The sequence below is a fragment of the Madurella fahalii genome (assembly GCF_045866475.1).
Source record: "Madurella fahalii IFM 68171 DNA, scaffold_6, whole genome shotgun sequence".
Lineage (NCBI taxonomy): Eukaryota > Fungi > Ascomycota > Sordariomycetes > Sordariales > Madurella > Madurella fahalii.
The window spans coordinates 4259126-4474998 of NW_027263976.1; the positions used below are offsets into that span (position 1 = coordinate 4259126).

General features: G+C 51.2%; 50 protein-coding genes and 3 non-coding genes across 53 annotated transcripts; 24 read left to right on the top strand and 29 right to left on the bottom strand.

Moving 5' to 3' along the window:
* Positions 1-4945: 4945 nt before the first annotated feature.
* MFIFM68171_11285 (uncharacterized protein) lies at positions 4946-7903 on the top strand (the record flags this gene model as incomplete). Its single annotated transcript, XM_071066704.1, has 1 exon — positions 4946-7903. The coding sequence occupies one exon, from the start codon at positions 4946-4948 to the stop codon at positions 7901-7903; it is 2958 nt and encodes a 985-aa protein (XP_070922805.1).
* Positions 7904-11427: 3524 nt separating this feature from the next.
* On the bottom strand, positions 11428-12212 carry MFIFM68171_11286 (uncharacterized protein; the record flags this gene model as incomplete). Its single annotated transcript, XM_071066705.1, has 2 exons — positions 11428-11972; positions 12035-12212. 2 exons carry the CDS (start codon positions 12210-12212, stop codon positions 11428-11430), a joined length of 723 nt encoding a protein of 240 aa, XP_070922806.1.
* A 1355-nt stretch (positions 12213-13567) lies between these two features.
* MFIFM68171_11287 (uncharacterized protein) lies at positions 13568-13957 on the top strand (the record flags this gene model as incomplete). Its single annotated transcript, XM_071066706.1, has 1 exon — positions 13568-13957. One exon carries the CDS (start codon positions 13568-13570, stop codon positions 13955-13957), a length of 390 nt encoding a protein of 129 aa, XP_070922807.1.
* A 543-nt stretch (positions 13958-14500) lies between these two features.
* On the top strand, positions 14501-14910 carry MFIFM68171_11288 (uncharacterized protein; the record flags this gene model as incomplete). Its single annotated transcript, XM_071066707.1, has 2 exons — positions 14501-14790; positions 14856-14910. The coding sequence occupies 2 exons, from the start codon at positions 14501-14503 to the stop codon at positions 14908-14910; spliced, it is 345 nt and encodes a 114-aa protein (XP_070922808.1).
* A 1661-nt stretch (positions 14911-16571) lies between these two features.
* MFIFM68171_t167 lies at positions 16572-16650 on the top strand. The gene is given in 2 exon segments: positions 16572-16607; positions 16615-16650. It is a non-coding gene; the product is annotated as a tRNA-Thr (tRNA).
* Positions 16651-16719: 69 nt separating this feature from the next.
* Positions 16720-16791, top strand: MFIFM68171_t168. Its single transcript has one exon. It is a non-coding gene; the product is annotated as a tRNA-Thr (tRNA).
* A 443-nt stretch (positions 16792-17234) lies between these two features.
* Positions 17235-17471, bottom strand: MFIFM68171_11289 (uncharacterized protein; the record flags this gene model as incomplete). The annotated part of the gene is made up of 1 exon (XM_071066708.1): positions 17235-17471. One exon carries the CDS (start codon positions 17469-17471, stop codon positions 17235-17237), a length of 237 nt encoding a protein of 78 aa, XP_070922809.1.
* Positions 17472-19413: 1942 nt separating this feature from the next.
* Positions 19414-20960, bottom strand: MFIFM68171_11290 (uncharacterized protein; the record flags this gene model as incomplete). The annotated part of the gene is made up of 2 exons (XM_071066709.1): positions 19414-20549; positions 20624-20960. 2 exons carry the CDS (start codon positions 20958-20960, stop codon positions 19414-19416), a joined length of 1473 nt encoding a protein of 490 aa, XP_070922810.1.
* A 779-nt stretch (positions 20961-21739) lies between these two features.
* Positions 21740-23503, top strand: MFIFM68171_11291 (uncharacterized protein; the record flags this gene model as incomplete). The annotated part of the gene is made up of 3 exons (XM_071066710.1): positions 21740-21919; positions 21983-22806; positions 22900-23503. 3 exons carry the CDS (start codon positions 21740-21742, stop codon positions 23501-23503), a joined length of 1608 nt encoding a protein of 535 aa, XP_070922811.1.
* A 112-nt stretch (positions 23504-23615) lies between these two features.
* MFIFM68171_11292 (uncharacterized protein) lies at positions 23616-24653 on the bottom strand (the record flags this gene model as incomplete). Its single annotated transcript, XM_071066711.1, has 2 exons — positions 23616-23899; positions 23966-24653. The coding sequence occupies 2 exons, from the start codon at positions 24651-24653 to the stop codon at positions 23616-23618; spliced, it is 972 nt and encodes a 323-aa protein (XP_070922812.1).
* Positions 24654-30788: 6135 nt separating this feature from the next.
* MFIFM68171_11293 (uncharacterized protein) lies at positions 30789-31745 on the top strand (the record flags this gene model as incomplete). The annotated part of the gene is made up of 2 exons (XM_071066712.1): positions 30789-30966; positions 31027-31745. The coding sequence occupies 2 exons, from the start codon at positions 30789-30791 to the stop codon at positions 31743-31745; spliced, it is 897 nt and encodes a 298-aa protein (XP_070922813.1).
* Positions 31746-33950: 2205 nt separating this feature from the next.
* Positions 33951-36460, top strand: MFIFM68171_11294 (uncharacterized protein; the record flags this gene model as incomplete). Its single annotated transcript, XM_071066713.1, has 5 exons — positions 33951-34154; positions 34252-34953; positions 35018-35340; positions 35401-35745; positions 35818-36460. The coding sequence occupies 5 exons, from the start codon at positions 33951-33953 to the stop codon at positions 36458-36460; spliced, it is 2217 nt and encodes a 738-aa protein (XP_070922814.1).
* A 1962-nt stretch (positions 36461-38422) lies between these two features.
* On the bottom strand, positions 38423-39225 carry CTR3_2 (Copper Transporter integral membrane protein that functions in high affinity copper transport; the record flags this gene model as incomplete). The annotated part of the gene is made up of 4 exons (XM_071066714.1): positions 38423-38471; positions 38523-38615; positions 38678-39024; positions 39091-39225. 4 exons carry the CDS (start codon positions 39223-39225, stop codon positions 38423-38425), a joined length of 624 nt encoding a protein of 207 aa, XP_070922815.1.
* A 955-nt stretch (positions 39226-40180) lies between these two features.
* Positions 40181-42034, bottom strand: DIT2_2 (cytochrome P450-dit2; the record flags this gene model as incomplete). The annotated part of the gene is made up of 3 exons (XM_071066715.1): positions 40181-40757; positions 40823-40890; positions 40946-42034. 3 exons carry the CDS (start codon positions 42032-42034, stop codon positions 40181-40183), a joined length of 1734 nt encoding a protein of 577 aa, XP_070922816.1.
* A 1658-nt stretch (positions 42035-43692) lies between these two features.
* Positions 43693-45462, bottom strand: DIT2_3 (cytochrome P450-dit2; the record flags this gene model as incomplete). The annotated part of the gene is made up of 5 exons (XM_071066716.1): positions 43693-43752; positions 43837-44325; positions 44390-44764; positions 44825-45060; positions 45117-45462. The coding sequence occupies 5 exons, from the start codon at positions 45460-45462 to the stop codon at positions 43693-43695; spliced, it is 1506 nt and encodes a 501-aa protein (XP_070922817.1).
* A 949-nt stretch (positions 45463-46411) lies between these two features.
* On the top strand, positions 46412-48287 carry DTR1_2 (Dityrosine transporter 1; the record flags this gene model as incomplete). Its single annotated transcript, XM_071066717.1, has 6 exons — positions 46412-46780; positions 46845-47039; positions 47097-47229; positions 47292-47855; positions 47919-48143; positions 48205-48287. 6 exons carry the CDS (start codon positions 46412-46414, stop codon positions 48285-48287), a joined length of 1569 nt encoding a protein of 522 aa, XP_070922818.1.
* A 739-nt stretch (positions 48288-49026) lies between these two features.
* Positions 49027-50460, bottom strand: MFIFM68171_11299 (uncharacterized protein; the record flags this gene model as incomplete). Its single annotated transcript, XM_071066718.1, has 1 exon — positions 49027-50460. One exon carries the CDS (start codon positions 50458-50460, stop codon positions 49027-49029), a length of 1434 nt encoding a protein of 477 aa, XP_070922819.1.
* Positions 50461-52302: 1842 nt separating this feature from the next.
* On the bottom strand, positions 52303-54501 carry PHO89_2 (Na+/Pi symporter; the record flags this gene model as incomplete). The annotated part of the gene is made up of 6 exons (XM_071066719.1): positions 52303-52502; positions 52569-52723; positions 52775-52864; positions 52929-53746; positions 53984-54360; positions 54429-54501. 6 exons carry the CDS (start codon positions 54499-54501, stop codon positions 52303-52305), a joined length of 1713 nt encoding a protein of 570 aa, XP_070922820.1.
* On the bottom strand, positions 53795-53887 carry MFIFM68171_t169. Its single transcript has 2 exons — positions 53851-53887; positions 53795-53830 (listed from the first exon to the last, which is right to left on the bottom strand). It is a non-coding gene; the product is annotated as a tRNA-Phe (tRNA).
* A 1544-nt stretch (positions 54502-56045) lies between the features above and the next one.
* Positions 56046-57026, bottom strand: MFIFM68171_11301 (Rhodanese domain-containing protein; the record flags this gene model as incomplete). The annotated part of the gene is made up of 1 exon (XM_071066720.1): positions 56046-57026. One exon carries the CDS (start codon positions 57024-57026, stop codon positions 56046-56048), a length of 981 nt encoding a protein of 326 aa, XP_070922821.1.
* A 1936-nt stretch (positions 57027-58962) lies between these two features.
* MFIFM68171_11302 (Rhodopsin domain-containing protein) lies at positions 58963-60271 on the top strand (the record flags this gene model as incomplete). Its single annotated transcript, XM_071066721.1, has 4 exons — positions 58963-59148; positions 59219-59706; positions 59781-59879; positions 59956-60271. The coding sequence occupies 4 exons, from the start codon at positions 58963-58965 to the stop codon at positions 60269-60271; spliced, it is 1089 nt and encodes a 362-aa protein (XP_070922822.1).
* A 728-nt stretch (positions 60272-60999) lies between these two features.
* On the top strand, positions 61000-62758 carry MFIFM68171_11303 (Peptide hydrolase; the record flags this gene model as incomplete). The annotated part of the gene is made up of 5 exons (XM_071066722.1): positions 61000-61154; positions 61222-61882; positions 61939-61990; positions 62049-62527; positions 62582-62758. The coding sequence occupies 5 exons, from the start codon at positions 61000-61002 to the stop codon at positions 62756-62758; spliced, it is 1524 nt and encodes a 507-aa protein (XP_070922823.1).
* A 697-nt stretch (positions 62759-63455) lies between these two features.
* On the top strand, positions 63456-65211 carry MFIFM68171_11304 (Metallo-dependent phosphatase; the record flags this gene model as incomplete). Its single annotated transcript, XM_071066723.1, has 2 exons — positions 63456-64561; positions 64629-65211. The coding sequence occupies 2 exons, from the start codon at positions 63456-63458 to the stop codon at positions 65209-65211; spliced, it is 1689 nt and encodes a 562-aa protein (XP_070922824.1).
* Positions 65212-65973: 762 nt separating this feature from the next.
* On the bottom strand, positions 65974-68235 carry MFIFM68171_11305 (Catalase-peroxidase; the record flags this gene model as incomplete). The annotated part of the gene is made up of 1 exon (XM_071066724.1): positions 65974-68235. The coding sequence occupies one exon, from the start codon at positions 68233-68235 to the stop codon at positions 65974-65976; it is 2262 nt and encodes a 753-aa protein (XP_070922825.1).
* A 1252-nt stretch (positions 68236-69487) lies between these two features.
* MFIFM68171_11306 (Myb-related protein B) lies at positions 69488-71055 on the bottom strand (the record flags this gene model as incomplete). The annotated part of the gene is made up of 4 exons (XM_071066725.1): positions 69488-69825; positions 69891-70569; positions 70631-70920; positions 70989-71055. 4 exons carry the CDS (start codon positions 71053-71055, stop codon positions 69488-69490), a joined length of 1374 nt encoding a protein of 457 aa, XP_070922826.1.
* A 4447-nt stretch (positions 71056-75502) lies between these two features.
* MFIFM68171_11307 (Cellulose-growth-specific protein) lies at positions 75503-76201 on the bottom strand (the record flags this gene model as incomplete). The annotated part of the gene is made up of 1 exon (XM_071066726.1): positions 75503-76201. The coding sequence occupies one exon, from the start codon at positions 76199-76201 to the stop codon at positions 75503-75505; it is 699 nt and encodes a 232-aa protein (XP_070922827.1).
* A 1884-nt stretch (positions 76202-78085) lies between these two features.
* MFIFM68171_11308 (Leptomycin B resistance protein pmd1) lies at positions 78086-82653 on the bottom strand (the record flags this gene model as incomplete). Its single annotated transcript, XM_071066727.1, has 11 exons — positions 78086-78802; positions 78865-79052; positions 79100-79215; positions 79270-79799; positions 79919-80094; positions 80167-80926; positions 80987-81133; positions 81192-81471; positions 81527-82183; positions 82262-82449; positions 82510-82653. 11 exons carry the CDS (start codon positions 82651-82653, stop codon positions 78086-78088), a joined length of 3903 nt encoding a protein of 1300 aa, XP_070922828.1.
* Positions 82654-83255: 602 nt separating this feature from the next.
* MFIFM68171_11309 (Zn(2)-C6 fungal-type domain-containing protein) lies at positions 83256-85930 on the top strand (the record flags this gene model as incomplete). The annotated part of the gene is made up of 8 exons (XM_071066728.1): positions 83256-83330; positions 83400-83423; positions 83561-83676; positions 83740-84182; positions 84256-84545; positions 84609-85046; positions 85117-85367; positions 85435-85930. The coding sequence occupies 8 exons, from the start codon at positions 83256-83258 to the stop codon at positions 85928-85930; spliced, it is 2133 nt and encodes a 710-aa protein (XP_070922829.1).
* Positions 85931-86075: 145 nt separating this feature from the next.
* Positions 86076-87347, bottom strand: MFIFM68171_11310 (uncharacterized protein; the record flags this gene model as incomplete). The annotated part of the gene is made up of 4 exons (XM_071066729.1): positions 86076-86264; positions 86332-86711; positions 86765-87175; positions 87260-87347. 4 exons carry the CDS (start codon positions 87345-87347, stop codon positions 86076-86078), a joined length of 1068 nt encoding a protein of 355 aa, XP_070922830.1.
* Positions 87348-88784: 1437 nt separating this feature from the next.
* On the top strand, positions 88785-89237 carry MFIFM68171_11311 (uncharacterized protein; the record flags this gene model as incomplete). Its single annotated transcript, XM_071066730.1, has 1 exon — positions 88785-89237. The coding sequence occupies one exon, from the start codon at positions 88785-88787 to the stop codon at positions 89235-89237; it is 453 nt and encodes a 150-aa protein (XP_070922831.1).
* A 2648-nt stretch (positions 89238-91885) lies between these two features.
* On the bottom strand, positions 91886-93022 carry MFIFM68171_11312 (uncharacterized protein; the record flags this gene model as incomplete). The annotated part of the gene is made up of 3 exons (XM_071066731.1): positions 91886-92074; positions 92124-92429; positions 92483-93022. 3 exons carry the CDS (start codon positions 93020-93022, stop codon positions 91886-91888), a joined length of 1035 nt encoding a protein of 344 aa, XP_070922832.1.
* Positions 93023-101959: 8937 nt separating this feature from the next.
* On the top strand, positions 101960-102781 carry MFIFM68171_11313 (uncharacterized protein; the record flags this gene model as incomplete). Its single annotated transcript, XM_071066732.1, has 3 exons — positions 101960-102008; positions 102086-102371; positions 102463-102781. The coding sequence occupies 3 exons, from the start codon at positions 101960-101962 to the stop codon at positions 102779-102781; spliced, it is 654 nt and encodes a 217-aa protein (XP_070922833.1).
* An 803-nt stretch (positions 102782-103584) lies between these two features.
* Positions 103585-104954, bottom strand: MFIFM68171_11314 (uncharacterized protein; the record flags this gene model as incomplete). Its single annotated transcript, XM_071066733.1, has 2 exons — positions 103585-104343; positions 104397-104954. The coding sequence occupies 2 exons, from the start codon at positions 104952-104954 to the stop codon at positions 103585-103587; spliced, it is 1317 nt and encodes a 438-aa protein (XP_070922834.1).
* A 1418-nt stretch (positions 104955-106372) lies between these two features.
* On the top strand, positions 106373-108389 carry MFIFM68171_11315 (uncharacterized protein; the record flags this gene model as incomplete). The annotated part of the gene is made up of 3 exons (XM_071066734.1): positions 106373-107629; positions 107689-108178; positions 108232-108389. 3 exons carry the CDS (start codon positions 106373-106375, stop codon positions 108387-108389), a joined length of 1905 nt encoding a protein of 634 aa, XP_070922835.1.
* A 1616-nt stretch (positions 108390-110005) lies between these two features.
* Positions 110006-111550, top strand: MFIFM68171_11316 (uncharacterized protein; the record flags this gene model as incomplete). The annotated part of the gene is made up of 1 exon (XM_071066735.1): positions 110006-111550. The coding sequence occupies one exon, from the start codon at positions 110006-110008 to the stop codon at positions 111548-111550; it is 1545 nt and encodes a 514-aa protein (XP_070922836.1).
* A 2746-nt stretch (positions 111551-114296) lies between these two features.
* MFIFM68171_11317 (uncharacterized protein) lies at positions 114297-114794 on the top strand (the record flags this gene model as incomplete). Its single annotated transcript, XM_071066736.1, has 1 exon — positions 114297-114794. One exon carries the CDS (start codon positions 114297-114299, stop codon positions 114792-114794), a length of 498 nt encoding a protein of 165 aa, XP_070922837.1.
* Positions 114795-114803: 9 nt separating this feature from the next.
* Positions 114804-115412, top strand: MFIFM68171_11318 (uncharacterized protein; the record flags this gene model as incomplete). Its single annotated transcript, XM_071066737.1, has 1 exon — positions 114804-115412. One exon carries the CDS (start codon positions 114804-114806, stop codon positions 115410-115412), a length of 609 nt encoding a protein of 202 aa, XP_070922838.1.
* A 455-nt stretch (positions 115413-115867) lies between these two features.
* MFIFM68171_11319 (uncharacterized protein) lies at positions 115868-117807 on the bottom strand (the record flags this gene model as incomplete). Its single annotated transcript, XM_071066738.1, has 6 exons — positions 115868-116195; positions 116328-116443; positions 116580-116813; positions 116875-117172; positions 117222-117441; positions 117492-117807. 6 exons carry the CDS (start codon positions 117805-117807, stop codon positions 115868-115870), a joined length of 1512 nt encoding a protein of 503 aa, XP_070922839.1.
* Positions 117808-119046: 1239 nt separating this feature from the next.
* Positions 119047-119945, bottom strand: MFIFM68171_11320 (uncharacterized protein; the record flags this gene model as incomplete). The annotated part of the gene is made up of 2 exons (XM_071066739.1): positions 119047-119553; positions 119622-119945. The coding sequence occupies 2 exons, from the start codon at positions 119943-119945 to the stop codon at positions 119047-119049; spliced, it is 831 nt and encodes a 276-aa protein (XP_070922840.1).
* An 82-nt stretch (positions 119946-120027) lies between these two features.
* On the bottom strand, positions 120028-121180 carry MFIFM68171_11321 (uncharacterized protein; the record flags this gene model as incomplete). The annotated part of the gene is made up of 4 exons (XM_071066740.1): positions 120028-120313; positions 120372-120743; positions 120805-120984; positions 121128-121180. The coding sequence occupies 4 exons, from the start codon at positions 121178-121180 to the stop codon at positions 120028-120030; spliced, it is 891 nt and encodes a 296-aa protein (XP_070922841.1).
* Positions 121181-130661: 9481 nt separating this feature from the next.
* Positions 130662-131306, bottom strand: MFIFM68171_11322 (uncharacterized protein; the record flags this gene model as incomplete). The annotated part of the gene is made up of 1 exon (XM_071066741.1): positions 130662-131306. The coding sequence occupies one exon, from the start codon at positions 131304-131306 to the stop codon at positions 130662-130664; it is 645 nt and encodes a 214-aa protein (XP_070922842.1).
* A 2618-nt stretch (positions 131307-133924) lies between these two features.
* MFIFM68171_11323 (uncharacterized protein) lies at positions 133925-135112 on the bottom strand (the record flags this gene model as incomplete). Its single annotated transcript, XM_071066742.1, has 2 exons — positions 133925-134970; positions 135025-135112. 2 exons carry the CDS (start codon positions 135110-135112, stop codon positions 133925-133927), a joined length of 1134 nt encoding a protein of 377 aa, XP_070922843.1.
* A 3635-nt stretch (positions 135113-138747) lies between these two features.
* MFIFM68171_11324 (uncharacterized protein) lies at positions 138748-140285 on the top strand (the record flags this gene model as incomplete). Its single annotated transcript, XM_071066743.1, has 2 exons — positions 138748-140086; positions 140152-140285. The coding sequence occupies 2 exons, from the start codon at positions 138748-138750 to the stop codon at positions 140283-140285; spliced, it is 1473 nt and encodes a 490-aa protein (XP_070922844.1).
* Positions 140286-140527: 242 nt separating this feature from the next.
* MFIFM68171_11325 (uncharacterized protein) lies at positions 140528-140890 on the bottom strand (the record flags this gene model as incomplete). Its single annotated transcript, XM_071066744.1, has 2 exons — positions 140528-140699; positions 140751-140890. 2 exons carry the CDS (start codon positions 140888-140890, stop codon positions 140528-140530), a joined length of 312 nt encoding a protein of 103 aa, XP_070922845.1.
* A 181-nt stretch (positions 140891-141071) lies between these two features.
* On the bottom strand, positions 141072-143096 carry MFIFM68171_11326 (uncharacterized protein; the record flags this gene model as incomplete). The annotated part of the gene is made up of 7 exons (XM_071066745.1): positions 141072-141422; positions 141510-141959; positions 142034-142144; positions 142210-142346; positions 142419-142527; positions 142587-142852; positions 142919-143096. 7 exons carry the CDS (start codon positions 143094-143096, stop codon positions 141072-141074), a joined length of 1602 nt encoding a protein of 533 aa, XP_070922846.1.
* A 56-nt stretch (positions 143097-143152) lies between these two features.
* MFIFM68171_11327 (uncharacterized protein) lies at positions 143153-143698 on the bottom strand (the record flags this gene model as incomplete). The annotated part of the gene is made up of 2 exons (XM_071066746.1): positions 143153-143621; positions 143673-143698. 2 exons carry the CDS (start codon positions 143696-143698, stop codon positions 143153-143155), a joined length of 495 nt encoding a protein of 164 aa, XP_070922847.1.
* A 1120-nt stretch (positions 143699-144818) lies between these two features.
* MFIFM68171_11328 (uncharacterized protein) lies at positions 144819-145664 on the bottom strand (the record flags this gene model as incomplete). The annotated part of the gene is made up of 1 exon (XM_071066747.1): positions 144819-145664. The coding sequence occupies one exon, from the start codon at positions 145662-145664 to the stop codon at positions 144819-144821; it is 846 nt and encodes a 281-aa protein (XP_070922848.1).
* Positions 145665-146435: 771 nt separating this feature from the next.
* SET3_2 (SET domain-containing protein 3) lies at positions 146436-147404 on the bottom strand (the record flags this gene model as incomplete). The annotated part of the gene is made up of 2 exons (XM_071066748.1): positions 146436-147187; positions 147350-147404. The coding sequence occupies 2 exons, from the start codon at positions 147402-147404 to the stop codon at positions 146436-146438; spliced, it is 807 nt and encodes a 268-aa protein (XP_070922849.1).
* Positions 147405-149795: 2391 nt separating this feature from the next.
* Positions 149796-150405, top strand: MFIFM68171_11330 (uncharacterized protein; the record flags this gene model as incomplete). Its single annotated transcript, XM_071066749.1, has 2 exons — positions 149796-149839; positions 149904-150405. 2 exons carry the CDS (start codon positions 149796-149798, stop codon positions 150403-150405), a joined length of 546 nt encoding a protein of 181 aa, XP_070922850.1.
* Positions 150406-166827: 16422 nt separating this feature from the next.
* Positions 166828-168681, bottom strand: MFIFM68171_11331 (uncharacterized protein; the record flags this gene model as incomplete). The annotated part of the gene is made up of 1 exon (XM_071066750.1): positions 166828-168681. The coding sequence occupies one exon, from the start codon at positions 168679-168681 to the stop codon at positions 166828-166830; it is 1854 nt and encodes a 617-aa protein (XP_070922851.1).
* Positions 168682-171841: 3160 nt separating this feature from the next.
* On the top strand, positions 171842-172354 carry MFIFM68171_11332 (uncharacterized protein; the record flags this gene model as incomplete). Its single annotated transcript, XM_071066751.1, has 1 exon — positions 171842-172354. One exon carries the CDS (start codon positions 171842-171844, stop codon positions 172352-172354), a length of 513 nt encoding a protein of 170 aa, XP_070922852.1.
* A 126-nt stretch (positions 172355-172480) lies between these two features.
* Positions 172481-173229, top strand: MFIFM68171_11333 (uncharacterized protein; the record flags this gene model as incomplete). Its single annotated transcript, XM_071066752.1, has 2 exons — positions 172481-172796; positions 172862-173229. The coding sequence occupies 2 exons, from the start codon at positions 172481-172483 to the stop codon at positions 173227-173229; spliced, it is 684 nt and encodes a 227-aa protein (XP_070922853.1).
* A 99-nt stretch (positions 173230-173328) lies between these two features.
* Positions 173329-174730, top strand: MFIFM68171_11334 (uncharacterized protein; the record flags this gene model as incomplete). The annotated part of the gene is made up of 2 exons (XM_071066753.1): positions 173329-174648; positions 174710-174730. 2 exons carry the CDS (start codon positions 173329-173331, stop codon positions 174728-174730), a joined length of 1341 nt encoding a protein of 446 aa, XP_070922854.1.
* Between the last annotated feature and the right edge of the window lie 41143 nt (positions 174731-215873).

The following is a 215873-nucleotide window of genomic DNA, read 5'->3' on the forward strand; positions in this document are numbered from 1 at the left end:
AGTGGTTTACGCATACGTATATGATGTATTTTCTGAGGTTATCTTGTGTCCTATCCCCCTATAGGCATAAGTCAGCCATCGTTTTCCATATCGCTTCTTGCGCCTTAGCTTGCCGCTACCTTTCTTCTCGTGCACAATAAACCGGTCTACTCAGCCTTGAGCATTCTGAAAGCGATACATTTTCTCTAAATCTGTCCACGGTTGGTTTTCGGGCTGTATTGGGCGTAGATTTCTCTTCTTCCGTTACGTGGCTGATAAGGGTACCTTACTTTGGTACCGATTTCGTCTCGGTTCAATTGCGGCCGCATCACCGCTTCCAATTCGGCCTCGGCCGCATACACAGGCAGGTCTGTGCCTTTGACAGGGCCACGTAACATTTGTTTTGCCCGGCTTCGTGTGCAGGGAAGCTGAGATTCGGGGGACACCAGGTTCCAATTAGACGAGCTCAAATCGGAGCTCAGGTGGGCTTTTGATATGGAAGCTGATACCCGTCTCGCTGGCGGCTGGGTTGAACCAGTTACTGGGTTTAGACCTAAATTCTGGATTCCGGGGGATGATCGGGTGATACGTAGTTTACATAGTCCATTCATGTTCTAAGTTGCTATAGACTGCAAGAGCTTATCCTACATAGCATTGCGCCATGTGATGTTAGGCACCGAACTTTCCCAGCAAACAGCACTCTGTACACAGACCGGGCGTCATTTGGGGAGCGGGTTGATGCTCCAGAATACAACCCCGGAAGCCTTGTCTCGACAACGGGAGATACCCGAGAATGCCTCAACACAGGGGTAATTAGGTCGTAGCCATGCGTCGTACGCGCCGCCGTGACACAGCCGAGGCAGAACTATGATTACACCACGCAACGGTGCCAGATGTTCATTTCTTATTTCTAGCACAGGGGGGCAGTATTGGCTATGCGGGAGAGAGAAAAGAGAAGGTGGCTGGCTCGATGATAATATTGCTAACCATTAAAACTCGAGCCTAGTGCTAGTAAATGTTAACTTGGATAATTCTCCTATGTTGTCCGGCTATGCATAAAAATGACTCTCCGGGTCGTCGTTATGCCCAGCTGAGCGTTATCGTACCAAATACTGTTAGTGGTGGATAGTAAGGTCAGATAATGACTAGGGCTCTCCCTCCCTCATACTAAGTAACTGGGTTATGGAGCTCAGTCGGTTTTTCGAGGAATGGACGGGTTTCATCATACATCGCCACGGCTTCAAATCTATGTCCCTTGTTTACAATTAACTGTTAGAGGACCCTCGAAATGCCAAGTGTTGGATAGTGAAGCAGAACCACGTATAGAGCTGGAGTAATTTCTATGATCAAGCGATCATAACAAGAAGTACATCTCGGTTCTGGCCAGAAGCCTTCCCAAGGTAAGGAGGGCAAGGTACTGAGCCAGTGGGCATCAAATTCCTTTAGGCAGGCTCTAGATTGATCGCCGATCCCCAACCTTGCACAGTGAGTGCATTATTTTATTTTAGGCTTAATCGTCTACCAGCAAGAAATTGGATGTATCTAACTCTACCATGTAGCAGGGCAGTTTGTGATAGGATCAAACCAACTCGAGCTGTTCATTGAGTTCCAATGCGAAATTGAATCGCAATCCGCTGCCCGGGATCTTGCCAACTAATCGGCCATGGAAGACATTATGGAACAGATATTCAGCGCCGGTCAACAAACAAAGGACGCGGTGATGGTACTACAGTACTTCGTAGACTCCGTACAGCTGGCCAGACGCAGTGGTACCAACCGTTGGATATATCCGGTTCCCCCTGCTTAAGTTGTTTTGATCGCGTATACATCATCTAATCAAAGACACTGCCTTTGGGCGGTCGCTGTGAGCTTTGTGTTACAGTAATTACTGAAGTAACCGAGGGACAGCCGATGCGGCAGTTGCCCGATGCGGCAGGAGCTGGGAGAGGGACTCCCGGTATAAACGTACGTGTACGGTGTCTATCAAATCAACTGCGGCCTTGAATGTCATTGGCAGGGATAACAACTACCCTACTGGTGGCTGACCGGACACGAATATGCTTCAAACAAGGCTGTCTCATTGGACCAAGAATCGGACAGCTGCTCAGTTTCAATCACGACGACTAATTTCTGAATTTGCCTATGAGGCCGCCAGTCTTCGTGGGACGCGGACCCCAACCGAGCAGCGCCCTTGCTTCAACCTCCAGTCATCAAATCAGCGAGGAACCGGCAAGCGCCGTGATGGTTATATGGCTGCCTCCAACCCCCTGTGGCCAGCTACGATCTGGACATGGGTCATCTCTAACATGTGTGCTGGCAAACGGATATCGTTTGAGGCCATCTCGCATATGACGCGACAACCGAGATCGATCTCCAGACCCTGCACCGCATCTTCACTCGGAATATTGTGTCCTGTCTTGTGGATATCCTGGAATGAGGCGGAGACAAAAATCCCTCAATCTGGCTTTCTTTCATAGGTTTCTCAGGAGCGTTGGTCCCTGAGCCGCAACCCAAAGCTGACGTGATTTCGCCACCTGGGCGCCCTGGATATCGACGATCGTCCACGTAGTCCATCCAACTTTCCCATCGATGCGGCTATGCCGCGAGCCAAGCCGCGCAGTCCTCTGTTTGCAGTTGGATCGAAGCTCTCTGCAAGTTGTTCTGGATACGAAGGTAAGCAAGCGAACGAGAGCCGCAGCGGCGGGGCACAGACGGCCTGATCCAAGCACGAGGAATTGGGGGTGATTTGTCCGGGAAGCAACGACGTATTATACGCCTTTGTGCCCAGACCATGTTTTCACCGCTCAGAGTGGAGCGGGCTGTTGTAGCTGACACCAAGACGCGGCTTAGCCCACTTACACACTGGGCGGGGGTGCGAGAGAACCCCGGCGTTCGAAAACCGAGCGGCCGGAAATGCACGCTTATCCTTATTGCAGGCGATTGCAGCTGCGGTGGATATAAACAGTTCAAGCAAAACAGCAGGGGAGCAGGTGGAGATACGCCGGTCTGGGGTACGTTGCTGCACAAAGTGGTCACGAGCTAGTAGCGGACTACCTCGGCGACCACGATTCGAGACGCTTCCAGCAGGGACGGGGTTGGGAAGTGGCCGGCCCCGGCCAAGCGCGGTTGAGGTCGGCTCCTAATCTTCCTGGTCACCGGAGGAGAGACGGGAACACCCAGCTGGGTTCCGGGTGTGTGGACTGATTGCTGCTCAACGGCATTGCTTCGGGCCGCAAGGGCTGTAGCACAAAGGCAAAAATACACGGCATCCTGAGCTCGAATTCGATGATCAGTCACACGGGCGAGCAGCGTTGGCGCCTATCCAGCACCGGATCCGAGTGATTGCTTTTTTTGACATTGCCCGGCCAGAGGGGCCATCCACCGCCCCGTGTCCCGAGTGGCAGCTCACCGGGCCTCCACCGTGTCTCAGCGCAAGCCTAGCCCGCCCGCCAGTTCAGTGTTCTGAGGGGACAGGAGGAGAGGCGTGCATTGACAGCAGGGCCTAGGAACGCCTCGTGTCAAAGAGTCTGGACCTAGTGACGGTCACACCCTGGTTGAAGCGACAGGAGGGTGTGCGTGATGATGCCCAGCGACCATTGGGTCCGCCGAGAGGGCCACTGCGGTTTGGGCCCCCAATCGACGAGCAACTCACGGGAGGGTTTCTGCATCACTCCAATCACGTTCCCATGTGGCTTGGGGAGAAGCTTTCCCCAACAAATCCCTCTGCTCCTGCTGCGGGCCGCACATTGAGGAGACAGGAATGGAAATGGGAAAAGATGTTTGGAAAGTGCGAATCGAGCGGCACCACGTCGGGTAGCGTCGTGGTGTCGTGGCCCAACGATGCCCAACGATGGGGGGCTCTAGCGCGTGGGGCTCGTCTGATTGGCGGCCCCACGCGTCGCGGCTGCCGCTGCACTCTCACGCACGGAGCCGCTGACGTTGATTTCGGGTCGTGATTGACACGGAAGGAGCCATTGCGTCCGCCGTCGTCGTCCGGCCTCCCGGCGTTCCCAATCCACGCTCTATCCACACCCACCTCCATCTTCTCCCTGTCCCGCTGCCGCCCATTTTCACGAGCCCCTCTGAACTGAGACCGATGAAGCTGATTGTTAGCCTTGGCTGCTACCCCTGTCAATCGCCACGGTTCCCGGAGCACGAGAACGCTCGATTTGCTGTTTGCTGGGTTCTGTCGGCCATCAGACGACCCTGTCACTGGTGATTTGGCAATGGGTGGCAAGCCGCAGCGCAGAGCAGGGCAATGCCCCTCGCGTTGCAGGCTTGCAGCAGCCAGCGAATCAATGGCGCCTCTCGGCGGGCGTTGCAGTGTCTGCCCGACTCGCTTCCCACAGCGCGCCAGTGCCCATCACCTCATGGCCCGTCTGGGCCCGCAAACAAACCCTCTTGTGCCCGAGCCGATTCGACGTCGTCACCGTGTCCATGCCCAATGCCAGCCATCGAATTTTCCCTCGCTCGCTCCGTCTCCTTACCGGATTCAGCGCTTCGCGAGGCTGACTAGCCACATTCAGGGTGAGTCATGCTCTTCAAGGCATCAAGCCCAGTCGGCGGCGTCGCACATGAACGGGCAAAACGAGGTGGGCAAATCCGGCTGATGTACGACTTGGCGGGGCAGCCGCCATCTGCCATCAAAACCAACCTGTCCTGCACGCCCTAAGCCTGCTTTGTCTCGCCCTGCTCCCTGAACTGCATCACACGCTCAACGGCCTGTCCTCGCGCGCACAACAAAGACAATTCTCGTCCACAAGATTGAGAATTACACCCGCAATGCCCGCCCGTGACAGAACCATCTCCAGCCCAAACCACTTCCACGACCCAATAACAACCTGAGCGTCTCTCAACGACGGAATACCCGAGTCCAAACCAACTCGTTGGAACTTATTTCGCCATCAGCAAACTTGAGCACATCAGAGAGCCCCAGCAGACATTGAGCAACCTCAGGAGAGACACCATGGAGCGAGAACGACAGTACCTCCGCCCAAGGGTAGGGGGAACGGTAACGCCCGGCTCGGACGGCCGTCCCACCCGCCCGGCCGAGTGGCCCGAGTGGGAGCCGGCGCGGGATCATGAGAACCAGCGGGAGCAGCCGCTCAGATCGATACTACGCAAGACGTTACGGCCTTCAACGCGGCCGCGGCGGAACTCGGACACCTCTGTCACATCATCGAACATGCCCGCCGTGGGGAGCGACTCGTCGGACCTCGGGTCGGCGGCACCCCTACCCTCGATCTCGACGTCAGTAGGGACATTACCCAGAAAGGTCCTCAAGGCAAGGTTCCCGGGAGCCCTGCCGCCGCCAGAGCGTCTAGGCGTCGTCAACCTGAGATCGTCCCGGTCCTCCTCCGCCAGCATCCCATCCAGCTACCACATCCCTGCAGTGCGCACAGTGCTCGCTCCGCAATACTTGGCCGACAACAGGCTCCTAGACCACCCTGACCACCGCGATACTTATGATCGTCATGACCGGCACGACCGGCGTGACTACCACGACCTGGATCCCGAGACCGAGTCCGTCTCGGAATCCTCCGACCTCTCTTCCACCACCCAAGCTACAAGCGTCATCTCTGCCACATCGGACTCCGGTGCGAGCGACGTGACGCCAACCGAGACAATCACCAAATCGACCCCATCCGTCCGCTTCACCCCAAGCGTCATCGGCTCCAGCTCCAACTCCAGCGTCGCCAGCTCCACTCCTCCCAGCCGTCGAGTCAAGCCGCGATTGGGCACGCGGGCCAGGCCGCCTTCAGAAGCAGACCGGACCCTCGCCAAGAGCGGCGGACGGTCGGCTTCAGTCAAGCTTCTCCCTCCCAGCGCCAACCCGGCCGAGTCAAGGCATCATCAGCGTGAGCTCGAGAAGACTCGGCAGGATCTGGAGCGCAGTCTGATGGACAAGATCGGACAGCTCGAAGCCGAGGCGCAGGGGCTGCGTGAGAGCCAGGCCAAGTTGAACAGGGAGCTCGAGGAGAATTCCTCACGCCTCAAGTCCGTTGACCAGCAGAAAGCAACCGCCGAGAAAGAACGCGACATCGAGCGCAGCAACAGGGAGGAGATCCTCAGCATGCTTGACAAGCAAAAGGCCATCTTCGATGAGTTCCGCAGCAACTTCGAACTTCAGAAGGGTATGCTGGACGAGGTCGAGAAGGAGCGGGATGCCGAGCGCGCTAGCAAAAAGGAGCTTCAGGGGAAGCTCGATGCCACCAAACAGGTCCTAGATGAGTTCAGATCCACCTCGGAACTGCAGAGGGCCATGATTGAAGAGGCCGAGAAGGAGCGTGACGAAGTCAAGGCGTCCAAGCATGAGGTGGAGGATCAGTTTGCCCAGCTCCGAAAGGAATTCGAGAAGCTTCAGCAGGACCACAAGGAGCAGGAGGATCTCCTCGCACACCAGATCGCGGCGCTCGAGATTGGCAGGGATGCTCTCAAGGAGCAGCGCGACAGCAAGGACAAGGATATCGCCGAATTGATTGCGGACCGCGATCGGCTGAAGGCCGAATTGGCGGCCTTGACGGCTCGGGTGTCATCCTTTGACGACGAAAGAAAGGCAGCTGAGGCAGCCTTTGATGACGAAAGGAAAGCAGCCGGGAAGGAGCAGCGCAAGATCAAGGATACAGCAGAGAAGGAGAAGGCGGCGATCCGGAAGGAGGCTGAGGCGGGCCAACAGGCCCTCAAAACTCGAGTCGATGAACTAGAGCAGGCAAAGGAGGAATTGGAGAAGGCCAAAGCGGCTGTCGAGCTGGACAAGGTTGACGCCCAGGAAAAGCTCGCAACCGCCGAAGGCGAGATCACCAGACTCACTTCCGAGATTGAGGATCTAACATTCGCCGGATCTGATCTCTCTGCAAAAATTACCAATCTAGAGCAGGAGCTCTCGGTGGCCAAGACAGAGACAGCCGAGCTCAGGACCCAGATCGAGGGTCTCGAATCCGATAAGGCCGGGCTGCAGAAACAGATTGAAGACCTCAATGCTGAGAAAGCCGACATGCAAGCACAGATATACACGCTAAACACCGACCTTGCCGGCGCCAAAGCCGCGAACATTTCGCTCGCAACCCAGAAACTTGACTTGGCTGGCGATATGGCAGGAGTCCAAGGCTCTCTCGACGCAGCTAGATCCGAGATCGAGAAGCTCGTCCACGAAAAAGCCACCGTCCAGGTCCAGGCAGACAAGGTTCCTGGCCTGGAGAGCACCAACGCTGAGCTCGGCTCCAAGATTGCGCAATTGGAGGGCAAGATCTCGGAACTCGAAGGCAGACTTGCCGAGCTTCAGAAGGAGGCGGACAAGATTCCCGGTCTCTCTGGTGAGAAGGAAGCAGCTGAACACAAGATATCGGAGCTTGAGGCGAAGGCTGCCGACCTGGAGGGCAAGGCTGCCAGCCTCGAAACCAGGCTCGCTGAGGCGCAGGCCGAGTTGGGCAAGCTACCGCCCCTCGAGGCAGCCAAGTCGGAACTCCAGGGCAGGGTGTTGGATTTGCAGGCCAAGATCGCTTCCCTTCAAGCAGATCTCGAGACAGATCCCGATTCCGCTGCTGCTACACTGAGGGCTGAGCTCCAAGCGAAGAGTCAGGAGATTAGACGGCGCGTCGATGAGATCACAGAGCTGACAGAGCGCAACACGGCGCTCTCGACACAGCTGGGTGCAACGAGGCAGCAGCTTGACACGGTACAACGGTCACTCGATCACGTCACGCAGTCGTACAACTCGTCCACCGGCCAGGTCATCGAACTCCAGCAGCGTGTCGAACAGATGGCGTCAGCGTCCAGAAGAGCTAGCCGGTCCCGCACATCGTCCCCGCAAAAGAAGGAGCGTGACGGCGGCAGCAAAAAAGACAAGCAGCTGGTGGTGGTGCGAAACCCGGCCGACAGAGGAGGGGCCCTGTCAGTCATGCTCCACCTCGCTGCTGCCATCTGAATTTGACAAGCCCTCACGATCACTAACGGGGCTTGCGACCTACAGGCAACTCGTGAGGAAATGCGACCTGAGGCAGGGGAAGCGATCTAGAAGCACCAGTCCGAGCCCCCGTACTTCGACATCCTCCATTGCCTCGCAGTCTGAATCGGATAGCTGACACATCATCTTCGACATGTCGGTGTACCGGCGCGTGGCACGACGTGAATCACCAACACTTGGCTAGGAGAAGTGATTCAACTCCCCCCCACCCCCCACACACAAACCCAAAGCATACGGGCTGGGGATGGCGCTGGGTGGAAGATGGCAAGCCTTGTGCTTTTGCCCCCTTTCCTCCTAGAGGGTAATCTAAAACGGTGGATCTCTTGCTTCGGGTGGCTCAGCCCTTCGCTTTTCTCGAATTTGCTTTTGTTGATTTGATCTACCTGTCTACTTCAACATCTGTTTCTTTTGTCTCGAGCCCTCCCTTCCTGTACCCGAAGCATCCCCCTAATTACCCTCACCTGCACCCATCCTTCCTAAATTGCTTCGTTTTTCTCTTTGAGTCTGGTTGGTTTAAACAAAAAGTTTTTGGGTCGTCAGGCGTTTTTGCAAAAGTATGGATTCGCATAGCAAGCACTGGAGGATACCCCGCGTCATCATGTAACACAACACATCATGTAATGACTCGTTTTCTTTTCTGCATGCTTTAGACTCTTTTCCGGGCACACAGCTCACCGTGTCGTGATTTGATGGCTTTATGATAACGAAGTCATGACATAGGAGCATAGATGAAGTGCGAGGGGGAAATGCACATGCAACATTACGGGGTATTCGGGGAAGGGTATGGATAGGGAAGATTGTTCTGACGTAGTGGGTGGTAATCATGTTAGGCTCACTGGCATGTAGTAGTCGAGGAAGCAATAATAGAGTGTTGGATAGTATGATACTTGTTCATTCTCATTCCCCCCGGTACAGATTTGGTCCTGCTGAGGTCTCTGGTCGTCTTCCTGAGGCTTCTGCCGCATCGTGAACCCTGTTCAACCGTTAGGGTTGGGACCCTTGGAAGGATTCCTCCTGCGCGGGCAAAACGTGCGTTTGCCTCCCTGGCTTGGTTTCTTAGTGGTCGGGGCAATTGGCGAATGGGCAACAAGCACGCCCGAGACCGCCCCATCTCTTCCAATCAGACAGCTGGACTCGTACATTGGCCAGCAAAAGGTAAAGACGGTGTAGACAAATCCTCGATCGTCGACCGCCATGCATGGAGTAGAGCCACGCTTCGCATGAAGGGCGTTCCTTTCCATGCAGGAATCACGCGGATGCGTTGGATCTAGACTCCATGGCGTGCAAACCATGGGAAAGATTTGTCCTCGGTTCCAATTCTCCCATGCAAAGCCAGAACTTGGCATACCGTCGAGGGAGAGCACGGACTGTTGCCACGTCCCCTTGATCGCGGCCCCCCCAGGGGCTGGTCTGGAAAGCGGTGAGCCAGGGCTGTGGAAACCACCCTCTTAACGTTACATTTACCCCGGCCCCCCGGCTTGCTTGGGACCTCGAGCTTCATGGGGGATGAGTGTGGTGTTACTGCAGTGTACCTTAGCTTCTCCGGTTGCGACAACCCCCCCCCGGGGCTACCCCCTCCGGGAATGGCGGCATGTCTAGTTACATTGTGTCGTTGGCCTCGGGGCTGGTTCCAAGTACGTGTACGTGTAGCCTCGTATGCGTTAGAGGTGGGGGATGCAGGTGTGTTTGTTGGGGGAAGAGGGATTCAACGGGATTTTAGCTGCGAGGTTGGAAGACGTGGTTAGTCGGGATATGCCTTGCATCCTGCGGCAGACTGCGGCCTGGCGAGGTCGGCGGCGAAGGCGACGGCGGCAGCGGCTTTCGGCTGACGCGTGGCTGACGTGTTGTGGATTGGGACGGGGATTGCTGTGGTAGAACCAGACCTGTACGCCTCGCAGTGCCTCGCGGAGAATGAGGATGCTTGCCGCTTGGCGACCTGGCGTTGTGAGTGCCACGGAAGGTGCCGCTATGCGGTGGACGTTGACCGGGTTCAAGTTAGGACTCGGTAAGTAATATCTCACGGCGTGCGTGTCGCGGTGTCCGTTGGCTTGTCTGCATTGATTATTCAGTACGATGATTGGTTCTGACTCAGGGTGCTAATTACAAGCTATCGTTTGTTTACACATTTAGGGACGCATCTCCGTGCTTGCCCTGATGATTGGCAGAGTAGTCCCACTCATATCGTATGATTGATATTTATGAAGCTCTTCATTGAATCGACACATACGTGTTGAACGAAGAGCTCGCTAGAGGATGACTCGCAGCACAGTCTGGAATGGATGATGTCTGGTTCTATTGATAATGATCCAAGTGAATGATTGGACATCACGGTCATCTATGGGGAAACCGATACTGGACATGATTGGTTTATGTGGTGCAGGACTACGACATAGTGTCGAATTACGATTCGACGAGGGCCAAGCCAGACTCTGTTACATCCGGTGCCATCTAGAAAAGTACCCAAAGGCTGGATGCCCACTTCACTCTATGGACTATGGTTAAGTGTGAAATAGGCTCCCGTAGAAGTCCCATCCAGAGTTAGACCCCGGATGATGGCCAGCAGCAAGCTAGGTCAAAAGGGGGCCAACGAGCTTCTTAGGGGCGACTAGTCTGAGAAAGGCAAGTTAGTTGGTGTAACGTTGTGTCACATTGCATTGAAGGCGCTAGTAGTAAATGCCCTCATGACCAAAGGTAAGAGCAACCATTGCTCAGAGCCTTGAACGACTCCTTGAGACTCCCGTATGTAGGAGTAAACCGGCCGAATCAACTTTTATCAGTGACGGCACTCCCTGCTCATAATAAGTGAGGCAGAATTGTGGCGGTCTGCAGGGCCTGGCACTAATGTAGCAGGCTTATTGTTCTGCAGGTCATCCATGTCCGCGTGTTTTACTCGTTTGGTGATCATGTGCTGTCCAGATTACCGGGTGAGCCTCCGACATCGGCGAGTTCATGGCCTTCTGGGTGATGAACCCATCTTCCCAGCTTCTTGCTCCAGATGGCGGTCTACCGCATGGCAGGTGCGCCGCCAACGGTAGATGTTGTACCGTAATGTCACGCCTTGCAGGACGGGTGGAACTGCGGTGGGCTCGGCAAAGGCGCAGTGATGAGTAAGATGGGAGCTGAGTAAATGTTGATATGTTGTGGCGTGTATTATGGCGGACATTGGGAATCACGGAGATGGAGTAGCAGTTTTTGACTGTCTTGCTTGGATTTTCCTGGCTATGTTGTGTGAAGGGGTTCAAGTCGATGACTCAACAAATGGTCAGCTTACATGCAGACACCTCGGACTCGCTGCAATCAGAACCAGCGACTAATGAAAAGCGTTGCATTATTCTAAGATCTCCCAGCTAAGTTTTAATGCAGATCTAGATAAAAGTGCGACCTCGCAAAACGCCTTGTGACCGGTTGCCGGGGTATCGTTTCGCCGCTGAGCCGTTAACCTGTCCCAAATGGATCCAACCCCCTTCCTCCTCCCCATGGCCGAATCACTTATGCTCCCAAAACAGATCTACGTCGTTACCATCTAGCCACTTCTCCATTTCCCCGTACATGCGGTCCCAGAGCTGCCCGCTGGGAGTCGGGAGCTGCAAGTCGATGTCGTAACCCAGTCTCGCCTGTGCGGCGCCCAGGTAGCGGTAACCCTGAGGGTACCTGGCCAACTCGTCCTTGGTGAACCTCGGCGCCTGGTGTCCGTCCACAGGTACGACCTTGTCCTTCTCGTAGAACAGCTTGACGTACTTTGCCTTCCAGGTACCGCTAGCCGTGTCCTTTTGGCAGAAGAAGATGAAGCGGCAATCGCAGTCAACATCAAACTCGGTTGCCTCGGAGGTGCCATTCGTGGCTGCGCCGTTGGCCGCCGAGAAGCTGAAGCGCTGGGTAATGGTAGCCTTCATTTTTCCAATGGCGCGGCCTTGCTTGGGGTTCAATTCGACCAAAGTACCGCACTCGCGATGCATGATGAAGACGCCCTTTTCTTTCCCGGCCTTGGAGATGGCAATAAAGTCGTCGACGTGGCGGGGGCCACTCCAAGCTGGCGGGCGTATGTTAGCCGGTGTCCATCAACAGCTGGGGGTGAGATGGAGGAGGTTGTACTTGTCCACACTGTCGCATCCTCGGTGAATAGGGAGCGGTAGTTCTTCCACTCAGAGGCATCGCGGTAGACGGGCCATCCCTTGCAGAGTTCCGAGACGGCAAGCCTGTCGAGTAACTCCTCGGCGCTGCCATTGACGTGCGAATAGCATTTGGAATGGGGATCAAGAGGTGAGGTCATAATGGAAGCCGAGTTTGCCGGTGCACGCTAATAGCTTGGTTGTAGTTGGGGAGGAATGGACTTGTGGTTCGCAAAGCGGGACAGCAACGACATCCCCTTATATATACTTCAATTTTTTTTTTAAGAAAAAGAAGGGAAAAAAAAAAAAAAAAAAAAAAAAAAGGAAAGAAAAGACAGAAAATTACACTAGAGCAGATCCTATCTGATTATCATCCTGAAGAGTTCCCTGGGTGCTCCCTGCTTCGAGGGGGCCACCTTGGCAGGGGGATGGCCTAGGAAGCAAGCTAAGAATAACCCCGATACCAGACTGGGTTCGAACATGTCACCGCCGGTCTTGGATCCGGACCAACAAAAGAGAAGAAAAATAATAAAATTCCTTAGGGCTCGGACGGCGGTCGGCAGGGTACATGAAGGGCAGGGGCAGCAAACATGGCGGGCATTATGTTTCACAGCCCGGGGAGGCCGTGTGGACCCGGAGATAGCCCGAATTCCGGACCCGCCGCGCCCGACAAGGCCTTGGTCTGACCGCAAACCGGTGAAATGGCTTCCGAGGTAGGCATGACAGATCCGCGTGGTGCTCGGCCTTCCTTGAAAGTCAACCGGACTGCGGTGAGCGAGCCGCTGCGCGATTGGACCCGTCCCACAGAGAGCGCTACACGACGTGAGGGCTATGCAGGTACTGCACGAACCCCTGTTCGACTGTGCGAACCTGGTGAGCAGTGGTTCTGTCATCACACCATCGCCTCCCTGCATCATCCCGAGCTTGATTTGCCTGTTGGCTGACTCGACTTAGCAGATAAGAAAGTCTACTATGGGCACGCGCCTCCGATCACCGGTCCTTCGTCTTGTGTAAGAAGTTGCCGGTGAGCCGTTCAGCCTGATGTATCTATCGTTCGCCGCTGTATCCCGTGGAGTTCAAGCTGGGCGAGTAGTCCAGTGCTGGAAATTGTTCTTCGGGAGCGAACGTTCAGCGCCCAGTGGCCGCCATGTGGCTGCTGCCATGCTGCTCTTCCTGGCTGGAGAAGTGCAGTGCTGTCTGAAGTACCCGGGTCCAGCACGAAGATGTGAGAGAGCTCTGAAGTTGGATGTGGGTCAGGATTTTATTGCAGAGACCCGGTGCCCCGCACTTGTGGCTCGTGCCGTTGGCTCCCTTGTCCCTTGTTTGCTTGCCCCGCAATACCAGCCGCAGCCATCCGACAGTACCGTATCACGCTTATGGTCGGCCTGAATTCCGCAACCCCGCGCAACTCTCCGTCCCATCCTGTCCCATCTTTCTCGCAGCCAGCGATACGCGATCCGTGACGACGAGACGCTACCTCGCCTGCCGACCAACGGCTCCAAACGTTTTGCCCATCATGGCGGATTCCGTTAAGCACATTTCGTCGCATACCGAGTTCGACTCGCTCCTCTCCTCGACGCGTTATGTCGTCGCCGACTTCTATGCCGACTGGTGCGGACCGTGCAAGATGATAGCGCCCCATTTCCTGAAGCTTGCATCTACTTTCTCGATCCCGGGCTTCCTCGCCTTCGCAAAGGTGGACGTCGACCACGTGCAGTCGGTCGCTCGGAAGTATGGCGTCGCCGCCATGCCCACATTCCTCTTCTTCAAGGACGGGAAACAGGTTGCCGTGAACGGCGCCGCCATGATCCAGGGTGCGAACCTACAAAGCCTAACATCGGCCGTGGAGAAGATGGGTAGACTGGCCAAGGAGAAGGCCGAGGCCGCCACCGCTGACAACGCGTAGAGCGGATGGGAGGGGGGCAAAATGCATACCGAGTGCATATTGGGACGGGGCTGGAGCGCCAACAGGGCAAAAGAAATGCGCAGCATTCTTTTGCCGTTGTCTCTGCAAGGTGGCAGACTGGCAATACAACTACGCTCTGCCGACTTCTTCGTAGTTGCCCACCGTAGCCATGTCGTGTGCTTTCAATGCCCGGCCAGCAACTCTTCAAACCGGAAATGACCCGGCCAACCTTCTGGGCGGGTTCGCATGCTGTCGGCATCGCCGACGGCATCGACAAAGCTCCCGAACCGGGAACCTGTTGGGCCTGGATCGCCAGTGATGTCATAGCATCCCATGGCATCGCCCCCCCGGCCTGCGTTTGCTTTTTTGGGGCACTTTGACTCTTCTGACGGCTTGATTTTCCCCAAACCGCTCTTCACCGATAGAAATATGAATTTGATCACTTTGCCACGTACCGAGTAGTGTATCCACATTCTTGCTTTTAGCTCAACGAAACGCCACTCATCCCACATCGCCGCTCCTCCGAGTATCCGACCCGGAGAAATGTCTGAGAAGCAACAGGAACGGACGAGCGAGTCCGCGACCGGAAACCGCACCCCGGTCCGAGATCAACGGACGGTGGAGCGGCAGGATGACACCGGCCTCGACAGGCAGCTTGCGCAACAGCCACCTGTGCAAGATCGCCATCTCGTCCGACAACAGGAGACGGCCGCGGCGCCGACACAGAACCAGGATGATCATGGCGGCGCCCCTGCCGTAAGACTGGACATGGACCTTGATGTAGACGTCCAGTTAAAGGCAAAAATAGAGGGTGATATCACTCTGTCCATTTTGTGAGTCCTCGGCTGGGGGATTTGAGTTGTGACGAAAGGACCTCAGAGCTAATTAACATGTCTAGGGATAGCGACCAGTACAACCGGCAGCGTGGTCTACGCAACTCACCTGAACGGTAGGAGATCACCAAATGCTGCGCAGTGCTGAGTTCGACCGTCGTTTCTGCGTCGCATTGGGCTGAATGGTTGGACCATCTGTTGCCGTCAATCAACAGAACCAGATTTTTATCGCCGACATTGATGTTTTGCTTTGCATTTATATGTGCTTTGATGGAATGTCTGATAGGGATTTACTTCGATCGTATTCGCGGTATTCAACCTGCTGCTATGGCAGACACGTGTGTGGTGGTGGTGTCTCGGTCACCTGGTCACGCGCCGGACCCTACTGATCGGGACAAGCAGCATCACACCTCTGAACCACGAGCAGTGCGCATGACATGTCCCGGAAGCCAGGCACAAAAAGACTGGAGAGTCATCGATAAATGGCCCGCACCAAGTCCTCCGCGCCCCATCTATGGCCCTACACACAGTTTCCGTCTAGGAATGCAAAACTCTCATTACACGCACGTTATATTGTTCCCGAGCCGGCCCTCTATCAGAAATTCTACGAACGGGGCAACGCCGGCGTTGAGATGCCCTCCAGCCAATCCCGCAGATCCACAACCGGGTCTCGACCTCGAGCCGGGGGTGCCTCGGACGACCGCGACTCGGGGCAGTCGCCGGAAATATTGCGTCAACTTGGCCGCGCGGTCTTGTCATATTCTCTGAAGCGGCTGAGCCAACAGAAAAACGCTCAGAGTCGCCAACGAGACTCAAGTTCCCGTCGGAGATCGAGTCGCAGCCAGAACAGAGACACATCGGGCGCCAGGGGTGAACGTGGAAGCAGTCGTGACCTACCTCGAGGCGACAGCGATATGCATAACCTTTTGAGTCAGGTAGCGGTTGGCCTTTTCGCGTTTGGCGTTCGCCATCTCATCCACCGCAGGCGTGAAGCCAAGCGGCAGGCTCAGGCAACCGCTCAGGCGAGCTCAGGAGCCGCGACTGCCGGGCATGCTCAAAGGTCTGGCACCACCGACCCCGAGTTATCGGCTGCCTTGAATGCAGTTGCACGGGAGTTACAAGGAGCGTCCGACTCTATCCGTCGTTTAGCCTCTAGCGCCCCGTCGCATCGGAATTGCGCGGTTCGGGAGGCACTGGCCGCTGACGCCGACAGACTGCACCGCTCGCTGGCAAACATGCAGACAAGCATCAACAACATGCGTAATCTACATCCGGGGCTGGACCAGTCGAGGGACTTAAACAGGCCGGAGCGGAGGAGGCGGCAAGAGAAGGACGGACGCCGGCGACGAAATGAAGAGGAGAACGCGGCTGGAAGTACCCGGAGAGGCCGCGACCAACCTTGGCAACCGCCCCAACGTCGCCCGAGCAGACGGAACGAAGAGAAGAGAAATGACCGGCGACCATGATTCTGTATAGTTGTGACGGCTTTAGCGGTGCCAGTCTCACCCCTGACTAGCTCCGGCTAAGGCTTCACCTTCATGACTCCACTCCTCAAAGCCCATATCAATACGATCTATCAGGTGACCTTAGCAGATGGGGGAGCTAACGGAGACGTCTCAAAGCTGCAGCTGCACTATTCCTATGACTGCTCTCCTGCCTCCATAAAATGTTTGTCCGGACCCGCTTAGGGGAACAGCCCTAGACCTCGGACCTCGGCAGTACCCACTACGATCACACCACGGCTCCCCATCAACATCGATACCTCGGCAGATTTCAACAAAGCCCGCATGGCTCAGTGGTAGAGCGTGTCACTAGTATTCTGCTATGACAAGGTCGCTAGTTCGATTCTGGCTGTGGGCAACACAGGGCGAGGGGATCACCACGCAGGGCAGTCCCCGCTCCTCCTCTTTCATCTCCTTCATTAATTACGCCCGCATGGCTCAGTGGTAGAGCGTGTCACTAGTAATGACAAGGTCGCTAGTTCGATTCTGGCTGTGGGCAAACAGAGGGACATGTGATGGTCAGAGTGGGCATATTTTTTCCTGCCTTTTTGTCTTGATTCGTTTTGACTTGGGGCGTGTCAAAGTAGAGGGGGATTTAGAGAATGGATGGCCTCGAGATTGGGACGGCAAGTTGAGAGATAGTCCATGGATCAAAGTGTACTAAGATAAGCAACTTACTCGCACACTGAGATTGGACTAGCACTACATGCAGCCTATCTAAGTAATATACAAACGGTTCATTACCAGGTAGGTTGTAATAATGTATCAGAGCCTGTATCCTTCTGAACTGTTGGCTCGCTCCCGAGCGGGTGACCTGTTTGCTTGCTTGAACTTCGTGAGCATTGTGCTCAGTATCTGACACCTTCAATGGGCGTCGGGAGGGCCACTCAATAGTCCACATACATCCTCACTCGCGACGCTAGTCCTCAGAGTAGTCCTCCGTCATTCACCAGCAGCAGAAACGGTAGCGCTCCCGCCAGATAGCCCAGAAAACCCCGACACCCCCGACCCCCCCGACCCCCGCGACCCCTTGCTGTGACGCCTTGCCCCGTTCTGACGGCCCCGCCGGCGGATGCGAATCGACTTGCCGTAGCGGTACAAAAAGTAGCCGACGCCGGCGAGGAACACGGCGAGGACGACGCCGACTATGACGCCTATCGTGATGTTCTGCTCTTGCATGGTGTACCGCTTGAGAAGGGGGATTATCCGGGGATGGAGGCTTGGCAATGCCGAGCCAGGGGGGTTATCATGATCATGGAGGAGGAGGAGGGTGTCATCTTGCGGTGACGGTTGGGTCCGTCGTGAGGTGTGGTGATCTCGGTCTCCTAGCTGACCTTGGCGGCGGCGGGGGTGGGTGGTGGTGGTGATGATGATGACGACGGGGGACGCAGGTGAAGATTGCTCGACCGTTGGGTCGGCACGGGGTTTGGGGGCGGAGGGTCGCTTCGCGCCCGAGGAGGAAGGAGGGCGTGGTATGTACATCAGGCGCTTGTTTTAGGCCGCTAGGCGCTGTTCAGGGGGGTTCTTGTGGCAACCGTCATGGGACAGCAATTGGGCAGTGTGCCTGGGCGGGGGGGAGCAACGGGCTTGATCATCGGAACACATGGAGTCTTGATGGGAAAAGGGGACGAGGACTAGGAATCTTGTCAAAGGAGGCTCACCGAACTTCTGAGAGGGTGTGCGAGATTCTTAATCTTCAGGGGGGGTCGTAGCGAAGATGCCTGCCACCAGAGAAACGGATGGTCGCAGGGCGAAAACGACGGGAGAGACTGTCGATGGCAGGCCGGGCACGACATTTCGCGTGTGCCGATGGAAATTCTCTGATTGACCAATTTGGGCGTGCATGCTTCGCTGACAGGACTTGCAGGAGGCAGGGCTGCAGACAACCACCAGCAGCGTGGGGTGTTGGGTTCCCGGCGGCTTCAGGGGCCCTATCGAAGGGTTCGAGGGCGACAGTGCGTCGCATGCCCCAGTTCAAATCTGGGCAGCTGCAGCGATATCAACCGCCCACCGTATCACTGGCCGTGTCAAACCAATGGCTGCACGGCAACCAGCGGGGCCGGTCCGGACAAGAGACCACTTGACGAATCCTCTCCCCAATCACGGCTTGGGATGTACAGCGAGCCGGCGACTGTTCGACTCCTAATCCACGGATAGTCGCTTGTGCAATACGGCATCCGAAGCTGCGACCCGAAGGTTCCCTGCCCGGTCGTAAGCAAATGGACTGACGGGGCTTGGTGCTATGCAGAATGTTGCAGCGGTCCTGTAGGACGTTTACGAATCCTGCCGAGCGCGGCCAAGGACAGAAGAGGCTTTATTGAAGCGCCAGCAGCAGCGTGGAAATCAATTGGCTGGGTGTCTGTCCCGACACCTTGCAGGCGGGGAACCCGAGCGAAAGAGTAACTGTCCGATGAAATGCGGGGAAGTCACTTACTTCAATGCTCCGGTGCCTGATAGCCGAGTCCCCGGTGAATGACAACGCATCAGCGTCCTAACCCTGTTGTTAGTAGCCCTACAATAAAGTGAGGCTTCAAACCGACTACCCCTAGCCACTCCGACCCTAGCTTTACTCCCCACACAACTGACACCCGGCCCGAGTCGGGACAGCCCAGCAGATTGAGCCTATCAGAGGGTCGCGGAGGAGACTTTGGTTCGCTGTCCATGTGTTAGAGGGCACCCTTTGAATGAGATACATCATGTCTGCTGGTAATGAACTGGCTGGTCTCGGTGACATCTAGCTGCCACGCGTCCTTGGTGAGCCTTGTTCACGGAGGAAAGGGTAACAACGATGGCCGAATCACGGCTCGTCGGCCTGGAAACCTAAGAGGCTAAGGGCAGACTTGACCATTTCTGTGTATCTGGGAGGCTCCCCGGACTAAGTAATGCCCGCAAAGCAATCCGGTATTAAATTTACTCAGGAGTGCTTGTCGAAGAGGTAGTAGAGGGTGATATCTATGCTCGTTGATTCTTTAGCACGCAGTACTTATCCAGATGCTTTACGGGCCACCTTCTGCCACTCCCAGTCCGGTGTATCTTCAAAGCAATGGCTAAGGACTACATGCAGTGCTCCCGGACAAGGGTCCTCGGCCTGGCCCTGAGCACTCGGTCCAACATCCGCACCTCATACAATCAAACACTTATCTCGCATGCTCTTGATCTCGTGTAACCAATTCGTCTTCCGCTTCTCGGCCGGCGTCTGGTCCCTCGCCTCCCAAAGATCCTGAAGCATCTGGATCGCGGTCCGTACATAACCCCATGGACAGATCCATGGATTCCTCGCCCAAACGGCCTGCATACGATCGATGCACCACTCGCGCTGTTGCGGATCATCCGTTTGGGCGCCGGCCACGAAGGTCGGCCACACGGTTCCCTTCAAGAGTACATGGTCGATCGGCACCGACGCTAGATGACCGAGAACCTCGCGTACCAGGACATCGGGTGATGACGGATCGATTGGGATTTCAGGGACGGCGAGCAAGATATAGAGGCAAGCAGCGGCTCGATGGGCGGACGCCAGGCTGATGCGGGCATCCAAGTCGTCCTGTGCCGAGAGACCGCGGATGCTGTACACCCACTCGATGACGTCCAGTGATCGGGCTTGATGCAGCAACGACAGGGCCAATTCGACTCTTGTAATATCGGCAACGTCGCTACTGCATAGATGGCTTGCAGACATGGTGATTTGTAGGATCTTTGGCGGGCAACAATGGTAGCTGTAAGGCTCGGCTCGCTTGAGGATAGATAATAGGTCTGTCAGGTCATGCTGGGCCCACGTTCCCGGGACCACTCCGCTGATTACAGAGCCCAAAACACGGTATGTCAGGCAGTCGGCGACGATGGCGTCGACCAGAGACATGAGCGAAGGGCCCAGAGCCAGATTCTGGCTGTGCAGAGTTGACATTAGCGCGCTCGCAGCTTCGATGTGGGTTGGCCATTCTCCCTTTCCAGAGTCGATAAGGTCGAGATTGATGAAGAAGACGGTTGCGGCTAACACCATGGCGTGGTTTGCCGGACCCACGCTGTCAACCGCCGACCGGAGCAACCTTATGGCCTTGTCCTTAGCCACAAGAGCGTCTACCAACTCGGCCATACCTGGCCGGTCTTGGTAGCCGTGCAGCGCGGCAAGGTGCATGGCGCCCGTGGCGACGATAATGGCCTCGAGAAAGTCAAAGCTGCCGGCTAGTGGGATTACCGTCCGGAAGGGGTTCCTATCATGCTGGTCGACGGAGACCAAGTCTCGGCAAACGGCCGTTGCGACTAAGAATGCATGGGTTATTTGAGCGAGGCTGGCCTGATTAAGGTAGGGTGAGCAGAGCTGGGTCTATACACACAGTGGTGAACGTAACATCTCGCCCGGCGGTTAAGGCCATTCAACAGCGGGTCGAGGAGGGATGCATTGACCGAAATGGGCGTCCCGTCTCGAGGGATGCTGAATCCAGGGGGGGCATTTCCTGGCGGTCCCACAACGGCCAACTGGCTGGCAAGTTTACCCCGGACAGCAGGGGCATTGGCCCATCTCAGGACAGTGCCGTAGCCAAGGCACTCCTCGCCGGAGCTCGAGCATTTATGACAAAAGGGGCGGGACCGGTCGCAGCGAAGGCGGCGGCGGCGGCAGTTGTAGCAAGCCTTGGACTGTCCTCCTGTCGGGACCGGGTCGTGCCCTGGCATAGAGTCCTCGGGTTGTCACCTGTCAGGTTGCACTGCTCACTGCATGCTAGGCTGGGCTCTGGGCTTTGCGCTTTGCGTTTGAATCGACGAATGGCAGCGTCAGAACAAGTTGTTCATGGGGCCCGCTGGCATCCGGCATCGAGGTCGAGGAAAGCGACGGTTTTCTTCGCCACTTGGCGCCTGGACCCCGTTGGTGACTCGATGGGCTTTATCCACCCCGTCGGTTCAAGCGTTAAACCGAAAACGGAACCAAAGCAGCACCAGGTGCATTAGCCCCGGTCAACGGCCGAAGAAGCAGTTGTGCGACCGAAACGTTTCGAAACGAATCCGTCACGGTCAGGTACGGTACCTCGGACGGGGATCCGCCGACACTTGTCAGCCACAGCAGCTAGGACATTTTCTGACGCAGCAGGGGCGAAAATGACGACCCTGACAAATACAATATTCCTGTATTCAATTACGGATTACTACACATATGACGCCCATGACGACCATTGACATGTAAAAGGCAAAGTGGGTCCGCCTCGAGCAGGCTAACCCCCAATCGGCACCAAACGGCCAACTCGTGCAGCTGCCATATCCGGGTTCTCGAACGCCTGACTAATCGTTTCTGTGTCGTCAAGTCGATAGCTCCGAGTCCCTTTCACCGCCGCACTCCCAAACAAAACTCCTGACTTCGATCTCGAGTATAGAACCAGCATGGCTCCCATCCGTCCCGGCTCTGCTCCGCTTGCGGAATGCATCATGACAAACACAACCCTGCACGTCCTGTTTCCGCCATGGTACGCTTCGACGTAGAGAGCGCCCCGGCGCAGAACGACAGCGACAGGTCCGACACGCAGCCCAAGATGGACGTTATCGACCTTGAACAACTCGGACGCCAAAGGCCCGATGTGTTTCCAAACGCTGTCTACGAGGTCATGTTCTGCAGCTCTCTGCTGATATCAATGCTGATGGCAGTACGTCGGCCACTGACCCTGCAGCCTGGAGGTTATGACCACAGCCTGCTAACACCGATGCAGGAGTACTTCATCTCGGGCTTCAACATCATCCTGCCCGACGTGTCGAAGGCGCTTGATATCCCCAAGGGCTCCCAGACCTGGCCGTCCAGCGTCTTCTCCCTTGTCACCGGCGCCTTCCTCCTGCCGCTGGGCCGCGTGGCCGACATGCATGGCGCCTACATTGTCTTCAATGCCGGCCTCGTCTGGTTTTCCGTCTGGTGTCTCATCTCGGGCTTCAGCACCAACTACCAGATGCTCATCGTCACGCGCGCCCTTGGTGGCCTGGGCGCCGCCGCGTTTCTACCTACCAGCATCATGCTGCTCGGCAAGACATACCGGCCCGGCCCGCGCAAGAACCTCGTCTTTGGCTTGTACAGCGCCTTCGCACCCATCGGCTTCTTCCTCGGCATCATCACCGGCGGCGCCACCACCCAGTATCTGTCCTGGCGCTGGTACTTTTGGCTGGGCTGCATCGTAACCTTCATTGTGTGTACCGTCTCGTTCATCACTATCCCCCGCGATTGGTCAAAGACGCGTGCCGAGAACGCCCTAGTGAGGATGGACTATTGGGGTCTCGTGACCATTGTACCCGCCCTGATCCTTACCACGTTCGCTATCACCGATGGTGCTCACGCACCTCAAGGCTGGAGGACGCCCTACATTATCGTCACCTTTGTCGTGGGAATGCTGCTCCTGGCGGCTGCTGTCTATGTCGAGGGCTGGGTCGCTGAGCAGCCGCTGCTTCCATTCGACCTTTTCCAGCCGAAATACATGGGACGCTTGACAATCGCCTTGTTCTTTGCCTATGGCATTTTTGGTATCTTCTTGTTTTACGCCAGCTTTCAGTAAGTCGGATCATTTTGGCTACGGGCACTGTGGCGCAATTTTTATTTTAAAAAAATTTTTTTTTTTTTCTCTTTTTACTGACATTCCCCTAGCATCAGCGATTACATGGGCGCCTCGGCCCTTCAGACGGCCGTCTGGTTCGCACCCATGGCCGCTGGAGGAGTCATCCTCGCCACCGTCGGCGGCTTCACATTGCATCTGCTCCCCGGCAGGATTCTGCTCATTATATCCGGCCTTGGCTTTCTCGCTTGCTGCCTCTTGTTCGCCTTGTGTCCTAAGGATGCAAATTATTGGGCCTTCATCTTCCCGGCCATGGTTGGGTCGACTATAGGGGTGGACATTACGTTCATCGTCAGCAACATTTTCATCACGACGAATATTGCCCGCCATAGACAGGGCCTTTCTGGCGCTCTCATCAACAGTCTGTTGTTCCTCGGCATCAGCTTCTTCCTCGGCCTCGCTGATCTCGCAGTGTCTGAGGAAGGAAACCGGGGCGGTAGCGAGGGGCACAGAGTTGCCTTTTGGTTTGGTACGGCGGCTGCAGCCGTCATAACGCTGATGTTTGCCACCATAAAGATTGGCAAGGCTGAAAGCGAGTTGACCATGGAGGAGCGGATGCAGCAGGGTGAAATTGGGGGGCATGGAGCCAAGAGTGCGGTTCCCCAGACCGAGACTGAGACCGCATCCAGTGCTTAGACCTATCCTGATACACTCCTAATGCTGTAATATATTTAGACGGGTAATTGATAGACGGCTACTAGAGTCTGGGATATATGGAGCCGCCAAACCAGGGGACTACTACTTCACCCTACAGCTCATCCCTCAAACGTCCTTCCTCCATCTCCTTCTTAGCCTTGAGTCGTTCTTCTCTCTGTTGCCTGCGTTCATTCCTCTTCACCGCCCTGTGCAGCCTCTCCCACATGAGACGGGTCTGCTTCCCCTGTTCGGTCTCTGTCACCGACATGGCCTGTATCTTGAAGGTGATGTCCCGCTTGCCGAGGTCGCGATTAGGCTTGGTGTGATCTATCACCCAGGCCAGGACCGAGTGATCGACAGCTTGGGGCATGTATTTTGCTAGGTTGCCGAGATCGCCTGCCTCGTGTGTTAGAATCCGAACGTCTGTAGGTGTCCTTCGTTTTCCGCTTGGGTTGCTCTTACGTTCGCACTTGCTGCCCTTTGATACCCAGAGAGGCAGGATTTCGTAGATGGCGCCAGCCGGGAACACTACAATCTTGTCCTTGTCTGGGATATCCGGCACATCTTCCACCTGGACCGGTTTTTCTTGCATCCGTGTCTGCACCTGCTCCTGCTGTCCCTCCTGCTGCTGCCCAGGCTCAGCTGCCGCTGCCGCTGGGGAGGCCGTCACCTTTGGCTTTACTGTTGTGTAGACCTTATCCCCTTCCTTCTTGGGCTTCTCAAACACAGCAAACATCCACTTATTATCATTCGTCTCCCGGTTATCCGCCTGTTGCTCCTCAATCCAGTGCTTCACCGGGCCTGGCACATCCACCCATTCCATCATGACGACCTCCCTGTCCTGCCCCTTGTGGTCCACCCCATCCCAGCTACCCATATATTCCCTCTTTCTCAAAAAAATCTCGATTGCGTCCTGCCATGGCGAGAGACCCGTGGGCGGGTTCTCGGAAAGATCCTTGAGCTTGTAGAGCTTTCCATGGAAGGTGCCCTCGGCTCTGCAGTTGACGTCGAACCCACCCGGGTCGGTGCCATCGTCGGGAAATGGCCGCGACCATTTGAAGGTGGGGACGACGCCGTACTCGAAAACATCCCAGTTGATCCCCGCGAGAACGGGGCTGGTGAGTGTCAAGAGGACAGCAAGGCTCCGCATCCTGTTTGCTGAATGAGGTACTAATAGTATAGAGTAGGAGAGTAGGGAGATGAGATGTTTAGTGTCAAGCCTCGCGGACGTGGGCAGTGTTCATACTTGAGAAGCCCACCAAAACTCTTGATAACGGACAGATGTCGAGGTCAATCGTGATGACAAGATGCCAAGTATTTAATTGTTCCGGCATGTTTGGCATCTGGCGGCCAAATCCGGCTATTCAAATCAGCAACTCTCAGGTTGCCATCTCCCGCCCCCAGGATCTCGATGCGGCCGCGGATACAGGCTAATTGCCGGGCGACACCCTGCCCAACCTTGTTTACCTTTAATATGCAATTTATTAGTACGGTGGAAAACACGTGTCCATTACTACGAGGCTCTATTACACTCGACGTCTTTCTACATCGATGATGCCGAGTTCATGTGGAAGCCAAGTAATATGCTGCCTTCTAAGATAAAGTGCTAGCCCTTCTCGAAGTTTCTGCGCGGAATGATCAGCATTAGAATGACCGACGGCTAACGGCAATCCAAGTCAAGATGCGATTCATGAGAGAATCAGAAAGCTTATGGGTTCGACGTGTGCAAAGGACACTGGAAGACGGTCAGTTGCTGTAGAGTAATTAGTAGTACGTAGGATTACAGGTATCGAGCAAGCATAATTTGCCAAAACTCCGGATAACATTAATGGAGTAGGAAATGCGTAACTTAGCACTAGGAACTCATTCCATTAGACATAGATATACTTACCTTACTTCGCTCGCTACTAGACAATCACCATATCGTAAATTTGCCCCCCCCCCCCCCCCCCCCCCCCAAAAAAAAAAAAAAAAAACACGCTCGCACTACCAACGTGGAGCCAAATCCGATCACAACCACCTTATGTCCAAGAGCCACCCAATGACCGCTTCTACGTTAAATAAGACATTGGTCTTTTACTGTTCGGTTGTGACGATAGGATTCCGGAATTGTATGGCACCAAAGAAGACTATGAGAACGTAGGGTATTAAGTTGAAGATGAACCATTCTTTTCCTTATTATATATTATTCAGTTCACCGCATACACGCCAGACGAGAGCATATACTACTTAGTGGCACTCAAGGCTAGACCAAGGTTCGATCCTCCACCTTTCCCTCGTCGTACAAACTTCCATACATCATGACCTTGGCGTAACTTGAGCTTACCATTTGGTATGTTCGCTCTCCGGCACTGTCCAGGCCACTCCGTTGCGGGATTACAGGGGGTGAAAAACCGCAAATGAGACACATTTCGTCTTTGGATTTATTAGCCGCTGCTCCGGTCCTTATCCGACCACACTGGGTGAAAACAGAGGCCCCGTTTCCTGTCCATGGTCCCGTAGGCCTGTATGAACTCACTTCTCGCTTCGCTATTAGCCCACATGTAGTCATCAGTGGTCTTAGGCGGACAAGGTGCGCCCGCCACAGGAGGTCTTCCAGCAGACTAGGCACCAGGTCCCCACCAGGAAGAGCTGTTTCTCGGAAATCTATCTTCGATAGATACCCATCCTCTCTGGAGGCGCTTTTCACATGGTTGTAAAAAGAGTCGCGGAGGGTCGGACCTTCCGCCATCAACTTGTGCGTTGCATTGCGGTGACGGAGGGCGTAGACAACGCCATCGAGCGTTAGAGAGAGCTTCAAAAGACTTCCCCATATGAGGTTGGGAACAGCCATAGGCTGGTGGAGCCCGTCTGCACGGTGTACGTGACATAGAAGCGGTACTCTTACTCATACGTCAAAATTCAAATGATGCGAAATTCAAAAGGACGGAGAGGGAAAAGAACGCAAGCTACAGGCCAACTCCAATCCTTCCCTAACGGTAGCCGTGTCTCTTAAACTATTCTCAATGCAACTTTCCCTTGCTTTTGAAACGATTCCAGCGGCTTTCAAAGATCCTACTTCAGGTAGTCAACGGACAGGAACTACCTTGGCAACAGTAGACCTTGATTCCAGTAACGCAGCAAGCACCGTCGCCACAACTGGACCTGCCGCAATCAACGTATCCTCCTGGGCATCCGCCCGCGCAAAATGGAGCAGTGCCATCCCAGTAGCAGTTTATCGTTTGCATATCCTCGTTCCTAAGCTCTGTATTTGCGTCACTGTTGCCATCTAAAAGAAGATTAGCCGTGGGGCAAGTATGGGAGCATCGAGCATAGATGAAGAACCGGTATGCTCTTGTGTTGTGCTATGGATGGCTCGGGGTATCTTACCGACTGCCGCAGATGCTGCTATGGATAGCAGAGCTAAGCGGGTAAGCATGTTGTAACGCATCGTGGGTTATTGCTCGAGTTGGGACAGCTTTGTTTTCAGAATTTTGGGCAGGATCAGAATGACAGAGAACACTGGGGTCCTTAGATCGAGAAGGGTATACTTATACTACTCTAGGAGGAAGGAGATTCTCTCCCGGCGAGAGTAGCACAGTTTACCTCCGGGTCATCGCCCATTGAGTTGGCGGTGACGTTTGGGTTCGTGGATAACCTTACACAGAATGAGACTTCGATCAGACGATGCATATGAAACTCGGATGGTACGGAATCCTGTGCCCCCAGAGGTACTACACATATTATCTCGATTCTGGAGCTCCAATCTGCACAATCCAATCAATATATAGAATTTTTCTGGCTTGTCGGACCCCGGGTGCGGAATAACGTAACGCTACGAAGGATTTCTAGCAACCGAGTCAGCCGAGTACGCCATTACACTTAAAGCTCCTGTGTGGAATCTAAGGCTCTCTGAAATACACAAGTTTGTGTCTTGTTCTCAGGACCTCACAACCAACCGAAACAGCCAACAGCGCATGCCCAATGTCCGTCCAGGCAATCACTCATCCTATCAACCCAGTGTCGAGAAGGAGCGTTACAAAAACGACTCACAAAGGGCTATCAATAACGTGAGCGGGTTCTATACGGGGAAGCATCTAGGCGGATAGTGTATGAAGGGAAGGACAGGAATCTGCCGGACACGGGAATATTAATTGGGGCAAAGGCGTTTGGTAACCGGAGGTGAGAACGGCTAGAGCCTCGTACTCGCCTGAATGACACCCGGACATTTGTCTAAGAGTCTGGTTACTAGTAGTACAATACCCGGGTCCTATGTCACGTTCCCTAACTATAGAGGCGTGGAGCAGCACCACGGGATGCGGGCGTTTCATACTAGCATTGCATTAACGCCAGCCCGAGATGCATCATATACTGATCCTGCTAGATGTTTGTCTTGCCATGTGCAGTTCTGAGTAGAGATGCGCATTGATACGGACGATAGGTGCGTCTATGATTGTCCGCTTCATGTTATGATAAGAAGACAGGTTAAACTTGAACTCGCCCCGGCAGGCCCGGAAGCAAGACGTCCATACCAAGCACCCCGGAAATCCGGTAGACCCAATAAGAAACCATTTTCCGGTCGGCCGTAGTGGAGTACATACGGGAGTTTGTGAGTGGGTTTAAATTGTAGGCGTGCCAATTTGCTCGGTTCTCAGTTGAGTGCTAGTTGAACGAGTTCCAGTCCAATACATGGGCCCATCGGAGGTGGGCGGATCGCTATATCCAATTCGGAAGCCGGGGTTGTTGCTATAGCCGTGAATCCTTGGCTCTCCATACCTATGAAGTGACGATGGGGCGGGTTCTCATGGCGGCTGATTATGAACGTGGATCTGTGAAAATCTGTACACGAAATGGACCAACTTCTGTGCACCGAGCCCCCGTGTCTTTAAGGAAACCAGAATGGGTTATCTGCTTGTGGATGAATCTCTTCGGCGACCATTCGGCGGCCCAGACGCTGGGGACTCATTCGGATCTACAAGAGCGAGGCGTTGCGAACAAACTGCATAAGAAATGGTCGGCATACGGCACAATGCAATTGTGTGACAGCCATATTGGCGAAGGGACTGGAGTCCAATAAGGGCCCGATCCGGGGTGCAATCATTGCTTGCAGAGAAACTGGCCCAGAGAGTCGAGTGCTGCTACAACGGAGCCCAGTCAGGACCCTGCCATGCAACGGCTGTCTGAAGCAGATTGAGTTCTTCTACAAGGGGGTATCCTGGAGGGCTTCGTTGGGTGAGAAAATCCGAGATAATTCTAACAACTGTATTTGCATAACGCAACGCTGCAGAGTCGGGCAATATCGGCCATGATGTGTTGACGTTCGCCCTTTTTATCTCTCCTTGCGCCTTCAGCATCCTCCTATCCTTATATAGCGTCTACAGAAAAGCAAGCCCCTATCGGGGCCGAAATCCCTGGAAACCTGACGTTGCTACCGCTGCCATCGCCACCAAACAAACCCGTCCTCTCATCGGTACCCCGCTCGTGGATAGCAGGGGTACTCTTTTTGACCTGGCAATTTACTGAAGAATGACTTGCCAACCTTCATCCCCAACTCGGCCTTTGGCATCTTTGGTGCTCGTCTGGCTGTATAGAGACTTCATAGGAGGCGACCGCATTCTCCGAGACCCACTGATCGCTGCCGGCTCGCTCGGCTTAAACGACGGCTTGCTCGAACGCGCGGGCGGCCGCAACCGGGCTACGATCACTGAGGGCAAGCTGTGGGTTGGTATGATTGCGCTAGCCATCCTGACGGCCGGGTTCGTCCAAGACCTCAAGGGCCAGGTCGGCGACAAGCTGCGGGCCCGCAATAGCATCCCGATTATTTCGGGTTACGGATTCTGCTGTGTCGTCCTTGCGTGCTTCATCCTGTTCTGGGCATTTGCGTGTGCATTTCTTTTCCATCTCGAGCTGTGGGTGTCAGTCGTTTCGGTCGTTTCGGTCGTTTCGGTCGTTTTGCGTCGGCATGGGGCTTAATAGCCTGCTGAGGATGAATCGAGAGTCGGATTACCCGACGTGGAGAACTTCTTGTTTTCTTTGCCGGCATTATCAAGATTTTTAGATCAAATTGACGGGTTGTCGGGACCCGAGAGAGTATCGCAGTTTCTCTGAGGTAGGTATTTACGCTGCCATGCCCGCAATGAATCCATATCCACTTGTAGATAAAAACAGGGAGCCAACAGCTTAACTCGATATATTCACCAGACATGTTCACCCCAACTGTACCCGGCTACCTAGATACGTTGAAGTGTGAACGATTACCTGTTCCATTATGTTGAACATTGAAGTTGGTTGGGAGCTCAGTATAAGTGGAGATATGAGATTGATTAAGAAAGAGCAGCGACCCCTTATATTTTCCCTTATCCTTGCTTGGGAAGAAACGGGATACTACGGGGAGAGCATTAAGAACGCCAGTGACGCGCGGGATCTTGACTCTCTTAGGCAAGTAGAGTTATCGACATGGGCTACTTCACCACTACCCATCCGTCCTTTTACCTTAGAATACTGTTGAAGTGAGGGCAGAGACAGGGGGTTTTTGTAATTAGGTATTTGCCTTTTTCTTTTTATTTAAGGCTCCTGTGAATTGGGTGTCCTCCGAATTTTACTTGTCTCGTAGGCAGCATTCGCCAACAAGACTTTATACACTTTACAAATATGTAGCCATTGCCTTCCCAGTGCGTCCGGCAGCATACCTTAATTATCTGGCATTTCCCCCTTTGACATGGAATCATGGGGATGAGTGGGGAGGCGGCCTCCGTTTTGTCCCACCAGGGTGGTGTTGTGGTGCTGTCCCCTGAGCGGGGTGCCGGGGAGTTCCTGTGGAGGCGCCGATGTTATGCGGCACGGCGCAATTCCTTGTTCGTCTAATTGGCGCAGCGTCATGCGACGATTGACCAACCGTGAACACGAAACGTGGGTCACCTCATCGGCCCTTGTCTCCTTTTGCGCGACCGACTGCGACGGTGCAGCGGGCGGTACTCCTTTATCTAATAACCACTCGGCACGTATAGCTAGGCACGTGTTATTTTGCGGCCAAATCAAAAGTGGTAGGCCCATGATGAGTGTACGAGTGGCCGCTGGGAAGCGTTTCACGCGCCGGGGGCAAAAACGAGCCGGGAGCCGTGATTGGTCGACTGGGGTAATTGTACACCAAAAGGAAGCGACGGATTGGCATGCCCCTTTGGATGCCCATCCCCTATAAGAGGAAGGTTGAGGGAAGGCCGGTTTGTAGTTGATCGAACGCAGCAACTCTGCCAGTGCGACGCCCAAAGCAGCTACAACGGAGACACGGTCGAGCCAAACCCGCACGATGCGCATTGAACCCCTTCTCGCCCTGCTGCCGGCTCTCGGCGTCCAGGGAATTCGCATCATCCAGTCTAACGACGATGGCTGGGCAGAGCAGTATGTTCGGACGTTCCACGATGCGCTTATTGCATCGGGCCACGATGCTGTCCTGTCCGCGCCTGCTGAGAACAAGTCGGGCACAAGTGAGGGCAACCCAGACAGACAGAGTGGCACATGCTAATTGATGAACGTCACCGACCCAGGCTCGCTGGACACTGAGCCCGGCCCCAGGACGAGCGCCTGCCAGTACAACAGCTGCGCCGCCAACAGCGGGCCTATCGGACGCAACGCTACCTCGCCGCGGCTCAACTGGGTGAACTCGTACCCGGTGACGGCGATGCGCTACGGCATCGATACCATTGGCCCTCAGCTCTGGAACGGCCAAGCTCCCGAGCTGGCCGTCTCAGGTCCCAACGTTGGCAGCAACTTATATCTGACGGTGCACTTCTCCGGCACCGTCGGGTCGGCCGTCTATGCAGCAAAGGAGGAGAAGATCCCTGCCATCGCTTTCTCTGGGGCCTCGACCGGCACCCTGGCCTGGGACACATCGCCTGCGCCTCAGCGTAGTCTTGTGTACGCTGAGCTTGCTGCCACGCTTACAAACGCCGTGATCGCAAGTGGAAAGCCATTTCTCCCAGAAGATGTCTTTCTCAACGTCAACTTTCCCAAAGTCGAGGGCAAATGCACACAGGCCAGCCAGTTCCAGTGGGTCTTGAGTCGCATCAACCTTGGGGTATTATCTGAGGGCGACATTGAGCATTGCGGCGGCGACCGCTTGCCCACGGAGCTTTCTGTTGTGAATACGGATGGGTGTTATGTGTCGATCAGCGTGGGAGACGCCAACGATAAGACGACCGCACCTGCTGAGAAGCAGGCCGTGGTGAGGGACAAGCTGCAGAGCATGCTGACATGCTTGCCGTAGTTGCATAGATCCGAGGTGCAGATTCACTCGATAATACTGAAGTATTCATTAAAAGACGTGCTGCCTGTGCCGAAATCACCCATAAATTAGCCCAGCCCATAGCGCTGATAGTATCGAGCGCAGAACACTAGGTCTTTCCCCAAGGTCTACTTAGCAACGTTGAAACACGGTAAGTTGTTGACGGGTATCGGGATGAAATCAAGAAGATCGGTTGCGATACTTGTGAATGATGGTGATCGTAGTGGCTTGTTCTTCTTTCCCAACAGTTTCTCAGATTTTATGTTAATTCAGCAACAACTCACTCCAATGTAGTCGGAAAAAATGACTTCGGATCGCCAACCATGAGGCTATTCGTTGACTTTGTCGGGTATGAACAACCTATTGACCTTGCTAAAAGATTACTAACTTTTCCCCATCGACTTAGAGTATGAGGGGGCTGTTTAGCCTGCGTATATGGGAACCAAATGACGTTCATATTGGGTGGGAAGCTCTCTTATGCAAGTAGTAAATCATTTGGGCCGATCCAGTGGTAGGCCTTGGTTGCCAGGTCCTGGTCCGGTTTTGTTTAGGGAGGTAAAGTCGGTCGGACTTATCGTACTTGGCGCCGCGAAACCCCCTTGCACTTGACATATCTCTGACCACTTGTCCAGAAATGTATAACGTGACCACAGGTTAACCTACTAAATGCCAGCAACCGTTAAATAAACCCAACCGAGTGTAAACACCGATTCTGTAACGGCGTAGGCACCAACCAGCTGGTACTAAGAGCCACTTGTTGTTATAGACAAAGAAAGGCATGCAAATTGCTCAGACACTCAATAAGGCGAAGTGTTTCAGTATCGATTCCGGACTTGGCAAGTCGTTTGCTCGTGAGTCCTAACAAGCTAGCCGGAGAAGGGAGAGCCGGGGGGTAGGGGCCGGGGGATAGGAGCCGTAGGATTTCCCCGGGCATGGATACGCGTCTCCTGTTGAGCTTCCTCCGCTCTTCGTCACATTGGTCGAACTAAAAGGGTCAACAGTCCCGCCAAGCTCTAACTTGCAGGATTAGAATGTAATGCGATTGGTATCTCTCTGCACTGGCCCGACTGTCGCTGGCCGCATTGCATCCGGGCCTTGAACCTCCCTGGCCGCTGTTGGATAAAATTCAACAGCTATGGAAGGTCCAAGTGACAGACATGTGGCGGCTACGCTGTTGTGCCATGGCCGGCGCCTGTTCCTCGGATCCACAATAACGGCGAAAGTTCAGTCAACTATCTGCTCAGCCTAGGCGATGGTCGCAGCGAATGACCGTTGTGTCACACTCTTCCGCCACCTGGGTCCATTCATTGTCCTCGGTGTTATCTAGCAGGTGTCGCCTCCAGGTCTCGTAGAAACGGTACTGGGACCGAAGTGGCCAAAGACTTGAATTCGCCGGATTACTACAAGATGGTTGCCTATTTCCAATACCGGGATCTGGGTGACCGTGTTGGCACAAGGATATACTTGCCTGCCTTGCATAGCCGCAGTATCTGAGATGCCGGGAGGTGGTCATCGGAACATGACAGCGCACAACTCGTGGCTCGGTTCTAGTAGCTGAGGCCGGCATCCGCTTACAAAGCCACGGCTATTTCACCATGGTTGGGCAGGAACCGACGGGCCTGTCTTGTCGGACAATTAACAAGCTGCGAATTCTGCCTCCGGCGGGCTGGTCTAGGTGACTTGGCTGCATGAGAAGACATCCGGACGGGAAATTGAGCCAATCCTGGGTTTGCTGGGAACAGGGGGTTCGTTCTGAAGGACCGTGATCGGATGTTGTTTTCTTCTCGATGAAAAGGAAAGACTTGCTGGCCAAAGTGGCCCGTTTTACCGTGGATGGCAAAATTCAGGCAGGCAGACCCCAAACACTGCAAGCTATTGGACGGGGACGATATCAAGAAAAAGGAGTGTGAAGGCGAATGGTTGCGGGATTTCTCATTAGCGCCCAGGTTTGCGCCGGAATCATTCCCTTGTCTTCTGATTCGCTGTTGTCGGTGCGTCGGCGGTCAGGGCAAACGCAATGCCAGGCCTGTGACCCCACGCTTAACACCAGGTAAATTACCTAAAGGTACCTTACGTGTTAACTGTGACATGCTTTTCAACCCGACGTCATCTTTCAGAGGAGCACCCTCGATTTTAGGGCACCTTAGTTCGGACTAGACAGTTCTATCTCGGGTTAAACATTCAACGATGCAGAGCCAGGATGGTGCCAGCAGTACTGTACCCAAAGGGCCTCGCCGCATTCTACCCGTTGCTCGCGCGCAAAGTCCCTGTCCTCCAGGTGCTCCAGGTGCTCTAGGCGCTCCAGGAGGCTCCAGCACATGGACGTTGCCGCCCCGAAAGAAGGCATATAGCACAGCTGCGTGCGAAACTTGCAGAAAGCGAAAGGCGAAGGTGAGAGATTATGTAGCAACACTGCTAGTTCCTCTGACCCGAGAACAGTCACAATAATATTTCTGGGCGCTCAACGACACGCTAACTCTTTTTGCAGTGCAATGCGGCACGTCCAGCTTGCGGTTACTGCGTCTCGACGGGCGTCAATTGCGTGTACAGCACGGGCTCGGAAAGGGAGACGCACGCTCAGGCGCTCAAGAGAAAGCTGACGGAGCTAAGCGAACGAGAAGCAACATATCAACAGATATTCGACCACTTGCGTTCCCGGCCCGAAGCAGAATCACACGAGATTGTGAAGCGCATCCGATCGGGTGGAGACCCGGAATCCATTCTTCGCCACATCGAGGAGGCTGATCTCCTATTGCAGCTGGCCGTGGTGCCCGAGGCGAAATATCGATATGTGTTTCCGCTGATGCAAGAGATGCCGGCTTTCCTGGTACGGCCGGACAACCCGTACCTCAATGCCCGCGTCTACGAGTGGACAACGAGCAGCGCCTCAACCGCTCAAGGGCTCCTGCTGTCGGACGATTCCCGTTCTCTGGAACCGCAGAGCCCTTACTTCAAACCGTATCACACTGCCGAGGTCGTCGAACCTCTGCTTAGCTCGGCCAAGCCATCCGACTGGACCAAGGTCAGCTCCGATGATAACTTGATGCGGAAACTGTTCGGCTTGTATTTCTCATGTGAATACCATTGGTTCCCCGCGTTCCAAAAGGACTACTTTCTTCAGGACATGGCCGCTGGGCATCGCTGCTGCTGCTCGTCGCTGCTCGTAAACGCTGTGCTTGCGGTTGCTAGTGTGAGTCTCCTCACTGCAGCCCCCGCTGTCGTTGACAAAATCTTTGCTAAAGCCGCCTGCCCAGATGGCCTGTGATAGAATCCCGAATCGCTACGAGTTTTGGAATCCGTGCAATCTCAGCTACCAGTTCGTTGCTGAAGCTGAGAGGCTGTGGGATATAGAGACAGCGAGCCGGCGGGTACGAATCACAACACTGCAAGCTGCTATACTCCTTAACGCTGCGCATAACATGCACGCCAGTGACACCATCGGCTACTCTTATCTATGTCGAGCGGTGAACATGGCAAAGAAAATCGGCCTGTTCTCGCCAGATAGTGGCGCAAAGCAGGATAGCAGAAGAACCCGGGCCAAGGAATTTACAGCATGGGCACTTTTTAACTCTCAGTGGTAAGCCAACTTCGAAAACCTTACCTTTGCCTCTCAGGCACTTTTGCTGAGGCCTGTCAGCATCCATTCCTATGTGACGTTTGAGCCGCCTTTGCTCCGAGCGCCTCCAGACATCCCATTGCCCGACCCGTCCGCTGATCCCGAGTGGTATGGACAGATATGGCTGAGATATCCTCTAGACACCAAACTCTACACGACAAACTTTCCCTATTTGTTCCATGCCGGACTAGGGATTCGTAGAATCATGAATGATATCTGTGTCCAGAGGTTTGGCCAATCTGGCTCGGCATCGGCAACGCTGGCCAAAGCCAATGAATTCTACCATCGGCTGAAGAACTGGTACGACAACCTGCCGGAGCCGCTCAAACCCGAGAGAGTGACTCTTCCAGCTCAACTGATGCTCCAGTAAGTGGCTAGGACGTTTTCCCCATTCAAGCCGTTTTATCCAGCAAAGGCAAGATACTAACGGTCCGCCAGTATCAACTTCCAAAACATCGTCCTCAACCTGTATGAGCCCATCTGCGCCACCGATCAGACCCGTATTACACAAGGCGATGGAACCTCATCCTGGGAGATCTGGAACACGGCGTCCCTACACTTCGAAACGCTGGTCCGACTGTACTACCTCCGCCACGGCTTTGACTACGGCGACACCTTCCTAGGCCAACCCCTGAACCAGCTCGCTTTCATCTCTCTCAAGAAAATCCTCGCGGCGGCCGACACAAATGCGCCCTCGAACCCATGCGATCTCGACTCCACCCGCTCCACCCTGATCCTCGCCGCCAAAGGGATACACGATCAAGGGAAAAGCCACTACCTCTGCCGGGTGACCTTCCAGATGCTCAAGAACAAGATGAGGCCGGCTGAGAGGGATATGCTGGGCACGGTGATTGGGGAGGTTGAAGACGACGCCAACAAGAAGTTCCAGGAGCAGCAGATACTACGAGGAGTGAGGAGCAGGCTCGTGCCGAGCGCCGTGAGTATTGCCGATGATCCCGAGCTGCACCGATTGGGGACGCTGGTGAGCCAGCATATGCAGTTGGAGGAAGGGGACGAGGAAGGGAGTTGGAGGGGTTCGTCACCGAGAAGCGGCAGCAGTCCCGGCGCGAGTGAGACGTGATGAAGATGCTGTTAACGAGCCGGAGTTTGATGACGTGCGGCCGGCTGGTTCAGTATGCAAAGCCCCAGAATTTGGCCGTGATTCACGAGTTCAGTCAGAAGTTCAGAAGCGATGATGCAATACAAACAGCGCTCCGAATCGGCAGTTGTAGGCTCTCGTTAATTAGCGGAAACCGGCTCAAACTGTCTCGAAGCTCTAGACTAACGCCGATTGATTCCCTTCTCGGGTCAGAAAACTGTCTCTAATTACCTCATCGCCGCTTTGCTTAATTCGGCATATTGGGATAGGCACTGCCGGTTCGACAGGTGCGCGCGCAGGGTGTGTCAAGTCCAAGTAACATCCAGAATATACATGTTGGTTAAAACATCTGCCGGTTCTATTCCCACGCCTGCTCGTACTCGGCCACCGACGCCGTCGCGGAAGGGGGATACGGGCCGGTTTGAGTCTGCGTCCGTGTGTGCCGTGCCACCAAATCCTCACCGGCTGTCAGCGAGGTGTTACTTACTGGTAGCGATCGGGGCTCGGCACAAATACCCAAGGTATACAGTATTTTCGCGCCTTCAATACCGACAGTGGCTGCAAGGGTCTGCCTCTTCGTGCAGCTCCAATCGCAATGTTGGATCTTAGCGAGTTGATAAGCAACTTCAATCAAACCCGCAGAACCCGTTGCAACGCGGGCTGGTATATGTCAGTCTCGCAACGGCCCCTTATCGGCGGCGCCATGACTGACACACCGACCTCGAAGTCAATCATGTTACCTCGTGGCGGTGATGCAGGTCATCTAGCGTATTGCAGGGTACGGCCGGATTGTAACCGTTCCTCGCCACGGGCGGGCCGCAGAGCCTGGCTTGGGAGTATGCCTAGACACCGCGCCAACGGCAAGCTGATTCACCGGTAACCTGTCTACTGCACGGTGATCCGCCGGCCAGGGTTGGCCTGAGGTTCCACTGCCGCCACGCGGGAAGGTGACAGGAAGGAAGCTAATATTGTTGCGTTAATCGCTTGGCGTACATACATCATGGGTGTGTTTCCGTGTAACCTTGTCATTAGGTCATTGGGTGCTGACTGCGGTCGCCTCTGTGCCGCTGTCTGGTAAGAGAGGGGGGGTGGGGGGTGGTGGTGGGAGGGGGGTCGAATGTAACGGTACTAACGGGATATTCGTGGGATGTCGTCCTGTAGGGCAATTAATCGTGACAGCCATGGTTCGAGAAGCTCTGCAGGGGCTGATTCAGGTTGGTAAGCTGGATTCGGGTCTTCCAGGTTGCTGGTGAGCAGACCGCCTTCTCTCCCGTGCATCATCTCTAGTTACCGTGCCGTCTTGCTCGCAGCTCGATACCGGGTTTGGCGTAAATTGAGTGACCCCTTTTCAGCCTCATTGGCCTGCTACCGTTACATCGGTTCGAACGTCAGCGGACGGTTGAGGCTGGAAAGCGGGCCGTATATTGAGCAGTGTATTGCGGCGATGCCGCGGATTCGTTGCCGGACCTGCAAGAAATTACCCGATATCAACCGCCGCGATCCCTCACGACATCGACTCACTCAGACATGCCTGCACAATTCGAGTCGTAAGCTCGAGAGCTCGGTCATCATTTGATAACGGAAAAGGAAAATGAGGCATCCTGTTTCTCCCGGTTGGTGCGGAAGCCGGCAATGCCGGAAGTCGCATTGGAAAGAGCCCAACGTCGGAGAGCATCATGCGAGTAACACCCGGCATTTCTTGAACACAACTGATAGGCCGGACGCAGGCCAGCGTGTGCACAGTGGCGATGCAAGGTAGTTTATGGTAATAGATTCGTAAGGTATGATGGCTCCCAAAACCACATTAGAAACAACCGTTAGGATGTCGGTATCGAAGTAGTACGGCCGAAAGCGTCCTTCCACATTTCCATACAGGCCTCAGCCGCCCATGTCGTTCAATCATGTCTAAACCCGAATGCCGTCGCTCGCACCGAGACCATCACCTTATCCGCAGCACACGGTAGCTTCCTTGGTAGCACTAGTCTGCGCTCCACTATAGTCCCGAGTCAGCGTGCGGCCAGTATTGAACGAGGATAGCACTCACGCCCCAATTGTCTCCCAGTGGAAGATGAAGCTGCCAATGTAAGCGCCGATGAAGATGCAAATGATGATGTAACCGTTGTAGTACATGGCAAGCCTGCACAAGTTAGTAAGCTCACGCTCACGCTCACGCTCTCGGGCGGGGGGCGGGGGACGAACAGCATGACGAAGTAGGCCACGGCGAATTGCAACATGTGCAGCAATGCCCGGATTGCCTGTTCAAAAATCGTTGGCCGATAGCCGTTGGCGGCTGCCGGCACACAGGCAGGAGCGGGGCTGCCTTCGTCCGACACTTTCTTGACCGAGCCTGTGCTTGCGACGGCCTGGGATTGGAGGTACTTCTTGACAAGGAAACGGTCGTACTCCTTGACGGCGCGGCGCAGCATCTCAAGCGAGATGACAAGTAGGACAACGCCAATGCAGGAGCCGGCGAACACCGAGGTCGACGTGATCTTCCATGACGAGGCGAGGAAGCATGAGTCGATTGTGTACCAGTTCCAGAGCATCTAGAGTTGTGTCCGAGTATTAGACCCGTTCGGAAACCATGGCCCCAAGGCCTGGGGTGGACTTACAGAGATTTTGCAGCCACTTCCACCGCCCATGCCGCCGCCGTGGCCCCCACTCATGGCGGTAGACGCGGCCGCAGCGGCCGTCGTTGTTACGCTGGCCATCGACATGGCTCCTTCGCCTCCGTGGTTGTGGCTCATTGTTGATAGGAGCGACGAATAAGGGTGCGTTTTGTGTGGGGAAGTGACGGCGGTGGTTGGCCGTCGTGTTTACCGTTGGCACAGACCAATGTCGGGGTGACTGAACCAGTAGTGAGCGCTCGAAGGGTTCAAGGGAGTCAAAAGGCGGCCGTCCAAGCTGGCGGGCCGGGCAGCTCGTATTAAAAAAGATTTCTGAGCACCGAAGAGCGGATCACCGAGCGGCACGGGCCTGGGCACATCCCGACTGGACATTCTGCTGCCTCGCCTTGGCGCATGCCGTGCAATGGAAATACAGGACATGTGGCGGGGGGGAGAGAACTTGGCAATCAACTTCGGAGCTCGTGTCGTTCGTCTTACTCTTGTGTAGTTGAAGGCGCGAGCCAATTGCGTGCATTTGAGCAAATTGTGGCGGCGCTAGAAGAAGGTCCAACCAGTCTGCACACCTGCAGCGAGGTCTCGGCGACCTTTTCCAGTCGACCCCACCAGAGACTGTACGGTACTGTACGGGACTAGCATAGGCGTCTACCCAACCTACGGTACGGACAAAAGCTGCAAGGTCAGGTTAGGCCGGTCTGCAGCTTGAATCTGCCTGTATGGTTCCATGTGTGCGATTTTCATTGATAATGGTACCGTACCTAACGACAACGTACGTTGTAAGGTAAGCACCGGATGAAAAGACAACGGAACAGAAAAACCCAAAGTGGAAAAATTAGAACAAAGGAACCCAACAACGAAATGACCGTGGATCGGTTCCCGCCTGCATGCACTGGGTTTTATCACACCCCGACTCTAACGCCCAAGACTCCGCCCGGAAGGATTTCCGTCTTACCAACAACTCTTTAATCAAACAAAAGGAATACAATCTCGGTGTGTAAGTGGGCAGGTGTTGTGCGCACCAGACAAGAAAATTATGAGGTATCTTCAAAAGCAAACGACTTCCCGGCCGCAAAATTACCTACGCCTCCCTGGGCCAAAACAGCGACAAGAGCCAACGCAGACGTCCCAACCACGTACTGTGCGCGCCTTGGTTGGTTGGCGCCACGGAAGCAGAGTAGCTGGCCCCGGTGTTTGTCCGTCGAACCATAGCTGCGACCACGGCATCTGCTTTCTCCGACAACGTGGTTCGCCTTTGGAGTTTCTCCTGCGTAGGCGCCGGGGCACTGGTCTCCGACTCGGCGACGGCCATGGTTGCGGCAACATTCTTCTCGGTTTCGGCCTCGGGCTCGGAAGAAGCCACGGCCACCGAAGGCTCGGATTGACGCCGCAATGAGAAGAAGGCACTCCCCGACGCCGTCTTGGCGAGCCCACCCGTCATAGAGCCCACGTCGAGCGCTTTGCGGGCGAGCTTGGCCTTGGTGACGAGGATCGTGTCGCTGCCGGCCAGCTGCACGACGCTGTTGTGCCAGGGGGTTGGGATGTGTAACAGGTCCAGCGAGGTCATCAGCTCGCCGTCAGGCGTAAGCGCCTCGACCGCGCGGACCTTGGCGGGGTCGAATAGCTGGATGCCAAATTTGGGACCAGCATTGTTGTGCCTGATGCTGACTGTTAGCTTTCTGACTCGGGGGATCAAGAGCCGTGCGGGAGACGGTTAACGTACGCATGGATAGACAGACGGACGTGGTTGGGGAAAAGCATCTCGACGAGGTTGGAGTATGCCTGATTCCGCTATGATGTGCATGTTAGTTGGGCGGAACCTGTGGAGCAGATGGTACCGACATACCAAGATCATCTCGAAAGCCACTTTGGCCGACAGCTTCTTTTGCTGTGACTTGCTCATCTTCTGGGTATGGGGATGGTGCTCCAGGTCCTCCAACATGAACCGGGAAAAGCCGCGATATAGAGCGGTTATAGCGGGGTCCTTGGAGTCGATCTTTGCTCTGACCGCCGACTTGCGCGGCCCGCATCCGGCCATCAGGATGCGGCGACATAACTCGGCCTCCTCAGTCACTCGAGTGTCAACATGGTGGTCGATGTTTGCAACGTCGAGACGGCTGGCGAGGGCCACGAAGCCCTCGTCAGAGTCGATGGACCCGAGCTGGAACAGATCCACCAGTGACTTGAAGCCGACGCGGTGCGGGTTGCCCCGGCTAAGGCCAATGGCACGGTTCATCTCCTTGAGCTTCTCCCCATATTCGTCGACATCGGCATCGTCGATACCGATGCAGTCGCTGAAGACGTGGCCATCACTGATGATCCAGAGCTTTGCTCCAGGCTCGTATATCTTCTCGATGGCTTCCACGAAGCTGTGCAGGCGCTCCAGGGCCAGCTCCTCCCCCCTGTCCGGGTCCCGCCCCGTGACCTTGTCGCGGTTCGATGACTTGCATGGGAACGCGGGGAGACAGAGCTCGATAGTCGCGTTTTGGCTCGTGAAATGCCGGACGCGCTCTGTGAAGTATGTCCGGCCGCTTGCGGCCCACTTGTCGTCCTTGCCCTGATATCGAAGATAGTTGTCGAAGAGATCTACAATCTGGCCGGTGATTGAGTCCAACTGGGGAGTCTGCCTGGGCCGAGAATGTGCGCAGAGGTCTGCTTGGTTGAGGATCAGCTGGACAAAGAAGTCTTCAAAGGCCGTCCCGCCGGGTTGCTGTGACTCGTTGCGGACAATGACGGCGGTGGTGTTGTGCCGATGGATCTTGACGTCCGAGTCGTGTAGCCTCTGAATGCACTCTCCCGACTGGATTGACGCCCAGTTCTCTCGAACCCATTGTTGATGCGGGCCGGTGCAGTGTATGAGCTGTCCATTGCTATCACAGAGGAAAGAGCCCTGGAAGCGGTGGTAGAAAGCTTCGCCTTCGTTCGAGAACTCCATTGTGATCTTGCGAGACGGTAGATGTTATGGATTAAGATTAAGGCAAGGTATCGGTATATGAAGTAGGGAGGAAATTGCTTTGTGGAAAGGCGCGGGTCTGAAGATGTGAAGATGTGGGTTAAGTCGGAGACCACGGCGGCCTTTCTATACTCCGGGTTCCTTAACTACACTTCGATGGGCAACATCTAGGCGTGCTCACAGCCACACACTACGCACCCGAACGAAGAACAGGAAGACACTAGCCGGCCCGGCAGGTGAGGATATCGCGCCACGAATGGTTGTGACAACAGCATGGGGATGCAAGGATCTGAGAGTTACCCGGGTTCGGAAAGCGGGGCTAGCATTCTTTGGTACAATTACGTGGTAACCTGGGTACCGGGCTTGTGAAATTGGAAGGAAGACTGGGTTCTGCCCAATTGCCCGTAAAGGGCAACCACATCTTCAGGAGTTGGATGGAATTGTCATCCGGGACAGTGTTGGTGGGAAGACGGTCTCCAGTCAAAATGCGCCGATCTGGGCTTGGGCCCATGCAGCTCTGTTATTCCTAGGCCCCGTGTCTACGTATCAGATTGTACAGTACCAGACCGTTTCATAAGTTACGCAACGCCGTATCGGTAAGCTGCGTTCCCGCTCCAGGGGTCTAGGTCCCATTCTCTTGCCTTATCGGAATTCCGCTCACGCTTGTTTCCGGGTTTGGACTGCCCCCTTGGCGCAGCTGCCGAACAACCCGTGCTCGCGCGGACGGGTTGCGACACAATCTAGACGTCAGGTAATTACTGTACCGTGGTACTTCGCGAGACACCGTCCCTCCCAGTTCCCTGGCCCCGAGTTTTTCGCCGCCGCGCTGGTGGCTTGGCGTGAGTACATGGCCCCCAACCTTGATTGACGGTTGCAGGTCAACCACGGCTTTCTTTCACATATCCAAGCCTTCGCGGGACAAGGTCGCGCTACTGCAGTCTAAGCCTTGCTAGCGCGCACGTTGTATTTTAGGAATAGGACTGAACACAAATCCCAGTGGAGGACTAGACGCGGATCTTGTTCGAATCCAGGACCCAAGTGGAGACGGGCCCGAGTAGTCGACCTCCACGTGGAGCACGCTGCCGCCGTCTCACCAATTACCAGGATTTCCCAGCCTTATCTGGGATTGATCGTCTGTGGGCACTTAAGCGCAGTACAGTACATGAACCTTCTGCCTAGCGCACAGGTTCTCAGCCTCTTTGCGGAGTTATAAGTGAACCCTGCCTATGACGATCGAAAAGTATTCTCAGTCGGCTCCTTACGGTAGGCAATGCATATCCACTCACACCAGACGGGTAGGAGGAGACTTCGCCGTTGTTGGGGGACAATGGGTCGGGATGGGATCTGCGCTGCCGATCCTGACAAGCTGGTATCACCGTTAAATCTCGTCTTTGACGGATACCAACGAGGCGGTGAGGCCGTCGTCCGACACCAAGTTTTCGGACGGGACCACGTTATTTCACCAGAATCAAGCGAAGTACGGTACAGTACCAGGATCAAGCCACCCAGTAGTGGTCTAATATTTCTTAAAATAGCCACTTGAGGTATCTATATGTAATATTACACATTATCACGACTGAAATCGTCAACGATTTCATGCCTCGAGACGCCAAGTCTCATCCCACCACACAAGTATCTTGTCAATCTTTCCTCCTAGCCGCAAATACGAGCCTCAATGCTCGGGGATACAGCGGTCCGGCCTAATACACAGATCAAGTCAGCACCAGCACGCCCTGGTTGCCGGTCGAAAGCTAGCTAGTAGGGCCATGAACGCGTGAACTTACCGGTGTCTTCCTGTCCACCCAGGTCGGGTCTAATGTCCAAGTGAAAGCCCGTACGAGAGCCACCAGGGTGACCCGCATCTGTAACAGGGCGAACTTCTCGCCCAGGCAAGCACGGCGGCCGCCGTGGAAGCTGATAAACTCAGCCTTGGCTCGCCGCTGACGGTACTGCTTCTGAATGATGACGGTTGAGTCGCCCCACCGACTCGGGTCGAAGTCATCAGCCGCCGGCCCCCACACGTCGGGGTCCCGATTGGTCGAGTAACAGTTGTATCCTATATAAGTACCCTTGGGAATGGCAATCTCACCCCCGAGCAAGGCGTTCTCGCTAGCCTGTCTATTCACCAACTGCCCGATAGGAGGGAAGAGCCGCAGACTCTCGTAGATGACCGAGGTGAGAAAAGGCATCTCCTGCAACACGTCCGGGTCAAGGGGCCCATCATTTCCGAGCGCACCGCCTTGAATTTCGTCATAAAGCCTGGTTTGCGCGTCCTGCACACACCCATCTTGTAAGTTGCTGCTTAGCTCAGATACTACACTAGTTAGGGCCACCTACTGGGTGCTTTGCCAAGAGGTATAATGTGGAGATCATGCACAGCTGTGGGTTCTCTTGGCCAGCCACGAAGGCGACAGTCAGATTATCCTGCAGCTGCTTCTCGCTCCACAGCCCGGACTCCTTGGCGGCCAGCATTCTCGGTCCCAATCCGCCGGAAGAAGACGTTGTGGGGGCCGAGAGGTGGCTGTGCCTTTGACTCTCAGTCAAGGCATGCCTAAGTTCTTGTTTGAACCTATTGACCATTTGGCGGGCTCTTATGCGGCTGGGAAACGGAAACCGGTCCAGGACGGGAAAATTCATGAAGATGGGTTTGAATATTTCCCGCTTAACGGCGCTTTGGAGGACGTTGATTGGCGCGTTGGCCGAGCTCAGTGCCTGATGTGTTGATAATTAGCATTGCTGGCGAAGCTGGGTGCCGTAGAGGAACCAACTTACATCGAGGTTGGTCTGCAACACCACTTCGGAACAGTTTGCTACCGAGTACCGCTGCAAGAGCTCTTGCACTGCAACACCGCCGTTCCCAGCCCGTAGCTGGGCGTCCCGTAAGAGAGCGCAAAGCCGATCCGCGTTGTTTGCGATCCTGGCAACGTCAAAGTTTCTCTGGAGCCCGGGCTTGACAACCTGTTGGTAACTCTTCCATACTTGGCCGTGGCTGGAAATGATGTTGTCGCCTGCTCCAGAGATCAGACCCTGTTTCTTGGTGCACTGACAAACAGGTTGCACTTACCCAGGAACTCGGCAAGCACGCTGTGAGGGATCTTTTTCTGATTCCCACTCTTCTGGTAGAGGTCCTCATCCTTGAGGATCTCGGCGAGGTATGATGGCTTGTGCACCAGGATGTTCCACTGGGCACCAAAGAAGAGCTTCACGGCTCCATGCGTCCTGAGTGGCTGCTCGATGTATTCGCGGAAAATGTCTGATTGGTCGACGTCCTTGACGAAGGGTATGAGGGCTACCCAGAACGGGACGGCAGGGATATTGGCTGGGTACGTTGGCGGCAGGAGAAAAATGTAGTAAATGAGGGAAATTATCAAGACTCCGAGGAGGAGTAGCTCTGCTGCAAACACGAACATGTCTGATGCTGTGTCGGGGGCGGTCGTTGGTGTTTGCGAAGTCGGCGGTATCGGGGTTGCCAACTTGATTATACCGTTATATTGCTCTTCAAAAAATAACAAGCAGGTACTGTACCTGGGAGATCGGCCCGAGGCCGTTGCATCTGCGCATGTGGGACCGTGCTCGACACCGGGTTAGTGATAACTGTTAATCATCCAATCCGCGGCGCTTGGCTGGCCGTGGATCGATGCTGAGCGGGTCGACATAACCGTCGATGTTGCTGCGTGACAAAAATAGATTGGGCGATGATGGTGACGGGACGCCCTGTGAGGTGCTGGCCCAACTCGCTGAGTCGATGGCTCGTGTTATGGCGGGGCTCGGCGCTGGTCGCCACGAATGCCAAGGCGCAGAGCATTGTGTGCCTAGAACCGTCACACAATACTCGGGTCTGACAGGTCTGCCGGTCTGCCACCCCAGGGTGTTTCCTGAAACTGGCCCCGCAATAAGCACTCTGTATCCAGTACCAGGACCCGGAGAATTTTTTCAATGTCGTTGGGATGGTGGGCCAGAAACGAACACCGCCTCCGGAATCTTACGGATCGGCGTTGAACCTGTCTCGGCCACTCGATACTGAATGCTCTGTACTACAAGCGGTAGGTTTATGAGGTATACTTTGCAATGCTGCTTTCCCGTCTCATCTCCATGCCTGGGCTCTTCACCTCAGAGGTTCCGGGCCTGTCTTCTTTCCGGCAACCCTTATGGTTAAATCTTCGGCGTAATTTCTAATCAGCTTGATTCAACGCTCAACACCTGTTTCCGCACCTCCATCGTCAGACTGGTATTGTGCAGCTAGCTTTGCCATCGAGCATCGCAGCCATCCACCACAGCGCCCCGTATTGCACTGATGCATTGACGGGCCACATTCACCTCTCCATCCCACGCAGCACCCTGCACCACTTACACGCCGTCATGGCCGACCTGGACCGGCCCTCGTTGGCCGCAAATGCTGGAGAGCCCACGCACATACACACGCTACAACAGCAACAGCAGTCTCCCGGAGACGACAGACAGTCCAAGCTGCTCGCCCCATCCACCGCGGTGCCACTCGGACAACCTGATCCGGAGAAGGATGCGGTAGCTCCGCCACCCGTCTACTCGGCCTTCTCGCCCTGGAAACGCCGCTTCATCCTCATCGTCATCACGATTGCCGGTTTCTTCGGCCCGCTGGCTGGCGGCATTTATCTTCCTGCCCTTCCGGTGCTCGAGAGGGAGTTCCAGGCGAGTGCAACGGCCATCAATGCCACCGTGTCAGTGTTTATGTTGACGTTTGCTTTTGGGGTGGGTCCCGATTCCGTCTTGTCCTATTGTGTGTGATGGTGTCTGACACGATTCGTATGCGAAGCCCCTCTTTTGGTCCAGCTTCGCAGACTGGAAGGGCCGTCGACCGCTCTACCTCATGTCGATTGCCATATACATCGGCGCCAACATCCTTTTGGCCGCCGTTCCGACCAACTACGGCGCTTTAGTTTTCCTGCGTATTGTTCAAGCCTTCGGGTCCTCAGCGGTGGTTGCCATGGGTGCCGGCACGGTCGCTGATGTATGGATGTCCCTTATCGGCTCTCCTCCATCACGATACGCTGACAGTAAAGCCTAGACTACCGAAGCGAAAAGACGGGCATTTGCCATGTCCATTTTCCTTACCGGTCCTCAGTGTGGACCCGTACTCGGACCCGTGCTTGGTGGTGCACTCGCAGAGGCAGATTGGAGGTGGATCTTTGGCTTCCTAGGTATGATTAGCCGCTATCCGCCTTTTCCCCTCATTGCCAGATTCCTGACAAGTGGTAAACAGCAATTTCTGGGTTTGTCCTCTGGGTTGTCATCCTCTTTGCTCTCCCTGAAACCCTCCGTGCACGGGTCGGCTCCGGCAGAGTCTACGAGGGCCGCAGCCTCTTCATCTGGCCGCCTAAACTCTCCTCGCCGCTCGCTCCCTCCAGTGAACGCGGTCCGCCGCCCCCGGTCCCGACTCTCAAGGGTTACTGGCGCATGTTCTGTTACCCACCTATTGGCATCGTCACGATCAACACCGCCTTGCTGTACTCGACGTATTTCGCAATAGCTGTGCAGCTGCCGACCGAGTTAGCCGAGCGATACAGGTGGTCGCCTGCCGCCGTCGGCGCAGGGTTTCTTGCCGTGGGGATTGCCATGATTGTCGGCTCGTTGTGTGGTGGACGTGCTTCGGATTGGCGTCGTGCCAGGGCGGCCAAGACTGCCCCAGATGGCAAAGTTAACCCCGAATTCCGGCTGGTGGATCAGATTTGGGGTGTGCTAGTTTGTGTGGCTGGGTGTGTTCTGTATGGATGGCTTGTTGAAACGTCTGCGCATCCGGCAGCGGTACTGGTCGCTACGTTTCTGAGTGAGTTTCCCCTCCCGGACGAATAGGCCAGGAGCAGTTCAGGAATTAACACTGGTCTCGCAGATGGTTTCGGCATGAACTGGGTTTTCGTGACTACTACGGCGTTTCTCACCGAGTGTGTCGCTCAGCAAGCCGCCGGCGCCTTCGCTCTCGGCAACATGCTGCGAAGCCCCGGCGCTGCTGTGGCGGCTGCTATTATCCCTTCACTAGTTGCAAGAATGGGAAGTGGGTGGTGTTTCACTGGTCTAGCATTGTTGGACCTTGTGCTGGTTGGATCCGCGGTTGTCGGTAAGTATATTGTACCGCATCTTATCTGGGGATCACTGAAACTAACAGGCTACGCCGGTAGTTCTGAGGATAAAATGTCCTGGTTGGAGGGCTGCCCGGGCAGCGAGGATGAAGGCAGAGAGACCTGCTGTTAAGCCCAGTTGAGGGTAATGAATATAGCCCGATAAAAGATTTGGTCTCGAAACGCCATGATAGAAGGACTTCGGTCGCGTGCACTCACCTTCTGGTTCCATGGAAGAAAGGGCCGTTGGAATGTCGGTTCATCCTGGACTGGAAACAAGCTAGGCACGCGGCCGTTGAGCACTCAAGCCATTGTACACTGTGCTAGAGTTCTACGGTTCCCGCACAAAATCCTGATAGCCGTTTGGCAAACTCGAGGATATGGCCTACGGGGTGCTGAACACACTTTTCCACTGAGACTGGACTGCACTTAACAGGTGTGCGCGATCACAATACCCCAACCAGGTTCGGCGTTACCAAGTCGTGGCTTTTATCGGTTCCGGAAGTATACAGCAATCACATATCTTGGCGATGGCTTAGATATGTAGATTCCGATGTGGCAGGTTTGGTCTTGCATCAGTAGCCTTATTGACCTAGGGAGAGACACCAAGGAGATGAATGTAAATATGTTCCATGATGAAGGTTCTGTGCGTTTGATATTCTAGTAAGGTGAAAATGAGAAAGCAATCCGATCAGCAAGCACGAGTGTTGCACTAGAACCATGGCAACAAGGGGGCAGGCATGCACAAGAGCTTCGTGAGGATGCAAAATCAACCGCCAAAACAGGCGAACTCGCCATGAATGGTCTAAACATCGCTACCAAACTTTTCCGAATGCCCCTTTTATCACCCATCACCACTAATTATCTAGTACTACTTTTACCCTATTCGGGCATGATTTCCGTGATGTTACTCTTCCCGAGTTTCGTCGTCTCGTCCAGCACCTGAATCAACCGGTTCCTAGCCGGTGCGTTACGTGGATCCCCCACCTGAGCTTTACCCATGTGTTCCATGGCCACGCAGACGATTGCCTCCATGAGGCGGAGAGCGAGTGGCCCTGCTACCCCTTGCTGATAGAATGCCGGCGTCTCATTTACCTCGAGGAGCCATACGTTCCCGCTCGTGTCCACCAGGAAATCCAGGGCAAACAGCTCGAAGCACTTGTCGAGCGTCGTGAACTTATCAGCCATGGTGTGGGCTGCTGCGCGGAATAGCTCGGCAGCTATACCACAGATTTGGTCGAAGACTTGGCCTTTCCAGTCTCCAGGGAGAAGATCATCAGCCGTGGCCCAGAAATCACGCATCGACCCCTTGTTGACGAACTCATCCTCATCCTGGAGCGCCGTGTTGGTCAAGGACGACTTGAGGCTGGGGTTCTCCCACGGTGGCTGGTAGTCTTCCACAGCCAGAAGCGCTAGCATCTCACGGAACACATGGACTTTGAGACGTCCCATCGACAAGGCGTAGGCTCGAACGTGCCACTTTCGGCCATCCAGCGGCGGGATCGCGACGATGTATCTCTGCGCGACGAATGCTCGCATTTCGGACGACGGGATCCGGCCATTCGCTTTGAAGACGTATTGCGGACGCTTCGCCCGAATTGTCCGAGTCTTGGCAGGGAACCCGTCGACGGCCAGAGCTTCCGTGGCGGTGACCAAGCCATCCAAGCCGTCCAGCCCTGGTGTGGATAGGGTCGGTGAGAAACTGTCACTCCCCCCCTTGTCGCTCGACCATGGTGTGACGGCTCCCTCCTCGTCCTCTTCCTCTTCCTCGTCGTCGTCAATCTCATTTTCAGCGAGCTCTAGATGACCTGCAAGCTCGTCGATGGTGCTGAAAAGCCGGATTCCAGCACCACAATCGACCAATGCAGGCTTGAGGATCCACCACTCGCGGTCCGGCGAGGCCTTGTCGTTATTTTGCTCCAACGAATAGAGCAGGGAGAGGTCGTCGGCAGCCATCAAGGCGTCGTCCACATACTCGCTGTAGTCGAGGGTCAGCCGCACCGTCAGTGGTACGTGCTTCTTGAGAATACTGTCGGTTCTCTTGGCCGTCCAGTACTCAACGACGGCAGAGAGATAGTCCTTCCTGGCCAACGCATCGCTGTTGGGGTAGGCGTTGATAAGGGCTGTCTCGGCGGCGTTTATGACGGCAAAGTTCCGGTTGAGTGCCCAGCCATCACAGTATTGAAAGACGGTGGGTACCTCCATGGGGAACTCATCAAAGTCGTCGATAAAAACAACATCCGGCACATGTTGTCGGATAAACCCCTTGATGTGTTCGTTCAACCAAGGGGCAGCTGAATTTATGAAGGCGTGCATGGTTTCCCTTTTCTCCTTAGCTCCCTTCAGCGAGCGTCGTTTCCTTCTTCCAGGGCAAGATGAGCTTGGCGAGGAATCTCGAAGCAGTAGATGGACCTCTTGGGATCCATAGGACCTGACTACAGCGGCGGGTGCAAGCAAGTGATCCCCGTCTCGGATAGTGACAGAGGAACGTGGAAGTCTACCCTAGAATGTAATGTTAACAGATGGAACGACTGAAATGCGCTTGAACTTATATTTGATCGGCACATCGGATCTCCGGGTGCTTCGCTCGCCATTCAGAAAAAGGGGCGGAAGAAAAAAAAAAAAACAATGCCAAGACACATGCCAAGGTAGGACTGCGGATCCTTCTTACATAAAAAACATCTGCTCCCTCCAGGACTCCGACTCTTTTTGCCTTTCTATTGGGTCTTTTGTGTTTTAAAACGTAATTCACGCGGATCGACTTTATGCTGAGTTCCAACCTGCACCGGAGTCCCTGTGGAAATAACGTCCAGTCCACACACGTGCAGCTCAAGGATGGAACACAGCGGTCACATCTGAAACCAAGAAGCAACTCATTCCTTGCTTAGGCATTGCTGCATATACATCAGGTCTTTCGGATCGATACTGGAGGCTAGAGTGTCTGAGCCTCCACGTTCGCAGGAATCCAACTTTGGGCTTTGCATCCGGATTTATATCTCAACACCTGCGAGGAAGTACTGAGAAAAAAAAAAAAAAATTGAATCCCAAAGCAACTCTGATGGTCATGCAAGGACTGTCAATGGCATGAAATTTGCTTGATTTAGAAGTGGTCTCTACTTGCCTTAAGGTGAGGTACTTGCCTCAGCCCTGCGAACGGAGATCCACGTTGCTTTAAATCTGTTGGTGCTATCAAAAGCAGCTTTAGGGTGGAAAGAAGTGCTGAAGCCCTCACTGTATCAATTAAGGTAAATTGAATCTGAAGTTTACGCACGTCTTAATTACGTACAGTACATTAGAGTTAACCGGTTCTTCGGAAAAATATATCAATTAGACGTCCCAGTAACCGATCAGCCAAATCGACAAAGCAATAAAGGTACCTTAGTATCCACCACCATCACGTCATGAGATATTCACAAACCAGTTACTCTGGATCAACTCCTCCTTCCCATAGCATCCAATTTCTTGTGGTCTTCAGTTCTGCCTGGAGGTTTCATACCTTTCCCCTCCTCGCTTCATACATATGACATTCTTATTGTCTGATATCTTTAAGCACGGTCCATAATAATTACCATGCCTCTGCGCACTGTACCGATTGATCCAAGGCTTTCTCGCACATGTTGTCAGTGGTGGGTTATTTAGCTTCTCCTTCCCTGTCTATAACCGGAGGCTTATTTTTCCTTTTCAACGGGACCGCAGCACACTCAGCTGCGTCTGCAGTGCAGTCACCATATTGAAACGTGATTGCCATGTGTTTGGCCAGAAAAGGAAAGTCTAAACGTTGCTCCAATGGTTCAACGAACTTCAGCTCTACTAAACCGGGGCCAGCGGGATCCATCGAATCTAGGTATCATCCCGAGGTACTAGCTCAATGATGCCAAGTTGTCCCGGCTAATGCTCACAGCTCTACGCTAGTTCCAGAACCACAGCGATACAATACGACCCATTTCCAACCGGGGGGCCCTAATACCTAAAACTAAAACATGGCTTCAGTTTAACGCCCTAGTGCACATCCATCGCCGAAGAACAAATTCTCACCAGCTTAACCGCCCCATGACTTTGAAGCAATCTTGATCATGACAAATACGACACGACTTGACCATCTGCCACTGTATGCATTGCGGAGCTAGCCTCGGGCGCTTCGCAGAACGCCGGAGTACCCTAGATGCTCAGCCAACGTGGAGCATTGAGAATGAAACCCATCAGAGAACCAGAGATCAGAGCGGCTGACGGCAGTGTAATAAACCAGCCCATGTAAATCCATGCGACCATGCGCCAGTTGATGGCCCTCCAGTCGCCATTGCACAGACCAACTCCGACAGTTGCCCCTGTAATACACTGAGTTGTCGAAACAGGCAAAGCTATAAGAGCTCAGTTAGCACCAAGAAAAGCCCGTGACCACTTCAGCGGCTAGAATAGACACTTACAGAGCCGGGTGGCCATAATAATGGTAAAGGCACTCCCCAACTCCATGGAGAATCCCCGGGATGGAGAATGCAGCGTGATCTTGTTGCCAAGATTTCGCATGATGTTGTAGCCATAAGTCCAGAGGCCGATAACGATGCCAGCACCACCGAAAACACTGGCAATATCAGTAATCTGCCCCTGGTGTTAAGAGAGCAGCGCCACCTACAGAATCCACACCGGCACTTCAGCTTCATCACCCTGTGGCAGTCTGCCGTCTCTCCAGATCTGAAAGATAGTGGCATAGGGCCCGATGGCGCTACAATCGCGTCAGCGGCTTGTCTCGCAACCAGTTCGGCTGGAAAGGGATGCTGATCGCATACTTAGAAACATCATTTGCCCCATGCGTAAAGGACGCTGTGGCCGCTGTCATGATCTGCAGGAAGCTGAAAAGATATTCCGCCCTGTTGTCGTACCGTGGTGCGCGAGCGTGCATGTCATCCACGTTACCTGCAAGCCCGCCGCTTGGACCGGTCTGATGACCCACGACATCTTGGTCTACCCCGTGGAATAGCGCCCATTTGAGATACCAAAAGAGCATCTCTCGCGAGTACCATGTGCCGCCCGGTTTCGGCCCGATCAGGGACTTTTTCTCGGCTTCTTGAAACGGAACGGTCGTGTGCTCCTTCTCCCGTTCCTCTTGTCGGCCGCTATTGCTGGTGTTGCTCTCGCGGGATTCAAGATCGGCTCTCCGTGCGTCAACCTCATCGCGAGTTGCATGCCCGCGGTAATAATCTTGGACGGGGCCGGTGTAACTGCCCGGTGGAGGCGGTGGAACACTGCGACGTAACAAAAAAGGGCCTTGGTACATGTGGTACCACTTTACTTGCCAGTCATCCTTGACAATGACGCGGTAGAGCCAAGGGACGAAGAAAGTCGCTACAAGCAGCCCAAATCCAATGCCCACCAGAACAATGACGATGGGGATCTGGGCGTCGGTGAGGTTGACTTCATAGGCACCGCCCTTCCAGATGAGGAGCATCACGATCAGAGAGGATGTGACGGCCGCATAAACGGGCACCAGCAAGAGGCCTTTGAGAACAGGATTTTGACGGAGCAGAACGGCGTACTTGGTAACGAGGAATATGGCCGAGGCGAAGACACCAGCGAGGACAGGGGCGATGATCCATGCCATGAAGACCTCCATGTGGGAAAAAAGGGCCATGTTAGCAAAAATAACAAAAGAGAATGCGGTTTGTGTGGATCGAACACACGACCTTCAGATTGAATTTCCTGAAGTTTTGACTTCAGTCTGACGCTCTCCCAACTGAGCTAAACCCGCATACTTTCATGTGTTCTTGAGGTCAAGTTCTTGGTGATAACTGGAAGGAGGGTATGTCGATGGGCAGCGACAAAACGTAAAAAAAAGTTAACTCACTTGAATAACACCGCTGTTGATTCCGCCCTCTGGGCTGACCCACTGCACTCCTTGCACACCGACCGCTGCAATCCCAAAGCCAATTACACCTCCCATGAGTGAGTGCGTAGTTGACACGGGCAAGCCGATCTTAGTCGCAAAAGTTAAATACAGCGACGACGCGATGACGGCACAAACCATACCCAGCATCAGCACGGCGGGACTGTCGACAAATTCGTTCGTATCGACGATCTTTGTGCGGATCGTATCGGCCACACGTGCGCCTACGCCAACGGCTCCCGAGAACTCCATGACTGCGGCGACAGCCATGGCCGGGAGGTACTTGATCGAGCGTGAGGCGACCGAGGTCGCCCAGGCATTTGCCACATCGTTGGCCCCTGCGTCATGCGTCAGCCGGATGCGACCGCTAAGCAGTCTCGTAGACGTCAAGACGGGGGGCGCAAACCGATGTTCCAAGCGTCGAGAAAGGCAAATAGGGTGCCGATGACGAAGAGGTAGTTGAACTGGGTGAGAGGCATTTCGATGGACCGTCTCGACACGTTCTATTGTGAGCAGCTTTCGTGTAGCCCGAGTCCGGCTCGGGGAAGGGGACAATAGAAAAATAGGAATGGAACGACTGGCAGAGTGATTGACGAAGAAGTAATAGACGGGTTGCGCACAGCACAATCAATAAGGAAAGGAAATGAAGAATGATACAGAGAATAAGGGATAATGCCAAGCGGACCATCGATCACGATATGATGGAGTTAAGAACGGAACCTCGGACACAATCCTCAAGCCTGACCGAGATCAAGACGAGTATGGGCGATTCAGGAGAGTTTCTCACGAACCCCCCGAGTTACAGCGTCTGGCTTGGCAGGGCTCCCTGGCGCTCTACTTGGGTGCTCTATCAGCATTTGACGAGTTCCGGTACTATATTTGGGACACGACAGCAACCACTTGTTAGATGCCAAGACGATGTCTTGTCTCGGTGCGATTCACATATCGCAGTCGCCTGACTCTTGGCGGAACGGATCGTCGCTTCGTGAACCTATGAGATTCGGAGACTAGGGGAAAGCTTAACCGGCGATCCTGCAGAAAAGCGGGAGTAGATTCTGTCTGATTTGCCATCTCGAAGTGGATTGGTGGAATCAATGTGACTGTAGCCTTGATGGCCATGTCATAGATCAACGGGGAATTCATATCTCCTGGAATTCCCGATGGCGGACAACGTAGCATACGAGATCCATGAGCTATTGACGTGTGGAGCATGTCTGCTACACGTGGGAACAAGCCAGTTGAGCGCCAATACTGTAACTTCACAGATAGGTTGTGTAGGCAAGAACCTCGATCCTAGTGGCTCGCACAATCTCCGGCACTCTGCTACCAAGGTTCATACCAAGACGAGACGTCAACGCCGCTCTATGAACCGCGTGAAACGAGCATGGGTGGACTTCTAGAACCGCTCTTGGAGCGCGGAAGCTGCATATTGCAACCCAGCAATGCCGGTACTTTGCTCAAAATGACAGGGTAATTGTGCGCCGGGGCCAATCGGGAGAGACCAGCAAGATCTCCTTCTGGGTCTCCGGGGAATTTGTCGGCACCTGGAAGGGGACGTGATCAGCGCTACCAAAACCGTTGCGGTTTCAGAATGACGCTTATTTTAGAGCGTCGGCCCGGTGCAAGTAACGGCAAGACCATAGGCAGTACTTGCGCGTCCAATGTCTTGGGTGGAGTAGATCCCAAGTCTGGGCGGTTGGATGGAAGGTTTCGACTTGAGCCGTCGTCATGGAGTGACGCACCTCCTCAGTGGCTGCTTGGGTGCGGTCGGGTGGCACAGGCACGGGCACGGGCCGACACTGATTAGGCCGAGAAGGAGATGGCGATCATTGGTTTCCCCTGGATCCAAAGCGGCAACTGGTCGCGTGTTGGTTTGAGGCAAAGGCGGAAAAAACAAGTGGTCCATACCGAATACTCGCTGATACATTGGATTGCTGTTGTCACACAAAAAGGGGTTTCTTGGCATAGCACTCAGCAAATGCGATTGGACAAACTCGGGTATCGTACGAATAATGGCTCAGAATCACAGCTCCATGTCGTAGTACCTGCTCCATTCCTGTGCCGACCCATCATACATGACAACATTGTCGAAGCCGAGAATTCGAGTGAGCACAAAGTACCAGCTCGAAGCATAGCCGCCGACACCGCAGTACACAATGATCTGGCCATAGCTGCGGCTGACTCCGTAGCCAACAGCGCTGCGAAGCTGGGCCAAGAGCTCGAGCGGGCTCTTGTAACTGCCATCGGGGTTCCAAATATGCTTGGCCGGCAGGGAGACGGCGGAGGGGATATGACCCGGCTTGTCGGCCCACTCCTCAAGCACGCTCCCATTGTAGACGGCCTCGTCGCGGCCGTCAACCAGGAAGATGCCCTCGTGCTGCTTGTGGAGATTGGTCGCCACGTAACTGGTGTTGACGAGGAAGCTGCGGTCCTCGGTGGCGGTATAAGTCCTGGGAACCGGTGTGGGGACCACGGTGGTGGTGGGAAGATTCTCGGTGATCCAACCGGGGAAGCCGCCGTCGAGTACGGCGACGCGACCCTCGGAAATGCCGGCATACTTGAGCGTGGTGGCCACGCGCGGTGATGCGGCTTGCGGGAAGGCGGGGACACCAACACCGTTGACGAGCACGATCTTGGTGGCCGGGTTAGGATTGCTGACGCCGACAGAGCTTAGTGTGGCAAAGACGTTGGCCGACGACGGCATCTCTAGAAGGAGGTCGCCGGGGCCCATGTCACTCCAGGCCGAAATGGGCTCGAACGGCAGGCTGATGCTGCCGGGAATATGGGACTCCGCATACTCAGCAGCCGACCGCAGGTCGATGATGACCAAGTCGAGGTGCGAACTGCACTTGTTGAGCCACCACGGAGGGACGACGCTCCCAAAAAATAGGCAAGCCACGGAAGGGTTGGTGCGCGCTTCGAGCTGCTGCGCCGCGATTGCCGTGGCGGCGGTGGGCAGTACTAGACTAGCGAGAGCTGGGAGGATGGTGAGAGAGCGAATCATGATGCGTGAGTGGTTTCCCAGTGAGCGGGACGAAGCGGACTTGGCCACCGAAGGGCGGGATTGGCCAGGGCTGCGAAGCGACCTGGACTGATAGGCAACAGGTGCGTGGCCGAAGTTAAAGATCAGAAAGGATCGTTGGAAGCAAAGTTCAAAGGCGTGAATAAAACAGCGCCTTTAAGCCTTTGCCGTTGGGCGCCAATGCTCTTGTCCGGTTGCTAGCAAAACTTCAATGTTACCTTAATAAACCGAGGAAAGATTGCATAGAACCGGAACGATGGATCAGATTTGAGGTGAGGAACAAACTTGGGAGTGTTACGATGGGGCCGAACCAAAGAAATCAACCTTTGGCAGACAAACACCATAGTGTTCGAATGGCCTGCTGCGGCATGGGCTTGGCTCGCGCCCCAGAACCCCGAGCCTGCCAATTAACCAGGGCAGTTTTGGCAACGCTACAGTGCAATCCACCACTCACTGTCGCCGCTGCTCTAAGCCCAAAGCGAATGTGCTACGCGGGGCCTGAAAGCCGCGGCAGACATGGCAGAGCACGGCGACGCAAGAGTGAACCAGGCAACAGACACCCAAAATGGTGAGCAGCTCGCTCTCCGACCACTCTAGTGTATGGAGTTCCGTCCTGCAAGGTCGTGCCGTTGCCGGGTTCTGCTTCCAGAATGGGTAATGACTATCAGCCAGTGAATGCTCCAGGTTGGCTGCCACCTGGATATTGCACGAGTGAGATTCGAGAGCGGGACGAATAATCCGCACTGATTCGCTCTCTTGCTTACTGGAAGTCGGACACGGCTCCCCGGCTGGCAAACGAACACGCTAGTGCTGCGGAGAAGACTGGGCGTCGGCTTGGCAGAATGGCGCAAGGTTCTTTTCTTTACCTTCGTACATGCCGAGTGAACCAGGCACACGGATTCGAGGGCCCCCTCCGTACCATGGGCATGTCTGATGCAAGGGAACGATCGCGGCGGGGTCTCTGCGGTGCCATCGTAGCCCGGCACTAGCAAGCCTACGGCAAACGGAGAAGAGAGAGCGCACTTACAAAGTCACCCAGGGGTTAGTATGTTAGTATGATTCGCGACAGCATCGAGGCGGGCAAGCCACGCACGGCGGGGAATTGCGCGGAATCTAGTGCGGCAGGTATTGGCCGGGGCAGGTACTAATTAGACCATCTCGCTCCCGACACCGTGACTAAACCTAGCTGGTGTTTCTTATGGATGAACACGGGCGGCTTGAAATGAAGTGGGGTTTGTCCTCAAATGCTTGTCATACTTCTCATTCGCGAACGAGTTCGAGCGATCTCAGTGTTAATGGATCTCCATGTATCTACGAATCAGATTTGAGCGCGCCCACAACCTAATGGGCGATTTGTTAGGGTGACAGCTGGGGCTGAAACGGCCCCTTTGCAGCTTGGCTTCAGAAAGACTAGCCCCCTACGAAACTAGTGTAGTCAAGGTGGACAGACGCCTCGTAAATAGTATGCCACGGAACAGGTAAGAGGCAGCCGTCCTTTGGACAGAAAGAGTCTTAGTTCTGGGTCTGTTCTCCCTGTGCACGGCTATCCTCAGGTCGAAGCTGCTAAGCTCCTCGCGCAAGGTCACCCCTGGATCCGTTGCGCATGCCCGCCGGGAAATTTGATGTGATGGCGAGTCCTGTGGCCCAGCCCAGTGCTTGCCACCCCTTCACCCCGCCAAAGATCGAAATGTGTCTGTGCGAACCACCGAACCGAAGCCCACACCTGACGTAGTGTGTTCTAAAAGGTGCTAAAGAGCGCCGTCTAGAGTGGAGGATGCAATGCCCATTTGATGCTCTGGGCCTCGGGTGATAGAAAGCCCATTCTATCCCCTGAGATCTCGACTTGCCCCATGATATGCTAGGTCTGGCCGCAGTTGGCTAGCGAGGTGCTATCACCACAAAGACGTCAACTCCGGCCATGTCGCCCTCGGTTTTTGAAGAGCCCTACCCAGGCTGGGCCCAGGAGAATAAAGGACCCTTGATCCTGACGACGATTTCGATTCTTACCGCCGTCGCCCTTCTCTTCGTGGCAGCGCGAATCTACAGCCGTAAGATCTCGCTGGGGAGGCTCGGGGTTGACGACTACATTGTTATTATATGCATCGTAGGCTCAAAACACGCACCCTCCCTATATTCGCTCAAGGAGAAGTCTGCTAACCACCTACGCTTTAAAGATCTTGAGTCTGCTCTATGTTGCCCTCGCCGGTGTTGCCATTTCGTATGGCGGCGGGAGGCATGTGGCGACGCTGCCGCCCGAAGACACCTCCAAGGCTATCTATTACACGATCATCTCATTTGTGCCGGGCGTGTCGTCGTTCACGATTCCAAAGTTTGCCGTCGTTATTTTGCTTGCCAAGATTCTCGACCCAAACCGGTGGCACAAGATGATCATGTGGATCGTGTCAACTCTTTATCTCCTGTTGGCCATCGGCATGCTTGTCATCAACTTCGCCCAGTGTACGCCCGCGGCTGCGCAATGGGGAGGGGCCCCGGGTTACTGCTGGGATCGAAGGATCACGGTTGACTACGCCATGGCGCTGGGCGTCTGCTCTGCTCTCTTTGATTTTTACCTGGCAACCTACCCCACCGTTGTGTTGTGCAAGCTGCAGCTCAACTGGAAAAAGAAGCTGGCGCTCTCGTCATCGCTGGGCTTTGGCTACTGGTGAGTGGTCTCGACTCCGGGGTGCTCACGGCCTCGGCAGTCTAAGTTCGCTAATTATTAATCGTAACAATCAGTGCTGCGGCTATCACTTGCTACAAGTGCTACACTCTAAGCGGGCTCCTTAACCTGGTGGATTTCACATATGCCGTGGATGACGTGGTATTGTGGACAAAGTAAGCGGCCCAGATCCAATGAATCCGCACAGGGCATGGAGCCCATGGTAATCTAACGTTTGCGTCTCCAACACAGCATCGAGGGCAACTGCGTGCTCATTGGCGCCTGCATTCCGACCCTGTTCCCGCTCGTTAAGAAACTGTTTGGCGCATCGGCGCTCGGCGACGGCACGCCGAAGGAGAGTGGGCCGACCAACACCGTGGTAACGATTGGATCATACCCCAAGAATAAGAAGCGCGCCAAAAACGCATCGCAGCTGGACACGATAGACGGCGATACCAAATACATCATCCTGGAAGAGCGCCCATTCCATCACAGCGCCGCCGATCTGCGGGCGGAAGAAGCGGCCACCGTGCGCCAGGAATGCTCGAGCCAGCAACCTGGGTGGTGAAGGGTGGAAAATCGGGCCGGCGTTGAGGTTGGAAGGTCGGGGATGCTACGGATTGGCTGGATTGCTGTGCTGTAAATTGAAAATTCCTTGATATCATACCGGACGACAACATTCCAAAATCTGATCATGATAGTTGGCTTTATCTGTAAGATTGACCGTGACAAAAACACTTGTCGCATTCGCTGTGTTGCCATCTTGAAATCCCCTAATTTGCCTTCGCCACAGTACAATGTAATTACAGCACAAAAGGGACCGTGCCGTTAATCAGAGCTCTGAGCGCGTCGGAGCTCAACATTGGATTGTCGCCACCTCCGTTGACCTATCTCGCCGGTCTGACCCGGATAGCCCAGAATGCTACCAGCGCACCGCAGCGACTTTCGGCCGCCTGACTCGGGAGGCAGCTTGGCTTGTGCAACAGGACACGGACCAAGGGGGGCCAAGAGCTCACTCCTCACTCTTGGCGTTTTCCACCTCCCCATCACGGCACTTAGACTACTGCCGACCTTCCTGATCTGAGCAGCAGCCCGTCTGGCTTGTTCGGTTCCATGTATCCAGTTCGCAATGCCTGTCTCGACCTGCAGCGGCCTGCCAGCTTTGTCAGGCAATGGGGGGAGGGTTATGTCGCGTGATCGCTGCCCTGTTTAAAAATGGCCGCCTCCGCTCTGCCGGACGTGATTCTGGCTGGCCAGCCGTACTCTCCTGTCTCCATCCCGCACGCCACCACCGCCATGAGATTCTCAAGGGTTATCACGGCTCTGGCATCATTCGCCTCTGTAGTTGCTGAAGCTTCCGGCAATGGTGACAAAGGTCATGGTGGCGGCCATGGCCGACCGAAGCGATGGATCGATTCCAGGAAGTTGCAGGCAGACATCACGACAAAAGAGTGGGTGAAGCCTAATCACCTTACTCAATGATCCATGACATACCGGGGTTGCTAATCGGCCGTTCAGTCTGATGGCCAATTTGAGAGCTCTCAATGACATTGCCTACGCCAACGGCGGCAACCGTGCATTTGGACTTCCCGGCTACGCTGCGTCAGTTGACTACGTCTGGAACCGCATTTCGCGCGTACCAGGCACCAAGGCTTGGAAGCAAGATTTTCCGGCCCTATTTGGCTTTGTCGAGTCCATCGATCTCAAGGTCGGGGGCGAGGATATTTACGTCTACGGCCTGACCTATTCGCCCTCCACCAGCCCCGAGGGTATCACTGCCGAGATTGTTGCCGGTCCCGAGGGCGCTGCTGGGTGTGATGACTCGTCATATGACGATTTGGACGTTGCCGGCAAGATTGTTCTGGTCCAGCGGTTCCGCTGCCCAACCGGCGGCACCCTCGCCGGCCGGTTGCTACCCGCTGCCCGTGCAGGCGCTGTTGCTGTCATTATTTACCATGACCTACCAACCAACGTAACGGCCGGATCCCTCTCGGCACCAAACGAGGAGCACGTCCCGGGCGGCTTCATTACCCTGGCAGACGGTCAGCGTATAAAAGAACGCCTCGCCGCTGGGGAGTCGCTAGAGGCCTACTTCCAGCAGACGCAGATTGTGGAGACGCGGACCACACAGAATGTCTTTGTCGAGACGCTCGATGGCGACCCGGAGAATGTCATTATGGTGCGTGGGTTTCCACCCCAACACGCAGTGTACGGCTGGACTGACGTGGCATCTAGCTTGGTGCACACTTGGACAGCGTTCAGGCCGGCCCGGGTGTTAACGACGACGGTGAGCTCGCTCTGATCCCCGTGCTGTGCATTGACGTAACTGATGTATAATTCCGTAGGCTCCGGCACTAGCTTGATTCTCGAACTCTTCTTGGCCGCGAGCAAGTACCGCACTAGGAACAAAATCCGCTTCGCTTGGTGGGGTGCGGAAGAGAACGGCCTTTTGGGATCGAGATACTACTGCGCGAACCTCCAGCCGACCGAAGCTGACCGGATCCTTGCCTACCTCAACTTTGACATGGTTGCCAAGGGCTATATCGGCGTTGGCGACGGCGACGGCAGCTCACACGGCAGCGTTGCGCCGCCCGGCTCCGACGTCATCGAACGCATCTACATTGAACATTTCGAGAGACAGGGCATCACCGTCACCCCGGCTGTCATAACCAATGGCAGTGATTACGCTTCGTTCTGGGGCGTGCTAAACAAGCCATTTGGCTTCCTGCACACGGGAACCGGAGTCGAGCAGGATCCCTGTTACCATCAGGCATGCGATACCATCGATAACCCGGACCCAAATACCATCACTATTAACGCTCGGGTATGTCGACTGCTGCCAGAAGTTTAAGTTGGCAAAACTAACGAGCAATTTTAGGCCGCCGCCCACATGCTGAGCGTTCTCTCCCTGAAGGGCACGAAACTCATTCCAAAGACTCCTATCAACGCGACCATGGCTGCCATCCGCATGCGCGATGTCCTCCCCGATATTGTTCGGATCGAGGAGCTCGAGGCCCTAGGTGAGAGGCATCTTGGATGCGGTCACGATATCTGAGTACGGATATTGGCGGCTGTAATAGACGGAACCCGCCGTGGGCTAGGTGACTAGGTCTGAGCCTCCCATTCCGTTCTATTGCCGACCACGGGAATTGTCCGAACCTGGAGGTCTGGCAGCGCTGGTACGGATGGCGTATCTGGGATGCTCCACGATGAAGGCCGCAGCTGTGGAGATTCAGACCGCTTACCGACTTGCCGGCCCAGTGGCGATCGCCGGAGGGGCAGCGATTTGCAATGTGGGCTGGGACCGCCATTGGCCTCTTCGGGAAGGCCGACAATGCTTGGCTGTGTTGACTTTGCTGGAGCCGATTGCGGAAATGGAAGGTAGCATTGCCGAATCTTACCAATGCCTGGATGCAGAGAGTTGGTGAGAAGTACAAAAAAATGGTAGTCGCTTGTAGACGTTTTCATCCCACGTGCCAGGATTTTGTGTTTTATTGGTAGGTCCACACTCGACCCTCAATGCGGGCGACCGGGCGATTAGAATCCACTTCCCATGCACGACATTAGTGTAATCCGAGCCGGTGTTTAAGTTTTGCGTCCGCGACCAGACACAAGCTAAGTTACATTGCATTTAAGTACCCGCCCAAGGTAAGGCACCCGGCAAGACTCTGGTCCCAGGCGACCCCATTCCGACGAGCCACAGAACCCGCGCGTTGTTGCGTGTTCTCCATGCGCCCATACCACTGCCCGCAATGAAGTCGTTCCTGACAGCCGCATGCCTCCTGGCAGCTGTCGCCCAGGCCGCCGTGGCTGAGGACCATCTTGTCAGCCGGCACAGGCTCTCCAAGCGCTTCATCGACGACAATGGCAACTACAACATCTCCTTCTATCATATCAACGACGTCCACGCCCACCTTGACGAATTCTCATCCTCCGGCACAGACTGTACACGGCCCGAACGCGGCTGCTTTGGGGGATATGCGCGCGTCCGCACTGTTCTCAAGGAGACACGGCCCTCGCATCCGGACTCGTTGCTCCTGAACGCGGGCGACGAATTCCAGGGCACCATGTTCTTCTCGTTTTACGGCGGTGAAAAGATCGCCGAGACGCTTAATCAGATAGGCTTCGACGCCATGACGCTAGGGAATCATGAATTTGACCGGGGCGACGACCATTTAGGCGAGTTCCTTGAGAACCTCACGTTTCCCATCATTAGCGCAAATATTGTGTCGGACCACGCCGTCTTGAACCGCACCATCAAGCCATTCCACGTCTTTCCGGAGTACCAGCTGGCCGTCATTGGCGTGACTACCGAAACCACACCCGGTATCTCTTCCCCCGGCAAGGGGACCACCTTCACCGACCCCGTGGCGGCAGTCCAAAACACGGTCGACCTGATTCGCTCAACCACCAACATTACCCGCCTCGCCGCCATTACTCATATTGGCTACGAAGAAGACCAGCGACTGGCCCGTGAGACGACCGGGTTGCATCTGATCATGGGAGGGCACAGCCACACGCCGCTGGGCGACTTTGAAGGCGCGCAGGGACCGTACCCAACGATCGTGGAGAACAAAGACGGCGACGAGGTGTTTATCGTCACGGCCTATAGATGGGGCGAGTACCTGGGTTACATCGACGTGACATACGACGGAGAGGGCAAGGTTCTTGCGTACCATGGCGCGCCGATCCACTTGACAAACACGACCGAGCAGGATCCCGAGCTGCAGGAGCAGATTGAAGAATGGCGTGGCCCGTTTGAGGAGTACGCCAACCAAGAGATTGGGCACACGAATGTACTCCTGGACCAGACGGCGTGCCAGCAGAAAGAGTGTTTACTGGGCGATTTTGTTGCTGAGTGAGTTGAAAACGCAAGCTCCTAATTAGAGCCACCACTGCCGCTAACAGATCAATCCAATCCTCAGCGCCATTCTCACATACCGCCTGAACAGCAGCAGCTCCCCCGATGCAGCACCGGCCTTTGCAATCGTCAATGCTGGTGGCATCCGCGCGAGTATCGACGAGGGCCCTATCACTCGTGGTGAGGTGCTTACTGCCTTCCCCTTCAGCAACGCCGTTGTCGAGGTGTCACTCTCGGGGGAACGATTATGGGCTACGTTGGAGGGTATCATCTCCCGTGTCAACGTGGACAACGGCAGGCCCGTGACATCATTCCTACAAGTTAGTCGCGGGGTGAAGATTGAGTATGCTGCCGCGGCCGGAAATAGCAGCAACACGCTGGTGGCGGTAACGATCGGGCAAACGCCGCTGAATCGTACGGCCGAGTACAAGATTGTTACGGTCGACTTCCTAGCCGGCGGAGGGGACAATTTCTTCAGCCCGCCGTTTGAGGACGTGGTGATACTGGATACCATGGATGAGGTACTGGTGAACTATATTGCTGCCGTGTCGCCTGTGGACATCGCGCTAGACGGAAGAATATCGACAGTAAGCAGGTGCCGGTCACAGAGGGGGGTGAAGAAGGTCAAGGCGAGGAACATTGGTTAGTAGCCACTAGCAGGTAGACGACCTCGATCGAGCCTCGACCACGCCCTTTTTACTTTTCATCAATATAGGCCTCATAGCGCCCATTTACTGCCATGACACTAGATACTAGTGTTATTGGTATTAAGCTTCCCGAGGCTGCTTTGTGGCCATTAAGAAATTAAAGTCAGGTGTTTGGATTATATGGAAAGCGATCAAACGACCGGGAGTGGTTCTTCAAGATATGTAATCTCGAGCTTGTGTATGGTTTGTGAAAGTTATCAGAGGTCCGACTCGGTATCAGCATAACCATACTAATTATCTGGATCCTAAGCCATTATCTTGCTTAGGTATCTACGGCAGGTATCGTCATTTTACTATTCTGGGCGCTAGGTGTTAATTTTCAGATCGTTGAGCACAGGTACCTCCCCGCCGATCGAAAAGGACTACGGATCAAGATAATCGAGCTTGGCTCGTAATTCGGGATGACCTTAATGAAACGTTGCTGGTATTGAACGTTGCTGTCATTTAGCATTAGATCCAAAGCGCGTGCATGGGCTTCCATAACTCATGCTGTAGTATCGTGACGCCTTCCGACTTTAGCTTTGGAGTCGGCATGAGTAACTAGAGAAGTGATTACCTTACCTAGGTATCTGTGGGGTTTTTATGGTGATGACAAGAAGATCCCATCACAAAAAGTAGACATCTGCTCATTGGAAGCAGTCACATATTCTCGATTACTATACTGTTGGCTCGAGTTTTCCCTCCGACGGCGCGACGTCATGTTTACAGCTTCGGGCCGGACAGACCCCCGTTTGCGAGATCAAACCGATCTAGATTCATGACCTTGTCCCACGCCGCCACAAAGTCGTTGACAAACTTATCCTGCCCGGTAGCGCTGGCATAGACCTCGGAGACAGCGCGCAGCTCAGCATGCGAGCCAAATACCAGGTCGACCCTCGTGCCTGTCCACTTCTTCTGACCTGTCTTGCGGTCGGTGCCCTCGAACACCTCGGAGCTGTCATCGACCGCCTTCCACGCCATGCCCATATCCAGCAGGTTGACGAAGAAGTCATTCGTCAACTTGCCCGGCCGGGAAGTGAACACGCCGTGCGAAGCGCCGTCGTAGTTGCCCGCGCCCAGCACGCGCAACCCACCAATAAGCACCGCCATCTCGGGCACCGTCAGCGTTAGCAGATGTGCGCGGTCCACAAGGAACTGCTCCGTCGACACGCGCGAAGTGCCCTTGCCGTAGTTGCGGAACCCGTCGGCGTACGGCTCGAGGTGCGAGAACGACGTGACCTCGGTCTGCTCCTGCGACGCGTCGGCGCGGCCAGGCGTGAAGGGAACGGGAACGCCGGCGGCTTGCTCGAGGGCCGCAACGCCCGCCAGAACAATGAGGTCGGCCAGGGAGACCTTCTTGCCTCCGGCCGCGGAAGCATTGAACTTGGCTTGAACGCCTTCCAGCGCCTGCAGCACCTCGGCCAGCTGCGCTGGATTGTTGACCTTCCAGTCCTTTTGCGGGGCCAGGCGGATGCGGGCGCCGTTGGCGCCGCCACGCTTGTCGCTGCCGCGGAAGGTCGAGGCTGACGCCCAGGCGGTCGAGATGAGCTTGGCTGGGGCAACGCCGGTGCCGAGGATGTCTCGTTTCAGCGCCGCAATATCCTTGTCGTCGATAATGGCGTGGTTGACCGCCGGGATGGGGTCCTCCCAGATGAGCACCTCTGACGGGATCTCCGGACCGAGCCAGCGCGAGCGGGGTCCCATGTCGCGGTGCAGCAGCTTGAACCAGGCACGCGCAAACGCGTCGGCGAACTGGTCCGGGTTTTCAAGGAAGCGGCGCGAGATCTTCTCGTAGACGGGATCGAAGCGCAGCGAGAGGTCAGTTGTGAGCATGCGGGGCGGGTGCTTCTTGTTGGGGTCGTAGGGGTCGGGAATGAAGGCGTCGGCGTTCTTGGCCACCCACTGGTTAGCTCCGGCGGGGCTCTTGGTGAGCTCCCACTCAAACTTGAAGAGGTACTCGAAGAAGTTGTGGGTCCACTTGGTCGGTTCCTTAGTCCAGATGACCTCGAGACCGCTGGTGATGGTGTGGGGACCTTTGCCGGACCCGTACTTGTTGCTCCAGCCGAGACCCTGCTGCTCAATGGGAGCCGCCTCAGGTTCCTTGCCGACATTGGTCGAGTGGGCGGCGCCGTGAGTCTTGCCGAACGTGTGGCCGCCAGCGATGAGAGCAACCGTCTCCTCGTCGTTCATGGCCATACGACCAAACGTGGTGCGGATGTCCTTAGCAGCGGCGACGGGGTCGGGGATGCCGTCGGGGCCTTCGGGGTTGACATAGATCAAGCCCATATGCGCGGCTGCTAGGGGCGACTCCAGGTCGCGAGTGTGGATGTCTTTGTGGCCTTTTTTGGACTCGTCGCCGTCGAGGATGCCTTCACCCCTGAGGCCCTCCCGGCCCTTCGAGTAGCGGACCTCGTTGCCCAGCCACGTCGACTCGCCGCCCCAGTAGACCGACTCGTCAGCCTCCCACGTGTCTGAGCGGCCACCGGCAAACCCAAACGTCTTGAAGCCCATTGATTCGAGGGCGACGTTGCCGGTCAACAGCAGCAGGTCAGCCCAAGAGATCTTGTCGCCGTACTTCTGCTTGACGGGCCACAATAGACGGCGAGCCTTGTCCAGGCTGACGTTGTCAGGCCAGCTGTTCAGCGGGGCAAACCGCTGCTGACCTTGGCCACCCCCACCGCGGCCGTCAAAGACGCGGTAGGTACCGGCGCTGTGCCACGCCATGCGGACAAAGAGACCGCCGTAGTGACCAAAGTCGGCGGGCCACCACTCCTGCGAGTCCGTCATGACCGCCCGGAGGTCCTTCTTCAGGCCCTCGTAGTCAAGCGTCTTGAAAGCGGCGGCATAGTCGAAGTCTTTGTTGTAAGGGTTGGACGCCGGATGGTGCTGGCGGAGGATGCTGAGCCGCAGCTGGTTGGGCCACCAGTCTGGGTTCCTGGTGCCGCCACCACCGACGTTGGCATTCCGCAGAGGGCACTCACCCATGATGTCGTTGTCCAAGGTTGGTTCGCGTTATCTTCAAAGAAGCTAGTTGCAAGGGTGTTTGCTCTGGCAAGACACACAAGTGGGTTGCAGAAGAGAAGGAGGAAACCCCGAGGAAGACAGAGAAGAGGGATGGTCGAAGAAGGGGTTCAGAGGGGGCCCGTCAAAGTCAGGAACTAGACCAAACGGTACCCCGCTCCCGGGCAAGTACCGTTCGTTTGCAACAACCCCGCATTGATGAGGGGCAGAATCGCGACACCCCATCTCCCCGCCCGCCATTTGTGGTTCGACAAGCCCAACATCGAACTCCGGAAATTGACGGCTCCCCCAACGGATTTTGTGGCTGACGATACATACCCGCTGTCAAAATTGGTCAGCTCTAGTGTGTAAAATACGAGCATTGTGCGGCCGGTAGGCAGATCCGCGTGGCATCTACTGCATCGAAGCTCGGTTGCGGTCGGCCGGCAGTGTGTGTCGGTGTGTATGTATCAGACTGGTCGAGCATTGCATGGATCCGTAATCTGCTAGGCCTGATTGGGCCGCGGCTTCGAAGTGCTCGGAGCTATCGGGAATTCGGCCACTGCCGCTATCCTTGAGTTTCCCTTTCCGAGATCCCTTATGCATCGGCCGCTGGCAGTTGCATCTCCGCGCTCGCTCATTCAAGGACGCCTACAGGTGAAGGTTTTAAATGCCGTACTACGGCCGTATCGTCGGTGCCCGCCGATATCAGGGCGTTTAGTACGTAAAATGCAACGGCTCTTTTACCCGTGTGGGAACGGCGGCGTCCCGTGGATGTTGATGACTCACCTTTGTATCAGGTACTCAACGTGGAACTAGATGCATAGAAGCTCCCCATCTGTGGCAGACTAACCGTATAGTATTTCTGAGAAGATTACCTTTGGTGTAAAATCTGTTTCAAACCAACCTGTCGTCAACTATAAGCTGATACAGCGTGAATTCAGAACGTGCCCCGGCTTCCGATGAGAAGCGAGTTAATGGTAGCGCGCTATAGTAATTAGAACAAATTCTACCTTCTATAGGGAATAGGAATACTATATAACCGTCTAGCATGGTCTGTGATGGTGAATTATTTCCACAAGTCAGTTCTCCTTTGTCGCTACGTGCGATGATGGATGGGCGTTTTTTTTTTTTCCTTTTTTCTCTCCCTAACGCATTGCTCTCTCCACTACCTTTTAGTTACATGGATCAACTGTATACTGTCTATGTTCACAGTTTCTAGCTTAATATGACCAAGTTAGCCGCCCTGAGCTGCCTCCTCGTTCCACCCCAGCGGCCGGTGAGGCGCTTCTGGGAGCGCTGGCTCAATCTCGATTGCCACGGTGACCCCAATCTCTCTGAGACTTGCAACAACAGATTCCATTTGCGCCCCTGTGCAGACCATGTTAAGCGTTGCCTGGTAACTTAGATCGGCCTGGATCTGGTCTACGGGACATGAACTTCTTTTGGAGTCAACCGAGACGGCCGGAAGTACCTCGGCATCTGGCAGTTGATTGTTGTTCGACGAACGCAGTCCTGCTCGGCCAAATGGTTGGTAGGCCGGCGGGCTGGAGAGGGCTATGTCACCCACGATGCCTACATCATGTTAAGCCTAGTTAGTTGTATCTTTGGAGCCCATTGCGTAATTAACGGGAACGCACCATATGCCATATACGACAAGTTACCTTGGATTCCAGCCGCCCCGGGAACGACGCTAGAGAGCACATCGACCGGTGATCCCATCTGGGACGATGAATATGTCTCGGGAAAGAAGCCAGCACCGACCATCTGGCCCTCCGTCGCACGGAGCCAACTATCGCCCGCCAGCGGTGGTGTTATCGTCCCGTAGTGTAGGGAGCTCGCCGGCGGCGAGGGTAGACCTCCTCGGTCGCCGTACTCGGGCCAAGTTCCTGACCGTGGTGCCTCGGTATCTCTCTCATGATAATTTGCTGAATGCGGATTCATACTGCCTGGGCTGTCGATGCATTGCGCTGAGGATGAGCTGCTATCTCCGTCTCCGTAGTCATCATCATCTTCCTTATTGCCGTCTCCACCTTCATTATTGCCTTCTTTGGTATCTTCCCTGTCGTGACGTCGTGGATCTCGATTTCTTTTTTGTTTTTGCTCTGCTCCCAACATTGTGGTGAATGCCCTGTTAGCTCCGGAGGGTGACAATTCTAGATAAGCGCCACTCCCTTCATCTTTGAGCTTGTTTTGCCGTAACCGGAGCGTTGAGTATCGGTTCTTGAGCGCAAGCGTAGTCCGTTTGGGAATATGTGATGCGGCAATCCTGGTCCAGTTCGTGCCGTGGGTAAGAACCGCATGCAGAAGTTGTGCATCCTGGGACTGGTTAATAATGTACAGAAAAGAGCCCGTTTTATTTTGGTCAGGACGTCAATACCTCCTCCGGAGTCCAGTCACAGTAGTTAATGGCGGGGTCGAGAACTTGGCTCCAATGGCTCGAGCATTGGTCTGGATTCCTTGACCTTACCACTTGTGCTACCCGACTCCAACTCATCCCATGCTTCCTCACCGCTTCGATCAACCTCTCATCCTCTTCCTCGGTCCATGGACCCTTGGCGGTACCGTCCGCGAGACTGTTCCACCATCTCCTCCTACAGTCTTTGTTCGAACGGCCAGGAACCGATTTTGCAAGTTCTCGCCAGAGAAGTGGCCGTGATTGTGCAAGGGCTAGATAAATAAAGTTAGCATCGCAATCAAGATGGAGACTCGGTAGGCTTGTCGGCAACTGCTAGTACCGGTATTGACAGCTGCCCGGAGAAGCTCGTCCTCCTTTGGTGTCCAATTGCGCCTGGCGCGAGCCATGTCGTTAGAGGAAAGATCAGGTAGTTAGTCTATCGTACGTCTCGAGGTTTAGAGATTGTGGAAAAGAAAGACCGGGGGGTAATTGATGCTATGTAAAAGGGGGTTAGTTCGGAGACCGAGGGAATCTCGGTTTGTAATATGCCTAGCCTTATACGAATACCTTACCTGAATGACCCCGGCTGTGCGCAGCTGCGAGTAGATAGGCTTAGATGGGCGGTCAGGTCAGCCGGCCAACAAGGCCAGTTTCTAGAAGCTCTTGTGGCCGGATCGGACCGCCATGCATTTGGTTTTCTTGATTCATTGGCGTATGTTCATGCGCATAATACTTAGAGGCGGTCTCTTACAAATTAGGGGCAACGAGAGGCTCCAGGCAATGTCCCGTCCTTTGCCCCGGAGTACTGATGACCCTGGACCCAGCTTGTGTAACGTACAGCAGTGATACTCGCGCCAAGATGCGAGGACCAGGCTTTCAGCCCTATCCATGCATTCGGTGATTAACAAATTCACACACTACTTTGCATATCAAGTACCTAGTGTGTAAACTGGCCGCGATATGTCTCTCATTATTTTTCTTCAGGTACTACCCTCGGTGTCATGGATGCGCCACACGGCTGCGTAAGGCTGCTTCCAGCGGTTCTTCTATCACACCGGGCTTATGGCCTCCCCTGCGGCTTGGCGGGCCCGGAGTTTGAACTCTTTAACACCAAAGAATAAGGTAAGATCGAGATGAATTGGTTGTTTTAGGGCGAGGGCTATCTCATAGAAGGTCTTGTAGAGTAATCTCAAATAGCTGGATTAGGACGTATTGTCGCCGATTCAGCTAGCAAGTTCGCGTTGGAAAAACTTTTCTTTTCCGTATTCATTTACTACTAGGTTTATCAGGCACACACGCATACACACACAGAAACATATAAATTACCGTGCCTCAATTCCGCAGCCGGATACGTTTGCTGACCACCATTCATTGCACCCCCTGCCAAGTTGAACGCCGCCGTTGCTTGTTCATGTGCCCAGGTGTCACCCTTACTTTCTGCTCTTCCGGCGCCCGGGTCCCGAAGGCCGCTACCCACACTCCATGCTCTGAGCTCTGCCATGGAACGCGGATAAAGGAACATCTACCGATGAGGCTTTGTAAACCGGGCTGAGATGTCAATATTCACCAGGGCACCTTTTTCGGCGGTCAACCTCCAATTCGTAATGGTTACACCCCCTCTCGCATCCCAACGCACAATGTAGGACAAAGCTCCGCATGCTAACAATTTGTGACGGAAGCCAAGACAAAATTGACATCGTACACCGTCGTGTGTGCCCGACATGGCAATGGTTTGTTTGATGATGGTGGTGATAAGAGCGGCAAGGGTATTCCCCGCGGCAGCTCCATCTCCTTTAATATTCTGGCTGGAACTTTCCAGAAGACAGAGAATAAGCAAGCCCGTAGCAGAGTCACTATAATCATTATCCAACCTCCCAATGTGACCGATTGGCTGGAGCCGTAGCAGTAACACGTCTCGTGTACCCGCCTATTTTTACCCTTCCTGGCTAACGACGCTGTCTCATATACCTTTTTGTGTCAACATAGGGTTAGGGCTAGCTCGTAGTAACGGCTGGACTGCATCACGGTCTAGCAATTTATAATCCAATGTCAAATACGACCCGGTACATTCTCAGGCTCCTGATATGCACATGTGGGGTCTCACAGAGAATTGCATTGAACACTTGGCTGATGGTGAATCGAATAGAAAATAGGACGGTCGAATCGTTGCAAGCGGGGGAATAATTAGGACCCATCAACATCATAGTGTTGGTTCATGAGCCGCTAATAATATATGTGAAATCTAATAACGTATACTACCTGGTAGTCCTCAAGAAAACAATGTTTTCTCCAACACCAATACCCTTACGCTGATAGTACATACAAAGTTACTAACCTTCCAATAATCGTTGCAAGGTAGGAACTTTAATAATGAATACAAAACTAAAATTCTTAAGCGCAATACCGTACGCGAAGATGTATTGGTGACATTCCATCTCTTCTAAATACAGGGTATTCGGATTTGATCTATTTCCTAGCCACCGCTCAGGTCACTAAAACTCCGTTCCAGCCACAGGCCATGATCTGCAAAGGCGCCCACTCGGAATAAATTTTGAAGCGAACAGACTTTGCGAACAGGCATTCCACGCTATTGCTGCTCTTTGACTCTGCGGGCGCTCTGCTCGACGACCTGAACTCTAAGAGGGCTGGAGCTGATGAGGCAACTAATAATTGGCTGCCATACAGAACCGCCAGTGGGTGGGAGAGGAGAAGGGTTCATTTAGGAGTAATTAGAAGGTGTTCGGGACTGTAGCTTATAGGGATACGTGGAGGGTAACATAGCGACATTATGGTTTCTATATATGTGTTTACTTGATCAATTAAACCTTCTGATGGTGTTTAGAACTTTTGAGGTAACTAGCCCCCCTCCCCGGGTAGACTAGGACTTCGGAACCCACTGACTACAGCACTTCCAATATTATGAACTCGCAGGAGGGGTTGGCATGAAATGTTTTGAAGAAGCATGGCACACAGAAATACCAAATTATAAAAGAGCTATATTATATCCACAGGGTTTGGAAGTAGCAAGTATTTCGTGAAACGATGGGCCAAGGGGAGGGCTGTCCAACGAACTTAAGAAATCCTTCTGTGCTAACGGAAAGCCGAAGATAGTAGCTAAACTTGGGAGAAATGCGGAGCCTCATGACGGTCCTCAGCTCCACATCCACACCAGCCTTGCGCATCCCCCGCTATATGCGGTTGATGGCATGGAATCAGGCCATCTCCCTATTGCACGAATGGTGAACATGAGCATGCGCACTCCCCGCGGGCCCAAAGGGCCCCGTTGACGGTCCCCACCCGCCCGACGCGTCGGTTTTTCTTATCTAGCCCACTCAACAAGACGGGACGCAGTGCCCATGCCGATTCATGTAACAGCGCGAGGCGCTTGCGAGGGTCGTTCTAGCCTATCCACACGCCAAGCGCACTTTTCTCCGGTGGCGCAGTATACCGTATCACAGTCCCCGTCAAAGATGCCTTCCCAAACTTGTCCAGCCAGCTCATAAGGAGAGGCGATGGGCGACAATGATGACAGCGCAGAGCCCTGTGCAATGTTGGCCCACTTCTGAAAGGGCTTTTCATGTATATTTTGCCGGATTGTAGAACGTGAGGAAGGCATCGGGCGGTTGGACACCGATCTCGAGGCATGTCCATGAAAGTGTCATGGCCAAGTGCGCCCCAATAAACAAACCAGTGCGATCACGCGCTTCCCATCTACATGAATGTCTGAACGCGTAACAAGATTGGGATACGCAGTGCGAATCCAGACCATGGCGTCAGCGACGTCAGTAATTGGGACGTCAGTTAAGGTTGTCTCGGGGGGCAATGCGGTAATCGATGTTTGACGGAGAGATAACCGCAGCGGAGAAGCATGTCGGTCCGCTTTGTCGGATGTCGTTTTGGGAGAGCATTAAAGCATGAGCGCTGATTACTAGTATCAGTGTCAGCCGGATAGCGTAAAGGCAAGGGCAAGGAGTAATCATGTTCTCAAATATCGGATGGCCTTCGGCTTCAAGGACACTCTCGGGTAGAGGACAACATATGTCCGCTAGAAAATCTGTGCAATCTATCAAATCCTTGGACCACCCTCTTTGCAGTCGTATGGCCCTCTTGCCTGTCTCATCCCCCCTAGGGACAAAAGTTGTTTCTCAACGAGATAGCTCGACGGGAAGTAGCCAAGCTTGCTTACTCTGGCGGTCAGCGAGTGATGCCATCGAGAAATCGATACCAAGTATGTACATTGCGGAAATCACCCCGCGCCCGGGGCAACAGGAACCGGGATGAATCCTGCATAAGTGAACTCGCTCTGATTTCTTTATGGATGGTCCACCTATTATCATGTGGCTAAATGCTAATCCCAGACCGCTCCCACGGTGGCATTATGTGGGTAGATGTGACACTTAAGGTGCAATTGCTGCTCTGCAATTGCGGTTCCGCTTTTGCAACAGTAGAAATACCGTAGAAGGGACTGGTGGGCCCCGCGGGGCGGGGCAGGCGGGCGGGGATTTAGGGTTGCTATCACACTTGGCCACCGCTTCTCTTGCGTAAAAGAGTCAAAACCTCCAGGCTAGGTAGGCGGCAACGATTACTTTGGCGCGGACGGTGTGATTGTTGGGCAAGGATGACTCGCAGGTCAGGTGGATGGCAACAAATGTGTCTATCGAAGGTCTTGAGTTAAGTTGGATAAGTACTAAAGCGCTATGTGATACCACCGAACATCCCATCTCAGTCCGGCCACTGATGCTGTTTGCTAATAGGAGCTACTACCATAAACTCTTGCCGCCACCGTTTGGGCCCGTCCGTTCCTTGTTTTCCGGAGCGTCCGAACCAAAACTTCATCGACCCAGGGCGACAGAATTAATTCCCATTCCAAACGGCAGGCCCTGGCATCTTGTACGGCGCAGGGTTGCCCGTCCACTTGTTGTATGCGATGCCGGGGTCATTTGCGTTGTAGATGCCGGGAATCTTGACCAAGGGTCCAGGCGTGCCACCACCGGGGCCGTTGATCTTGAGCTGTGCGCAGGTGATGTAGAACTGGGCCCTGTTCCTGTGGCCCTCATGCAGGCCAATGTGCTCGATGCGGACAAGATACTCGCCGGGCGGTGTCTTGGGCGGGATGGTGAACTCGAGGCGGTCCTTGCCGTAGGAACACCAGTTCCGGTCGTTTGCTGCATTGCCATTGCAAAGGCCGGTCTCGTACACCTTGAACCAATCGCCCGAGCCATCGTATGAGGCGACGTCGTTGGGCGCCTTGGACATGTAGATGAAGCCGGGGCCCGGGTGCTCGATGAATTCGTTGTTGAACACCTTGAAGCCGATCTTGTCGCCCGCGTTGACTTCGTAGGTCTGGATGTTGCCGCCTGGCCTGGCACCGACGTTGCAACGCAGATCATTGCTGTTGACGATGTCGGGGAAAGCTGGGTTGTACGAGTTGCTGTTGCGGCGAACGTATGTGTACTCGCCACCGATACGCTGGCCGTTAACGATGAGGATGTTGAAGATGTAGTGCGCCTCGGCGGCGGCGGCCAAGGCCGCTACAACAAAAAGTGACTTCATGTTGATCCAGCTGGAGTGACGCGAGCGAAAAGAACGGAGCTGGGTGGTTGAGTCACAGGTAATCTTGTTACAATCTCGTCGTTGATTGCACTGCTTAAATACCTCGGGGACGGCACTAGCTCAATCAGCCCTGAGCTAGGCTGCGATGGCGCGGCGAGGCGTGAGATCTCGATAACCTTGGCGTTTGATATTGCGCTTATTACCCCAGATTCCGGCATCCCGCTGAGTGCACCCTCAGGCCGCCCCGGGAGTGGCTTCACATTTACCGAATGCGGGGTGCATCCGTTCTTAAGCGGCAAGGCAATACTGAAGTTGGAACCGAGCGAATGGGTGCTCTGCCTCTGCCCGCTTAAATAGCCTTATTTGGATTTGTCGTTAGTGTCCCGGGGTTTTCATGGGATACCTGAAGGGTCCTGTTTTGGAAGGAGTAAGTGAGATTCTCGGAACAAAAGGCAAAAGAGATTATTGGAACCGCGTAGTAGGGCGGCTCAGAATTTCCCCGATTGGAGGGAGAGGACCGTTTAATATAAGTCAGGGTGCTCCCTTCGGCCGTCTCAAGTGCCGTGACGTCAAGTCAAGCCGAGAACCTACCAGCTCGCGATTAGAGACCATAGAACCATTGCTGCTTTACGCGCTGTACGCCTTGGCTACTATAGCTTGAAGAAATTATCCACCACTCACGTTGGGCTTTGGATCACGTTTTAATGAACATGTTTGCCTGCCCCCCGAGACATCTGTTGGTTGAACAGAGAGCGGTTGGCTGACACATGCGTTTTCAACGGCTAGTTATCGTGCAATGACTGTCAGAATAACCAACCCCGAAGTCTGTGATAGGGCGGGTCCATCTGCGCGGGACTGAATATGCCGAAGAAGTGCAACTATAGCAGGGAATCCAAGCAATAAACCAACGGTTCCCTTCGGCCTGGACGAACATGGAACGGCCAGTACCACATGGTCAGCAGAATTTGTACAATTCAGGTATTCAAAAGTGACACTGGGGGGCAGCGCCTGTCTGGCATGCTCGTCAATTCAGCAACTTGTGTCACGCGAAGGCGTTGGACGTTCAAACAGTGTGCAATAGAAACCCACGCCCGGCGGCCGCCGGCGACAAGAACAAAGCAACTTAAGCCCTACATCAGAGGATCATTCGGGGCACGACTAGTAGTAGCCACAGACGCGTGGCTAGTTCTTTCCGGATGTTTCAGTCCACCTCGTGTACCGTCACTCTAACTAAGCCGCGGTGCTCGATAAATAACTACAGGCTCTTGAGATCGCCCCTTTGGAGCCGTATGCTGTCGTTGAGGCGTCTAATGGGTCATATAAACAAGGTAGTATACGTGCAACTTACAAGGCTTTCCTGACCGTGTTACGGGATCATAACCGTGTTCGTGATGATTTACCCGTCAAAGTTATAGGGCGTTTATATGATCTCTGGTATGTATTACTAGGTCGGCACAAAGGGGATGCGGCAGTTGTGATGGTGACAGGAGAAGGCGGCTCGCGGCCTGACTACATGAATAGTGCTTGCATTCCCGACGTTTACCTATCATCATGCCAGACGAAATGTACGTGGCTGTCCGATAGGTGAGTTTCACCATGACGATGACGGCCCTTTGGTTGTTGAAAGTGTTCCGGGCCAACAGCTGTGTTATGGCATGGTTAGAGATGCGTGATCAGGACCCTCACCCCGTTGTTTCTTGGGCCAAAGCCAATATTAGTGCCTCATCTAAGTCCGAACGAAGTAGAGTTGATTTAAGACCTGCTACCGCCTGACGCCCGGAGTCATCTATGCCCCACCTTCTAATTATTACACTCCAAAGCGCGTACGTAATGTAGAGAAATAAACAAATGCCCATGTGACTTAACACACGTCTATCCGTCCTCCTAATCTAGAGCCTGCGCCTCGCACATTTTGCGATATATTCCACCCTGCGCAATTAACTCCTCATGTGTCCCCTTCTCCACAATTTTCCCGCCATGGAAGACACAGATTAAGTCCGCATCCTTGATTGTTGACAAGCGGTGGGCCACAGCGACAGTGATACGATCACCGGTCTTCGCCGCTTCAGCCAGCGCATTTTGCACGATCTTCTCGCTTTCTGTATCCAGGGCACTAGTGGCCTCGTCAAGCAGCAGGATGTGAGGATTGCGGATTAGTGAGCGCGCGATAGCGATGCGCTGCCGCTGGCCACCTGAGAGTTGCGTCCCATTGGGGCCGGCGGCGGTGGAGAGGCCTTCGGGCAGTGAAGAGACAAAATCCCACGCATTGGCCGCACGGAGAGCAGCTTCAATCTCAGAGTCAGGGACTTCGGGCCTCGGGACGGTCTGCGTCAGAGCGGCTGCGGTCTTGATGTTGGCGAGTGCCAGATCGTCGATTCCAAGCGCGATATTCTCGCGAATTGAACCCTGAAAAAGAGTAGGCTCTTGCTGAACAAGGGAGACAATGTGGCGGTATAGCCTGGGGTTGAGCTCGTTGAGGGCGTCGCCGTCGATGCGGATGGTGCCACTGGTTGGGTCATAGAAACGCTCTAGCATGGCGATGACGGTGGACTTGCCGCAACCGGAGGCGCCGACAACGGCTACGAACTGGCCCTTCTTAATCTAAGTACAGCTGTTGTTAATACGAGTATGGATCAAGATGGACACTTGTTACTCCGACGTACCTCTAAGTCCACCCCTCTTAAGACCACAGCGTCTGGCCTTAACGGGTATGAGAAGCGTATCTTGTCCAGCTCAATTGGGCCTCCCGATCGAGGACCACGATCACGGTTCTCGTTCGTCTCCCTCACCGTTGGCTGTAGCTCGGATAGCCAGAAGATGTAGTTAGCTGCGTTCTTACCTTTGGTGATGCCTAGGCGCCATTAGAGACCTGTCCGCCGAGAAACATGGATCACTTACTAGTCGAGAACTGGAACATTTGAGAAGTTGCTTGTCCCGAAAAGAAGACAGCCATGAACGCGACGAAGAAGTTATACATGGACGTCTCGTTGAAGGCGACGAGGCGGCAGCCGTACCTTCCAAGCAATCAGTGAGAAATTTGTCCCAATTGTCGGTAGGAAGAGCCATACCAGAACCCCAAAGCCATGAACCAATATTCGATCGACTGGGTAAGCGCAAAACATATCGTGACTCCAGCTAGAGGCCTGATTGTGCCGTTCACCGCATGGTCCAACTCGACTGTGTACCTATGAAGAACGCGCTCCTCGATCGCTAGGGACGAAACAGTGCGGATGGCGGTGATCGCTTCTGAGGCAATCGATGCGCTTGTCGAACTCCGCTTAGAGTTATCGTGATCCATCTTCATATCTAACCTGATCTTGAGCCATCCAGCGCCGAGTAACGGTGGCAGGCCACCTAAGACAACCACCAAACCTAACTTCCAACTATGCGCGATCCCGATAATGCTGCAAATAACGACGTTCAACACGGCGATAAGTATGAGACCGATGTTAAAGCCCATCAGCTCAAAGACGGATTGCGGATTCGAGTCAACGCGGCTGGCCAGGGCCCCTGTGCTGTTTTCCGATCTGTCGAAGAACTGGAGATCTTGTCGCAGCATGTCGTTGAACGTTTGTCTTCGCAGCTTGTGTGATAGAGTCTGGGTGAACCGGGTCAGCTTGGTCAATGGTACATTCCTATTATGCTAACAAAACAAAAGAGAATAACAACACGCGAGAGAGAGGAGGGAGTGGTAGAGGAATAGATAGATTCACGTACTTGAGCAACCACATTCACTGACCAGCCCATGCTGAAGTAGAAGACGAGGCAGCCGGCTGCCATGACGATGAACATGGTGGCAAAGAAATCGCCACGTTGGGTCATAGCTTCGCCAGTAAGTGTGAAAACGTCCATCATCCTGGATGTTAAGATGGCTTGACCAGGGAGCACTGCGGCTGCATTCAATCGAGACAAGAGCGGGTTAGCAAGATCTGACCACAGGGGTTGTCCGAGGTACTTGTGCTTACCACTTCCGAAACAAGCAACTACCACCGCAAAATACCACCATCTTAACTCTGGGGTGAACGATACTAATCGCAGGATGATTGCGAACAAGCCGAGCTTTTTGTGGTTGTCATAATTGTCACGCTCCCTTTGAGCCTCTAGACGAGCGCGATCAGTTGTAGGATACCGAGTTACGGTATTGGTTAGCTGCCCGGCATGGCCCTGCGCATCCATCTCGGTTTCGGTCTCGTGGGCGGAATCGGATCCTGAATCGTGCGCCGTGACGGCCAAGTTCTGGATCCTGACCAGTCCCGCGTAGGTGCCGTTCTGGGCTATGAGGTCCTCATGCGTCCCCTGCTCGACGATGCGACCTTTGGACATGACGACGATGTTGTCTGCCTTGCGAATCGTAGCCAGCTTGTGGGCGATGACAATGGTCGTGCGGCCCTCGGATGCTCTATCCAAGGCCTTTTGAACTACTCCTTCGGCATGGGGATCAAGGGCACTCGTAGCTTCGTCCAGAAGAAGAACCTTTGGACGTGACACAATGCTGCGGGCGATGGCGACACGCTGCTTTTGTCCTCCAGACAAGAGACTTCCGCGTTGTCCGATCTGAGTATCGTAGCCTTCGGGAAGCTCACAGATGAAGTCATGAGCAAACGCTGTTTTGGCTGCTTCTTGAACCTGGGCCATCTGTTCTTCTCTCGAGGCATTCTCCCAAGGCGTGCCAACTAGACCATATGCAATGTTGTCAAACACTGACCCTTGGAATAGTACGGGTTCCTAGGGAACGCATCAGCGATCTTGAAGCAGATGTACAAAACATGTAAGTGGGAAACGTACCTGCTGGACAAGCCGCACATTCTTACGTAACCAATTGAGATTGAGCTTGTCGATGGGCCGCCCGTCTAACTTGATGGTCCCGGAGGATGGATTATACCATCTCTCGATAAGGCCCACGATGGTGCTCTTGCCGGAACCACTTTGGCCCTTCGAAGGTCAGCCGGTTTCGGAATACTAAGAACACGGTTTGGGAAATAGAACGTACCACCAAGGCTGTGACCTTGCCTGCGGGCACCTTGAGCGAGAACTTGTCTAGAACGGTGATTCCAGGTCGAGTTGGGTAGGCAAATGTAACATCCTCAAGTTCTATGAAACCAGTGGTCTCGGGCGGCCGCTCTCCAGATCGGCCGAATGGGTCGATCGCCGACTTGCGGTCAATGAGTTTGAACAACTGCGCGGCAGATGTGGCGGCACGCGTGAACTCAATGGAATATGGTGCAAGCATGGTTATGTTGATGGCAGCGATAACGACGGATAAAATAACCCTAAGGAGAGGGTTACCAACTTTGAGCAATGGAGAAGCATATGCGCTGAACTTACGTGAAGATGTCGCCCGGCGTCTCAACCTCCCCACGTGCAAGCATGTGTATGCCCTGCCAAAATGCAAGTGCAAAGCCCAGGTAGATGATGGTGTACTCGGCTGAAAACATGGCGCCGAAGAGGGGTGAGATCTTGTTCCCCCAATGGTGAGCCTCGGTGAGATAGTCGTCGAACTTGGCGACTAGCCTGGCCCTTATCTCGAAAGCGTGGACGGTGCGGGCACTAGCCAGGACGCCTTCTGCGAAAGAGTTGGCCTGGGCATAAATATCGAGGATCTTGGTCTCGTAGCCCCCTTCTATAATGGCCACAACAGCCATGACGAGGATGGTGGCTGGCGCGATGCATAACGTGATGAGAGTGAGCTTCCATTGCGTGACAAAGGCGACAATGAAAGCCGTGACGAAAGCAGACAGTCCTTGGAAAGTTAGACCAAACTTTTCCGAGATGCCGCCTTGAATCAGCCGGCCATTGGAGGTCGCCTGTGTAGCAATGGAGCCGCCGGTGCCGAGGTCGAAGTACGCAACCTCCTGGCTGAGTGCAGCCCGTAAATAGGCGTGACGGATGTTGCGTACGATGCGGTGGCCGGCGTAGGTAAGGAGAGCGTTGTACACATAGGACAAGACAAACCTCCCGATACCAAGGTACACAAAATAGAGACTGCATAGCAACCAAATCAGTTCACTTTGGTTCAGCTGCCATGGAGTGCTTCCGCCAGGGTACAAGGGCAAGCCTTACGCTAGCTCTGCAGCATCATCAAGAAAGATGTTTGGGGAAGACGTCTGGGACACGAAGTCGGTAATGACAGTGACGAACTGGCCGAAGATCAAGTTTTGCAGAGCAATGCCGGCGCCTGATGCGATTGATGCAAGGATGGCGATGCCCTGCAGCGTGTACTCAAAGGCACCGGCATACTGGAAGATACGCTTCACGGCAGAGTTAGTACGGCACTATCCTTTAGAATTAGCGGCGGACGGGAACGGTACCCAATAAGCGCTCCAAGCATCTCCTTCCTCCTTCCCCTCTTCATCAGTCTGAGCCTCTAGCACGACAGTGCTGGGGGGCCCAGAGGTCTCCTTTTCTGCATCCGGCGCGTCGTTGGCGTCGTCTTTTGCAATGCCAGCTGCCATGTCGCTTCGTGTTAGAGTAAAAACCTACGATTGTTAGCTCACCGGCGACGACAAGAGGATGAGGACTTGGGGTTTATACTTGCGTCAGGCACTAGGACGGCGTATCATCTTCTGGACAGGACGACGATGCAGAGTGGAGATCAGAAGATGAGAGCTAAAATGGGCCGTTCATTGCTTTGCTCGGCGCCAAGCCCATAAACCACATTGTGAGGCTCGCTTGCTGCAGATTGACGCGTGGACTGGTCGCGGACACCATGATGACCCGGGGGCCGAAGTGGCTTCCCTCGGGGCCGGGAGCCGATGTTCCTTTTCGGGGGAGGCAGGCGACTAATCCACGCTTAGCTATGCCATATGAGTCAATCGCCCACTGCGGTAGAACCTCGGTCACCTTGGCCGTGATTCGTCGTGATTCGTCTTTGAGGATTCCAACCAGGGCCACACAGGGGTTGTGGCCCGAGCGTCCATCTCAAGTTCCGACGGAGCCCGCGCGTTCCGCGGGATCCGGGAGTTAAAATCATGCCCCACGTCATCACGATCTATGTCCAAACGAGCCTCATTTGTCGCACTAACCCAACCTGCCGCGTCCACTGCACAAGCCCGGCATGGAAGAAGTGGTCGGAGGGTCCGAGTCGCCGCCGCCAGATGCGTCTCATGCTAACAACTCCGTTCCCCGAGCTGCAAGTGTCCCACCCTCGTATTAACACGCCGAGACAAAATGAAGGCTAACAACACATGCCTATCTCAAGTGTGACGCCTGTCGTACACGGAAGGTTGGTTGGTGTTCCATCGCTCCCGCCCAGTGACTACATGGCAATAGGATTGGAGGTTTACTTTTTCTGCACCCGTGTCTTTACTTGCCTTACTTGAGTTGTACTTGTAATTTCCACTAATCGTGGATACTACCCAGATCCGCTGCAACCGGGAATCGCCGTGCGCTCACTGCCTCCATGCAAAGATTGAGTGTACTCACTCCGAGACCAGACCAAGAGAGAAGCGGACGCGCATACTGTTGACCCATCAATAGTAAGAGTCTTGCTCGAACAGTTTCCCCCGGAGTCTGTACTCGCTCATGCTTACACATCCTAGTGAGAAAAAGATCGATCACATTGATCGTCGGCTTGATGGGGTAGTTCGCCTGTTAGAGGATCTCAAAGTGCGGTTGCCGTCCCCATCGAAAACGCTATCTGAACCAGCCGCCGCCGTCAGGACCATTCCGTCGCCCGTGCCAAGCCCGGCCAGTCATGTGAACAATGCAGACACCACAAGTACTGTGGCCGAAGGCGCGTCTTCCTTGACGGCGCATTCCGTCTTCGCCAATGATCTGCTGCAGAAAGTTGTAAGCGAAGATGCTAGGCCGGAGATGCGCGAGAGGATAGAGGCGCTTCACCATGTTGTTGAGGCCATGAAGAAGCAGCCCGCTTCCCATGAGATGACCTATCCGCATGCGAAGCCCGTCAAGCCCACCCCTTTGCAAGGCTGTAGCCTGCCCCCTATCGAGAGGACCTTGGAGATTCTCAAGCTTTCGAAATGTGCGTAGCCTTCTCAAACCAAATACCCCAACCACTAGGGGCCGTCGAGCCTGACAGTGACGGCTACGTCTAGCACAAAAGAACTTTTGCGTGACGTGGGTCTTCGAGTTTTTCAACATGGGGCGACTTCCAGAAATCTGCCTAGCCGTTTACTTGGCCGACAGCTACGACGCAGCAAGCTTTATCACCGCCAATGCCGGTTTGCATATCCTCTTCTCGGCTTATGCCAACGAAATCCCCGGGAGGAAGGAGGAGTTTCTAGCCGCCTCTAGCCTCTGTGGGGTAAACCTTGAAACCGCACTCTGCAGTTTGCCGTTGCACCTGCCAGCAAACAATGACGTGATCGTCGCGCTCTTGTTGGGGGTAAGACGTTTCCTCGGCCAACGGGTTTCAGCTATCCGCCCTCCCCGCTGATATGTTTATTAGGTCTTCTATACTGTCGAGTTGTCAAAGCCGTCCCTAGCTTGGGTGCTGTCGTCAAAAGCTTCCGAGCTTTGCCAAACACTTGGCTACCACAGAATCGGATCTCACAAGAATGAAACTCCACATGAGCAACAACGAAAGCAATTCCTCTTTTGGGTGACGTATGTTCTTGACAAAAGCCTATCTCTTCGTCTCGGGCGGCCGCCCACGATTCAGGACTATGATATCACGGTGCCCTACCCATCCAGCGACGACCCGGAACGTGCACTCATTACCGACTTCTTGCGGTTGTGGGTCATAGCCTCCAAAATCCAGGGCCAGATTTACGAGCTGCTCTATTGTCCCGAAGCCATCGCCCAGCCGCTGTCTGTACGGCAATCCCGGGTGCAGCTCCTTGTACATCAGCTCGAAGAGCTTGAGACTATGACACAGGAAACAGCTGTAAGAAATCCCATCCCCGAGCGTATGGTTGCGCAACCCGGAACCCTGACTATGTGGCAACGTCGAGTAGGACAAATGGACGCAATACTCGGTGGAAAACCTTGGCGAAGACACGGCAGATTTCTTCGTCATTGCAGACCATGTCCTTCGGCTGTCAACTCTCACACTCGTACACCGAGCTGTTCCTAATCCGGTTGGATCCTCGACGACCTTCACTGCCGAGTGTATTCGTGCTGCCCGGGCGACATTGGCTCGACACCAAGACTGCATGGCAGTGGTCGAGAGGAGTGGGATTGGGTTGTTCTCGAGCTACATGAGTTGGTAAGGCATCTATTGGCCGCGGCCTGCTCCGTGTAATTATAAAGCGGCGATGCTCACAACCTGTTAGGACAATTCTCTTTGCTCCTTTTGTCCCTTTCATTGTACTCTTCTGTCATGTGATCGAGACGAAGGATAAGACCGACCTTGCCCGGCTTCAGGCGTTTGTCGCCTCCCTCCAACTCGATTGTACTGTCCCGGAGGCTGTGGACAAGCTCCGCCGCCTATTTCAAATCCTATACAGCGTTGCATCGCAGTACATCGAGTCTCAAACTGACGCCTTCATCCGAGAGGACCAGCGTCAGCCGAGCACTGGCATAGACACTTATTTAGCAGTCCTGGGCTTTCCTCCCAGCTCCCAGCCGAGCGCCGAGCAGGAGCAACAGTACCCCGAGTTCGGGTCGTCTACAGTTGGAGGGAGCATGAGCGATAGCAATAGCCAGGAGTACCAAAGGGGGGTTAACCCAATGATTTGGATGGGAAACGGGATACAGCTGCAGGATTGGTTCTACAGTAACCAGGAGATGATGACCTTGTTAGACGAGTTTGTCGACGGCTCTGGATAGTTCAGGCCAGCTTACTAACTGAGCCGCGTACGGTTGGGGGGGTTGCGGTTGGCAGGTTTATGCAGCTCCTAACAGCCACCGCCAGAACGTTGGGTTGTACCAAGAAATATTTGTATCTCGTCAGGGCCATCCGAGGCGTATGCTCTTAACTGTTAGTAGTAAGTAACCAGGCCATGATGGCACGTAGCATCGTTCCCCTACCGTATCCTACCACATAATCCACCGCGACTTGGACGTGCACTTCTCCCTCGCACTCGACAAGCACAGAAGTTTTGCCCTCGAGAACCCGCCAGTCCGTATCACAGCCAGCCATCACCATCTCCGCTCCCACATGCTTGCTCCCTGGCGAAGACACGACAACAGTCGAGAAAGACCTCGGCCGTTCCAACCGTGACCATTACCTTCTTGACCAGCCCGTCAGTACTCCCAGCGAAGACCTCCTTCCAAATTTCGGCTGCCCCTCCACCCCCGCACAGATTCGCCCAAACCTCATCTTCCCTCCCCTTCCACGCCGCTTTGAAGCCAGCCACCTGAGCACGGCTAAGGTAATCCTTGCCATCATTGCTCTCATAACTCCCGGCATCCGTAGGTAGCCGGGTAAACGGGCTCACAAGCAGCGCAGCCCGGAACTGACCACGTACCACTAGAGGGGCTGCATACGGCGACGGCCTGGCCAGGTGCGCGAGCAGTGCCGCGACCAACTGGCCGCCCGCGCTATCACCGGCGAGGATCACATCCTCGGGCTGCACCGACATGCCCTCAACAAGATAGCGCAGCGCGGCTACGCATTGCACCAACTGCGCCGGATAGGGATGTTAGGGAGCCAAGGCGTACTCGAGAATGACGATTTGCGTTGCATGACAAGCGGCGGAACACTGCATGATGAAAGGCAATGGGCAGCGCCACGCAGGGGGTTAACGTAGCCGCCGCCATGGAGGTAGAAGAGCGTCGAGCCACTCCCGTGAGGGGTATTTGGGGTGAGCATGTGAAGAGTTGGCGGGGGAATACTCAGGCTCGGGTTGTCCGAGGTGCTTGTAGCATCGAGGGTGGTTGTCTTGTGGGGGATGCTATGTCGGTCGCAATACCGCTGGATTGCCGCCCTTGTCGAGCCATGCCGAACCAGCCATCGCAGATGACGGGTAGGAAAGTTTGCGCGTTGGGCTTGCAGGAAGGTGAGGGCCAGCCTCTGGCGCCAGTGAAGTACCGCATTCTTGCAGAAGGTGTAGTAGACCAGCCAACGGCCGACTGGATAAGATCAACACTGGTGAGTATTTTTTTTCCTTGCTGCAGCAGAGTTCAAGTGCTCAGTATTGACGGGATTGCAAATACCAACGAGCGGAAAGAGCCAGGCGAAGGCCACACTATCCCAGATTGTAAGTTCCTCGGTCACGGATTGGTCTGGACGTCTCGCGGCCATCATAGCGGCGCTTGCCTGTCGATGCGAACTTCGGGATGGTAATAGGCACTGTTGTTGGCACAGAGAGCCGAGGCAGTGTGTTGGCCATCCTTGGCGCCAAGACATGCCTTTGGCAATCCCTAAATGCCGCTGACCCTGCGATCGCGGGGCCGTGGTGGTATGTCGTGACAAGTTTTCCAGAATACTACTCTTTTCAAAAGACTAAACACGATGAAAAGTGGAGAAAAATATACTTAGCTTTTCTATAGAAGAACAGGACAGTAACAGCAACAGACCGACGTTTGCGACCCTGGAAGGTGCTGTGAGGGACTCAGATTACTTGTGATGCTGGACCGGATAGCCAAGGGGTACCTGAATTACCAACTGGCGGAAAGCAATCACCGAAATCCGCTAAGGTACCTTTGGCGGCGGAAACTTCAGTACTGAGGTCGCAACAGAGTATTGCACGAGCAGCAACTTGGAGGTCGGCAATAGAACGGGAAGAGTTTCTGCAGGATCTCTTGTATAACCCCGCCGACCATCTGCACGTAACGTGGTTCCCCGCTCTACTCAGTATACCATCCCACCGTCCTTGGTGTATAGTAATTAAAATACACGCTTCAACGTCCAGGCGGTTATTTCACCGAAACCATTGAGGCCCAATACCAGCAATTTTGTGCCAGTGATTCAACCCGCTATGGCTTTAGGAACTTTGTTCCATCGATACGGGGAAGCAAGTAAGGTATGTAATGTAGGCAAGTTTTTTCGGAAGGGGCTCCTATGCCCCGCTCACTTCGAGTCCTTCGGACCTTGGCATCGTATTAGGTGGAGTTGTGAAACCCTGCAAACTTGACCATCAAAATCCGCTTGGCTCTACTGTAGACCGAAGCCTTCCTGACCGGCAAGCCGGTTCCCGTCTCCAGCCGTGGTTAATATCGGATCATGATCCAACTGACCCCGTGTTAGGACATGGAGCGATTTTATTTTAGCAATGTGCGTCGATTCTACTCTCGGCTAGATCCTGCGCAGTCAGTTCTACCGACCTACACTACTATGTTACGTCGCCATTGATGTTAATACGAGCTCCGAGTAGATGCTGACGGAAGTCGCATTGAGCTCCCGCCCGACCATCCTGGAAATACGAGGTAGCATAGCATCCCGATCTATACAGAGACCCACCGCATATAGCCTCAATCCATACCCTGCGTCTGTTTAGCAGGAGAGCCCGCCACAAATGGCTTCGTATTGGCCTCGACGACCTGCCGCTCGGGCCCATCCCGATCTGTCATGATGTAATCGTACCTGAAGCAGCTAACAGGCTAACCGACATATGTAAGTACTACTTAAGGGGAGCAAATATGCTTCTGGAGATGTTGGCTCGTCCTCTTTTACCAGTGTGTGATTATACCGTCTCATAGCACAGCAATCCTAAGCCCTTAACGCACATTCACAGATAAGATGCACTTCAATGCCGCCATCCTCGGCTTAATTGCCGCAGCTAGCAACGCCTTTGCAGCTCCAACCATGGAGTCCCGATCCGAGGCTGTGTCCGCTATGGCCGCTGTCCCGCAATGGACAATCAACTCTTTCACCCGGACCTGCAACGCAGACGACACCTCTTGCACTATCTCCTTCGGCGTCGATACGAGTACGGCTCCGGTCACTAATTGCTCGTACACCGTCACGGGCGCACCGGCCAGCCAAGCCCCGACAAGTGGCATCGCTTGCGGCCCATACACCATCAGCTCCGGCTGGAGCGGCCAATTTGGGCCCGACCAAGGGTTCACAACCTGGTCAGTAGTTGACAGGAGCTTGCGCCTGATCATCTGGCCCGCTTACACCGACCGCGAGCTTGTTAACGGCGTGGCCGTCACTCCCGACAAAAGCTATGCTCCCCAAACTCTTGCATAAGTGCTTGATGGTCAAAGCAAGATGCGGGAGGTGTTTTCATGTACATAAAACATGGTGAAAGTATGGAGGATAACTAAAATCATGAAAACGTTGAACCACTTGTGTGAGAGTAATCGGTAATGGGATGTGCGAGTGCTGTTGACATCCAAAAATGGTTGAAAGTAGAGGAGTATCTGCGCCATGAGACGAAGTTGACTGATTCATCTAATCACCTAAGGTACGTAGGTGCCTAGTGGTTAGCTGTCTCGTGCAGGCCCTCCGTGCATTTGCTCAGATGTTGGTAATTGACTGCTTGCCAAAAGCTCTGAGACTTATAATTACTACTCCTACCTGCCGTAAGATGCAGAGATTGCGTGAATAAGACTGGGACAGCACTCTAATAACTGCTAACCCTGCACGCGCACTATAAGTGTTGCAAACGCAACTGGACAACTTAGCAAACTTTCACCGGCCCATAGAATTCTCGCTCCGTGATATGTTAAGGTATTTGACCTAGCAGTTTTGGAATTGGAAGACCATTAGGCGGCCAAACCGATCAGTGGAAATCTCTTGCTAGCATATATGCTCGCTTTATCGGCAATTTCATGACGTCCAAGAAACGTGATAAGGAGCGAACGGAGGAAAGAGAGGGAAAAAAAAAAAAAAAAAAAAAAAAAAAAAGAAGCATGTACGTTGCGTGCCCTCAAGGTCCAATATCCCAGCCGACGTCGGCCCTTTGAAGGTAATGGAGAACAATGATTGCAATGGCAACCAAAACTGAGTAAGAGAGTAGTTTGTTCCTTAAATAGTGATATTCTGAGTTCTCTTCCTTTGGAAAGCTAGACGACTTAACACTATGAGCACTCCAGGCCAGGACAGCGCCGACTTGAAAGCGTATAGCTTCTTACCTGACTATACCTAGTTTCTAACACGTCGGAATGCAAATTATTAAATGTTTTGTTTACTGTCGGCGGCTAGATCTATCTCAGCGACCCCGGCACCTCCGAGTAAATGCTGAGGAACGCCCAACCACCCTTTGCTGGGAAGTATTTTGCGGTGAGGGAGGTATAAGAAAACTAGAAAATGAACGCAGCAAGATTGCCAATCAACTTCGGCCCGTAGGAGTACAGAGCCGTTAATTTCGTCACTCAACTTCTTTCCCACTCTCTAATATTTTACAAGCTGTTACTGTTTATCTTTGAAAGCATCCAAAGAGCAAGTGTGTTACTCAGAGATTTCTACATCCCGGGCATCGCAAGCGGATCATTCGATAATCTGTACTATAAGTGTTTTTGGGAGTTAGGTATGCTTACCCATGCTCGATAAGACAACTATCGCACATATCTATTTATTAATTTTTCTGACCTTTGACTGTCACATCACCGAGGACATCTTGCAGCTCAATAGAAGTGCGTGGTACGCATCAAGACGCGGCACACAAGCATTCAAAAGCCTTTTAGTCTGCCTTGGAAAGCGACCGTTGGGCATATCTAGAAATATATTATTATTTACATAACGATATGGTTAGTAGCCTTTTCAATAAGACCGGCGCAGCCGATGGCGACTATTTAGATATCCACATGGCGTTTGAGGAACTTGAAAATCGTAGCAACAGACAAGTAAGCCTCATCGAGTAATTGGATAGTCATTATCATAGAGAATACATCTTGCCCTTATTATCGCTATACACATATCTATCCAGGTATTATTCTTCCTTTATCACCTCCCGCGCTAGGTAAAATGCCCGATCCTGCCTGATGACCACTAGAAGGTAACACGTGTCTGTCTGAAGCCCTGACTAAGAACTTAGAGTCTAAACATTCCAATTGCATTATAGAACTCGTATATGAGGACTGCTTAACTACTATCGCGGATGAGGATTAGGCGGGTAGTTGCCGACTGATTCAATCATTGTTAATCTGTCCGCAACTGCTTTCTGGTAAGAAATAATACAAGCTCTCGCACCGCATCTATAAGTACCTTTTCCAATTCATCGGGCTATATTTTATTGACAAGTTTCTTCTGCTTCAAGCGTGAATTGTTCAGCTATTTATTTGTATATCAAGCGGGTACACTCTTCGCTAACGGTGCGAAGTTAATTAGCATCCATATCACGGTAGCTACAAGCGCGATAGGAGCCTGTATGACTGTGCCAACATCTGGCTCACCCAACGATGCCTTGGTTTCGATCCAAATTCTTCCTAGACCGTCGGGGGCCCTGGGCGGTTGGGTCGGGAGGCATGGTTTGTCTAGGGATAGTTACATGAGAAGGGATAATAAGAACCCTGGAGCATGTCGGCTCCGCTTTTTTTTTTTTTTTTTTTTTTTTTTTTTTTTAGGAGCAAAACATTTAATAAAGGCTGCGGCGACGATAATCAGAGGGTAACGACATTTCATGAATGCACTGGGTCGTTCGAATGCACGTTACACTGGTAACCGGTGCACTAGATTAACGATTTGACGCGGTGTTGTATCAGCCGGACGGCTACGTGCTTTTAAGGATCATATTGGTACTGTAATTACACAGGTAACGTTAGATGGAATGGAACTCGCTAATGTGCCCGTGTTAAGCACCAGGTATACTATCTGGTACAACTTTGTAAGCCGCTAGCAAAGTGGATTATGTTTCTGGTGTTCATTTTAAAATTGAATCTGTGGTGCTCAAGTCTTCACTTCGTTGAGCTTCCCATCGAACCGCCATCAACAACCGTCCGCTCCTCCTGCGGTACCCACAGCGCTGAATCACCTAGCCTGTCTGCGGTTAGGCCAGCTCGGCCTGGGTTTTTCATACCAGCCTCCAGCTGCCGCTGGTAGGAGACGTTTCGCAACCGGTCAGCTTCGGCAGGTGTTAGATGGAGCTGCAATGCGTTAGTTACACCGTACACCTGAATGGCCTGTAACACGTACATAAACCTCGACCCCAATAGCATGTATAGCTAAGGCAAGCCAGAAAGCGGCACCAAAGTTCATGCTGAACGCTGCAATCGCGTTACTCCCATAACCCTGCAGAGTTGCGGATACAGCAACAGTCTTATCAGGGTCCTCATTGGAAAAGTATGACGCGCACTCCGGGTATTGCTGTAGAGTTGCGTTGGCAGAACCGAAGAAAAAGTATTGAACCTTTGAGCAGGGCATAGCGACATAATATCCGTGAGTGCTGATGATTGTAGTTGAGGCGAAGAGGATGAGCCGCATTGTGATGATTGAGCCAGCCTAGGGGGAAGGTTAGAAGATTATTCGCGTGTCGGAAAAAACAAGGCACTTACATAAAACCAGGCTCGAAGCATCCATGCTCGATGTTGCTCTATCTGCAATTTCTTGACATTGTAAAACGCCAGTCCCAGAGAGACAACAAAAATAAGAGACAAAAAGCCAACACCGGTCTGCACCTCCATCCAACCGCCCACTGCATTCCTGGCGAGCATAATGGCACCTGCAGTAGACACCAGGCTCAAAAGCAGGATGATGTATCCGTTGATCCGATGGAAGAGGATGATTTTGTGACGGATGACTGGCACGAATTGCAGGCAGGTGAGCAATGCGGCCGGTAAAATGGCGGCAAGATGTATCATAAAGCCGATTCTATCGACAGAGCCTGAGGTGTAGTAGTAGCAATCAAGTGCCTGTCCCGACCCGCAAAAGCTCTTGTCGATGTCGAGAAAGTGTAGCCGAGCAAGAGTGAACCCAAAGAATGCGCCGGCAAAGATAAAAAACAGAACGAAGTTATAACCCTTGGTGAAACCGACTGGATTGTACACCTTACGGGCGAACTTGACGAAGGCGTTTGCTGGAGGATGGTGGGCCATGGTGAATGTGGTCATGGTAATGGGGCAAGAAGCCAGGTGCTGGGATGATCATGGACATCACAGCTTAGAGTGACACACCTCCTGCTTTGAAAGATATATAGATTTCAAGGGTAAAACCCCCAAAACACACTGTTTAGTAATCATGTGTTCTGGCCCTGCAACCACATCACCCAGCTTGGTCCATGGCTGCGGGGGATTGTCGGCAATATTCCTACTGGATGAAAATGCACGTCGCATTCTCCGCTGCCGCGTCTTCAAATCGGAGCCGGGCGGCTCGGGTATCACAGCGTTTAAGCAAGGGCATAAGCCCCGAAATTCTCAACGGGGACAGCGGCCTAATTTAATGGCCGATTCCGCGCCGATGATTAAACAAGCCCCAAGGCAATGGGGCCTCCGATCCTCCGTTTAGCACAGCAGAAACCGGTCCTCGGTAGATATGCCACGTAATACCCCCGAATCAGCGGCGCGAGCGGTTACATGGGGCAAATTCGAGCGCCCTGGAATTGGAAAGACGGAGTAATTATCACAGCATCATGTCAACGGGTATTGCGTTGTATTAATACTACTTATGGTTTCCAACACCCAATTCTGCTCGGGTAAGTTACTACGAGATATCGCCTAGAGACCGATAGGAGAAAAAATTGAAGAAACAATTCGGGCGAATGCGAGGCATCATAGCGACTGAGCAAAGGGATATACGAGAATCGGGTTCGCAAGGCTGCTAATTATTGGCCTCAGGTGGTAAAAGGGCGACTTCCTGACTCATTATATCTAGAGCTGTCATGTGCATTCGGGGAATGCGCTGATCATCAGTATGATTATCGTGAGATATACCTGGGTGTCTTCGTAGGTAGTTACTAGGAATAGGAAGTATATATTGTAGGCACGGGGAAATAGGGATTTATCTACAATAAACAGCCCTTTCTTTGCCCTCTTGAAAGGATGTTTCGTCGCTGTCGCAACTTGCTGCCGGCAGTAATTCCCTTTGTTGCATGATGAGATTGGCCGTCGGGGGTGGGATCAATTGTGGAGTTAATTACAAAACTTTCGGCGAGTTTTAGGAAGGATCAAAGCCCGAAGTTCTAGTAATGAAATGCACCACAAGACGTCATAAAAAAGCGAAAACATGCTTGGTGCATACATGATAGCCGTCCGGCCCGTCCGTCGCAAGCAATCTTAAGTCCACTGTGTAATGTGAGCCCGGACGACCTGGACCTTATATCTCTTGTGATGAACCCAAGTCGGTTTCTGTAAGACGAGCTCACATTGTTCGCACTCCGGATCAACCAGTCCGCTTCGCTCTCGGATCATATCTCTCCGGTAGGCTAGCTTCTCGAATTCTCACCGTAATAGTCGAGGTGCGGAGATAAGCGATAGGGCGAACTTATTATACGAACCGTTGCTGTGTCCTAATTGGGCACTTGCCTGATGCTAAGTTAATCGACTTTCTAGCATCTTTGTGATGAAGCTTGTGATAGTCGGGATGATGGCACCGTGCTCAGGAAATCGACATCTGTTATGGAGCGTGAAACGAGAAATAGCCCCTGAATTTATGAGTCCAGACCAAATTCACCTTGTGCCTGTACAGGGGAATCGGTGCCGCCACTGTGTTTACTTACCGGACGAAGCAGCACGCGCAGTTTCCGGAAAAGCCCACAAAACACTCCAACAGACGAACCACGTCTCCCAATCACATTACTGAATCACACTCGTAAATGTTACATTGTGCAACGATTATTCCCAATTATATCTGTTCCAACAACCTTCATTCTGGTGATCTACTATCTTACGGGCTGCTGCTGTATGTCTTCCCAGTCAAGAAATAAATATTTGGGCCCCATCATCTTCAGCAGCACCGCTCTTGGTACGGCTGAAGACTACGGACCAAGAAACCCGATCTAGCAACTCCCGAACCGAGCACCTGAACAAAGTTCCTAATTAAAAGAGAGGGCATCAACAAGCCTGAATACCTAATTGCGTCCCGTCGCGTCCAGTCACCTCATCTTTTATTCGAATACCTAGTTTTCCCCAGCCCTCCCAACGATGTCTGTAGTGTCTGGCGCATTGAGCGGGTTATTCGAAGTGAGATTTCTATCACTCCCCAAAAATAACCCCGATCCCCGGGTAGGCTCTTGGGTCTCGGCAAACCGTGGCTGTTTGCCACTGCCACTGCGGTCTTGAGAAAACGGGACAGCCGGACATGGTTCCTCGGCCCGGTGTCCGCTGCTATACGTCATTAGAGGGGGTGCCTGCGTGGGATGAGGATCATGTAAAGGCGTGTACCCTACAGCCCTAACGCTGGGGCCGGAAGCGCTAGTGGTTGTGATGGTGAAACCTAGACTTGAGAACCATGATTTTGGCGATGGCGAGCGAGGGTGGACGCTGTGTCTCCAACTTGGTTCTGCGGGGAAGGAGTCTGGATGAAGTTGAGTGCCACAATGAGGACAGTCCAGAGGAAATAGGGTTCTTCTATCATTGGTCCATTTTGTTAGCAGTCAGTGCGACGAGGTGTTAGCTAAACCGTTCTGAATCAATATCCAGACGGCTGGAAAAGTTAATTAATGCGTTTACATACAGATAAATGCACTTGAATATGTGGTAGAGGCCGCTACCGTGAAGGAGCTCGCGTAGTGCCAAGTAGAGATGAATGAAGCTTCAAAGCGGAGGATGTGCGGTTAGTTGCCGAACAACCGTTGCTGGCGTTGAAACTTACAAGTTAACGAGCAGTGGCACAGTAGCATACGCGGCAAGCATTCTTTTGCTGTCGGGGTAGTACCAGGAACGCGGCCGATGCCCCCACGTCTCTAGCAGCACGATCATCAAGGCGGTAGCAAGAACCAAATCTACTAGGCACAGAAAGATGCGCCGCCACGCTGCTGAAGATTCATCGCACTCACTGGCTTCGCTGGTGTGATGATGACGGTCATGACTTGTTGGTGGAGGGGAGTGTCCGAGAAACACCGGCTGTGGCTGGTTCCGTCTTTTCTTGTAGAGGTAGAGTGCATGAAAGGTGGATGACGCAGCAAGGGGAACAATTCCCACAGCGGGGACAGGGTCGTCGTAGGCTATCCCGTGGGCGAGGCAGAGGGCAAACCCAGGGATAAAGGAAACGACAGATACTATGCGGAGTACGCGTTTAGGACTGCCCAGCATGATCGTAGCTCGTTTCAATTGTAGTCCTGACTAGGGTATCAAGGAACCTGGGGCGATAATGCAGCTGAGTTTGATGTGGTTGGCGTTAAGCGGCCTTAAAGAATACTCGGTGTGGCGACAACCCGCAAGATAACTAAGGGGCACGAAGCATAACGTAAATACTTAAGCTGGATAGGAGTAGAGGCAGAACAACAGAGCACAACTGCCTGGGTATATATACGTATAGAGGAGCACGTTGGCTGCATCTCCTCAGAGAAACACAGCCCCTTACTTGCCTTAAAAGCCACCCTTGTTGGGATCATGCAAACAAGCATTCCAGAGCTACCAAACGTCATCCGATGCCGCATTGGGGCACATAAACACAATACTTGGCAGTGGCACGTTGGGAAAAGGCTTAAACGGCCCCCACGTAATCGTTTGGCTTCTTTCCCGCGGCTCTTAACGGGTACTCGAGAGAAATATGGGGCAAAGAAAGAACAGGAAAAGAACCAAAAAAAGCTGCATGGTCCGCACTTGACACCCTAAATCCCAATCTCGCACAGCAGAAAACACCCGGCTTCGAGAGAAGTAGCTATTGTTCTCCCTTGGGCGCTGAAAAGGTTAGTTCAATTCATTATACTTCATGCTTCTTCAAGGTTTCGGTTAAACTGGCTGCCTAGGTACTTTGGATTGCGCGGATTCCGTAGGTGCGTTTATTTGCGGAACACTGGTTGGGACCTCGCATTGGTGCCGAATTGGTAATGCGGCGTCAGTATTCCAAATTTCCTCGAGCAATAGTAACACTGTAGGATCCATTCAAGATCCTCCGCCAATGGTTCTCACGGCTCTCTCTCCTCATGATGTGGATGCTGACGTACCACCTATCGATTGTTTGAAACAAATCGTAACCGGCCGGCAACTAGGAAGAGGTTGGCTGAGGAGGGGACGCGCGTCGGGATATACTTATCCCCTCAAGCTGCAATCTGAAGGACAGACCTGAAATGCATTACAACGTGGGGGCCCTATTATTAGCTGCTAAACACAATTGAGGGTTCCGTTCTACGGTGCTGCCGAATAGCTGACCCGCTAGGAACGCACATGCACAGATAACTGAGTAGGAAGCATTTATCAACAACAGGCTGAGCTTGGCTGCTGCCTTCTGGTGCCGATGGAAGGGAGTGATTAAGCATTTTAACCACGATCCTACTCTGCATTATGGCGAAGCGCTCCTCTCCCACGCTACACAGCGTGCCCAAGGTACTAGAAAGAGCACCCATGTTGTCCTTGCTAACAGCTTTGAACATTCCTAGAGTCTGTTCGTCTCAAACCCTATTCAAGTGCAAATCATGGCTGCTGGTCAGAACAAAGTTGAATTCGGATAGAGTTGGTGGTCCTAGTGGGGTTTACTAGAGTCAGTAGGATGGAGTGTCACAGTGCAATGTCAACACGGGGTATTGTGTTGAAAAAAGACTGTTCTCCTATATTAATTACTAACTATGCTACTCACACATTAAACATTCTTAGACATTCCTAATAGGCCTGAAACGTAGTAGCCTGTTCATGATAGCTTTAGATCGAAAAGCATCTCTCACAATATTATCTAGGTGCCCCGGGGCCTTATCAAATCTGAGCTATTGGTGACGGAAAGCTCCAACACAGTTTTTTATTATCTTCAGCGATTCACTTTTACAACGCTTTCCACGCCTACAAGTTTTGAAAGTTCCCTCATCTTGCAAATCCTCGTCAACCTAACATCGCGCTTCTCGGTTACCAGTGCGTGCCAGCAGCTCCATCAATTTGTCACACAGTTCCTTTGGGGAGCCAACACAGCACCTTCAAGAAAATCTGGGGATGTTGCGGCATTCCTGTTGTAGACCTGCGAAGCCCGGTTCATCATCATTATCGATGTGCTGGACGGCTCCACCTTCGATGGGCCCTCGCTGCCAGGAATGTCGGATTTCCTCCGCTCGTTACGTGAAACAGCACGCAAATTTGTCATCTTCACGAGGCCGGAACCCCTATTTGTCGCCGCCATGCAACATGCCTCTCAATCTTTATGACCCAGGACCTCCTTCTGCTCGACGTTATGACATTTGCGCGAACCAAGTTTCAACAGCTCAATCTTCCTGACACCGAGACCGACCAAACACTGGAGATAATCCGAACCTCCTCGCACGGTCGTTTTGTTGGGTTGATCTCCCTCTCTCCGCCATCTTGGACAGTCCACTCATGTCAAGAATCATCGGGCAAGGATGCGATCCTTATGCGGTCCGTTTGCCAGCACTCTCAAAGGCTTCTTCCACTTTTAGCATCACTCCGTCCGGGAGTTCTTCGGTCTCTACCAGCAGAAGGATGATCGCTCCCTAGGGATATCATTCTGGGATTCCCATAATTTCCTCACAGAACGGTGTTTATCATTACTATTTATTATTCTTCCTACACGGTGTTTATCATGTCTCCTAAACAAATGATGCTCTGAGTTGCGTCGTAAAGGGAGTTACCTATCGCCAATTACGATGGGAATGCGCGGGTGGATGATGAGTTGGGGAAAACTGTCCGCAGGAGAGAGCTTACTAGGATGATGCCTCGGAGGCTAGAACTTGCCGAGGATCCATTTATCTTTTGCACCATAGGTACCTACCAGAGGGAGCTCTATCTACGTACGTTTTTTGACCTTGTCAAGGCTGTAGGGACCCGAGTTGTTGTGGCGTCGCCTGGTCTGCCTTGTCTATCTTGTCTGTCTGGCATTTGGCCACCTTTACCCTCCCTTTTGTTGTGATGGGTATGTGGGGTAGATGTGTGTTTCTGCACCATTTCACGAACGATGCGATACCCCCCAAGAACAGCTTCTACGACTCCGCCTTCAGGGTCTGGGATTACCGCCTGGTTCGGACCAAGACACCTGGTAAGCATTTACTGCCCTAAGCCAAGATATTCATCCTAAAGTCCAATTTCGCATACTGGTCGGAAGTCGCTCGGCAGCACTGCGACCAGTTAATCTGGAGTTAACGGGGCCTTCGGGCCTCCTTTGACATGGCACAAGTCTCTCTCTCGGAAACCTTAGCGGCTACTACGGTAAGATAAGTTCTTTAAAGGACCCTACTCTCTTCTCGCCACCGCGTTTGGGTCGGGCCAGCTGCAGAGTGTTCCAAATCCAGAGCGAGTTCTACATGGTAAACTTTGCAGCGGCAGGCATCACGTTGGCCAAGCTCTCGGTCAACTGCCTTGCGGTTTTAGGCCCTGAGAGCTGGAGGTACCTTGCAGCGCGATGGTGGTATGCTCAAACCGTGGCATACTTTGGCCAACTCGAGCTCGCCCTGGTGATCACACCAATCTGTTGTCTACGAGAGACACGAACTCTTCGGTCGGGTAGGCAGCTTTGCCTTTGTGCTCCGATAGCGTTAGGCGAGCTTCAGCTGCTTCTGGGGCGTCACGAGGAACCCGTTCCCACATTATGGGAGACAGCCGCCTGGCAACTCGAGGTATATGCGCTCTCTAATGTCGTTCGGATCGGCACAGAGTTGGCGTTGGCGACCACCTATCGCGCGATAGGTAATCGACAAGCGGCTATGGACCTGGCTTAGTCTGGCGATTCTACTAAAACGCCGAGATAAAAACGGCGACAGAGACCAAGACAGCGTAAATTTTTCCAACCTTGTCAAGGTCGTCTCGGGCGACGGTAATTTCGGGTTCCCAGACGAGCCTGATTCACCAAGACTTCTTAAGGTTGCAGGGCGGGCATTGAAGCTTGTTAGAGAAACGAAGCACGTCGACACCGGGCGCATGCTCAGTGCGGAACAGCTGGAATAGTAGAGGGCGAGTATTTTTTTTTTTTTTTTTTTTTTTTTTTTTGGGGGGGGGGGGGGGGGGGCGGCTTTGGCTTTGGCTTAAGAGGGAGGGGGGTTGGGTTTGGGTTTGTAAGGATCTTTTGCATATTATAGAATAGGGAAGCTTCATGAACAATTGAATAAAAAGCGTTTGCGCTGGTTGCTATACCAATCTCTTAGCCCAGTAATTTCTTCCAGCTTCTGGCTTCTAGGAATCCCATCTCCTCAAGCTAGCCACGTAGTTACATTTTACAACCACTTCCTATCGAATTGATCGATCTTCCCTGGTATCTCCCAGAGTATCTCTTCCTACCCTGGATCATAATTCCTTAACATACCAGAGCTTACTCAGATCCTCTCTAGCATTAAGATTAATTAATCCCACTAGTAATTTCGAAGCTTGTCTTGCGAGTCCCTATTTTCTTGAACACGGTCGAACGGCATGTTGTTACCTAGGTAACCACGCGCCCACGTTTGCCATTAGTGAATTTTTGGGTTCAAATTGGCTACACTTTGAGACTGTCTAAGTGGTCGCCAAACACTTCACCGTCTTCTTATCTACCTCACAGACCCGGTCTAAGTATATCGGGAACCTCTCTACCTCATTATGGTGGGCTTGTGATGTCTCCGATTTGCCACATCTCGGCTTCGGGAATCCACTAAATAAATACGATTGGATGTTGTGTTCCAATAACACTTTTGAATTCCGTGATAACGACCTCGTGAAGTAGCTAGGTAGGTAGGTATAGTTAATGTTGCACCCCTTCAACACATACCACCCCGCCAGTACTACTGCATTGGTTACTTGGCACCCCGCTTCACATTTCGGGTACAGAGACTAATTAGAGACACCTTATAGTGCATTATACACTTGGATCTATTAACTTAACAACTTTGTAATTGGCAAGACTACTCCAAGCCTGACGATATTTAGCTAATTAGATTATAACGAATCAGAACTCAGGTTCTGTATTCTCACCTATATCAAGCTGTATGAAGACTGTTACCCTCCATGCGTCAACGTTTTTCGTGATAAAATATGTGTTGATACATCTATGTACTACCACTCAATGAACCGCGTTTCTTCTCTACCTCTCGACACCACGAGTCAATTATCATTCGCATCAATATGACCCAAGTGGACTAACACCACGACTTGCTTTTAAGATATTGTAATAGAGTAAGTACTCTATAGATAGCGTTGGCCCACCTTCCTGATAGCAAATATAACATCTCACCACTTCCACACATCGAGCCTTCTACGGACTTTACCCCTTGATGCATCTAAGCGATCTTTAGGAGGGCTACAATTTCCGACTATCGAATTGGAGGATAGTGAGTGAAAACAAATATTTCCTTGCTAGACAAAGAAGGCTTAGTTAGCGGTAGTGTTTTTACGAGTGCTCTTCGTCCTTGGCTACATATATGTAGGTCATGGGGTCTTGTCAAGACAAACAGACGACGGTATGAGGGACCCAGTGATGTTGCATAGAGAAAATAGGCTCAATTGTAGGAATTTGTAGCAATTGAATTGATGTTTTGTAATTAACTACTAATTATACCATAGTTATACTGTAACGCTTACCCCAATCCTACTCTTCTTTCTAAACGGTTGTACTTAACCTCATCAAGGAAGCTTCCAACCAATGATAGCTATCCCCAACGCAGCTCAGCACCACATCTTTCCCAGTTTGTGATCCGTACAGTACCCGCTCGAGGGCCAATGGGAAACGCCGATCACTATCTAGGATATGCCCCGTGAGTGTTTCACACCCTCATTTTCGTGCCGCGCGCCATATATTAATTAACGGAGAGAGCAATCTCCGCTCGCTTGGCACCGGTTCTAAATTGCAGCGAATCCCAACCTTGTACAAAAGCCACATGGCATTAAATATGCACTATTGCACCTCCCCGCGAGAATCTTATGCCACTCACGCCTCATTACAGAAACCTGATTTCACATCTGCTAGAGTTTGAAATGTGCTGGACTCTGGGGCTTGGGCTTATAGCCCTGATAGTCGGATATGGTAATTAATGCACTCACTCGTCTCTATGCTATCAACAGGGGACTCTGATCGTTACGGTTCGCTAACTACGTTCCCAGTTACCGCGCTCAACGAAGGCGTCTATCGGGACTCTGACACTGGTTTAACATTCTACCAGAGCTTCCAACCGTACAAGCTTGACTCAGGCCGAGGCATCACCTTTCGAGTTGCTGTGCCGGATGCTGCGCAGTATTCGACTTTCGACGCCGTTATCCAGCTCGTTGTCCCAGCCGAGGTGGGCTGGGCTGGAGTGGCCTGGGGTGGGTCAATGTCCCAGAACCCGTTGCTCGTTGTCTGGAGAAACTCCAACAACCAAGGCGTCATTGCCTCGTCGCGTTGGTCCAAGTAAGTATTGTGGCGCGCAACACAATCAGTGAGAACGCTTGTATTTAGATTAGTCGAATTGTGGACAAAGAGCGGGCTAACACCTTTGCAGCGGTCATACAACTCCGACAACTTACACAGGAGCAACGTACACTGTGTATAGGACAGGCACCAAATCCAACTCGACACATTGGCAAGTCACAGCCAAGTGCACTGGTTGCTCGTCGTGGAATAACCAGGCTGGCGCGACGCGTTATATTAACCCTAAGAGCGAAAACAGACTCGCTTGGGCCTACTCACTATCCAGGCCTAGCAATCCCAGCAGCCCCACCTCAAGCATCTCAATACACGACCTTCCGGGCTATGTGACGCTAAACTTCGGACAGGGAACAAATGCAAACTTTGCTGGGCTTGTGCAGTCGCTCCAGTGATGATAATGCATAGCAGTCGTGCCAGGGTGGTGTAAGGTTCTGCAGCGTGTTGTGTTCTCTAGGCTTCTCCAAGTCTGCGATAGGCCAATCTAAGCGGAAGTCTATCACGGAGGCGGCAAGAAAGGGAGGCCGGGAGAATTAAAGACAAAAATCTCATTGATAGTAGCCTACTTACCTTGTCCAACACGTTCAAACACACTAAGGGATTTTTATAAATTACTGAGTGAGGTTTAGGTTATATAATTATTGTTGGATGTTCTTGCTTTCGATTGCTTTCATATCCATATGTGGCAGAAACCGCATAGTAAGTAATAAGAGTTCTTTTCCAGTGCAGTATCTTGCGTTGGCGTAGCACTATGACACCGAATTTTGACTAATATCTATGGACTGCTTGACTTTGCTCTATCTACCAGCCACCACTCTAAATGGCTATGCTCCCGATTGATGAACTGCGATCGTAAACCTCTCGTAATTATAATACAACTTCTACCTGAGTAAGGTATGCAACCACATTGCCTAGTTCAAGGCCTCTGTTTTTAGAGACGTAAACAGACGATACCTTACCTAGCACAGGCTTTGCAATATCATTTAATTAGAAGCATTGATTATACGATTGACGCCTTTATCGCTTACCGGTTGCTGTACAACATGCGGCAAATCCCTTCACGGGTGACAAAAAAATACGGGGCCGTACTGTTCAAACGAAGTATTCCCCCCCCCACCTCACCAAAACTTTTAAACCAAAACCGAAACTCTATGAGGAATCCCGCTCCATAACGCCATGTCAGAACCCCGTAAACACCTCAACGACACCACATCTCAACCCTAACATCTTCTAATCCCTCCAAAACCGAAAAATCCAGCCCCATCTGCTTGAATGACACAATAATCAAGTCGAATTTCCTGAGCACCTCCTGATTCCAATCTTCATCGGCCAACCTCGGCACATTTCTCACGGCCTCTTGCGAAACAAGCGGGTCCGCCCATACAGCATCCACCTCGTCATACTGAGCCAGAACACTCACCAATTCTAAACCAGGGGAGTTGCTCAGTACAGACTGGCCGGCCTTGAAGCCAACGCCCACAACCAAGATTTTCAGCTTCCTCCCGTCCTTCCGCTTTAACTTGTCCACCGCGCGCCGTGCAATCTCGGCCGGCCTTGCTCTCATCTTCTCACTGGCCGCCTTCAGCAACGGGAACTCCGAGTTTGAGAGAAGATAGTACGGGTTCACGGGGATACAGTGACCGCCGACCCCAATGGACGGGGTAAATGGCATGTATCCGAACGGCTTCGTGGCCGCGGCGCTCGACACCTCAAAGGGATCAATCCCGTGCGGAATGCATGCATCGGCCATCTCGTTGGCAAAGGCAATGTTCATCATGCGTTGGCAGTTTTCGTAAAGCTTCATCATCTCGGCGACCTCGGGCCGCGAGACTGGGACAAGGGTGTCAAAGACCGGGGCGTAGAGACGGGTGATAGCCGTGAGGGATGCAGCATCGAGGCCGGAGATGACTTTAGGTATGGTGCGCATTGGAGGATCAGTCCGGCCTGGGTCGACTCTCTGGGAGGAATGTTAGCAAGTCGATAGAGAGGAGGGAGACGGGGGAGGCTTACTTCGGGAGACATGCCACCAAAGAAGCGGCGTGACAAGCAGATCGGGCCAAGGAGGGAACGTGTCATACCGACGGCGACCGAAGATTCGATCACAACGGTCGCACCAGGACGGGCGTGTGACGACACAGTCTCAAGGGCACTCTCCAGATAGGACGTGTCAACGGTCTTGTCCTCGCGGAGGAGGGTGGGCACCGAGATGAGGAAGTGGGTTGCCTGCATCAAGTCTTCCTTGCGAGTAGTGAATTCAATGTGATTCTCGTTATCGAACTCCTCCCGGAGCTGGGCGATGCGGCGTTCGGAAACATCGAAGCCAATTACTCGGTACTGGGAAGCAAAGGACTCGACGAGGTGCGTGCCGACATAACCAATGCCGATGACGGCGACGAAGGGCTCTTCCTCTTGGGTGATTTCGGAGCAAGTGGTGAGAGACCCCGAGCGTCGGAGTACGTCACTGGGGCTGTTGGTCTCTGGGGGAGGGGTGATAGGGAGACAAACAGGCTTCTTGGCCTGGTATTTCTCCTCTTGCTTGAAGGTTGGTGACAGAGGTGGGGTCGCCATTGCGGACTTCTCAATGTCGAGGCGGGCCGTCGCTCGCTCGATTTTAAGTTTTAAACGTCCGATGGTAAGTTTTAACATGATGGAGGTTAAAGTGCTCTGCGGCAAGAAGTTGAAGGAGACGCAACCGGGTGGCGCTGAGTCTTCTTGACTGAGGCCTTCTGGAGCGGAGTGAGAAACAGCTTGAGGATCGAGGGCGGCGACTGTTGCATTCTGGTCATTCGCCTTAATTATATCTCTCCCGGACGACCATCTCAGCTCGGGCGTCGAGATCCCCGAGATGCATCACCGTCGATCCAGTTCCTGGGCGCGCATGCCAACACATGAACCAAAACACCCATGCATGGCGTGCTTGAGCCCCGGTCGGCCGAAGGTAAGGTCGGGACCTCCCGGATTCGAATGTTTGCTGCTAAAAAGTACACCAGATCAGAGCCCATGCGAAGGGAAATCGTCTCTCAGAGATCTAACTAATCATCTTCTCCCCTATTCACACCCTTCCCCTTTCGGACACCCTCTTTCATGGTAAAGAACGTGAAGATTTGCCTCGGTGCAGGATCTCGATATCAACCATGGGCGAGGGATGACAGGGCAGTGTCTTGGTGACTCTCTTCCGCCGGATAGTTGTGGCGGTGGGACGGTGATAGCAAGCCGTGGCGGCCAGCAGTCGGCTGAAAGTGGGTCCAGAGACTTGGCCATTGGTTGATCCTCTGTCTTTTGGGCACAGAGCCCCATGCCCAAAGAGATTTTCCAAGCGCTAAGAAGAAAAGCTCATTAAGCCTTGGGCCCGGTTCGGCACTACTTTCAGGACAACTCTAAGACAACGACTCCACCAAAAGCCAGTGCAGCCAGGGTCGGCGTGTGTTGGCATACAGGAATACTGCATAACCTACTTATACAGGGAAAATTTTAAGCAGCCTTCCAGGAGACTGGAGAAGCTGAGAAGCCGCGCTCTGCGCTAAATCGCCTCGGCTGGCGAGAGTTGGCAATGGTGGAATGCATTTCCGCCGTGGGCTCAATTCCGGTTGCGTCGTTGTGTTGTTAGGCTGTGTTTGCAGAGGTAGCCTGGTCGGCGATCCTCAAGACACCCCGGTGATATCCGGGACCTCGGGGGATCTTCAAGACACCCGGCGATCTTCAAGGCACCCGATGATCTTCAAGACACCAGTGGTCGCCAGGGTGCTCGGTGGTTCTCCAAAGCACCCGGCGGCTTGGCTTCCCTTCTTCTCGCTGCTTTCCCATCCCACATTTCTCGATAGTCGGTCTCTCGCCGCTAATAGTCGCTCATTTCTTCACGAAGCCGTCACGGCTTCGGATTTTCACTCGTTTAGATCGCCAATGCAATCATGTTATACTAATAAGTTACACCCACTCTTTTGACCGGGTATATCGCAATTCGTTGCTCTCTTTGTATTTGTCCTGCCATGAATCATCAGCCAACCCTGCCAGGCCAAACAGGTCCGGGTGAACCTCCACGGTCAAGTACACCCCACCAGGCTCGTCCCAGTCATGCCAGCCAGGTTCGCAAAACTGCTGCTGGATGTTCATCTACACCAGAGTCCATCTGCTCGGCCGAGGATACTCGGCCGAGTAGTCCTCAGGCTAACGATCGTGAGAACCCGTCCAGGCCGACAACCGAATATGGGTGGCCTATCCTCGGCGACCCGGTTGACTCCGGGAAGAAGCTCACGGTTCGGCAAATGACGTTCCAGCGCGCCATATTCATCATTCTCGTCTTCATGATCAACGTTGGCCTCGCCATGGCGGCCGTCTTCGGCAACACCCACAGTATGATTCTGGCCTTCGTGGTATTTTTCAAGGCCAAGGACATCATTTGCGTGGTCCTCTCCTTCTTCGGTCTCATCATCCGCGCCATCCGCCGGAAGATGAACCCGCCCGCAGAGGTCAATACCCGATGGATTTTGTCTCTGATCCCGACGTACAACGAGAGCGAAGAGCAGATCCTCAAGTGCATCACCTCCCTCCGCGACAATGACCTCGGAAAGCACAAACAGGTCATGGTTGTCGTAATGGATGGCAAGCCCAAAGAGCTCCGCAGTGAGATGTCCAAGATTGTCGTCGAGCATGAGCGTCCCTACCACACTCTCAAGTCCACGACCGGCTCGCTCCGAGTCACTGCTGGGTGGATCAACTCGGTACCCGTCATCCTCATCGAAAAGGCCAAGAACTGCGGCAAGAAGGACTCGCTTGTCCTCGCCCACGACCTCTTCAACTATCCCCGCGACGACATGCCTCTGTATACGAAATTTCTCCGCGAAGAGATCTGGAAGAAGGTACTGCCGGCGTTGACTGAGGGCGAAAACTTCACCGAGTTTCACGCTGTTTTCTGTACGGATGCCGACTCCAAAATCCACAAAGGATGTCTGCGGTTGTTGGCTGATGCCCTCGCGCGTGACAAGAACGCCATTGCAGCCGCGGGGACCGTCTTCGTTGAACTCGAACCTGGTTATGAGTGGTCATTCTGGAATTTGTTCCAACAATTCCAGTATACCTTTGGCCAGTATGTCCGCCGTCAAGCTGAAGGCATCATCGGAAAAGTGACTTGTCTTCCTGGCTGCGTGACCCTCATCGCCGTCCGAAAGGAGATGGCCGGTGCCATCCAGAAATATGCCAGATCCGTCCACTCCGACTTCATTCTGCACCACCAGGTTCAGAACTTGGTATGATTTCCCCCAACACCCACCCGAACCGATCTTCAATTGACATTATTTTCCCGCAGGGCACCGACCGCCGCCTCACCTACTCGATGCTCTCCCAAGGAAGCCACCTTCACACCCTCTTCGTCCCCGAGGCGGTCAGTGAGACCGTCGCTCCTCAATCCCTCCGCCACTACCTCTCGCAACGCCGCAGATGGGGCTCCAATGCACATTACAACAACTATTTCCTCCTCGCAGGCGAAAAGATGAGCCCCATTATCCGTATTACTGCCCTCATCGATGCTGCCCGACAGATCTTCATTTACTACCGCATCATGAACACCGTCTTCTTCATCAAGGCCATTGTCGATCACTTCATCATTTGGGACATTCTGCCTCTGCTTGTCGTCGGCCAGCTGCCGCTCGTTTGGTATGCGGTCTGCTTGTTTATTGAGCCGGAGCTGCGGAAGAGGATGTTCAAGCTTGTGTTGGGATTTCTGATCAACAAACTTATCTCTCCATTCTTGGCTATCATGGTCTTCACCGAGGTTGCCTTCAACCTTGGTGGTAGTTGTGAGCAAATCGAAACCCCAGTCTTGCTGTGGGAGAAGCTAACGGGGATGCAGCCTGGGGTTTGTCTGGCATCACTGCGACTTCACAGCCCTCAACGCCAGTCAGTAGGGAGGTCGTGGAGACCAAGGAAGGCGACCTCGAGGCGGGGATGGTCTCAGTTCCCCCGAAAACCCATCAGAGACCGTGGTCTGGGACGGCATCCGTGTTGTAAGGAATCCGAGTCAGTGATGTCGATCGGACGTCAACTTGCCGTCATCTCTTGTATCTACTTGTAATAAGCCCGTAATCCTCCGCCGAACAGGCGCTCAAGAGCCACTTGTTGCTCGTGCTGCCCGGACATATGCTTAGCACTTTGCTTGAAATCGACGACTGAAAAGTATCTTTGCCATACCATCCTTGACCATATAAGCATTCAGCAGAGTGCATAGCCAAAGACCAGAAGAAGCGAGGTCTTCTTCGTCGACGGCTTCGATACCTAAAAATGCCCTTGAGCTTGAGGGCGTCAGCACACAGTTAGCGAGGTTGTCATCCGTCTCGGGTACCTTGCACACCATGGTCTCGGTGGACGGCTTGCTTGTCGTATCTCTAAATAGGATCTTGAAGTTGGCTACAGTAGTGTTTGTGTGTCGTTTAGGGATAGGCGGCGATTGTGATAAGTAATTTGAGAGATGGGGAAGTTGAAATTGCGCTCTATTCAAGCTGGGCTAGAGCTAACTTATATCCAATCAAACCTGGCCGAGTTGGCTAATCAAGCTGAAGCCCTATACAAAAGCATATTCCCAAAGTTTGTTCACAGTGTATTCATTACACCTCTACGGATGATAGCCGCCAGTCGAAACGGAACTGAAATACAATTGAGTTAGTGTCTGAAACAATCAGGTATTGAGCAAATCCGAGCACCCTGTGGTCAGTTATTTCACAGAATTTATCCGTAGGGTATTGCGTTGTAAACACCCTCCTTTCTTTTCTTTCTTTTTTTCTTTTCCCCTTTCATCGAAGAGTAAATCCGGGGGTGCGGAACCTTCGGGCTTGGCCTCGCAGGTTTGGATGACGTTTGAGAAAAATTTTCCAAATGTTTCACCCTACGGTGAATTTTGGTTGGCTGATTGGCCAAGAACAGGGGTACCGGAGCCGATCCGTCCACCGCAACGTCCTCATTTTGACCTTGGCACTCAGCCTGCGCAGATCCCTTTTTCCCTCCACGAGCACGGCCGTGCCAAGGTGTGTTCGGGATGTATTGTGGCTCGCTGGGGCTCAGGCTGAGTGCTCGTTTGGCCCCCGCTGTTGTGACGTGGCGCTCCGAAATGGGGATTCGCGGGGCCGGCCCGGGGATTCCTGGGCCGATCCGCCTCGTGGCGCAACTTGCCGGTCTCAGGCGGCAGCTGGCCGCCATTAGCCAAGCAAGGGAGGGGTCACAGATCGCAGCTGATAAGGGAGGTTCTCACTTTGAAACATAAGGCTTGCGAGGAAGGGAGAGGAATAGTAAAACCCAATAGCCGAAGCATTGAATAGCTGGAAAGCTTCGGAAGGTGAATGCCGAACAACATCTGAAGATCTTCCACCGTCTTCTGGAGTCCTCACCGCCGCGAGCCTTTGTTGGCCAACGGAGACTTGGGATGGAGGATATCAATAACCATAACCATACCCCCAACGGGAAATCACCGGTCTAGTAAGTGGCTTGGTGTCTGCTCAGAGCTGTATTCTCTACCATATCGATTTGCTCCCCCCTTTTAAAGTAGCATGAATCCAACACAAGGTCGCCTTCGTGCTCCAGCCTCCATCCCGCCAAGCCGTGCACCAAACAGCTCTGTTCCTCTGAAGCTGTCAATGGTGGACTGCGGGCCAAGGAAAGCATTCTGGGTGCCGGTGTTGGTGGTGGTACTGGTTCTCGCCATTGTCCCTGCCGTAGTGCTGCGAGCAAGAGCACCGAGCTCGCAGAAACCGATCGTACAATGGATGGACACCACAACGGACCGAGGCGACCGTCTCCCCGACTTCAGTTTCTGTGGGTACCGTGCTTCCGAGCAGCCCCCGCCCAACGGGACGCAGCCTGCCGTTCGCCTGGATGCGAAGAAGGGCGACCAGACAAGGCGCATTCAGGATGCGCTCGACGAGACTGCCGTTGCGGGTGGTGGTGTTGTCGCCCTCGGCGAGGGCGACTTCATTGTTTCCGCGAAGGGGTTGACAATACCTTCAGGCGTCATTCTTCGGGGCGCCGGAGTGGGTTTAACGCAATTGAAACTCAGCGAGCTAGGGAGAAGACCCGCGATCTCATTCGGCAACGGCACAGAAATTGAATCCGTCCTTCCATTCCACACGACTAACATCATTGATCAATACGTCCCTATCGGCAGCTCCCAGGTCACTGTCAATGACACCATCAGCCTCCACCACGGCGACCGTGTCTTTGTGCAACGACAAGTCACGGAACAGTGGGTGCGCGCAAACGGAATGGCCGACCTTTTCCGCAACGGTGACCGCCAAACCTGGCTGGAAGTCGATACCGTGGTCCGACAACCCAGAGAAATCAAGCGCATCGACGGCAACAATGTCACACTCGACGTCCCTCTAACCGACGCCCTTGACACTACCCAGAACTACACGTCCCCTGTCCTGGTCGCCTTTAGACCTCCATTAACCTCGTCTGAAATGGGCCTCGAACATCTTTCACTCAAACTCTCCCCAACCTGCTCTGGTGTCTCCCTTAATACCCACTGCGATAACCCTGCCATCTCGTTTTCCCCCTGGACAACCAACTCCTGGGCACGCAACCTCGAAATCGCCGGATTCAACTTCTTCATCACTGTCGAGTATAACGCCTCCCGCATCACCCTTTCCGACATCGTCATGACCCGCGACGCAGACGCCACCACGCACGACAATACAGACAGGGGGCTGCCGGCCGATGTGCTCATCGAAGGAACCCAGGTTCTGATACAAGACTGCGCACAACGGGGACTCAAGACAGCGCGGTCTTTTGCCGTGATGACCGGGTCGCTTGTGCCGGGTCCGAACGCGGTGCTACGCCATAGGACGGAGAGTGACGACCAGATGATTGTGCCGCATCAAAGGTGGGCACATGGGCTGCTGGTAGAGGATACCAATGTTACGGTGAGGTTGTTCAATAGGGAAACGAATGGGACTGGACACGGTTGGGCGATAAATGCTGGTGTTGGATGGAACTTGAAGGGGACTGTGATAGTGCAGAGCCCGCCGCTGGGGGTGAATTGGTGTGTGGGGTGTTCAGGTTTGGTTGATGAAAGGAGTAACGGCAGTTTCGTAGAACAAGGACAGGAGGTTTTGCCGACGAGTTTGTTTGAAACACAGTTGAAGGATAGAACGGGGCGGCTTCTTAGCGATACAAGCCGATAGGGGTCCATGATCAGGACTTATCGGGGTAAGGGACGGTTATAGGAGCGGCGAATACTAGACTTTATTTGCAACGGTTCATCTATAGCTCACTCAATCATGTTAATCATGCACTTCTGGGGAAGCGGCGAGGAGGAAGTCAGCTTCCAGGATCTACGAGACCTCTCTGCCACATTTCCCCAGCAGCACGAGGGTCTTTCAACGTCAGCAATCACATCGCTAGAAAGAACGGGACACCCGGTGAGCCAGCCACTGTGAAGGCTTTACGGTCCACCAAGTGGTTCACACATGGTTGGACCCTACAAGAGCTTATTGCACCTGCCATCGTTCGCTTCTACTAGAAGCAATGGCGTTTTCTGGGCTCGAAACTGGACGGTCCATCCGGAAACCTTAGACCAGACAGATTTCCCCAACTGATGAGCGACATCACGGGTATCGATATGGATCTATAAAAGGGCACCTTAGCTTGGAGTTGCTTAGTATTTTGGGGCGGTGTGCTCCCTTCATGTTATTATTCCCCCATGTATTATTGTTGTACGGTCTCGGGGTTCCAGGGACGATGTTGTTCACGAGACACTCTCAACCATATTGCATAACATCGTCCACCGTTCTTCAAACCCAAAATAGCGCTGGTCTTCTCTGCTCTATGTACCTTTGCTATTTCCTAACCACCGAGGAAACTGACTGATACCCAAGTATGAAGTGAGCAGCATACCGTGAGACAACACGAGTTGAAGACGAAGCATACGGTATTGCCTCATGGATATCTTCAGCGTTAGCATGCCGTTGCTTTATGGTGAGGGTGATTGGGCATTCATTCGGCTTCAGGAGGAGATGTTGAAGTGTGAGATTCCTATTCATTTGTGGTTCGGGGTTTTTGTCTAATAACCGTGTGGCAGCAACTAACGACCAGTCCATTTTTTCGTGGAAATGGCCCTTAAATAATCCATTACGCTTCCAATTATTCGGCATGCCGGCTCCAGTCCCTCATTTCTCGCGGCTGCTTCACCTGAACCGTTTCCGCGAGACACATCCCGATTTAGTGCGCCATTCACAATGACCGACGCAGGCCTGCACATCCGCCTTTAACTGAAGCAATCAAGCCCGTGAGCGAGGCAGATGGCGACGCTTATGAAACCAGTCAAAGTATCACGGCGTTCTTCATTGTGCCTAGTACATAGTCTCGGACGGGAAATACCACAACGCAACCATGCTCCTGGCATCGCTCGGCGGTGAGCAGTATGCCGGTGAATATCCTGAAGCAATTGTCCTTTCCTCTTCAATCTTCTGGCAAATCCGCAACTAGGGGACTGTTATCTATACATCTACGTTAAGCAACTGCCTCATACCTACGGACTTCCCGATATTGCGGTAGGTTCCTTCACTCTTCAAGCCGGGAGTATTTACCAACTCTCTGAACCATCATCAGACTTTTGGATGTGTATCCCATTGACAATTGGAACGAGCCGACTTTTACGTTGAAGCCAACAATGACTCTCCAAAATACCGTACTGGGCGCGTTTCGATATGCCTTAGTTCACCACGACGGGAGACTGGGAGACTTAGTTGACAATTTGTCGGACCTTCGCCGGGGTATGAAGGCCCGCGGATGTTCTGATGCGCTCAACAGCTAACCGACAGGAACCGGGCCCTCGCAGACTCTGCAACAGTCTTTGAGAGCTCCAAGATCACGAAGAAGATGTGCACTATCTCCCAAGATCAGCACCCCGTGCTTCATGTTCTTACCAGGGTCAGACTATCAGGTTGCATAATCGGACGAATATCTATCTCAGCTTATCTGAGATTTGTGAAACAGATGGCGCAGGTGTTTCTGCTGAGCTTCTTCCCAGTACCATGCGTGAGGACTTAACAGTGCTGACCATCACTTCCATTCGGGATGCGGAGGAGTTTGTTCTAGGGCATGTGCTGTCTCTCTGATCACGGGAATCTCAAGCCCCTGAACAACCATTCCTATTTCACTACAAACGGGGTATATCTCGAGCATATACTTTGGTGTATATACATGCCCGAGTTCCCTCAACTTGTCCCTCAACTTGCCCACTCCCAAAAAATCGGACCGATTCCCCTTTTTCCTTGTGGTCGCCTCGCAATCTGTCATGTAGCACGCGCGAGGCTTCCTGCAGTGTGTTTGTACGCTGCCATGTGGCTCCGATTCGGTCTCGGCCCCACGCCGAGGTGGTGCAACCTCGCGACGAGCAAATCGTGGCCGGGGGTTGCCGAAAGTGCAATATTGGTGGTCCTCCAGTGGCCCCGATGCCGAGTCGCAAACAGGTTTGGAGTCCGTTTGAACACACACTGTACCGTATGCAACTTGAGTCATCAGGCATCAACGCATCGTTAGCGCCCGACGGAACTCTCGCATGTGTTCTGTTGCAGGTGAAGAGGGGGGTTAAATGTGTGCGGTCACCCTGGTCTGTTTTGTGTTGATTATCGACTATCGTATTTGCCGCTTTCATGCCACCTTGATGACAAGTATTTAGATCTATTTTTCTGCCAATTCCGCATTGGATTGTCTAAAGTTATCTGCAAATTCTCGCTGGCCATTTGTCATCTGTTTGAGCCTGGATCCTGGAAGGCAATGATGACGACCAAACCGAAGTCCAAGAAGTCCATAGTCCTGTCGATCCAGAGGATGCCCTCTTCGGAGAGTCGTAAGCAACGACGCGGCTGTGATCCGTTCGCAGACTACTAACCAATCTGATGTCAAAGCCCCTTCAGCTCTACAACTATGGTGTCATTCGAGTTCAAGCACGGCAAACCGCTCAAAGTACATCGTTCAATCGTCGAACGAAACCCCAAGTTGTTGTTGCTTGACGCTTCACGGAAGGAAGATGATTCCTGGGCCCCTCTTTCCACCTCAAAGAAGGATACTCCCTCCCTCAAACACATCTCGCGAAGCGCCGGTCATGTGCTCATCCATTACCTTTACACCAACAATTACCAGACCCTAACGTGGGATGGTCCCACAGAGGGCAAGGGAAAAACCATTTTAAAGCTCAAGACTGCCGTCGAAGTGTACGTCACCGCGCTCGAATATGATATGGGGGACCTCGGGGAGTTGGCCAGAGAGCAGCTCACACTTCTGAGCAAGGATATCGACGGCTTCACCATTATCGAAATCGTCAGGGACGCCTACCCCTTTACCAAAGCCAACGACACTTGGTTCCTAACATTCATCAAGGAGATTATCAAGACCGCATTTGAGACGCCTAAAGCTACGGCCTAAGCCGAGACTATGACCGCGGCGTTCGAGGAAACCACCACCAAGAGCTTAGCCGACACGCAGCATGCCGGCGATACCCCCCTTGTACAGCTTCTCTTCCAGGGTGCTCTGGAGGTTTATAGGGAGAAGGTCGAAGCGCTGTCTGCCATGGTTGCTCCTAGGCGCAAGCCCGAGAAGGATACGGTGGAATATGCCATGCCAGCCCCTGACAGTGCTGCCGAAGATGACTGGTTTGTGTCAGTGAAAACGAGAAAGACCAAGAAGAAGGGCTCTCCCTTGGAAACATCAACAGAGCACAAAGTAGGGAAGTCTAAGCCTGAATACCCAAAAGAACCTGAGCCGGTGCCTGCTGGGCTCAAAGTTATAGTTGAAGAGGAGCCAGTGCTGGATGTGCCTGCCGCTCAGATTAAAAAGGATAAGAAGAAGAAGGGAAAGCGGATTCATGATCCTAGGCCCGACCCGGGGACTGAGTGTGCGCCAGCGCCAGATCCTGAGCCGAAACCAGTACCAACCGGACAGGAGGTTGTGGCTGAGGTAGAGCCCGTGCCGGTTGAGGAGAAGGAGTGGATGGGAGATGAGTCGGATCTATGGCAGTTTTGGCGTGCAAAGAGGTCACCTTGATTGAGCATGTGAGGGACCAAGTTGTTACTGTTTTGTTGCTCTTCAATAACTTGGTTGGCTGTCATGATGGGATGCGGTTAAAAGGGTAACGGTCATGAGCATTTGAGCTTCTATTTATGGACGTCCCCACCTTGATGTTTCTCCCGCCGGACTTTGCTTCCATTTGGGCATATCAGAACGAAATGAACAGAGTTTTCGTAAGTACAGTGTTCTTCTGGTAGGTTACAGTACGCAAATTTATATCCCCTTAGTTGAATTTAGTATCTGTTATATACACAGCCTTGTTCTTCAGGCTGGCAGTGGTATGAGGTCGTTGTGGCCCGAGTGTTGTAGAGTGTGGGTCTTAGGAGCTCCATTAGAACAAGCTTTGCCCATTACGATATGGTTGGCATGTTGAAGGGGGTCTATATAAGTGGGGTGACAGGTACTACACTGATTCCTTTTCAATTCTCTCGCTACTCACGCAGACGAATATCCACCTTCTCCACGACGCGCTTCTGAAACTCGTTTGCAAAATTACGTTCGCCGATATAGTCATCCATCTCACCGCTCAGGCAATAGAACACGCCATCACGGTACGAGGAACCTATCCTGCGGCCTAGGCGATCTCTCGCTTCTGCCATGAAGGAGTCCTGGATTTGGGTTGCCGACACGCCATCCTTGGGTACCTTGCCACCGAGGTCGTATTCAATCATTAAGTCGTAGATCTCGCGCGCTGTTTCCCAGCGCCCGATCTCGAGCAGCACGACACCGACCGAGTAGATGTTGTGCATCTGAGTGAAGCTTGAAACAGGTGGATCGTAGCGTCCGGGTGTCGATAGAGGTCGTATTCAACGTCGCCTACCGATGGCGTATTCAGCCGGCTCGACGTAGCGGCCGGGCGCGCGAAGCCAAAGCCGGTCAGGTACGTCGCACCCTTGCTTCCGCCGTTTCTCCGACGATTCGACAAAGAAGAACTTGATGGAGTGCGAGCGGATGCTCTTGTGAAGCCATCCAACGGCGTGGAGTGCACCGATGGACCTCACCAGCATCTGGGCAACGCGGAACCGCTACTTCAGCTCCAGCTTGAGTTGAGGTGTGTCGTTTCGGGAGGAGATGAGGTCATGGAGGCCGAGCGGGCGCAGCCGCGCCGAGGCACCACTCGGGTGGTCGAATAGGAAAACGTACTGCCCCTTGTCGGCATTGGAACGAGTACGAATTGAGCTGGAGCGTGTTGGAGTGCCCTTTGCCTGCTGCCACTAGGAGGCGAGCCAGCTGGTGGCCGTAGAGCTCTCGAGTTGTCGTTTTTGCTTTGGTCTGCTGCACGATCCCGAGTTCTTTATATTCGGGGTAGATGCCGCATGGATCGCCGCTGGCTTTGATCCGGAATTCTGCTCTTGAAATCTTCGTCCCATGGCCGCACTATCCTAAGCTTCGTTAGCAGAGCGAAGCACGCGGAGAGCGCACATTGGCATTAGCCCACCTCGGCCAATGAGCATCTTAGGTATCCACTTTTGGAAGTTTCGGCACCGCCGTCGAGCGTGTCCGACAGCTTGATGAGCTCGAGGATGCCTTTAAAAATGTTCTCTTTGCCGTTGAGCTGGAGTCGGTTCTGAAGGGCCTCGCTGTCATAGAAACCAAAGCCCGACATGAGCGGGGCGACAAGGTGCTCGACCCTCTTGTTCCAATCCGTGAACTCGGCCAGCGTCTCGGCCACCCGGTCTTTTTTGAACCACCATGCGAACCCCAGGATGTAGCCGGGAGCTCCCGGCCAATGAGGCCTTGCTCACCGGCATCTTCTTAGCACCCTTGGAACCCCAACGCGCATACCAGGGAGCGTCTTTCTCCTTCATCTCGGCCGCCGCGCCGTGTTCGCTTTTGTCGTCAGCCCTCTCGTCTGGGCCCAAAATCGGGCTTTGGGGCTCGGCAATGACGCTCACGTCATCGATGACCAACGTCTTTTTCAGCCGATTAACGTCGAACTGGGGGCTGAGGGGGGAGTTCTTCCGGTAGCTTTCGTTGATGCTCGCAGCCACGACCGTGTATCTGGCTAAAATTTGTCGAAGCTACTCGAGGACGCGGCGGACGAGCTTGAGGTACTCGCCGTGTTGCTGCATAAGCGCATCGAAACCGATATCAGTGACAGGTCAGTCCAGCGGCGGATGGAGGATTGATCCCGACGTACCTCGGCCATGTTCTTGAGAATGGCCGTATCAATCGTGCTTCCATCGGCGCCTCGAAAATGTCGCGACAGGTTCTTGAAGCGGAAGAATTGCACTTCGAAATCCAGTGCCATCGTGACGTACTCCCGCTCGTGCTCTTTGATGACTAGGATTGTGTTCTTGGTGAATTGCGCCGTGAGATACGCGTCCTTGGACAGGGCCACAACGCCAAATGTAGCGCCGGTAGGGTCCATCTCGAACACGATACCGTGCTAGGTAGGGCAGGTAGCTGTCTAGGGAAGAGAGTATAGTATGGACTCGCCGAGCCGTTGCGTACCTATGTATGCTTCATATATGGAAATACACAAGTGCGTGAATTGTTCGAATCGTGGTAAAACCCCGAGCACCAAGAGCATCCGGCGCGAGAGGAGACGGGTCTGGGAAAACACAAGGATTTCAGGCAGGGTAACCCTACCGGCGCCCCGTTGTGTCGTGGCCAATATGTCGAGTCCCGCTCGTAAACACCACTGACCGGCTGAAATGGAGAGGACGGACAAAACAATCAAACGCCACCGGGAACTGAGCTACCCCCAGTCTGCCTGCAGCCATGAGCCCCTGACACGTCATCATGTGAAGGGCTCCATTTCTCCTCAGGTACGAAACGCATGCTGGTAAAGCTTGACAACCAAGACCGTTTTGCCGCGGACATCATCAAAACAATGGCCCCCATTTCCTTGTCGAGAAACCCGACCTTGACTTGCCGTCGCTCCACTAGGCTCACCTGAGGCGAGATGACGGTGACTGTCTGGGTAAGTTTGTCTTCATAGCAGGTTGTTTTGTTCGAAAAAGCGAACAAGGACCGGAGCCGAGTTGAAGATTTCCCTGGGCTCTTGAGCACAGCCCAACCTCTCTGGAATACCGTTTCGACATCGGCTCTGCTGTACAGAAGTGGCTGGCATTCTCCGCAATCTTGTAAGGAAGGCTCAGAGGGCGCCGCAGAGGAGATGCCGCTGGTAGGGGCTGACACCAAGCGCGCTCCCGAGGTGGCACTTCCCAGGTTCTGATTCCTCCGGAGAACTGCGACTGCCGCCTTTATCACTTTTTGGTCCGGATCGTGACGGTCTGCGCTTTCCAGATGTCGATAGCTCCGGTGATACCTGCCTGCTATCTTCAAAAATGTTCGATAGAGTTTCCGTTGTACGACTTGAAGTATTTCCACATATCATCGAAGATCAAGCCGTCCCGCAGTGCCATGACGAGCCTCTGGCACACCTTCTCCATGACTGGTTCTATCGTCTGGCGACGATAAGAACAAATAAAAGCGTCGAGGATCGAGTAGGGCGGCGAGTGGGTAGGTATATAACCGCTCGACTGCTTCGAAACCAATGTTTGGCCAATACGGGCGCCAAACTGAAGCTAGAGAAGAAAGCGGTCCAATCTCACAGAGTCGTTTAGAAAACCGATGAATATGTCTTAAATGACTCTTTTCCAGGTCAAATCGTCAGCTCCGAGGCGCCGCACTTCCCGTTTCCCGACGGGGCTGTTACAAAGCAAAGCGAGCGCCGAGATCTCAATAGGGGGATCCGCCTGCAAAGCGAGGTCGACAAAGCGAGGTCGACAAAGTTCTTGACGGCAAAGTTCTCGTTGCCTCCGGCTTCCTCGTCCCACCATTCGAGCGGCACGCGGCTGCGGAACCGAGCCAGGAAATAGAGCTTTTCACGGCCGCTCGCGCCCTGGGTGCCCCACGATGCAAAACCAGCAGTCATTTCTTGTTGGAGAGACGCGACATCAGCTCGCCGCCGCTCCGTGTCGAAGAGACTTAGTCTGAGCGAGTCGTCATCTTCGCCAAAGGCCTCGGACGAGACATCTCCTTCGCCGCCGGAGTCTCCTTCATTGTCACCGTCGTCAACCCCAGTGCTTACATCAACAAACTCGGTTGTGATCACAATTGGCCCGTATTGGTGTGGTTCATCCTCCACGGCTTTGGCGGACAACTGGTCCTGTTTGGAAGGGCGACGATCAAACTATCATTAGGAGTATTCCTAGTCTTGCCCTGTAACAACGACACCGGAGTGTTGCCATTTTTCCACCAGCTCTGCTCGTTGTACCTAGCCTTGACGTTAGGTTCTAGAGGGGACGAGCCGGCCATACTGGTGAAAATATTACTATCGTCTACTTCAGCTTGTTCTTCTACCGCGCTGCGGTAGCCACAGCCTTGATGAACTACGGCCTCATCATCTTGACGCAGGTGCTGCTCTTGTCCATTCGCATTATCGTCGGTGTCATTGCGGCCGCCGTTGCCGCTACCGCTGCCATTCTTGTGGAGGCACCTGGCATCTTCATACAACAAGGTCCATGGACGGCGATGTCTGGGTTCAGGGTCCGCTTGCATAGTCGCCGCGAGGAGGGGTTTGAGTTATGTGTTGAGGAGATCCCGCTGCTCTGGTAATTATCAGTACTCCCCGAAGATTTTCCTATGGCTCATCCAAAGTCACAAAGCTTGTCCTGCCATCCGCCCCTCTGAGCTGGAAGATCAAGACATTGTTGGGCTTGAGATCGCCGTGCGTGAATCCGTGATCATGAAGGGAGCCGAGTCCGTGACCAATGTCGATGCACAGGAGACGGACCGTTTCGCACGGGTCTTGCATCAACCCGGTCCAGTGGACAAGGAGCTTCCAGAGGAAGATCGGAGCGCGAGTGGCAAGCGAGGTGGGAGTTGGAGAGGGCCGCAGTGTCGAGACACAGGCCCTAGCCGACGAGCTGCACAATGTTCGGATGCCCACTGAAGTTAGAGGGGGTCTAAGCGAGGACTTCTCACTCGGCAGCGCGAAACCGGCCGGTTAGTTCGTTGTCGGCCCTGGCCTTGGCGGCAGCGGCGGCCGAGCCGTTGCCGTCGCCTGCTGCGAAGCTCAGGGTGGGTGGCTGCGGGTCATACTTGTTCTTGCTGTGCTGGTATTGCTTGATGGCGATGAGGCGAACGGGCCATTTGCTGCGCACTTCGTTCTCGGCCTTGTCGTATCGTTTTGCGACGGCCTCGTCGATGCCGCGCACATTACCCTGTCCGCCCTCGCCGAGACACGTCGAGAACCCTTGGTGCAGGCGGAAAAACTGGGGCCCAGGCACTTGGTTGTCTTCGAGCGTCTGGAGCAAGCGGCCCAGAATCTTAACCTTGTCGCCGCCGGTTTGTTGTCTAATTGTCGTCAGGCGCTCGCTGGGCGATAGAGATATCTCGGGCCGCGCCGGGAACCTACGTCGACGGCCCGAGTATCGCCTCGTAATGCGAAAAGGGCGCGATAAAAGCGCCTCTGATCTGCCAGGAGGCAGCTACTGCCACGTCGATCTTCTCGCCTACCACGGCGGCAAGACGCAACGCAGGCGGCGCCAGCGGGTGACGGGGATGAAGCTCCAGGCCGACATGGAGGGTCGGTTTCCTTACTACAACGACAATAGGTTTCTGACCGAGTGGTATCACGAACTGAGCAATTACGACGTGCTAAGGGATCTCAATGCGAAGTCGTGGCAGCTCCCGAGCTTTGCCATCCGTGTGTCGCCATCCGAGATCGACTTCGCGGACCTAGCAAAGCGCGCGCTTTCCACCCTCCTCGAGGTGTTAGCCTTGATCGCCATTATCGCCGTCGGTCTCGGTCTGCTGGCGTATTTCCTTCCCGTGTTGCTCTTGGCGCTATTCTTTTTTATATTTGACGCTTTTTTCGCGGGGCTCATGCCGCAGAATCCGTGCGGTCATGTCGCCGGTTTTTACTTGGGCGGTGTGCTTGCTTTGACAGCCTTTTGCTACTTTGTGGACTGGACGTGCCCAGGGGCTTAGGTTTTGCTAGATGATGGGAGAATAGGCCTGAGTGAAGGTGAAGACTGTGTTACGTGCGCGTGGATGATAGTAACTTGGGGACGCTGTTAGTTTCGTCATGGGCTGGGAATTGCGGAGTGCATATTGTTCGTGCCTTGAGTCGATAAGCACACCGAGATGCAACTTACGGGTCACGGTGCTTCTGCACGGGCTTTGAATATCACTTGTCTCGACGGAATGTGCTTCATTTACCAGCGCAAGAAGCATACGCGTATCTTGGGCATTCTGGCATGCGCTTGATGAAGGTTTAGTGCTATTATGGTACGGGCGAAAGGTGTCGTCCATCTGAATGGGCACCTGAGAAATCTCCAAGTCGGGAGTAGAGCGACGCCTGAAAAGTATTCAGGTTGTCGACTCAGAACTAAGGGTTTCAGAGATAAGGCTTAAGGGTGACAATATGTCCGAAAGTTATTGTCGACTTAAAACCAGAACTTGGGAATTTTGAGGTTGGGAGTGTAAACTGAGGTGCCTAACGTAAATGAACGGGTATTTCTGCGAACAGGCTGCAATTTTGTTGCTGAACTTTGTCCCAGCAGTTTGCAGCCAGCCATGTATTGTGGCACTTACATCCGTTAAGCGGGTCATTTGAAAACTGCCAGCCTTCACCGTTCAATTTGTCTTCGGTTAATTCTCAAGCACACCGAAACCATGAAAATAACTGGAAGTTGTGGTAAAACCTTTCCAGTAGTGATATTATCCGGAGGTTGCTCCCCCGCATCTGGAGCACGCGATAATATGGCATAGAGCAACCTCATCGTAATCCGGGTCATTGATAATGACCTTTGGGTGCCTGTGGTCCTCAAAGGCTGTCATGCTATATCTGATGTGAAATACAGCTATGGAAATATATCCAGGTACCAAGTCATTAACGGTTTTCATCAGACCAGCGTCCTGCGCTTAGTCTAGATACCTAAGGTATCTGGGTAGTAGCAAGCTTATCCAAAACCCTATCCTCCCGCGCTAGGTATGAGAAGAGTGTCTTGTTGAGAAAGATCCCAAGATATTCAGAGAATGCCATGCATTCGGGAAGAAGTCAGCTCGCTGCAGGCTTTCATCCTCCCGCCTCATGCAGCAGTTGAGCGGGAGAGTTATGATCTTCACTCAGCTCCCTCCAGATCTGTCTAAGAACCCTAGAGCCTGCTAGTTCACGGCAATCTCTGACCCTCTACGTATAAGAGATTGTTCGTCACAGTCATCTCGAACGCAATAGTAGTAATCAACATCTCAGATGGTGTCTCCTTGGTAAGTGGGTTTATTCCAGGGGACATCCTTACCGTTACTGGTTTGGGGGGTAAATAGGTAATGGTGTTAGATCCCCACGAGTGTACGATGGTCGGCATACCTCTCTTGCGGTGACGGTTGACATGGAGAGGAGGGTAAGTAAGATAAGGCAAGCAGGTAGAGAAGAGGGATACTACTGCTAGGCAATCGCACACCAAATACGAGGGCTGCACAGTGAACCAACCGGAACTAGTACAGCCTGACAAACAAGGCAGGGCCAAGCCTCGTAGTCAGCATGACAACTTTAATGAAAAGCCCGTACCGGGCTTAGCACGTTATATAATGTCGTTTGCGTGCTCTTTGTTCAATTCAATTACGTGTCTCTTCTACAGGACAAACTCGTCGTACTTTTTCCCCATTGTATCAGTGTAGGCTCTATACAACCCACCATACCAGCATCCTAGAAGCGCTCTCCAAGTTTGGATTATGATAAGTCAATTATGATCTATATGCTTTCCTTAACCTCGACGTTGTGCGGGCTAATTCATCGTGTAGTCAGCCCGTGAGTATTCGTAATCTGCTCCCAATTACATCTCGGAAACAGCTTTCTTTTTCCAAAAAGGTTCTAAGCTACTCGCAAGTGGAACTAATTATTGGTGTAGGGTGTTGTCTATCTATTTCAGCACGACTGCCAGCAATGTGCCTTTGCAGGAGCGGCAGCTGTGGTGTGCGAAGGGAATACTCGGACAGGATAGGGAAAAAGCTCTCTGCAACGAGCGCACTCCATCACCTTGCCGGGTTCCTTGAATATCGGTCCCCGCTTGTTCTAGCTTGTTCTGATCCGACTAGTCAACACAGACATACCACAATGTCAACGTTCTGGTTAATTTGAGCATTGTAGACCAAGAGAGCGCTATTATTGTTAAGAGGAATCTCCGGTGGTTTTGAGAGTTACATCCGGTGAAGGCCGTGCGGAGTGGGTTATGTGCCAACCCACCAATTCGCTCTGGGCAGTCCTAAAGCGGTTAACAGGGAGAGTAACGCAATCCTGTGAGTTCATATGTAAGCCTTTCGCGAGTAAGCATCCAAGGGCTTATCCCTTTTTAGTCCCTTACCCATGGAAAGTGGGGTAAATGCTTCTCACACCACCTTTCTCGGTATCGCGCACCCTTGCTCATCCCGTGCCCAGCTCAGGTTTACGAGCCGTGGCGTTCTTGCTAGCGTCTATCATGGCAGCTTTTGGCGTCTTATGCTAAGCGAAGGGTAAACATCTCTCCGAGGGCGCGGCGTCATGCTACAAATCCGCTGTCCAGTGTAGCAGAAGATTGAGTCTCTAATTGCGTACCACGCTCGTGTCGGGATTTAAGGCACACAACCTGATTGGGTACCAAGTTGCCGTCGAGGAAGAAGAGAGTAATCTGCGATGTGTATTCGGTGTGATATTGGGCACGAGGCCTGCCTAGGAGACTGGACCCGAGCATTCCGAAATTGCCGCGACAAAGAGGTGCAGTGAGGATGACAATGAGTCAATACATCGTTCAACTCTCGCTCGTAGCAAATCAACTATAAAACGGATAGACACCATGTTTACTTTGTAAGAGCAAGATAGGAGGTTGTCGGCATTGTTGTTAAACCCAGATTCATGTTCAATCCACGTCGACTGCCAAAGAAGACACGATATCTCAAGATGAAGCCTTTTCTCCTCGAACCGGTCTTGCTGCTCACATTTCCTTTGACGGCGTATTCGTCGCCCTTCTTTATCCCGGAACAACCTCTCGTTAGGAGAGCCATCGACCCTGGCACTCCTGGGCCATACACTCCGGTCGCTCCGGCAGAATACACACTCCCCAACGTCTCCATCCCAAACCTCCCTACCCCGGTCGAACTTCAAGGCATTGTCGTGGGCCCCGCCTCTACCTCGAGCCCAGGGCCCCGCCCGCTCATTCTCCTCCTCCATGGCCAGCATGCGATGTGCTACCTCCCGGATCCAAACAATCCAGCTAACAAACAACTTGGTCTCGACGGGGAAAACTGGCCTTGTGTTGGCGGCCGGGTTCCCTTCCCCAGTCATCATGGCTATCTACAGACTCAAAACCTGCTTGCCACACACGGGTATATCTCCGTTTCTATTTCAAGCAACGGAGTAAATGCCCAAGCCGGCGACGCGCCGGGACCAATGACGCGGGGCATGCTGGCCAGGTCCATCTTGGTCCGGTTACACCTGAAATTATGGGCAGATTGGGCTGGTGCTGGCCGAGCAGGCGCCCCCGACGCTGTGAAGGCTGTTCCGCCGGCCGATATGGCGAATATAATGTTGCTCGGTCACTCAAGGGGCGGAGAGGGGGTGTCTCATGCGGCCGTCGACAGCTTGACGGCCCCACCCGCCGCTGCGGATCATCCAGAGCTGGCAGGTCAAAACTCACGGTGGCGGATCAAGGGCCTCTTCCTCATTGCGCCCAAGGCTTACGGCCACAGCTCCGCACCGGATGTGCCTTCAGCAGTGATCTTGCCTGGCTGCGATGGTGACGTGGATAATCTCGAGGGGCAAATGTATGTTGACGGCACAAGAATGGTGAGCCGCGGGAGGGCATTACATTCTGCCGTCTTTGTCGAGGGTGCGAATCACAACTGGTTCAACGCGGAGTGGGTAAGGGAGGACGGCACAATCAACAATCCGTTCTGTCGGCAGAACGCACCCGGGAGGCTAAGTAGGGAGACTCAGAGAGCTGTGGGCGCGACGTATGCTGTTGCTGCCGCGCACCTGTTCCTATCCGCAGACGACTCGACAAGGCCGTTGCTCGATGGATCGGCCGTGGCGACTCCGCCATCGGTTAGCCCAGCCAAGGTGTATACACATGCTCTTGGCGGAAATAGGGATCCATTAGTTGTCCCAGAGAATGGCACAGTCGTGTCGGTATCAGGGAGCGGGCTCACCTCCTTCTTATGTGAGCAGCTTCCTGTGTCTGGCTCTCCAACAGATTGTCAGGCCTGGAATTCTCCTCACACTGTGCAATTCCAAAATATTCGACCCGAGGCAGGGAGATACATGATCAGGTTATCGTGGACTGCTGCCGGAGGGACGGCCCGAATATCGTCAGGGGCCATAGCCAAAAATATTTCTGGCAGCGAGTTCATCGCCCTTCGAATGATTGTGCGAGACGAAACCGTCGGAAACCGGTTCCGAGTGGCCGTGGTCGATACGTCTGGCAGACGTGCGATCCTGCAGGATGAAATAATTCTTGACGGTTTTCCGAACACTGCTCCTATAGGAGGACCACACTGGGCTCAGGAGGCTCGGGTGTCACTGAGTGGTGCTATGGCTGCTGGAGTGGACATGAGTCGAATTGCGGCAATGGAAATTACACCAATTAGCGGGTCGGGGACGGCCTGGCTTGTTGACTCGTGGGGATGGAGAGTAGGGACACCAGATCCATCACCATATTCGCTCCCACGGATTGCTGTTGGCGAGATGACTGTTCCGGCACCTAGTGGGACGTCCACTCTTCAGCTACCAGTGACATTGACTGGGAGTGGAAATGGTATAGTAAGGATGTTTGTTGTAGATGCTGTGTCTGGAGTTGCGACAGACCAGTTGGTGAATGTGGTGGCTGGAATGACCTCGTTTGATGTGTCCGTTGTGGTGTCGGGAGGAGTAAGTCCTGGGGTGGCTCGGACTTACGTGGTTGCGGCCAAGGCGGTTCGGGGAGTAATGGTTGGCGACCCGGTCGGTGCGGTCATTGTTCAGGGATAATGTGGTATCTTGAGCGTATGAAGTAAGCGAAGTTTCGTTGCTATCCTGAGATAGAATGGTATTTGACGTCTTGTTTGCTAAAGACAGTGTCTCCCGGAAAACCCCGATGTGCTTATATATGTACTTTTTGTGTGTCACCAGGTATATTGATTTTGCCCCAACCATCACCTTACCTAGAAGGTAAAATAAGCTAGCTATACTACGATCCGATATCATTCAGATTTCGGCGTGATTATTGGGGTAGTAGGTACAAGATAATAGGCAGGTACATTGTAGTGGTAAGGTCCAGCTAAAGCCCCCCACCCCTCTCTATATATTGTTCGGAACATTAACCGTTATAATCTAGCTATAATTATTATGTGCACTTTGATAGGACTATCACTACTAGAAAGGCCGTGAAAGAGCTCTCTAATTCAACAGTATAATTACTATCTTGGCTTTATAGTCAAAGGGAAGCACTTACATGCATAACCCTCTAGGGATGTGTCGCGCTGGAAACCGCACTTGTGGAGCTCTGCTCTCACCGCCGAGCTCAGCAGCTCATCACGTGAGCTCGCCCAGACCATTTCCTTTGTGTATTTAAGCCAGTTCTTCAGTCTCCTACTGCAGTAGATAGATCTTCAGAGACTCCAACCTTTCCATGCACTTCCCAAGCCCTCCGCTGAGCTCCTGTGCGCGTGACAGGATGATATCCTCAACCCCGGGTACCTTATTTCTGATGTCTGTGGCGAGGTTGACGACGCGAAATATGAAATTGTATCAAGACGTTCGGCCATCTAGGACAGATTCTTTCATACTCAAAATTAATCTCTCGGTTTTAAGCTCCGAAGGAAATATTTCCTCGGCCAAGTTTAAGTACGTTACGATATCTAGAAATTAGGGTGCTAGGCCAACCTGGTTCTCCGCAAGACCGACGTCTTTGAACTCTACTTTGCTATTGCTTCATAATTTTTGTCGCTTCCTAAGAGGAGACTCCGCATCATCATCGTCGTCTCAAGCATTTCGCTTGGTTGGACGCTACCGCCAGAGATCGATGAGAGACTTTCGCCTCTATTATATCTCGGAGAACCAGACGCCACAGCTAAGCTATGAGAATGAAAATAGCCTTGGCACCCGTTGTATTGAGCAGGGCACACTTGAAAGGGGGCTCACCAAGTCCTTCCGCCATCCTCTATCTATGTTGTTTTGACAGAGCTACAGGGAGGTATTGACAACCCTAGTTAGTCTAGACGTTACGTGGAGGGTTCCAATCAGAACAGCCATGATGAAAGTGCTGCCTAGTAGGAGACGGGACTGTAAGAAGAAAATTAGCTCCCGATCCTTGGCGTGTAGAATCTAGTAGTCCCTAAGGCTAATCTCGGTAGAACCTAGGCCAGTATCAAATTTGTGTTGGATAATATGATCGAGCAAGCTAAAGTCGTATTTGGATAGCATAGGGAACTCACGTCCAAGTGCATCTTTGACAAGTATAGGATTCTATAGGAAGGTCTATCGAATGCGGGACGGTTTAATACGGCTATACGGATTTCCAGCTCTACGATATAGATTTGCTATGTCGAAACGCTCCTCAAGGTTAGAATTTGTTATGGTGAACTAGGCTCAAGACTTACTAGGTAGCAGCCACCCCGTCCTCTAGATCTATCCAGGTGGTGCGAAGTTCGCCGCTAACAAGGTTGTATAACCTCTCGGGAAGAGCGGTAGCTTTGAATACGGCAACGGCTTGCTTGGCGACACCGTCTCGAACGTAAACGAGCACCCCCTTTATTATTTCTATTCAATACCTCATATCCACCTATTCTGCTACAGTCCTCTCTCAGGTGATGTTCATGGTTTCTAGGCCGCGCTCGGCCATCAAGATGTTGACTCTGCCGACATATACACTCAAATAACTGTGCACTTTTCGAATATTGGCGTAATGACCTAGCCCAAGGCGAACCTTGGTGATGGGAGCCTTCCACGAGAAGCCTGTCGCGCTTGGGCCCAGCGACGCTTAATAGCGGTTCAGTCTCCGTCAAAACTCTTCTAGGGTCGTCCTATAGCTGAGAGCGATATATTTGACTGAATCGCCGCCTCCGTATGGTTGCAAGCGATCGAGGTGGGTGAGGGCTTTTTGGAGGCATTCGAGCTCGAGGACAACGTTGCGATACTCGTCTTTGACCCACCCACGTCTTTTAGGCACGCGGTAATGTCGGCAACCAGCTTTCATACAGCCAGGAAGTCGCCCACCGAGAAGCCGAACGACGGGGCGAACAACGATGGTGAGTTTGAAATGAGATCATATCCAGAGTAAGGGGCGTTACCGCCCTGAAAGGCATCGACTGCCTTGAATCCCCTCCGCTGGAGAAAGCTGCGTGAACCACGTGACATTGTGCTGCTGAGCCCCGGGCCTGAGCTTCAAACAAGTGATGTGCTCAACGGAGTCAGCCGAACTAACCAGAGTATCCCACTTAGTGGGGACTAAGTGAGAGATTGCCCTGCAACCCCGTTACGCCTGGCCACTCCCAACATTATGCTTAGTAAGTTCGTTCTATATTTCCCTTTCACAATACCCTAGAATGCCTGTCGACGTACGGGTTAGTGGGTATTCACCTTCACATCGCGTCCTGCCTTGCTTACCTCGAGTGAAGATTTCTATGCGTCGTTTACTCGACCCTTGGAGCTTTCTTTGCCTTCGTCAACAACTAGAGCGATTAGACAGATACAGTAGTATTTATGTTTCTTTAGAAGGCAATTTTAGCCGAGGTGACAGAAAATGGGCCTCTAGGGCTGTACACCGGCTGCGCATTGGGATCACCGAAGTCGGAGAAAATCAGGGAGAATTCCAGTCAAATTAGCCGCGGCTCGCCGCAGCCTAGGGCTACAAATAGCAATAGTAATCGTGAGTACCTGGATTCGGCCTATATAACTAGGCTGTTATCTCCACCTCCATAATGAGGGCTGAGGATGGGCAAGGGCGATATCGCCTTTATATTGGAGAAGTCCCCGATCCTGAGCTAAACGATCCTTGTATCAGCAAACTCATCTATAAATTCTACGTCTAGAAATTTGACTAGATAATCTAAGGGTCAGTACCTATCAATTCTTAATGATGATACCAAGCTCCATGCCGAGTTTACCTGATCTTGCTAGACTAGAAAATGCATCTCCAAAGCTATGCCGATCGGATCCATAGCACTGTTTCCCGATGTTTGTATGTTCAAAGGATATATACTTTTTCTAGCTTGACCTCGGCGCCTTCCTTGGCTGTCTGACCCTTTATTCCTTTCCATCCTCTTCGTCCTCTCCGGCGCAGCCACCCCATTCCATTCCTGGAGAGAGTGGGCTATAGACCCAACCGTTCGATCCTAGTACTCAAATTTTCACGATGGTGATATGATGGCGCCGTTTCCGAGAGAAAAGGAGGATCAACTAAATCTGCTGTGTCCTAACCGCGCTCGCATTAGTTCTGTGCCGGAAAAGAGTAATGTGCAAGCCTCCCTAATGCAGACTCCGGCAAATGATTACTACGGCCTGCTAGCACTCGAATTAGTATTATCCGAGGAGTTACGGTCTACAATCAATGAATCAATGTAGGACTCGGAGATTGAAACGTACGGGCCCGGTGAAAAGACGGTATGAGTGCTTTCCGACCGGTAGGAGCTTGGAGAAAATAATCGACGGGATTGCAGACATTGTCGATGAACTAAAGCTCTTTCCTGTCAAGGCCATCTGTTACGAGTTCGCTGGATTAGGATCGAAGTGGTGGAAGGCGAGTGAACCTATTAATGCTAAAGGATACGACAAGGAGATTGATGCGACTTTGTCCGATGGACACGATTACGTGAACAAATTCTGCCGAGGATGTCAACGTAGGACAACGGCCCACCTCAGCAATGTACTCATCGATATATCCTTACATCACGGGAGCCATATCAAGGACCAGGCATTTAACTCGATAGTAACGATAGTGGCGAAGGGACCTCTTGGATCCAGATTGGGAAATACGAACGGATCCAGTGGGGTTGCAAAATAACACTTTCTCGTCTCGGCCGGTCTAGATAGCAGGGTTGTATGACTTTGGTTGCTCTCTTAGTGTTTCCAAGGGCAGCTCCGCTTAAGAGGTGGAAACTCTCCTCTGAATCTTGTTACTACCTTAGCTAGCCGGTGTTGGGGCGCCGAGAAGGTTGTAGGGGTTCACGTGCCATGGGTGGATGGTAGATATTGTAGCATATGCTTTTTGCCTACCTTGTCCCTCGACTCTGACCATGATTTCTTTTCCCTGGTGACACCGTCTAGCCTTCTGTTTTCTCTTCTTCAGCCTTCTCACACCTCAGCCTAAACGCCTTCATAGCGAGCTGCCACATCTTCTCAGTTGTCATGTCAATTCTCCTCCCATCAGCCATCACTTGCGCCATCACCTCCTCCTCAGCAGCCCACGCGAACCCTCTATGCTCCTTCGGATCCAGCCTAACCGCTTCGCAAGTCCCGACCTCCACCTCGAATGCAAGATGGCAATACCATCGCTCCTCGAAATAAAACATATACGCTCCTTCCGGCCACTCCCCCTGGCCCGCTCCCTGAGGGATAAACCGTACCACTTCCTTCGTAGCAAGCCCAGTCTCCTCCCACAGCTCTCGCGCGGCGCCCGCCAACACACTCTCATCCCGCTGCATTTCAATGGCACCTCCGGGAAACTCCCACCGGTGAGGCATCCAATCATCGTGCGCAGCGCGTTGAACGAGGAGCACGTGGCCGGCGGGATTGAAGACGGCCACGCTGACGCATAGGCGCTCGACTTTTGTAGCTCCAGCAGGGGAAGTAGGCGAGGTACGATAGAGGCGGAGAAAGTGTGATGCCGGGGTGTTAAACACGGCGAGGGAGGCTAGGAGACTAGAGATGAGGTTGGAGGTTGGCAGATTGGAGGCGTTGCAAGCCATTGGCGCTGCCAGTTCTGTTGGCATTGCGTTGACTTGATGTTGAGCTTCAAAGGAGCTGCCGTTCCAGCAGGGCTCACGAGCATGGCTTAGAGTGTGGTGACCGCCCCGCCCGCACCTCAGCAGAATTGTGCTCGGGGTAATTTTGTTCCGGTAGGTGTGAGCCGATCTTCCGTTGTCAGCCCACAATGTCGCCGGGCTAGTTATCGGATAGGCAGCCAGTTAGTAGGGGATTTCCTGATTCATTCTTGCAGTCTTTGCCGGTGCAGCGGGTGGGGAAGGACGGGATATTATAGATTGTCGCGCTGTTATATGCAATCGGCTTGGGCATTGTCGTCGCAGTCAGTATCGTTAGGTATATTCTAGGCGGTATTGCACTTAGCTAGCCATTTGCCCTCGCTAACCGAAATATCTCGTATGCGGTCGCTATTACCGGTGCTAGATAGAAGTACTAGCACGCATGAATCAGATTTCTATATGCAGCAAAGGACACTATCCTTATATAGCTCGTAGCGATCGTTCTCCCAGTTGTTGTTATCGGTATTATTTCCCCCAGTATTAGTGGTCATATAGGGTTAGGATTTTTGAAATTTCTGAGAATTTCAGAAGTCAAAAACCAACTAACTATTTCTATACTCTCGTATCAATACGTAAGTATGTACGGACCATCCTAATATCCAAATGGTCTCTGCTCCTATCTAGAGTCCGTCCACCATGCCTCAACAGCAAGAGCAAATGCTAGCCCAGGAGATGGAGCTGGACAGCGATGATGATATGTACTCTGTCGACTCTGAGGAGGACCTTGAGCGTGCTCAAGCCCTCCGTGAGTCCCAGCACCATAGTTAGGCATCTAGTCCAACGGCGGTCCTTCTAAAGTTGGCCCTTCCACACCTCCCCGAACCACTGGGAATAGGAGTGCTGCTTTTTCGGACTCACCCGTCCAAGAGTCAGTGTGGGAAACGTTGAGCAATATATGCGGAACTCCCAGGGTTGGCGTCTCGTTGTCACCTACTCAATCTGCATGGAAGAACTCGTCGTCCCGGGTCTTCAAGAGGATAATGGAGAGCATGAGCCCATGAAGGTTCTGTAGTGCTGCCACGTGTTTGGCGCCAACTGCGTCTGGGCTTGGATCAGGCGGAAGCGGCACTCGGTGGAAGGGATTGCCTCTCCGCTCTGCTGTCAACCTCTGTCGGTGGCGGAACGGTGCTTCCCGGGTCGGGTCGGAGAGTCACCGCTATACCTCTGACGCCGAGTTCCGCACCCTGGTGAATCTGGTGGCCCACCGCTACACCCCTGACAATGCCACTCGCACCCGAAATGGAGGGGAATGGAGACTGGGTCCAGGAGCGCAGCCCCCGTTGGCTCAGGCCTAACATCAATGGCGGCCAAGGATCTGGGAGCATGGCGCCGGCCCTGTTTCCATCGAGATTGCCTCAGGAGCAAGCTGCGAATATCGACGCCACTGCGCCAATTCCTCGCGCGGGATTGGGGCGTCAGCCGCCGAGAGGGCAGTACCCTGGCCTATGGCGGGGCGAACGACGACCAGCTTCGCCAGAGGCTGGGCGGCAGCCCCATTGCTCTCACCTCGCTTGGCTTTCCCGGCGGGCTTTGTATTGCTAACGGCACCGCAACCTATTATATGCGCAATCTTGGGTCCTCGCTGCAGTCCATTCCCTTTGGCTCAACCCGAGACCGACAAAATCCTACCCCAACAAAACCGATCCTCCAACCCCAGCCAAAGCAACGTGTTAAACGCCCCGTCTAGAAGGCAAGCTTTTCCAGACCTGCTGTTCTGCTGCTCCGCAGCAGAAGCTCACCGATGAAGCTACGCAGGCTCTGCCGCGACCCGAGTGGTGGCTTCCTCCGCGGGGCTTGCGGAGGGTGGTGCAGCCGCCCGAAGGCTCGGGTCCTGGGTTGGGGGCGTCGCGGTGGGCGGCGGTGACTCGGCCTTCGGTGTCCATTGCGCAGCCTGCTGCTCCTGCTCTTGCCAACAGGCGCCAGGGCCAGGGTTACGAGATGGACGACTCAGACCTGCCTGATGAGATTGAGTAGGGCGAGTTCGCTCTTGGCTCACCAGACAGTGTATGCACATACAAGGAAGTGGAAGCCGCTCCATTGTTATTGGTGCTTCATGTAATAACAAGGGTGGGAGGGTGAGTTGGATGATGATGACTCGTCATGAACCACCGAGACGGAGCGATGAGATTAGGAGACCTTTGTGGTGAGATAGGAAATGAGAAAATGACATTACACCAGAATATTGTGCCTCATTGTTCGTAACGGATGTGAGCGGTGAAGAAGTGAGAGTGAGAGGTGCCCTCGAACTTGGGTAACAACCATATTCACTGCCAGCGGGCCTGAGGTCCTAGAGAGATCCAAATGACGTCTTCTCTTGTTCCAACGCCTTTAATAATACTTACTATACTGTGAAGGGTATGAGGATCAGACGGGAACAAAGTTGCTCATATTTTATTTCTTTTATTGGAGGCTGCCGATCTTTGAGTAAAAGACTAAAAAAGTTGCCGTAAATATACACCGGTGATGTTGACGACTTGCTTGCTTAGACACACCAGAAACGCAAGCCTTAAGGAGTAGCCTCACCATCATTCCGCCATCGCCCATCAATCTCCTCCATTTCCACTAACTTGGGCAGTGAAGGCCTCCAAATCACCAGGTTTCATAGACAGGATGTGGTCAATAGCCTCCGCCTGTGGTCTGGCCAAATAAAGAAACTGGATGCCCATGATAGGCTCGAGCTCGCCGTGGTGGTCCTTCATCGGTACATGCTTTTCGTAATCATAAAACGACGAGATAGTAAAATGAGAGCCCGGTACCACCTTGGAGACATTGGCGCATTGGGTGATTGACGAGATGTGGTAGATGTGCTCGCTCTCGCCATGGTCATGACCATGGCCATCGCTCTCAACATGTGAAACGAACTCGGCCGTCTCGCCGTACGCAGGCACACTCGAGCACACTAGTTTACCGTCCATGTAAACTTCTTGTAGGGTATTGCCGTCGTGGGTATGCGGCACCGCGAGGATCAAGTCCCCACTATACTTTGATGTCCACCCTGTCGCTGCTTTGGCAGTGAACACGCCAGCCTCTTTCTGAACACCGTTGGTCTCATTCAGGCAGTTTCCCTTCACGTCGAGCCAGATTGGGAACACAATGTCGAATTCGGCCGGGGTGCTTGGCAGGTATTCCCACTCCATGACCATGTAGACTGTCCTGGCTTCCTCTCGCATGTTCATGGCTTCGGTGACGAGGAACACCTGATCGCCTTCCCGGAGGTAGTACCCTGCCTTCCGGGTCCCTTTTAGGGTGTAATCGAAGACGGAGCGCTCGTTACCGTTGACGCCCATCCGTTCAGGCCAATGCTCGCAGGCCATGTCGGTGCGGTTCAAGTTCATGAGTCCGTTGTGGTGGAGCCACATGCCGGTATTTGCGTTGGCTGTCTTACCGCCTTCATACTGGAGATCGGCAGTGAAGCTGGTAATAAGGCAATCGTGGCACGGCAGCAAGATGTTCATGTCGCGGAAGGACAGCATGCCGTGAGTCTCGGGGTCTTCGGATGAGGGAACTAGGTAGGGTCCATAGCTGATTCTGGCTCGCTTGCTGTCCAAGTCCTTGAAGAATTTGGGCTCGATGACCTCGATTTTTGCATCTGAGACATAAGTTAGAAACGTGCAAGTCCTGGACGATGTAAGGATGAACTGACGGGTGGGTGCTCCCCATTCTTCCTCCAACGGAGCCGCGCAGACAATCTGCGTAACACTGAGAGCGGCAATGAACTCGGAGAGCTTCATGGTGGGTTACGCTAGTGAAAAGAACTACTAATGGGGCCAAGGAAGGGACATCGGACGCGGCACATTCTTGTATCCTGTCCAAAGGTCCCCTGTTTTCAACTCATCGCCATGTCACACAAACCCCAACCCCTCCCAAATCCGAGCTCTGCGGTGCTGCTCGGAAATGATGACCGGGTATTTGATGCCATGGCCAATAATAAAACATTCATTGTTGAGGGTCAGAGACGTTATCGCAGATCTGAATAGCCTGTGATCTTTTAAGGTGCCCAGCCAAGGAGAATCTGGAAACAGTGTTACAAACTTCAACACAGAGGCGGGGCAACAGTCGGTCAGCGAGTTTGGTGTGCGCAAGGTTTCAAAAATACATTTGTCGTGATCAACCCTAATTAATATCGCGATCGATATAGAACAGCCTAGTATCAGGCCGCCCGGTCATGGATCCGAGCCGCAGTGAGTCAGCCGGCCGAGACCTGGTCTCTCTTCCGATGACCTTCAGTTGGTATCTGAAAAGTGCCGCCTGCGCAGGCTGCCCGCCAAGTCCGCACGAGATTTGGCACGAGACTGGGTACTTTAACCGGAAAAGAACCAAGCATACGGCACCTATTTTGAGTTTGATGCCACAGCCGGATGCTTGGGAGCAACTAACCTCTTCGGATAAACATTTTCAGTGATCCTAGATGGTAGAGGCAACCCGAAAGCTTGTGTCAATAGCAAGGAGATTCATAATAAGAGGCAAAAAGTCCAGCTTGCTCAATCCTGTTTCATCGTAGCTCTTCAGGACATGCCAAGATTAGGCAGCGCTGGCGGTCAGCTCGGTGAGCCTAAAATTTCAAGTTCGGCTACTGAATTATTTCTAGTGGAAGCTTATAATATGTGGTTTGCCTCAACAGTGTGAACCAGGGGGACAGGACCACTACGATTTGGGAAGGGCTGGCCTATCATACCCCAAGTCACGGCTTAGGTCGCTCATTGGAACAAGGCTACCAATGGTGTACCGAGTCTTGTCATAATAAATAGGGCCAGCTGGCATCGGTTGCGTCAAGTGGGCGAATCAATCTACCGTTCGGAGGCGGGGTATCATCTACTAAAGAACAGTGAAAGCCCAACATTCTAAGTTTAGAGCCGTCATCTTCTGAGAACCGTCCCCCTAAAAATAAAATAAAGGTAGGAGATGGATACCTCTCGGAAGCATCTAACCTAAGGATACTGTAGTAACTGTTCACGTTGTACGTTGGGACCGTTTATAGAAGCTGCGGGGAGGGCAAACGCAGTCACTAACACTGCTCGAGAAGGACTAGCTCATCGCGAGTCTTGTCGTCTGGCTAGGTCGTCGACTGCACTCGCAAAGCTGCTGGTAATTGACCTTCTGAGATCTTACGACATTACGGTGGCTGTCTTGATCGATCATATTGGGCCTCGGCTGTTGGGCAGCTCCGAGTCCACATCGGAGGCCGTAGCCGACGACATCAACCAAGATACCTGGCTAGCTTTGCTTGCGGCTCAGCCGGACTCCTTTGTTTTAGTTGACCGGTATTCTATACCCAACTGGCTGGGTTTCGCGCGGTTTGGCTGTGTCAAATCTCGGGAGATCACTCGGTCAATCACAGTTCAATCGAGATTGACGAACCTGGGCGTGTGGAAGATGATCCTGGGAGACTAGGGGGTATTAAAATGGTGCAGAAACACACATCTACACCCACATACCTATCAAAACAAGGGGGAGGGCAGAGATAGCCAAATGCCAGACAGATAAGATAGACAAGACAGGCCAGGCGACACCACCACAAATTAGGTCCCTACAGCCTAAACAAGGTCAAAACAACATATGCAGATAGAGCTCCCTCTGGTCAGAGAGAGATCACTTTGTACGAAAAGAATGCTCGTCAATTGAGCTTGCAACAGGTGTTGAAAAGAGTGCTGAATTGATTGTCTTGTCTAAGGAGCAATGGCCAGGACGGCGCTACTTATGGTGCGAAAGAAAAATGGGCCCACGGCAGTTCCAGCCCCCGGGGCGTCATCCTAGTAACTGTGTCCCTCTGACCAGAGGGACCCCGCCTCAGGGGACTGTTTCCCCCAACTCGGTATGTAGACTGGATCCCCGCGACGTTGACCAGTTCGGTCCATCGATGTATCTGATCCAACTTCCAGCCTCAGGTTCTGTGTTCCACTCTTCTCCGGTAGCAACGACTAGGCAACTGACTCGCTGGGTCGTCTACTTCACGGACGAGCAGATGATGTGGGAATGTGAGCATTGCATCAAGCCGAACACCGACCACGACAACCTGAGCGGTCCAGACAAGGAAGGCGACACCCGCTTGCACAAGCTCCTCAGGGCCCAAAGCGGCGGTCATCAAACATAAAGGTACCCATCCGTTTCACTGGCAATCCCCTCCTACCCCAGAGCTTCTCAACTGCTCCACTATACGAGGCCTGGCCCGAATACCACCCCTTCAAACTTTGGTGGCTAGTCGTTGAGAGATACAGCGAATACCATTTAACCAAGACAGCTGATAAATGGTTCGCTATCGCCGGTCTCCCGGGCCGGCTAACACGTGATTACCAAACTATACTTCACGTGGGCATTCGGGCGATAGCGCCTGGCGCCGGCCTTCTCTGGCAAGTGCAGGGCGGGACGCTTAGGCACTATCCCGATTTCTACAGCACCCGTAGTGGTCGTGGCTGGGGATGAATGGGCCTGTGACCTACCAGTATGTCGACAAGTCTTATCAGTTCGCTGCACAAGGGGTTCAACCGTCCTTGGATAAGGTGGAATTCACGACTGCCAGCCTTTCCAAGTGTCTGTGGGCATCTGTCGTTTAATTGTCCGTCGCGGACCGCGGTGGTTTTGACAAGCTTGTCTACGGACCTGCGTTTCCAGGAGGAGACGGGTTGGAGGGATAGGGATCCGGCTGCGGATGAGTCCTTTCATAACCTGACGCGAGGTCGGCCGACGTTGCCGATGATGGTTGAATATAGTACGGCAAAGCTGCTGCCACACTGTCGGCTGCTGCTTGACAGTGACGATGGGAGGGCTGTTGGCTGGGTGGTGCTCGATATCGACTTGGACCGTCCCGACGGGCTCGATGCTAGTAGGTGCAGTACCAACGGGTTCGATATCAGTGGGCACCGTCATTGGGACCTTGCGGGGGCGACCGCGCGGACGGTTCGAGCGGGTTGATCCGGCGCCGGGGGATCTTGTTGAAGGCCCGCCGGACGGGAAGGTCACCCTTTTCAGCGGAAATCGCGTTTTCAGGCGATTCGGACTTGGTTGGGTCCTTAGATATAGCCGATGGCTCCGGGACTTGATCGTTCGGGCCTGTCGGTGCTGGGTTCATATAAGCTAAGAACATCAAAACATGTATTAATTAGCCCTAGAAAAGAGCTTGAAACTTTTGCTGCTAGGTCTGGGAGGCTGCAATGATAACTGTGTTTATACTTAGGTAAAGTAACTTACTGACCCGACTGTCAGCTCTGTATCACACGCAATGGTTCCTGCTACTACGCTGTCCAGTAATGATTCTTGCACCCCTCAGAACCCCCGCTGCGGGACTCATACAAACATCAAACATAGCTCGCGTCCACCAAGCTCTCCAACCTGCCGTCCTCATCACCTGGCTTTTCATGCTGAACTCGTCATGGCAATTCTCATTCTAGAACCCAATGTCAATGGCCGCGCCCAGGCTTCAATTGAGGAGGGCGCCGCTCGGTACGCCGAGGTCGGCCGCCTGCTCGCGTACGTCGACCACGATGTCGACATGCCGCTGCTCGAAAACCCGGAAGAAAAACCCCTCCCCTGCCGTGAGCCGGCTGAGGAGACCACCGCCGTTAGTGCACATTTCTCGGCGCAGCTTCACGCCTTGTATGAGCAGCTGGCCGCCTACGACGCGAGAAGCGCAGCCTCGCTGGCAGAGGCAAAGCTGGCGCCGATAGACGAGAACGGCGTCGAGGTCAAAATCACGGTCGGGTACCAGTCCTTCACCAGCTACCCAGCCTGCCAGCACCTCATCTACCACGCGCGCCGCCGGACGCTGCACAACCCAGGGACGCTCCCCGCGCTGCCGTTCGTACGCAAGCTTCGCATCGTACAGGGCTGCGGCCCGCTTCGAGAATTCCATTTCAGCCGCGTCCGACCCGTCTCTCTGCGCGTGCCCCTGGAATGCCTCGTCCGTCTCCCCGGCGTGGCAGAGATTGACTGCCCGTGGCTGTGGGAGTGGCTCCCCGTGCCCGCGGCCAGCCAGCCCATGCGCCACTTCGCACGCGTCTGGGAAGGCACCTGGCGCGATGCGCGTCACGAGTTTGGCGCAGCCATGGGGAAGCAGGAGGAGCTGCCGGGTGGTCTGCTGATCCCTGCTACCCTGACCAAGGCCAGGTTGTGGTTCTGGCAGCCGAGACTTACTTGCGATGACAACCAGGCGCTGGCAATGCCGGATCTCGTGGCGCCGGCACAGCAAGACCCCCTGTCGGTAGGCCTGCGCACGCTGGCGGCCCAGCTGCAGGAGCTCAACCTCCGAGCCTTTGTCACCGAGCATCTCTTCCCTGCGCCCGACGCGCCATCGTCGGCGCAGTGGTCGCGCATGCGACGGCTTACCATCGAGTTTCACCCGCTGCGCCCAGACGGCAGCTGGTATTTCGTCGGCCCGCGAGGCGAGGATCCCCACCCGGAGGGCTTCGCCATCAATGAAGCCGACCACTATCCGCCTGTGCAGACCACGGCCGAGGACGAGGAGGTGGACGAGCAGTGGGACGTGGATCCGCAGGGCGGCGAAGAGGTTGAATTTTTCCCGGACGTGTTCCGCACCGAGCCGCTCGCCGAGAGGATCGAGCCTCTGCTCGCAGGGTTTCCCTCGGCCGTGAAGAACATGGGCGTCCTCGAGAGGCGGAGCTCTTTGCCTACCTGGCGTGGTATCCTTCCGAGAGCAGGGCAGACGAATACGGGGACGAGGCGCCGTACGACTGCGAAAACGGCGTGCATAGGTGGGGGGTGCGATACCGAGCTGGTGGGAATGGTGACGAGCAGGGGCAGGTTCAAAAGGAAGCAGTGGTCCAGTGGCAGGTCGGTGACTGGAGAACGAGTCAGAGCGTGTTGGGCCTGTTTGAAGACCTGGGACGGCAGGACTGGTTGGACTTTGAGTTTGAGCAGAAAAGGAACATCGTGCGCCATGCTGTCGCTTAGGTAATAGGTACCTTAGGTACCTAGATAGGTAGAAAAGAGAACAGAGCTCAGTCATAGATGATGAGACACACAATATCAACATTGCACAAGTATAATTCAAGCAATTTTCAAGTCATTGTAATTGGCTTTCTCTGCCGTCTTCACGCTACACAAGTAATAAAGACTATTCATGTAGTGTCTGAAGGTTCTCTCGCTCTCTCTTTCCCCCTCTCTCACGTTCTCATGTGCCAGACGACATAAGCTCAGAAAGGCCACTGCCGAGCAGGCATCGTCCTCAGGTAGTCATTCATACCCTCAATGTCATCAATCAGGTTCCTGACCCCCTGCCTCCTCGCTAGGACGGCGGCGCTGCCACCTTGCTTGTCCTGGTTCGCCTGCTTGACGGGTTCGTTGGCCCAGTGCTCCATCAGGGGCCTGATAAAGTCATTGAGGACCTTCATCGTCTTGCTCTACATCATGAGGAACTCGCTGTGCATGAACGTGTCCCACTCGGCCTGCGGCCCAAATCCCTGCCAGACGGCGAAGCCCGCCGGCGGGTTGGCGGGGATTATTATCGTGTCGAGCGGGCCGAGGATGGCGCCCACGCGGGCCTTTTGCGCGCGCATGATGGTGATTGCGGTTCAGTCGTTGTGGTAGATTCGGGGCCCGATCAGGGAGCGCATCGCCTTGAGCATCACTCGCGCACCCGCGGGGTTGGGCAGCCGGTTGGTTACCTAGCCAGTTGTTCGTCCTGACGATGTCGAGATTGGTGCCCCAGGCCTTGCCCTTGGCGGGCGTGTTGATGGGTCACTTGAGAGAGACATACTCATCCGTCTTCCACTGGTGCGTCGGGAACTGGGCGGCGATGTGGTCGTTGGGCGTGAGCGTCACGCCAAAACCCTGGGCCGTGTCGATGCCCGGGGCCGCGACGGCGGGAATGTTGAACATCATGCCGACGTACCCGCAGAAAGATACCCTGGCTTTGTTCTGGCGGGGATTGGGGTTTGAGTTGACCAGGAGATCAGTCTTCTCGTTGATGTAGATAGTAAAGAACTTGTCCATCATCTGGGCCTCGAGGATGTGCACCGAGTGGTAGTCCGTATTGGCAACTCGTGCGGTGAGCGGGTCGCCCCAGTCGTAGCTGCCGCAAACGCCGGGCTGCTCTCAGCCGTAGATGAGGGGGCCCGTAGGGGAGGAGCCGTCCGTCGGATAGCTAAAGCTTGTCTAGAGATTGCACGCCCTGACGGTCTTCTGGATGATGGCTCTCTTGTCGATGTGCGCCAGGATCTCCCCTACAACATCATCCAGATCATCATAGTCATCAAGATTAGTAGCGTTCTCTGACCTCCTCCTGCGCATGTTTTCGTAGTCCTCGTTGAGGTACTTGTCCTGATCCCATGCTGGCTGGACGTCGCCGCGGGAGCTGCCCTCATTCTCGTTGGGATAGTTGGACGGCGGGCAGAAGAACTTGCCGGCGGGGAGACTGAGCACCGGGCTGTAGACGCTTCCTCTCTTGGCCAGCTGACCCGGCCGCTGCTGTATTCCGTTGTTGTCGTCCAGCCCAGAAGGCAGACTGTGGCCATGCCTGTAGCCGAGAGAATAGTTGCCAGCGGCCTCGACGAGACCAAGGTCTCTCTTGGACGGGATGGGTCCCAGGTCCGGACAGGTGCCTGCCGTGATAATGGCCTTGTTCCACTTGGGTGTCAGGTCGCATTCGCCGCCGGACCAGCCAAAGACCTACAGGGCCTGGGCCCTGCCGTACAGCGTACGCCGACGTCGAGGCCGTAAGTGAAAGGAAAGACGACGTTGTTCGAGACACCCGCCGTCAGCTTGGCCATGACGCTGGCCTCGCCCACGACGGCGGCGGCAGCCGGGTCGACCTCCCACCTGTCGGCGAACCTCACGCCAAACTCGGCCGCAGTCGAGAGCCGGGCTGTGACGTCACCTGAACGGCGATACCAGCATAGAAGTCGGGTCTCTTGATGCCTTCAAAGTCGCCGGTGCGGTTGACACTGGTGTCGCCTTCGCCGATGTCCTTGGTCTTGTAAGCATCATCGTCGCCATCCGGCACGACTTGGCGAACTTGACAAAGTTTACATCCAAGGTCAGCTAAAGGATTCAGATTTCTCTCGAGCGGTAAGGGATAATTAGTACTTACTTCCCACTTGGCAATGTCAAGCTTGGTCTCAATAGTGCCTACCACGGTGAGCGAGGCATCGATGCTGCCCTCGATAGTGAGACCAATCGTGGCGATGCCCAGAATCTTGAAGGAAGCGTCGGAGAAGGGATGTTCAGAATGACGCTCTTCTGCTCGTAAACAACTTTGGCGACGGCCTCGAGGGTCATGACGCCCGTGATCTCGCCCTTGTTGTAAAAGGTAAAATAGCTCTGGCTCACGTCGAGGGGCAGGCGGAGCGAGTTGACGATGAAGGTGAAACCAAAGGTGGACTCGACCTTGATCTTGAGCAGGGCCTGGGCGAGCAGGTGGCTTTCGTAGCTGACATCGCGTTTCGAACAGGACCACGTCTCATCTATGAGCTTGGCCGTCGGGGTGTCCTCGTACCTGTGCGTGAACTCGCGCTTGATCTCTGGCTTAACGAGCTGCGCGAGCCACTCGAGGATGCCCTAGCCGAACCAGCGCTCGTACAGCTCACGCTTGTCCAGTCCACCAGAGTAGTAGTCGTCCCTGGACTCCTCGTCGAGCCACCTTACGTAGTTGACACCCACGTCGGCGAGCGTGCGCGTGGTGAGGCCCCTCTTCTTCTTCTTGGACACGGACCCAGCGACGACTGTGTCCCAGTAGTCGTCCTGGTTGCTAAAGTCGATGCCCATCTGCGTGTTTCCGAGGTCGCGCGGGCACGGGCAAAGTCGTAGTCAAAGGTCAGCGATTACACTACGGGCTTCCGGAGCGCGAGGTGGGCGAGGTAGCGTGGCAGCAGCTTGACATGGTCAACGCCTTGGACGGGCTCCATGCTCTTGGCCACGGCATACTTACCGGGGCCGCAGCCGGGGGGCATCTGCAGGATGGCTCCGGGGACGCCATAACCGAGCCCGATCTTGTAGCAGTTGCTGTTCTCGGAGAAGTCAGTGCAGACAATGCTGACCGTGTGCTCGCCCTCTGTGACGGCGTCGTCGCATCCAAAGACGTTCCAGTAGGAGCCGTCGCGCTTGTCGACCGACACCTGCAGCACCTCGGGCGACGCCAGGACGACAAACTGAAAGGCGGCCTCGTTGCGGTTGTCGTCACCGCCCGCTGAGGACTTATCCGTCTCGAGGCTAAAGTTCGTGTCGACGCTCTCTCCGTCGGGCGGGTACTTTAACAGGAACCCCAGACGCACAGGGAGAAACAGGTGGTCGCTAGACGACTCGCAGCGAAAGGCACACACACGAGAGAGCTAGATACCGCACGTCTCGCCGCCTAGTTCTTGACCCATTCACACATTTTGCCTATCTTCGAGGAATCTCCTTGAGCAGAGGTTTCTTGTTCACACCAACGATAGTCTCCCAAGCTTGCTCTTCACTGCTTCCTGAGAAGGCCAGTCGGTTTCCATAGCGGTCATCCAGCATTACGCGATACGCAACCCACCGATACGTAATCCCCGCACGCAGATTCCGGCTTCCAGGAGAATTTCAGACTTCCAGGGCCTTCAGCATGGGGTGTCTGTAGAGAGCGTGAAGCATCCGCCGTAACCGCCTGTTCGATCCCAACTCCCCCCCTTGAATCTCGTGTCCCATAAGTTGCTATCTACGTCTTAGTCAGGAAGCCGCCTGCCTGAAGACTATATACGAAGGAAAATATACCATGTTTGCGGATTGCTGGAGGAGGTCGGTTTCTACTTCACAGCTTGCGGGCAAGTAGTGCCTTTGACAGACGGATAGGACCACAAAGTTCATTTTCCTTCGCAATCGCTACCACTTCATCGACCTGGAAATTTGAGCGGCCAAAGCGCTTCAATGTTCTGTCCTTTTATAGTTGATTATATCGGAGAGTGTATCTTTGCGTCCGCTATAGGGTCCGGAGGGTAGATGTGAACTTCATTTACCTAGAACCATTGGACGACACATCCACTCCCTTCTTGCAACTGCACATCGCCAAACCTACTGTTACTCAGGGTGCGTGAACAGGTATTATCAACTTCTCAAGAACAACAATTCAGGGTGCCTGACAAACCGACCAAGCTCCGCCACAATACCAGAGGCTTATACTGTACCTACCGACAAGGCTGTCCTTGCCTAATAGGTACATTTCACCACACACACGGCGTTAATGACAAGAATCACGCTAGAGAGTTTACTAGAGAACAAAAAGGAGCTAGGAAGTCTAAGAGATCATCCAGACTTTATTCAAAGTTGTTATAAACATAGTCTAAGTTGTACAAAGTGCGGGGTATATCGTGATGTGAGGTAACAGTTGTGTGGAAGATAGAAATTGTGGCGTTGAGAGTAAACCAGACCCAAAGGCGCTATTCTTACAACGAAAAAGACAACTCATTGCAGTACGTCATTCTCATGCCAACATGAGTCATTGCACACAAGTTACCAAGTCTGTCACGTTCACACCACCAGGCCGAGGTGGTTATCGATGAAACGATCTGCCTCTCTCTTCAGCATCAAGAGACAACTCGCCACAACGAACGCCTCTACACGCTGGGGGCTGGTATGCTTGTCCTCGTTCCACATGCGCAGATCGATGAACAAGCGGCCCCCATTCCCGCCCGAGTACTTCTTGGTGCCGGGGGTGCGGAACTGGTCGTTGCGAATGAGCTGCGCGACGCGGGCGCCGCTCTTGCTCTGCTCGCCGCCGGGTAATGAGACGCGATCGATGCGCTCCATGACGAGGAGAGATTCAGCGTTGCAAGCCGCTTGCTCCTCCCTGGTGCCGTAGCGCCACTCGAACTTCCCAAGCGACGTGCCGAAGACCTGCGTGCGCGAGACCATTGAGTGACTCTTCACCTCGATCAGTTCCCCAAGCACATTGTCGTTTTTGATGGCGTCCTCGATGGAAACTTTGGAATGGGGGTTCAAGATACGCATCCGGGGGTGTCTCCCTGGGCCCCAGCGGTAGATGGTGGATATGAGAGTGGCCTCATCAGAGACCCGGACGAGGGCGCACGAGTTGGAGTTCTTCTTGAGCCGGATGGAGACGTACTCGGCGTCCCTGGATCCGGGCCGGAAGACGGAGATGTTCTCCAGCGTCCTGCCGGTAAGCGCCTGGTTCACGTTATACCCAATGGCATGGACCTGGAGTGTGGCTGTCGGGACGAAGCCGTCAAAGTCCTTGGAGCTGCTGCTGTGGTGGTTGGATTCGACCTCGCTGTATCTTGGTGGAGGGTCGGAGTGCGAGTCACTATCTGACTTGGGCAGCGTCGACTTTGACGATGATGAAGAGAAAAGAGTCATACTTTTGGAAGTCTGGATATGGAGAGGAAGAGGAAGATGACGATGAAGACGTAGACGAAGATTTTGCTTGCACTGAGCTGAGCTGCGGGCTGGTTGGTGATGATGACGGTTCTGGTGGATGGTAGTTGTAGTGGTGGTGATTGTGATGGTAATATACCGTGGTAAGTGGTCCAGGGACAACCGTTGGTGATGGCGGTTTGTGGCTGAAGCACGGCCATATGTTGTGCGTGGGTCAGCTGCCCCCGCCAAGGCACCAACGGAAAGGCGGGGCTGCGGGAGGGTGTGGGGTGGCTGCGGTGAGGCTGTGTGGGGGAAGGCGCTGTAGCGGGCGAGTCCTGTAACATGCTCGCGAAGTTCTGCAACCTGTGAGAGACGAGCAATAAGGAGGCGAAGCACAGGGGCGCTGCTAATACTACTCAATTCTGCTAATCGAAAGCTGAGGAAAGGAAGAAGGAGAAGATACAAGATGCGCGTCTATGCCGAGATAGAATAGGGGTCGTCACTCCACTAGTCCCAATGCGGTAGGTCAGGTTGAACCCTAACCTGCACCCCTCTCCTCACAACCCCCCCCTTCCAGAAAAGCTCGCTTCGAGCTCACCAGCGGCGAGTCCCCGGAATTAGGCATATTTTTTATATGTTTATATACTTGATAATTAATGGTTGCAACCTGAAATGGTGCCCGGATGCGGATTATCGGATGGGGGAAAGTAATTCATCTGCCTATATAGACAGTGCGTCTTCAGTTGTATGTGAGAAGAGACAGTGTCGCCCTCAGGTTTGTTTCGAAACCACGTTAACTGGTCGACGGGTCCTCGATCTCTGACGTCCGACTGCCTGCTGGCGATTCAAGGACCGTGGCTCGCACTCGGTGCATGAATGTGCAAAATTCGGACTACAGGTGTCTTCGATATTGTCGGGGTAGTAGCACTCGATGTGCTGCCATGTATCGCACGTCTCGCAATATATCGTATTGCCGTCATCGTCAGTGAAGTTGCATATACACTTGATTGTGGACGGCTCTTCCTCTACAGTCTCCTGTAGAAGTCGGTACCGCTCCGGCGTTCCCTGATATGACATGGCATGCTTGAACATGCCGTCGCTCAGCAAGCCGTGCCGGTGCAAGTGTGTAATGACGTGAAAGTCGGGCCGCACGTCATCACTCGTCAGGCGGTCTTTGAAGATGTGCTCTCTGATGTGTTGCATACGCCGTTCAAAGTTGGCGAACCCCTCGGCAGTGTGCTCGGCATCAAACATTACGTGGTCGCAGAACCAGCACATCAGGTGTAGCGGGAAGCTGTCCTTCAGGTGGCGGACGTGGTGCTGGATCCAGCCGGCTTCGTCGTCGGGACGGAAGATCGCGCAGCAGTTCATGAGTTCCGAAAACTCGCACCACAAGATCTGACCCGCCTGCGGTGGAGCGGGGATGGTGTTGCTACAGAATTGCCGCACGAACTCATCGACCGCTGGGTCGGGCTCCGGCGATGGAGTACTGAAATGGCTGGCTCTCCAGTCTGACTCCTTATCTAGATTTTAGTCGGATTCCTCGTCTGATTCCTCATCTGGATTCCGGTTGGATTCCTCGTCGGATTCTATGTCTGCCGGAAGGATCGTTAGGGAGACCTCCTCGAGGTGCCGCGCTAAATGAAATGTCTTTCCACTGCTGATGCGCTCTTGACAAAACGGACATGCTATCTCGTATGACGCTTCAGTGAAGCCGTGTTCCAGCTCGAGATGATGCATCCATGCCGTCTTATGCGAGAACGGAACCCTGCTGAAGCTACAACTTGCTACGAGACAGACGTAGGGCTGGAGGTCAGAAAGAACATATCGCCTACGCATAGATATTAGCACTAGACTGCATGGAGACGAGTAAACGAACTTATAAGGCGCTCCATACTTCCAGAATGACTCCCAGCGACCCCTCCTCGGTAACTGACAGATACAACCACATATCACACATGCAAATGGTTCGCCTTGCAGCCCTTCGGCGGGGACTGGCGGGATCTTTATCGACTCGCCTTTTGTGCCGTGGTACGAGAAAACGGTTTCGGCGTACGAACTAGCCGTAGTAATCGAGGTCTCCAGGCCCGAGTCGTGGAACTTGGACGCTATGACAGTCCCCAATGGCCTTGATATTGATTCGGCCTTCACAGCTGGTCTCTAGGTGTTCCGTACATTCTCCTCCTTTGCGGCATACAGTCTCTGCGCCCTCTCCCAATTTGCTTGGCCGAGAATTTACGCGAAGACGATGTCAACGTTTAGGTAACGATGGATTATTCGAGCAGTCAGGGGTTCGGCCGGATCCCAAGCTATATCTTACGGTAGGGTAGCAGCTTCTTTCTTAACGGTCCTGTCCCGGATTGGCTCCTTGTATCTCGGTCCCATGTCTACGAGACACTGGATGTCCGTTTTAAGGTCCTCAATAACGTCTTCAATCGCGTACGACCCGTAGATAGACGACGAACCGCTTTCCATATCGCTATCTTCGCTATCCGACTCTATACGATCAGCTCTGGAAATGGCAACCGCTACGGCGGCAACAAGATCCTTCGTCCGAGCCGCTTTTTCCTTCAATCTGTCCTAGGAGGCGTCATCGAGGCCGGGCAACAATACGGCAGCCAGTTCTAGAAGATAGGTACTTTAGTAAAATAATGTATGGATAGCGCAATGACCATAGTCTCAGACTTACTATCTGCTAGAGTATTGCAGATGCTCACCAACAGGCGAAAGGTGGAATACCGCAGTCTTCTGGACTCGGCGAGAACAACGTCGAGGTCACCCGAAGCCAGGCCATAACCATCGTACCACAACTGTAAACAGCTGTATTCGCGTTCTAGTATCCGAAACACTGATTTAGAGGTTTGGAGACGCGCGTCGGCTAGGAGCAGGCGGAAGAGTTCTGAGGCAGCGGTACTAAGACATAACGCAAGCCCATCGTGCAAGGAAGACGAAGGCTCTACAGGGCCGTCATACAACAGCGAGTATCACCAATCCTCGATTTTACGCCGTATAGTGGTTTGCAAGATAGGCTGCTGCTGGAGAAGCCGTCACCATTGGCGACATGGATATATTCTGGTTGAAGTTTAGGAGTTGCAGGGTAAGAATGCCCAACTTGCAAATCCATGCCAGCAAGAGACTGGCTTGGGGAATCAGCCCCATCCCCTCATACAGGTTTCGAGGCGGTGCAGGGGCTATACAGCAGGGATAGCCTAGTAGAACAGCTGGTTGGCACGGCTCACGACGCACCAGGCTCTCACACGCAGATTTCTCATTTTCTTATCCAAGTGCCATAAACGAGCTCTTCGAGTCACCCACGCCGCGCGAACTTCGAAGTCATAGATCCTATCTCGCTCGCACTCGGTATCGCACCGCTCTGCTTAGCGGCGCTGAAGGGGGCGAACCACACGAGATCTAAAATCAAGCTGCTCAGGAATCATAATCGAGAAGTATCCCGCTTCCGCAAAAGACTCAAGACACAGATATAATATTCCAGGATGAGTCCCAGCTACTGGTCCAAGACGCTGGAGTTGACCATAATCTCGCTACCCAGATGCTAGAAGACTTCGACCATAAGTACTGGGTCGAGACAAGCTTAGAGTCTCAAATCCGGAACTTTCTTAGCAGAAAATACGCTGCAATGAAGGAAACAGCGGAACAGATTCATAACCAGGTCAGAAATTTTGATGCCGAGCTAAGCTGCCTCGAGAATTCGAACGAGCCCTCGTCAGGGCGCAGCAAAGTGAGTTTTGCACCTACACCTTCCCTAGTCTCGTATCCGTCCTAAGTTAGATCAATCAGCTTGCTATTACGGCCTACAGAGCTTATAGAGCTATAGAGATAGTATCTAAAACGTCTAGCCTCGAAGAGGGCATCGAGTCACTCACTGACCTGGTCAATGAATTCAGGAGGCTTAGAAAGGTAGCAAAGGGCCTTCAGAAACCCAGAGTCGACTACCTAAGGCAGGAAAAGGCCATTCCCCGGACATACGGCTTGGTAGCTAGGCATTCCGCTTCGTTTCTAGAAACTCTTTCCAGGAGCTAGTCTTATCTTAATTCCAACGGTATCCACTCGACTCATACTGCCAAGTTGTTCCTCGACACAGATGCCTCCAACAGTTACATCAACTTCAGAATGATCCTGGAATACGAAGCCATATCAGAGACGATGAGACAGCAGTAAGTCTCACGTTGAAGTATGTGCAATAGCCTTAGAAGGTCTTAGTGCTCACAATTCTAATAGTAGCTTTTTGTTCCTCCGTATCCGGTCCGAGGAGCTTTCCTGGGTCGACATCGGTCTCCCGCCGCCGGATATATCACCAACTCCGTCCTCGATCGGAACCCTTGAGCCACCAGCCAAGGTCAAATTTATCGACTCTCCAAGCCAATCTTCTACCAGGATATGTCGTGCTACAGACGCTGAGTGCCAGACGAGGAGAAAGAATCTCGCCCACCTCTGTCAGGTTAAGGATGTCTACCAGCACGTATTCGAATACGGAAAGGCCCTGCATCAGTCGAGACAGGAGGGGTATATTGGCTACCTGGTATCGGGGGATAACCTCACCCATCAGCTCATAGCAGTCCAGGACAAGGAAAGTACAGCGATCCAAACACGGCCTTACTCCCCAGCGACCCTCGCGTCCATAATACAGCCGTCAAAACAAGCCGATATTTCGGTCAACGAGCAGCTCCGCTTGGCTCTACAGCTTGCGCGAGCTGTGCTCCAGTACCATTCAACCCCCTAGTAGCGGCGAGACTAGGGCCTTTCTGATCTCTCCTACTTTAACATCGACAATGAGCTATCCGTCTCGCTTACAACTCTTCACATCGACACCAAGCTTACTTCAAAAACGGACAATATAACGATGCAAAGGATGCTAACCCACGTCCCCACAACGCCCTCAGACGACGATATGCAGATTCTCTACGGTATCCGGAACGTCACGATTCACAGTCTCGGCATGGCTCTACTCCAGATTGGACGGTGGGAATCCTTTGAAACACATAATCTGGTTTTGGTCCGCAAGGCCGCGGAAAAGCCGTCAAGGCTGGGGCCCAGGTATAACGAGCTGACAGTAAAGTGTCTCTAGTGCGATTTCGGGTTTAGAGCGGACCTCAACAAAGCTACAACTTCAAGGGGCTATCTATAATAGCGTGATATATGAGCTCGAGCAAATGGTGGATCTACTTGAAGGAGTAAGGCTATGGCACTTTCGCCCACCCCAGTTTTTTATCTAGATATCAACTACAACTACTTCAAATGTTATTATTCCTACGTTTTGGGGCTACTATAATAGAACTGCCAGTATCACTAGAGTTCCCATCTTTAGAAGTATCATCTAGCTTATCCTCAAGCTCTTTAGCTTTGTGAGGACCGGCTGGGTAAGGTCGGCGTAGGCGTAGGACGGAAGCCCCGAAGCCGCAGCGCCGGCGGGGTCGCAAAAGCAACAACAACGCTAGGCCAGAAGGGCGAGGATATCGCGTCAGAGGAGCGTCGAAAGAGCGTACAAGCAAGGTCGATAACGGGGTAGCGAGCGGGGTAAGTGAGCCCAGACACTGTCATCGCAGGGTATAAAGAGGGGGGTGGAAGACAGGACTTAGGAGAGAGACAGAGTTCAATGAGACCACCATCCTACCCCTAACGAACACTCTGCTCCTATATTGCGTATGCACTGCTCGTACCTAGGCACTCTGGTCCTACTACCCTTAGGTCCTTAACCCTCATACGTTGAACTCTCTGCCTTCCAGGCGACTAGACCGTCCGGGGCGAGCATAGCACTAAGGCGTCAGCGCGCTACTCTCAATCAGCTTGCAAGCGAAACAGAAGGCTCGTTTACGTCGAATAGCTAGCCTTCCAGTATCGCATAACTTCCTGATATTCCTGAGATTTCGGACGCTCAGGTCCTTGATTCCCTCAGTATGACCTAAGGGTGCTTACCTACGGACGAGCCGCTCATTAACCGCTCTCCTACAGCGCAGACGGACGTACCCCTGTCTAAGCAACAGTAGCGACTACTTAATAAGGAACGACGGCTCGACGAGTAGATTGCTGCCGCACGCTGGGAGGCTGTACTACGCTGTAAGAGAGCTGAGCTTAAGCTGCTCCTCTATTAGAATTAACGTGTGCTAGAACCAGCGCCTCTAGCTAATTCTATAGTATATCCATCCCGGGAGGCCCTTTTGACCTCTCCTAAGCCCGCTCCTACGACCCCTGTAAACGTAGCGCCCTAGTAGCTTAGGACAGTCGTATAGGTAGGAGTGATATAGAAGACCCCGACTCTTATCTATCTTACGTATAATAGGTCTAATATAACCGCTTTTCACAATTTTCTCTTCGACTACAAGGCGAACTTCCACCTTCTCGGCAACGTTCTAAATAACGACTGTGTTATATATACGGTAAGCTGCCTATAGGGAACCCCTAAGAACGTTTAGGTCAAGTACATTACTAAGCAGGAAAACGACCTTTCCTTCGACTCTACCCTAGTAACGTAGGAGGAATTTGTTAAGTTCCTTCGCAGTTAGCTCTTAGATCCGGAGACGCGTGCCTTCTCTACAGCTATACAGTTTGATAACCTGTATCAGTACGACAACAAGACAGTAACGGAATTCGTAGATCGATATATAACTATTATTACCGACCTCCCCTACTAGATAGAGGAGAGTCAGCGGGTAATTGGCCTCCTCCCGAAGTTCTATAGGGAGATTCGCCTAGCGATTACCTACTAAGCTACCTTACCTATTACTTACTAGTAGCTAGTAAATACCGCCTGTCGGATTGAGGATAGTTAGCGGGTTGAAGGGACTTCGGGATACTGCTCCTGACTGCGACCCCTACTAGAACCCCCTACGGCACTAGAGTCTATCGAGAGAGGTGCCTAAGCTCCGCTAGTGCGACTAGGGCGTAATATCGTCTGCTATAACTACAGAAGGGAGGGCTATATCGCTAGGAACTGTCTATCGGGGCCGTCCAACCCCCTAGCGCCGGAGAGGGCGGATAAGCAGTAACAACGCTGCTATACCTGTAACTAGCCGGGGTACTATTCAACTAATTGCCCTCAGGCGGTATACCAGCGCTACAATCAAGTAGGGCATACGTCACTTCGGTGCCCTAGCGACGACCCTGCTACTAGTAGTAACCAGATCCCTCTGCGGGAACGCGTAGGAGCTGCAACGATAGAGAAATAGGATAATGCCAGGGATATCTCTCGTCGTATAGAGTCCGATGTGATGGTCAGGATGCAAGGAAGCTGGAAAAAGGCGTTTGCGATACTCGACTTAGGAGCAGATTATAATCTGATCAGCTACAGCTATCTTACTAAATACTCCCTCTTTAAGTACTTCGAGCTATCGGTAGGGATTACCGGTATCGGAAATTAACCTATACGGACCTATAGAGTGTGTCCCCTTTATATGCATGCCGTCGACTGTAAAGGTAGAGCTTAGACGTATCTCCTACGCTTTGTTATCGCGGATATTGAGCCCTTCGTTGTCCTACTCGGCCAGCTCTAGCTCGAAATAGCCAACCCCGATATCGACTTCTGGGCCAAGACGTAGGCTTACCCGCCTAAGACACTGCGAGTAGGCTTATACGTTGAGCCCAAGCAACAGTGGGTCAGATCGGTATTTGCCCTCGCAGCTGTTATCCCCTATAACGAGGACCCCGCTAATATAGTATATAAGCTGGAGCAGCTACAGCTCCCGGAGGCTTACTGGGTATACGAAAAGCTATTCTATAAGTCGGGGATCCTGCCCTTCCTCTAGATATCGGTAAAGCACCGTATTGAGCTTATAGACGACGTGCAGCTGCTTTGGGGTCCAATTTACCCGTGTCAGATCGAAAATGGGGATTGCTGTGAGAAAAGGAGAGTGAAAGGATGATTCGCATTGAAGGAGCGGCGTCTGCGCAGCTATCGCTTCTAAGGAGGTGGTAGGTGACAGTGTTGAACTCTGAACGTTCCAAAACTTCCGGCGAAGCCGGTAATTTATATGCCCCTGACCCTGGCAGTGCCCCGCCTGCACCTAACACCCTCCTGCACCTGACAACCCGTTGGAGGTAATAGAACTTAAGACTTTACGCAAGTGGCTTAGGGCTGCTACTAAGAAGGGCTGGATACGACTCTCTACAAGCCCTATAGGCGCCTCTATCTTATTTGTCCCAAAAAAGGGGGGCGAATTGCACCTTGTTGTCGACTACCGAGGGCTGAACGTAGTAATATGCAAGAACCACGTACCTATCCCGCTAATTGGAGAGATCCTTGACCATCTGTCAACGGCTAAGATATATACTAAGATCGATTTGAAGGATACGTACTATCGTATTAGGCTTAGCGAGGACGACGAGTAGAAGACCGCCTTTCGTATATAATACGGCTACTACGAGTTCCGTGTAATAGCGATAGGGCTAGCTAACGCCCTAGCGACCTTCTAGACGTATATCAACTAAGCGTTATCTAGGCTAGTAGACGTCATATATATCGTCTACTTAGACGATATCCTGATCTATAGTGATGACGAAGCAGTGTATAAGCAGTATATAAAGGAAGTCCTCGATCGATTGGAGAAGGCTGACCTCTATACTAATCTCAAGAAGTGCTAATTCTATACTACTAAAATCGAGTTCTTAGGATATATAATCTCACCCGAGGGGATCGCTATAGAGCCGTCCTGCGTCGAGTCTGTTATATAGTAGCCGCTCCTTCGTAGCGTATACGACATTCAAGTCTTCCTAGGATTTATAGGGTTCTACCGTCGCTTTATTAGGAACTATTCGAAGATTTGTATCCCTTTAACAAACCTCCTGTATAACGACCAGAAGCGCCTATTCGAGCTAACGAAGGAGGCAACCGAGGTGTTCGAGCTGCTTAGACGCAAATTCGGCGAGGCCCCTATCCTTAGGCACTTCGATCTCTCCCTGCCTATCTATATAGAGACAGATGCCTCGAAGTATGCGATTGGATGTAATGAGAGCCACGGGGCAAGACCGGGAGAACCGGCCGAATGACGGTGGATGATGTCACTGTACTAGGGTAGATAAGAACCCCGTGGGAAACCCTCTCACGCGGAGAACTTCTGATCCGTAAGGATCAGTCTCTGTGTATTGATAGGAGGCTGTTCACCAAGATATCGCCCGCTGGTCCAGGTCTTTTCGGTATTAAGATATCGTGATCCATCTCCCTCAACGTGTTCCCAGAACAACCCCTTTACATTGGAGCAGTGCTCTCGCAGCTCTATAAGGATCGTTAGCACCCTATCGCTTTCAGATCGAGGAAGCTTATACCTAAAGAAATGCACTACGGTACCGGAGATAGGGAGCTGCTTGCGTTCGTCGATACGTTCTGAACTTAGTCCCAGTATCTCCTTTACACTCAGGTCCCAATTGTAGTCCTAACAGACCACCTTAATCTAGAGTACTAGAAGACCAAGAAGAGACCAAGTTTACAGTAACTGCGTTGGAACGACGACTTAGCTACGTTTGACTTCGTTATTAAGTACCGCCCTAGTACTCAGAATCCTGCTAATGGACTTTCGTATAGGCCAGACTATATAGAAGAAGAAGAGACGGGCGAAGACACTAAGAACCTACTGCTTCAACTCCTACAGAACAGGATTGAACGTAGGCGACAGGAGAACCCTAGCCCCTGCCCCGTTGTCGCTACAGCCCGAAGACTGCTCCGACCGTCTACCACAGTTACGCTGCCGCTGCGTATAAGAATAGTAGAAGACAAAGAAGTTATTGAACAAGAAAGAGAAGAGTTTAAGAGGTTGCTACTGAGCCAAGAAGGCCAGAGCAACGTTGTGGTCCAAAAGGTCTGGGACTACAGCGAGAAGCGCGGCCGTAGCTCTATAGATAAGGACGAAGACGCTATATCGGATGCCAACAAGCAGATACACGTTGCTAGCGCTAGCCCCCCCGATGGGCTATCCTGTAGTTTTCGTTCTACATTCGGCACCGGGGGCCTCTGCCGTCGTATAGGGAATGACTCTTACAATAAGGCTACGCCTAATTACCGTACGCCTATCGTAGGCGCCGTAGGCGCTAAAAACGGAGATCACGGGACCTAGGCGATAGGAAGGTAGCTGTCTTTAGAAGAAGTATTGTTCGAGGAGCAACTAAAAGATCAATAGCTTTAGTCTAATACTTATAAGTAGCGGCGTAGGAGCGGCGAAGGCTCTTAGAGAGAAGGAGAGGACGGGCTCGTCCGTTATCAAGGTAGAGTATATATTCCTCTATCCCTTAGGCACGAGCTGATTAAGAGCTATTACAACGCACCGACTATAGGCTATAGAGGCTTTAGGAAGATGCAAGAGCGCCTAGGGCGCAATTACTTTTGACCGTCTATAAGAGAGGACGTAGTAACATACGTTAACAGCAACTGTATGACCTGCTAACGCACGAAGCCGTGTACGCACCGCCCTTACAGCTTACTCGTAGCGCTGCCAGTACCCAACAGACCATAGCAGATAATCATAGTGGACTTCGTCACAGGCCTACCAACCTCGATTGACCCTCGGATAGGCAACGCTGCCCTAGTCGTAGTAGATAAGTTTATAAAGTACGCCCTCTATATCGCAACAATTACAATACTTATAGCGAGTACCTTCGTAGAGCTGTTCTTTGACTACATCTACCGACCCTTCGGACTTCCCTAGTCTATCGTATCCGACAGGGGCAGCCTATTTACGAGCTCCTTCTAGAAGACCTTATACGAGCTCTTGGGTATTAAGCAGCGCCTGAGCACCGCGTATTACCCGCAGACAGATAGGCAGACAGAGCGTCAGAACTAGATACTCGAACATTACTTACACGCGTTCTATAGCTACGATCAAGCGGATTAGGCGTATCATCTACGCCTTGCAGAGCATGCCTATAACGGTTCCTACTATACAGCAATACGGTCAATGCTAGCCTTTCTTCTCTATAGGTTCTACCCCCGAAATCCCCCAGACTCTATAACAATCCCTAAGAACTCAGTTCCCGCTACGGATAAGCGAGTAAGACGCTTATCGGCAAGCTGCAAAAAGATCTACGATATCCTTATCGCTACCAACAGGAACTACAAGAAATAGTATAATCGAAAACAGGAGGATAAGACGTTTAAGGTTGGTCAATAGGTCTGGCTCTCAATAAAGTACCTCAAGCAGCGGCGTCTAAGCAGTAAACTCATAGATAAATATCTAGGGCCCTTTAAGATCCTTAAGGTTATCGGCGATAGGAAGATAGTATACGAGCTGGACCTTCTACAACGCTATCGTATCTATCGAATTTTCCTAATTACCCTACTCGAGCTATTTAAAGGTAGCGAGGAACAAGTATAAGAGCAGTACAAAAGGGTCGACGTTGAGCCAGAAGAGCAGCATTACGAGGTAGAAACCATTATCGACTACAGGGGTTCAGCGAGAAATAGGCAGTTCCTAATTAAATAGAAGGGCTATCTACCTAAGGATAATACCTAGGAACCTAGGGAATACTTGGATAATAGACCACTATTGAAGGCGTATAAAGTGAGGTTCGCGAAGGTATAAGGGCAGTATAGAGTATAAGTATATAAGAGTATATCAGGTAAAGGAAAAAGCTTCAATTTATCTAAGGGCATTAAAAAACCTATAAAAAACCTGCATCTAAATAGCGCCCTATCTACTCCTCCTCACTCTCAACTTCAGTATCACCCTCCTCTATAATAGGGGTAAAGTAGTCCGCGATATACGAAAGCAGCGCCTCTATATCGCCTAAGCACTTCCAGATATTAGTTAAGACCGCGGTCTACGCCTCTAATAGGAGAGGGAGCTCAGGGGTAGCGCCCGAGGGCAAGGACGAGGAACCTGCAGTAATACCGCTATTACGGTAGAGGCGTAACGTACGACCAGCGCAGTTAGTACTAGTACAGTAGGCGGCGACCTCGGCAGACCGGGGCCGGGGGGTAGAGAAATCCTTGAAGGCGCGTAGGGCGGCATTGCCAGTCTCCTGGACCTCCTCCTCCAGATCAGTAACCTAAGGAAAAGCACTATTAGTACAAGAAATATACAGCTAAGAAGTAAAAAAAAATTTAATTTACATCCTTACCAACAGTAGGGAACTCTATACGGTCGAAGGCCTCTATAAACCGGACTACTATATTTAATATATCGGAGGGGACCTAAAAACAGTTAGATGCCGTTAACAAGTGTTATAGGAGCAGTATAAAATAAGAGGGGGAGGACCTACTAGCAGGCAGACATAGTTGTAGTACGTATAGCGGAAATAGCGGGTACCAGAGCTCTTCTAGTTCTTGCAGCTAACGGAGGGACCTTTCTTCAGTATACAGCGGAGGCACGAGCGGCAGCTATATATAATCAGCGGGGAGCTAGCGGCCGAAGGAGGAATATTTACGGAATAACGTAGCAGGCGCCTTCGGCAAGCTTGTTACGGGCCTTGGGGGTATCGGCGGCGGGCGGGGAGAATGGAGCGACGTTATCTTCGGCCTAGAGAAGTAGGTTAGGAATAGCGAATACAGGAAAAGGGAGGACTAGAAACCTACCGAGGAGCTAGGGGACGTAGGAACGGCCTTAGACTTCTTAGGGGGACCGCCAGGCTCTTTATCATCTTCAGCCTAAAAAAGGATCAATACGTACAGAGACCCTATAAGAGTAGCGAGGGCACTACTTACAGGGCGTTTGTCCGATATAGCGGACTAAACAGAGGGGGGGGGAGCGTAGAGAGCAGAGTGAGAGAGTAGAGTGAGAGCAGTGAGGGTAGGGACGGTGACTACAATATACCAGGCAGTCAGTAGACCGAACTACGGAAGTGTAAAATAAGCGGCAGAGAAACATAGAAGGTACGGGTAAAGGATAGAGAGGTAAGGGAGTAAGAAGGGCGTAACCTATAAGAACAAGACCGTAAAGAAAAAGAGAGGAAAGGAACTAGAGGGAGGAAAGCTCTCTTTATACCCAGAACTAGGGGAGGCCCTACTTTTCCTAGAAATGAGGCTAAAGATCAGTATAAAGGAAGTTCGAGATAGTTAAGCCGGGACGACTACGATAAGTAAAGGTAGAGCTGCCTCCCCGCTACGACTATATAACCTAAACGCAATTACCTTATACTACCTACTCTGACTTCCTTTCTCAGTAAAAACCCCCTCTCCCCTACTTCTAAGTCATTAAGGCTATGTATATACTATTATTGAAACCAAGGGAAGGCAATAATACACAGCCAAACAATTGCCGCACTATACAACGCAGTAACCCCCACACTTCCGCGCTTACAACCCGCAGCGTCTACATAATAACAAGCTCCGGCGGCTGCAAGTGCCTATACGGCGAGGAAGGCAAGGAAGGAGAGACGATACAGCGGCAACTCGAGGACCGCGAAAAAGCACTATAAGCGGCATCCCAACATCTAGTACCTCGAGCGCTACGCAGAGCAGGCAACTACGTAGCTAGTACGTATAAGGCCCGCAAACAAGATTGTTGACAGCATCACCTACGAAAGGGTACGTAGCCCGGATGGCTCCTAAGGGCAGGAGCCCGGAAGGAGGGAGGCTCTGTGAGGACTAGCTGGGTAAGGTCGGCGTAGGCGCAAGACAGAAGCCCCGAAGCCGCAGCGCCGGCGGAGTCGTAAAAGCAACAACAACGCTAGGCCAGAAGGGCGAGGATATCGCGTTAGAGGAGCGTCGAAGGAGCGTACAAGCAAGGTCGATAACGGGGCAGCGAGCGGGGTAAGTAAGCCCAGACACTGTCATCGCAGAGTATAAAGAGGGGGGTTAGAAGACAGGACTTAGGAGAGAGACAGAGTTCAATGAGACCACTATCCTACCCCTAACAAGTACTCTACTCCTACGTTGCGTATGCACTGCTCGTACCCAGGCACTCTGGTCCTACTACCCTTGGGTCCTTGACCCTCACAAGCTTCTAACCATATCCCAGAGCTTAGTTTTCTACCTATAAGATAGTAATATTATAGTCTATATTATTAAAGACCTATATATACAAATCCTATAAGGTCTCTAACATCTGAGAGGATTCTATAAGGTATCTTGGTTAAGTGTTACAAACTAACTATAGAAGCGGCTTACAGTCTATAGCCAAAGTGTGAGACGTTTTGATAACTAACTATTTATAGACTAATTAGAGAAAGCTTATACTTAACACAGTGATTGATAGCAGAGGATCACTTATTGAGTTAGAGAAAATAGTCCCCAGAGAGCGGGATCTCTCTGATCAGAGGGAGCTCTATCTATATTACGTAGCGGAGGCTAGCACTGCTCAGCAGCGTCTAGGCCCACATCCTGTCAGGGATGATGGCTTAGAGGTCATTGCATACGTCTATAAAGACCCCTCAGGTTTGTCCTCAGAGGACCTTTATTCAATCAACCATCATTATATCTTACTTTGTTATAGATCATACCAGTATTTATAAAGTACCTACCTCAGTATCAAGGCTAACGCCCTTGAGGTCACCATTATAGGACCACGATGGAAACCCTATAACAAGTAGTGCCTACTACCAGAATCGAACTTAACTTTTGTCATTCCCGATAACGAGGACGTTGTCTTTACGTCAAAGCGAGGTACTGTAGGTACATTTAGTGAGCTCAGAAAAGCATCCTATTTGGAACTAGTAATTGTTAACGTTAACGACTAGCTTATAAGATTATAGTAGATAAACCATTAAGACCTCGAATACACGAGATAGATATACAAGTTTATTATCGATAACCCGATAGTTGGTTTTATCTAGAAGTTGACTGACGACGTTATTTGGAAGCTATGCAGTGTTATATCACTTATCAAGAGTGATATTTCCTCTGCCTACGAACAGGAGTTCTTAGAAGAAGTGCAATTCAAAGATAATCTAGATAGTTGGAAACTCGACTACTATATACCTAGGTAGTATATTCAGCATTATATCAAGAAAGTAATATAATGTATTAGAGAGGCTAGACTTCTGCTCTATCCTAAGTAACTAGAGGAATCGACTACTATATATTCGAGGGGAGTAGTATTAACCCGAAAACGCTAAAAATAGTTTCTTTAACGCAATACAATGTATTGCTACTGACAAAAGTAATATAAGTATCATAATTAATAAGTAATTATAAGTGGATTTACTATACTAAACTAAATTAGCAAAGCTCTTTAAAGATAAAACGCTAACTATATTAAGGATGGTATCGTTATTAGAAAACTCTATCTAGAGGATATCTCCGATATTCTAGATATTTGTACTAATATCTACTATAGAACCCGAAGCATTACCGTTTATAGAAATAATATTAAGGTAAATACCTAGTGAGTTCCTATTAAACGAATATGAGGACGACCTCTAGTTAAGTAGATCTAGAACCCTGTTAACGACGATAGAAATCCTATTGAGACGGATACCTTTGTCGTCAACAACTACGGCCCTATAGGATTCAGAGGAGCTGAGAACTTAGCCCTAGCTATCGACAATAATAAGCTTAACCGAAAGGTTATTGAAATTGTTATAAGGTTCTTTACTAATTGTTGAGGTATAGTTGTGCACAAGGTAAGGCACACAGTGGATGATAGAAAAGAAGGAGGGTGAAGAAAAGACTTCAAAGTGCTTGATTATTGATTCTATCTAAGTGAGAGAAAGCTGTAGTTATTATAGATTTGATCTTGTCGGCCGTTTCGGCCTTCGGGATAATTGGAAAGGGGGCTTATTGTAGATCACCTGCTTACTGTGGAGCTAATTTTGAAGATCTCCTTGAATACGAGATTTCTTCGCTCCACAGGTGAGATTATAGTGCGTTTAGAGATGCTGGACCCTGTTCCGGGTGCCAGTGCCCTATTTCGGGTGCCAACGCCCTATCCCGAGTGCCAGAGCCCTGTTCTGGGCGTTGTGGCCTTGTTCTGGGCGTTGTAGCCTTATTCCAGGTGCCGGAGTTCTGTTCTAGATGCCGAATGTAACGAGAGTCTCCAGACGAAGGTCAGGAGGACCCGCCGAATGATGCTGGATGATGTCACGATACAGGATAGATAAGAACCCCGTGAGGGAACTCTCTCACGCGGGGCACTTCTGATCCGCAAGGATCAGTCTCTATGTAATTGATAGGAGGCTGTTCACCAAGATATCGCCCGCTGGTCCAGGTCTTTTCGGTATCAAGACATCGTGGTCCATCTCCCTCAACGTGTTCCCAGAACAACCCCTTTACACCGAAGCTCTGTTCCAGACGTTGCGGCCCTGTCCCGAGTACTATACCCTTAACCTAGGTACTGTATTATCCCCAATAGTTTCTCTAACGTATCAGTAACGAAATTACTAGATGCTATAACGGAGTTATATCTAGAATGCAAAATTTATTTTCGATAAATAATTATATTTGCTATATCAAGGACAAACTATACTATATAAAGTAGGAGATAGAGGAAATAGGCGTTATGAAAGTCGGAACCCCGACTTACGAAGAAATCTTGACCCTACGATATTATATACTAAGTAGTGACTTAAATAGTATAATCGCTAGCTTATTCGTAGAGCTCAGCCTCGCCGGGCTTAGTTAGTATTATATATCTATTGTTATTGATCGTAAAACTATATATTGTACTGTAACTAACTTAGTTATTATTAACGTCCGTATAGAGAAAACTATCATTAACCTTATAGAGCTTAAAAGTAAGGTTCGGGATATAGAGGAGAATTTTATCCCTATATCGGAAATTATAGAGGTAATAGCTAAAGTAGGCGATATAATTCGTTCTTTTACTAAGAAATAGAAGGAGAATATCGATGATATAGTTACTAAAGCAGTCGATAAAGCTGTTAATGAAACGATTAGCAAAATAATTAATCTCAAGATCGTGGAGTTAGTTAAAAACGCTAAAGCCAATATTACTAAATACCTAAGTGATCTCGAGAATAAGCTGAGGTTAGAAATCTCAGTAGCGAAGAGGTTGATAGTTCAACCGTTAAAGACAATAGTATTATAGAAAGAATAGACGATGAATATACCGAGATCGACTTAAAAGCCTGAAATGCCTGGGTCTATTAATAAACGTAAGGTACCCGATAATAACTATAGCACTAGATCGCCTTGGTCTAAAAAGATGAACGTAAGTATTACTCTGGGTAACGGAATATAGGTAAGGAATAACAGGAGTATGTAGGGTACTATAACAGTAGGTGTGTAGCCTAAGAAGAAAGTATCGTTCTCTAGTCTATTCGACCTTTAGAGTTAAGGATGACGATACTGAGATAGGAAATTAGGGCTAAAGAGATAGCTAATGGAAGAATAAATGTAACTTTTGTAAAGTAGATAGTAATAACTGGGAGGTTGTCTTTTCTTTCGAAAGAGGGATACTTATTACGTAGTAGAGATCAGTACTACTTAGTAGCGTCTAGGCCTATATCCAGTTATGGATATAAGCCTAGAAGTCATCGTATACATCTATAAAGACCTGTGAGGACTGGCTGAGCGGGGCCAGCGTGAGGCGCGGTCCGGAAGCTTCGGAGCCGCAGCGTAAACGAGCCTCAGAAGTAACAACGGCACTAAGCTGGAATAGCATAAATAGCGCGTCAGATGAGCGTTGAAGGAGCGCACCAGCAAGGAGGACGACAAAGCAGTAGAGCAGGGAAGTAAGCCCTAGCGATACTGTCACGGGCATAAGAAGGAGGGCGGGAGATAGAGCTTAGGAGGGAGGCAGAGTTCAATGAGACCACTGTCGGATGCACAGCACCTCTGAACGTTCGGAGTTAAATTTGGGATAGAAATTCAGATGTAAATTGAGGATGGAAAATTGAGGATGTCTTGTTTTCTTCCTTGTCTAACGGAGGTGAGCTTCCTTCTTATTCCCAATTTCCTGGACCACGGAGACCCGGGTTAACCGGTCTCCGAGAGATCGGATCACACTTATCCGAGTCGCACTAATCCGGATCACACTGATCCGGGTTCGTGTTTTGCAGATCCAGGATCCAGCTTCTTGACCCTTTTGACAGTAATAACTTTCTTATGCTTCTGCTACGCGGTGAACTATACGAGTCGTTTAGTATGAGCTGTTGGGTACTCGCCAAGTGTTACCTGTTTCTTCCCTTTGACAACACGGGAGGCCTTGAGTAGTGGCCCTGCTACCTGGTACGATCCTTGGTGTGAGATCCTAGTACTGTGTGGTGGCGTAATCGTGATCCTGGAACGGCACCTGACGACTAGTAATGCGAACGCTCTGCCGAATCAGCCTAGAGACCGTAGATGGCTCACTGGAGTGTCCTGGTGCGTTGCCTTTGCTTCCGGAGCGGTAGACAGTTTACCGAGGGCTTCGACGAAGCTGCCGGACAATGGCACTATTCCGCCCTACTACGGGGTAGCCTCTGACTGTTTCGAATCTACAATTCAGACGATCGTAGCGATCGGATACCTTGCGGAGAACGCGACCGGTGAACTATCATAAACGCCTGTCGCAAACTACCAACTACACCAAACACCCAAAAAGTGGGGAGCTCCACGATTGTTAGTCGTAGAATGCTAAATCTGCATTTTATCTGACACACCCCCTCAGCTCTAAAGACATCCTGAGGGTTTAGGGCTGGAGACCTTTTGCCTCATGGAGACCATCAACTCCGTTTACCCGCACCTCGTCTCGAGCTTATGTAAGGTCTTAGCGTTTTCTTGCTGGGTGGCAGATCTGCTCTGCGTGGGAATCGAACCCACGACCTTTTAATCAGCTAGCACCAAAGAGGCACTGAGACTCTTAATTGTCGCAAACTACCAACTACACCAAACACCTAAAAGGTGGGGAGCTCCACGATTGTTGGTCGTAGAATGCTAAATCTGCATTTTATCTGACAACGCCCTGCTCCTTCGACTAGCTGTGTTTGTCGTAGATCGGTATGGTGCCTTAAGCCTGGATCAGAACCGCTACGTTTGACATTATGGCTCTGGGATTGTGGCTGCACTCTTGTACTAGCGTGCGAAGTGAGCCCAAGCGCTCTATCTCTGTTGCAAACACGGCTATACAGTGACTGGTAACCCGGATTTATGGCTACTAGTAACCATCTATAAAGGTGCGGGCAGTTACTAGTAACTACTCCTAAGTCGTAGATGCGGACATGTGATTACTAGTAACTACCCTAGCCGTATATACGGTGACCAGTAACTGCCCCAAGCGTACATATAGTTACTAGTAACCGCCCTAAGTGTAGATGTGGCTACCAGTCATCTCTATGCTAGTAGGTTGGTTACTAGTCACCACCCGGGAGCGTAGATGCCGTTACCAGTCAGGCCGCTGCCGGGTCGTACAGTTACCAGTAACGCGTCCCCGTCGTAATTTTGGTTATCAGTCACTCCTAGGGTCGGCCCGCGGGTTGGGCGGGATACTCTGGAGGCTGGGTTCTCCTAGGTCATGGCTATGTCATTCCATCTCTTGCTAAACCGCTTCCGGTTCGTCAAAATGTTGGTCTATTGTCAGTTTCGTGGCCTCGAGTTTTCGTTTGTTACTAGCTTGTGTATTTTCAGAAGGTGTATCCAGATTAACTGTCAGTTCGTTCTGTGAAAGTGTACCTAGCCGCGTGGGGAGATTGTGGAAGTGGAGGGTTGTGACCTGACTGGAGGATTGCAGATCAGATGCTAAGGTACGGACGTGGATCCCACTATCGCCGCTGTCCTGCGTGCCTATTGTGTCTGTCCGTCGTAGTTCGGGTGACGTTGGAGAGCATCGGCTAGCGCATGTGTGTCGAAATCGGGGGGTTCACCCCGTACCCTCCAAGTCTGGCGGCTGGGGTACGGTGTTGTCGACCAGTTCGTCATGATTACGATTAATCAGCTATCTTTTGCGGAGCCGATGACGTTGCTTTACGGAATGAGCCGCGTGAGGCGGGTCCGATCATTACTCTGATAATGTGGCAGGGGAAATGGACTTGCCGCAGGTTGCAGCGGCCCAACAGCCCGTTCGGAAGGATCGCAAATGAGCCGCTCTTTCCGAAGCTTATCGGCCTAACTTTAATCCGATGCTCAAGAAAAGGCTAGTGCAGGAGCCTAAAATCAGGTCAGGTCTGGTTGGCACTAATTTTAGCAACTGCTGTTCTGTCACGTGGCCAAACAGACCAGCAGCCAGCGAAAGACCTCCACATGCCGGACCGAACGGCTGCATGCGTTTAACAACTTCAAGGCCAAATGCCGCGGTTATAGGCTGCTGAGAATGGCTATGAGGCGGTTTTGCTGCTTGTAGTTATGGTAAGAGAATGAAATCCCTGAGAGGGAGAGATGGTTGCGTGAGTCTGAGTTCGATTTTCAATACATGTCAGGTTCATGTAAGATGGAATTGCTTTTTGTCATGCTGGACTTTGTTGGCGATGTAGTATAACAAGTTACGGCGCCCGTTACTCGAATCAACCAATTCCGTTCCCTAGCCCTACTTGAAGACAGGGGCAAAGGTTGTGATCAATGATGTTCTGGTGCCCGAGGCGGGGAGCGTGCCGAAGTAGGCCGAGCTGCGGACTCGGATCAGTGACTTGATCCAGCTTGTGCTGCAGAGCTCGGGGGGGGGGGGGGGGGGGCGGCGAGTCCGATGCCGGGGTCTACTCGTTTATAGGTGATTCACGTTGAGTGGATTGGAGCTTGAGCCGCCAGGAAAAAAAAAACAAGCACCAGAAGCCCTACATGGTACACAGGCACAAGGGGTATGTTATACCCTTCCAAATGCTAAGGGAATGGTGGTCAAGGGCCAGATGTTGCACCCAGTTGGATCGATCGCTGAAGGCACATTGACTTACCTAGTAAGAGGTAACTAGATGCCCCATATCCTAACTGAGGAACAGTCTATCATTACCGATGTAATCCTTGGCTTCTTCCTCGCTCTTACCTACGCTTTTGATCTCGTATATTGGGCAGACCAAGTTATCCTTGAGGCCGAAGACAAGGACATTGTGGGGCTGGAAAAGGAGAGTCAACTATGCTGAAAAAAAACCAGAATTCAAATCTTAAGTGCGGAAGTCGGTAGATGACGAACAATACCGAAGCAGGAGAACTGGGCCCGGAATAATGATTGCGGATGGGTATTACTTGATATTCTGACAATGGATGTGTCCTTGACTCAGGGGGCATTGCCAATAATCCACCCACATCACCACCCTTTTCATACAAGCCCCATCTCCTCTCGGCTTATTTTGCTCAACATCAAAGCGTATCAAGTCAAACTCCTGGCGGGACGTTGACAAGAAGACTCCGACTCAAAATCTAGTGTTGACGACGCTTTCGCAATTCTGCCTTGCGGTGACAGCCGCCCGTCCGCGATGTCGTGCTCTGGGGGGGTGGGGACGACAACGCCGTGGAGGTGGAGGCGGCCGACGTTGTGGATGACGATGCGGCGGCGGAGGGGGAGAAGGAGGAGAAAACACCTTGCGATGCGCTCGGCACTGCGCTTGAGGGCGTCGCTGAGTCGGAAGACGGTGCGCTGGAAGAGGAGCTGGAAGGCGGTATGCTCGAGGGAGCGCCTGATTCGGAAGGCGGTACGCTGAAAGGAGCGGCCGAGCTAGAAGGCGGGGCGCTCGAAGAAGCGGGAGAGGAAGGCGGGATGCTTGAGGGGGTTGCTGAGTCGGACGGCGGTGCGCCGGAAGAAGCGGCCGAGCTGGAAGGCGGCGCGCTAGGAGCGACGGAGCTAGAAGGCGGGATGCTTGGAGGAACGCCTGAGTTGGAAGGCGGTGCGCTGGAAGGATATCGGGAGCTGGAAGGTGGTGCGCTGGAAGGAGCGAGGGAGCTAGAAGGCGGTATGCTCGTGGGAACGCCCGAGTCGGAAGGCAGTGCGCTCGAAACAGCGGCCGAGCTGGAAGACGCAGGGTCGACGTCGCAGTACGGGATAGCGGCCTCCAGCGCGCTCAGCAGGATAACCAGATCCTGCATGACGCTGAGCTGGTTCGAATCCTGGAGGCTCGCACAGGCCTGCTGGAGAGTCGATATGGCGTCGGCGACGTCCGGGTCGTCGATGGACGCCGCGTCGTACGAGGCCACGTCGTTGCAGGCGCCGACAGTCGCGGCCACCGAGCCGGAGTCGTCGGGGAACAGGGCCACGAACTCGGCGCACGGGTTGAAAAGGCCCCCGTCTCGGCGGGCGGGTGATGCGCGGAAGGCAACAGGCGCGGGCTCCAACGAGACGGAGCGCTGCTTCTTCGGGGCCGACGGGGACGGGGGACAGTTCAGTGCGTCCAACAATTCGACGGCCTTGCCTCCGATGAAGAGCACGGCGCTGGCGGATCCGACACTGCTGCAGAACCGCGTGAACAGCACTGGCAGGGCGGCCAGGGCGACCGGAAGTTCGACCCCAGCGCCGGCGATCAGAGCCAGCCCCAGCGCCAGGGTATTGAAGGCGACGATGACGGAGGAGGCGGCGTTGAACTTGGTTCCGAGGACGCCGTTGCTGGGCTTGGTGATCGCTTGCATGACGGCGTCGATGCTCCCCAGCAGCGAGGCGAACATCTCTTTCGGGGTGGTCACCGGACACAGCGCGCCGGCCCATGTGGTCAGGAGGCTCAGTGCTGTTACGGCCGTGGAAGCCGCCTGGGCGGCCCTGCAGACCAGCGACGGGCCGTTGCAGACAAAGGCCTGGGTGGCGGCGTCGAACGCGATCTTCTCGTCCGGCTGCGAGCACCCGACGCAGCGATCCGAAAAGGAGCGCGACCGGTCGGTGCAGGCGGACGCCACGGGCACAAAGCCGGCGGGACAGTCGCAGCAGCTGTAGGTGTATTTCGTGTAGGACCAGATGCAGCCGGTGACGGGGAGGTAGCAGAGGCCGAGACCCGCGTCCACCGATTCGGACGCCGTGAGAGCAAACACTTGGCTGCTGGCGCAGCTCAGCGGCGTGCCGGGGTCGAGGCACGCATCGAAGACGTTTCGGCACAGCCCCTGGTCGAAGATGGTAGTCCCGTCGAGGCAGTCCCCGCTGCAGCAGACGACGGCTTGGCCCGGCACCGTTTCGTTTTTGCACGTCGCGCTCGCGTACTGGTACCGGAGTTCGGCGGCAGAGCGCCCGGCGAAGAGGCAGAGGGAGGTCCATAGAAGCGCCGGCAAATGCTTGGGCCGTCGTTGCCTTGTCATTTTGGCTGCCGAGAAGTTGGGATACTCTGAGAAGTCGACTCTCCTGTAGCGTGGTCTGGCAACTACTTAGATATAATTCAGAGCCAGGCCGTCATTTCGGCATCTTTCGTGGCGTTCAATACCGAGCGTCAATGGCGCTTATTACAGCGGGCTGCGACCCTGCCTGAGCCCATTTTTGTCATCCGCACCCAATAGGAGGTGGCGTTTGACGGCCACTATCTGTGCGCTCTTTGCCATGTTGGGTTCAGCATTAGGACTGACAAGGCGATTAATTTCCACACTTGGTGCATTACCATGCATGCAACTTGCGGGCAGGTGGGCGGTAAATGCCCATTTCCGAGGGGTGCTGCGATGTTGGCTCCGAGCCTTGTTGTTACGCCGCTCGGGTTTGTATGCTCAACTTTCATCTAGTGAAAAAAACTGGTGGACTTGTGTTCGATTTAATGTATCTCAGACCTGCGCAGCTCTAACAGCGACCTCAAACTCCTCCGCGAGAAGGCAAGTAGCAGCGACCTCAGTGTCCCTCTCGGTATTGCCTCCGCCGTGCATTCGACACGGCTGGGATAATCTAGCGATACTCCTATCCTCGAAGATCATGAACAAGGTCGATGAAATCCCAGCGTATACAGAAAGCAACACCAAAGCCCCATAGAGATACTCATACCCTCAACTTCACCCCATGTACTCTCTCTACATGGCTCTTGAAATGGTCCAAGTGCTTGAACTCCAGTGACTCTCTATTGCACTTGGGATGGCTGCAAGAGATCTGCTTCGCGCCGTATAGTTCCTTCACATGCTCCCTGTCGAAATGGTCATACATGACTGCCGGCCGGCAGTACCTAAATGTACGTTCTTCGTACGACTGTCCCTCATCCCCAATGCAACGCGGACACTGCGTTCTCTCCATTAGTAGCGGAAATGGGTCCGGTCCGGGAGACTCCTCCTTAATTCGAACGTCAGCAGACGCTCTTTCTCGAAGGGTCCTCCGTTTTGCCGTTTCCCGCTTGTGGCAAAGGGCTACCATAAGCTTGACGGCCTGAACACGTAGTTGCTTAAGCTCTTCCCCAGCGAGGCCGTCCGGTTGATTAACGAGGAGCTCAGCAAGCTCGGCACGTTCGGCGATGTGGAGGTCGATAACTGGAGTGACGTAGTCTTCCTCTTCGTCGGGTACGGCCTGTCGCTCAATATCCCATGTTGGCCGGTTGTGGAAGTAAAACTCGCGGTACTCGCTCCTGATTCTCTTGTCGCGCTCCGCTCGCTTGGCCCGGATTTGTCAGGTTATACTTCGGATCATCTCTTCATCATCGCGGCCCTTGATTCGGTACGAACCTCAGCCCACACAAGATCGTAAGGCTCCTAGCCAACCTCGTCAAAATGCCGTTGGGCCCTTCCGAACGCGCGCTTGTACTGGATAAACCAGTGATGCTGGGGTTCAGGCCTCAAACGATTGTACGGGGATTCCTGTTTGCGTGGCTCTCTGAAGATAGCGCTTCCAATGTCACCCTCAGTTTAAACAGCTCAATTCCACCATGAGTCGTAGCTTTGCACCCCACCTTTCTTCTTTTTTTCCTCGCCGGCGGAGACTCCGGCTTCAACTAAAGTGTCGGGTCCGCGTTTTCTGAACCCTTCGCCGGTGGCTGGTTGGGTCGCCTCTGTCATGCCAGATAATGGACTTCCCGCTTCAGCCGGCTTGCCACAATGCTAGGGATCTTAGCTCAGAACCTATTTGGATTTCAATATTACGTACCGATGAAATAGAAGAAGGTATACCATCCGATTTGCAGCTGTCCCGAGTGTACTGTCTCGTGTAGGGTGAGTATTGAAGACCTGATCCTTCAGCAGTGTTCTGTGTCCATATATACTTGTTAGAGCCAGTGGAGATAGTAAAGGGGTATGCGTTGGGCTGGGTGGTGCCGCATGTGTTTTTCCATATGAGCATTGCGTATGCCATCCTCAGAAACAGGGGGGTGCCGTTGGGGAAGAAGGATTTCTCGTCCGAGTTTATGGAGCCAGTGGTTCTTGAGGTGAAGGAGCAGGAGAGTTCCTAGGCAGATAGGGAAGTGTATGGTTGATGGCTCGGTTAGACTCCGAGAAGCAATCGCCCTCCACTTGGCCATGCTGGGCTGCCACACGCAAGGGTGTGTATCGATCGTTTTTCAGCGTCGACAGTCTGGTGTCGACTCGGATACCATTCTCGATGAGAAATTTGGCAACAGCAGCCCACCCATGCTTTGCAGCTTGGTGTAGATAGGCGTCTGGCATAGGCGCAGCTGAACGCCGGAAGTGCTCCCCAAACAGCATGTGCAGCACATTGTCATGCTCTTGCCTGGCAGCCAATGATATCATGTCATGGATGTCCTCGCTTCCCAACCCTCCAAGGTCCTCCTCCGCCATCCTTCCGCGGGTAAGCAGAAGCCTCATAGCGCCCCACAGCGCCTATATGACCCTTGCTCGCTGCCCAAAATGATGGTGTCCTCCCACGGCGGTCTGAAATGTCTGAGTTGGCTTGTGCACTCAACAGTGCCCCGATGGCTCCCGGTTATCCTGGAAATGGAAGACACTCCTGGAAATGGAAGAAATTAAGACCTGCCAGCATGAAGGGTTTAAGTCTCCATTGTGCAAAGAAACTATCCTCCGTTGCAATTAGATTATCACTAGTTCCACAGCATTCCCTCAGAAACCATCTGGGAAATCCACAATATTCACCGTTACATCCATAATCTCACATCCTTCCTGGGCTTTCAAGTTGTTAGCATGAGATGCTAATATCTGAAATATTCAGTAGGATTAGTAGCTAACTAGGTTTAGTGCCGACAATTTCAGAACCTCGCGACGAAAAGCGGTGAGGCGAGGGCTGCAGTATCACAGGACTGATTGTAGGTATTTTATTTATCCTTGTGCAAACGCGACATCAAAGGCCAATAAGGGTTTCTCTGATCCTGTAACCCCAATTGGAGAACTTCCCACCAATCCCCTTTAGAAGACGTGCAGAGTGCACGTGTTTTGGAGAAAGAGGAGGGGAAGTAGGCTACCAATAACGCCCCGCTTCGGGGCTGAGTCGATCGACTGTCAAACATTATAGCACAATCTATGTCGGCGGCTGCAACTGCGTTCTCACCAAACTATTGATTCATGCCAGCGCAACCGCAGAGTAGGCTCCATGGATCCCGTCACGGCATTCGGTCTCGCATCCGGCGTCGTCGCCTTCATCAGCTTCAGCACGAGCCTGGTCAACGGCGCCATCAAGATCCACAGATCGCTCGATGGCAACTTGGACGAGAACCGGAGCCGCGAGGCCATCGCGGCCGAGATGAAACGCTTTGTCGCTAGGCTGCTCCCACCCGATGACTCCCGGCTCGCTGGGGAGGAGAGACAGCTGTGCGTGCTGGCTACCGAATGCCGCGATCTGTCAACCCAGTTGGTCGAGCTGCTATACCGGATCAAGCCCAAAGACGCCGAGTCCAAGAGCCAGAGCCTGTGGTCCGCACTAAAGAACAAGGTGCACGAAAAAGAGAGGGCAGACTTGGAACAGCGGCTGGACCACTGTCGCAGCCAGCTCGATCTGCAACTGGCTTTTCTCAGCAAGACCTCAATCGACACACTGGTCCAGTCAGCCAAGAGCGACGCCGCCAAACTCGAGCGACTCCGTAATAGTGTTAAAGATCTCAGCTAGGGTGTCCAGATCGCAGGCATTAGCGACGAAGCCCAGGAGCAAATCCGTCGTCTCGTGAATGTGCAAGAAAACGCCTTCTTAGCCATTATACAAGACCGCATAGTGAAAAGTCTTGCGTTCGAAGGGATGTATGGCCGCTTTGATATGGTGGATGAGGCGCATTTCAAAACTTTCCGATGGATTCTTCATGAAGATGATGTGGAGCGACACGTGGGTGATGCTTCTTACAAACTAAGCAATGGGTCCTCCGAAGTGGACGAAGACACCGCATCTAAGCAGCAGGATGAGATGAAACATGCCGCCAGGGAAAAATTTACAACATGGCTTTCCTCGGGAGAGGGCGTCTTTCACATATCTGGGAAGCTGGGATCCGGCAAATCGACGCTGATGAAATACTTGGGCGATCACCCTAGAACACAGGCAAAGCTCAGAGAATGGGCCGGTAGGCATTCCCTCACTTCTCCACTTATTACTAGTCGCAACAGCTGTGATGCTCATACTCCATAGGTAGCAGAGATCTCGTGGTCGCAAAGTTCTTCTTTTGGCGGCCGGGATCACCAAAGCAGAAGTCGCTTGACGGACTCTACCGTTCTCTTCTTCACGATGTTCTAAAGTCACGCCCTGAGCTGATATCTGAGGTTTTGCCTGAGCTGTGGAAAGATGCTAGGGCCGCACCTTGGCAGGTTCAGACAGAATTTCTTATTTCTGAGAAGGACGTGCGGAACGCCTTCACTCGCCTCGTCAGAACCACGAGTCTGTCCAAACACTGTTTCTGCTTCTTCATTGACGGCCTCGACGAATACCAAGAGACGGCCCAAAAGGACCACAAGGAGATGGTGAAGCTGTTGACCAGCTGGACAACAACTGCGCCATAAGACGTGAAGTTGTGCGTCTCTAGCAGAGAGTACAATGTCTTTATGAATGTATTCTCAGCCGATAAGAGACTTCGACTTCACTAACTCACGAGGTTTGACATGGAGGCTTACGCTCGAGATAAGCTGGATGATATATCAGACAAAAAAGCTAACCAAGAACTGGTTGGGGCTATAATCGATAAAGCTGAGGGCATTTTTCTCTGGGTGGCCCTGGTGGTGAAGCAGATGCGCGATCAGCTGGAGAATGGGGAAGACCCCGCTGGTCTGATGCAGGTCGTGGATTCGTTGCCTGACGAACTGGACGACCTTTACGAGCATATTCTCAAATCTCTCAGCAAGTCAGATCGCAAGAGGGCCTACCAGACGCTGGCCATCCTGCCCCTATCAACGCTATGCGGGCTGCCAGTGTCTTTATTCGCTTATTCTTTTCTCGATAAATACGACGACAACAAAACATTCGCCGAGCGGGACGACTTTGCGCAGACGGGTATGTATGGCATGACATACGAAAAACGTATCCAACTCGGTCGCAAGCGCGTGAATGGCTGGTGCAAAGGGCTTGTCGAACCGGCAAGGAACAAAATCGATTACGCTCATCGATCAATCCCCGAATTTCTCCAGAGAGAAGACATTGAGGATGAAATGGAATCCGCCTTGGCTGACTACAGCGCCGCTGAGGCACTTTCTCAGCTCATCCTAGCTGAGTGCCGGCTTGAGTTCTTCTACGATCCGCCGCAGGGCGATTTCAGAGGCAGAAATTTCAGCGATTTTGTGAGGATGCGGCAAGAGCATGGGCTCGACCACGCGCCGTTCACCTTCCTACGCTCGCTAGACGCCATCCTGGACACCACTCTCAACAAGCAAGTCTGGGCGAAACTACAGGCGCGGTCCATTAATTCCCAAATTTGGCTTCCTCTGTATAATAGTGTGTCAAGCAACACTTGGCAAATGATAGCCCTCGTCACGAGCGACCAGGAAGGGCCGGGCAAGGAAAAGAGTCTCGAGGTTACGTTTCTAAACAGCGCGTTACACATTTGTGCATTTATATTCCCCGATCACGGGTATCCAGTGTGGTGGGCCACGAAGGAGGCAACAACTTCAGAGAGCGTTGCGAAAGGGGTACTTCTCGCGTATGCGGTCTTCGCCCGCCAAATTAAGGAAGTAGAGGTCAACTGGCCGATCCTGGACGCTCTTTTCGATCGGGGGCTCCTAAGTTCGAGAACGCGAACGACGATCATGCCTATTTACCCACTGCGACACGATGTCAACGACTCTGACACTGACCCTCGTGCCGGCGCTGATGCAGACTCTGCCCCCGACTCCAAGATCGCCACCAGCAGCACCACCATTCCCAAATATGGCAAAATCGAGCTCAGCGTCTGGCAGCACTACCTAATTTCCCAGTGGCTCTTCCAACAGGTTGTACTCGAGCGAAGCAACGAACTATCACTTCGATATAGAAATATGGGATTCGTCGTAGCAGTTCAGCGGTTCTTTTTAATATGGAGCGTCGACAGGGCGGAGTCAGGATTTACCGTCTCGCTTTTATACTTGGTAGATAAGACCAGAGCCGAGTTTCGCTTTTGGGGTTATCCTGCAGACGACAGAGGGGCAATGTCAACGAACCCCACATCCTCTTGTTGGGTGAGACTTAATTAAGGCTTGTGCCTGGATTAGGTGAAGGCAATAGGCTCGGTGGATTCGGCCAACATAGTGACGGGGTGCGATATAGGACTGGAAAAGGTGTGGTCGCTTAGCAGCTGGATAGAGGGGCTGGAAGAAATATCGAACAAGGAGGAGGTGTTGCGACTTTTGTATGGGGAAAGACCTTCTGGTAACGTAGGTCTAACGGAGGAGAACCCATTACAGTTCGCCGACTCCAAGGTATTAGGGTTAGAGGCGTTATTAACTAACGTTGATATGAGAGTTGGTTACATCATATTGCTTACCTTAGGTAGGTGCTCTTCGATGCGGTTGGTTTTGAGGTCTGCTGACTGTTCACTAGTGGTTCCTTTGATTGCAGTCTTGATATCTGTTTTCCTAGGTGGTATAGCGCTCTTATACGACGGCAGGTCTCTAGCCTAGCCTAGCCTTATTATATTATTTATAACTAGCCTAGCCTAGCCTAACTCGTATTCCTCATCGGAGTCCACTGGACTCCGATGAAAAAAGGGCCGTGCCACCCCCGAAGCGAGCCGACCGGGGGGTAGACTCCGTTGAAGCCCGTACCCCTGTAGAATCCGATGGGAAAAAAAAAAAAAAAAAGGGTTAGTTGGGGTTGGGGGTCCTAACCCTAACCTTAACCTTAACCCCCCCCCCCCCCCCGGGCGCTCTTCGTCCCCCTCTCTGAACCCTCGCTCTCCCGGCACTCTTTACTAGGCCTAGACCCTAACCCGAACCCTAACCCAAGGTACTCCTAACCCTAGATAACCCTAACCCTAACCCTAACCCTAACTCTATATACATTATAACCCGAACCCTGATCAGAGGTAACCCTAACCCCAACCCTAAACCCTAACCCTAAATATTAATATCAATATCTAAATAATAAAATTAAAAAATAAAGTTCTTACTTTACTTTACTTTTATATTATAACCCTAACCCTCTGACTCGAACTAGTATATAATATTTATTAATTTTTTTTTTTATCTTTCTTATTTAAAAAAAAAAAAAAGGAATAAAAAAGAAAAAGGAAATAGGTAATAATCTATTAAAAGTTTAGATCGGAATTATATAAATCCGAGACTTATTATTATAATAAAAAAGATTATAAGCTATTAAACAATAATAATTATAAGTATACTAATAAATTAAAAAGGTTAGGAGGGAAGAAAATAAATAAATAAATAAATAAATAAATAAATAAGAAAAAAAATCAACGTACGTTTGGATTGTCCCTCCTTCTCTCCTTATAATATGTATTTACTCGTCGTCCGAGCTGGTGCAGGTCTCCCAGGTACCCTCCTCCTCTACCTCCTCCTCCTCGTACGCCTCCTCCTCCTCCTCCTCCTCCTCCTCCTCCTCCACCTCGTCCGACCCCTCCTCCTCGCCCGCCTCAATCGTACGGCCAGCCCCCTCCTCCTCCTCCTCCTCGTCCTCGTCGTCCGACTCCTGCTCATATGGGTTCCGCAGCGTACAACGGGCCCCATGGTCACGCCACTTGCAGTTGCCGCACGCGCCCTCGAAGTGGCCCTTGGCCCTACGACACTCCAGGAACGGGCCTCGTACGGGGTTGCGGCTACAGTCCAGGCAGACCTCCCCCGTACGCCCCCGGCTCTGGATCAGGACCGCGTTTAGGTAGCTGGGCCGGACCATCACCTTGCTAACATCCACCTTGCCATCGTACACCTCCACGTCCACAGAGTTCTTCTCCTAGAGGGTCTTCTGCTTGTTCTATAGATCCCTTGTATATTAGTCGTACGTCTTAGCCTTAGGGGGTAGGGGGAAGGGAGGGGGGGGGGCGGTTTCGTACATTGATGCAGTACTGCTTCATAGCCTGGCGTACGGCGGCCTGGCCAGTGTAGAGGGTGACAACCCTACGACCGCTCTCGGACGTTCGAGCGGTGGAAACGAGCGACATCTTTAAGTTTTCTTCCCTAAAGAGCAGTCTCTGTTAGTGAATCGAACCAGGAGCCTCATCGGTTTCTACCTAAGTAAACAGACCGCTTGACCACTTGGTCAGTAACCACTTGGTTGAAGGATAGTACGCTGGATCTACTATATATAGTTTTACTAGGAAGTATAACTGAGTCTTCTAGAGTCTAGGGTTAGGGTAATAACTGGGGGAGAAGAAGGAGAATATTAATGTTATAGAGTTTCAAAAATATAAGAAAATTTGTATTATCTAAGAAAGCTCTGGGTAGAGCGTACGGGAGCACCGAAATATAGGATAGGAAGTGGGCTAGTACCCGTAGAAGGTTCCAGAATCCTAGAGGTTACGGGAACCCTAGGATCTAAGCTGCCTCGTCCGACCTGGTACTAAACCTCGTAACAATTAACGTACGATATCTTTAGATGATCAAGATATTAAATAGGTATTATTTATCTTATTAAATATATTTGATTAATATATAAGTTTCTATAATATAAAAAGAATTGTAACCTTAATCTTAAATTAATATCCTTTTAACTATATAAATACATTTATTATATATTATAAATAATTTTACTAGTCTAAAGATATTAGAAATATTTTTAATATGTTATAGTATAGGATTAGGGTATTGAAATCTAGAACTATAGAGCTGGATTAAGAGTACTTATATTATAGTAAGTTAGATAATATTATAATAGCTTAGATCAAATCAATCTAGACTACTATAGCCTTATTTAGATTACTATAACTAATCTAGAAGACTATAATCTGGGACGATCTAGTATAATCAGTTATAATTAAGTATAATCTAGATACTCGGATCCTAACAATCCGTATATTGAGACTTATATCTATAGACCTAGATTCTTATAGTCCTCTACAGGAAAGTAGAGGTACAAAAGAGGTTTATTCTCGTCTTCAATCTTAGACTTTAGTAGGATAATATAACGAGAATACTGTTGTAAGTACTATCGTATATATAATTAAATATGTAATCAATTATATCTATTTTGAAATATTGTTTATATATTTGATTTGTATTGAGAATCGCGATTCTATTATTTAATCTATTATTATTAGACTTATAGGCCAAAGTTTATTCCTTATTACAACTTTCTATATTTAAAAGTTAAATAGCTATATCTATCTCCTATATTTATACTCTAAATAGTTCTAATCTTCTATATCTTGATCTTACTTTATATAAGGTAATAAAAGAGCTCTTTACTTTCTAATAGAATTTAATTATATTCTAGAGATTTATTAAAGAAAAGAAAAGAATAAAAAAGAAGTATTAAGAGCTAGGTCAGTAACGATAAATCTAGTAAAAGAGTTATTAAATTGAATAGATATTAGGTAATAATAAGCCTAATAAAAAGGTTATTATATTAAATAGAAAAGAGGAAAAAGTAATTAGACCGGAACTGAATTTAATTATAGAGTTTATTAGATTCTATTAATATATAAAATAATACTAATAATAAGTAACCTATATTAGTATATAACCTACTTTCTATATAATACGATATCTCTATACTTAAATAATAATATTCCCCCTCTTTATAAGATACCCCGTACTTTAAAAGAAGGCTAGGTAATCTTAACCCTCTAAGTACTTCAAAATAATAAAAATCTAAGTAAATAAACTGTCGCTAAGATTTATAGAGTCGATAATAGAACCCTAGGTCAGCATCGTACCGGGAAGCCTATATAACGGATTACTATATCTAAGGTAAAGAAGTTTATTCAATTAGAAGTGGAGTATTATAGGGTTTCTATTGTAATCTTATAACTAGTAATCTTAAGAGTATTAACTTTAATACTGAGATAGGTACTTTATAAATACTAGTATAATCTATAATAAAGTACGATATTATTATAGGGTTTAATACTAGGTTAGGCCAGGTAGTCCAGATCCTAGGGTTCCCATGACCTCTGGGATTCTAGAACTTTCCTCGGGTACTGGCCCACTTCCTGTCATATATTTCGGTGCTTCCGTACGCTCTGCCTAGAGCTTTCTTAGAAAACAACGAATTTTGATTATTTTTCATTTTCCTATATAATAACTGGTGCCTACTACTAGGTTAGCCTGACGGCTGAATTCGAACCTAACGAATCTCCTGTATAAATATATACGATATAATCCTATATATGAATATACGCGACTTTCCTATCTAATCCGACGACCCTTTTATTAGGCTAGTCGTTGCCCGGCCGGACTCCTAGATACTATCTTCTTTTCTTTTTTTTTTAATAGAATCCCTAGAATGTAGTTAAGTTCAATCAGCCTTATATACCCGACTGGCTTAGTTAAACTTGATTTCGGCCTTGCCCGCCTACCCGGCTTAGCGATCGGATCCGATAATTCAGTCGGCCTTACCTACCTAGCCGCCCTAGCGATCCGATCCGACAGCTTATTCAACCTCGCCTGCCCGGCCTACCTTACCTACCTAGCTAGCCTAGTAATCGACTTTAATAGGTGTATAGTTAGATACAGCCTAGTTATATATCTGTAACTACTATAGCTAGACTTTCGATAAGAGATACCTCTTAATCGGGTATATCTTTTAAACCTACTACCTGGCCTAATAACGTTGTTAGTAACAACGTTAATAATAATAACGTTATCAATAATAACGTTAGTAATAACAACCAATAGAGAGTCCAGTAGACTTCTAAGCTAGGATTTAGGGTTTAAAGGAATACTAGGAATTTATAGTCTTGATATTAGCCTAGATGATAAACAAGTTGACGGAATTCCTGTATAATATTATAGTTCAGGTCGCGGCTTCGGCTTCGGCCTAGCCTACCCGGACTGGAGATCGTGTTCCTATTAAATATTATACTATTAATCGGAATAAGTATTACGATAGGTATTACGATAGATATCCCGGCCTTGACGGTCTTGACTATTGTAACAGCCTTAACTACCTCGACAGCCCTGACGGCTTTGACGGCACCAATAATCTTAACGGTACTGACGACCTTAATAGTACTAACGGCCCTAACGGCTTTAACTATCCTAGTTACTCTAGCAATAGTTCTAACTATTCTAACTACCCTGACGATAGCCCTGACTATCCCGACTACTCTAACGACGGCCCTGACTTTTCTGACCGCCCTAATAATACCCGGATTAAATATAATACCCCTATCGAAGATAATAGGGACGAACATTACGATAGATATAATACAGTTATATAAGATAGATCTGATAGATACGACGATGGATAGGATAGATACGATAGACCTGATAGATATAATGATAGGTATAACGATGGACCCGATGGATATAATGACAGGTACGATGGGTTCTGATTGGTTAAGAGGTATAATAGAGGTATTATTTTTTCAATTCAGTCCTAGGTAATTATTACGAGGTTTAATACCAGGTTAGGCTAGGTAGTCTAGATCCTAGGATCCCTATAACCTCTGGAATTCTAGAACCTTCTTCGGGTACTAGCCTACTTCCTGTTATATATTTCGGTACTTCTATATACTCTTATCCAGAGCTTTCTTAGAAAACAACGAATTTTAATTATTTTTTGATTTTTCTATATAACAAATATAGTGATAGTTAATTGAATAAAGGTCCTCTAAAGACAAATCTGAGGGGTCTTTAGAGACGTATATAATAACCTCTAAACTCTAATCTCTGATAGGATATAGGCCTAGATACTACTAAGCAGTACTAGCCTCTGCCTTATAATAAAGAGGCTATTATTCAATACATAGTCGAGCTATATATATAAGCTTTTCCTCTAAGCTTAAATAGTATAGAAGATATAGTTAACTAACTACTATATATATACAATTTATCTTCTATTAGTAAACTCTAGGTATATCGATTTATTAAATACCAAATAGAATTCTATATATCGTTTATATATAAATACGATTATTAGAAAGCTAAATATAAAGATCTAAAAGTTATTAATAAGTGGTTTACCTTGATATAGAATATTAAAGCTAAGCATAGTATCCTAGATAATAATATCTATAACTTCGACGAGATAGAGTTTATAATAGAGTATTATCTATATAGATATAGTAGTTACGACCTCGGGTAGCTATAGTAAAGTAATACTAGCCTAACCTAGTAACTGTAAATAGGTGATAGTAATCTAAAGTATTAATACCTTTAGCTAGGCTATCCTACTATTTATTATTTTAGCTATATAATAATACTTTACTAACTAATATACTAAATACAACCTTCTAGCTAACTAGTATATTATAACTACCGAGAATAGCTAGACTACTAATATAGTAGACCTAGATTAAATCAAGTACTTTAACTTCTATATAGTATCGTATATAAAGAGTAAGATACCGGTTATTAATTCTCGATAGTTATAAAAGTTATTACTTAACCGAATTTGAACTCTACTACTAGTAAAATAATATTATTATACTCTATATACTTCTATACTCTTCCTATAAACTCTAGCTACTCGATATTAGCTACTTTAAACTACTGAAGTAGTATCTCCTCTATTTATATTCTAAATAGTCCTAATCTTCTATATCTCTATCTTATTCTATATAAAGTAATAAAAGAGAGTTCTTTACTTTCTAATATATCTTATAGTAACTTTCTAGATTAAAAGTTTAAAATCTTTTTTAAAGGTTTTAAATATAAAAATAATATAATTTACTTTTAAAAGAGATTTTATTATATTTTATATAAGAAATTTGTAATAAAGTTAGAAGGTATAGTTATAGTTAAAAAGTTAGGTTATACTCCCTACTTTAGCCGATACAACTACGTCCTACTATATATCTTCTAAATACTACCCTCTATCTTCGAACTACTATAACTTTATTAATTCTAGGCTAAAATACGTAGTTTCGGGCTAGAATTATCCCCTAATATTCACTCTATCTATAGATATAGGAAAAACCTTATTATAGAAGAGCAGGCTATAATTATTATAGCTCAAATAATGGGGATACTCTATAAGGTCCTAGCTAATAACTTCGACTATAGTCCGGCCTATTAAAGTAGAGGATAGTATACTGGCCGGATAGTACTCTAAGACAACTCTAGAACTTCGGGTCCGGCGGTATAGGTCCGGGGTATCAGGTTCCCGGCTCTCCGGGCTAGATCAGGTAATCGGACTGAAAACCCACCTTTTTTCTGTATTTAAGACTGTCCTAACTATCGACCTCGATAGTCAAGGACAATTAAGATCAACAGTTCAACCAATTCTTTCTTTCAATTTACTTACTCTATTAGGAACTGTCTTTACGGCCTCTCTCTGATTAAAGGGAGTCCTACCTATCTTTATTACTACTTTAGTCTAAGCTGTATTACTAGGAATCCTGGTTTATTATCGGATTTCTTAGTCGTTGTCTCTCCCTTTATTTTGTTATCTTATTATTTTATTGATAGAGTAGATATATATTTTCCGCTCTATTTTAAATAGGGGCTTTGTCGGGGAGGAGTATAGCTCTGGATCTAAGTTGGATTGCGGACCCTATTGTGTCTTCCTATTATAACGTATATTGTTCCTGGGAAAGGAGCGGTATATTATGTCAAGGATCTTTATTTCCTTCTGATCCGACGAAGTCGGTTGCAGTTAGAGCGGATTTACAGGCTATTAGGCCTAGACTAGTGAAATTATCGGCTATTAAGCCCGATTAATTGGATTTATAGGCTATTAGGCCTAGTCTTATAGAGTTGAGAGTAATGCTAGTAGACTTAGTGCGGTATAGCTATTTAATTACTATCCTTCTTATAAAGATCACTTAGAAGATCCTCTTAGCTATATTAACTACGTTACTAGGTATCCTAGTATTAGAGAGCCAAGGACTCGGATAATTCGGGGCCTAGGTATAGAAAATCCTATTATTTTATTTTCTATCTTATAATTAATAGCGATAGTACCGACTACTATATTATTTCCTCTTTTCTTTCTTCTTTCTTCTCTTCTTTTCTCCCCCGATTTAGCTACCTTTGTCTTTAGACTACAGACCCCCCTCTGATCAGACGGACCCCCCTCTAATCAGACGGACCTAATCTCTTCTATTATTATACCTCCTATTACGAACGTCGGATTCCTATACCCTAAGGACTTTGGTCTAACCGGTCTCTTTAACAGCGATAAGGTTACGAAGTACCTAAAATACTTTAAAGATACCTATAACGACTTCGGTATCAGGGATACTAATAAGGCTCGACGATAGGAATACTAGTATAATTCGGATACTAGGGCCGTTATTAAGAATCTCAGGGGTACCTAGGACGACTAGCCCACCTTCAAGAAAACTCTCTATACCTACTAGAAGTACCAAGATACCTGCTAGGATAATAACGCTGTTCTAAGGCTTCAACGGTTCTATATAAAGCGTATCGAATCGACTGCCTCAGCCCTCGTCGACGCCCTGGCCGAGTAGGACCGCCTTATCGTACGACTTCTAGCTGCCCGGGTCTCTAAAGCAAAGGCTTTAGTGGCTAGTCTGTTCTGGAATAAGATCGGGGACGGCCTTTAAGTTACCTTCCTCGGCCGAGGAAAGGAGAAACAGGCGATTGAAGTACTAGGGTATTCAGCCTTTTGTAACTGGATTCTTGGGATTGCAATAGACGGTTTTATCCTTCCTAACGATCGGGTCTAGAGGTTCAAACCGTCGCTTGGCCTGTCGTCTCTTCTATCCTAGGTAGTTGACGACGAAGATCCTAAAGCCTAAGCGATAGTCCTTCCGCTTCTACTTTCTCCCTCTAATCAGAAGGAACTAGATAAGGCTATAGAAGAGTTCAGGGTCCTGGCAATTAGTTACCTATACCTAGAGTCCCCGTATCGCCGGTACTAGGAACTATAGAACAAAGGGGGCATTTATATTGGGTCCTAAGACTACCTGCTATAAAGAAGTCGACTGCCCTATTACCCGGCTTATTACCCGGCTTATTGCTTAGCCGTTACTCGGCCTAATATATTGCCCGTTACCCAGCCCGTTACCTGGCTTATCGACTGCCCTGTCGTCCGGCTTGTCGGCTGACTTACTAGCTTATTACCCGGCTTATTATCTAGCTGTTGCCCGGCCCGTTATCCGGTCTATCACCCGGCTTGTCAACTGCCTTATCGACTACCCTATTACCCAGCCTAACACCCTACTTATCGTTTCGTCTATTCCTTAGCTCGTTCTTTAGTCCTTTCTTTTCTTCAGCTTATTACCTAGCTGTAGCTCAGCCCAACGCGTTACCCGATACTCGGTCCGTTGCTTGGCTTATCGACTACTCTGTTATCCGGCTTATCGACTGACTTACCAGCTTGTCGTCCGGCTTGTTACCCGGCCGTTACCTAGCTTACCACTTACCCTACTATACCCCCCCCGTTTTTTTTCCTTTTCTTCCTTTGATAAGAATAGGATAGTAGGTCCCTATTGGATCAGAGGGACAATAGAATAAAGGAGGCAGTTAGGTTTTCCTTTTCTTGTTATTGAATCTATTAGCTAGAGCTATATATAGATTTAAAAGGGAGATATGAAGTAGGGGATAGTATACTAGCCGGATAGCACTTTAAGATAACTCTAGGACTTCAGGTCCGGCGGTATAGGTCCGGGGTATCGGGTTCCCGGCCCTCCGGGCTAGATCAGGTAATCGGACTGAAAACCTACTTTTTTTCTATATTTAAGACTATCCTGACTATCGACTTCGATAGTCAAGGACAATTAAGATTAATAGTTCAACCAATTCTTTCTTTCGATTTACTTATTCTATTAGGAGCTATCTTTATAGCCTCTCTCTGATTAAAGGGAGTCCTACCTATCTTTATTGCTACTTTAGTCTAAGCTATATTACTAGGAATCCTAGTTTATTATCGGGTTTTTTAGTCGTTATCCCTCCCTTTATTTTATTATCTTATTATTTTATTAATAAAGTAGATATATATTTTCCGCTCTATTTCAATATATAAAATAGCCCTTTTATATATAGAGGTCTTAGTATTATAAAAGGCTAATAAAGAGCTTAGTAAACGATAGAGAATTAAAATATATATATATATAGCTTAGAGGGTCTTTTACTATATAAGAAGTATAGGATCTACTAGATTAAAAGGCTATAAGTAAGTAGGTAATCTATAAAAGACTATAAAATAGTAGTAGTATAGAGGGATCTAATATAAAGATTTAGTACTATAGTCTATATAGTAAATCTAGCTATAATATATATATATATATTAGGAGGTTAGAGAATTATCTGATTTATCTATTTCTAATTTAATTATTATTATTTCCTAATAATTATATTATAATTTAAAATAGTTATAGGTAAATAGTAGAAAATATATTACTTACTTATAAAATATATTATATATATTAATTACTATATATATTTACTATATAAATACTTTATATTTAATAATTAAAAGTTTTATATACTCTTTTTTAAAAAAAATAATATAATAAAAAATAAAAGATCTTTATATTATATAAATATTAAATTTCTATTTTATTATACCTTTATTAAGTATATAACTATTTAAATCTATATACCTTTACCCTTCTATACCCTTAAGCCCTAACTAAAAGCCCTTACTACTCTAAAGGGCCTTTACCGCCTCAAAGAGCTCTCACCGCCTTAAAGAACTCTCACCGCCCCGAAGGGCCCTCACCGCCCCGAAGGGCCCTCACCGCCCTTTTAATTTACCCCTCTACAAAGCAAACTATATCCTAGACCTATGCTATACAGTACTATATAGTACAATACAACAGAAGACCGGACCGGACATTCGTATACCGGTAAGAACAAAGAGATAAAATATATACCCTACCGATACAATGGAGCCCTTTACTATCCTCACGCCATACGGTGTACTGGTCTGCACCCTATGCCGCCGGGCCTGTGTTGCCGCCGAGGTCAAGACCCACCTCACGAGCTGCCATTCGGTCGAGATCGGTCTCGAGCGCCGTAGGGCTATCGTTGCAGCCGTCTCCGCCGCCCCAGTCCTCTACCGTATGCAGGCTGACCTGAGCTCGTTCCCTCTCCCGACCGGGCCGATCCCGGCTATTGACCTCCTCGAGGGCCCCTACTTTGACGGCCTCGCCTGCCGTATATGCCCGTATGTGGCCCGGCAGGTCCGGACGATCTAGGAGCACTGCCGTACGGTACACGGCTGGGCCAACCCCGCTACCCGGGGCGGCAACGTCCGGGGGAAGGCGGGCCGGCCGTACGACCTACCCTGGGAGTGTGCTGTGCCGTGCCAGCGCTTCTTCCCTAACCGGGGTGCCTGTGGCTGGTTCCGCGTCGAAGCGCCTGCCCGGCCTGCTACGGCCGACCGGCTCGTTGGATCCCCCGCGCCGGCCGGGGGTATGGGCGGGGGCGAGCTCCTCGACACTGTTGCGGAGGTATACTCGAACCTACAGCGCCGTACGGCTACAGTCGAGAATGCCGAAGGCAAGCTCGCGCCGAACCCCTGGCTCCGGCGGGTCGGCTGGGCCGAGCACCTGGCTGGCTTCGACTGGGCCTAGCTACGTCGTACGGCAGGGCTTACCGCCTCCGAGGGCTGGCCGACGCCGGACGACGATGGCTCGAACGCGTATCTAGTGCAGCTGGCCTGGGACTCGGTCGGCCGGGTCGTACGGCGGGCCCAGCAGGCCTGTGCCACTACGGACGAGGTCGGCCTAGCTATCCTCTTCGAGGTCAACCGTAAGACGGTCGGGGTGAAGCCAGCCCGGCCGTTCGATAGCCGCCTCGAGCCCCCGACTACCAAGCGGTATATCGACGTATAGAACAGGGTAGCTAGCTACCTCCTCCGGACGAGCGTATACGACCCGGCTAGCCGCCCGCCGTACAGGCTAACCCCTACGCAGCAGCGGCTCATGCAGCTCTGGTCCAGCAGCCTCCTAAGGGCCGGCCCCCAGCCGTCGGACGGGGACCTCGGGCAGGCCGATCGGCTCGGCCTCGACCTCCTTGTCTCACTGCTGGACCACCAGCTCCCACGGGCGTCGTACGAGAGCGTCCTGCTCTCGGCCCTCGCCGTGCTCGGCATCCGCCACGACGGCGGCTGGCTCGGGCCCGAGGACTATACACCGATCTACTCGGCTGTGATCAAGGTCGCCCGTATGCTTGTCGTACGCCAGGCGCAGCTCGAGGCCGACGAGGCCGACGAGGCCGGCAGGCCCGGGCCGAGCCTCTTCCACGCCGTCCGGGCCAAGGTCCGCCGCTTCATAACGACTACCCATAGCGAGGGCGAGCCGACGCCAATAGATTGGGTCTTCGAGTCCCGTTCGTACGGCCTCCGGATCCGGTACACTACCGCCGCTCAGGGGCTTATCTACTGGAAGGACCATAGCCGTACGGTAGTCTACCGGGATATCTCCCTCTCGATCGACGGCCTTACAGAGATGCTCCACGTGGTCGTCCGGTCGGCCCAGCGGCTGCTCGACGAGCTCCTCTTCGCCCCAGGCGCGGCTAGTACCGCTGGTATCGAGCCCCCGCCCCTACCCTTGCCTACCCTCGACTAGGGTAGCCTATCGGACGACGTAGGTGAGGAGCGTACCGGCTTCTCGTTCCTCCAGCACCCGGCGAATAGCCAGCTTACTGGGTACGAGTACTGGCTCGTACGGCGCCTCTACGACTACCCGCCTTGGAGGGCAATGTGGTTCCAAGGTCGGCCGGCTAGGCCCGCTACCTTTAGGCCGCCTGCCGTCAAGGCGTATCTTAAGCAGGTTGACGAGTTCCGGGCCCTACTCTTAGTAGCTACCCACCTACTTGGCGGCCAGCCCGCCCGTACGACAGAGCTACTTTGCCTCCGGCACTATAATACCGCCTATGCCGGCCGCCGGAATATCACTATCCAGGGCGGTATAGTCCGCCTCGAGTTCCTCTACCACAAGGGCTACCTAGCGTCCGGGCGGGTCAAGGTAATCTACCGCTATCTCCCTCGGGAAGTTGGGGAGCTGCTCGTACGGTACCTCTGGCTGGTCCTACCCTTCTGCCAGCAGGCCTAGGCGCTCTCGAGTGGGGCGACCCAGCTAAGCCCTTACCTATGGGACTCTGCCTTCGTATATGCGCCTTCTTCGGCTACAGCCGCAGTGGCCCCGTCCCCGGGCCCGGGCCTAGACGTAGATAGGAGTAGTAACGCCCGCTCCTATTATCGCGTCTAGGCTCCGGACCGGGTACACCGGCTACTATAGCAGCAGACTATATAGCACCTAGGCTGCGCTATCGGTGTCGCTACCTGGCGCTATATCGCTATCGCTATCGGGCGGCACTTCTTCCGGGATACCGGTATAGTCGACCCTAGCGATAATGCCGGTCCGTATAGCGACTCGGATACAGAGGGCGAACAGGAATAGGGTAGTAACCCGTAGGACGCCCAGGCCGGCCACACCTCCTTAACCGCGGGACTCGTCTACAGCCGCGAGGTCCAAGAGGACGACCTCGGCCTCGCGGGCCAGCAGCAGCAGTTTCATACGATAAGCACTGCCTGGCACCGGTTCTTCGGCTTCGGCTTCGGTACTGGGACCGGGACCGGGACCGGCCGGGCGGCGGGCCCGCCGGCCTATAGCACCTTCGAGGAGGAGCGGCGGGCTGTACGGGCCTGCCGGCTCGACCGGCTGCGGCAGGTTGACCTCCGGGGCTGCCTCTGCTAGCTGCTCGGCGACCCGGGTGCGGACTTCCGGGGCAGCCAACGGGCTGTACTCGAGGCGGTCGTACGGGGTATGAGCCCTATCCTATAGGTAGCCGGTATAGGCGGGGGCAAGACGATGACCTTCCTGCTCCCGGCCTACTGCTCCCGTGGGAATACGACAGTAGTAGTCGTCCCCTTTATCGCCCTGTAGGAGGATATCCAGTGGTGGTGCCGTACGCTCCGCCTACGCTGCGAGGTCTGGTCGCCGTACGAGGTACAGGCTGCCCCGCTTATCCTAGTTACCCCCGAGTCCTTCGATACGGACGCATTTAAGGCGTTCCTATAGCGGCTCGCTGTCCGGTACCAGCTCGACCGGGTTGTCCTAGACGAGTGCTATACCGTGCTCGATAGCTCGTACGCCTTCCGGCCTAAGCTCCGTACGATCGGGGCGTCCCTGCAGCTCATCGGCACCCAGCTTGTCCTCCTTACCGCGACGCTACCGCCTCGGGACGAGCCCGAGTTCTTTACGACGATGTACCTGGACCCGGCGAGGGCGGTCGTCATACGGGAGCCTACGTCGCGCCCAAATATTGCCTACTACGTCTTCTCCGCCCGGACCGCCGTGGAGCAGGATAGTAAGGTCGTCTCGGCGATCGAGGAGCTCGGCTAGTGGTGCGGGCCGACCGGGGATAGGCCGCGTCCGGCGGCCGGGGCGAGGCCTAGGGCGATCGTATACTGCCAGCGGATCGACTGTACGGAGCGGGTAGCGGCGCTCCTCGGCTGCGGGGCCTACTACAGCCAGGCGGGCGAGCTGGCCGACCGGAGCGAGGTCGTACGGCGGTGGCTAGCCCAGGGCGGGCCCATCGTAGCCACCTCGGCCCTCGGGGCCGGTATCGATATCCCGGACGTACGGCTCGTCCTCCACCTCGGCCTGCCGCGCTCCCTCCGCGACTTCGCCCAGGAGAGCGGCCGGGCCGGCCGGGACGGCCGCCTAGCCTACTCCGTCGTTTTTTATATCGGGTCCCGTACGGCACCCACTACGACGGCGGCGGCGGCAGCGGCGGCGGCAGCAAGGCCGGGCCGGGAGGATATTGCCGAATATGCCGCGGATACGGCCGGCTGCCGCCGTACGATCCTATCGCGTGTCTTGGACGGCCGGGCCGACCGTACGGGCTGCGAGGACGGTGAGGCGCCTTGCGACTTCTGTACGATCGCCCAGGCCGATGAGGCGGCTGAGCAGGCGAAGCAGGCCGAGGAAGAGCCGTCTACCGCCGAGCTCGCCTATATCGACGACGGGATCGAGTGGGACGTAGCCGAGGCGGCCGTACGAGCCCAGGAGGCTGCCCGGGCGGCTAGAGGGCTCCAGCGCCGGCTCGAGTTCTGGAGCCAGAACTGTATTGTCTGCTGCAGCCTAGCCGGCCCCTCTGCGCCAGGGGGGAGGCGCTACCTGGCCCACCCGTACGGCGGTAGCGGCTGCAACCCCGGGCAGTACCTCGGGCAGTCCGGCCATGGTAGGCCGGCCCCGGCCCTAGCTAGCGAGCTCCAGCGCGAGGTCCGGCGCTGGGCTAGCGGCGTACGGAACCGGCTCAGGAAGCTAGGGGGCCTACCCCGGTACGGGGGCTGCCAGGCCTGCGGCGTACCACAGCCGTTCTGCGACCGCGGGCGGCCGAGGATGCGGATAGTGGGAGCTTCGTACAGCGGCCGGGGCAGCCTGCTCGTACCCGGGCCTCCTAGCTACGGTAGTAGGGGCTGCTCTAGGCTCTTACCTACCCGGCTGGGACCGTACCGGGTTTGACGAGGCTATAGGTAATACCGTGACGACGTTGCAGCAATGCGGTGTCTGGGCACCTAGCTGGCAGGCCGGCGAGGGCGGCCCGAGGTTCTGGGATATTGTACAGCGAGCCGTACGGTGGGGTGGGCTCGAGACGAATGGCCTAGCGATTTTCTTTTACTGGATTTGTATAGATATAGAACGGAAAAAAGGTATAGATATTATAATATAAAGATATAATATTTTAATTATAATAATAAATTTCTAATATATATTATATATAAATGACTTATATAAACGAATAACCTATTTTTAATTCTATATATAACTTTAAAAATATAAATTTATTAAAACTACTAAAGATTAATAAAATTCTCTATAACTTTAAAGTTATTTATTTTATTCTTTAAAATTTAAGGTATAGCTTTCTTTATTATATTAAATCCTATATCTCTTATATAGTAAATAACCTTCTAAGCTATATATATATTTTTTTTAGTTCTCTATCTCTTACTAAGCTCTTTATTAGTCTTATATAGTAAAGAGACCTCTATATATAAAAGAGCTACCTCGTATATTATACCTATTATATCTTTAGCTAATTAGTCTATAGTAGCTAGTATAGGTATTAGAGAATTGCCTTAATAGTTAGATATCTAGCCTTTAATAAAGTCTATCTGTAAGGTAGTCTTTCGGGAGTTCTATAGTATCTGGGATAGCTAAGGTGGTACCGTATCTGGGCTTAAGGCTAGTAGAGTTGGAGTTCGGAGCTATATATCTATCTTGGAAATCATTCTTTCTAGGTCGTACGGTATAAGGCCGGCTCTAGTAAAGGCGCCTTAGATATTCTTATCGGTAAAGGAGGTAAAAAAATACCTCTTTGAATATATAAAGGAATTCCAACTTAGTAATATACGTGATATATATATAAATAAGTTCCTCGATTTATTAGCTATAAGCTATCTTTAATAGCCTAAAACAACTAATATCTAATAGTTAGATAAGGTATAAGGAATATAGAGATATATATAGTATAATAATACTATATTTCTAGTAGTAAGTTTCGAATTAGTCGGAGTAGTAGCTTTTATAGCCGTTAAGGACTAGGAGCTAGTATTTGCCTTTTATACGGGATGCTATATAAAGATCGAAATGCCGAATCCAATCTAGGCCTTTCTTATTAATAGTCTAGCTATTATCGGTTATCCTGATATACTAGGTAGCTAGAAGACTATATTCTCGATACTAGCTCTTCTAATAATATTTCCTTTTTAAAAGAATAAATAGTAAAATAGCCTAGCTTTAGGTATTTACTTCTTAGATACCTCTAGCTTATTTATAATTACTAGGCTAGACCTTTTTAATCTTATTAAAGCTATTAGAGGTAGTAACTACTATATTAGTAGTTATTATACCTATTATAAACCTAGTCTCGTTAAAGTTATATATATCCTCGTTAAGAATATTATATTTAGCTTTAATATTATATATAAGTATAAACTACTTATAAATAACCTTTAGATCTTTATATTTAGCCCTTTAGTAGTCGTATTTATATATAAAATATATCCGGAATTCTAATTAGTATTTAATAAAGTTATAAACCTAGTATTTACCGATAGGAGGGGCATTATATTTATATAGTAGTCAGTGAGCTATATCTTCTATAAAATAAAGCTGAAAAGGAAATATATATATAGAGAGCTTATTTATATACTAAATAATTATATTCTCCTCTAGATCTATAAGTTTATATAAATTAGCTAGTATATTATATTATAAAGGCCGACTAATATATATTAATACCTGTAGCTAGGCTATCTCTTTATTTATTATCTTAGCTATATAGTATTACCTTACTAACTAGTATACTAAGTACGACCTCCCGGCCAACTAGTATATTATGACTACCGAGAATAGCTAGACTACTAATATAGTAGGCCTAGATTGGATTAAATACTTTAACTTCTATATAGCACCTTATACGAAGGGTAAATACCGGTTGTTAACCCTCGATAGCTACGAAAGCAACTATTTAACTGAATTTAAGCTCTACTACTAGTAGAACAATATTATTATACTCTATATATCTCTATACTCTTCCTATAAACTCTATCTACTTAATATTAGCTACTTTAAGCCGTTAAAGTAGATATATCGTTGTTAGATCGAGTATTTAATATATATATATATTACCTATATAAGTAAGTTCAAGTTCCTCTATATATTTTATAAGGTATTCTTTGCCTCTATAATAGAGAAGAATATATCGGATAGCTTTATAGAGGCTAGCTTTATACTATATAATCTAGAGAGAATACTTTCTAAACTAGATATAAAGCTTTATATACTAATATCTCTGAATTTACTATCTAGTACTATATAACCTTAGGTCTTCTAGATACTATATAACCTCTGAAAAGCCGAGTCGCAGTAAATACTTATTAAGACTTATATTATAAACTATTAAAATAGCTTCTTAACGTCAATTTTAACTACTATAGACCAGCTTATTAAAGATATAATAGCTGTAATATATAAGGTAGCTCTCTTTTAGTTAGAGGTCTCTTTATTCTATAAGGCTAACAAGGTATTAAGTAAGTGCCAGAGAGGCGAAAAAACAGGTATATAGCTCGGAGGACTACTTACTATACGAGATGTAAAGGATGTACTAGACTAGAAAGCTATAGGTAGAGAGAGATTAGAAGAAATATAACTGGATGGTAGTGGTAACGGAGAGGGCTTGTACGAGGGTTCGATACTATAGTATATACGGTAAGCCTAGTTATAATACCTATACTTGTTAGGAGGTTAGAGAATTATCTGATATAGCTACTTCTAATATAATTGTAGTTAGCTTTCGTATTATAGTAGAATAATTAAAGATAGTTGTTGTAAAGTAGTATAGAGTAGGTTATTTCCTGATATAAGGTTATTTACTAATAATATATATTAGTTAAATTTTAAAAGTTTAATAGAGAAAAGAGAGAGTTTTATCTTTCCATTATCTTTTGGATAGATATTAGATAATAATAGTATTATAAATAGTAATATATTTTAAATATATATAACCTAAGTTATTTTCTATCTATAACTTGAGCTCTAACTTTAATTCTCTTATCTAGTATATTCTCCTAAATATTATAAAATAGATATACTTCTCAGAACTATATAATATATTTATAAGTTTAGTAGCTGTATCTATTTCCTAGATTAATAGTATCTATAATCTCAAGTTTTATATAATATAAGGTAATAAAAGAAATTCTTAGTTAATATTCTCCCTGATATTCTATATAATTAGAATATAACATCTTAATATAGTATCTATAAGGTAGATCTATATAAGGTTAAACGAAACCTAGTTTCTACAATAAGGTAGTACCTATTCGGAACGATATAAATAGTATAATATCGATATAGGTAAATTATTATAAATAAATTAGAATTAAAAGTAGGATATAAATATAAATTCAGTAGATTATACTACTATTTACTATTATCTAAGGTAAATAATAAATATAGATTAATATAATTAATAAGCGAGATATATATCTAAAAACCCTATATATAACTCTAAGATATCATTTAGTATAAAAACTATAAATTTTTATCGAGATTTCTATAGTAAATTCTCAATATAGTATATTTTGTATAAGAAGAGATATAGCTTTAATTTTTTTAGTTAATATAGTTAAATTAGAGTTTAGGACAGAGTTTACTAGATATTACCTCATCAATTCTAGAGACACTATTTTATAAACAACTAGCTAAGGCTATACGAATTTTAAATTTTTATATTATTATATCCTAGATATTAAATGGATAGTATTTAAAATTATATACATTTCTATTAAAAGTTCGGAGGTTTTATATAAAGTAGGATCTTAAGATTATATGTAGGTTTCCTAGTCTATATCTTAGTTCTCTATTATATTATAACCTTTTAAATCAGTTTCTGTTAGAGAGATATAATTTTTTTGAACTCGGTAAAAGGATATAGTATATATAACCGCTAGTAAAGCAGGGGGTATAAGTCTACAGGCGATATACCGGGTTGGTGATGGCGCTAACCGCTATATATATAGTGGGCTGGCCGACCCCGGGACTCGGCCGCATCATTTCTCAAGTTGGTTGGACGACCCCGGGGGTCGGCCGTTCTCCACTTTTTTTGAACTCGCCTTCAGTGGCCGACCCCTTCTGAACGCGACGGCCGACCCCTTCTGAACAGAATTGTGGGTCCATTTATAGTGGCCGACCCCTTCTATAGAAAAGAGTAAGTCAGTTTTCTAGTTGAGTACCTCCCTGTAATCCACTGTAACCTACAATCTATCTTCCTTCTTAAGCAGTATCGTTGGGTTCTACTTATCTCTATGTCTTGATATACCTCTACTTTGGATACGAGCATCCAAAATTACCTACTGGATTCTAGATGCTCGCATCCTCAACCACCCCCTAGTTCTAGATACGAGTCTCCAAACCACTCTATAACTTAGTTCTCCCATCGTCAATTCTGGATACGAGCATCCAAACTACTATCCTAACCCAGCCCTCTCACCTCTAGTTCTAGTACAAGCATCTAAACTACCCGGTAAATTAACTCTCCCACCCTCAATTCCGGATACGAGTATCTAAACCCCTATCCTAACTCTGCTCTTTCACTCTCAATTCTAGTACAAGCATCTAAAAATTACCCCCTTAAGTCCGACTGCCCTAGGTTCTGGATACGAGCATCCAAAATTATCCCCCTCCAGTTTTACTAGCCCGGTTCTAGATACGAGCATCCTAACCACCCTAGCTCTACTGCTCTGGGTTCTGGATACGAGCATCCAAAATCACTCCTTCCAGTCCTACTGCCCTGAATTCTGGATACGAGTATCCTAACCACCCTAGCCCTACTGCCCTAGGTTCTGGATACGAGCATCCTAACCGCCCTACCTCTACTGCCCTGGATTCTGGATGCGAGCACCCAAACCACCCTAGCCAAACTGCCCTAGGTCCTAGATATATACAATCTATACCGGCCGGTATAGTACTCGAGTATTTCTGTTATTTTTTTTCACTATATCAAAATTCCTGCAGGACCGTATAGAGTACTAAAATCATTTTTAAACTATAGCTATAGCAGTAGCAAGGGTATATTAGTAGCAAAGATTCTATATACAGCAAATTTAGAGCCCCTATATCTATCCCCCCTCCCTTTAGATTGTTGCCTCCAACAGACCTAGTTTCTCTAAGGTCTTAGCCATTACCAGCCCCAAGTTCATTGTTATAGACCTGTCTGACAACTCTACTATTATCCTTAACCATCTATATATATTAGAGCCCAAGGCCCCGAACATCTTACTGTCTCTAGACCTAATAGCTTACTCGGCTAGCCCCCCCAACTCTGCGATAGCCTCCTCCTACTAGTCTATATGCTTGTTGAATAGATAGCCTATAACATCCTTAGGCTACTGCTGAAATATGTACCCGTGTGTCTGCGCTACTGGGCACTATAATAGCGGTAGTATATATACCCAGTATATCCCCTTAGGCAGCCCAGGGTTAGCGTACTTATTCGCTTGAAACCTCCTTGCGATATCTTCGCCCCACTCTATCGAATTGCAGGACTGTAGATAATAGGACCTATACTCCTGTAACTCCGTAAAGCAGGCGATGCAGCTCCGTCGCTCGAATATAGCCTTTACGAAGTTGTAATATCTTCGTATCAGTAGATAATGGCTATTGCCAGTAACCCGGCTCCCCTCCCTCTATACCCCCTAAGTCTCTAACCGCTACCGGAAAGTATACTGCCGGTTATAGGTGCCTCCTAGAGCCGCCGTTGTATATGCCGGTGTATTGCCAGCGCTGCCCGTATCCTAGGCCGAAACTATATGTCGTAGTAGGCTTCCTTGTTAAATACCCTGTATTGCAGTAGGGGACTCCACTATCGGCGACTGCTCTGCTATATCCATCCGCTTATTGGCCTGTACCACTATATCTGCCAGATCGGGGGATATATATAGACTACGGCTACCGGGGATAGGTGATATGCCTATTCCGGAGAGGCCTATTTTTGAGGCCCCTCCTACCTAGCTAGAAGAGCTCGAAGACCGTACTATGCCCTTCTATAGCATGGTCATTCCTAGCCTTATAAAGGCCTTGGTTATGCTGCCTGGGCTAGTAGTAGATCCTGGCGGGCCTATAGATAGTAGAGGCATCCCGTCTCTACCTGGCGTGTAGACATCGTACCGGTTGTCGCTAAATCCGTACCGGCTGCTTTTGCTGTCGAGGTATCGGGAGAGACTGTCCCTACGGCACCGAGGGCTATAGTACTCCTTCATCCCCGTACCCACGTTCCGGCCAGATACCAGGACCCCCGTCGCCGGTATACCGTCCCGTCCTACCTAGCCAAACATCTGAACTATCTCTAGTATGTCCTTAGCCTCCTAACATACTACCAGCACCATATTCTTGAGGTCTAGGCTAAGTCCGAGTGCGCTTATAGCCACTATAATACCGCCTCCTTTGTCCTAGTCGGCTAGTATTTTAGCCCTCTACCGCTTGTTCTTGTCCCCTGCGTGGTAGAAGGGCTAGCCCAACTCTATATTAAGCAGAGTGCCGTTGGCAATACTGCTGATATAGACAATGGCCTTCTAGTGCTGTAGACTATCTAGTTGGGAATATAGCTATACTATGATAGATTCTGGCTGGTCGGTTGCCTGCTATTCGAATCGGATATGACGTAGTGTCGTGTCGTTACGTACTACCTAGACCGTATTAGGGTCTAGCTTCATTACTTCTATAAAGCGATCCTCCAACGCTACCGGTAGGGTCCCCGATATATAGACCTGGATACCGCTGATCTGGTCCATTTTATTCCTGATGTTGTAGTATCCCTGTGCCCTGAAATCGTATGATAGGATCACCTTCTGGGCCTCGTCCAGCACTACCCTGTCGATCCTATATTTATCCCGTTGGCGGTTAATGTAGTTAGCCCAGTCTACGCTGCCTATGGCCTCCGGCGATACCAGGACCACACTATACGAGCCCTTAGGCTCCGAGCCGTCCTAGACCACAGCCTTGATGTTCCAGCCCTGCAGACGCCTTACTATATCTTCCAGCAGGGCACGTAGCGGCTGGATGACCACCGTAATGCCGTCAGGCTATGCATATACCGGCAGCGTAAACGCTACTGTCTTCCCCCCCCCGACTCCGGCAACATACAGTATATTCTCTCCCTATGCCATCGCCTCCAGTACCTATACCTAGTGGCTACGGAGTTCGACATCGGCGCGGCGGTATATCTCCCGGAGTATATCGTCGTTCTACTGGTCAATCCCGTCCACCAGCCGGGCCACCTGCTAATCGTAGTTCATCCGGTCCTCGGCTATATCCTCCCCGTCCTCATCCATACGGTACTTTAAGGAGGCATCGCCACCACCGACATTCCAGAACCTCTGCCATGTAATCGAGTAGCTGATGAAGCGCTCAAAGTTGTCGCCCGACCCTTCGATACACGCGTATACCCGTATGGCCGTCCTCTCCGTATGGCCGGCCATTGCGTATATAATGTCTTCGGTGTCGTTATCGTCGTCATCTCCCTCTACAACCGTCGACTCGGATATATATTTAAGGCCAAAGGCAATATAGATATACCTCTAGTACTTGACATATATACTAAGACCGGCGGTAACGATATTGGTCTCCTTGAGGCTGTCGGTAAAGGCGCTGTCCGGGAGCTGAGAATCTGTCCCGACTAGAGGGCTACGTGCGAACAGGAACGGGTTTAATAGCCTGCTCTGGCCGCTATTGATGTCCAGAGCCGTTTTAAACGGTACTACCACCGCTAGGTATATAACAACCAACCGTAATAGCGGCCCTGGTAGCGCCCGCTATATAATCCGCTCGCCCAATTTCTAGAGCGGCTTTCCGCCCGTTGTCCGGATAAGAACACGGCTACGGCTGACGAATATGTTCCGAAGCCCCCCCTTCTAGGTATTCGCCTACCGGAGGCTTAGGACCTGGGGGCGCCGGATTGGTTGGCCCGTAGTGACGTAGACGGCGACTAGGAGGCTCTTAAGGAAGTCGACCCGCGTATCTTCGTATAAGGCCCGGCAGGTATGGCTGATAACCCCGTTGCGCGATCACTCGCTCGCCTACTATGCATCTTGCTGTATATACATTGCTAAGAGCGTCTTGCACTTATTTACCCAAGCCGTATTCTTGGGCTCCTACAGAAAACACCTATCTAGCCGCTAGTCCGATCGGTCATCGTATACGCCCTCCAGCGGGGGGACCGGCAGGGCCGCTAGATCTAGGCCCAATAAAAGGGGCTTGATCGCCTCCAGCGCCCACTCCTATGCCCCTTAGATAATCTTCATTATATCCTCCCGGCCCAAACTCAAGTCTTTAATATATAGCTTGCCGCCCCTCTACTTGCAGTTCCGAGGCAGCAGCGTCTTCTATCGGATCCCGGTAACAACCCCCTCACTAAGCGTAACCCACATCAGTAGCGTCTAGACGGCGCTATCACCTGCAGCAACGAGGAGGCCCTGCATACGCTTTACTATAATATCTGTGAGAGAGCAGGCGGAGTCGCCTAGGGATAGTCAGCGGCCGCTGATAACGGTGAGGGTGCGAGTATCCAGAATCCAAGCCTCTATTGGTACGTTGTAGATACGAGTATCTAGAATCCAAGCCTTCGCCGCCCTACTATAGATACGAGCATCTAAAATCCACCCTACTCGTAAAGGCAATTTTGGATACGAGCATCCACAACAGGCTACCTATCGTAGGCACGAGTAGCACCAACGGGGTAAATACGGACTATTATATTAAGCGGGTCCTGGATATAAGCATCTAAAACAGGCGACTACATACAAATCGCGGGTATACTAGTACAATCGGACTACATCAATAGGGCAAAAGCAGACCGGAAGATCAAACTGATCCTGGATACTCGTATCCACAGCAGCCAACTATATATAAGTTGCAGGTACAATAACGTAATCGAATAGCACCGAAAGGGCAAAACTCTACCGGCAGGCAAATATAGTTCTAGATACGAGTATCCTAAGCACGTAACAGCACGTATACTGTAAGTAAATACGTACTACCAAATTAAATTAAAAAGGAAATCGAGACTAGTAGGCTAAATGAATTCTAGATACAAGTATCCTAAGTACGTAACTTCAAACAACCAGTATACACGGCAGGGATAGGGTATACAGCAACCAAAGCCAACTGATCCTGCTAGGGTCGGACTTACCGAGCTCGGCCTAATCTACTAACTACTGTCGCCTACTCTACTTATATAGACATAGACGAACGATATATAGCATTGCGCCAAGGGGGGTCGAATAACTATATATTACTACGTTCTTCTAACCGCCAGAATCGTCGATTACTATGACTCCCAGGGCCGAGGTCACAATATTCTCGAAGTCGCTATTCTTCATCTCCACCCGCAGTAGCGAGTCTACTAGCACCAGCATAGCCGACTCCATCTCCGCCGGCTCAGTTATATACATCGTAGCCTCTATAGTCGCTAGCTAGGCCGGAGTTAGTATAACCGGCGGTACCTTAATGATCTTATCGGCCCCGTCCCTATATCCTTAATAGACAGCGACTCTTATCGCATATATCAATATTTTCTTCCAGACCTGGATATAGTTCTCAGTTACGCCTTTACTAATAATAGAGAATTGATAGTTCTTACCCTCGTCGCCCGGTCGCCGGTTCAGCTCCATCCTAACCGCTATATTAGTCTCCGAGTCAATATACAATACCGCCTATTCGCATATATTCCGTAGGGCCGCGGTCATCCGGTCGAGTGGGGCCCTTATATCCGGCTCGGCCTTCGGGTCGTACATGAGCTACGTGAGCTCGGCCGGGTCGTATCCTGCTAGGTGGGCCTCGAACCGCATCTTATCCAGGAAGTCGTTTGGCTCCTAGTTGCCGGGGCTACGCAGGGAGATCTCCCGGGTATGTATCTCGGCATCGTAAAGCCCCTACAGCAGCTTCACCGCGATCCTGGAACCTACGCTCGGCAGCGTCGCTGTCGATGCCCCGCCCCTGACCTTAATATAGTGCTGTGCCTTCTTAATAGTTAGGCGCTGCACCTTTATTGCCTCGACCTGGTCCTACTCGCTTGTAGTGCTATACTCGGCTACGTACTGCTAGCGCTAGTGGTCCTAGATCCTCTTCTTCTCTGTCGCTGCGCAGCCGCACTTAGTGCAACCCCAACCGTCCAAGATGTCCCCTCCTATAGCCGTCAAGGGGTCGATAGGCTCCCTGAATTGCATATAGATATTCGACAGCCAGTTGTTATATATTGTATTGGTATCGATGAGACTGCCCTCCGCTACTAGAGTGGCTACGAGCTCCTCCACCTCGCTATCTTCTAGTACAAAGCAACTCTTATTCTCAACGTACTTCTTGATATCCCTAGCCGTATTCATGACCAAGTTGCAGCACGATTGGTAGAACGTCATCTTGATCCCGCCCCACTCGAACACGAGAATAAACTTGGAGGGGTTTATAGTGTCCAATTGTAGGCCCGGGGTCGTGTAACACTAGCGGCTTGGCGGCGTCGTGCGGCTCTTTTTAGCGGCTTGGCACTACAACATCGGGGCCTTACAAGGCTGAGTTAGCTGTATTCAGGAGGTGGGCAACTGGAATCTTATATCTCGAAAAACTCCGTAATCTGCTTCCACCGGTCCTGCTACCCCACGATATAGTTCTACCGAGGCCAGAGCTATTGAGGATACGAGTATCCAGGATTTATCATATACCTATCCTACTCCAAACACTCTACCTGGCTAACTTAACGGTCTCGGGGTGTGGTTTAGGTGCTCGCATCCACGATTGAACCAGCGTTACATTCGCTCGAGGTTATAGGAGGGAGAAGCGGTATTCGGATTTACTTATCGCTCAACTGGGATCAAATCGAACACGGTCCGAAGTCACGTAGCCGACTTCGCGCCCAGAATCAACCGAGCCTCGCAGTCGATTGCAGCTGTAAGAGGAAGAAAGTAGCGTTGGGTTGAAATTCCAGCCCTCTATCCAAATCAGACGAGTTGACATAGCCGATCACGCGTCTGGAATCATACGATCTTCGCGTTTGCTGGGGGTTATAGGAGGAAGGTGTAGTTGGTGGTGTTGAAATCCATCCGAAGGAATTGAGGTGGCCTAGGCTTATATAACTTATATTCTTACTATTGTGCGGCCGGGGCTATCTAGCTATTCTTTCCTCTGCAGTAGATTATAGAATGGTGCGGAAATAATAGGGTTGGGATGAAAGGAAACCGGCTATTAATAAGAGCGAAATAACATATCAACTCAACAGAGCCCCACTTTTATATTTGGGATAGAAAAGGGCAATTACCTTTACAATACATTTTTCCTATTCTCGTAGAAAATAATAGCAAGATCTATAAATTTATATGTGAAGTAGGGCCCTTGTTTTTCAACTATATAAAGACCTCTCCCCCCCCAACTTTTCCGACCTTTCTTCCTTTCTTCCTATAACAACTCTCTCGCGGGCGCCCTCCCCCCCCCCAGGTTGATTTTATATACGAGTATCCTCACGCTCCTGGTACCGCCAACTGTACCAGCTTGTTTCTATCAGCTCTCCTAGCCTAGCTCTTGGTTTTTTTTCACCATCTCCCTGCCGATCTTGGATGCTCGCATCTAAACCGCTTTTCAGGAGCTACAAGTTAGTACTACCAATCTCTCGCCGACCTATCCTGCCCCCCCCCCCTTCAAGTAAGTCAAGTTCTGGATACTCGTATCTAAAGTATGTACTGAACTAATGCCTAGCAGGTCAAGATACCGCCTAAGAAGAAGACCGGGCCCCCTGCTGGCAAGGCTGTAGCTAGCAGTAGCAAAGTCTAACCTCCTAAACAGGATAACCCCCCCGGCACTAGCAGTAACCAGTTACTCGCCAATAAAAGGAAGGCTGCTGCTCTAAAGGCTGCTACTACTAGGAAGGCCAATACGGATGCTAAGAAAGCCGCTGCGGAAGCTATATAGAACTCCGAGGCCCCTAGAAACCCTAAGGATCCTAAGAACCTGCCTCCCCCCCCTAAGGACAAGTCTGCTCCTAAAGAAACCGCTTCTAAGGGAAAACCCGCCTCTGAAACCCTTAATGAAGAAACGCGCTAGTAGGCAGAAGAGTAGGCGGAAGAGTTAGGGTCTATAAGTAATTAAGGGAAGGACTTGGATAATGATAAAGAAGGCGACTCTAATAGCGATCCTGAGAACCTGCCTAGGGATGAAAATCCGCCTCTCTCCCCTAAGAACAAGACTGCTCCTAAGGGAAAAACTGCTTGCAAAGGCAAGACCGGCCGCCAGATAACTAACGAATCGATATACAAGTTCATAGAAGAGGTAAAGCGCGTCTTTCTATCAGGCTTTAAGAACAACTCTGGTAACTACGCTATATACCGTAGGGAGTTCTCTAGATCTAGCAGTTCTAGGTCAAAGTCAGATACCAACGACTCTGACCAGCCTTTAGCTAAGAGACGTAAGGTCGATAATCAGGGGCAGCCCCCTCCTTCTCCGCCCTATAGTCCGTTACCTCCTCCCCGGCCCCGTAGCCCGCCCCCTCCTCCTCGGCTCCAGAGCCCAAAGCAGCGCAGCACCCCCTTATAGGACCCCGAGTCCATAAGCCCAGTCTATTACGAGCTTTTATCGGCTAATCTTGAGGTGATACTATAGCTCCGAGTGTATAATTACCCCGCCCCGCCCCTCCTAGAGAAGGACAAGAGGAAGCAGCTGTAGAGTAAATGCTAGACTCTCGGTATAGACTGTAGCTAGAGATAGAGGAATCTTAATCTAATAGACAGCCTCGAATCCAAGCCGTATTAGTGGAATTTCGACTTCGAGCCCTAATACCACACCAAGCCGCACCCGACCTAGAGCGATATATCTCGTGTCTTCACTATAGCTAAAGAGACCTACGACTCCCTAGCTATATCCGGGCTCACTATCATACAGGCTCTTAGTCCCGAGGGCAGAGGTGATACAACCTATTAGTGCGGAGTATTGGGATTCAAGAGCATCCCCGCCATGAACATATAGCTCGATACCCAAGGTAAGTCCTGTTTTTTTACTAACCCCCTTCCACCCGCCTTTAGATACGAGTATCCAAAATCGCCCCCTCTCGCCTACCTTTGGATACGAGCATCCAGAATCAGCCCTCCCTACCTGCCTCTTATAGATACGAGCATCCAAAATCGCCCTTACAAGGAGGGCCGATTCTAGATACGAGCATCCACAAGGCGCCCCGCAAGTAGGGCCGATTCTGGATACGAGCATCTATAAGGCGCCTCGTAAGTAGAGCTAATTCTGGATACAAGTATCTATAACGCCCCGCCTCTATCTACACTGAACAGTACTAACTTATTACACAGCTGGAACCTTCCTAGGCCCTCTCAACCGCTATATAGTATACAATACGTCGCGCACCAATACCAATAACCTGAAGTCTGTCTTTAAGTATCTCAAAAATGTCAAAGGGGACCGGTACTCTAAGTCCCTACTTTCGTAGATTACTAAGCTCGAGTAGTATAGGACCTAGATCATTCGCAACAGCGACCTCGGGTAGAGCTACAATCGCTCTGAAGTTCACTACAATATAACGATCTTTGCCAATCTCCTTATAATACTCAAGTTCGCAACTACTGGCAGGACACTCGACCTCCCCTACCGCTTTAAGCAGAAATTTGATAAGCATAGTAAGGACCTGCCCAGCTGTATATTCGGCTTCACTGTAGATGACTGGTTCCGGGCTGTCTATACCCTCCTGGTATTCCGGTACTGCCGGTCTACCGGCCTCTACCTTGATACACCTAAGGGCATATTCAAATAGATAGATGATCTGGGCTACTAGGAGGCCAATATCGCCGACTCCTAGAACCTACTGTCTACCGAGGACCACAGCAAAGTCCCTGAGAATGCCCTGGCCCTCTATAGTATAGAGGTCATCAAATTTATCTGCAGCTTCCCGGAGGTATCTGTTACCAGGCCGAAAACTATAACCAAGACCCAGCTCCTGGTGTACCGCCTCAATACCTGTACCCGCGTTCTCCTATAGGACAACCCTACTATCTCTCTTAGCCGCCGCTATATAAAGCGGGCTAGAGGAGCGTGTAGTACTAGGCGTAGGAAGGGCAGCAAGTTCACTAGTGACCTGAACAATATCATTGCTATAGATAGCAAACTACTGGACGCGCTCTTTAAGAAGCTAGAGCCCAACTTCCTCCCTCTCCGTACCGCTATATAGGCCAAGGACATTATTAAGTCGTTCAGCGGGCTTACCGCCAGGGACCAAATTAAGGATTTTTTATCCACCCAAGATGCCTTTACCACCGAGCTAACTACTATCGAAGCGCGGTATAAGCGCTTGGATAAGGCGGAGGTCATTGAAGAGGTCCGCCAGCTTATTTCCAATACCGCCGCAGTAAGTAATATAGTCAGCTGCTACGAGAATCCTCTAGTAGATATAGTCGCTGCAGCTATAACCGTCGGCATTCCATTTGAAGAGGTATCCGATATCGACTGGAAGAAGCTGTATGTCCCTGGTACCGCCAAGGACTTCAATCTCATGCCGTACCAGCTCGTAGACGCGTACTCTATATAGCTAGCAGAGTAGACCCCAATCCCCTGTACAATCCTCGGCAATGATATCGGCCTAGGAAAGACATCAACCGCTCTGGCCCTCGTAGCTATAGATTACTTCAACTGCCTGCGGTATAAGGAGGACGGCACGGAGTTCACCGCCAGTCCCACTATCATATTCGAGCCTCCCAACCTAGTGGCTCAGGTCTTCAATAAGATCATAGGTCTCTGGAGTAAGTTCTTCACCGTAGTGGTTGCCTAGGGCGATACCAAGTCCTATAGAGGCAACACTCGTCTTGCCTAGGCAGCTGAGCTAGGCGCCGACCTCCCCAACCTTATTAACAAGTAGAAGAAGCAGACTAACAACTCCGAGGTAAGTTTTCCCCCTATCTCCCCTATACCTATAGATACTCGTATCTACAATCCAGTTGCCCTAGGCAGGGTTCTGGATACGAGTATCTACAATCCGGTCCCTCTAGGTAGAATTCTAGATACAAGTATCCAAAAGGCTCCCTAGCTATAGTAAAATTCCGGATACGAGCATCCTAGACACGTATAAGATAGTCGCTAACTCCAATGTTTAGACCTACAGGATTATCGTCATTACCAGCTTGTCTACCTTCTGTACCCGCTTTATCCAACATACCTCGGTATAGTACTATAGCAATAGCATCGTAGCCAAGGAGCCGTAGAACCTCGATATCATTAATACGGAGCCTGGTTACCAGGTCAATGTTCGCACCTATAAGCATCTTAACCTCCTGAAAATCCAGGTTAAGAATAGACAACTACGCCTCAAACCCGCCCTAGCCAATAAGATCTTGAAGGTCCTAGCAGATAAGCAGGCCTACGCCGCTATATAGGAGAGGGCCAAGATAATAAGGCAGCGTAGCTACCTTAAGTACAAGGAGAGGAAGCTCAAGGAGGCCAAGCGGGCTAAGAAGAGAGAGGCTAAGAAGGCTAAGAAGCAGGAGATCAGGGCCAGACATAAGGCTAAGGCTATATCAAAGCGTAAGGCGGCCGAGTAGGAGGAGGGGAGCGGCGATAAATCTAGAGAGGAGACCCAGCCCCCCAAGAAGCAGAAGACAGGTACAGGTCCGAAGTCCAAACCGGCCAGCAAGAACAAGTCCAATAAGGGTAAGGAGGCTGAGGACGGCGTAGGTAGTAGCTCGGAGTCCAGCGACTCGGACTTTGATGAGGAGGACTATAACTATATCGACGCCGATATCAGCTCCGACGAGTCGGACGATTCCGACGACGAGGGCGACGAGGATGACCAGGTAGCCAGCGCCCTCAACGACGTCCTAAACCAGCTTAAGTCGGTCAATGAAGGCATCTAGGAGCGTAATAAACTCTTGGATACCAGGAATACCGGTAACATATAGGAGGCACTCGGTGCTATCCCCCCGGGTATAGAGGCCGAGTTTCATAATGAAATCAAGAAGCGGATTAAAATCCAAGAGCAGTACCTAAAGGATCGTATAATCCGGAGGGAGAAAATTGCTATCAAGTGCTATATACTATCTCTACCGCTTAATAGCTTTCAGTTTAGCCGGGTTATTATTGATAAAGCCTAGTCCCTATGGAATATAGAGTCGGGCTTTTTGCGTATCATCCGCCTTATAACCACATACACCCGCGCCCTCTATATAATATCGGCCACCCCCACCCTCAACAAAATTAACGATATCAGGTCTCTAGGATCGCTGGCCTAGGCGGTCTCGAAACTTGACCTGAGGGTCCCCAACAGTGTGGAATAGGTATATACAGCCGAGATCTACCAGCTGTATAGCAAATTTATCCCTCCTAAGTCGTTTATTATATCCTGCACCGAGATCAGGGAGCTGCAGAGCAAGGTACAGGCCGAGTGTAATGCCGAAAAGGACTCGGCTATCGACTCGGCCGTCTTCGAAAATAAGAAGTATTCGGACAAACGGCTCTGCGACTACTATAAGCGGATTAGCAAGCGGTTCTAGTGCCTATCCCCCCGCGGTATCAGTATTGTCAAACTCTATAAGGCCGAGTCGCATACTCCTATAGAGAACTCCGACCTAGTCTATAAGGCTATTATAGACTATCTTCTCCTCCGCCACTCCCCTCAGACCCCCCTGGAGACCCCCGACGGTACTATATACTACCTAAGGGAGTATATACCTGGTCTCCGTATCCGTATCGAGGAGCTGGGCTATACCGACAAGACAGCCGCTACTATTGTCGCTACCGTTACCACTGAGCTACTCTGCAGCCTCTATACCATCCGTAATACCAATAACTCGAACGAGGTCATTGTCAACCCCGAAATGGGCGATAGTAGCGAGTAGAGTGAGGACGGCGGTAACATCAATATAACTATTGTCCGCGCCCTCTGGATAGTAGCTATAGACCTGAAGTCCTACTAGGTTATACAGCTAGACGACCGCACCAGCCTCACCAGGGAGGACGTCCTTATACAGGGCATCTCCCAGGCAGTTAAGCTCGGCAGTGTCTCCAAGAGGGAGGAGTTTAAGGCCAGGGCTACGAGCGACGGGGAGCCGCATCTCGGCGCCCAATATACCGAATACCTATAGGACCGGGACATCGATAGCGGCCTCTCCTACCTATTCGCTATACTCTACTAGGACAATTCGGTTACCGTCTCCAGCGACCAGAACGGGATAGCGTATTTCGTTATATACGAGTCCCCGGTCCTCTACTGCATAGCCACCCTCGTCTACTAGAATAAGAAGGAGGGCGAGAGGACCCTGGTTATAGTGAACAACCCTTGGATACAGCAGTAAGTCAACCCCCCTTTCTACAACCCCTTTGGATACGAGTATCCAAAATCCCCCCCCCCCCCCCCCCCTTACTTTTAGTTTTGGATACGAGTATCCAGAACAGCTGCCCGGCTATAGTAGATTCTGGATACTAGTATCCAAAACGCTCCCTAGCCGTAGTAAGATTCTGGATGCGAGCATCTATAAGGCTCCCTAGCTGCAGTGAAATTCTAGATACTCGTATCCTAACCTGCTAGCTAGTAAATACTAATGCCTTATATCTTAGGCTTACCTATGCCCTCCTAGATAAACTGTCCTTCAGTATCGCCTCTATCCGAGCCTCCTATACCAGTAACAAGAGAGAGCGGATTATCGAGCTATTTAATAATCCGGCTAGCAATATAGACTGCCTAGTACTCAATATGAGCCTGTCATCTGCCGGCCTGAATCTTTATAAGTACTACTGTAGGGGTATCATCCTATAGTACCTATAGAACTAGCCTACTATCTACCAGACTATAGGGCGTATTAGCCGTATCGGCAGCAAGAAGATTGTCGACTGGGTTATCCTTTATATTACCGGCACTATATATGATGTAATAGAGGACAAGATTAACAGGAAGTATTACAAGCAACTGCGCCTTGAAGCCCGGATCCCCGCCTTTATTAAGAGTATCTACCTACAATATATAGTCGCCTACGAGATTATAAAGATAAGTTTCGGCCAGCTATTCAATCGCTACTTATGGGTCCTAAACCCCCCTAATAAGGTCCAGGACTACTATAGCGACACCAACCGGACCCTAGGTCACATCTTCTTGACAATCGTCTCCAAGATTATCAATCTCCTAGACTAGGTCGGCAATAGGGAGGTGCCGGAGATCCTCGACAGGATTGAGAACATAGTACCGCAGCTTACTGCATTTATCCGCTGCAACCTGCAGGATCTGAGCCTACTGGAGGCTACCCTAGAGGAGATCTAGGCCACCATCGACAGTATTAACTTCGATAATAAGGAGTTAGGTTACCGGGTCCCCTAGTAGTTCGAGAGGGCCGCTATTAAAGATACTGACTGGTCTAAGGACGCCCCTATCGACCTAGATACCATCCTTATCCAGGTCGGCGATGTTATCAACCGTACTAGCAGTACCGAACAACAGCAGAAGGGGGAGGAAGTGCTCTATCAGCTACTAGGCATAACAAAGCAGAATGGGGATATAGTTATCGCCCCTAAGAACATCCGACAGGCTGTAATAGAGGCTATAGAGCACCCTCTCTGCTTACAGGAGGTGAGAGACCTGTTCGTCCGGAAGATCCCCGGCATCTTAGATATAGACCTTGCCCCCGTCTCCCAGGACCATGCTGCAGCCGCCCCTCTGGAGTTCCCCCCGCCTCCGTCGGCCGTCAAACGGTTTCTAGAGGAGAGTAACAAGTTCCGTAAGCAGCGCCGGTTCGAGGAGACGCCTATCACGCCCACCCTACCCTCTTACCGCCAGCGGCTCTTATTAGACGGAGGCCAGTCCGAGGAGATGCCTGCTACGCCTACCCCGCACTCTCACTACTAGCGGCGCTTATAGGACGGACACTGGTCCGAGGAGATGCCTGTCACGCCCTCCCGGCCCTCCCGGCCCTCCCGGCCCTCTCACCGCCTACAGCTCTCATTGGACGGGCATTCCACCTCCTCTACCAGAATAAGGGAGGACCTGAGCAACCTAGCAGAGGGGAATAGATTTGGGTAGCCTTCTAGCAGTAGGACTATAAAGGATAGCCAGGAGGAGGAGGGTAAGGAGGAGCAAGTACATAAGCCTGGTTAGGGATTTGGGCTATAAATATATTATATTTTTCTTCCTTTAGTAGCAGTTGCTACCAATAATCTCTCTTACATCGGTTATAATAGTAGTATAGTAGAGGACTTTATCTGCAATTTGCCTGATAGTAGCATAATGGTAGTATCGTAGAGGACTTTATCTGCAATTTGCCTGATAGTGGCATAATAGCATTAAGTATCTTGGGATATTGGGTTATATAAGTATATACAGTATCCAGATAAACCTAATACGTTACTGTCGGATACAACTCTAGCCCAGTACTCATCTTTTTGAGGATGCTCGGATCTAGAATAAGGTCCCTAGATTGAACTGCATTTACTGCCTATATTCTAGATGCTCGTATCCACAGTAGCCCTAGTAGTTAAAGGCGTTGGTCCTAGATATTCCCATCCTCTAGAACAGCACAGCTATAACCAGGCTTATATTCTGGATACTCGTATCCACAGCAGCCCTGGCAGTTAAAGGCGTTGGTACTGGATATTCATATCCCAGGAACAGCAGCTATAACCAGGCCCACACTCTGGATGTCCCCTTTCCCAGGAATAGCACAGCTATAACCAGGCCTATATTCTGGATACTCGTATCTACAGCAGCCCTAGCAGTTAAAGAGGTTAGTACTAGATATTCGCATCCCCAGGAATAGCAGCTATAACCAGACCTATATTCTAGATACTCGCATCTACAGCACTGTCCTGACCATTAAAACGGCCTTGATTCTGGATATTCCTATCTCCAGACATACAAATACCGCCAACTATAATAAAGGGACATTAAGGCGAAGAGGGGTATAATGGATGGTTGACTTTATATATCTCAGAGACTCTTTCCTCTCTCTTCTTCAAGGGAGCCTAAAGAATAAATACCAGCAGTAAATCAGAACCTACATCTTCGTACTTTGAACTTGTATTACACCTTGATTTTAGATGCTCGCATCCAAGGGAATAGCCCAGCCTTTAAATAGGCCTGGATTCTAGATGCTCATATCCACAGTACTCCTGGCAATTAAAGACCCTTAATTCTAGATACTCGCATCCACAGTATTGTCTTAGTGTTACGGGACCGGCTGAGGGCGTAGCCCCGGGTACGTGATATAAGCAAGTGGTACGCAGCGTTCAATCACGGAGTGATTGAACTGGCGGATCTTTTGGTTCATTGGCAGAGTGGTTTACTGCGCGCCCTCTTACACTTAGCAATTAGGGTTAAGTGCTGTATGTTAGAGAAACCTTCGTTCTTTGTAGATAAAGGTTGAAGCGCTATACCTTATAGGATTCCCTTATTCTTTATATATAGGATTCAAGTACTTAACCTTATAGAACCCCTTTACCTTTTATAGATAATAGTTAAAGCGTTGTACTTTCTAGGACTTTCCTGCTCTTTATAGATAAAGGTTGAAGCACTATACTTAACTGAACTTCCTTATCTTATATAGAAACGAGTTAAATCGATGTACTTTGTAGAACTTAATCTAAAACGGAGGAAATATAGCCGTTGATAGTGACTTGGTTGCCCGTCTAGTCCTTACCAGCCAAGGTAACAGCATTCTTCTTAGGAGTCTGCACTATAGTGTACTTCCCCGTATATTACTATAACAGAGATTCAGTACGCCAGCCAAGTCTGCTGTTCGTATACAATAGTAAGTCTTACTATAATAGAGGTTCAGGGTAGCCGACTTGAAATTTCTCTTCCTAGTAAGACCAGCAGTAGCAGCGATTATGTCCCAATCGAACTCGGGCTTAGACTTGAAGTTTCCGATGAGGGTGTAGGTAAAATTGACCTCTAAAACGAAAGGAATGTAGCTATTGATAGTGACCTAGCTACCGGCTAAGTTCTCGAACGCCGAGGTAGTAGCATTCTTCTTAGAGGTCTGCGTCATAGTATCTTTTGCTGTAATAGAGGGTTAGTATACTAGCTAAGTCTACTACTCTTATACGCTAATAAGTCTATTACGATTGAGGTTTTAAGTAGCTAGCTAGAACTTACCTTTACTAATAAGATAAGTAGTTATAGCGATCTTATTCTAATCGAAGTCAGGTTTAGACTTGAAGTTTCTGATAAGAGCGAAGAAATTGACCTCTAAAACAGAGGGAATAGAGCCGTTAGTAGTAACCTAGTTACTCGCTAAGTCCTTACCAGCTAAGGTAGTAGTATTCTTCTTAGAGATCTATACTATAATATATTTACCTCTCTAGAAGCCTATCTATATACTTGACTGAAAATCCTAACCTCTATATATATTCAGAGTCTAATACAATTCGATAAAGAAGAGTCTGAACCTCTATTGCTAGAGAGATTGACTCTATTATACAGCTACCCTCTATTGAATCTGATAGAGAAAAAAATAAGAAATAAAAAAAAGAGAGAATTTGAACTCTAACTTTAACTTCTTCCTCTCTCCTAGACTCTAATTTTAACTTAACCCTAACCCTCTTATTTGAACTTTAACTTTAACCTTAACTCTATCTTTAATACAATGTATATTCTAATTAACTTTAACTTTAACACTATCTTTAATAGAATCTATGTCCTAAGTAACCTTAACTATTAACTCTAACCCTAAAATCAACTATATAACCCTAACCCTAAATCCTAGCTTTTAACCCTAACTCTATCTACAATTTTTTATTTATTTCTAATAGAAATTAATAAAAAGTAGATAACGTATTTTATAAGCGAGTAGTCTACTTTCTTAATAAAATAAAACCTTCTAACTTCTCCTACTAATTCTACTACTATTTCGCTATAGATTCCTCCTTATTCGAATCTAGGATTATTTTAACCTTTAAGGGTATATAAGATAATCTAAAATTTAGTTCTCGAAAGACAGTTACGATCTATAACGTACTACTAATAACCCTATCTACCTAACGCGATGGTTGGCCTATACGACGTGATACCCCAGCTAATTCATAAAAACTTACCGATCTAGAGGAGTATATAATGAAATGGAGTGGAAAATATATATCTACTCCATTAATAAAATAATAAGATAATAAAATAAGGGGAGGAACAACGACTGAGAAATCCGATAATAAACTAGGATTCTTAATAATATAGTTTAGACTAAAGTAATAATAAAGATAGGTAGGACTTCTTCTAATTAGAGGGAGGCTGTAAATATAGTTCCTAATAGAGTAAGTAAATTGAAAGAAAGAATTAGTTAAACTATTGATTTTAATTGTCTTTAACTATTAAGGCCTATCTCCAATTCTCTATTCGTTTCTAGTAGAAACGGATGAAAAGTGGGGGGTTATATAGGCTACAGCGCGAATATAGGGGGTAGAAACGGATGAAAACTTCCTGAGTAGAAACGGATAACCTTTTTTGCTCCGAAAATTGTATAACCAGTACTAAACGAAAGAGAATAATCAGGAGCTTCCTACTACGAAAATACAGGTTAGTGCGACCAAAGGGGCTGAGATATATAGAGTTGGAACTATATTGTGGTTGGGGTTAGGGTTTGGGTTCTACAGCCTAGCGGGCTAATTAGATACGTCTAATTAATCGGCTTGCCGGGCTGCGCCCGGCGAAGAGACTTGACTGTCAATCGGCTGGCCGGACTCTATCTAAGTCAGTTCGGCCGGACGAAATTGTATCTAGGTTCTATAGCTAAGTGGGTTAATTAGTGTACCTAATTAATTGGCTTGCCCGGGCTATACCCGGCGAAGAGACTTATGCTGTTAATCGGCTGGCTAGGACTCTATCTAAGTCAGTTCGGCCGGACGAAATCGTATCTAGGTAGGTTCGGGTAGCCAGGACTCTATCTAAGTTAGTTCGACCGGCCGGTACTCGAGATCTAAGTCAGTTCGACTCCTAGATACTATCTTCTTTTTCTTTTTTCCCCTTTTTTCTTTTTTCTTTAATAGAACCCCCAGAACGTAGTCAAGTCTAATTGGCCTTACCTACCTAACTACCTTAAGTTCAATTGGCCTTGCCAGCCCGGCCGGCCTAGTTAAACTTGATTTCGGCCTCACCCGCCTACCCGGCTTAACGATCGGATCCGATAGTTCAGTTAACCTCGCCTACCCGACCTATCTCGCCCGTCCGGCCTGCCTAGCGATCGGCTTCGACGGCCCTGCAGTCAGATGCAGTAGCCTAGTTATATACCTGTAACTACTGTAGCCAGACCTTCGATAAGAGACACCTCCTAATCGGGTACATTTTTCAAAGCTACTACCCGGCCTAATAATGTCGTTAACAACAACGTTAATAACAATAACGTCGTTAATAATAACGTCAGTAATAATAACCGATAGAGAGCCTAGTAGACTTCCGAGCCAGGATTCAGGGTTCAAAGGAATACTAGGAATTTGTGGTCTTAACGGAATTCCTGTATAATATTATGGTTCAGATCTCGGCTTCGACCTATCCTACCCGGACTGAAGATTGTATTCCTATCCAATATCAAATTATTGATCGGAATAAGTATTACGATAGGTATTACAATAGATACCCTGGCCTTGACGGTCCTGACTATTGCAACGGCCCTGACTACCTCGACGGCACTGACGACTTTGACGGCCTAACGACTTTGACGGTACTGACGGCCCTGACTTTCCTAACCGCCCTGAAATACCCGGACTGAATATAACGCCCCTATCGAAGATAATAGGGACGAGTATCACGATAGGTATAATGCAGTTACGTAGGATAGATCTGATAGATACGACGATAGATAGTATAGATATGATGGACCTGATGATACGATAATGGGTATGACGATAGACCCGATGGATACGATAATGGGTACGATAGGTACGATAGGTTCTGATGGTTGAGAGGTATAATAGGGGCATTGTTTTTTCAATTTAGTCCCGGGCAATTGTTATGTAGTGGGAGCCCAGATAGGCCAGACGACTAGGATCCTAGGGGTTATATAATCCTAGGATTCTAGGCACTAGCCTATTCCTCTTATATATTACTGGGCTCTTGCACTCTTGATAGTAAAGATAGATAAGAACGAATTTTGATCTTTTATTATTTTCCTATATAACAGTATTATAATAGATATAGTAACCTTAATATCTTAACTATATAACGGCTCTAACTTCTTTAATAGCCTTAACTATCTTAATGACCTCAACGGCCTTAATAGTATTAATAGCTCTAATTGTATAGACCTTAACGATTACTCTAATTATCTCGACTACCTTAATAATGGCCTTAGCTTTCCTTACTACCTTGATAATATCTAGACTCAATATAATATCCGTATTAAAGATAATAGGGACGAGTATTATAATAGGTATAATACCGTTGTAATCTTTATCCAAAGATAACAATTAGAATAGTTTTATAAATAATGAAAAGTATTTTCTCTAATTCAATATAGAATAAGTTTTCTATAAGATATATTATTATATATAATGTAGTATAACTAGTTTACTATGATAATACTATAGATAACTTACTAGTTGCTAATATAGAGAACTTCTATAATAAGCCGTTGTAGTAAAAGGTATAGTATAAGTTTACTAACTAGTAGTTAAGTTAGTATTTCCTATATAGATTTCTATTTACAACTGAGAGTAACTAGCAATAGCTATAATCATATTCAGTTTTTTTTAAATATATCCTATAGATTTAGAAATTTACTTGATATATTATATATTATATTTAACTAGTATTTCTATCTATAATACTCTATTTTTCTATTACTTTCTATTACTATATACCACTAGGATAGTATATATCAGATATATAACCTATTAGGAAGTAGTTGTTAACTCGTTGATAACCGGTTCATTTTAGAGAAAGAGGAATCAGATAGTTTATTATAAGATAGGGTTAGGGTATAATATATGTAGTAGGTGATATTGTTAATTCAGTGGTTTTAGTTCAGAGTAGATAGAATAGGTTTTATATTTTATTACAGTTCAGAGAAGTTCGAGGTAGAGATTTGTATATAGGGGTATGTGTTAATATTATAGAATATATTTTTATATATTTTTCGGGACAATATATTTTGGAGATAGATTTCAGGTATTTATAGTAAAGTTATTTCGTTATAGGAAATAGAAAGATTTCGAGTATATACGATACGATTTAGGGTTAATATTTATTATACGAGTAAAAGTAAAAGTAATAGTAAAGGTAAGGGTAAAGATAGGGATAGAGGTAGAGGTTTGAGTTCAAGTTAAGGTAAAGGGAAGAGTTAGGATAAGGATAAGAGGATATATAAGAGTAAAGGTAATGGTAAATGCAAAGACAAGAGTTAGAGTAGGGAGAAAAGTAAAAGTCAAAGTAAAGGTAAAAAGTAAAGGGTTAGGTAAAGTAAAGGTAAAGGTAAAGGCAAGGATTAGAGTAAGGATAAGAGTAAAAGCAAGAGTAAAGGTAAAAAGAAAAGGTAAAAGTAAAAGGAAAGGGTTGAAGTAAGTATAAAAGTATATATATATATAAGAGTAAAGGTAAAGGTAAAAAGAAAGGTTATAGTAAAAGTAAGAGTAAAAGCAAGGTAAAGGTAAGGGGTTAGGGTTAGGGTTAGGGTTAGGGTTAGGGTTAGGGTTAGGGTTAAG